Source organism: Dipodomys merriami, unplaced genomic scaffold, assembly GCF_024711535.1.
Source record: "Dipodomys merriami isolate MVZ:Mamm:240054 unplaced genomic scaffold, mDipMer1.0.p SCAF_409, whole genome shotgun sequence".
Classification (NCBI taxonomy): Eukaryota; Metazoa; Chordata; class Mammalia; order Rodentia; family Heteromyidae; genus Dipodomys; species Dipodomys merriami.
Window position 1 is genome coordinate 224,860 of NW_027205704.1, and position 245,433 is coordinate 470,292.

Genomic DNA, 245,433 nt, shown 5'->3' on the forward strand with positions numbered 1-245,433 from the left:
TGTGGTACTGAGGAATCGAACCAAGGGCCTCATGCATGCAAGGCAAGCACTCTACCACTGAGCCACCTTTCCAGCCCCTATGAGAGGTTTTATTGAGATACTCCATACATGTATATGACATTTTTTTGGGGGGGGGGTCCATTTGTGGGGCCTGAACTCTGGGCCTGGGTGCTGTCCCTCAGCTCTCTACCACTTGAGCCACAGCGCCACTTCCGGCTTTTTTCTTTTTGTTTATGTGGTGCTGAGGAATCAAACCCAGGGCCTCATGCATGCAAGGCAAGGGCTCTACCACTAAGCCACCTTCCCAGCCCCCATGACATTCTTTAATCACATTCAACCCCTCTGTTACTCTCAGAGCTCATTCCCATCCCCCAGGAATGGTATTTTGAGAGGATGGATAATGCTTCAGTTTCTCCCACCCTATACACCTACAGGACTACAGTACCCAGAGGGCCCTGCTCCAGGCTGGAACCTCAGCCAAAAGCTTGGCTGTAATCTGACCCATCCTGGAAAAGGTCACTTCAGAGCTCCTTGAAGGACAGCAACAGGGGGTACTCAGAGCCACTTAGCTTGGGTGAGGGTGGGGCCAGAGAAATGGGAGTGCCTCAAGGGACCTCCACCTATACTATTCCCTGGAGCCCAGAGTCCTAGATCAGGACATCTGCCCAGCATTCTCTTGCACTAGGCTGCACTTCAGGACACACTTTTAGCTCCTGCTTCTCATCACACACAACACACACACACACCCCATACATACCACACACACCGAGCCTCCCCACAAGAGTACAACTACCAACCCAGTGAGGGCCACAGTAACCAACCTACTGAGGTTTGTGCGTAACTAGCAATCCTAGCCAGGAGCCAGTGGCACAATGCCTGCAATGCCACAGCTAGTCAGGAGACTGAGCTCTGAGGATCTCAGGCAGGAGAGTCCCTGAGATTCTTCTCTCCAATTAATCACTAGAACACCAGAAATGGCTCTGTGGCTCAAAGTGGTAGAGTGAAAGAGCTTAGGGACAGTGCCCAGGCCTGGCGTTTAAGCCCCACAACCACCAAAAACAACTCCCTCCCCCCCCAATCCTACTGCTTCAAGAAGAGGAGGATGGGGGGGAGGGATGGGAAGGGGAAACAAAGGAGGAGGCTACAATGCTTGATAAGAAATGTACTCATGGGGCTGGGAAGGTGGCTCAGTGATAGAGCGCTTGCCTTGTATGCATGAGGCCCTGGGTTCGATTCCCCAGCACCACATAAGCAAAAAGAAAAAAAAAAGCTGGAAATGGCTCTGTGGCTCAAGTGGTAGAGTGCTAGCCTTAAGCTGAAGAGCTCAGGGACAGCACCCAGGCCCAGAGTTCAGGCCTCATGACCAGACCCAAAAAAAAAAAAAAAAAAAAAAAGTACTCATTATCTTGCTCATATAATTGTAACCCCTCTGTACAGTATTTTCACAATAAAAATAAATAATAATAATAAAAAGGAGGATGTGTGAATTCTGAAACCTGGCCCACATGACACCCATTGGTCTCTCAGACCTGATGCAGGGTCCACAGTTCAGTCCCATTTTTTTTTTTTTTTTGGTCCTGGGCTTGAACTTTGAGCTTGGGCGCTATCCCTCAGCTCTTCAGCTCAATGCTAGTGCTCTACCGCTTGAGCCACAGTGCCACTTCTGGTTTTCGAGTGGTTTATTGGATATGAGTCTTATGGACTTTCCTGCCTGGGCTGGCTTTGAACCGTGATCCTCAGGTCTCAGCCTCCTGAGTAGCTAGGATTACAGGCATGAGCCACCGGCGCCTGGCGGTCCCACCTCTTTTTTTTTATTTTTTTTATTTTTTGGGGGTCCAGTCGTGGGGCCTGACCTCTGGGCCTGGGTGCTGTCCCTCAGCTCTTCAGCTCAAGGCTAGCACTCTACCACTTGAGCCACAGCACCACTTCTGGCTTTTTTCTTTTTGCTTATGTGGTGCTGAGGAATAGAACCCAGGGCCTCATGCATGCAAGGCAAGCACTCTACCACACTAGCCACCTTCCCAGCCCCCCCACCTCTTATCTGTACACTAAGAGAAGGACCCAGATTTGGGAAGCACCTTAGACAAAGAAAGACACAGCTAGCAGGCTCCAGTCAGGCTTTGGGCCTTTCAGCTCAGAGTTCTGCCTGTAGTAGCTTTCCTGTCTCCAACCCTACAGAGAGGAGACTGGAGAAGTGGGTCAGCACAGGCTGCTAACCAGCCAGGCTGGGCTTGGCCCTTTCCTTGTAGAGCTTGCCCCTCCTCCTTCCCTCTTCTCTCCTCCTCTTGCCCCCAAAATAGCTCCCTGATCCTGCTGGCCAGGACCCTCCCATGGAGGAGGTAGGGGGTGATGAGGTTGGGGGAGAGGCGGGGCATGCTGCCCAGAGCCAGGCTTTAAATCCCATCCCAGCTGGGTCACTCCACTCCCTGGCTGGAGGCAGTATACGAGTCTGTCAGGCCAGCCCACCCTGCTGCAGCCATGTCTCGGCCCCTGTCAGACCAGGATAAGAGAAAGCAAATCAGTGTGCGTGGCCTGGCTGGCGTGGAGAATGTGACTGAGCTGAAAAAGAACTTCAATCGGCACCTGCATTTCACGCTAGTCAAGGACCGCAATGTGGCCACGCCGAGAGACTACTACTTTGCGCTGGCCCACACTGTCCGAGACCACCTCGTGGGACGCTGGATCCGCACACAGCAGTACTACTATGAGAAGGACCCCAAGGTGCTATGGGGGATCCCTGCATGGGAAATGGGGCGTCACCAAGTGGCTGTTGCTTTCTAAGGCCTGTGCTTTCTGCAGCAAAAGGATGGCTCCGGGGAACTGGGTTTGGAGGATCTAGGAGTACCAGATGGAGTGGGTGCTGGGGGTAGAGGAAGGCCGGGGGAAGTCTCAGAGCAGGTGGGCTGCTTGCAAAGGCCTGGCCCCATCTACTCTGAGAAGGTTGGAGGGGCTGCTATGAGGAAAAAAGCTGTCCTGTGGCCTGGTTTAGACCTGGGGTAGAATGACATGCCATTAATGTGTACACGGTGCAGTGTGCCTGTGCCACAGGCAGGGCGAGGCTGGAGCAGCTGGGGCGGTCAGGATCAAGTGTCTGAAGGGGTCATTGGTAAATGTCAGCAACCTAATACCACATGCCCGTGGTGGGGGAGGGGTCCCGGGGACAGGAGGGGTCCAAGCTCTTGGCATGCTCATAGCTGTTGTCTATCCTCTTTGGGGTCAGAAGTTGGAAGATGAAGGGGCGCTGCCCAGACCATTCCTAGCCCTGAGTCACTGTGTGACCTTGAGAAAAGGACTTTTTTCCTCGAGGCCTTGGCCTAGCCCTTTTAGAGAACATTTGGAAGTATTTATTTGTTTTGACTCTGATGGGCTCATGTGTGTGGAAAGGGGTTCTTTCACCTCTCCTAAGCACCTCGATCCCTAAGGCATGCCTGTCCTGTCCCATTCTTCAGATGAGAAGACTGAGGCCACAGAGGAATGATTTGACTTAGCACCAAGGCCTTACTTACTTGTTAGACTTCTTTTTTTTTTTTTTTTTGTCGGTTGTGGGGCTTGAACTCTGGGCCTGGGCGCTATCCCTCAGCTCTTCAGCTCAAGGCGAACGCTCTACCACTTGAGCTACAGCGCCACTTCCAGTTTTCTGGTGGTTTTTATTGGAGATAGGAGTCTCACGGTCTCTCCTGCCCGGGCTGGCTTTGAACCGCGATCCTCAGATCTCAGCCTCCTGAGTAGCTAGGATTACAGGCGTGAGCCACCAGCGCCCGGCTACTTGTTAGACTTCTATGTTTCAGATGGTTGTTCTGACTGGAGAGAAAAATTTTGGACACAGAAGTGGGATATGCTGGCTGGTGCCAGTGACTCACACCTGTAATCCTAGCTACTTAGAAGGCTAAGAACTGAGGATCACAGTTCAAAGTCAGCCCACACCCACCCCCAGGCCCAGAGTTCAAGCCTCATGACCAAAAAAACAAAAAAGAAAAGAAAAAGAAAAGGAAGTTTAAAGTCAGCCCAGGCAGAAAAGTCAGTGAGACTCTTATCTGATTACCAAAAAGTCTGTAAGTGGAGCTGTGGCTCAAGGAGGGAAGAGCACTAGCCTTGAGCACAAAAGCTCAAGGACAGTATTCAGGCCCTGACTTCAAGCCCAAGTACTGGCACATGTGTGCACACATGTGCACACACACAAGTAATAATGGGATATTCTGAAACCTGGGAGCGGAGCAGGAGAGGGGGATCTCGGTGAATTTCAGTTGGTGAATGTTGGTGGATAACCTGACCACCTTCCCTTCCCTGTCCATGTCTCTGGATAGAGGATCTACTACCTGTCTTTGGAGTTCTACATGGGACGGACACTACAGAATACCATGGTGAACCTGGCCTTAGAGAATGCCTGTGATGAAGCCACCTACCAGGTTGTGGGGAGCACTGAGGCCTGGGGAGGGGGGTCTCGTTGCTGACACTTGGCCTTGACTACTGCCATCCCTCCTCCTAGTTGGGCCTGGACATGGAGGAGCTGGAAGAAATTGAAGAGGATGCAGGGCTGGGCAATGGGGGCCTGGGTCGGCTGGCAGGTGAATAGGTGATCTGGGAGGGGAGGGGTGCGGGCAGAGGGCTGCTTCAGTGCTGGGTCCTGATCCCCCCTGTGTTTCTGCAGCATGCTTTCTGGACTCCATGGCGACACTGGGTCTGGCTGCCTATGGTTACGGGATCCGCTATGAATTTGGGATTTTTAATCAGAAGATCTGTGGGGGCTGGCAGGTGAGAGCCTGGGACCTGATCTCATTGGACCTTGGTTGTGATGCAAAAGTTCTCCCATGTCATCTATTTCTGGATAGGTTCAGAACCTGCCACAGACTTGGGAAAACATCCTTGCTCTTCTTTCTCTGCTGGCTCCAAAGCCAGTTGGTAGCCCCTGAAATAGGTTGACCACATCTGTGAACCCCACTGGATAGTCTCCCAGACCAAGAATCCCTATATAGGATACTCCTGACCACCATTCCTGCTCTGCCGTGCCCTACCAGCTGGTGGGGCTCCTGGGTTGGACACTGACTACTCTCTCCTATCTTGCCTTTAATTTAGATGGAGGAAGCTGATGACTGGCTTCGCTATGGCAACCCCTGGGAGAAAGCCCGGCCTGAGTTCACACTGCCAGTGCACTTCTATGGCCGAGTGGAGCACACCAGCCAGGGAGCCAAGTGGATAGACACACAGGTCAGGATGAAGCAGGGAGTCAGGGTGGGGATGCTGGGAGAAGATCCCGTGACAGGACAGGGGAAAGGGAGGAAGCTAGTAGAGGGAACAGGATACAAGGAAAAAACGTACAGTCTATTAGACTCAGTGCTATTTTATGGGTTAGAAAACAGGCCCAGAGAGGCTAAGTGACTTACTCAAAACCACACAGCCAGAACCAGGAGAGCCTTGGAGTCAGGGACACAATGGGTTCAGGCTAAATAATAAAGCTCAAGAGGAGGAAAGTGCTATCCTTTTTCCACCAGGGCCCCACCCCCAGCCCACTCCTTACCACAGCTAGCACAAGACATGTCAGGGGACTGTCACAGTGACTCCATGCTTGCCTGTGCATTTGACCTGGAGATCTGATGAAAACAAAGGCAACAACCCAGAATTGGGAACACAGGAGAACGTTAAGGCTTCTAGAGTGAAACTGAATTGTCCAAGGTCACACACCAAGTTCCAGGGAGCCTAAAGCCGGTCCAGGCATCCATCCTAATCATTGTTCAGTGGATTCTCAAACGTCTAGGCTTTCAGCATTGGGTATTCATTGCACTGTTACTCCAGAAGGGGCGGCTGGCCTGGCACAAGCATCTCTGGCTAGTAGGCCAGGAACTTGGCTCAGTCTGGCTGTGCAACCTGGCTGTGTGATATTGGATCAAGTCCCTTCCATCTCTGAGCTGCAGCTTTCTCCATGCTCCAGTCAGGGCCTCTTAGGGTTAGAGAAGGATGGTGATGCCCCTTTTAGGGTCCTTTGGAAAAGTGCAGGTGCGCTGGCAACACCGAGTTCTGAGCAGCCATTTATTTTTCAATTAAAAAACTTTAGCATGCTGGGCACTGGTGGCTCACGTCTGTAATCCTAGCTACTCAGGAGGTTGTGATCTGAGGATCTCGGTTCAAAGCCAGCCTGGGCAAGAAAGTCCATGAAATTCTTATCTCCAGTAAACCACCAGAAAGCCAGAAGTGGCACTGTAGCTCAAGTGGTAGAGCGCTAGCTTTGAGCTGAAGAGCTGAGGGATAGCACCCAAGCCCAGAATTCAAGCCCCACAACCAACCAAAAAACAAAACAAAAAAAACTTTAACATTATCTGGGCACCAGTGGCTCACACCTATAATCCTAGCTACTCAGGAGGCTGAGATCTGAGGATCACGGCTCAAAGTCAGCCGGTGCAGGAAACTCTGTGAGACCCTTATCTCCAATAAACCACTAGAAAACCAGAAGTGGCACTGTGGCCCAAGTGGTAGAGCACTAGCCTTGAGATGAAGAGCTGAGGGACAGCGCCCAAACCCAGAGTTTACGCCCCACAACCAACAACAACAACAACAACAAAACTTTAGTATTTTTTATTGTTATTATAAAGGTGATATACAGAGGGTTTATGGTTACATAAGTCAGGTAATGAGTATATTTCATTTTGGACAATGCAGCTGTTATTACTGTTTGCTTATTGTGAGAGGTGAAAAACATTAGTCACTGTGAATTAGCTCTATGTTCAACCAGACATAAATCTGTGATTTATCTGGTGTGCCTGTGCTGGCCTCAAGCTCTCCCAGCCCATACTGGAGTCCAAAGTGACCTCTCATTTTTTTTTTTTTTTGGTCAGTCGTGGGGCTTGAACTCGGCCTGGGCACTGTCCCTCAGCTCTTCAGCTCAAGGCCAGCGCTCTACCACTTGAGCTACAGCGCCACTTCCGGTTTTCTGGTGGTTTATTGGAGATAAGAGTCTCACGGTCTCTCCTGCCAGGGCTGGCTTTGAACCTCGATCCTCAGATCTCAGCCTCCTGAGTAGCTAGGATTACAGGCATGAGCCACCAGCGCCTGGCTGACCTCTCATTTTTGCCCAGGCCAGGCTAGCCAACTCGTGTGTGTGTGTGTGTGTGTGTGTGTGTGTGTGTGTGTGTGTGTGTGTGTGTGTGTGTGTGCGCGTGCGTGCGTGCGTGCGTGCGTGCGTGCGTGCGTGCGTGCGTGCGTGCGTGTGTGTGTGTGTGTGTGTGTGAAGCATGTACACAATGCCAATTCTTGCACTTGATTTCAGGGCCTTGACACTATCCCTTAAGTCTATCACTTGGGTCATACCTCTACTTCCATCTTTTTGGTGATTAATTGGAGATAAGAGCCAGGTACTCATGGCTCACACCTGTAATCCTAGCTACTCAGGAGGCTGAGATCTGAGGATCGCAATTCAAATCCAGCCAGGGCAGGAAAGTCCATAAGACTCTTAGCTCCAATTAACCACCAGAAAAACAGAAGTGGCACTGTAGCTCAAGTAGTAGTAGAGTGCTAGCCTTGAGCTAAAGAGCTGAGGGACAGCATTCAAGCCCCAGGACCACCAAAAAAAGTCTCATGAACTTTTCTACCTGGGATGGCTTTGAACTAGGACCCTCAGATTTCAGCTTCCTGATTATAGGCATGTACTTGCAACTCTTGTCACACTACCTCTTCCCCTAATCCTCAGAACATTCTTTTTGTTGTTGTTGGTCATGGAGCTTGAACTCTGGGCCTGAGTGCTGTCCCTCAGCTCTTCAGCTCAAGGCGAGTGCTCTACCACTTGAGCCACAGCACCACTTCTGGTTTTCTGCTAGTTTATTGAGTCTCACAGACTTTCTTGCCTGAGCTGGCTTTGAACTGCGATCCTCAGATCTCAGCCTCTTGAGTAGCTAGGATTACAGATGTGAGCCCCCAGCACCAGCTCAGAACATTCTAACAAGACGGGAGTTGATGTATTGGGAATCAATATTGGGAATGTTCCCTTTTTATACATGAGGTCCAGTTGTGCAGTTTTCTCCTGTTACCAGCTAGTAAACACTAGTGTTAGGACTGAAACCCAGGCTTGGGAGCTGGTAGCAGGCATTGACAATGCCTGGACTTCCAGCCCTGCAGGTGAGGGAGGTCCTAGGAGTCAGACACAGGCAGTTGTCCAGGGCTGGTCTCCTGGCAGCTTGTCCAGCTCATCACACAGGGTGTCTCCCACAGGTGGTATTGGCCATGCCCTATGACACTCCTGTGCCTGGATACCGCAATAATGTTGTCAACACCATGCGCCTCTGGTCAGCCAAGGCTCCCAACGACTTCAACCTCAAGGACTGTGAGTTTCCATTGGTGGAGAGCAGCCCCACCTACATCCTACCTGGCCTGTGCCCATTCTGATGCTGTCTTCCTTTTGTCCCACAGTTAATGTCGGTGGCTATATCCAGGCTGTGCTGGACCGAAATCTGGCTGAGAACATCTCTCGTGTCTTGTACCCCAACGATAATGTGCGTTGCCCTTTTGGCTGGGCGTGGCAGCCTGAGTCTTTGGGAGATGGTCAGGGGACTGAGGGGGGGACATTTGCTGCTCCCCTAATCACTTCTATGGCCTGGACCTGTGGACCCTGTTTTCTCTCCCACCTTCCCAGTGTCCTTTGAGTAGGAGAGGCCTGAGTCTTGAGGGAAGAAGATTAGGATGAGATATTGCTTAGCTTTTTCTCTCAAGGCTGGTGCTCTACCATTTGAACCACACTTCTACTTCTGGATATTTTTTGTTTTTTAATTAGTTTATTTTTTGCTTATATGGTATAATGAAATCAAACCCAGGATCTCATGAATGCTAAGCCAGCATACTACCACTAAGCCACATTCCTAGCCTTGGATTTTTTTTCTTTCTTTTTTTTTTTTTTTTTGGCTAGTTAACTGAAGATAAGTCTCTCGGATTTGTCTGCCCAGGCTGGCTTTGAAACTGGATCATTAGATCTCTGCTTCCTGAGTAGCTAGGATTATAGACATGAGCCACCAGTGTCCAGCAGAATGGAGTATTTCTTTTCTGTCTTTTCTTTTTTGGTACTGGGGATTGAACCCAGCACTTGCTAGGGAAGTACTTTGCTACTAGGCTACACTCCAGCCCAAGAATGGAGGTGTTTTGTTTTTTGTTTTTGTTTTTTTGTCTGTCTGTCATGGGACTTGAACTCTGGACCTGGGCGCTGTCCCTGAGCCCTTCAGCTCAAGGCTAGTGCTCTACTACTTTGAGCCACAGTGCCACTTCTGGTTTTCTGATGGTTAATTGGAGATAAAAGTCTCATAGACTTTCCTGCCCAGGCTGGGTTTAAACTACAATCCTCAGATCTCAGCCTCCTGAGTAGCTAGGATGACAGGTAAAGTCACCAGCGCCCAGCTAGAATGGAGTATTTATAAGGGACTTTTCTGGCACCTCCATAATGTCCCTGTTTCTGACACCATCTCCCATGATTACTAATTAATGGGGACAAAAACCCTGGGTCTTGGAGGCAGGGAAAGTTTAGTGTTCTGAGTCCTAGTAAATGAGATCTATTCTGGCCACACCCACAGCAACATTAGATCCCACCCCTGCTGTCCTTACTCCATGCTGCCTTTACTCCATGCTGCCTTGCTCTCTCAACTAGTTCTTTGAGGGGAAGGAGCTGCGGCTGAAGCAGGAGTACTTCGTAGTGGCTGCCACCCTCCAGGACATCATTCGGCGCTTCAAATCTTCCAAGTTCGGTTGCCGGGATCCTGTGCGCACAAACTTCGATGCCTTCCCGGATAAGGTACTGTGCCAGAGGGAAGGCCACGTGTCCACTGTGACTGCAGTGTCCCATTGGCCCTCCGGACTCGCCTGCCCCACTTTATAGACAAGGATGTGGAAACCGGCAGTATGGAGGTAACATGCTCAAGGTTTTTAACCAACATGCACATAGCACTTGAGCCTTCCTCCTCCATCCACTACCCTCTGCCCCTGAGGGCCCCTCCCCTCCCCCCCCCCCAGGAGCTCTGAAGGGAAACCATAATGTTTGCTTTGGGCCCAGGCTGACTCCCAGCCCCCTTGCCTACAGGTGGCCATCCAGCTTAATGACACCCACCCCTCCTTGGCCATCCCTGAGCTGATGAGGATTCTGGTGGACCTGGAACGGCTGGACTGGGACAAGGTGGGCTTTGGGATTCCTCTACCTTTGTTTGAACTGCTCTGTCTTGGGATGGGAAGGGAATGAGGCTGGGAGTCTTCAAACCCAGCTCTGCAGGGGCAGAACATAGGGCTTGCAGAATCTTAGGTTTCAGGCCTTCTACCCTGACTCCTCGCCCTCTGAGCCAGGCCTGGGACGTGACAGTGAAGACCTGTGCCTATACCAACCACACGGTGCTGCCCGAGGCCCTGGAGCGCTGGCCTGTGCACCTCATGGAGACGCTGCTGCCCCGGCACCTGCAGATCATCTACGAGATCAACCAGCGATTCCTTAATGTGAGTCTGAGGGCCTGTGGTGGGCAGGTGTGCAATGGGCCCCAGAGTAGGCACATGGAAGGGGTGTCCCTTAGGAGCTTGAGCCTTAAGGTGTGGGGAAGACTGAGGGGTATGAAGTTGATCTGTGCTTTTGGGGGTCCTGATCCTATTTTGTTTCTCTGGGCACAGAGAGTGGCAGCTGCATTCCCAGGGGACGTGGACCGGCTCCGGCGCATGTCACTCGTGGAGGAGGGTGCAGTGAAACGCATCAACATGGCACACCTGTGCATTGCGGGCTCGCATGCAGTCAATGGTGTAGCTCGTATCCACTCGGAGATCCTCAAGAAGACAATGTGAGCCTTCCTTTCAGGCCCTGCTTCTCCAGGCTCTGCCTACAGCTTCTCAGCCTCACACGGTCCTGCTTCTTCATCACCTGGACCCTTTATAGTCTCCTCACGCTGGCCCCTCCCACACATAACCTGTTTTGAGAGCACTATAGTCCTTTCCATCCAGTATAGTTATATGTACTGTTACACTCCAGTTAACCTCTCCCCTCCCCTTTTTTTGTGCAGGGTCTGGGGCTTGGACACAGGGTCCTGCCATTGTCCATGAGACTTTTTGCTCAAGGCTACCAATTGAGTCACAGCTCCATTTTCGCATTTTAGTAATTAATTGGAGATAGGAGTCTTGCACACTTTCCTATGGGGGGCTGGCTTTGAAACATGATTCTCAAATCTCAGCCTCTTGAGTAGCTAGGATTACAGGCGTGAGCCACCAGCACCCAGCTCCCAGTTAACCCCTTTTTTACACAACAGTCTCTACTTCTCCCGTTTCTGCATCCCATCTCCCAGGCCCCTTGGAAAGGAAGGAAACTAGAGTAGGGCCCCCAGGAGGAGATTCCTACAGGGGTGAGTGGTGACCCTCGCTCAATCCCATGCTGCAGCTTCAAGGACTTCTATGAACTGGAGCCTCATAAGTTCCAGAATAAGACCAATGGCATCACCCCTCGGCGCTGGCTGGTTCTGTGCAACCCTGGCCTGGCAGAGGTCATTGCTGAGGTGAGAGGCCACTGTATCACTGCAGGGATCTGCTGCATACAGTTGGGTGGGTAGCTCACTGTACAGGCACTCCCAGCTGAGGATTGCAATACAGTTGTGTTCTCCAATCCTGACATCCCCCTGGAAGAGAGGATACGGGTGCATAAGTGTGCCTCACAGGATAATAGAGGCTTTGCCTACAGAGGCCAACCTCCTGTTGGAGATCAGAGTCTTAAAGGGAAGGTGTCATTCCTGAATCAGGTTAGTGGGGAAGAGAAGAGGGTAGAAGTCAGGAGGCCTACTGGTGGGGAGGGTCAGGTGGGACCAGCCATCAGAGCTCAGAGATGGGAGGGAGGGGAGGTGGACACAGATGCACCATGCCCTGTCCCTAGCGCAATCCCTGAAGTGGGGGCACCCTGCTGACCTGGAAAGGGAACCCTCTGTGCCCAGGGAGGGAGCAGGAATGACTAAACACTGCCTTTCCACAGCGCATTGGGGAGGAGTACATCTCAGACCTGGACCAGCTGCGGAAACTGCTCTCCTATGTGGATGATGAAGCTTTCATCAGGGATGTGGCCAAAGTGAAGCAGGTGTGGAATGCAACCTGGGATACCATGCCAAGGCCCTATATCCGGGTCAGGAATGGTAGCAAGAGCATATCTCTCTTGCCAACCCCAGGCACTGGTAGAATCTTCCTGGAGTGGGTTGTGGAAGGCAGTATCTGATCTCACTGGGCGAGTGCTGACATCCATTAACAATGTCTGCCCTGGTACAGAGGTGGAGGAAGGTAGCATTGGAGCTTCCTATTACCTACCTTCCTGGGCCTGAGTGGAGGGAAATCAGTGATTGGGTAGAGTTTCTGAAGCGAAGCTCATTGGTGAGCCCTGTGCCTCTCCTGCCTACAGGAAAACAAGTTGAAGTTCTCTGCATACCTGGAGAGAGAATACAAAGTCCAAATCAACCCCAACTCCCTCTTCGATGTCCAGGTGAAGCGGATTCATGAATACAAGCGTCAGCTCCTCAATTGCCTTCACGTCATCACCCTGTACAATCGTGAGTGGCTGGGACTGCATTCGTTTCAGTCCTCACTTCCACCCACCTCCCACCACACTGCCTGATCGGTATTTCTTTGTGCCTAGTGACACTCTTAGGACATGAAAGTAGTATCTCATTTCATAGATGGACAAATCGAGTCTCAGGAGGAAGTCACGGGCACAGAACAAGTGACTGGCTAAGCCAGGGCAGCCCATCTCAGACCCTGCCTGGCTGTCTTGGGTGCTTTTTGGAGCCACTGCTGGAGGGCAAATGCTGGTTGGCTTGAAGCTTCTCTTCTCTTCTCCACAGGGATCAAGAGAGAGCCCAATAAGTTTGTTGTGCCTCGGACTGTGATGATCGGAGGCAAGGTGAGAAGCTGCATACAGGTTGGGCTCTGAGCCTTGGACATGTGGGTCCAGGGCTGGGCAGTAGCACTGACCCTAGACTGTGCTCCACAGGCCGCACCCGGGTACCACATGGCAAAGATGATCATCAAGCTTATCACTGCAATCGGGGATGTGGTGAACCACGACCCGGTGGTGGGAGACCGCCTCCGTGTGATCTTCCTGGAGAACTACCGAGTCTCACTGGCTGAGAAAGGTGGGCCCTGCCATGGGCCCTATCCCAGGGGAGGCATTAGCTAGCCTTTTATTTACTTATTTATTTTGAGGTACTGGGGTTTGAACTTTGCACTGTCAGGCAGGCACTCTGATGCTTGAGCCACATTTCTAGCCCTTTTGCTCTGTGCTTTCTTTTAAAATTTTTTTTTTAATTTACTAGTCCTGAACTTTAGCTCAGAGCCTGGGCACTATCCCTGCGCTTCCTTTGCTCAAGTCTAGATAGAGCTCTACCACTTGAGCCACAGCCCCACTGCTGGCATAATTGGAGATAAGAGTCTCATAGACTTTCCTACCTAGGCTGGCTTCAAACCACAATCCTCAGATCTCATCATCCTTAGTAACTAGGATTGCAGGCAGGAGCCACTCAGCTTTGTTGTTTGTGAGATAGGGTCTTGCTTTCTATCCAGGCCTACCTGGACTGAGATCCTCCTATTTAAGATCCTCCTTTGAGCTGTGGTTCAAGTGGCAGAGTACTAGCCTTGAGCAAAAGAAACTCAGGGACAGTGCCTAGGCCTTGAGTTTAAGCCCCAGGACTGGCAAAAAGAAAAAAAAAAAAAAAAGAATAAGAGATGGTGGGAGGAAGACTAGATTGGTGGCAGCAGAGGGGAGGTTGAGTTTGGCTGTGTGCAGAACCAACCTCACCCAATATGGCAGGACCACTCCAAAGCTGACCCTTCTCCCCCCCCCCCCCACCTCTGCCTTACAGTGATCCCAGCGGCCGACCTCTCTGAGCAGATCTCCACTGCAGGCACTGAGGCCTCAGGCACAGGCAACATGAAGTTCATGCTCAATGGGGCTCTGACCATTGGCACCATGGATGGGGCCAATGTGGAAATGGCAGAAGAGGCGGGAGAACAGAATTTCTTCATCTTTGGCATGCGCGTGGAGGACGTAGAAAGGCTTGACCAGAGAGGGTATGGGTCAAAGTTCAGGGTTCCTGGGCAGGAGGAACCAAAGTATAGCTGCTGGAGGGGCCTGGGCTGGGAGAGGCTTACCTGGAATGCCTGAACAAAGGCCGTCAGGATTCTGGAAAACTTGAGAGTTGTTAGCAAATAAAGGTAACAAAATGGAAAAAGAAAGAAGTGACAGAAGCAAAGGAAAAATAAGGGAAAATTATATCTATCCTAAGGGATAATGTTCTGAAATTAGAAGCGAAGTTAAATCATTAGCTTCCTGAATAGCCTTGTCACAAGGGAAAAAATGGACATGATGTTTGCAATTCTACTTGTGACTTGAAACATAAATCTTCAGAGTAGACATTTTTCCTACGTTTTAATACACACACACATATAAATAATACATAAAATATATATATTTACTTGTGCTGGTCCTGAGGCTTGAATTCAGGGCCTGGGCACTGTCCTGAGCTTCTTTTGCTCAAGGCTAGCATTCTACCACTTGAGCTACAGTGCCACTTCTGGCTTTTTTCTTTTTGCTTATGTGGTGCTGAGGAATTGAACCCAGGGCCTCATGCATGCAAGGCACGCTCTACCACTGAGCCACCTTCCCAGCCTATTCCATTATTATTTTTTGTGATGGTAGTGGGGCTTGAATTCAGGGTGTGGGCTTCCCTTAGTTTGCTCAAGGCTGGTGCTCTGTTACTTGAGCCACAGCTCTACTTCTGGTTCTTTAATGGTTGATTGCAAATAAGAATCTCACAGACTTTCTTTTTTCTTTTTCTTTTTTCTTTTTTTTTTTTGGGTCCTGTCGTGGGCCTGAACTCTGGGCCTGGGCGCTGTCCCTCAGCTCTTCAGCTCAAGGCTAGCGCTCTACCACTTGAGTCACAGCGCCACTTCCGGCTTTTTTTTTTTTCTGTTTATGTGGTGCTGAGGAATCGAACCAAGGGCCTCATGCATGCGAGGCAAGCATTCTACCACTGAGCCACCTTCCCAGCCCAGACTTTCTTGCCTGGGCTGGCTTTAAACCATAATCCTCAGATCTCAGCCTCCTGAGTAGCTAGGATTGCATCTCTGTACTAATTAATTTATTTTTTATTTTTTGAGATGGGGATCTCACTGTGTTATCCAGATTAGTCTTAGCATTCCTAGAGTCAAATGATCTTCTTGCCTTAGCCTCCAAAGTAGCTGAGACTATGAGACTATAGGCATGCACTCAGCTGGCATGTGTGTGCACACATGTGTGTGTGTAATATTTGCAGTACTATTATTTGAACTCAGGGCCTTGCACTCTACCACTTGAGCCATGCCTCCAGACCTAATATTTATGTACTTGTTGGTTTGGGGCCTGAACTCTGGGCCTGGGCACTGTCCCTCAGCTCTTTTTTTTTTTTTTTTTGGTCGGTCATGGGGCTTGAACTCTGGGCCTGGGCGCTGTCCCTCAGCTCTTCAGCTCAAGGTGAGCGCTCTACCACTTGAGCTATAGCGCCACTTCCGGTTTTCTGGTGGTTTATTGGAGATAGGAGTCTCACGGTCTCTCCTGCCCAGGCTGGCTTTGAACCGTGATCCTCAGATCTCAGCCTCCTGAGTAGCTAGGATTACAGACGTGAGCCACCAGCGCCCGGCTGTCCCTCAGCTCTTTCGCTCAAGGCTAGGGCTCTACCACTTGAGCCACAGCACCAATTCTGACTTTTTCTGCTTATGTGGTGCTGAGAGCCCATGCCCAGGGCCTCATGCATGCAAGGCAAGCACTCTACCACTGAGCCACCTTCCCAGCCCCTCTGGAGCTCTTTTGTTCAAGGTTAGGGTCTACCAATTTGAGCTCCAGCTCTGGTATTTCTGATGGTTAATTGGAGATAAGAATCTTACAGACTTTTCTGCCTCGGCTGACTTGGAACTGTTATCTTCAGATCTCACCCTCCTGAGTAGCTAGGATTACAAGTATGAGCCTCTGGTGCCTAGCCTAAAATTTATTATTTGTATTTATGATTATGATTATTATTAGTTTAGTTTTTGTCACTTGTGGGGCTTGAACTCAGAGCCTAAGCACTGTTCCTGAGCCTCTTTGTGCTCAAGGATATCATTCTATTAATTGAGCCATAACTCCTCTTCGGGTTTTTCAAGTGGTTAATTGGAGATGAGAGTTTCATGGGAACTTTTCTGCATGGGCTGGCTTTGAGCCATGATCCTCAGATCTCAGCCTCCTGAGTAATTAGGATTATAGGTGTGAGCCACCAGTACCCAGCTCTAAAACTTATTTAAAAAAATTTTTTTAGTAATAAATGTAATACATACTCATTGAGAACTAGAAAATAACAGACTCAAGTAACTACCATGTATAACTTCACACCCAGATTTATAGTCACAGTTCTCTTTTTATGTATATTCTTGTTTATATGTATATATTTGTACAGTTGTATTATATGTATAGGAGCATATTTCACTTTTTGTGTGTGTATGCCAGTACTGGGGCTTGAATGTAGGATATAAGAGCTATCCCTCAGCTTTTCCTTTTTTTCTTTTCTTTTTTTTTTTTTGGGGTCCGGTTGTGGGGCCTGAACTCTGGGCCTGAGCACTGTCCCTCAGCTCTTCAGCTCAAGGCTAGCGCTCTACCACTTGAGCCACAGCACCACTTCCGGCTTTTTTCTTTTTGCTTATATGGTGCTGAGGAATTGAACCCAGGGCCTCATGCATGCAAGGCAAATGTTCTACCACTGAGCCACCTTCCCAGCCCCTTTTCTTTTTTTTGTAACTATCTTGGGGCTTGAACTCTGGGCCTTGGTGCTGTTTCTGAGGTTTTGTACACAAGGTTAGCACTCTACCCCACAATGCCACTTGTTTTTTGTTTTTTTGGTAGTTAATTAGAGATAAATGTCTCATGAGTTTTACTGTGCAGGCTAGATTTGAACCACAATCCTCAGATCTCTGCCCCCTGAGTAGCTAGGATTACAGGTATGAGATATCTAGCAGCTTTTTCACTAAAGGATGGTACTCTACCACTTGAGCCACACCTTCATTTCCAGCTTTTTGATGGTTAGAATCTCAGACTTTCTTGCCAAAGCTGATCTTGAACCTTGATCCTATATTTCTTCCCAAGTGGCTAGGATTACAGGCATGAGCCACCAGAGCCCAGCATGAGCCACCAAGGCCCAGCCGTATTTACAGTTTTAAGAGATTAGGAATAATATATATAATTTTGAATGCCAATACCTTACTTGACATCATTCATCTTTTAACAAAATTTAAGTGTTTTTATAGTATTCTGTCCTATCAACATGCCATATTATTTAATCAGTGCCATATGATTGGACATTAAGATTGATTTTTCTCTGCTGTTAGTCTAAGTATTGCTGCAGTGAGAGCCTTTTACATCTGTGTGCAAGTATCTGATTATTTCCTTAAGAGAATGACGAGAAGGAGGATATTTTGGTATCAAAAAGAAGGAGTGCTTAAGGCTCTGACACAGATTGCCAAGTTGCTTTCTGGAAAGTCAGTACCAGGGGCCTTGAGTTCAAACTGTTTTATTGCTAAAAAGAAAGAAAAGAAAGGAAGAAAAGTCAGTACCAGGTTTTGCTTCTACCAACAGATTTAAAGTGCTGGCATTTGATGCTGAAAGGAATTTCTCCTATGAGCCGGGCATGGGCTGTATAGTGGTGGTCCTGAAATTGCAAATACTCAGGAGGTGGAGGCAGGGGCACCCTGAATATTGTGAGGATCATGAGTTTGATACTAGCCTGGGCAAACTCAGCCAGATCTCTATCGCAAAAACCAAAATACAAATAAAAGGGCTGGGACTGTAGCTTAGTGGTAGAGCACCTGATGAGCATGTAAAAGTCCTTGGGTTCAATCTTCAGTACAAAAAAAAAAAGCCAGAAGCTAGTGGCCCATGCCTGTAGCTACTCAAGAGGCTGAGATCTGAGGATTGCATTTCAAAGTCAGCCTGGGCAGGAAAATCCATGAGACTCTTCTTTTTGTTGTTGTTGTTGTTGTTAGTTGTGGGGCTTGAACTCTAGTCTTGGGCGCTGTTCCTGCGCAATTCAGCTCAAGGCACTCGAGTGCTCTACCGCTTGAGCTATAATTCCATTTCCAGTTTCCTTGTGGAAAGTCTCATGGACTTTCCTGCCAGGACTGGCTTGGAACCGTGATCCTCAGATCTCAGCCTCCTCAGTAGCTAGGATTACAGGCGTGAGCCACTGGTGCCCAGCTTCCTTGAGACTCTTATCTCTAATTAATCACAGAAAAAGCCAGAAGTAGTGCTGTGGCTCAAGTGGTAAAATGCTAGTTTTGAAAGAAAGAGCTTACGGGGCTGGGAAGGTGGCTCAGTGGTAGAGTGCTTGCCTTGCATGCCTGAGGCCCTGGGTTAGATTCCTCAGCACCACATAAGCAAAAAGAAAAAAGCCAGAAGTGGCGCTGTGGCTCAAGCGGTAGAGCGCTAGCCTTGAGCTGAAGAGCTGAGGGACAGTGCCCAGACCCAGAGTTCAGGCCCCATGACTGGACCAAAAAAAAGAAAAGAAAAAAAGAGCTTATAAGCAGTAGAGTGCTGGCCTTGAGCTGAAGAACATAAGGACAGCACCCAAGTCCAGAGTTCAAGCCCCACGACCAACAAAAGTAAATAAAAATAAAAAAAAAAAAAGAAAAAAAGAGCTTAGTGACAGTACCCAGGACCAGAGTTCAAAGCCCAGGACAGGGAAAAAAAAAAAAAAAAAGGAACCCTGACATATTTTGATCCAGGCTCACATACTCAGCACTAGGCATTAGCACAATTCTGGCTGCTGAAGGGAGACTGGGCTGAGGGATCAGATGGGGGACCAGTGTAGGAGCTGATACCTGAAGGAGAGTGTCTGGTCACCTGAAGCGGGGCCAGTGCGGGGGAGCTGGAGGAAGCCTTGGTTTCTGATTAGAAGACAATAGAGGAAGGGTGGTAACTAAGTGATGGGGGGGGGGCAGGCTGGCCTTGTGCAGAGGTTTTTTGTTTTTGATACTGATACTGGGGTCTGAACATGAAGCTTCAGGCTTGCTAAGCAAGAACTCAAGGCATACTTGAGCCACACTTCTGGCTGCCCTCAAACTTTTCTTTTTTTTTTTTGGGTCAGTTGTGGGGCCTGAACTCTGGGCCTGGGCGCTGTCCCTCAGCTTTTCAGCCCAAGACTAGCATTCTACCACTTGAACCACAGCACCACTTCAGGCTTTTTCTGCTTATGTGGTGCTGAAGAATTGAACCTAGGGCCTCATGCACGCAAGGCAAGAGCTACCACTGAGCACCTTCCCAGCCTGCCCGCAAACTTTCAATCCTCCTGCCTTAGCTTCCCAAGTTCAGGGATTACAGACATGCACCACACCTTCCTGGCCTTTGGGGAGGGTTTTAATCTGAAGTCTGGGGGGACAGTCATAGTGCTTCAGAAAGTGGGGACATACCTGAGGGTGTCATGTTGGGGACAGGAGAGAAAAGACATTTGTGGAGTTCTTTCTTTTCTTTTTCTGGCAGTGCTGGGGATGGAACCCTAGAGCTTTGCATATGTTTGGCAAGTGCTCCACCACTGAGCCACAGCCCAGCCCAATACATGCACAGAGGAAACCCACTGGTGATGTGTAGTAGGAAGAGCCCTGTTTGGGGGCCTTGGCTTTGAGATTCACTTTTCTGTCCCTTCTAGACCAGTTTCCTCACCCACAAGGTGACTGTAGAAAAGAGAGAGGACTATTAGAGAAGGATTTCCAGGCTTAGACTCTGAGGCTTAGGGCTGGGATTTTCTCTAGAGGAGGAGCAGGTTGTTGACCCCAGCTCTATCCTGGCAGGTACAACGCCCAGGAATACTATGACCGCATTCCTGAGCTTCGGCAGATCATCGAGCAGCTGAGCAGTGGCTTCTTCTCCCCCAAACAGCCCGACTTATTCAAGGACATTGTCAACATGCTCATGCACCATGACCGGTGAGCAGGCTGGCCAGGCAACCGTGCAAGATGGCTGCCGGGCCTAGACAAGCATCAGGAGGGTGTGGGGAGGCTCAACAGGGGTGCTGGGGTGCTAGGCATTTGTGGTCAGGCTCTTTTGGAAGCAGCGACATTCTCAGGGCCCCAGCTGCCCATAGAGCTTCCTGCCTTTCTTTCCCACTTCAGGTTTAAAGTCTTCGCAGATTATGAAGAATACATTAAGTGCCAGGAGAAAGTCAGTGCTTTGTATAAGGTGAGAGATCCCAAACGTGGGCTTGGCAGGACTTGAGTGGCTCTGGCCTGGGGTGAGGCAGAAGGTGGGGACCCTGTTGGCGGAGTTGAACCCAGAGCTCCCCTTTGGCTTATAGAACCCAAGAGAATGGACAAGGATGGTCATCCGGAACATAGCCACCTCGGGCAAGTTCTCTAGCGACCGCACCATTGCCCAGTATGCCCGGGAGATCTGGGGCGTGGAGCCTTCCTACCAGCGCCTGCCAGCCCCTGATGAGAAGATCTGAACTCCTAGGCCAAACCCCAAACCTGCCCTGGTGTCTCTTTGCAATCCTTTGGGCCAACTCCAGCTCCTCTTCCAGAGGGTGGGAGCCTGGAGTTGGGTCTCTACGCCCTTTCCTGGAACCCTCTTTTGTCCAGTGTGATCAAGGGACACTGTCCCCTTCCTATTTGACCAGCTGTACCCACTTCCAATAAATTGACTCTCCTTGGGAGCTTCTTTACTCTTCTTTCTTTTGGGAAATATTTTTAGCCTTTGGCGAGCCCAACAGCTGCAGCAAAATCACCCTCTTGTCCCCCACACCCTGGCAGGTGCGTCCTCTGCAGGGAGGGGGAGAGGCGGCCCTGGGGCGTGGCTGGGACTTGGTCCCTTTTCCAGAGTCGCCCTCCACGCCTCTCTTACCAGTGCTGTGTCCATACTAGGTCAGCGGCCAGCCTGGCTGGCTGGGGGCGGGGCATCGGCCTGGGTGGGGCCCGCTCAGGCTGGAAGAGGGGACTTGGGCTGAGGCCTCGGGGCTGGGGAGGATGCACGCTATCTAGGGAGGGATGCTGGAGGGGGCCGGCCTACAGATGCTTGGCACCTTCTTGACTCCTCCCTTAACCCCGCCCCACTGCGGCGTTTTTAGGGTCTCTTAGCAGGTGGCTATGGTTCAGTCTAAAATCGGGGGAGGTCCAGGGCAGGGGGAGAGTCACAGACTGTTTGGGCTAAGACCGAGCGACCTCCCGCCCAATTATGGGGAAACAGGATCAGAAATGGCCTGTTTGTGGGTCCCTCGTTCCTGCGGTGCCGGGGAGATCTGCCTCCCGGCCCGAGGCGGGGACGCTTGGGGCCGCTGGTTTCAGAGTGAGTGTGTTTGAACCCCAATGGCCGGAAACTGTTACTGCTTCCCCCAGGCAGGGCTTGTGGGGACCCCAACTGCCTGCGGCTGCCCCTCCCAGGGTCCTCCTCGCCTTGGCCCAGGCCTCCAGTCCCCGCCACCACCCCCCCCCCGCCCCGTTCCCAGACGTCGGGCTAGTTCTGCAGGTAGCGTGGTTTCCATTCCCCGCCGCTCGGGCTGCTGCCCGCCCCGCAGCTCCCATCTCGATTGTCCTCGCCCCTCCTTCCGTGGACGGACGGTCACCAGGCCCCTCGGCCCCCTCGGCCCCCTCGGCCCGGCCGCCCGGGCTGGGCCCCCCACCACCCGCAGGAAGGCGCCCGGCCCGGGTTGCCCCGTGGGAACGGTTTGTCTCGAAAACAGGAACCCGGGCGGGGGGCTGGGCGGGGCGCCCCTTGCCCACCGCAGTCCGCTTCCTGCCCCTCCCGGCTTCCTCCCGATCGACACCCGGGAGCGTCCGGGGCGGGGGAGGGGGCTTTCGGAAGACCCCCTCCCCCTCCGCGGCGAGGCTCGGGGCGCGGCGCCCCCGCCCCGCCCGCGCGCAGCCCGGGCCGGGGGGCAGTGCGGCACGGTAAGGGGAGGGGTTAAGCCGCCGCCACCGCCGCCGCAGGGCCCGGCCGCGTGCGGGGCGAGGGGGAGCCCGAGTGGAGGAGGCGCGGCCGGCGGTGCGGAGCCCCGCGCGGGGCGGGCGGGGCGGGGAGGGGGCGGGGCGGCGGGGGAGCTGGGCCGCAGCCGCCGCAGCGAGGCCGGCGGGCGGGAGCGCACGGAGGCGGTGCCGGCCGGCCGGGTGCGGGCTCCTTGCTGCGGGTCCCGAGAGTAAGTGAGCGGGAGCGCGCGAGCGGGGCGCGGGGCGGAGGAGGGCGCGGCCCGAGGGGCGGCGCCGGCCGACCGGGACGAGGGTGGGTGGGGAGTGTTCGGACCCCAGGCCGGGGAGCGGCGGAGAGCGCCGGGCCCCCGCGGGAGGGGCGCGCCCAGCACGCGCCCGCTTCTCCCCTGCACCTCCCTGCCGGGGGGGGCTCCCCCTGCACGCCCCCATTTGACAGATGGGAAACATCGAGGCTCCGTGAGGCCAAGTGCTTCTCAAGGTCACTCGGCGAGGAAGCCGCGGAGCCCGGCGGGGGGCTGCGGGCGAGGCGCGAGGGGAAAGTCCCGAGAAGTCCGCGGAGGACCCCGCCCGGCATGGCGGGCTCGCGTTGGGACAGCGCCCCGTCCTCGGGGCCAGGCTCCTCGGATCGGGGCCCTGGGGCGGGCACGGAGAGGGAGGCACGGCAGGAGGGGCGTGTCGCACCCACGGGGGTGTGTGCGTGTGTGGGAGAGTCCGTGCGTGGAGAGGCGCCGACCTGCGTGCACACGTGCGCAGATGTCAGCGCCGCTGCGCGCGGGACCGGACGCTGACCCGGCTGACCAGGGACCAGTAGGTGGGAGAGGCGCCCTGGCCCACGCCCGCACCCCGGGTCCCCGAGCTGGGCGGGCAGTGTCCCTGAGGGTCCCCGGGTGCAGGTGTGCGCGGGGCCGGGTGCCATTGTGCGAGCGGCGGGGTCCGGGAGGTGAGGGCTTGTGACCTCGTGTGGGCCGGGGGTGGGGGCTTCCTGCACCTCGGGGGGGACCCCTGTCCTCCGGGAAAGGACTCGGGTGTGGAGTAGGTGTCGGTCCCCGCATAGTCCCCGCCAAGGATCGGGGCGCTCGTGGTGTCATGCCCGCAACGACCCCCCCCCCACGGTGCCCGCGCCCCCTCCCGGGCACCCTACCCGGTGCGCTCAGGTCGCCCGTGCAAGGTGTGGGGGGGAAGGGGACCCGGGACCCCGGCCGAGCCGGGACCGCCCTTGGAGGGGGCCTGGGAGCACGCGCGTTCCCAGGCTCGGCTTCCCGCGGACGCCTCCCCCCAACCCGGGCTCCCCCGCCCCAGGAATGCGCTTCTCCCCTCCCGCGCCTCCCCGAGGGCGGGCCTCCCCCGCGCGGGGCGCCCGGGCGGGGGCACGCGGGCCTGGGTTCCCCCCCCCCCCAGCCCATCCCGGGGAGAAGAAATTCCTCCGAGGTCCCCTCAGGCTCCGGGTTCCCAAAATAACCCTGCGGGGGAGGGGAGGCTGGGAGGGAGGGAGGGGAGCAGGAGGGGCGCCGCGCCGAGCTGCGGGGCGCTGCAGGTGCCTGGGGAGCAGCGGCGAGGAGTGGCAGGGCCTGGGGACACGGGGGCATCTCCGACCCCTGGAGTCCCGGGGAGCCCCCATCTCCCCCACCCCCCGGGGAGCCCCGCGGCCCTCCCGCCCGCGACTCGGAGGATGGGCCGGAAGCGTCTTGTGGGCCCATTTCCCAACCAGCGGGTTGCACCATCCCCGGTGGGGCCGTTTAACCCCGGGAGTGACCGCGGCGTCAACTCCGGCCCTGCCCGGCAGGGGGCGTGCCCGCCCCGCCCCGCTGCTGCCCGCGTCGCCTGCCGACTCCAGACTCCAGCTCTGCTTCCCCCAGGACCGGGCCGGGTCCCAGCCGGAGAGGAGCCTTCCTAAGCCCGGCCTGGCCAGGCCTACGGGGCGTTGGTGGCCATGGCGAGCACCCTGGACCTGGACAAGGGCTGCACGGTGGAGGAGCTGCTCCGGGGTTGCATCGAAGCCTTTGGTGAGTGGCACGGGACGGGACACCAAACCAGAATCTGGGCCTCCCCCACCTAGCCAGGACCCGGCACCCCCAGGATCTGGGCTTCAAGATAGAACCCTGGCCAGGACCCCCGCCTCAAGGAAAGCCCCTCCTCATGGCAGAGTAGAGAGATGGTCATGCTACCGATGGCCTGTCCCCTTCCCCTGGTCTTAGGTGATAGCTGGCGGGGAGGGAAAGGACCTCGTCCCTGCTCTGACACAGGAGGGACCTTATCTGTCTCCCATGGGGATCCAGAGGAACTCACTATCTCTCAGGCCTGGGAGCTGTTTCCGGCAGATGTGGGGGATGGACTTATCTGGCAAACGGGGTGCCCCTTCCCCCAACATTCAGGAAATGACCTCTAGATTCTTGACTTTTGGGGGGGCCCCAGGCTCCTTGGGCCCAGCTGGTTTCCCTCTGGAAGATGGGGCCTCCACAGAGCTCCCCTCCCTCCTGAGTCTCTGGTGCAGCCCTACTCCCTCTCCCACCCTGCCTTCCCTTTCCCATTGGCCTGCTGCTTGTGAGAAGACCTGGGAAGGCAGGAGGTAGGCAGGGTCAATGGTGCAGCTGCGGCCCCACTGTTCTGGAGGTTGCAGACTAGGGTTTAGGGATCTGAGCTTTGGCACCAAGGTCTCTTCTCTTCAGCCTGCTTCTCTTTGACCCTTCTGAGTTAGATGATTCCGGGAAGGTGCGGGATCCGCAGCTGGTGCGCATGTTCCTCATGATGCACCCCTGGTACATCCCATCATCCCAGCTGGCGGCCAAACTGCTCCACATATATCCTTCCCAGCCTCCCAGGTCTTGCTGTCCCTGAGCTGGTCCTGGTGCCCCTCCGGTATCCCACAATTCCTTGCCTGGGCGCTCTCTCTCTCTCTCTTTCTCTCTCTCTCTCAACCTCTCTCAACCCTCCTCTCTCCTATCCTGGCCACAAAGGCTCTCCTGAGCCTAGGCTTTGCCCTTCACCTTCCCTAGGGTCTATGATCTGCCCCAGCTCTGGCCTGGCAGCCTCTTTACCTCTCTCAGAGCCTACTCTCAGCCTCCCATAGAATACAGCAGTTCCCTCCCACCCACGGCCCCTCCCACGCTGATGCCTCACCCAGCATCCTCCCAGGACCCAGGCCTTCATCCTCCGCACCTTTTACAGAGTTTCTACCTGCCCAGGCCCCACCCCGCACTCCTGTCAGGGATCAGGCTCCGCCCCCTTCTGAGTGTTAGCCTCCATCCTTATTTCCCTTAACTGCCCTTCACCTACCAACAATCACGGAAGGACAACTCCAATTCCCTACAGGTGAAGACGTGCCACCTAGTCAGGTGAGTCTCCCTCTGGGGCCCTAGCCCCTCCTCTTGTCCCTTCTCTCAGACTTCAGATAGGCTGGAAGAGTGGACAGCACCCTTGGGTCCTATGGGTTTCCTCCTGGCGCTGTTCAGGTGGGCTGTGCAGGTGTGGTCCAGCCATCTACCCAGCCCTCCTGTTCCTAGCTGACCAGTGGGAAGGTGGATGGAACACCTTGGGTGCCCCCCCCTTTTGGGGATGGTGGGGAAGGGCTGCTGTGGGTGACTCCACTCCTTTGCCAGATACTGGATTTCAGCATTCCCAGCGGAGTTTGACCTGAACCCTGAGCTGGCTGAGCAGATCAAGGAGCTGAAGGCTCTCCTGGACCAAGAAGGGAACCGCCGGCACAGCAGCCTCATCGACATCGACAGCGTGTGCGTGGGGGGGCCCTCAGGGGTGTGGGGGGGATCAGCACCCCACACCACCTGCGCTTAATAAATGTCTGTTGAATCGAATGAATGGGGGTCATGTCACTCTCTTGCTTTTAGACTGCCATGGCGCTCTCTACCTTCTGGTAGGCTGTGAAAGTTTTTTCATGGTTTCCAGCCAGCCTCATTTCCCATGGGCCACTGCGCATCCCACACTCCTCATGCTGTGGCCTCCACCGGGGACCGTGCACCATTGTCTGAGCCCTGCATCCTCACCCTTGTCGCTGTCCTTGTCCCTCTCTTCCTTGTCACCAAGACTCAGCTCTGGTGTGAAGGCTTCCCAGGTTGAGGGCTGGGCAGAATGTATTGTTCCTTTCCGTCTTCCCATGGCCCTTTGTGCAGACTCTTGCTCCGAGGCCTGGGGCCATGTGTCCTGCTGTCTGGTGATCACGTGTCTCTGTGTCTGTCTCCCTCAGTAGACTGTGAGCTCCTCGAGGGCAGGAAACGTGTCTTGCTCATCTCTGTCTCCTCGCGCCTTAGCACAGTGCCTGGCACAGAGTACGTTGTCCAGAAGTGTTTGTGTGTGTGTGTGTGTGTGTGTATGTGTGAGAGAGAGAGAGAGAGAGAGAGAGAGAGAGAGAGAGAGAGAGAGAGAGAGAGAGAGGGAGAGAGATCTGGCAAGGTGGGGAGAAGCAGAGACGTTGCTGGGACTGGGGACAAATGGATGTAGGACAGTGGCTCGAAGTGTGCCCCTGTGCGGTGTGGGGCCACAGGAGACAGAGGGTACCCCAGCCCGGCCTCACCAACCCTCCTCCCCCAGCCCCACATACAAGTGGAAGCGGCAGGTGACCCAGCGGAACCCCATGGAACAGAAAAAGCGCAAGATGTCCCTGTTGTTCGACCACCTGGAACCCATGGAGCTGGCGGAGCACCTTACCTACTTGGAGTATCGCTCCTTCTCCAAGATCCTGGTGTGGCCCAAGGGCTTGTGGTGGGGATCCAGCATGGGCAGGGAAGGGGGAGGGAAGTTCCATGGAGAGAGGGTCTTTGGACCAGGCTGGGTCACAGGGAGAGTTGAAGGGCTCACAAAAGGGCAGCCATGGGTGCGGGGAGGGGACCCCACCTTTGAGCCACTCCCCCCACCTGCCCTCAGTTTCAGGACTACCATAGCTTTGTGACTCACGGCTGCACAGTGGACAACCCGGTGTTGGAGCGATTCATCTCCCTGTTCAACAGCGTCTCCCAGTGGGTGCAGCTCATGATCCTCAGCAAGCCCACCGCCCCTCAGCGGGCCCTGGTCATCACGCACTTTGTGCACGTGGCAGAGGTGCCCTCCCTCCCCCGCACCCTCAGTGCGTCCGCGGGCCAGGCAGGCCACGCCTTTTCCTGGCCTCCTCTCCGCTCACTGCCTTCCCTCCTCATGTGTCTCCAGAAGCTGCTGCAGCTTCAGAACTTCAACACACTGATGGCGGTGGTCGGGGGCCTGAGCCACAGCTCCATCTCCCGTCTCAAGGAGACCCACAGCCACGTCAGCCCTGAAACCATCAAGGTGCTCGGGACCTGGGAGGGGTCTGCCACCTTCTCAACTGCAGGGCTGGGGCTGGTCGTTATTGTTATTGTCCACCTCTGCCGGTGGAGGACACGGAGGCTTGAAGGGGTTAAGAGTTTTCCCGAGGTTTCGCAATGCAGGCGGAAGGGGGAGGTGCCCTGGCCTGCCTGACCCCAGAGCTGGTGCTTTTTCCTATTTTTATAAAACTATTGGAGAAAAGCCTCGCGCCCGTGGCTCACGCCTGTCATCCTAGCTACTTGAGAGGCTGAGATCTGAGGATTGGGGTTCAAAGCCAGCCTAGGCAGAAAGTTCCCTTGGGATTCATGATCTCCAATAAACTACTCACAAAAAGCCAGAAGTGGCACTGTGGCTCAAGTGGTAGCGTGCTAGACTCAAGCACAAAGGAGCTCAAGGGCAGCACGCAGGCCTGAGTTCAAGCCCCAGAACTACTGCGTACGCGAGTGCGCGCCCGCGCGCACGCGCACACACACACACACACACACGCACACAATTGGGCAATAGAGTTATAGAAATATATGTAAAACATTAGGACAGTTGAAAGACAAATGATAAAGAAAATGCTTGTGTGTAAAGCTGGACCCGATGGGGCATGCTTGTAATCCCAGCTACTGGGGAGGCAGAGGGTCCAGGATGAACTCAAGTTCAAAGCCAGCCTGGACTACATAGTGAAATAGACCTGGGCGCTGTCCCTCAGCTCTTCAGCTCAAGGCTAGTGCTCTACCACTTGAGCCACAGCACCACTTCCGGCTTTTTCTGCTTATGTGGTGCTGAGGAATCGAACCCAGGGCCTCATGCATGCAGAGCAAGCACTCTACCACTGAGCTACCTACCCAGCCCCAGTGAAATATTCTTTTAAGAACAAAAACTAAAATACCTATCCTTCCCCCACAAGCCCCTCCCCCCCACAAAAACATACCCCATAAAATGCTTGTGTAACCATCTTCAGCTCAAGAAATAAAACAGTATTACTCCAGCCGGGGGTGTAGCTCAGTAGCAGAGCACTTGCCTGGCACGTGGAAAGGCCCTGGATTCCACCTCCAGCACTGTTAAAAAAAAAAAAAAAAGCTGGGTGTTGGTGGCTCATGTTATCCTAGCAACTCAAGAGGCTGAGATCTGAGGATCATGATTCAAAGCCAGCCTGGGCAGGAGAGTTTGTGAGAATCTTATCTCAGTTAACTACCAGAAAGCTGGGATTGTTGCTGTGGCTCACAGTAGTAGAGCACTAGCCTTGAGCACAAAAGCTTAGGGACAGCACTCAGGCCCTCAGTTTCTTCTTCTACTAAATGTCAGTGAGCCTAAGAATGTGGCTTAGTGGTAGAGTGCTTGCCTCAAATGCATGAAGTCTTGGGTTCGATTCCTCAGTACCACAAGCATAGAAAAAGCCGGAAGTGGTGCTGTGGCTCAAATGGTAGATTGCTAGTCTTGAGTAAAAGGAGCTCAGGGACAGTGCCCAGACCCAGAGTTCAAGCTTAGTCGATGATAACCTTTGTCCAGGTCCGGTGTAGAGGTGTGGTATTTGGCAATAGATGTTATCTTGAACTCATGACCTGCGAACTCTAACCTCTAGAGGTTGAGGGGACTGGTGGTAGGGGAGAGTTGGGGAGGATTTTGCCTTTTCTCCTATCCCTGCCCTTGATCATCATCCTTTTCTGCACCCCAGGACTGACGGTGAGTGGGGTACCTGTGAGTGCTGTGAATGACCCTCTGTCCTTTGCTTCACAGCTCTGGGAAAGTCTGACAGAACTGGTGACTGCCACAGGCAACTACGGTAACTACCGACGCCGGCTGGCAGCCTGTGTGGGCTTCCGCTTTCCTATCCTGGGTGTGCATCTCAAGGATCTGGTGGCCCTGCAGCTGGCACTACCCGACTGGCTGGACCCTGCCCGCACCCGGCTCAATGGCACCAAGATGAAACAGCTTTTCAGCATCCTGGAGCAGCTGGCCATGGTGACCAGCTTAAGGCCACCCATGCAGGCCAACCATGACCTGCTGAGCCTGCTCATGGTGAGGGGCTGACGGCTGGTCCTGCCTGTGGGGTTGGCCTGGGCTTCTGGGTTCTGGCCAAGGAACTGAGATGTGGCCTGGGCAGTAAGCACTGAGATGGCTCCCAGGCGTGGTGTGGCCTTTGGGGCTGCTCTGGAGCCTGGGCCTGGGCTTTGGGTTCTAGGATGAGTGCCTGTCACTGGATTGTGTTTAAGATTTGAGGCTGAGGGCTGGGAAGATGACTCAGTGGTAGAGCGCTTGTCTTGCATGCCTGAGGCCCTGGGTTAGATTCCTCAGCACCACATAAGCAAAAAGAAAAAAGCTGGAAGTGGCACTGTGGCTCAAGTGGTAGAGCGCTAGCTTTGAGCTGAAGAGCTGAGGGACAGCGCTCAGGCCCAGAGTTCAGGCCCCATGACGGGACCAAAAAAAAAAAAAAAGAGATTTGTGGCTGAGCTCAAGCCTGTGGCAGGGTGAGAGGGGGGTGGATTCTAATGTGGCTGTGAGCTCCTAGCTAAGTTTTGGCCTTGTATTTAAGTTTGGAGGTCTAGAGTGGGAGTTGAGGTCTATAAATTATCTACCTATTGATCTATCTATCGATCTATCCATCTATAGTGTGTGTGTGTGTGTGTGTGTGTGTGTGTGAACTCAGGGCCTGGATGCTGTCCTATAGCTTTTTTACTCAGCGTTGGTGCTTTACCACTTGAGTCACACTTCCACTTCCAGCTTCTTGCTGTTTAATTGGAGAAAAGAGTCAATGAAGTTTCCTGTTTGGATTGGTGTCAAACCTCAATTCTCAGATCTCAGCCTCCTGAGTAGCTAGTATTACTGGTGTGAGCCACTGGCACCCAGCTCGAATGGTACGATTTTTTTTTTTTTTTTTTTTTGCCTGTTGTGGGGCCTGAACTCTGGGCCTGGGCGCTGTCCCTCAGCTCTTCAGCTCAAGGCTAGTGCTCTACCACTTGAGCCACAGCACTACTTCCAGCTTTTTCTGCCTATGCGGTGCTGAGGAATCGAACCCAGGGCAGGCCTCGTGCATGCAAGGCAAGCACTCTACCACTGAGCCACCTTCCCAGCCTGGTATAAGCTTTTTAGATGACAGACTGGGAATGAAGTTGGAGGGTTTGGAGTGGATTCTTTCTTAGTGGCTTGTGGCTGGGGCTGGGGTTGCAATCTGAGCTGGATTCTGGATGGATTTCACAGCTCGGGGCTGAGTTCTGATTTGGCTTCCTGTCTGGGAGTTTGGCAGTGCATTGGGTTCAAAGTTGGGGGCCAAGCTGTGTGAGTGCTGGCCAGAGCAGGGGGTCACTACCGCGTGTTCTGAGTCTACCTTTGGTTACAGTCTGGCTGAATTGTGGCCTCTAGGTGGCCCTATAGCCCTGGGCTGGGGGCTTGTAGGAACAGCCCTGGCCAGAGGATGAGAGCCGACTTGTGTGTCCCAGGTGTCTCTGGACCAGTATCAGACGGAGGATGAGCTGTACCAGCTGTCTCTGCAGCGAGAACCACGCTCCAAGTCTTCGGTGAGGGAGGAGCCCCAGCTCTCCACTTTGCCCTGCCCAAGAATCCATCCCAGCTGGAGGCTCTGCCGGCCTGACAGAGGGATCCTGGGGGGAACCGCTGGGCTAGGAAGGGCTGCCTTCTCCCCGGCAGCCCCAGATCCTCTCTCTGTTTTTCTGGGCCCTGGGCTGCCACCACTTCCTAGCTCAGGCCTGATCACTCCTGCAGCCGACCAGCCCCACAAGCTGCACCCCACCTCCGCGGCCCCCCGTGTTAGAGGAGTGGACCTCAGCTGCCAAGCCCAAGCTGGACCAGGCCCTTGTGGCAGAACACATTGAGAAGATGGTGGAGGTGAGACTTCACAGAGACCAAAGTCCGCTGGTAGAAGTGGTAGTCGGTAAATGCCAACTTTGCCAGAGTCCTGCCCTATGACATAGCACTAGTGTCACAGTGTACGGACCAAGAGGCACTGGGGCACGGGACCTGGCCGCAGGCCAGCTGCTGGGTGGAAGGGCAGGTTACGGAGCCGGGGTGGTGGGGGACATCTGTGACTCTCTTTAGAGTATAGACGGGCCTGTGGGGAGGGACAGGCCCTCATGAACCTTTTATTCATCCCCTCTTCTGCCTCTGCCTGTCACTCTGTACACCCCTAGTCTGTATTCCGGAATTTTGATGTTGATGGCGATGGCCACATCTCCCAGGAGGAATTCCAGATCATTCGGGGCAACTTCCCTTATCTCAGCACCTTTGGGGACCTCGACCAGAACCAGTGAGGACTGGGCTGGGGCCTGGGGGAGAGGGAAGGCGCCCTGTCCACTTCCCCTTCATGAGCCAGAAGAGGCCGTTGACCCAGATGGTCCTGGCTGACTGGGAAGTAGTCAGTGGTGGGGGAGGGGGTGGCTATGTTTTGGGGTGAGAAGAGGCTGCTGACGACAGAAACAGTATTAGTATTGTATTAGTTTAGGTTCCACCTGAGTCTTTCAAAGATGGTGAGCCCGGGGACCTTTGCCACATGAAGGCTGCTTTATTTATGAAGCTCACGGTGGCCAAAGTATGGGCAAGTGGAGCCCTGGGCTTAATGAGTAGATAAGAAAGTCCCGAGAGCTGGGTGTTGATGGCTCACACCTGTAATCCTAGCTACACAGGAGACAGATCTGAGGATCACGGTTCGAAGCCAGCCTGAGCAGAAAAGTCCTTGAGACTCTTCTCTCCATTAAGCTACTCAGAAAAAGGCAGGAATGGCTCTGTGGCTCAAGTGGTAGAGCACTGGTCTTGGGTAAAACTTTTGCTCAGGGACAGCACCCAGGCCCTGAGTTCAAAACCCAGGACTTTGATACACACACACACACAAATACTGGAAGTGAAAGTGTGGCTCAAGTGGTAGAGAGCCAGCCTTGAGTGAAAGAGGCCTTGAGTTCAAGCCCCAGTTGCAGCACAAAAAAAAAAAGAAAGAAAGAAAGAAAAAAGAAAAGCCTATAATTCGCAGCATCCACTTAGCCACAATTCAGATGCTGACAATTCAGGAAAGCAGCTGGTTCTCTGAAGTAGGTTAGCCATGCCCTCTGCCACCATGTTTATGCTCCATTTTTTTGCTGAGCAGACAAAATCCCAATCAAAATTTACACTCCATGCCAGGTCGATTTATTTTTAAATGTGACCTGTATTTCAAAACTCTTGTTTTTTTTTTTTTTCTTTTTCTTTTTCCCTCTCCATATAACAAAACTCCACAGTAAGCTAGGTATGTCATTCCTGTCCCAGCTACTTAGGAAGATTCTATCAAGAAGTTCATAGTGTGGAAGTCAGACCAGGCAAAAGTTATCAAGACCCTGTTTTATCCAATAAGTAAGCAGTGTTGGTACACACCTGTCAGCACACCTAATCAGGAGGTAGAAATAGAAGGATTATGACCAAGCCTGAAAAAAAAAAAAAAACAACTAAAAGCTGGGCACCAGTGGCTCAGGCCTGTAATCCTAGTTACTTAGCAAGCTGAGAGCTGAGGATCATGGTTTGAAGCCAGCCCAGCCAGGAAAGCCTATGAGACTCTTTTTTTTTTTTTTTTTTTTTTTTTTTTGTCGGTCGTGGGGCTTGAACTCTGGGCCTGGGAGCTGTCCCTCAGCTCTTCAGCTCAAGGCGAGCGCTCTACCACTTGAGCTACAGCGCCACTTCCGGTTTTCTGGTGGTTTATTGGAGATAGGAGTCTCATGGTCTCTCCTGCCCGGGCTGGCTTTGAACCGTGATCCTCAGATCTCAGCCTCCTGAGTAGCTAGGATTACAGGCATGAGCCACCAGCGCCCGGCTCCTATGAGACTCTTATCTCCAATAAACTACTCAGAAAAAGCTGGAAGTGGCGCTGTGGCTCAAATGGTAGAGCACTAGCCTTGAGCAAAAGAAGCTCAGGGACAGCACCCAGGACCAGCAAAAAAGAAAAGCAACTAAAAGCAAAAGTCCTGGGGTAGGCATGGCTCAAATGATAGAGTGTAGGGGACACTGAGTTCAATCCTTAGTACTGTCCCCCCCAACATTCTCCGGGACCCCCCTCCCCGCCACAAAATCAAGACGAAAAAAACAAAACCAAAAACCATTGAAGACCAGAAACCTGCTCCCACAACCAGCCCCCAGCTCCTGGCTTTGTCCCAAAGTTCTCTCATTTCTTGAGCTTGAGGCTTCCATTTTTTGAAAAGTCATCTATGCATATAAAAGAAAAAAAATGTTTATGAACTTGGGGCTTAGGCACTTTTTCTGAGGTTGTTTTTTGTTGTGTTGTTCAAGGCTAGGACACTACCACTTGAACCACTTGAGCCACAGCTCTACTTTGGCTTTTTAGGTAGTTAATTGGAGATAAGAATTTCATATACTTCCCTGCCCAAGCTAGCTTCAAACCACAGTCCTCAGATCTGAGCCTCCTGAGTAACTAGTATTACAGATATGAGCCACAAGCACCCAGTTTTAAAGCGATTTCTGATATACTTTAAACCAGCAAACCAGCATCTAGTTATTTGTAGCATTGAGATTTCCTTCTTCCCCCCACCTTCATCCCCCTTCTCTTTTTCTTTCTTCTTTCTTTTACTGAGGTTTGAACTCAAGGGCCTTCTGCTTGCTTGGCAGGCACGCTACCACTGAGTCATTCCTTCAATTCTTTTTGGTACTAGTTATTTTGTTTATTTTTGTGTTGGAACTAGGAGGTTTTTTTTTTCTTTTTGTTGGTTGTGGGGCTTGAACTCTGGGCCTGGGTGCTGTCCCTCAGCTCTTCAGCTCAAGGCTAGCTGCTCTACCACTTGAGCCACAGCACCACTTCCAGTTTTCTGGTGGTTAATTAGAGATAAGTCTCCTGGACTTTCCTGCCTGGGCTGACTTTGAACCGAAATCCTCAGATCTCAGCCTCCTGATTAGCTAGGATTACAGGCGTGAGCCACCACGTACTAGGATTTGAACTTAGAGTTTCAAGCTGTCATTCAGCTTTTTTTTTTTTTTAAATCAGTTGTGGGGCTTGAACTCAGGGCCTAGGTGCTGTCCCTGAGCTTTGTCACTGAAGGCTAGAGCTCTACCACAGCTTCACTTCCAGTTAATTGGAGATGGTGGTTAATTGGACATAAAGTCTCACAGACTTTCCTGCCCTGGGCTGGCTTTGAACCAAGGATCCTCAGATCTCAGCCTCCTAAGTAGCTAGGATTCAAGTATGAGCCACTGGTACGCAGCCCACTCAGCTTTCTTGCTCACAGCTGATGCTTTACCACTTGAGCTATGCCTCCATTCTGGCATTTTGTTGATTATTTTGGAGATGGAGTCTTGTGGATGGTTTTGAACTTCAATCCTTCAGGTCTTAGCCTCCCAAGTAGCTAGAATGATGGGCATGAGCCACCAGCACCTGTCTTGTCCTATTTATTTTCCAAATAGGAAATAGTTGGAAGGACCAGTCTAGTCTAGTCTGGACTGTGATCCTTCCTTCCTTCCTTTCTTCCTTTCTTTCTTTCTTTCTTTCTTTCTTTCTTTCTTTCTTTCTTTCTTTCTTTCTTTCTTTCTTTCTTTCCTTCTTTCCTTCTTTCCTTCTTTCTTTCTTTCCTTCTTTCTTTCTTTCTTTCTTTCTTTCTTCTGTCCATAGTTAGGATGACAGACATGCATGACTATACCCAGCTTCTTCTGTTGAACAGGAAGGAGTCATGGACTTTTCTGCCTTGGCTGTCCTAGAACTGCTGTCTTCCTGATCTCAGCCTCCTGCTTGGCTAGGATGACAGGCACCTGCCACTGGGCCCAGCTATTGTTTGAGAAGGAGTTTTGTGGACCCCTCCCATACACTCAAGGCTGGCCTGGACCAGTCCTCCTGAAGGCCACCTCCTGAGTGGTTTAGTATAAGCTTGAGCCACAAAGGGCTCATTTTCATTCTTTTCTTTTCACCTTTGTTTTAGTCACTGTCTTGACAGAACTGAACTCCTCGCTTTTTTTCCCCCTTTTGCTTTTGCTTTGCACTAAACCCCTTATCCTGGCTATCTTCCCATATGGATTTATGTAGAACGAGTTCATTCTTGGGAACAGCTGCACAGGCTGGCTGGGCATCATTTACCTAGCCATCCTTTCTGTTGAAGGACATGCACACGGCTCCAGCGTTGTGCTATAATTATACGCCATGCTGCTGGGAACACCCGTGTACCCGTACACTCAGGCCAGTATTTCTGTAGGAGAAATTCCTAGAAGTGGGATAATTGGATCAAATGAGGTACACATTTAAAAATTAGGAGAGAGGCTGCCAAACTGACCTCAGACAAGGTTATACCAGCAACCCCCCAAGTCAGCAGCGTACAAGTGCCTGTGTGTCCCAACCTCCCTGCCAAGAACCAGGCTAAAATAAGCTTTACAATTTTGCCAGTCTTGGCAAACGGTGTCTTGGTTACATTTGCATTTCTTTAATACAAATGAGAGGGGGGCTATCTATTCAGACGTTTATGGGCCACTTCTATTTCTTCTGCTAATTGCTCCTATTCTTTGTCCATTATTCTATTGGGTTTGTTGGTCTTTTTCTTATTGATTTTTTTTAAGAATCTGTGTTAATGGATATTAACCCGTTGCTGTCGAATGTGTTCGCAAATATTTCTTCCCTGTCTGTCATTTATGTTGTCTTTTCCGTATAAAAATTTCAAAAGTTTTGTGTGTTCACTATGTCAGTCTTTTGCTTTATGACTTCTCAGGCAGATTTCTGTTATGTGTAAGAAGACACTTCTCAACCCCTCGAAATCACAAAAAGCTATCCTCCTGTCTTTCTGGATACTTTCAGGATTTTACTTGCTTTTCATCAGTGTTCTTTTTTTTTTTTTTTGTCCAAGACTGGGATTCGAACTCAGTACCTGATGCTTTTGCTCATTGACTGACACTCTACCAATTTGGCCTCTCACCCCTCCTTCAGTGTCCATAATCAGCAAGATTGTGGTTTTCATGTACAGGATAAAACTCACATACCTTAGATAATTTTTTTTTTCAAAATGGCCAGTTGTCCTCAATGCTCCACTGACTTGGAAGAACACTGGGGAATCACACTTTAGAACCCCAAATATAATAGGTGGAAGTTTCAGACAAGGCCTGTTGCCCACACTGAGTCTTGTACACACACACAAAAAAATTTGAAGTGTAGGGAAATACACTTGATGCCCATTCGGTAAGAAGGACACTGAGGCACTGGGTGGCCAAATAGCTTCAAGTCCTATGTGGTTAAATAAGGCTGGGGTTTGAACTGAAGTTGCTGACCAGCATTCATGCACCCTCTTCCTTTAAAAATACACCCGTAGGTGGAAGGGCTCCCCGCCCCCCCAGGAGACTGGATTAGAGGGGATCCTGGGGAGAGGCGGGTGGAATCCATGCAGGTGCGGCTCACTCCACGCCCAGCCCCAGAACTCATGGCGGGAGGGGTCCCTCCCAGCAGGTCCTGCAGAACACACTTTGGCCTGCGTGACCCCATGGGCTGGGCAGGAATATGATCTCCCGTTGTTGTCAGGAAGGTGTCTTGGCCAAAACCTCACGACTGATTAGTGGCAGCTGGTCCTTGTGTCTGGCTTCCTTCTTCCCTGTTACCAGAGGTTCAAAGTCAGGGGGCTCCCCAGCGGGGTGTGCGAGGCCGGCGATGGGCAGCCCATGGGGAAGGCCAGAGCTGAGGTTCCCCCCCTCGCCCCCACACTAGGGATGGCTGCATTAGCCGGGAGGAGATGATCTCCTACTTCCTGCGCTCCAGCTCCGTGCTGGGGGGGCGAATGGGCTTCGTACACAACTTCCAGGAGAGCAACTCCTTGCGTCCGGTCGCTTGCCGCCACTGCAAAGCTTTGGTGAGCCCCAGTCACCTCTGCCGGCCTCCCTTTCCAGAGCTGGGCAGCCTTGGTCCACGCCCTGCCCTTTCCAACGGGCCCCTCCCACTTCCGACTGGCCCCTCCCCCGGATGACCACGCCCCCACCGGCCACGCCCTCCAGCCTAGCCCCTTTGGCGGGCTCCGCCCCCTCTGTTAGCCACGCCCCCGAGGGAAGGCCTCAATCCAGGTCAACCTTCACAACCAGTAATGCCACCTGCCCCTTGCTCTCCTGCCCTAGGCCCCCCAGGCAGGCTTTTAGACCCCTGTTCTCAGTAAGGAGGAGGTGGTCATCACCTCTAAATCCCTATCCCCCCCAGCGTGGCCCCCCCTTCTTTTGCAGATTCTGGGCATCTACAAGCAGGGTCTTAAGTGCAGAGGTAAGATGGAATAAATTGCCGGGCTGCTGGGCTGGGGTGTTGGAGCGGCTATCTGGGTCGCGATTTTTGCTTTGGAGGGGTGATTGCCACCAAGTGCAGGACCTGGGAAGCAGAGGGGCATGCGGATTGATGGGAAGCTTTTTTGTTTTGGGGAGGTACTTTGGAGAGGGGCTATGGACTGGTTATTAGGACAAGAGCACTTTGGAAGAAGGCTCTTGTTTTGGTGGGGCAGCTGCCCCTGACTGGCCTCCCTCTCTTCCCTCCCGCAGCCTGTGGTGTGAATTGCCACAAACAGTGCAAGGACCGCCTGTCGGTGGAGTGCCGGCGCCGGGCCCAGAGTGTGAGCTTGGAGGGCTCCGTACCCTCTCCATCTCCCACGCACTCCCACCATCGGGCCTTCAGCTTCTCCCTGCCCCGCCCTGGCAGGCGTGGGTCCCGGCCCCCTGGTAAGAGGGAGCCTTGGACTCTGCTGGCAGGGGATAGGCAGGGCTCTGTGGCCACCCGAGCAGAATGGAGGCCATTCCAGACTTTGTAGTTCTCCGCCTTTGGCGGCTAATGGAGAGGACAAGTGAGGGTTGACAAAGGATTGGGAGTCGTGTGAGTCCTTTGCCTGCAGTTTTCCTTTTGGCTATTCTGACAGAAGTCCTTCTGCTGTGATAACTCTGGGGTGCGCAGCTGGCTTGGGGGGTGGGGGGCACTCTCCGGTGGTAGTTTCCCATCAGTTTGCTAAGTGACAGTTTGTTAAATGATTTTTTTTTTTGAGAATGGTTTCGATAAATAACTGTGTTGACCTGAGGGTCTAAGGCAGTTGGCTGCTTGGGTTGGCGTAAGTCCTTAAAAATAGAGAAGATAAAACCATTTGCATTGAACCTTGCAGAAGGGTTGGGTGAAATGTACATAGCGTTGACATTTAAGCAAACTACACTGAGAGATCAGTGGCTGTGGCAGAAAGAAAACTTAGAGAAAGAACAAAAATGGGGTCGTGGGGTCATCCAGGGAATTGCTTACTGGCAGCTGAGGGTGGGGTCCCCTGTGACGAGGGGGGCTGCTGGTATCACAGGGATCCAAAGGTGGGCTCTGTGACACCCCTTCCCCCCCCCCACCCCGTCCCCACAGAGATCCGGGAGGAGGAGGTGCAGACGGTGGAGGATGGAGTGTTTGACATCCACTTGTAAGAGATGGTGAGTGCTCCCTGGTGCTGGCAGTGCTCCCCATCAAGGGCTGGGGTGAGTCGGGGTGGTGCTGGGAAATAGATGACTCAGGCACATTCTCCCCACCCCCCCCCATTAGGGGAATGTCCTCCTCATAACCTCTGTTTTGTTTATCTCTTCCCAGATGTGATTGCATCAAGGATTCATTCCTGCCTTGGGAAAAAAAAAGTCTTGGGACCAGAATAGGGAGCCTGGGGTTGGGGAGGGGGGCGGGACAAGAGGAGGCTGGGGCTGGGAGGTGGGGTGTAAGGGTAGCATGCATGGACAGCAAGGGCCAGGGCTGGTGTCCCTAAGGTTGTACAGACTCTTGTGAATATTTGTATTTTCCAGATGGAATAAAAAGGCCCATGTAATTAACCTGGACCATCAGAGTCTAGAATCCTGGCTGGGAAGTGTGTGTGTGTTTGTGTGTGTGTGTGTATGTGGGCCGGGGGGCGGGGGGGAGTAAGATGGGCAATGCAAGAATATGTGCTTATAGGGATTTTTTTTTCCCCCCGTAGGTCTTGGGGCTTGAACTCTGGGCCCGGGCACTGTTCCTCAGTTCTTTAGCTTCAAGGCTAGCGCTCTACCACTTGGGCCACAACGACACTTCTGGTTTTCTGAGTGGTTTATTGGAGATAAGAGTCTCTCAAGACTTTCTTGTCTGGTCTGGCTTTGAACCATGATCCTCAGATCTCAGCCTCCTGAGTAGCTGGGATTACAGGCATGGGCCACCAGTGCCCGGCAAGGATCTTGAACTCTGTAACCAGGGAAATGTGGGAGGCCTGGAATCTCACATGGGTCTGGAATCTGGGGTGGAAGTATGGAACCTTGGAATTGAAGAATCTTGGGAAGGGTCTAGAATCTGAGCCCAGACTCATGACATAAAACCAGTTCATCTAGCCAGGCTCTGTGGCTCATACCTGTAGTCTTAGCTACTCAGGAGGCTGAGATCTGAGGATCATGGTTCAAAGCCAGACCAGACAAGAAAGTCTGTGAGACAATTATCTCTAATTAAGCACAAAAAGTACTAGAAGTGGAGCTGTGGCTCAGAGTGGTAGAGTGCTAGCCTTAAACAAAAGAGTTCAGGGACAGCACCCAGGCCCTGATTAGTAAAAAAAAAAAAAAGCCAACCCCCCATAAAGCCACAACAAAAAACAAAAACCACCAAACCCCAAAAAACTAGTGCATCTTTGTACCCCAGAATGACTGGGCCCAGTGGTCATATAACACCAGAGCCTTCAGCTCTTAAGTAAAATTCTTTTATTAAACAAGTGGTCTGAGGGGCTGAGCAGGTGGCTCAGTGGTAGAGTGCTTGCCTTGCATGCATGAGGCCCTGGGTTGGATTCCTCAGCACCATATTAGCAGAAAAAGCTGGAAGTGATGCTGTGGCTCAAGTGGTAGGGCACTAGTCTTGAACTGAAGAGCAGAGGGACAGCATCCAGGCCCAGAGTTCAAGCCCCATGATGACAACAAAACAAAACAAGTGGTCTGAATACTTGCAGCTACAGAGTACGCACTGCAGGAATCCTGGAGGAAGAGCACTTGGCTCTAGCCATGAAGGCCAGAGCTGGCTAGGGAACCTCAGGGTGGGGGCGGTGCTCCCAGGTCCCGCAGCTCCTGGCTGGGTACTGCTGCCAGCCTGAAGGACGGTGACTTCCAGAGGAAATGCATATTGATCCTGCACTCAGCTCCGGAAGAGGCCTCTCCCTGCCCTGCTTTTTCCTCCCTCCTGAGCTTGACCCATGAGGTTTTGGGGGTCACCACTACCTGAAGGCCAAGGCCACTTCTTGGGGTGGCTGGGAGTTTCCTAAGGATTTCCTAAGGATTCTGACCTTAGGGTTCAAGGGACTACATAGGTGTCCTGAGAATGAGAGCTATCTTTCTTGCACCCCAAACTGGGGGTTCCTACAGAAAGAGTGGGACTGTTCTGGGGGGTAGAAATGTATCCCTAACTTCTGTTTGCCCAGTACAATATCTACGGACCTGGCAAGGCCTCAGTCCCCCCCCCCCCACCATGAATGTGCTCCCCCAGCCCTAAGGTCCATCTCTCCATGTCCACTCCACTTCTGGCCTGTTCCTTATTTTGGGTTACCCCCTTCTGCCTCCCTGTCATACCTCAGCTTCAGGTCTGTCCCTTATTGGGTCCCCTGCTCTGCCCCTCCTTCTGTCCTCAGCCCCCCCTTCCCCCTCTGGAGGCTGTAATATCCGTTTCACGATTTGGGGGCTGAGTTGCTATAACAACAGACGGCGATTGTGTGGTGAAGAGCAGCTTGCTCCGGCGCTGCCCGCCTCCCGCACTGTCTCCATCCCATCCCTGCCTCCTGGAGGTGGGCTCCCCGCCCCCCGGGCCCCAGCCTGGCCTCCCCCAGTGTGTGTACAGGCATGTGTGACACTCAAGGCTGCCCTGCCCAGGGTGTGACGCGTGTCTGCCTTTTCAGGTGTCAAAATTTGATGTCTGAGCTTGCCATTGTGTGTGCATGTGTGTGTGTGCGTGCGTGTGTGTGCGTGCGTGCCTGTTCATGTGTGTGCCTGTGCATATGTGTAGACCTGCACATTGTATTTGCTGCTCCCTGGTGGGCCCGCATTGGCCTGTGTGTATGAGAGAGGGCCACGTGCTCAGTATATCCCAGGAGTGCCCCCTGGGGTGGGTACCTGTGTGTGGGGTGTGGGTCTTGATGGAGGTAGTGGGTCCCCCATGCTCTAAGGGTATGCATCTAGGGCTTTCTGGGAGACATCTCTGTAGGGGGAGGGGCAGGGAGGTGGCAAAGCAGCCAGGTGACCTTTCCTGCCCTTGTGGGCAAAGCTGAGGGTGGGGACAGGAAACAAGTGCTCGCCCTCTCCTCCCTCCCTCCCTCCCAGCCTTGTCCATGGTCTGAGAGTTGTCTTTGTGAGTCGTTGCACTCTTGCCTGCCCCTATATGCTTGGTGCCTCTGTGTGTGTGTGTGTGTGTGTGTGTGTGTGTGTGTGTGTGTGTGAGAGAGAGAGAGAGAGAGAGAGAGAGAGAGAGAGGGAGGGAGGGAGGGAGGGAGGGAGGGAGGGAGGGAGAGAGGCTGCAGGGGAGGAATGGTGGAGGGTGGGTGGGGCAGTGGGTTGTGGGGTCCAGAGAGGCGGCCTTCCAGCTACTGCCTGACTCAGCAGTTCCATTCTCTGGCTCCTCAGTGGCTTGGTGGGGACGGCCTGAGGGTCTCTCCAAGGTCAGGGCAGGCCTCCAGTGTGGCACCTGGTGCAGGGCTCTCCCTTTCCCCACCCTTTTGGAGACACCCCAGTAGCCTCAGCCTCTGACAGGCTGCTGAAGGGAATCCCCTAGGGAGAGTGTCCACATCCATCCACTCATTCATTGACTATTTTCTGCCAAGCGCTTGGGGCGGGGGCGGAGGGCAGGGAACCCCGTGGGCGGGCCGCTCCTCTGTGTGTGCCGGGCTCCCTGGACATGTGTGTACCTTTGAATGTGCAAGTGCCTGTGTGCACACCTGGGTGTGTTTCCCTTGTTGGGGCATCTCTGCAGGCATGTGGAACATCAGTGTTCTGGGATAGTTGTGTATGCCCCCCAAATGCAAATGCATGCATCCGTGGCTTAAATGCATGTTCTTGCATATTGCCTCTGGCTAAGGAAATGCCAGCTACCACCAGCTGTGCAGATCACAGGCCCTGCAACAGAAATCAAGGTCCTGGAGGGAGCTGGCAAAATGGTCTGGTCTTCACACAACCCCACACTGCTTCATTCAGATGCTCGGGGTCTAATTTAGCAAGGTGTTGGATCCACCTTTCCTCAGCTGAGTGTCCCCAGCCTCGGCCACACTTGGTACTTTGCAGACGCCTTCCCAGGAAAGACTTGCGCCCCAGTACCACACTGGCACGAAAACTCATGGCTGGGTGTAGCGGGGACAGACCCGTAAGGGGGCTGCAAAACCCGACTCCTAGCGCAGCCCTGGCTTCCAGGCAGGAAAGGGGGAGGATGTCTGGTTCAAACTCTGGGATCCTCAGGAGGCTGGGCATCCCCAAGCCCCTAGATCTGCCACGCCTGCATCTCTGCCTTCCCTGTCCCAGCGACCCCACCCTCAGTTCTGGGCCCTCCCCTCTCCCGGGCCCCAGCATCCAGCCGGGGTCCCCTTCCCTAAGCTCCCCGCAGCCCGGGCCGCCCCTGGGTGCAGCCAGCAGGGGGTGCTGCGGCCCAGGCCCCCGCACGCGTCCTGTTCCTCGGAGCTTCGGGTCTGGGTTCGAGCCTCGCCTCTGGCTCGTGCCAGTCCTGGGCGCTGCCACCCAGACTTGCCGGCCAAGGTGAGGGGCTGTGCGGAACCCCAGGACCTGACCCGAGGGGCGAGGAGCGAGGGAGCCTGGAAAAGACACTGAGGCTATTGCCTGCTTGGCGCCGGAGCCCCGGCTACAGACCTGGCGGGGCGGGGAAGAGCGGCTGTGCCTGGGGCCGGGACGCCTGGGTCCCGCGGCGGGGCGGGAGGTGGGTCTGGGGAGCCGCGGGACTGACGGTTTCCACGCCTTTCATTGGCTGCGCCGCCCGTCCGTTAGCGCAGCGCGGCCCAATGCGCGCGCCCGGGGGGCGGGCCCTGGTGCTGATGCTTCCGTCAGTCGGTGTTGCAGGGATGCGGCGGCGGGAGCAGCCGCCCTGACTCGCGGAGCTTCCTCCTCGGAGCGGCACCGCGGCGGGGCGGGCGGGGACGCGGCGGGGACCGAGGCGCGAGGCGGCCCGTACCGCCGGCCCCGAATCTGTCACCTGTGGGAGACGCAGCGTCCCCGGAGCTCTCGCTCCCCACCCTCCAGCTCCTGGCGCCCCCAGAACCAGGTACGGGGGGGGGGCTGCGGCGGAGACGGGCGGGGGGCGGGAGCCGATCGGGGGAGGGGAGCGGGTCGGAGGGGGCGGGGGAGGCAGGGAGCTGGGTGGGGGGCGGGGGCGCCGAGTTGAGAGCTTTGGCTGGGTGTCAGCGAGAAGGCGAAGCCGCTGGGGGGGCGTCCGGGGGCCCGGAGGCTCCGGTGCAAGGGGCATTAGCCCTGAGCTGGGGCGCGTGGAGGAGGGTGGGAGGGAGGGTCGTTGGGGGAAGGGATGGGGAGGGAGGGAGGGGCATCCGGAGGTTCGGGAGAGGGGCTCCGGAGGGGGAGGGTCCCCGGTCTGTGCCGGCTCCAGGAGCTGGCAGCGGTGCTGGGCCAGAGGGGCTGTGAGCTGTTGTGCGCTGAAGGGTCTGCAGGGGAAAATCCAACGAGGCACCGGGCTTCGTGGGAGGAGGAGGAGGAGGAGGAGGAGGAGGAGGCAGCAAGTGGAGAGGAAAGGAGCCGGGGCCACAAGCTTGGTCTGGGGGAGCCAGTGAGGACCAGGCTTTCCTGGGGGATGGGAGCCAAGGGGAGAGGAGGTTATGGGAGAGAGCAGAGGGGAGGGTGCCAAGGTGCTGGGAGGCACAGACAGGTCTGTGCTGGGGGAGCGCTGGGCAGGATTGGGGGGGGTGTCTGGGGGAGAGGAGCGGAAGCTTGGGGCGGGGGAAAGGCTGGGGTGATGGGAGACTGGAAAAGCAGTAGGAGGGGGCTCTGCCGGGGTGGGAATGCGCTGGGGGTGGTGTCAGGGTTCTGGTCAGAGTGCTGGGGGGCGGGGAACGAAGCCACTGGGTCCAAGCTCTTCCCCCACCCCCTAAAGAGGAGGGAATATTTCTCAGGTCCCAGCTTCCTCCCTCAGCTCAAGGAGCAGTCTGACCCGGGTTCATTGGGCTGAAGTATGAGCCCTGGAAAGGCAAACTGATTTTTTTTTGGGGGGGCTGTGATCTTCACTCTCACCCCTCTCTTCTGAGTCCTGAGTGGGCATTTGGCGTCTAGGTGATCCACTGAGGGCTGGGAGGGGATGTTTGCTGGTACCTGGAGGTGAAGGGATGGGGCTGTCCAGACCCGGAAAGATGAAATGAATCTTAGGAGGTGGTTCTCGAAAGGGTCTTCAGCTTTTCTGACTGTACCACACACCCGATTTGCTGTACGTGTTGGCAGTGGGTGGGGTGGGTGAGGATTTTTAGTTCATTCCCACCCTTTCCTCCTGTCCACCTTCCCAGGGCGTCTGGGTGTTCCTTCTAAAGCAGGGTGGATTTTTAAGATTTTACATTCTCGTCTTCAGCCAGAGAGAAAGGAGAAAGAGAAGGAAGCAGGAAGGAAGAAAGGGAGAAAGGAGAGCCACTAGGCTGTTCACTGTGGGGGCCTTAGATCTGGTGGGTGCTTTAGCTACTCAGGTCCCAACTCCTACTTCCCAGGATGGCTCAGAGATGCCAGCCTCCAAGAATAGGCCACAGCCTTCTGGGGGCAGAAGAGAAGGGTTTGGCGGGGAGGCCCTCATTCTTGTAGGAGGACGTGTGTGCTCAGACCGGTCCAGTCCTCAGCTTCCCAAGGGTGGGCGGGACTGACCGCCAGACCGTTGCAGCTGGAGCCCCGGTCTCTCCAGGCTAGGCCTGGGCTGAATCCACATGACCACAGGGTTCCCTCTAGAAGAGGGGGCTGGGCTCCAGAGGAGGGATGGAGGGGTTTCTCTATCTATGTCCAGCCGCTCCCTCCCCCCAAGCCCTCATTAATGACACAGACACTGTGACCCGGATCTATATACTCAGTGGCACCCATCCAGACACACACCTACACAAGCACACACACCTGCGTACACAATACACCTCCCGGCAGCACGCCGCCCACACTCCCCGCCCAGGAAGACTGCCACCTTGTCGCCTGTCTCAGAGACCTCCCCCAGGAGCCCTGCTTTTAGTACATGACACACATATGGCCCCTCTGTGTCCCCAGATCCTCTGAGGCAGCACGGCCTGTCTTCACCCTTCAGATGCACAAGACCCCCGCCCCCCAGGGGCCCCCTTCACTTCCAAAGTCTTCCCTCCCTAGGCACCCCCAACCTCCCACAAGTGCACACCTGCCCAACCCTATCCCCACACATGGGTGCTTATCTGGGTTTTCAGCCTCCTGCCTTAGACCTTTGTATGTGTACATGTGTATTTGCACGCCAGCCTGCACATGCATGCCAACACACCTGTGATGCCTTGGTTTACCCCCTAAGCCTCTCTCCCAAGATCATGCTGTCATTTTACTCTTTTCTCTTCACATGCTTAGGGCATATTCCTCCCTCTCCCTCCCCGCAGGCCCTATCTCCGCCCTCCCCTTCCCCTCCTGACCCTGGACCACAGTCACTCCTACCTAGCCCAGCACTCAGCCTCTACCTGGCTTCCTATTGAACCTTGATGCCCAGCCTAGCACCCACCCTGGAGACACACTGTCCATTCATCCCTAGCTCCTGCCCAGCCCCCGCGGGGACACCCGGTATGTGTGGATGTGTGTCCTCACACACCACCCACCCGAGGCTCCATCTGTTGGTGTGACTCTGCAGTCCCATTCCCTTCCGCACTGACAGGCCTGTGGGCTTGGCGAGACTCATTCAACAGAAAACCCAGTGCATACCTTCTGGCGTGGGCATAGCACCTCATGGTCCTTCCTTACAAAGCTGTTCTTCCGCTCCCACCAACCTTTCATGTGGCGGGTGAAGGCGAGGCCTTCAGTCAGCCTCAGTTTCCTCCTCTGTAAAATGGGCCTTCTCATACCTCCCTCACGGGGATGTTACGGGGACTAGATGAGATGATTAGCATGGCAACAGTAATAGTAGCAATGACTATATTTACTGTGCATCTACTTCGTGCCTGGCACTGGGAACATTATTTCATCCAACGTCTGTCAGGCCCACAGAAGGCCCCCAGTAAGCAGATATTTTTGTCATCATCAAAATCATTCACACACACACACACACACACACACACACACACACACACACACACACACACACACACACACACACACACACACACACACACACACACACCTGCCATGGATACCTTTAAGGCTCCCAGGTACCTTGGGCTTACTCACAAGGCCGCCCCTGGAAACCATCTGTCCCCTTCCCACTGGGGCATACCTGCAGGTCGGCGTGCCCTGGCTGTGCACGACACAGGGACTCTCTGTGTGCTCATCCCTCCCACTGCCTACCCCCGAGCTTCCACCCACCCGTGCTGCGGCCCCCACACCACCGAGTCATCCCGTCGCACCTCGGTGCCCAGCCCACCCATTCCCTCAGTCCCACACTCTTGGCAGCAGCATCATCACGCACAACTCCAGCTGCCACCCTGGTCCCCCAGCCCCTTTCTGCCTGTCTCCACGCACATGGGGACCTGCTCAGGGGACCTGCATGTACCCTACTGCTCTCAGCCCCTGCTGCATAGGCTCCCTGGTCTTCAAACCTCCCACCACTCCAGGACCAGAAGAGACCCAAACCTGAGTCCTGACTCTGCGTCTCCCAGAGGTGTGACCTGTGGGACCCTACTCCCCTAAGGGCAGCGATGATGGCAGCCCTTTTTACTCCTATCATAAGGCCCTGGTGAGAATCAAGATCTACGCTAGACACATGTAGTTTTGCAAGCTGTAAAAGACAGCGCTGAGTTGTGTTACAAGCCATCATTAGCACAACACACTCTTTCACACTTTTGTCTCTGCTAGGCTCTGCACTAAGTACTTTACCCAGATGAATGCTAATTCTGACAGCACACCTATTATCCCTGGTTTATACATTAAAAAGTGCAGTACAGAGAGACTAAGCAACTTGCCAAAGGCCCCACAGGTGTAGATGGAGGGAGAGCTGGCACTGGGACTGAGCCACAGAGCCAGGTTCTCTGACCATGGTGCTACTTTGTTCAGCCCACTGCTGAGGTTCTGATGGGCTGTGGATGTGCCCAGTCTTCCCTTGTGTCTAGGTCCTCAGGGCTGGGAGAGAGGAGGGAGGTGGAGAAGGAGCTGCTGTCTGCCAGTCCCACTTGGGCAGTTCAGCAGAGGAGAAGGCATCCTTCCCCAGACCATTCTGTGTGTGTATGTTGGACTGGGGCTCAAACTCAGATCCTTGTGCTTGCTTAGCTCTTTTTGTTCAAGACTGACATTCTACCACTTGAGCCACACCTCCCCTGCTGGCTTTTTTGCTGGTTAACTGGAGATAAGTGTCTCTCACATGTCCACCTGGGCTGGCTTCAAACCTTGATCCCCAGATCTTAGTATCCTGAATAACTAGGATTACAGGATTGAGCCACTAGGCCCCTAGCTCCAAAACCATTCTGAACCTGAGGGACAGGTTCAGGGCCGAACAATCCAATGTCTCTATGGTGATTCAAGAGTCCCCCTCCTGGAGGTCTCTGAGCAGCAGTCACCCGCCTCAACTCGCACACCGCTACAGATGGGGAGACACCCCCCCCCCCCGCAGTCTGCTCCACTGTTGCATGGTGTAGATTGCCAGCAAGTTTCTCTTTTACTCGAGCCAAAAAACCTCTCCCCACCCCCATAACACGCACTTTTTCCACCTGTCCGTGGCTGCCTTCTGGGGCCAGCAGAATGTGTGTAAACCCGTTCTTCCTCCTCGGTGCTTGGGGAGGCCCCTGCTGTCTCCCTCCCAGCTGGTGTGCGAGGAGAGCCAGAGAAAGGCTGGCATATTCCCACGCTTGGAGGTGTGTGTGGGGGGGTGGGGGGGATGTGAGCCTGGCCAGAGAGGAGGCTGAACCGATGCTAGAGGAGGAGCCCCTGGCCAGGGCCTCTGCCAGGGTGGCCAGTGGTGGAATTTGCATCTATTTGCTTAATTTGCACTGGTGGTGCATGGCTGAGGCCTAGGGCCAGGCTCGAGGGGCCAGGCCTGGAGCAGTGGGTACATTGGGGGGCGTGTTAGAATGGAAGGCTGGTGACCTTGGTGCTAGCCGTGTTCTTCTGTGTGAATTCTGGTTAATCTGTGTTCTTCTCTGGGACTCTGTTTTTATCTTAGTAAAAAAGAAAAGAAAAGAAAAAAACCCAAGAGGGACAAAGTCAGGGGTTTTTGTCTTTAGTTCTCAGGAAGCTCAAAGTCTGAGGCACCTCTAAGGGCAACGTCCCCTGTGAAGGCCAGGCCAGTGGGTGGGCTCTGAGCCGTGGACACTGTCCTGCAGTCTGCGGGCAGGGTAGAGGGACGCCGTGGAGTTTGGGCCAGACACTCCCTGACCTCCCGTGCTAGTGAATGTATCCCTTAGCTCAGTTGCTTTGTCTGGAACACTGCTGCTTAGGATCGGAAGGATAAACAAGATGGCACCTGATGGGCCTGAGGAGGAACAAGGTTCCTGCCCTTGTGCCACCATGGCTCTGGTCTGGCTGTGGGGAGACGAGGCAGCTCTGCAGCTCAGGAGACCCAGGGCGAGTCTTCAGGGGGAGGGAAGAGTGGGAGTGAGCAGAGTGAGGCCCATCGGGCTGCCTGGCCGCCCCACCCCTGCCGATCCTGTGGTACCACTTGCCTGGGCAGGGGGTATGACTGGGCACAGAATCCTGGGATGCCGTGGGAGAGGTCAGCTCCCTGGAGAAGCAATGGCCTGGGGCCAGCAGGGGCTGGCATTGTGTAGCACAGTGATGTCTGTGGGCAGACAGGGTACCCTGGGGGCCACTCTGGATGGTGGCCCTGCTCTGACAGTAGATCCTAGAGAAGAAGAATTGGTCTTGGGGGACAGTGCCTGGACATCCTGGGTGCAAAGCCAGGGAAGAGGGGCCTCTCCTCACACAAATTCCCAGAACACCCTTCGCTTGATGTAGTTGTGCAGTGGCCCTGGGCCCCCAGGGAGTAGCTTTCTGGTCATCAGGCTGCTGCTGAGGCCTGAAGAACATTCTAAGCCAGCAGGAATCCTGGTATGCTGGAACAGAGTGGGTTGGAAGCTAGGCCCTGGGGTGGGGGCAGCTGGGGGGAGCGAAGTAGCCAAGAGCAGCGGGTATCCTGGGCACTTCGGGGTGTGGCAGATGTGAACCCAGCTGCCTGCTTCGCTCACGCTCCTCTGGAGGCTGTTCCTCCTCCTCACACACCTGAAGCCGTCCCCAGGGTCTTTGGGTCTCTAGAGAAAGGACGTGGAGAGGGCTGGTCAGCTTTGCTAAGCCAGGCCAGCCTGTGCTGCAGAGCTGTGGGCTGTGGAGAGAATGAGCAATGAGTTTGGAGGGGCTGCAGGCCCAGACCCTGCCTTCGCCCTTCCCTAGAGGCACCTCATAAGCCAAGCCTCTGCGCCCACAGCTGCCCACACACACGCGCCTGCCTGCGGCATCCCTCCACACCCACACCAGCGGACTCACGCCCTCCTGGACTCCAACCCACTTTGCACTCTGCCTCTCAACTAGGTAACCTGGCTCTGGACCAGGTGCTGCTTTCCCAGCGTCTTGACCACCCTCCGCTCCATTTGTGCTCCTCCAACTTCCTGAGAAGAAGGAGACCCCGTTCTGAGGCTTTCTTACATGTTCCTGAGCGTGGGGTGTGTGAGCATGACCAGGGATTGGGGGGGGGGGCGGGGCAGGAGAAAGTCCCTCCTCCCTCCCCGCAAGCTAGCGGGGTGAGTGGACAGCAGGCAGCACACAATCCTATTCCCTCCACCAGCAGAAATCGATAGCTAATTAATTCCCTCCCCAAAATAGGGTCCAGAGGTTGGGCTGGGGGAGGGGAGAGAGGCGAGGCGAGGCTAGGCCAGACTGAGACTGAGACAGACCAGGCAGAGAAGCAAGGCAGGAGGAAGGGAGGGTGATCACTCTTTGGACAACAGGGCTTGGTGCTGTACTGAGGGGCGGGGGGCTTGCCCTTAATGGAGAAGAGGGGTATTTTTGGTTTTCACTTCACCAAGCTTCAGGGACCCCTCCTCTGCCCTGGGCTGGGGTGTATACATGTGTGTGTTGGGGGGGGGGATAAGGGCGTCAATCAGGCTGGGAGCAGGTGCTGCATTTAATTTGATTGGCTAATTAGCCCGAGCATGTTAATTATCTCCATTACCCAATGAGGAGAGGCAGTGGCAAGCTATATATAACCCAACAGTGTTTGTGGGGAATGGGGGGCTGCAGGCTTGGATTTCCTCACCTCACTTGGGAAGGGGCAGTCCTTGGAGGGGTGCTGGGATAAGGCGCCCACCTACAGGATTGGGAGGGCGGCAATCAGGAGCTGCTGAAGGAGCTGAGAAGGGGCCGATGAGGCTTTGCGGGTCTCTTGGAGTCATTTTAGACACTGCTGATGGTTCTGAACCTTCTCTGTCCTTCTTCCTTGCACATGTGTGTCAGTTGAGCACTCCTGCTCTCCTGTGACTCTGCTTGTCCCTTTTTTTTGGGGGGGGGAGGCTTAATTTCTTTTCCTACCTCAGCTTCCTCCGGTGTAGCTCTTAATTTCTCACTCTACCCTCTGCCTTCCCCCCTTTCCAAGCCAGCCTTCTCCTGTGCTGTTGGTCCCCTTTCTGAGCTGTACCTGGGGCTGTCCTATCCTTTGTCTCCTTTATGGGCATAAAGGTGTTGGGCAGCCTTGGATGTGAGGCCCATGGGCTGTGTGTGCCCTTGGGCAAATCCCCAGACTCTTTGACTTGGGTTTTCCCAAGGCTTAATAGAAATAGAACTTCTCTGAGTGATTAAGTAAAATGACATTTGTAAAAATGTCCAGGATCCAGGGCGTTGACAAATGATGTTTGAATTTGGAATTTAATTTTCTCAATCTTCTATTTCTTTTCTTCCCCATCAAGCCCCTTTTCTCTTCCATTACTCTTCCATCTCGACCACTTTTCATGGACGCCTCCCCCCCTTTCCTCATCTCCTAAACTCGGGCCCCTCCTTCCTTCTCTGCCAGGCTTCTCTCCACCCCCTTCCCTCCCCAAAATAAAATCAATGCAATATTCAGGAGGGTTGTTGGATATAAATAATTACGACTTGGAGTTTAACGAGATGCAAATTCCCCTCCCCGTCGTGGGGTATAAATTGCTCTCTGACAGCCCGTTACAAGGGTAATCATTTCAGAAAGGCAATTTTATGCAAATGAGTCTGACTGCCTCCTGGTAGCTCCCCTAGACCTAGGTAGTGGGCCTGGAGGAACTGAGGGATGAAGAGAACCAGGTCCTGAGGCTGAGGACTGGGAGCTGGACTTGGAGGGTGACACACATAGGACTTGGGCTGGTTAGCAGGTAGAGGCAAGTGTGGTTGGGGACGGAGGAGAAGATCAGAGGCCCGGGAATGGGATGCTGATGTTCTTGCAGGGGTGGGGAGGTCTTCGGATGTGGATACCTGGGTCCTGCTGGCTTTCCTCCCTTGCTCCTTTCCCGGCTTGGTTACCCTGTGATACCATTGACGAATTGGCATTTAATTAATCCCAATGAATTATTTAGCAACTTCATTATCCAGCATCAAGAGCTGATGAGAGAGAGAGAGAGAGAAAGAGAGAGAAAGAGTGTTCAAGGGGGATTTGTGGCTGGAGTTGGGAGCTACTTGCAGATTGGGTGGCTCAGAGAGGAAGGGGCTGAGTCACCAACTGGAAGAGTTCTTAAGCCAGGCCACGCCCCTAGAAGCTGGCCTTGGTCCTGACACCAGGGTTCTTTAAGAGGATTCAGGTGAGGGCAGCTGAGTTGCATTCCCACTGGACTCTAGGTCTCACCTCCCCAACTGTCCATATCTCGAACCAATAATGCCCCTAGTGAGTGCCATCTCTCCCCAGGTGATGGGCCACCAGCACTTCCGTCTGCGATGGTGTCTTCCTTTTTTTGGTGCTTGAACTCAGCTGTCCTTTAGCTTTTTGCTCAAGGCTGGCATTCTACCACTCGAATCACACTTCCACCTCCAGTGTTGTGCTCATTAATTGGAGATTAAGGGTCTCACAGACTTTCCTGCCTGAGCTGGCTTCCAACCACGACCCTCAGGTCTCACTCTTTGAGCAGCTAGGATTATAGGTGTGAGCCACGGGCGCCTAGCATTGAGGGTGTCTTTTCCTTGCGAACCTCTGCAGGTCAGGGTCGGCTCCTGAAAGTCCTAAAGGGAAACAGGTGGTCATCTGCTAGTTTGAGGGGAGAACCTGACCCCATGTCAACCTTTCCTCTCTCTTTCACCCTGCAGGCGTCCCTCCCCAGTCTGCTTCCGAGCCCGCCGCGGGGGAGGGGCTGCTCCGCGCCGCCGCCGCCGCCGCCGCCGCCGCCGCCCGGGGGCACCTGGGCCTGGGCGCGCCCCGTCCTGCGGCCGGGCCCATGGCACTGTGAGCCGGCGAGGGAGCCGCGCTCGGCGCGAGGGGCGCCCGGCCCCCTCCCCGCCTCGCCCCATGCACCCGCGGCTCTGAAGCCCGAGCGGGGCCGGGGGCCGGGCGGCGCCGGGGCCGCCAGAGGCATGGCACCCGGAAGCCGGTGGCGGCCGCCACCCCACCTGCTGCTGCTGCTGCTGCTGGCGCTGGCGGCGGGCGCGCGCGGCCTGGAGTTCGGCGGCGGCCCCGGGCAGTGGGCTCGCTACGCGCGCTGGGCGGGCGCGGCGAGCAGCGGCGAGCTCAGCTTCAGCCTGCGCACCAACGCCACGCGCGCGCTGCTGCTCTACCTGGACGACGGCGGCGACTGCGACTTTCTGGAGCTGCTGCTGGTGGACGGCCGTCTGCGGCTGCGCTTCACGCTCTCGTGCGCCGAGCCGGCCACGCTGCAGCTGGACACGCCGGTGGCCGACGACCGCTGGCACATGGTGCTGCTCACCCGCGACGCGCGCCGCACGGCGCTGGCGGTGGACGGCGAGGCCCGCGCGGCGGAGGTGCGCTCCAAGCGACGCGAGATGCAGGTGGCCAGCGACCTGTTCGTGGGCGGCATCCCGCCCGACGTGCGCCTCTCGGCGCTCACGCTCAGCACCGTCAAGTACGAGCCGCCCTTCCGCGGCCTCCTGGCCAACCTGAAGCTGGGCGAGCGCCCCCCCGCGCTGCTGGGCAGCCAGGGCCTGCGCGGCGCCGCGGCCGATCCGCTGTGCGCGCCCGCGCGCAACCCCTGCGCCAACGGCGGCCTCTGCACCGTGCTGGCCCCCGGCGAGGTGGGCTGCGACTGCAGCCACACGGGCTTCGGCGGCAAGTTCTGCAGTGAAGGTGAGCCCTGGCTGGGGGAGCCGACGCCCTGCGCCTGGGGCTGGGGGCCCGGAGGGCGGAGGTCCCGGGGTGCGGGACCTGGGCGTGCAAGGATAAATCCCAGGGAGGCGCCCTGGAGCGCGCGAGTCTGAGGGAGAGCACGGTCCCTAAGCAGCCGGCCGGAAGGCGGGCGAGGCACGCAGCCGTGGGCGTGGCCAGTGAGTCCTGGAGTTCAGTGGGTACCGGTCCTGAGGGGCTGGTGGGGGCGGGGCCTGCGGGAGACAGCGTGGGGAGCGGGCGTCGCGGGCGGGGCCATCATTGGCGGGTTCAGAGTGGGCGGGTCTAGAGTGGGCGTGGCCTCCGAGGGACTGGGCGAGGTGCTGCTGCTGAAGGGCCGGTTGAGCACCGCGTTTGAGTTCTGGACGGAGCCCGCATGGGGGTGGGGACGGCAAAAGTGGTCCCATTGGCCACGAGGCCAAGAGGGCCGGAGCTGAGCGTTTGTTTTTCACTACCGAATCACCAGAGAGAGACCTGAGTAGGAGCTGACTAGTTTGGGTGAGGGGCCAAGATGGCAGGTCGTCTCTCTCGGTGAAAGAAGGGAAGTGTCTGTGTCAGAAATCGGAAGCCTTAGGAGCATGGCGTTCTGGCGAGGATCACTGCTCTGGATAAGGGTTGCTAGAACTCTAGAACATGGGATTGAATATGTATTTGGGAGATGAGAGGGAGGTGTTGGAGGCCGTGTCCCATCAGCACCCCAGGTTTTAGGGGGGGTGTGTCTGGCCGAGACCAGTGGAGAGCCTTGGGTGAGCTAGGCTTGGTTGTGACTTTTGCTGGGGATGATGGGAGGAGGGACTTTTAGGCGCCTCTTTCAATTTGGTCTGTCTGGGCAGGTAGGGTGAGGCCCTACCTCATCAGTTTGAGACTAGTAGCTTTTCCCCCAGCAGATATGTGTAGTCAGACTTCCCTGATCCCAGTACTCCTAGAAGGTCTGGGTCACTCTGTATGTATGTGTGTGTCTTTGGGGGAGTGTGTATGTGCAAGTGTGTATCTACAGGCCAGGGTGGCTGTGGTGATGGGTGTCCCCATGGTTGCAGGCCCTGAGAGGAGCCTAGTCTGCAGGTGTGGCTCTAGGTATGAGAACTCTGTTGTTTGGATAGTGCTTTGATGAATACCTGGGAGGGATTTGGGATTGTTTTTGTAGGATTGTTTGCACAAGGTTGTGGGCTACATCTTCAGGAAATGTGTGTATTAAGGAATCTGACACCTTCTCTCCTTTTCTCCAAGGAACTCAGGTGCTCCCTAAACTGTGAAACCACGTGTTTTGCGTGCAGAGGCCCACGAGTCTGGCAGTGTGTTTAGGTGTGAATGGTAGTTTGAATAGTAGTGCTTGTTGGCAGAGGTCTGGTCTTAGTTTAGTGAGCAGTATGCATGAATTCACATGTGTGCTTAAATGTGTAGGTAGGCACCAAGGTGCATGTGTTTGCATGTGAGTCCTCAGTAAGATACCTGGAATTTGTAAAGAATCTTTTCAGGTCTTTAGCTTTGTTCTCTAATTCCTTTAACCCCTCCCCACTAAGCTTCTTAAGAAAATTTGATGGAGCGGATTGTTGAACTATGGAGAGATTACAGAAACAGGTCTGTGGTGTCACTGTGGCTGAATTGGGCCTAGTCATATGAAAATGCACTCAGAGGCACCCTGGTCATTGTGAAAATACCCATTGGCCAGAGGCTCTAGTAAGCCAGTAAACCAGTAACCACACACTTGTATGGTTGTGTCTTAAGATGTGTTTGAGCCAGGCGCTGGTGGCTCATGCCTGTAATCCTAGCTACTCAGGAGGTTGAGATCTGAGGATCACGGTTCAAAGTCAGCCCGGGCAGGAAGGTCCGTGAGACCCTTATCTCCAATAAGAAAACTGGAAGAGGCGCTGTGGCTGAAGCGGTAGAGTGCTCTCCTTGAACTGAGGAGCTCAGGGACAGCGCCCAAGCTGTATTTGAGTTGTTGTGTGTGAGGGGGATGGTTGTGTCTATGAAGGGGATGTGCATCAGGTGAATAGTTTTCAGCTGTGTTGTGACCCATTTTGTGTGTATGTGAATGAGAGAGAGAGATTCGGTGGATGTCAGACAGCTCTCAGGGACATGGGTGTCTGGGTATGGTGTGTGTGTGTGTGTGTGTGTGTGTGTGTGTGTGTGTGTATCTTGGTGTGTGATCTGTTGAGGTGCTGCTTTGTCTATGACAAAAGGGCAGGATGTGTTTTTATTCATCTTTGTATTCTCTCCACCTAATATAGTACCAGGCACTTAGTGGGTGTTTGATAAAGATTTGTGGAATGAATGGAGAGATATTAATAAGCATTTGGGAGAATAAAGGTGAGGCCATATATGTACATGAAAATAGGCATGTGTATATTTTCAGGTATATATTATGGGTGGCTGTGGGGGTGCAGACACTGAGTGTATCTGGAGATGACAGGTCCGCTCCTCCATTCTTATTTCCTAGGCAGCTTTTGTAATACCCTGTGTTCATTCACTTCTAGTACATTCTCTGTGTGTGTGTGTGTGTGTGTGTGTGTGTGTGTGTGTGTGTGTGTGTGTGTGTGTGTGTGTGTGTGTGTGTGTGTGTGTGTGTGTGTGTGTGTGTGCGCGCGTGCTGGTCTTGGAGCTTGAACTTGGGGCCCACACGCTGTCCCTGAGCTTTTTTACTTGTCTAGTGCTCTACTGCTTGAGCCACAGTGCTTTTTCTAGTTTTTTTTTTTTTTTTTTTTTTGTAGTTAATTGGAGATCAGAGGGCTGGGAAGGTGGCTCAGTGGTAGAGAGCTTGCCTTGCATGCCTGAGGCCCTGGGTTTGATTCCTCAGCACCACATAAGCAAAAAGAAAAAAAAAAGCCAGAAGTGGTGCCGTGGCTCAAGTGGTAGAGCTGAGGGACAGTGCCCAGGCCCAGAGTTCAGGCCCCATGACTGGACCCAAAAAAAAAAAAAAAATTGGAGATCAGAGTCTCACGGCCTTTCTGCCTGGGATGGTTTTGAACTGTGATCCTCAGATCTCCTGCCTAGGCTGGTCTGAATTGCCATCCTCAGGTCTCAGCCTCCTGAATAGCTAGGTTTACAGATAGATGTAAGCCAGTTGTGCCCAGCGTTTAGTAGTACATTCTTATCTAGTCAAGATGGAAGGGCATGGTCTCACTGCTGGTTACTAGGGTGAGGGCAGAATGACTTGGAGGGGAACAGGTTTGGTTTCTGGGGCTAGAGTCCTCAGACTCCTCTGGAAGTTAGAGTCACATTATTTTCTGCTTTGAGTTGTTTCCAACCTTATTTTGAAATTGAGGACATTTTAAAAAGTCAGTAATTCACAGTCTCTCTTCCAAGTAGTAGTTATTCTTTTTATATCTATTTATTGGGGAAAATAAATGACTCAAAGCTCCTATGAATTCAGAAAAGCTTTTAGATGATGTTGATGTTAGGTTCTCTATTGTAGTTGATAAAATATACATTAGAAAAATAGTTTTAGTTTTGTATGCAAGATGTACCCATCTGCCTTCAGATATTTGGTGTGCATATGGATTTGTGGATTTTTTTGGAATCTCCTCTGCCTTCCCAGGGTCTGGGTTTACCCACTGACTGAGAACCTCCATGCCAGGAAATTTGTTTTCTTTCTCTTGGGTGTGTGTGTGGGGGGGGTGGAGATTTGGCCACATGTAACTGTAGACAGATCTCAGTTTAAGTGGTTGCTTCGGTGTGTCTGCCAAAGCTGGGAGAGAGTAGGCTGGGATTCTGCAGCGGGTTGTGTGTCTGCTTCCTCATGTCACCTTGGTATGTGAAGAAGTGGTCAGGGAAGGATGTGCAGGTGTGTGCGAGACCTGGGTTGGATTCATGTGCTACAGGGAGGCAGAACACATGTTTCATGTGCATCTTGGAGGTTTGTTAGTGGCAGTCAGGGTGGACTCTGCTGCAGGACTTCACTGTTTAATTGAGGAAGTAGATAAAAGACAGACCAGTGAATGGTTAAGAAGAAGAAACTGAGTCAGGTGCCAGTGGTTCATGTCTATAATCCTAAATACTCAGGAAGCTGAAATCAGAGGACTGTGTTGTGAAGCCAGCGTAGGCAGACAAATCTAAGAAATTCTCCTGTTGACTGGCAAAAAGCTGGAAATAGAAGCGTGGCTTAAATGGTAGAGTGCCATCCTTGAGCCAAAAGTCAAGCGAGAGGCCTGAGTTCAAGTCCCAGTATTGGCACAAAAAAAGAAAGAAAGAAAAAAGAAAGAAAGAAAGAAAAAAAGAAGGAAAGAGGGATAAAGAAGGAAAGAAAGAAGGAAGGAAAGAGGGATATACTGCATCTGGATGCCAGTGTCTCACACCTGTAATCCTAGCTACTCAGAAGGCTGAGATCTGAGGATTGCGGTTCTAAGCCAGCCTGGGCAGGAAAGTCTGTGAGACTCTTAACTCCAATAAACCACCAGAAAACCAAAAGTGGAGCTGTGGCTCAAGTGGTAGGGCGCTAACCTTGAGCTGAAGAGCTGAGGGACAGCGTCCAGGCCAGAGTTCAAGCCCCATGACTGACAAAAAAAATAAAAGCTCAGGGACAGCTCCCAGGCCCAGACTTCAAGCTACAGGATTGGTGCGCGCGCGCACACACACACACACACACACACACACACAAATAGTTTGCCTGGGCAGTGGATTTCAACTTGAGCTTCCTTATTGAAAAAATGTGATAATAATGATACTAATCTCATAGAGTTATTATGAGAATTAACTTAGCTAATTCATGTAAAGTACACTGAACAGTACTGGGCAAATACTGGTTGATCATCTTCAGTCCAAAAATCTGAAATTCAAAATGCTCCAAAATCTGTTTTGTCACAGCTGACACTTGACTATTTGAGCCACACCTTCAGCCTAACATTTTGCTGGCTCATTGGAGATGGAGTCTCTCAGTCTTTTCTACCCAGGCTGGCAGATCTCTGTGTCTCACAGCCTCTTGAGTAGCTAGGATGACAACTGTGAGCCAGTGACACCTAACTGCTATTTTCTGAGGGCTCACATGAGGTTACAAGTGAAAAATTCCACCACTGACGTCATATGAAGTGTTGTGGGTCAAAATGCAGACACAGGGAAGATACTGTATAAAATTACCTTCAGATTGTAAGCATATGGTGCAAATCATGGCTGTAATTCTAGCACATGGGAAGTGGAGGCAGGAGGATTGCAAGTTTGAAGCTGGCCAGGATTACACAGGGAGATGCTATCTAAAGAAAGGGTAGGGGAATGAATATCTTGTTTAGACTTGGGTCTTATTCCCAGAGCTGTCTACCTATCTAAAAAGAGATATTTGCCTGTATCTAAAGATAGATCTAAAGACAGATACATAGAGATATATGCAAATATTCCCAAATCCTCCCCAAATCAGAGACTTTGCTAGTCCTCAGCATTTCAGGTAAAGCTACTCAACCATACTAGCAATAAACAAACAAAATTCACAGTAACAACACAACAGAGTGTGGTATATGCCCTGAGATGTCTTAGGAGATCATGCAGCTTAATGATTAAATTACATGCTCTGTAGCTCAGATCTGGATGAGAGTCTTATCCAAGCCCACCCTCCTATTTACAATTTCTATGTGGATGACCAGTGCTTGCCACTTGCTTACCTTATCAGTTGAGATACAGTGTCATGAACTTTTGCCTGGGATGGCTTTGAACCAAGATCTTCCCGATCTCTGCCTCCTGAGTTAGCCTGAGCCACTAGAATAAATTTTTTTTTTGGTCGGTCATGAACTCTGGGCCTCTTGAACTCTGGGCCTGGGAGCTGTCCCTCAGCTCTTCAGCTCAAGGTGAGCACTCTACCACTTGAGCCACAGTGCCACTTCTGGTTTTCTGAGTGGTTTATTGGAGAGAAGAGTCTCATGGACTTTTCTGCCTGGGCTAGCTTTCAACCATGACCCTCAGATCTCAGCCTCCTGAGTAGCTAGGATTACAGGCGTGAGCCACAGGTGCCCCACTAGATTAATTTTTCTTTATCTGTAAAATGGGGATAAATAAGGATGCTTATTGCATAGGGTTGTTGTGATAACTGAGTGTCTAGGACATAATTAGTGATGATTAAATGATAGTTATTATAAGCTAAGTACTATTGGAGTCTCCAGGAAGGAGGGTTTACAAGCCGAGGGGACTGGTAATGAATGGGTTTATGAAAGGCATGCTATTTAGGACTGTCCTTAAGCACTGACTAGCAAGCGTGGCTTGGGGAGATGACTCCAAGCAGGGGAATCAACAATAGCAGGGTGGGGGGTGGGGGGTGGCAGTAGAGGGAAGAGAATGAGATCTACAGCAGGGCTGCAGGTTGAGGCCAGGTTGTAGCAAATTGTTGAATCAACATTTAGTGAATTCTCATTGGCACAGGCACTGGTATATGCAACCGCAAGAGGTGTGTGTGTGTGTGTGTGTGTGTGTGTGTGTGTGTGTGTGTGTGTGTGTGTGTGTGTGTGTGTGTGTGTGTGTGTGTGTGTGTGTGTGTGTGTGTGTGTGTGTGTGTGTGTGTGTTTTAAAATCTCCATGCCAGGGCTGGGAAGTGGCTCAGTGGTAGAGTGCTTGCCTTGCATGCCTGACGCCCTGGGTTCGATTCCTCAGCACCACATAAGCAAAAAGCAAAAAGCCGTAAGTGGCACTGTGGCTCAAGTGGTAGAGTGCTAGCCTTGAGCTGAAGAGCTGAGGGACAGCGTCCAGGCCCAGAGTTCAGGCCCCATGACCAGACCCCCCCCAAAAAAAATAAAATAAAATCTCCATGCCAGTCCAGGGGGCTTGAAGACCTGGGCGTTGTCCCAAAGCTTTGTGGCTCAAAGCTAGGACTCCAGCTCTCGATTCATGCCTCCACTTACAGCTTTTTACTGGTTCATTGACAATAAGCATCTCATAGAAATTCCTGCTGGCTTTGAGCTGTGATCCTCAGATCTCACCCTCCTGTGCAGTTCGGATTACAGACGTGTGTCGCTGGTGGCTGGCTCACGAGAGTTTTGATCAGGTGTAAGACAAGGTAGTTAGGAGCTATGTTAGGAAGCTGGGAGTGAGGTATGGAGGGATTTGCAGAGGGCAGACGTAGATGGCATTTAGGAGATCGTTTGGGTAAGAGATTTCTGAGGCCCTAAAGCTTGGTTGGCTTGGAGAGTGGCCAAGAAGGGTAATGGCAGCTGTGGTGCCATCCTGGCAGCTGCAGTGGTGGGGAGCCATTGCTGAGATGGACGCTGCTCGGGAGGGGCTCTGCCTTTTGTCTGTGGGGAGGGAGGGGAGAACGCAGAGAACAGGAGACCTCAGTGTGCCTGCCTAGATGGATGGTGGAGGGGTGAGAGAGAAGGGGGAGGAGGGGTGAGACAGAAGGGGGTGGAGGAGTGAGAGGGAAGGGGCTGAGGAGGGGTGAGAGGGAAGGGGGAAGTCAGGAAGGGGATTAAAGTAGGGATGAGATAGTGCATGTGTCTGACAAAGATGTGGTGGTGGGAACTGTAAGACCAGAGCTTTGAGTTGAAAGTGGGCCTGCGGATGTAGCTCTGGGAACTACATGTGCAGAAAGAAAGTATCTGAAGCTCTGGGGTTGCGTGGAATGGCCAAGGAGAAGATGAGAATTGTGTACAAGATCCCAAAGGAGAGAGAGGCAGGGGAGAGGAACAGCTGCAGAAACAGTAAAAGATCCAGGTACCACGGCTCATTCCTATAATCCTACTTACTTGGGATGTAGAGACTGTAGGATCCTTGCGTGAGGCCAGCCTGACCAAACAAATATTTTCTTTTCTTGTGGTTGCTTGTGGGACTTGAACTTAGGGCCTGGGTGCTGTCCCTGAGCTCTTTTGCTTAAGGCTAGCACTCTGCCATTTTGAGCCACAGCTCCACTTCTGATTTTCTGGTGGTTAGTTGGAGGTAAGAGTCTCAAAGACTTTCCTGTCCAGCCTGACTTTGAACCACGGTCCTCAGATCTCAGCCTCCTAAGTACCTAGGATTACAGGCATGAGCCACTGGCACCTGGCAACAAACCGTTTTTAAGACTCTATCTCAACCAATAGCCAGTGTCACATGCCTGTCATCTCAGCAATGCAGGGAAGCACCAGTGAAGATAGTCACCTGGACTGACCCAGGCACAAAATGGGACCCTATCTCAAAAAAAAACCGGTTGTACTGGGTGCCAGTGGCTCACTCATAATCTTAGGTACTCAGGAGTCTTAGAGCTGGAGGACTGAGGTTCAAGGTGAGCCACAGAAAAAGTGTTGGAGAGATTCTGTATCTAAAAGTAACCAGCAAAAAGCCACACTGGAGGTGTGTCTCAAGTGGTGGAGTGCCAGCAGAACAAGCAAGTGTGAAGCCCTGAGTTCAAACCTGAGTGTCATCAAAAGGTACAAGAAATAGCAAAGGTGGAGTTAGAACCCAGAAAGAACTGGAGAACCGGATGGAGGGTTAAAGGAGGAGCGAAGAGCCTTGTAGCTAGTAACTTTGCTAAGTGCCCTGGGTGTTTTATCTTTAGTCTTCACGATCCCTTCCTGAGGGAGACTCCATTCTACAGATGTTTAGAGGGAGGCTCAGAAATACTGGAGTTGATTTCTGAGCCTAGAGCTCACCCCAGGGCCTTTGCTTCCTACCTGACTTCCTGCTGCCTCCAAAAAACAGTGTGGCCTAGCGCCAATGGCTACTCAGGAGGCAGAGGTCTGAGGGTCGAGTTCATAGCCAGCCTGGTCAGGAAAGTGGATGAGACTTTTATCTGTAATTAAAAAAACAAAACAAACAAAAAGAAGCAGAGCGGTGGCTCAAGTGGTAGAGAGCTAGATTGAACACAAAAGCTCAGAGACACCACCCAGCCCCTGAGTTCAAGCCTCAGGACTGGCACCAAAAGGAAACAACCAAAAAAAAAAAATCAGTTCATCTGTTGAACAGCTGAGTTTGGTTTCGGGGGGATAGTGAGGGGTAGGGTTTCATTAGAAACCAGTTACCACCCTAACTCCCCTGGACCTGCAGGTGTCAGGCCAGAGAGCAGCAGGGGCGCTAGAGCAGGAGAAGCGGAGTCCTCTGTCTTTGGGGAGGAACTCGCTCAGGAGAGCAGGGCTGGAGGGGAGAACATTGTAAAGGGAATCTTTCAAAATATGTCTCACACCTTTCTGCCTCCCTTAAGCACGATACCTGGCGTGTGATTTAACTTCTCCCAGCTACTTGGGGAGGTCAAGCGTCCCCTCAGGTATTATACTAGACTTACCGAGTGCTTGCGTCCTTCACTGAGGGTTTTTCCTGGCTCGAAATGGTGCTTGACTGTTGTGCTTTTTCTTTCTTTTCTTTTTTTCTTTCTTTTTGTTGTTGCAAGACTGGGATTTGAACTCAGTACCTGATGTTTTGCTCATTCATTGCTGGTGCTCTATCAACTGAGACATGCCTTCAAACCCAGCTTTTGAGTTCTGATTTTTTTTATTTTTTATTTATTTATTTTTGCCGGCTGTGGGGCCTGAACTCTGGGCCTGGGTGCTGTCCCTCAGCTCTTCAGCTCAAGGCTAGGGCTTTACCACTTGAGCCACAGTGCCACTTCTGGCTTTTTCTGTTTATGTGGTGCTGAGGAATTGAACCCAGGGCGTTATGTATGTAAGGCAAGCGCTCTACCACTGAACCACCTTCCCAGACCAGCTTTTGAGTTCTTACACCAGCTTTTTCTAATTTTTCCATCTTTGCTTTTAGAAGAGTTATCCTAAGGGCAGTAGCAACTGACTTTTTTTTTTTTCCTACTCCTGGGGCTTGGGCTCAGGGCCTGAACATGGTCCCTGAGCTTCTTTTGCTCAAGGCTAGCGCTCTACCACTTGAGCCATAGCGCCACTTCTGGCTTTTTCTATTTATGAGGTACTGAGGAATCAAACCTAGGGCTTCATGCATGCTAGGCAAGCACTCTACCACTAAGCCACATTCCCAGCCTGACTCTTTTTCTTTCTCTCTCTCTCTCTCTCTGGCTAATTTGAAAATTAGCCTTCCCAAATTAGAATTGTGTGGCACTAGCTAGTTGCCAGTGGCTAATGCCTGTCATCTTAGCTACTCCAAAGGCTGAGATCTGGAGGATCGATGTTTGAGACCAGACTGGGTAGAGAAGTCTGTGAGACTCTCTCTCCAAAGTTACCAGCAAAAAAACTGGGCTGGTGGTCTGTTCAAAGGTTCCATGACAGCTTAGCAAGCAAGGCAAGTGAGCATGAAGCCCTGAGTTCAAACCCTGGAACTTGGCCCCCAACATTATGGTCACAGTAGATGGACCTGATAGAACCGTGTTTTGGCAGCTTGGAACTTGTTCCTTTGCTCTGTCATCATCACTGTACTTGATCATGAGTCTGCTGGGACCCTGAGTTCATTCCAGGTGAGACAAGGCGTCTTGATACCATCTCTGCTGGCAGAGAAACTATGATCCCTGTGTATAAAAGCCGAGTAAATGAAGCCAGGTGCCAGTGGCTCATGCTTGTAATCCTGGCTGCTCAGGAGGCCAACATCTGAGGATAATGGTTCGAAACCAGCCCAGGCAGGAAAGTCTGTGAGACTCATCTCCAATTAACCACAAAAAGCCAAAAGTGGAGCTGTGGCTGGAGTGGTAGAGTACCAGCCTTGAGCAAAAAAGCTCAGGCCCAGAATTCAAGCCTCAGGAGTGACACCAAAACAGAAACAACAATAACAACAACAAAATCCTAAGTAAATGCGGTCATGTCCCATGGAGTTTCCTGTCAGTGCTGACACAGCACCTGTGGCCCTGACTGCCCGTGTGTGGAAAGGGCTCCAGACAGAATGGGACTTCCTGTGGGCTGTTCCCAGGTGCTTCCAAGGAAAGGTGACAGAACCGTTAAGAGCATGGGCTGCTAGCTTTGAGTCCTGGCTTTGCTACTTACCTGCTCACTGTGTGAACTTGGAAAATATACCAACGCCTGGTGCTCTTCAGTCTCCCTCTGTAAAATGAAAGTAATAATGTATAAGGACTGCAGGACGAGTATGCAGAGTTCCTTTAGCATGTACTGGGCATTATTCTAAGTGCTCAATAAGGACTACTTGGGCTTACTATGTCTAGTGGTCAGGAGAGGCTTGAAGGAGGAGGGTGGGCAAGGCTAGCCTCAAAGGATGACAGAGAGTTTCAGGGGTAGAAAGGGAAAGGCAGGGTTTTCCTGGTAGGAATACAGGGGTGTGTGAGCTGAGTGGTCTACAGGGCTTAGTGAGGAGACCAGGTTGGCTATAAAACTATAGATTAGGCTTCTAAGAAACTTCTAGAAGGCTTGACTTTCTGACCAAGAATGTATCCCACCAGAGGTTTTAAAGTTAGACAGATTTGGATTCAAACTTTGCTTCTCACCATCAGTGTGGCCTTTGACATGTTACTTCTGCTTTTTGAATCTTGGTTTTTTCCTTTTTCCTCCTCCTCTTCCTCCTCCTCCTCTTCCTCCTCCTCCTCTTCCTTCACTTCCTCCTCCTCCTCCTCCTCCTTCTCCTCTTCTTCTTCTTCTTCTTCTTCTTCTTCTTCTTCTTCTTCTTCTTCTTCTTCTTCTTCTTCTTCTTCTTCTTCTTCTTCCTCCTCCTCCTCCTCTCCCCTCTCTCCTCCTCCTCCTCCTCCTCCTCCTCCTCCTCCTCCTCCTCCTCCTCCTCCTCCTCCTCTTCCTCCTCCTCCTCCTCCTCTTTCTCCTCCTTCTGGTTGGTGTCAGTACTGGGGCTTGAACTCAAGGCCTCAGTGGTGTCCCTTAGCTTTTTTTTTTTTTTTTCTTTTCCGTTGGTCGTGGGGCTTGAACTCCAGGCTTGGGCGCTGTCTCTGCCCTCTTCAGTGCTCTACCGCTTGAGCCATAGCTCCACTAGTGGTTTATTGGAGAAAAGAGTCTCAAGGACTTTCCTGCCGGGCTGGCTTTGAATCGTGATCCTCAGATGTCAGCCTCCTGAGTAGCTAGGATTACAGGCATGAGCCATTGGGGCCCAGCTCCCTTATTTTTTTAAGTCTAGTGAGCTCCATTTCCAGCTTTTTGCTTGTTAAAGATAAGAGTCTCACAGACTTTCTGGCCCAGGCTGGCTTTGAACCACAATCCTTATATCTCAGTCTCCTGAGTAGCTGCGATTGCAGGCGTGAACCACAAGCTGGTTTCCTCATCTTAAAGAGTAATTGTAATTTGTATCCATGTATTAGTAACAGTGGGTGGAAGAAACTGCATGTTAAGATAATCCGGGTGCTGGTGGCTCACACCTGTAATCCTAGCTACTCAGGAGGCTGAGATCTGAGGATCACAGTTCAAAGCCAGCCCAGGCAGTTAAGTCCTTGAGACCCTTTTTTTTTTTGGGTCCGGTCATGGGGCCTGACTTCTGGGCCTGGGCGCTGTCCCTCAGTTCTTCAGCTCAAGGCTAGTGCTCCACCACTTGAGCCACAGCGCCACTTCCGGCTTTTTTCTTTTTGCTTATGTGGTGCTGAGGAATCAAACCCAGGGCATCAGGCACGCAAGGCAAGCGCTCTACCACTGAGCCACCTTCCCAGGCCTTCCTTGAGCCTCTTATCTCCAATGAACCACCAGAAAACTGGAAGTGGTGCTGTGGCTCAAGTGGTGGAGCACTCGCCTTGAGCTGAAGAGGTCAGGGACAGTGCCCAGACCCAGAGTTCAAGCCCCACGATGGACAAAAAAAAAGACCCAGGCATACTTTAGTGATTAATATGTGAAGTATTGTTTTATTTTTCACCTAACAAACATAGGAATGCCATTGTCTTTTTTTTTGGTTGGTTGTGGGGCCTGAACTCTGGGTCTGGGCGCTGTCTCTCAGCTCAAGGCTAGCACTCTACCACTTGAGCCACAGCGCCACTTCCAACTTTTTCTGCTTACATGGTGCTGAGGAATCAAACCCAGGGCCTCATGCATGCAAGGCAAGCACTCTACCACTGAGCCACCTTCCCAGCCCAGGAATGCCATTGTCTTAATCAGAAATTCTGTAAGTAGCTGGAGATAGAGACAAACAAGACATTATTTTTGCTCCTGGATATTTTCATGGTTCAGTCAGGAAGCAGGCATGAAAACACAATTGCAATATAGCTTCAATAAGCACAAAGTAATAGAGCGTACATGTCTACAGCTGACGTGGAAGAGGCTAGCTACTCTTGTGTATGTTCTTGACACCTAGATGTGTATTGTCTTGAATCTTAAAGGAAGCATCAATCTTAGACTGCTGTGTGTGTGTGTCCAAGCCTAGGGAATAGCAGGTGCAGAAACATGGCCTACTAGGGATGCAGCCAGAAACTGGGTGTGGCTATTGGAGGAAAGAGACGGGAGGGAGGCACTGTCTGATTTCAAAAGGATTTTCTTGAGAAGCCTGGACCTTTCTGGGTAAAACCCAGCGAGAAGTCATGGATCATTACCACCAGGGCGGTGACACGGTTGCAGCAATTTGGTGGAGTGGGGAGGTCCTCTAAGAAGTTCATTCATGCTCCCAGGAGAAGAGCAGGTGAGGGACAGGTGGGGGGGGGCTTTAGGACCCATAATCCCTAGTAACTGGTCAGAGTACATGAGCCGGGAGGGAGCTTGGGGCAAGCCTCTGAGGCCTGTCTTGGAGCGCGGGTAAGCACGCCTGCTTGGGGCTGCTGGAGGCAGCTAGGTGTATGGGGGGGGAGATAAGAAGGGGGGGCGGGGCTGCGAACACACAGCGAGATTTGAGCCACGCTCACTAAACATTTTGGAGCTTTGTGTGTGGATCACATGGGTGTGTCCGGGCAGGGCACCAACCGGCAGGAGGCTGGGAAAACCAAGCATGTAGGGTAAGCTTGTAGTTGTGCTGACCCAGGTTGGCAGTGAAAGGAGAGGTGATGGGACCCCCCTCCCCAGGGCGTGTCTCCCCTACTGTGTGGGAGAGAGAGAGAGAGAGACGAGACCCCACTGAGCTCATTAGAGTGTGATGCGGCTGATGGACGATGCACGTGAGGATCTGCGGGGTGCCTGGCACATGGTTAAGTGGAGCCCCTGGCGCCTGGTAGCGTAGGGCATGTAGTGAAAGCTCAGAGAATATCGGCCGTGGCTTTATGAAACGCAGGGAATGGGCACTTGGTTTCAGGAGCGGGATGTCGAACATGGCCTCAGCGGTAGAGCTGAGGTGTTAGACCTGTCTAGGCAATGACGGAGCAGTCAGGCGGGGATGCAAGACTGTCACTCAGGGAAGAGACCAGAGCTGTAAACACGGGGTTGGGAGTCCCTAAGCCACCAAAGTGAGCTATCACCAAGGAGAGCAGAGAGAAAGAAAACAGAAGTGTGAGGGCAGGGGAGCAAGCCTAGCGGGGCCTGGGATGGCAGGTGAGGGGCGCAGGCCGGGCCAGCAGACCACAAGGAACAGCCAGGAAAAGAGGTCCCTGGGTCTCCCACGTGTGTCCCTCAGAAGGCAGCAGCTCACCTAGCTTGCTGACTGAGCATCGCACAATGCATGCTCCTGCCAGCTAGGAAGATTTCTTTTGAAGTGTCTGCCGTGTTGAATTATGTGGAAATGTCTGTGACTCCTTGTTTGCACAGGTGCTAGTGAGCAGGTTGTGCTGACGTTGGTCTTAGCACCAAAGAGTCCCAACGCAGCAGTCCTTGGAAAGCCCCCTTAACTAGCCTGGCCTGCCCCTTCCACAATGGGTTATGACTCTGTGCATTTGAGAAAAGCATTGTATAAATAGCTTTGGGGGCTTTAGTTGTCAGATTGAAAAACCACCACAACAAACAACAACTCTGTGTTCACTGTGCGCCAGTGCTCACACCTGTAATCCTAGCTACTCTGGAAGGAAAGCCCATGGTGAGACCCTTAGCTTCAATTAAACAGCAAAAAGCTGAAAGTGGAGGTGTGGCTCAAGTGGTAGAGCACTAGCCTTAAGCAATAAAGCTAAGGGAGAGCACCCTGGCCCTGAGTTCAAGCCCTAGTACAAACACAAAATAAGAATAAAAAGCTCTGTGTTGTAAAGGTGTTTGTAATACAAGGAAATGTGTATGTATGCATGATGGAAATGGAGGACAGACAGAAAGGGGAGCTTGGCTCATGGCGGGGCGGTGTGTGTGTGTGTATGTCTTCATCTCTCACAGGGACAACGGGATGGGAATGTATCTAATATTATGTATTCGATTGCTATGCAGCTATTGATGTTTGCTTTCAGCCATGTTGTATATGGGGGTGGTATGAGGTATGATAACAGTATTTGTTCTCGCAGTGTAGTTACTCCTCTCCCAGGAGAGATGAACAAATAACACAAAATGGGCCTGTGGGGGGGAGTGTGGGGGAGGCCATGTGCGCTGGCATGGGGAGAGTGCATCCACCTGTGATCTCCGGGCCTGCACGCATGTAGGAGCCTTTCCCCATGGGTGGGATATTTGTTATTTCTCTCTTCTGCCTTTTCCTTCATCTGCTAGCTCCCAGTAGGCGGGGATGTGACGTGTTGGGAGCCAGACACCTTGGTCCTCTTATAAAGCAGGCTGGGATGCAGCCTACTTGAGGAGTTGTAGCTTAGTTGCAGAAGTGGCTCCCATCCTCCTTCCCTCCTACCTTCTCTCTTTACCCATTTGGTGCTCCCCAAGGCCAGGCTCAGAAAGCCCTAATAGCTAAGGCTGACGCCAGGGGGTGTGGCATGGTTCCTTTTACAGCTGAAGTGGCCATCCAGCCCCAGGACCCTTTGCCTCACTTGGTGGTTAAGAATCAGAATCCTAATCATAGAAGCAGAGCCCAGAGTGGCTTCAGAAACTATCTCCCACCCTCTCAGCTTTGGGGAAGGGATTCAGAGACATTAAGTGACTTGGATGGGCATCATACAGCAGTTTGGGGCAGTGTGTTTTCTTGCTTTTTTTCTTTTCTTTTCTTTTCTTTTTTTTGTTGGTCATGGGGCTTGAACTCCCCGGGTCTGGGCGCTGTCACTCAGCTCTTCAGCTCAAGGCGAGTGCTCTACCGCTTGAGCCACAGTGCCACTTCTGGTTTTCTGGTGGTTTATTGGAGATAAAAGTCTTAAGGACTTTCCGCCCAGGCTGGCTTTGAACCGTGATCCTCGGATCTCAGCTTCTGAGTAGTTAGGATTACAGGCGTGAGCCACCAGTGCCCAGCTGCCTTTTTCTTTTATTTGGCACTGGTAGCGGGACTTGAATTCAGGGACAGGACACTCTCCCTTAGCTCTCTTTGTTCAAGGCTGGCACTCTGTCATGTGAGCCACACCTCCACTTCTGGCTTTTTACTGGTTAATTGGAGATAAGAGTCTCGGAGACTTTTCTGCCCAGGCTGCCTTCAAACCTCAATCCTCAGATCTTCACCTTCTGAGTAACTAGAATTACAGGCAGGAGCCATTGGTGCCCAGCGTTTTCTTTTTCTGTGGTGTTGAGGTGGGATCTCAAAGCTTTGCCTGTGCTAGAGATCTGTGTGTGTGTGGAGCCCTTTCTCTCCTGGTGGGTGTGGCAAGTTGGATCCTAGTGTGCCCAGGCTTCCAGGGCGAATTGTGTGAGAACGGCACGAATCACTGATTGCTCAACGCCTATGTGTGTCAGTGTGTCACTGAGCGCGAGTGTGTCTCAGGAGATGGTTTGTGGTGTGAGTGTGTCCCCATCTGTCTCTGAGATGCCGCTGTGGAATGCAAGGGGGAAGGAGCCTCCTCTGGGGACTCCGGGAGCCTGGCTGCGGCTCCTGAGCCCTCCTCTGTTGTCTGCTTGATTTTGTCTGGTCACTTCCCTTGCCCTGAGAGGCGAGGGGTGACATGTATGGAGGGGATGACCATGTGTGGTGCCCCCATCCCGGGGAGCAGCAGTGTCACCTCTCTGTCCCCAGCAGAGCTGTTCCCACCAGGGCCTGGGTGGGCTCGGGGCCCCTCCCTCTCTTTGGAGCACTTATTGGTGAGGCGCTTGCTAACAGCCTTCCTTTTCTTTTTCTCTCCTTACCTCTCCTTTCTCTGAACCTCGCTGGCTATAGAGGAGCACCCCATAGAAGGTGAGTGGAGCTTCTGTGGCACTGGGGTGGTGCACTTGTCACCATGGGGGGGGGGTCCATGAGTGGAGGTATCATCCACCGCCCAACAGCAACTCCCTTGCTCATGTTTGGGGCCCCGCAGGGGAAGGCTTTCTGGGGTCCTCCCAGCTTCCTCTTGGTTGGCTTGGTGGGGGGAGCTGCCCCCAGGGGGCATGCCCTTCCCCTTGCCCACACTCCTCTCCCCAGCCCTCTGCCCTTGCCTTTTCCTTGCTGGGAAGGTCATAGCTGACAACTCGGAAGTGTCCCAGAGTGAGTGGGTAGACACCATTTTGCCCAGCCCGGCTTAGGAAGGAGAGAAGGGCCACGTTGCTGGGGGTGGGGTTGGCAGGGCTGACTGCTGTCCTGAAAGCCATGCTTCTGCGGTGGGGCTGAGGTGGGCCAAGGCGGGGCACAGAGCGCGGGCAGTGTGGAGCCCTGGACAGGGCAGGCGGGTGGGCGGGGTGGGGGCAGCTCCTCTGCTCTGCCAGCGCTGCCCATGGCTGGGAGGGCACAGCAGGCAGCTTCTTCCTTCGGCCCAGCCCCAGAGCAAGGGTGGGCGCCTGCCTTTCTCCGGGGTCTATGTTCATTCTCTCCCCACCTGCTCTGGTTGCCCTCTCTCTCTGGTGTTTGTCCTCCCCTCTCTCCCTTCAGGGCTCTTTCCCTGGACCTCTCTCTCTAGGTCTGCGGGCTCTTGACATTCTCTCTGCCTTTCCTTCTAGCTTTAGGTTTTCCCTCTGTTGCTTTTCCTTCTCTGCAGTAGTCTAACATCAGGGGCGGGAAGCCTGCGTGAGTTCTTACAGGAAGGCTGGGCTGCAGGGATCTCACAGAGAAAGGAGCAGAGTGGGCGTGACGTGAGCCCACCAACCAGTCACCATCTGGCCCAACCTGGGAGGGCAGGACTTGTGGGATGCTCAGCTCCCTGGGCCCAGCCCTGCCCCAAGGGGCAGAGGGGAGTCCTACAGTCACAGGGAAGGGCAGAGGGGAGCCCCACGGTCACAGAGAGGGGCAGAGGGGAGCCCCATGGCCCCAGGAGAAGCCAGCGTTCTTTGCTTGTGTGGTAGTGGAACTCATTTTTTCCCCGAAGTGCCAATGGCTTGTCTTGTTTCTCCCCCTAGAGGTGTCATCTTCTTGGGGTTCCTTAAGTCTCCTGATCCCAGCAGGCAGTTGTGTATGTATGTGTGTGCGTGCGTGTGCACATGCCCGTGTATTTGTGTAAGCACATGTTCATGCCTCTCTGCTGATCTGATGTAGCTCTGGGTGCCACACACATTTGTGGCTCAACACCTGTGTGTACATAGCATGGCTTTGTATCTGTGTGTGTGTTGCACATTCACGTATTGTGTCTTCTGTGGTGTGCCTCTAGGAGCTGCTGAGCCTTCATGTGTCCACATCTATGTTTGCATCTCTGTGTCAGTGTTTGTGTGTGTGTGTGTGTGTGTGTGTGAGAGAGAGAGAGAGAGAGAGAGAGAGAGAGAGAGAGAGAGAGAGAGAGAGAGAGAGAGAGAGAGAGAGAGACTCTGTCTGGCTGGACGCAGCCTTCTGAGGGCTGGCGATAAGATTTAGTGCTGATGTGACTTTTACTTGCTCTTGATGTCATGTCTCCTTGGAACAAAGAAGAGGTGGAGGGAGGAAGAGGGAGAGAGAAAGAGGGGGAAGCAGAGTGGCTGAGGAGGAAGGAAGGAGCAGAGAGCTGGGAGAGGGGTAAAGGGCTAAGTGAAGAGGTGGGGCCAGAAGGACTGGAGAGGGAGAGGCAGACCGCAAAAGCTCAGGGAGGGTATGGCCGGGGCAAGACAGGAGAAAAAGGCAGGAGGGCTTCAGAGGAAGGGAGTATAGACAGGGACTAGAAGGGAGGCTGGGTTTTGGGGACAATAGGCCTGAGACCTTATGGGTGACACCTACCATTTCTTTGGGGGGCATCTTGCTGATCTAGTTTAGATGGGCACTGCCTGTACCTGCATGTCCGTGGCTGGGCAGGGTGTATTTGGAAGGCTCTGTGTGTGTGTGTGTGTGTGTGTGTGTGTGTGTGTGTGTGTGTGTGTGTGTGTGTGTGTGTGTGTGTGTGTGTGTGTGTGTGTGTTTGTGTTCAGATCTGTGCTCCCTCTTTTTGTCTCTGTGCCATGTCTGTGTGTCTGCACATATAAGTCCTAATCTTGGCCCGTAGCGGTCTTTCTCCTTCCCATGGCCTTCTCTCTAGGGCTCGGTAGGAGAGTCAGGGGTAAGACTAGAAGTGGAGAAGTGGGCTTGGTGGTGGTTTCCCAGGATGCCCTCCTTCCTGGCACCGCAGTCCCCCCTCCAATCTCTCAGGTCCATCCCTCTATGCCAGAGACACTGGGTTACTGTGCCTGAGGCCTAGCTTCTCTGGGAACTTGGGCATCCTACTTGGCACCCCCTGCCTGCCAGGCGCCTCCTCCCCCGCTCCCCCCCACCCCCCGTCTCTTGCAGCAAGGAGAGGAGACCCAGAAGCAGCCAGATAGAGTGCCCTAGGAAGGACCCTTGGCAGCGCCATCCATCACTGCCAGCCTCTTGGGCGGTGGGAGGAGGGGCCGATGCCACAGGTGGATGAGGGTTGCGAGCACCCCAGTGGGGCTGAGACCGGGAGAAGGCACAGACTATAGATGGGGTGAGGTGGGGGGAACAGGCTTTAGGGAGGGGCCCTCTGCCAGCTGGGGCTGAGCCAGGGGTAGACAGGAAGGGAACTGGCCTCCCCTCACCAAGATGGCTGGCGCTGTCATGCCTGAGGGAGCTGAGCAGCTGGTTGCCGTGGTGACAGAGGGAGAGCGCGGCATGCTAATGAGGCTGGCGGGGAGCTGGGCAGTGGAAGGGTCTTGGAGGGGAGAGATGCCACTCCCCCCAACAGTAGTCAGACTTGAGGGGGGACAGCCGGTGGGTTGGAGGGGCCTCTGGCTGCTAGGCTAGGGCAGCAGAAACCTGGATTTCCAAGACCTTGCTTCCAGGGCAAGGCTGCGGCTGACAGGCAAGGGGGAGGAGGGTCAGAGCTGCACCTGGGTTTTTTGAGTTTAGGGTTTTGTTAGAAGGTGCTGGTAGCTTTCTTGGGAAGAGTCTGAGGTAGGGTGGGGGCCATTCAAAGCAAGGAGTCAGAAAGTAGTCCAGATTCAGGTGGCCCCACCTGTGCTGTGAGTGTAATCCCTCCCAGGAGCTCTTCTGTCTTGAGGCAGCCCCCAGCAGCTGTGGCCTCCTCCCCTCCTCTTCCTTTTCTTCCTCCTCGGGACATATATATAGGTGGGGAAGAATGAATGCCATCTCAGAGAGATGAGGAGAAGAGGCGCCAGGATTCCGGGGTAGCTGTTTGCTCTTTGTCCTCCCACCCTGACCCTTCTCAATTCCTTGCTGTTTCTCTCCTTGGTCCCAGGCATCCTGGCTCTTGCTGTGCCCCAGAGACCCTTGTAGGTCTTTAGCCTTGCTTCCTTTCTGGCCCCGGGGCCCACATCTCATCACCACAGTGGCTGGGATGGTTTCCTAGCACAACAGAGGCCTGGTAGGGCTGTTCCTACTTAACTAGACCCCACAGCAGGGAGGCAGGGCTGGTCATCTCAGGGAGCCCAGGGGGCTCAGCCCAGCTGTGTGCCTGGCACCAGCAGCCTCTCTGGGGATTGGGACTCTGGTCCAGTGAGCTGGGCTCTCCCCACTCAGGTCTGGGAGGGATGGGTCAGGTCTGGGAGGGGTGGGTCAGGTCTGGGAGGGGTGGGTCAGGTCTGGGAGGGATGGGTCAGGTCTGGGAGGGCAGGGTCAGGTCTGGGAGGGGTGGGTCAGGTCTGGGAGGGATGGGTCAGGTCTGGGAAGGCTGGGTCAGGTCTGGGAGGGGTGGGTCAGGTCTGGGAGGGATGGGTCAGGTCTGGGAGGGAAGGGTTAGGTCTGGGAGAGGTGGGTTAGGTTAGGGCTGTCTAGGCAATCCTGGTGGGAGAGCCAAACAGATTTTGCTGTCGTCTATTTTCCATTTTCCAAATTCAGTTTTTGGATCCTCTCAGAGAGGTCCTGGCCAGAGAAAGGGGATCTGCAGGGCAACTCAGGATTGAGAGCAGAGCCTCCTGCCCTGGAGTCTTGGATGCTGTCTTTGGACCTTGCTGTCCATGACCTGTGCCCTTGCGCTCTCCCAGACCTCCTTGGGGAAGAATCCATGACTTAATTTTGCTCCAGACTTTCCCTCCACTCACTGTCCCCCTCCCTGCTTCCTCTCCAACTGTCCTTAGGAGCTCCAGTTTCCTTTTATAACCTAGGGGTACAGAGGTACAGGCTCGCCACATAGAGGGGCTTAGGAAAGGGTAGCTGGAAAGATAAGGACAATTTTGTGCAAGTTTCCTTTTAGGCCTAGGTCCCTCATATCCACTTCCCACCTTTCCTGGGGGCTGACGGGGGGGGGGGAAGTGGGGGGGTGTGTACGTGAGTGGGATTGGAGGCCCCTTTGCCCACTCAATCCCACGCTAACAGGACACTCTCTCTCTCTCCAGGTGGCTTTGATTTTTTTTGTGTCGTGTTTTATTTTCTCCTCCATCCGAATCGTTTTTCTCGTTGACCGTTTTTTTTTCTCTCCGCCTCCCGGAAGAAAAAAAAAAAAAGAAAAAAAGAAAAAGGAAAAAGCAACTCTCCTAGCCTCATGCTTCTCCTCCTTTTCCTTTTTTTTTTCCGGCAAGAAGAAAAAAAAAGAAACCAAAATTTCCTCTCCCCTTTTGCAGTGACTTCCTGTCCCATCTTCCTCTGGTCTCCCCCCTGCCCCACACCCCTTTATCTCTCTCTCTCTCTCTCTCTCTCTCTCTCTCTCTCTGTTCCCTTTTCCTGCCCTCTACCCTCTGTTTCTGCATCGGGCCCCTTCCCTCAGCTTTTAGGCTGGGGGCTCTCCCCCGATGTCTGTCACAAGTTAAAAAGGGTTTTTAAATTGTGGCAGCAAAAGCTTTTTTTTTTTTTCCTTCCTTCTCTCTGGCTGATTTTGATGACTCGTGTTTTCTTTGTTTCTTTCCCCTTCCTTTCTTTTTTTTTCTTCTTTTTTTTTTCTTTCTTCCTTTCTCTCCTTCCCTTTTCCAAGGTCCGGCTCACCTGACGTTAAACAGCGAAGGTATGGTTTGAAGTTTTGGTTTGGTTTGGATTGGATTGGATTGCTCCCAGCCTGCACCTGGATTTTCTGTTCTTTTCCCTCCCCTCTCCCTCTTCCACCTGTCCAGCTTCCTTCCTTCCTTTCCTCCCTCCTTCCTCTGCCATTTCTTTATTTTATTGAGGGGTGCCGGGTGGGGGTGGGGGGTTGGTCCTTGTCTGTGCGCTCCCTCCCCACCCACCCGATTCACTCCATCCACCCTCATCTCACCTTGGTTTCTGACATCAAGAGATGTTTGAACTCCTGCCGTTGTCTCCAGTCATTTTTTTTTTTTTTTTTGCGTTTTCCTGGTAGTGTATTTATTTCACTTGTTTTCTTTCTCACGGTGGTGTTTTATTTCCTTCCACTCATTCTCACCATTCTTTCCTTTCTATAAAACCAAGTAAAAAAGAGAAGGGCCTAGGCTGGAGAAGGGATTTCAGGCAGCCGTACCCCACCTCCCCTCCTGATGTTGGGAGACCCCTGTCCCCAGAATGGAGTGAAGAGGGAAAAAAGTGTGTGTGGGGGGGTTGGAGGTGTAGGACTTCTGCCTTTTCACAGTGTCCCACCATGTGTGTTCACCCTGTATTTTTTTTTAAATCAGTACTGGAGGTTTTGAACTCAGGACCTTGTGCTTGCTTGGCTTTGCTTGCTTGGCTGGCACTCTGCCCCTTGAGCCACACCCCAACCCTGCATTTTGCTGTTTATTTTAAAATATGATTTGTATTTTACTGATCTTTAAAAGTGTAGCCCTGGATTTTGATTTCACTCCAAGCCCAGTGTCTATTCTCTATGATTCTGTATTAAGGATCAGGAAGGAGGTCCTCCACTCTCCTGACGCTGGTGTCTCTGGGGTTGGAATAAGCAGCCCTCACTTAAGCAGGAGAAACATGTTTCTCCAAAGGACCCATCTGCTTGACTCAGAATATGATGAAACAGGCTTTTCTTTTTGTGTATGTGTGTGTGTGCCAGTATTGGAGCTTGAACTCAGGGCCTTGTCTTCATGCTTGGCTTTCCCCCTCAAAGATGGCACTCTACTACTTGAGCCATGCCTCTACTTCCAGCTTTCTGCTGGTTAGTTGGAGATGAGTGTCTTGCATTTGTCTGTTGAGGCTGGCTTTGAACTATGATGCTCAGATCTCAACCTCATGAGTCGCTAGGATGACAGGTGTGAGCTACCCGTGCCCAGCTCACTTTGTATCTTTTGAATGACTCTTATCCCTGCCTGACAGATGACAATGTTGAAAACCAGAGAGAAGTGACTTGCTAGTGATTGCCCAGGCCTAATAGATGGTATGATTAGGACTAGTCATTCTAATTTGAGCCTTCCTTTGGCCAAGTCCTCACCACCTTCAAAGCCCCGGGGCTTTGGCTCAGTGATAGAGTGTTTGCCTAAGAGTGCATGATGCCGACCTCAATTCTCAGCACTGAGGGGCAGCAAACCCAGAGGCAGAACCCAGGAGTCCTGACTGATCCCCTCCAGCTCTGCCCTCCACACTTTCCCTGTCCTCCATCTTGATGACCTTCCTGACTCTTGGGCGCTGCTGTGTCTGCCAGGTGTGGCCCTCAGCCAGGGTCGGTCCACAAAGGCACTGGTTGAGGTCCTTGACTGTAGGCAAGGAAACACAGAGGACCAAAGCAGGGCTGCAGAGAGTCTCAGAGATGTCTGAAATTTGGGATGGCATTAGATCTGGGGATGTAAGGGCCTGGGATTCTTGCAGGGATGTGAAATTACATTGAGAAGTGTAGGGAAGGAGGAAGCCCCAGGTAGCTCAGTCACCATAGACATCTATGAGGACCCCTGACTGGAGGATCCAGAAATCCTTCCCTTCCTCTTAAAAAAACTTCTGCAGCTCAGATGTTACTCTAGTGGTAGTTCTGGGGATCTGGGAATGGAGTTGGAGTAAGAGCCCACGTAGGAACTTTCCCCCTCATCCCTGAGTTCCCTTTGTCCTAAAGCCATCCTGTGGCTCTGGCAACAAGACACTTGTCTGAGGGAGTCCAGGCGCCAAGAGCACATGCTCCCTGGCAGGGTGAGTGAGGCTCAAACCAGCCTAGGACCTGGACGTGATAACTTGCACCTGTGGGGCTTGGCGCAGGGGCCTGGGTGATGACAAACAGGGTGAAGGCTTTCCCACAGCCCTGGTGAGCTCTACCCAGCTGGTATGTCTCTCGATGGGCGCAGGCCTTTCTGTGGGCACAGTGGAACCACAGAACCCCACAGTGAGGGACTGGAGCAGGTGCAGGGTAAGCAGAGGGAGGAGAGGCACAGAGCAGACGAGGGATCCTCTGCTGGGCAACTCCAAGGTGACTTCTGGAGTCAGGCTTTTTGAACAAGTTGATGAATGTGAATCCTGAGCCAGGGGAAGGTGTGAGCGAAGTGGGAGAGCCCAAGTCTCGGGGAGGCAGGGGCCAGGAGAGCATGCGGGAGTCTCCGGCGGCCCAGGGCTGGCCTGGATGCTGGCCCTTCTGTTCTTCCACCATCTCCCCCCAACTGTGGGCAAAAGGTGGGAGTTGGTGGTCAGGAATCTGATGGGGGTCTGTGGGTCCCTGAAGGCAAACGAGTCCCCAGGGCAGCCCCTCCCCGCGCCTGTGTCTGCAAGCAGCACTTGTGGCCTGGAGAGGGCCCTCCATCACCTCAAGGCTGGGATGGGACTGGCTGGGAAGCCCCTGTGCCTGACTCCCCAATTCTGCTTCTCCAGTAGGGTCCTTACTGTTCTCCGAGGGGGGGGCCGGGAGAGGAGGAGCCGGCGATGTGCACCAGCCAACCAAAGGTCAGTGACCCCACGGTCCCCAGAGAGCCCAGCCCTTTACCCTGCTGCAGGCTAACTGCACTGCACTATTTCTTGGGGGAAGCTGAGTGGACACAGGTGTCTCCAGTGTCGTCGTCCCCCCCCCCCCCCCCGCCATCCAGTGCCACTTTCCTGCTGTAGTGTGAAGAGTCACAACTTCCATTTCTTTCTTGAAGCCTGGCCAGGCTGATGATGCCCTTCTAGCACACAGTTGTCAAGCCTGTCCCTAGAAAGTGTGTGTTTCTCGGTGGAGTGAATGGGTAGTGGGAAGTTCCCCATTTGACCTTTTGATTCTGGAAGGCTACTAGTGCACTATTCAGGGCATCTACGACCCACATGGAGTTTTTCCCACTCTTGTTAGTAGGGAATCATTGCTTTTCATTTTTCGGATGAGGAGACCCAATACTGGCCACAGTCCCCAAGGCTGTGTCTCAGGGTTCCTGAATTTCAGTTCCTTTTTCCACATCAAGACTGCCTTTCTGGGCTGGGAAGTTGGCTCAGTGGTAGAGCGCTGGCCTTGTATGCTTAACGCCCTGGGTTCGATTCCTCAGCACCACATAAACAGAAAAAAAGAAGCCGGAAGTGGCGCTGTGGCTCAAGTGGTAGAGTGCTAGCCTTGAGCTGAAGAGCTGAGGGACAGCGCCCAGGCCAAGAGTTCAGGCCCCACGACCGGACCCCCCCCAAAAAAAAAAAAAAGACTGCCTTTCTTAGCAGAATCTCTGTAAAGAAGTTCACAGAAAGCCCAGTGCCAGTGGCTTACACCTGTAATCCTAGCTACTCAGGAAGCTGAGATCTGAGGATCGTGGTTCAAAGCCAGCACAGGCAGGAAAATCCATGAGACTCTTATCTCCAATTAACCACCAGAAAACTGGGAAGTGGCGCTGTGGCTCAAGTGGTAGAGTGCTAGCCTTGAGCTGAAGAGCTGAGAGACAGCGCCCAGGCCCAGAGTTCAGGCCGCACAGCTGACCAAAAAAAAGTTCACAGGCCAGTTTGGGAACCTCCAGAAACTGCATCTGGAGTCCCCATCTCCATCCTTTGGCCTTCTGAATTCCTGGGTGCTACTGCTGCCCCTGTTCTTCCAGTTCCTCTCCTTGCTGCCTCTTTCAGCCAGCTCTTGAAAAAGCAGCCAGGCTATCCACACTGGTGCTCCCTGAGCTCCCCAGGCCAGCCTGGCACTTCCCAGAGTTCCCTTTGTCTACACCTCCAGTAGAGTCAGCCACACTACACCCTGTCACTTTACCTGTCTGCCACTCCGCTACACTGAGCTCCCTGAGGACAGGGATTAGGTATTTTTATTTGTATCTCCCAGTGCTCTGCACAGCTCCTGCACATACGTAGGTGTGAGCTCAGCACATTCACTTTAAATGAGTGAATGGTGTCTGACCTAGAAGGATCATTGGCATTCCACACCTAACTACACTGAATTGTGGTCCATGCAAACTGTATGCAAACTGCAGACTTCGTTCAGAGGAGTTAATTGCACTCACTGAAGGAGAGAAGGGGGTGGGGGAGAGAAAGAGAGACAGGCTGAGATCAGAGGATTGCAGTTCAAAGCTAGCCTGGGCAGGAAAGCCCATGAGCCTTTTTATCTCCAATAAACTACCCCCCCAAAAACCAGAAGTAGAGCTCTGGCTCAAGTTGTAGAACACTAGCCTTGAGCAAAAGAGCTGAGGACTGGCACCAAAAAGTAAATAAAGAGTCATATCCCAGTGGAAGAGTAGTTTATGTGGAGACTGGTTTGTCCCTGGAAGCTGCCCCTGTCTGAGCTTTCTGGAGACGCAGAGCGACCTGTAAGGTAGGCTGAGGATGAGCTGCTTTTTCCAGGAAAGAGTTGGGTTTAGAGCTGTTGTGTCTCAGCCAAGGTCACAAAGCTGGTGGTGAGCCAGCCCTAGTGCCCAGGTCTTCTTTCTCACATCACACTTCCTCCCTGGGGAGCAGTACAAGATGTTACTAGGCAGTAAGTGCCAAATGCGCAGAGCAGACAGCTGTAGTGCTGGAAAGCAGGGAGGGGCGGAGGGGGCTGGAGACCTTCCCAGAGGAGGCCTTTGAGCTGGGCCTGGGAAGGAGGCAGATGCTGTGTCCCCTTCCTTTCATGGCCTTCAGAAACCCAGGACCACAACAACTCATCTCTGGTTACATTCAGCTTCACTTGGGAACACTTGTAGGGCCACAGAGAGAGCCCTAACTGAGAGAGACAAACAAGTATCTGCTATTACTTTTTCTTGCACCCGGAGCTCTCAGGATGTAATGATTCAGGGGCTGCTGGGAGATGTAGTTTCTGGTCTGGGCTGTGCGGGAGACAGAGCAGAGCGCCCCCTGGTGCTTTCCTCTGGATCCTAGATATGGTTTGTGCTCTGCTGAGCTCCGGCCACCATCCTGCTTCTTGACCCCAATAGTGAGCCTTCTTCCCTTCTCTCTATCCTCTAGTTTTCTTTTCTGCAGTTGTTCACCTCTCTTCAGAGGCTTTCAGGCTGCTCTGTGTCCCTTCCCATTTCTGGTGTTCCCTACCTGTTTTCTGGCGGCCAAAGAGATGAGAGCTCAGTAGGCATCGGCTGCGGTGCAGCTGACATTGCCCCTTCTCCCGAGAGACTGAGGTTGGGCTGCGGAATTGAGGTGTGAGGTTTCTTTGCCTTGTCTTGGCAGGTATGGTCCAGCCCCAAATCAACCTCTCTCCCTTTTTTTTTTTTTTTTTACTGGCTTCTTTTGTTCTGGCTCAGTCACTTTTTTTTTTTTAAACATGGCTGCCTTAGTCTTCCCTTCCGTCTGACTCTATGATGGTTTTTTTCTTTGCTGTAGTCGAGGTTTTGGTAGTAGGAGGCGAGGCCTGGCTTCTGGGTGGGACTAGCAGAACGGGTGGCAAACCCAAGGTCAAACACATTCCCTTTTTCACTTCCTTGAGCCCCCCTGGCTCTGCCAGTGTCTGAGCAGCAGGCCTGGTTGCTATGGCAACAATAAGGCCCTAGAAAGCCTTGGCTTTCTTTCCCTAGAGGTCCCTGTCCCCTTTCCTTGCTGGCCCTTTTCCCATCTTCCTTACCTGTCCCCTCTGGGCTTTCTCCTTTATCCTTATAGCTTCACATGACCTCTCTGTCCCTCACAGCCCAGTGCTGGCTCTGTTTTCTTCAGCCCTTTCAATGGTCCATTTTTCTCTTGATTGTACATTGCTCTTTTTTACCTCACCTGCTTCTCCCTTTTCCTTCTTGTCTGCTAGATTCCTCACCTTTACCTCTGGTCCCCTAAGTAGGCAGAGGGAGGGATGCAGATTGTCCTGATGTGGCCCACGCTCCCCCCCCCCCCCCAGCTCATTGCCCTGTGGCCTTGGGACACCAGGCCTTGCCAGCTGCAGTGAGGGTTGTGCCAAGGGCTGGGGCAGCAGCTGGTGCCTTGGCATCCGGAGGCAGTGAGGGCAGAATCTGTGGGCAGCCTGCCCAGATGGGGAGAGGCAGGCTGTGTGCATAGAAGGTTCTGCAGAATCCACACCCAGAGACACCCCCCCCCGTGTCCACATGTGGCATTGTTGCTGAGCCCTGCCCCCTCCCCCTGGCCTCCCCTCCCCTATGGGGAGAGCAAGTGCCTCTTGGTGGCTAGATGTGTCTCTCAGGTGTGGTGCTTGCTTCTTCTTGGGCCTTGGAAGCATCTCCTGGTAACTCATGCACTTGGGAGCTCAGTGGAGCCCCTCGTCACTCGGCCCTGTTTGCCCTTGTCCACCTGGCGAGATAGGTAGGACCAGCTGTAATGTCACTACCTTCTGGTGTGGAGACAGGAGCCATTGCCTGAGGCCAGGCCTCTGCTCTCTTTTGAGTCTGCATCTGGTTCTCTTCCCTCTACTTGTGCTCTAGGGTATGAAGTTGGACTTCTTGGTACCAGAGTCACCATTCTCTTACTTGTCACCCACAAGTAGAACTTTAGCAAATGGTAAGGCCCTGGTAGGAGTTGTTGCTTCTGCTTAAAAACTGTCAATGGAAGGGATCTTAGGCTGGGTGCTATGTCCATATAAACATGCATGTGCGTGCGCACACATACACACCCGCACACACACAAGCCAGGCCTACCCCTATGGTGTTCACTTTGCCACTACCTGTTACACATAGGTCTATACAGGTTCGAGTAGAAAGCTGGGGGTGGGGTGAGCCCTGGCACAGTATCTACCCATGTATGCGCATGTCCATGCCACCTGCATTGCCTTCCTGGGCATCTTCTCCCTAACTCTTCCCCACCCACTGCTTCCCGTCCCCTCATCTGCTCAGTGCTACACAACAGGCCTACTGGCCCCATCCAAGATGGTAAAGCCTGAACTTGTCCTCAGCCACTGAGTATAGCTGCCACCAAAGAAGAGGTGTGGGGGGGGGACAGGTGGAAGGCTCTCCCTCCCCCCCACCCCCAATCCTAGGGAGGAGCTCACAGGGAGAAGCCAGGTAGAGCCTCTTGTTTCTCTCCTACATCCTTTTGTGGAGGAGTGGCCGATGGGGAGGGTCGGTGGGGAGGAAATGGTGAGGTCCATCCATCCACTTTGCCTGGGCCTGTGGCAGCTTAATTGTCAGCTGTCAGTGTGAAAGCCACTTAGCAGCCTCCTGCTTTGGAAATGGACCTGGGGGACGCTGACTTGACTGCAAAGACAGCAGGATCCTGCGGGCTGGGCTGGCTGGTGGAGGGAGGGAAGGAGGCCTAAAGCTTGGGGTTGGGGCTGCAGGACTCCTGGTGCCCAGGACTGGCGCTTGGGTTGCTGGAAGCGGAAAAGGAGGCAAGGGTGTCCCCTGTTCTACTCAGCCTTCTCCCATTTTCCCAAACCACGGCGTCCAGGCAAGGAGGAGTTTGTGGCCACCTTCAAAGGCAATGAATTCTTCTGCTACGACCTGTCACACAACCCGATCCAGAGCAGCACCGACGAGATCACCCTGGCCTTCCGCACCCTGCAGCGCAACGGGCTGATGCTGCACACGGGCAAGTCGGCCGACTACGTCAACCTCTCCCTCAAGTCCGGCGCCGTCTGGCTGGTCATCAACCTAGGCTCAGGTGCCTTCGAGGCCCTCGTGGAACCGGTCAATGGCAAGTTCAACGACAACGCCTGGCACGACGTCCGGGTTACCCGAAACCTGCGCCAGGTAGGGGGAGCAGGAAGGTCAGGGGTCAGCTGCATCTGGGGCAGAACGCAGGTGGAGAGAGGGCCACCTGGGCTAGGGCTTGAGGCATGGTTCTGGAGAGGAACAGGACATGGGTGTGTGTGTGTGTGTGGCGGGGGCTGGGGGGGACACGTGGCCCCCTTCCCTGAAACTCGGCCACGCTTCAGAGGCCTCAGCACTGTGGAAGCTGAGCTCGGAGAAGTCGCCAGGGCTGCCTCAGGGCTGGGAGCCCCCGGCCAAGGGAAGGGCTGGGCTCAGATGGGTGAAGAAGCTGGGGTTCAAAGGCTGAGGCTCAGCGATCAGCTGATGGGAAGAAGTGGGCTGGAGCCCCTAAGGGCCTGGGATGCTGAGAGATAAAGAAATGTCCTCCATGCTGGGTAAGCTCAGGCTTGGGAGAGCAGGGAGAGTTCAGACAGTAGGGCAGCAAAGATGCTGAGGAGTGCCTGAGGCAGCATGTGGGCTGCCCTCAGCCGGGCATTTCCAGGGCAGAGGCAGTGAGGAGTTGGAGTTGAGAGGGAGGCGCAGGCAGCAGGTTGGGCGGGGGGGAGCTGGGCCGTGCTGTTCCCCTGGGCAGTGCTTGCCCTTCCAAGGATCCAGCCTCTCCCAGCCATCCACGCTTGCCTTCTGCCCCTGGCTCTGAGATCAGCTGTGCAGTTGCTCCTAGGATCCCCTTGGGAGTCAGCCCTGGATGCAGTAGGACACTTTTCTCCCCAGTCCCCCCTCGGCTTCTGTTCCCACACTCTCTCACTGCTTAGAGGGTCACTTCATCTTTTCCAAGATCCCCAGTGGCTTTTGCTGACCAGACTTTGTTTGACCAGAATCCATCAGATTTCTACCTCTTTCTTCCCAAGCAAGAGAAGGGTCCCAGCGGGTCTCCTGTCTCTACCTTCCTTCTGGCTCCTTCTCCAGCGTACTTGCTTCCTGAATGTGAGTCCTCATGCAGTCTCCTGGGTCTCATAGCTGGTGGCGACGATGCTCTTCCAGTCCCATCTCTGGGGCCACCAGGAAAAACCAACAGCCCTGCACACAGAACCCCCACCCTGCTGCTTCTCTTGCTAGTTCTCTTCTCTGGGCTTACTGATTCGAGTTGGGGTGGCCTCTCTTCTCTTCATCATCTTTATCATCCTCCTCTTCCTGGCTTCCTTCTCCGGAAAGGCCCATCCCTCTCCTCTCACCTGTGCTTAGAGAACACCGGGAGTGAGTGATGATCCGGTGGGGATTCCTCATGGAGCGCCACTCCCCCTCGCTGTGACAATGCTGTGACTAATCCCGCTGCTCTTTCTCGGAGCCTGAGCCTGCTACCTGTTGCAGTCCATCTCCTACGGAGACACCTATTCTTAGAGGCCCCACATTCTGAAGACTGACAGGTCTGATGGTGTCCCTCCTGATGCTACCACCTGCCCCCTTGGGTCCTATCACCCCATTTCCACATCTGAGCACTGGCTTGGGTTACCCCCTCATCTGAGGGGGTGTCACATGACCTGTATTTTTGGGTGCCACTTATTTTATTAGAGGCGGCAGGAAAACTGCCTTTGGTGCCTTTGGTTTGCATGCTTCCTCTTTCTTTTTTCTTTTGTTCCAGTATTAGGGCTCACTGGATACTCTCTCTGAACTTTTTGCTCAAGATTAGTGCTCTACCACTTGAGCCACATACAGCTCCACTTTGGGCTTTTTTGGGTAGTTAACTGGAGATAAGAATCTCACAGATTTTTTTTTTTTTTTTTTTTTTTTTTGCCTGGGCTGGCTTTAAACCACAATCCTCAGATCTCACTCTCCTGAGTAGCTAGGATTATGCATGTGAGCTACTGATACTCCCCATGCTCCCATTTTTTTTTTTGGTCGGTTGTGGAGCTTGAACTCTGAGCCTGGGTGCCACCCCTCAGCTCTTCAGCTCAAGGCTAGCGCTCTACTACTTGAGCCACAGCACCATTTCCAGTTTTCTAGTGGTTTATTGGAGATAAGAGTCTCATGGACGTTCCTGCCTGGGCTGGCTTTGAACCACGATCCTCAAATCTCAGCCTCCTGAGTAGCTAGGATTACATGCGTGAGCCATGGGCGCCCAGCCAGGCCTCCTCTTTTTAAGAGCTTTTACTACCACTTAGCTCTGCACTTGGCAACACACTGCAATCCCACAGTCCTCATCCATGCATCATTTAGCCAGAAAATATAGCACCTCACGCTGGGTATAGAAGGAAAAAGGACATTGTACCTGCCCTCCCAGTGTTGGGGTTCTTGAGGAGACAGGACAGGATCATTAAAAGTGAACAGAACTTGGGTGCTAGTGGTTCACGCCTGTAGTCCTAGCTACTCAGGAGGCTGAGATCTGAGGATCGAGGTTTAAAGCCAGCCCAGGCAGGAAAGTCTGTGACGCTCTTATCTCCAATTAATCACCAGAAAACTGGAAATAGAACTGTGGCTCAAAGAGCTAGAGTGCTTGCCTTGAGCATAAAAGCTCAGGGACAGCTCCCAGGCCCCAAGTTCAAGCCCCACAACTGAAAAGTAAAAAGAACAAGGCTATGCAAGTACCCAGTGGGCAGCAGAAGAGACACCTAAGAGAAACAAGAGATCTGTGCAAGGTGGAAATGCCATCAAGAACAGGACACATGGTTTCAGCATGCTGAGTGTAGACTGTGACTCGTGACCGCCTCTTCTTGGGGTATGTAGCATTGTGGGTTCAAGCTAGTAATTGATAGAGATTCCTTCTCCCTAGATTGTTCTACAAGGTGGCTCAGAGACTAGGCAAGCCATGTCAACTCCAAAGAAGGGCCTTTGGATCATAGAGAGTATTTGTTTAAAGACCTTGATTGAGAGCCCTCTTTAAGAAGGGGCTCTGGAGATTTCTTTCATTGTCGAGTCTAGTCTATGTCCACGAGTGACAGGTGCAGGTGGCTCACCCCCAGGACCATGCTCTGAAGTCACTGTCCTCATTCAACAACTCCACTGCCCAATGAACCCTCGCCAGGCCTGACACCTGCCTGGCTTTCAGGACTTTTAAGAGTAATTTCTTGAGTCCTCTTCCTACAGTACTCTCAATCAGTCAATCACACTGGACATTCACCAATAGCTGGAGACCTTTTAAAGTATTGTCATAGCTCAAGAGGTGTTACCAGCATCTTGTAGGTAAAGGCCAAGACTCTGCCCCATCACACAGTCCGAAGGACAGCCATCAACAAGGAATCAGTTGACCCCAAAAGTCAGTAGGGCTCCTGGAGAGAACTTTGTTCATGCAAGCTTGTCCAGTGTCCAGACCGTGTTCTGGGAGTGGAAAATTCCTCTGTGATCCAAGGGTCTTGTGGGATGGGTGTTTTTTATTGGCTAGGACTGCAGGGGTTAATGTAAAAAAATGACATCAGGGATGGAGGTATAGCTTGGTGGTTGCATGCTCAAGGTCCTGAGTTTAATCCCTGTCATCTGCCGCTGGCCCAGGGGCCAGGATCTGAGAACACTGTGGCTTCCACACACTTTCCCCTGGAGAGACCGTCTTCTGGGAGGGCCTGTCCCAGAAGCTGCATCTAAGGCTCTCCTTTCCTTTTGCTTCTAGAACTTGGGAATAGGTCAAAGGCCAGTTCCAAAGACTGGAAGGAGGCCGGATTTCCTCTCACATATGCTTGGATTAAGTTACCCGTGCAATCATCTAGATAGACTGAACAGTTAGGACCAAAAGAGGCCTGACTGAAACAACACCTCCCTCCCTTCTTCCTCCCCTTTCAGACTCCGCTCCTGAAGCCACTGTAACAGGCAGTTAGTTCTCTTGGGGGGATCTTGGCGAGATGATTACTGCTGAGAATTTCTTGAGGCCTATTTTTAACCCTGGGCCCAATCTCCTCTCCTACCCAGTGCACCTCCCAACTGCCTCCAACCACCACGTAAGCAGAATGTGCAAACCCATTTTATCATTAACCAGGACCAAACTTGGAAGGCAAGGTGACTACCAAACCTTATGTGGTGCTTTTCCTGGCTCACCTCAAATGGTGTCCCTTCTCACTACTGACACTTTCAGAAACTCCGCTGGATGCCCCGGATGGAGAAGGATGGGACCACCAAGAATAGAGTCCCCAGGGATGGGATTCTCAGGGATGGATTCAGTCCCTGGGGAGGGCAGTGCTCCATGGTGGAGCCCAGCTGGCCTGAGGGATTCCTCTTCGCTGCCATGGCACACAACCCATCTGGAGGCCCAACTTTGCTGCTCCTCACACGGGTCTGTACAGGCTTTCCTAGCTCTTCCTTCCACAGCTCTCCCATTCACCCTTCTGCCAGATGAAATCTCAGAACTGACATTTCAGACAGACAGACAGACAGATAGGGCTTAAGGCCCAATTGTTTGCCTAGGCAAGGTACAAAGCCCCTCGGAGTTTTGGTTCCTCATAGGCAAAGTGGGAGGGAAGAGTTTCATGACAGAGTGCTTCAAGCACTCATGCCTGCCATGAGGAGCACTGAGGGACTGATTGTTGCCATGATCGTTAGCTGTGGGGTTTTTTCCCCCAGTCCTTCAGGCCCAGCTTAAATACTTCCTCCTCCTCCTCCTCCTCTTCCTCCTCCTCTTTTTTTTTTTTTTATTGGTTGTGGGGCTTGAACTCTGGGCCTGGCCACTCTCCCTCAGTTCTTCAGCTCAAGGCTAGCATTCTTCCAATTGAGCTACACTACCACTTCCGGTTTTCTGGTGGTTTATTGGAGATAAGAGTCTCAGGGACTTTTCTGCCTGGGCTGGCTTTGAACTGTGATCCTCAGATCTCAGCCTCCTGAGTAGCTAGGATGATAGGCATGAGCCATTGGTGCCCGGCAAATGCCATCTTCTTTATAAGCCTTTTGCTATGCTGGGCGCTGGTGGCTCACGCCTGTCATCCTAGCTACTCAGGAAGCTGAGCTCTGAGGATTACGTTTCAAAGCCAGCTCTGGCAGAAAAGTCCGTGAGACACTGATTTCCAATAAACTGCTAGAAAATTGGACGTGGCACTGTGGCTCAAGAGGTAGTGCACTCGCCTTGAGCTGAAGAGTGCAGGGATGGTGCCCAGGCCCAGAGTTCAAGCCCTACGACTGCCAACAGCAACAACAAAAAGCCTTTTGCGCTCCATCCCCAACCAACTTCCTTCGTTGCTATGTTCTTTGAGCCCTTGGAAATTTGTATTCTAGGCCTCTTGTTACATTCTGCCTGTGTGTCAATATTTGTGCTCACTCTTATCTCTACTTCTAGGTGGTAGGCAAATTGAGGGTTTAATATCAGCAACTATGTTTTAAAAATTATCTTTAAGTAGTTGTACCAAAGGGTTTCAATTCCACATGTCAGTTTATGAGTACAGTGCATCCCGATCAGTATCATCCATCTTCCTCTTCCTCCCCACCTCCCCCCCGTTTCAGCCCTACCCTCATTATGTAGTTCAGTTTTTACATAACGTACATCAAATAATGACTGTACTTATTCACCCTTTCTTCCTCCTTTTGTATGCCCCCCTTAAAACATGTTTACACTTCATCTACTTTCTGGTATTCATCTTGGTAAACAGTTCATTGGTTCAGAGGAGTTACACCATTGGACTCTTCCCCTAACTATACCATCCTTTAGTCAGCTTATCTGTGGGCTTATGCATAAAACCCTAAATACAGTAGATCTAGCTTCCATATAGGAGAGGGAAAAAATACATCATTTGTCTCTCAGAGCCTGACTTCACATAATTTTTCCTAGGTCCATCCTTTTCCCTGCAGATGACATATTATTCTTTCTAATAGATGAATAAAATTCCATTGTGTGGGTGTGTGTATACCCCCATTGTCTTGACAGATGGGTATAATGTCCAAAGCCCCTTGGCCGTGGTAAGCTCACTTGATATAATGACTGTCTTCTCCCTTCTGCGACCACGATGCCGTTTCACTCATCAGACATCCAAGTTCTTGTGCTCCCAGCCGCTACAAGTAGATAGGTCTGTACTGCTCGTTCTCTGGTCTAAAACTTGGCTCCCCAGAGCCCGGCTGCGGTGTCCTCCTCCCCCATGTGTGTTGCGAATCACTGAGAAGCTCCGTTCTAGTGTTTGACCACATTTGTCCCGAAAGCATTATCGCCACGGACAGTGCTCTGGGTCTTTATTCTCTGGATCTACAGGGTCTTTATTCTCTGGATCTATCTTGTCCACACCAGCCCTGCTGTTTTTGGGAGCCTGATCTCCTGACCAATTTGTGGAAGGCCTAGGCTTTGAACTCGTGTCTCCCCTCTCAGGCTTGGTTTTAATCTATTGTTTTGATTGTTAATGCTGCAACTTCTGTCAGGCGCCATTGGTTCGAGCCTGTAATTGTAGCTACTCAGGAAGCTGAGATCTGAAGATTCAGATTCTAAGTCAGTAGGGCACACAAATCTCTTGAGAGGCTCTTAACTTTCAATAAATTAGAAAAAAGCCAGAAGTGCAAGCATGGCTGAAGTGCTAGAGCGCCAACCTTGAGTAAAAAAGCTAAAGAGTGAGAGGCCCCGAGTTCATCCCCAAACAAAAAAGACAAAACTGGAACTTCATACATGCTGAAAAATGTTCTTCCCCCTGCCATTGTATTCTCCACAACCAATTCTAATTTAAAAGGAACAATACTTAGGTTTTTACCTTTAACACCCCTCCTCTTCCTCTTGGTCAACTGGTATAGTGATGTCAGACAACTTATTATTATTTTTAACCTTTTGGGCCACAATTGATTTAACTGCCCAAAGCTAATCACTCCATGTTCTGACTAGCTGGCCTCTTCATTTCCTGACAATCCTACTAGCCGGCAGAGCTAATCTTATCTAACATTGCACCTGCAATTAGATTCTTCTCTTGCTATGTAAACGGCTTCTGCATTGGTTATTCAGCACTTCTTCTAGCTGCTAATATTGAATTCTGTTATTTTTAATTATATGAGGCCCTTATTAATTGTCTTACTAAATTAGTTTTGTGCCCACTGGTTATAAAACCGTCTTAACGAATGACTTTGTCCCTAGAACTCCACACCTTCTCCCAAGCACAGTCTGGGACCCTGAGTAAGTGTCTCCCTCCATCTCTGCTACTTTTAAGTAAAGCTGCCTCAGTGCCTTTGACCTCTCTTCTCCAAAGTCTCGGGTAGTTTTGAAGGTGGATGGTGCTGTGGTCCTTGACAGAGGGAAGAGAAAATAAACTTAGTAGTATGTGGAGATCAGAATTGAGAGGCCAGGGTAGAAGATGAGGCTCAGTACAGGGAAGAGTAAGGGCTTTCAGAGGTAGCTGGGTACCTGTGTTCTTCATGAGTTCAAGGAGAGTGAATTTCTGGCACTGGCCATGGGAAAAGGAGGTTCAGGGGTTTGGGGGTATACATGACTGCTGGGAAAGCCTCATCAGTTCTTAGGGACTTTCAGGGGTGCTTCTAGGGTACTTAATTCAGGAGGGGGGGTGATGATTGCACAAAGGACAAGAGAATTGGAGGTTGGGAATGTGTCATTGAAGAACCCAGAGGACTCTGGGAAATGTGGGCTCGGGACAAATCAAGGTGGGCAGCAGGAGGACCCAGCTGTGGGTGGGAGAGGGGAGGAGCGGGAGGAGGGTTTGGGATGGTGGGGGGCACTGTGAGCCCTCTGCCAGCCCTCCTCCTTCCGATTGTGATGGCGACTCACTCTCTCCTCAGCTCCCAAAGAGAAGCAAAGATTAAAAAAAAAAAAAAAAGGAGAGTGAGAGAGAGGAGCTGCCCTTCTCCCCCAGTGACTGCAATCATTTGCCTCCCCTCCGCCCCCCAGAAAAGCAGATGCCCACGCCCCTTCTGGGTGGGGGCCGCTTCCTTGGCTTCCAATGAAAGCGGTCTCATTTTTGCCAGTCCTGCAATTCTCCACGGGCGTTGCCCACTTGTCTCCCAGCCTGACAGCCAGCTGGCCCATCAGCAACCAGTTAACCCATTAACCCAACACGGCCACCGGTCAGCCAGTTGGCCAATAGCATCTCACTCCTTAGCCAGTTCTCTAGAAAGCCATCTGGTTGACCAGTCAGCCAACAGAGCCATCCGTCCATCCCCCCAAGGCAGCAGCCCACCCCGTCTCACACCCTTGTTCCCCTCCCTCCATCCCCTCCCCTCAACTCCCTAACATTTCAACTGGATAGGACCTACTAATACTGCATAACTGGGTCTGCTTCTTAACCCTTACCTTCCCTCTCTCACCTTCTGTTGGAAAACCCCGTTACTGACTCCGTGTGTGTTACTAACACGCTTATAACCCTGGGGACCAAGGGACGGGCAGGGACAGGTGGGGCAAGGTATGAGTGAAAAACCGAACTAACCTTTCTGTGTCATCTGCGGAATGTCGGCCATCTTTAAGTCTTTGCTTTCTTGGTCCAGTTCTTTTGTTGTTGTTTTTTTTTTTTTTCCTTTTTTTCCCCCCACCTCTACTAACCAAGGTCTCTAACTGTTCCCCTTCTCTGCAGAATGGGGTTCTTGCGGGGGGAGGGGAATGAAGACTGGGGAGAGGAATCCTGAAGAGGGGTGGGAAGGGGATTGGGAGAAGAAGGGATTTAATCTGTGTGTGTGTTTTATTTCTCCCTCTCATTATAATTTAGTTTTTCTTTTAAATACTGCTGTTGAGCCCGAGGTGGGAGGGTCTGAACAACCAACCAAATATATATGCATATATATTTTTCCTCCTTCCTTGAGTTTCACAGTTGGTCATTTTATTTTTCTTTTCTTTTCGTTCTGGTCTTTTGTTGTTGTCTTTGTTGTTGTCCTTTTTGTTTTTTTGTTTTTTCTGACACCCCCTTCCCCTCCCCCATCTCCGGTGAAGCACGCAGGGATTGGACACGCTATGGTAAACAAACTGCATTATCTGGTAGATATCACTCTAATTGTCTTACCGTTTGGTTTGCCGTGGGTTTTTTTAACTGTTCGATTATCCCACTTTTGTTTCCTCTCCTCGTTTGGTTTTGGTTGTTTTGCTCTTCCAATTATTATTATTATTACTATTATTATTTTTTGCGTCCTGGACAATCTAGATTTTTGATTCTCTTTAATTTTCTTCTTTCCCTTTTCGTTCTTCTTCTTCCTTTTTTTGGTCCAAACTCAAATCCAAAAGACAAATGGCAATCAAAGAATTTGGCCTGGTCCTGCCCTGTCATCCCTGCCTTCCGAATGAAGTCAGAGCCCTGGCCTGAGTGGCCTTGGGCAGGCCTCCGTTCACAGCTCCCGTCAGGCCAGCCCCGATGCCAATCTACAAGCTTATTTCTATCGCTTTCTTTTGTTCTTTTTTTTTTTTTCCTTCCCTTCCCTATTTTTGTTTTTCTCTTGGTTTGATTTCTTTCTTGGTCTCCTGAAAATCCATGGAAAACGCCATCCCATGACATGCTACGCTCTGCTCACCGTTGGCTCCGGACGGGGCTCCTCAAGCTGAGGGTTCGGGGCTGGGGTGTGGCCTCCCCTGGTGGACAGCGGGGCAGGTTCCACAGAGGGGTGTGGAGGGATGGCTTTAGGAGATGCAGAGTGGCCTGGGACCAATCCCGCCCTCCTTCAGATCACCAGTTCATACCAGTTTGGTGGGCTGCCCCTTGCTGACTTACCAGGGGAAAGGTGGCACCCCTCCCCACCTCTCAGCCTTGAGGATTTCCAGTTCTGTCTCCCCTACATTTTGCATGGCATGAATGGTCTTTTCTCCCAACCAGGGATAGTGTCCAGTTCCCCCAAGCTCCGCTGCTCTGACTAACACTGTGTTTCACACTGTCTTCCTGCCCCTTGAGCCCCTCCCCTGCCTCCCCACTCCCCTGTCCCTGCCTCTCCTGCATGGCCTCTGACAGGGCCGGGCTTCCTTCCCTGTTGAGAGTGGCCAGAGGAGCAGGCCGTGCAGGGGTGGAGCAGGGCAGCCTTGTCTTGTCCTTGTCCTTGCCAGGCTTCTTGTGTTTGGGTTGGGCTCGATCCCTGCGAATGCTGGCGTGGGTGTGGGTGTCGGTGGAAAGGCAGCTGGTGTGTGTTGGCATGTGGGTGTGACTGTGTGTAAATGTTGGTGTGACTTTTAGGGGTGTGAGTGGGAAGCCATGCTGTGTGTTTGGGAGACTGCTGGTGTTCCTCTGGGTATAACCGAGGGGGGTGGGGACTGTAGCCCTGGCTGGTTTGGAGGGGGCTGAGGGATTCTGTATGGAGGTAGGCCGTGGAGGCCGGCCCTTCGGTGTAGATGCCTTGATGCGCAGAGACAGGGCAGGGGCTGGGTGGCGGGCGCTGCGGGAGCGTGTGCCCGCGGGCTGCGCGGAGCCATCCCCTGGGATTCCCTCCTGCCTGCCCAGTTCCGGCGCAGCGGCAGCAGCTGGTTAGTCATCGCCTATTAATAATGCAGAGTGATTGAACACCAGGCGGGGGCCCTGTAGATGGACTTGTCTGCCCCTGTCTGAGGTGGGAACTGCTTGGGGCAGTTGTCTGACCTTCTCAGCCTCCTGGATCTGTCTATGGTAGTGGAGCTGGAGTTCCCAGCCTCAGAGGCTTTCCGGCCTCCCAGGAGGCCGCATCTCTGAGGCCATGTCTGGTCTTTCTGATGTCTTCACAGGTGTATGTTTTCTTTTTTTGTGCTGCTCCTGGGACTTGAACTCAGGGCCTGGATACTGTCCCTGAGTTTTTGGTTTGTTTTTTTCACTCAAGGCTGGTACTCTATCACTTGAGTCACACCTCCACTTATAGTTTTTTGTTTTTTTTGGAGATAAGAGGCTCACAGACTTTCCTGCCTGGGCTGGTTTTGAACCGAAGTCCTCAGCTCTCCGCCTCCTGAGTAGCTAGGATGACAGGTGTGAGCCGCTGGCGTGTGGCCATGTATGCTTTCTTGAATTCACACAAACTAGCGTTCAGCCAGCACCACCCCAGCCTTCCCTGGTCTAAGACCTGGTGTGTGGCTACTGCCACAAACAGAGATGTACAGATCGACCTGTGCCAGCCCTCTCTAGCCTCTTCTTCCTGCTGCTGCTTCTAGAGGTTAGCTTCTGTCTACCCTGCTGGGGCTAGGCCCTTGGGTACCTGTCAGAAGCTGGCCATTTAGAGCTTCCTTGACTGAGCTTCAGGGCACAGACAACCTGTGACTTTGAGGACAGAGGGAGGGAGGTATGATCAACCCACGAGGGACTTCCTGGGTGACTCGGGGTACCATCCTAGAATTAGGACTGGGCCTTCTAGTCTCAATAAGGCTAAAAAAGCTTAGTGCTTTCATCCACCAGTGGGCTGACAGTGTATCTGAACTGCTCTGGCATGGATCAGTGTGAAGGTCAAGTGTATGTGCGAGGCGTGTGGAAGCCTTTGGACTGCATAAGGGAATGATAATTTTATTAAGCTTTATAAAGCATTAGCTGCTTATCGCTGAGTGTCTGGGGCTGAGCTGTTGTACAAAGAAGCTATTCCCTTCCCATAAGAGTCCCGGGGGAACTGAGAGGCTCTGGCCCCACTGGAGATCTTGTTATCCTCCCTTATTAGGAATCAAGATGCCTCAGGAGTTGGGAGGAAGCCTGAAGATGAATGACATAGTTTAGTTAGTTAAGAAGCCAACAACTTTGTCTGGTTTCAGTCCTGGCAAAGGAAGTATTTGGCAAATGCTGTGTCCAAAGTCCATGCTTCCCTGAATAAGCAACAGCTGATGGATGAACAGATTCTGTTGTTTCGCAAACCTTCATTAACCTGCCCCTAGGGGCCAAGACCACTCAGAGAATGGACACCAGCTTTTTGTTTTTTGCTTTTGCTTTTGTCGGTGGTGGAGCTTGAACTGAGATTTTTTTTGCTCTGCTCTACTACTTTGAGCCACAGTGCCACTTCCAGTTTTCTGGTGGTTAATTGGAGGTAAGAGTCTCATGGACTTTCCTGCCTCGTCTGGCTTTGAACCGCGATCCTCAGATTTCAACCTCCTAAGTTAGCTAGGATTACAGGCTTGAGTCACTATCATCCAGGCTCATATTGTATTGTATTTATGTTTTACTAACTCATTCATATGGACTCATGTCACATACATATATGTGTATATGTATCTGCATATAGATAGATAGATAGATAGATAGATAGATAGATAGATAGATAGATAGATAGATAGATAGATAGATTTTTTTTGCCAGTTGTGGGGCTTGAACTCAGGGTTTAGGCACTGTTCCTGAGCTTCTTTTGCTCAAGGCTAGCACTCTACCACTTGAGCCACAGTGCCACTTCCGGCTTTTTCTGTGTATGTGGTACTGAGGAATTGAACCCAGGGCTTCATGCATGCTAGACAAGCACTCTACCACTAAGCCACAATCCCAAACCCTCATGTCTAATATTATTTGAGCATTTCTCCTTAGGAGAGTGGATGGACAGACCAAAAAAGCTTACCTCGTGAGCCAGATGGGCTAAGTGTGGTAAGGCTGATGAACATTTGCTTATAAAAACAATCATGGTTCTTTGTTAGGTCTTTAAGCAGCATTCACATTTTGGATGTCATTTAAACTTGATGATGCCTGCATTATAGGCAGGAGGCAGAGCGAGTTCTTAGTCGGCAGGTGAGGGTGCTGGGTCCCAGGAAAAGCACCTTGCCTGCTTACAGAGTTAAGCACTTTGACTTGTTCTTATTTGTTGCTCACAGGGAGCCTGGAAGAAACAGGGGTGGAGGAGTATTAAATTCCTTTTGCAGGCTATAGCCAGAGAGTCAACGTGAGATTGTTCTAGAATAATAGTAAAGGCTAAATGAGAGCCTGGGATTTCAACAGGCTTCAGGATTTGCAGAGGGCTGTCAACTCTGTGCCTCAAGTTCAGCTCCCCGTTTGTCTGGTGACGGAACTTCCTGCTGCGCAGGGCTGCGGTTCCTCATGTAGTGGGAAACTGGGAGCTGCTTATAGGGCTTCCTCCTCCAGCCCTTCCCCGTCCTACTCCACTCCAGCCAGGAACTTTCCTGTGGACTGGTGTTTGTTTGTTTGTTTTTGCTTGTTTGGGGCTTGAACTCTGGGCCTGGGCGCTGTCCCTCAGCTCTTCAGCTCAAAGCGAGTGCTCCACCACTTGAACCACAGCATCACTTCTGGTTTTCTGGTGGTTCATTGGAGATGAGTCTCACGAACTTTCCTGCCCAAGGTGGCTGTGAACTGTGATCCTCAGATCTCAGCCTCCTGAGTAGCTAGGATGACAGGCGTCAGTTCCCAGCTCCCAGCTCCCAGCTTCAACTGTGTTGTTTTTTGTTTTGCCTGTACTGGGGCTTGAACTCAGGGCCTGGCCACTGTGCCTTAACTTTTTTGCTCAAGACTGGCATTCTACCACTTGAGCCACAGCTCCACTTCTTTTTATTTTTATTAGTGGTTAATTGGTGATAAGAGTCTCACAGACATTTCCTGCCCAGACTGTTTTGAACTGTGATCCTCAGATCTCAGGCTCCTGAGTAGCTTGGATTACAGGTGTGAGCCACCGGTGCCTGGCTTGCACTGTTGATCTGAACCACATTAGGCTTGTGGATCCCTTTGAAGATTTAATGACAGCAGTGAACTCCCATAGGAGACAAACCCCCGTCCATAGAGTTTTGTATACGCTGTCAGGGGGCTTTGGGCAAGCCCACTGAGTAACTCACACTTGCACTCCATTGTATTCTCCAAATAGGAGTTCAGCCTGAGATCGTGGCAGGTGACAGGAAATGACTGGACAGTGTCAGAAGTTGCCTTCTATCTGAGGTTTTCTTCTGGTGGCATGTGGGGCTGGATACCCCCCCCCCCCCATGAGGGTTATTTGTGGCTAGTATTTGGTTTTTATTCTGCCTAGCCTACTGAGCAAATGGGGGTGGTCAGGGCAGAGATGGGGGGGCAGGGCCAGCAGGAGGGGCTCAGAGCCCTGCTAGGTCACAGGCTGTCCCCTGGGCCGCTGCTAGCTAGTCTAGTTTCTAGGCTGAACAGCACAGAGGCTATGGTCATTTCCTCTGGTCTCCAGGACCTACTGCGCTGGTTGGCTGTGGAATGGCTCAGCGTTGGTTGGGTATAGACCTTTGGCAGGGTTTTGGGGTCCACGCTGTGGTCTTGATGCTGCTGCTGCTTAGAGACCTCCTACCTCAGCTTTTGGTAGGATGGTGTGTGTGTGTGTGTGTGTGTGTGTGTGTGTGTGTGTGTGTGTGTGTGTGTGTGTGTGTGTGTGTGTGTGTGCGCGCGCGCGCGCATGTGTGCTGTGTGTGTGCACGCATGCATGCAGATGTGTCTGGCGTTGTGATTGGTGGCAGTGGGATGTGTGGGGCTCACTGGTGAGCCCTTCTTTACTGTTCTCATGAGAGTCTCTGTCCTATGGGTTGCTCCTCTGTCCTTCTCAGTAGAAGGAGGCTTCTCCTCCCTGTACCCTGCAGCTCTTTCGCCTCCATCTCCACTCCTCCAATCACCCCTGCCCGGCATGCCTTCTCACCTGCTGCCGCCTTTCTGGCCTGTCCTGCTGGGCCTGGCCCCCACCCCGCCCCTCTAACCCGCATGGGTCCCAGCTGCAGCGGCTGCTCTGTGTCCCGCAAGGCCCTGGCTTCCTCCCCTCCTCCCCCACTGGCCCCACCCCTTCCAGAAAGCTGCGTGGGAGGGGTTGGGGGGCAGGGGCATCAAGAGCCCCTGGGGTGGAGGGGGACAGGGGAATGATTCCCCTGTTTCCTGCTTTTACTAACGAACCTGCCATTTTTGTGTCTGGACTTTGATTTGTCTGAGGGAACAGTCGGGTTTTACTAATCTAAGTCATCTCCTCCCTGCCTTCCCCAGACACCTTCCTCCATTCCCTCCGCCCTCTGCTTCCTCTCCACCCACTGCTGTCTCTCCTTCCTCCCTCCCCTGCTGATCTCCTTCCCCAGTGTACCTCCTGGTGGTTCCCTGCCTCCTGCCACCTTCTCCCCACACCCCGTTCCCCAGAGTGGGGCTTAAGGCAGCCCTTTCTCCCCAAGCCGCTGAGGCGCAGTGGGATTTGCTCCCAGCCCAGAAGCAGATTTAGGAGGGTGATCCCGGGCCCCTGTGCCCAGCCCTGAGTCAGGCGCTTCTCACTCAGAGACGCAAGGAGGATGGCCTTGACCTTGGCAATGGAGAAGGATGAGGAGAGCTCAGAGCCCGGGGGAGGGGGGTGTGATGGCCTGAGACAGGGAGGGAGAAGAGGAGCTCAGAGAAGACTTCTGGAGGCCAGAGAGACTTCCGAGAGATCTGGGGGCCAGGAGAACATTCTTCCTAGGACCCCTAGGACCCCTGAGGCTGCCACCATAGTCACAGGCTCGGGGAGCATTAGGTCTGTAGATGGAGATAGGGACAATACCGTACCTTGATGTCCACCACCCCGCTGGACAGGTGGGGTCACAGGGACGTGTCAGATGGGGTGCCACCCTTCAGGGGCCAGCCTGCAGGGGGTGATCCTTAGATTCTAGAAGCAGTCAGCAGTCCAGATCTGGCTCTTGCATATCAGGAGGCGTGAGAGTGAGGTAGCGCCACGTTTTCCCTAGAGAGGTCCTGTCCTCCTGTCTTCTCCCTCCCTCCCCAGTCCTGCTCCTCCCCTCCTCCTGCCCCCCTTCCAGTTCTCCCCCTTCCCTTTCTCTAGCCTCTCCTGCCAGGTCTAATCTTGTTTGCATGTGTTTGTGACTAATACTTACTCTGCCCTTGCCCTTTTCCACCCAGACCCTATCCTCCTGTCCCCCAACCCCCCCATTCCAGCCTCAAGGCGAGGTGGAGGAAAGAAGAAATAAATAATGACCAGTTCTCCCCTCAAAACATGACTCAAAAGCTTCAGACTGTCCCCCCCCTCCGCCACCGCCACCTGTTCTCTTCTGTCCTTGAACCTTGGCCCCCAGCACAAGGTTTGATGGTTCCCCAGGGCGTTCCTTCAGCCCTCACTCTGCCAGCCCTCCCACTCCACGAGAGGCTCCAACCAACACGAGGGACACTCCTGCGGCCTGGGGAAGTTGGGGCGCTCCTTCTATAGGGTTCTCCCCTGTCCCTTAAGAGTCCCTGAGACAGCGGAACCCTGGAGGCTGGACGAAAGCTAGTAGCAGTGCACGTGGACTGGGTGTGATTGGAAAGCCCCAGTCTCCATCCTTTGCCTGAAAAAAGGGGGTTCTAGAGCATATTTGGGGAGCAGATGGTATAGTGAAACACAAAGTTGGGATGACAGAGAACCAGCTCTCTGGGGGCCCCAGGGGGGCTACCTCTGTCCGCATTGACCCTCCTAAGTTCCCAGAGAGGGGCTCATCATCCCTTGGTTCCTCCCTACAAACTTTACTGGGGGGCTGGAGCCTTGTGGCTGCTCAGGTGCCTGGACTCTGCAGGGTCCTGGGGAGCCTTTGCCTGGGGGGGGCAGTGGCCACCCCCAAAGTCCATGCTGAAAGGCTCAGAATATCAGCCACTCCCACTCCTGTCCTCCAGTTTTCCACCCTGGGGAAGATTATTCTGGAGATCAGCCCTGCCCTACTCCGTTCCCTAAGGGTAGAGCAGTGGATGTCTATGGAGAGCACACTAGATGTGAAGAAAACCAGGACTAGCTAGGAGCAGGTGCAAAGCTGCCTTCTTTGGAGGAATAACAGGTATCTGAGGAAGGAAAAGACAGACAAGCTGGGCACCGGTGGCTCAGGCCTGTAATCTAGCTACTCGGGAGGCTGAGATGGTTAGAATCACAGTTCAAGGCCAGTCAGGGAAGAGAAAACTTTGCAAGACCCCTGTCTCAACAAAGCTGCATGTGGTGGCATATGCCTGCTGCATAGCTACTAGGAAGCCGGGCTCCTGGGCAGGAAGTGACACTCTATCTCAAAAGTGAACAAAAATCAGGGTTAGAATTATTGTTCAATAATGAGTGCCTTCCTAGCCAGCAAGAGGCCATGAATTCAAACCCCAGTACCACCAACACTTCCCCCCGCCCCCCTCCCCAGAAAAGACTATTAGTAACCCACAAAAGTTGGGTATCAAGAAGTAGGGAATCATTCCCGGGATTGCTCAGACAGATGTGTGTCTGTCTTCACTGCCATCTTCATCTCCCTCCTGGACTGAGGCTGAAAGAACCTGGTGCCCCGAGCAGAGGTGCAGGTGAGTCTCAGCCACCCAGGGCCAGAGTTGACTGCGGAGTTGTTTGAGGAAGCTTTGAACCCGCGTGTGTCCAGAGAGCACTGTCCAGTGAAGAGTAAGGGCACCACTTGGCTTTCCTCCTCTTCCCATAACAGGACCCTGTCCCGGAGTCCCACCCTCCGTCCCCAGCGCCTTCTAGGAGCTGCCTCTGGCGCCCGTGTTGGCATTGTGGTGAGCCTCTTCCTGGGCCTGCCGAGCTGGGGCTGTAGGCGTGTAGGGCAGACCCTGAAACCATCAAATCTTGTGCTGCCTCCTCTTCCTCCTTCCTTCTCCACCCCCACTGTTCCTCCTCCAAGACAAGCAGACATAAAAATGGGGGTCCCCCTCCCCCACGACCCCCGGCCCTTCCCTTCCCCAGCCCTGGCTCTTCCCAGGGAGTTGATGCCGGTTGTCTCCTGTCTCTCCCCCTCCCTGGGCTGGGCAGGTGACCATCTCGGTGGACGGGATCCTGACCACCACAGGCTACACGCAGGAGGATTACACCATGCTGGGCTCGGACGACTTCTTCTACATTGGGGGCAGCCCCAACACCGCTGACCTGCCGGGCTCGCCCGTCAGCAACAACTTCATGGGCTGCCTCAAGGACGTGAGTAAGACCAGGAGGGGCTGGGGTTGGCCCCAGAGCCCTTTGGCCCCGCCCCATCTGCCATGTGGTTTCTTCTGACCTGGCTAGATGGTGAGACACATCCTCTCTTCAAAACCCATGGCCAAGCCGGGCACTGGTGGCTCACACCTGTAATCCTAGCTACTCAGGAGGCTGAGATCTGAGGATCGCGGTTCAAAGCCAGCCCGGGCAGGAGAGACTGTGAGACTCCTATCTCCAATAAACCACCAGAAAACCGGAAGTGGCGCTGTAGCTCAAGTGGTAGAGCGCTCGCCTTGAGCTGAAGAGCTGAAGGACAGCGCCCAGGCCCAGAGTTCAAGCCCCACGACCAACAACAACAACAACAAAAAACAAAACCCATGGCCATTAAGTGGGTCAGGAGGCCTCTCCCCTCTCACTTGCTTGCGCTTTAGAGGGCACTGCCTCCTCCCTGCTCCTTTCAGAGGCTCTTTGGGAGCAGCCCCTGGTACAGGGGAAAGGCTGAAGCTCCGCCTTTCAGCCTCATACCTTCTACTCACTGGCTGGGTGACCTGAGTTTCTTTACATGAGGATGGGTAGTTGGGACCCAGTTCTTCCGATTGTTTTGAGGAACAGAGACAAGTGTTAGTGAAAAGATTCTGTCTGTAGAAACAAACAACAACGAAACCCAGCAAGCCAGGCCTGGTGGCTCATCCCTATAATCCTACCTACTCTGGAGGCTGAGAGCTGAAGATCAGAGTTCAAAGCCACCCCCAGGCAGGAAAGTCTTTGAGACGCTTATCTCCAATTAACCACCAGAAAACCATTGTGGCACTCTGGCTCAAAAGTGGTAAGAGTGCTAGCCTTGAGCAACATAGCTCAGGGACAGCGCCCAGGCCCTGTGTTCAAGCCCCAGGACTGACAAAAAAGAAGAAAAAGAAAAGGTAGTCACCCACTAGTGGCAGTTGCCTCTGTTTTTACCATGATCCAGTGGCACCTGGCCAGGGCAGAGGAAGTAAGCGGCCAAGGAAGGAACTCAGGCACAGCCACTGAGTATGAGGTTCCAAAGCAGAGGCCCGAGCCAGGTTATCTAGTGGCACTGGGCCGGGGCCACTTGGGATGGGTAATGGGGTCCTTGCAATTGCTGGCCGTGGCAGGGCAGGTCTGCCCTGGCCCTTTCCTGACCCTTTCCTCCCTGCAGGTGGTGTATAAGAACAATGACTTCAAGCTGGAACTCTCCCGCCTGGCAAAGGAAGGGGACCCGAAGATGAAGTTGCAGGGGGATCTGTCCTTCCGCTGTGAGGATGTGGCTGCTCTGGACCCGGTGACCTTTGAGAGCCCCGAAGCCTTCGTTGCCCTGCCCCGCTGGAGTGCCAAGCGCACCAGCTCCATCTCCCTGGACTTCCGCACCACCGAGCCCAACGGGTTGCTGCTGTTCAGCCAGGGCCGGCGGGCTGGGGCCGGGGCAGGCAGCCATAGCGCTGCCCAGCGGGCTGACTACTTTGCCATGGAGCTGTTGGACGGCTACCTCTATCTTCTTCTGGACATGGGCTCTGGGGGCATCAAGCTTCGGGCGTCCAGCCGCAAGGTCAACGACGGTGAATGGTGCCATGTGGACTTCCAGAGGGACGGGCGCAAAGGTCAGGAGGCGTCTGGATCACCCCCTGCCCTGGCTACTCCTCTCCTTGTGTCTCCACTTCCTCCTTATCTGTCATCAGCTGGTCTTTGTTCTTTTTTCTTTGTTGGTCGTGGGGCTTGAACTCTGGGCCTGGGCGCTGTCTCTCAGCTCTTCAGCTCAAGGCTAGTGTTCTACCTCTTGAGCCACTGCGCCACTTCCGGTTTTCTGAGTGGTTTATTGGAGATAAGAGTCTGGCTTTGAACCGCGATCCTCAGGTCTTGGCCTCCTGAGTAGCTAGGATTACAGGCGTGAGCCACCAGCATCTGGCTAGTCTTTGTTCTTCATCATCTCTTGCTCTGCTCCCCTACCACGTCTCCTCCAGTCTTGCCTTTGTTCTTCCCATCCCGCACACCGCAGAGAGAGCCCAGCTTTCAATGCCAGCCAGACCTGGCTCCCACAGACAGCATGTGGGACTCTGTGTGCTTATTAGCGAAAGGAACTTCCATGAGGACCCTGAAGAGGAGAGAGTGGCAGCATATCTGGGCACATCTGGGGAAGCATCAGCTCAGCCCCTAGCAGAACAGAGCACCCCATCCCATCCCTCCATGAAGACAGCTGTCTAACTGTGCCTCTCCTCAACCCAGAACCATTGAACCTTCTTTTATTGTCTCAACCAATGGGTGCAGTTTCTGGTTGGGGGACTTGGTTCCAGGATACCCCACAGCCACCAAAACACGATATAGTGTTTTATAATTTTTTCTTTTCTTTTTTTGGTTATGGCACTTGGACTCAAGGCCTGAGTTCTATCCCTAAACACGTTTGCCCAAAGGCTAGTACTCTACCACTTGGAGCCACAGTGCCACTTCTGGTTTTCTCGTGGTTATTTGGAAATGAGAGTCTCATGGATTTTCCTACCCCAGTTGGCTTCAAACTCAGCCTCCTGAATAGCTAGGATTACAGTGAGCCACTAGCCTGGCTCCTGAATCCTTTAATCATAGATATCTGACAATACCTAATAGAATGTAAATGCTATATATAATAGTTCCATTGTATTGTTTGAGGAATAATGATAGGAAAGAAAAGCTTGCACATGTTTAGTACAGACACAGTCCGTTCCCCTCCTCCTCCCACCCCCCATATTTCCATCCGTGTTTGGCTGAACTGAATGCAGAAACCAAGGCTGACTGGGTTTACGGAGCCATTTACTTCTTGTGAGCTAGGCGCTGTCCAAGGTGCTGGAGCTATGGACAGCACAAATAGATGATCCACCATGTCTGGCCAGGAAAGACACGGTAAACAGCCTGGGAATGATGGAGCCGCAGGGTAGGGAGTGCCTGGTCAGCAGGTGTGAGTGCTTAGGCCTTCCATCCCTTCCAGCCACTCTATTCCACCTTTCCTTTTCAGCCTTCCTTCCCAGCCTCTTGTTTTCTGCTCGCTAATTCGCTCCTCTGTGTTGTTGGACACAGAATTATTCAAGAAAGAGAATTGATATAAATGAGACCCGACACATCATCCAATTTAAGTGCTTATCAATGTCAGCTAAATTTTTCTGCTCCTCGGGCTGTCACCACCAGGGCCTTGGGATCTGCGTGGAGTGACCTTTCCTCTGCGTGTGGGGAGGAGGGGGCCGCCAGCGCTCCTGCAAACCTCGGCTTCTCCCGGGCTTGCTGTCCCTCTTCCTTCCTCAGAGGACTTGATGGGAAATGGCTTCTCTCCGGGCTGTGTCTCCTGTTGGCACCAGTGGGGTCTTCGTGGACACCTCCCACTGTGTCTGTGCAGGCTGTCAGTGTCTCTCAGCCTTGCAGAACCTGCCAGACCTCCTGCTCCTCTGAGCACTTAGGCTGGGGTCCTGTTCCCTCACACTGACCCCCACAGTCCAGGCACCATGTCTGGTTGGGTTTTGTGAGGATCACAGTCTTGCCCACTTCTAGATTTTTCTGATGCCTCTTGTTCACAAACACAGACCTGGGGCAGCCATTCTAATAGTGCCCTCTCAGATCTATCTGACATTTTTTTTTGGGGGGTGTTAGTCATGGGGCTTGACCTCAGGGCCTGACTACTGTCCCTGAGCTTTTCTGCTCAAGGCTAATGCTCTACCACTTTGAGCCACAGCTTCATGTCTGGTTTTCTTGTGGTTGATTGGAGATGAGAGTCTCATTTCTGTCTGGGCTAGCTTTGAATTATGATCCCTACATCTCAGCCTCCTGAGTAGCTGGGATTACAGGAGTGAGTTACCAGCTCCCAGCTTTCCATGATATTTTGCAAAATTGCTTTACTTTAAAAACTGTCGTAAATTGTACTTAACTTTAAATTTACCATCTTAGTCATTTTGAGTGCACAGTTAGAGAGTATGAAGTATATTCATATTGTTGTACAACTGTTACTACCATCGATCTCCAGAACATCCTTATCTTCCCAAACTAATCTCTATCTCCATTAAACACATACTTCCCTGCGTCTCTCCTACCCTTGACACTACTTTCCATCTCTGTGAAATCTGGTGATTCTAAAGACCTCACACAATTGAAATCATTGATATTTTCCCTCCAATTTTTTGTGGGGGTCAGTCATGGGCTTGAACTCAGGGCTTGTGCACTATCCCTGAGCTTTCTGCTCAAGACTAGTGCTCTACCACTTTGAGCCACAGCTCCACTTTTGGTTTTCTAGTGGTTAATTGGATATAAGAATCTCATGGGTGTTCCTGCTAGGACTGGCTTTGAATGGCGATCCTCAGATTTCAGCCTCCTTAGTAGCTAGGGTTACAGATGTGACCTATCAGTGCCTGGCAACACACTTCTTTGAAAGGTTTTTCCAAACTTGAAAAAGGAGGAAATAAAACATATAGAATAAAAAAACTATAAAAAGAATAAAGTTTCTACTGTATAGATTTCTATAGCTTAAGGTCTTAGTAAAGGCTTTGGTGCTCTCTTCTGATCCCAAAGCTTTTTCCAAAGGTGATCACTTGTCTTAGTCTATTTTTTGTTTCTGTTACAAAACACTTGAGGTTAGGATATTAATAAAGGAAAGTTTATTTGGCTCATAATTCTGGAGGCTGGAAAAGACAAGGATAGGGTGGCAGCTTTTGGTGTGTGTGTGTGTGTGTGTGTGTGTGTGTCTGTGTGTGTGTCTGTGTGTGTGTGTGTGTGTTTCTGAACTGGGACTGGCATGAACTCAGCACCTGGATAGGGTGGCAGCTTTTGGTGTGTGTGTGTGTGTGTGTGTGTGTGTGTGTGTGTGTGTGTGTGTGTGTGTGTGTGTGTGTGTGTGTGTGTGTGTGTGTGTGTGTTCTGAACTGGGACTGGCATGAACTCAGCACCTGGGTGGTGTTCCTTAGTTTTTTTTTGCTCAAGACTGGCACTTTACCACTTGAGTCACAGTTCCACTTTGGGCTTTTTGGTAGTTAATTGGAGATAAAGAGTCTCATGGGCTTTTTTTGCCTACGCTGACTTTGAGCTGTGCCTCAGATCTCAGCCACCTGAGTAGTTAGGATTCCAAGTGTGAACCACCAGAGCCTGGTGGATTGGTGTGAACTTCTGTACTGTATTACACAAGGCTGACCAGCACATAAGGAGACAGACACTGAGAGGTAGCCTTGCTTTACAACCTGCTCTCCTGAGAACAAACGTACCCTGAGCCCACTCTGAGAAAGGCATTAATCCATGGCCCAATCATCTCTTAAAGGCTCCACTCAATACCACCACAATGACAACCAAATTTCACCGTGAGCTTTGGAGACCAATTATGTATAACCATAGCAACTCTCTCTTGGTACAAAAAACTCTTCTCACTCAGAATCTCCACGTCTGGCCTCCTTTCTCCTGGCTGCCGGCCTGCTTCACAGTTCCCAGGAACTGATCTGCCTGCCTGTCTTGTCTGCCAGCCATAGGATGGGGCTCCAGGCCAGGGCAGGGAGGCTGAAGGGTGGAGCTGCAGATTCTGGGATCTTGGTCTTTGCTTCTCCACTGCTGTGGCACTCAGGCAGCCCCTTGGCCCCCGTCCCCAAGTCCCTGTAAGCTCTCCCTGCCGCTTCAAACTAGGAACCTTGGATTCAACTTTGTGCCTCTTATCACGGTTCTTCACCTGGTTCTTGGTCCAAGGGACTGGCCAGCATGGACAACCCAGAGAATGAGCTGGTCTTTTTAGGACACAATCTTTTTGGGTGTGTCCTTTGAGATCTGGCTCAGGTAGCAGGGAAGGTTCTAGGCAGAGGCCCAGAGCAGCTGGGTCACAGGAGCTCCTGAGCTTCAGAAACTTTAAGGCAGTTTGGACAACGTGGCGAGTGAAGCCAGATCTCCAGGCCAGAATGTTGCTCATCCTCTTGAGCCTACTGCTGGGTGCAGGGGGGTGGTGCCCAGCTGGGACTGGGGGCTTCCTGGGTAGAGTCGCGACACCCCCTTCTGGTACGTGGCTTCTCCCCACTGAGGCTGGCTTTCTCTCGGTCCTCAGGCTCCATCTCAGTGAACAGCCGGAGCACTCCGTTCTTAGCCACTGGAGAGAGTGAGATCTTAGATCTGGAGAGTGAGCTGTACCTGGGTGGCCTCCCTGAGGGGGGCCGAGTGGACCTGCCGCTGCCCCCGGAGGTGTGGACAGCAGCTCTCCGGGCTGGCTACGTGGGCTGTGTGCGAGACCTGTTCATAGATGGACGTAGCCGAGACCTGCGAGGCCTGGCTGAGGCTCAGGGGGCTGTGGGTGTTGCCCCTTTCTGCTCCCGCGAGACGCTGAAGCAGTGCGCCTCTGCCCCTTGTCGCAACGGGGGCATCTGCAGGGAAGGCTGGAACCGCTTTGTCTGTGACTGCATCGGGACCGGCTTTCTAGGGCGGGTCTGTGAGAGAGGTGAGCTGCCTTGATCCCAGTCCTCCCCATGCCTCACCCCTGCCGCCCTGCTCAGGTGACCTGCACCACCCACCCCTGCGCCCCTTCCTCTTGAGGGAGGCTTGTGGTCTTGTAACGATGCTCTGCTCTCCTTTCTCTCTCCACTCCCCTTTGTCCCTCTGTCCCCCTCCCTGCGTTCTTCCCACTCCTGGGGCAGAGGCCACGGTCCTGAGCTATGACGGCTCCATGTACATGAAGATCATGCTGCCCAATGCCATGCACACCGAGGCCGAGGATGTGTCCCTGCGCTTCATGTCCCAGCGGGCCTATGGACTCATGATGGCCACCACCTCCAGGGAGTCTGCCGACACCCTGCGCCTTGAGCTGGACGGGGGGCAGATGAAGCTCACGGTCAACCTCGGTAACCACCCCGCCCCAGGCCTCCCAGCCCCTCCCGGCCTGCCTCTCATCCCTACCTCCCTCTGTCTGGAGAAGCTGGTGGCGGCACCAGCGAGAGGTGCCCTCAGCAGGATTTGAAGATGGGAGGTGACACCCCAGCTCTGAGCCCCAGGGAGCTCTGGCCATTTGCAGGGGTTTGCAGCTGAGCGCTGTGCCTCAGGGGCGGAGACCCAGAGCGTGGCCACGCCCCTCCCCGCGTGTCGCAGTCACCCAGCTCATTCTCACTTCCGGTCCATCTACCAATTTCATTCGTTGGTTCATTCATTTGGGCAGTGCTCACTGATGCTCGCTGGCGCTCATGGCAGATGAGGGGTGACGAAAGGCTGGTCCCCGCATGCAGCCGCCTTCAGCCTCTGTGCTGGCTTGAGAGCTGTTTGCCTGTGCGCACACTGGGCACATGGGGACACACCATCTCATCTCGCATGCGCGTTTCCGTGCCTCAGTCCCGTAGCCGCCCGGGAGGATTGCAGATCGCCAGGCAGACATCGCCGTCGCTGTTCTACAGATCATAAAACTCACGTGGACATGTCCAACATCCTCCAGCTAATGGGGGATGGGGCGGGGAAGAGGGAGGAACCCATCTCAAACCCAGGTCATGGGGTGTGGGGCGCTGGGCTGCTGGCCTTTGCCATCAGACCACTCACACTGTCTCCACCCATGCGCATGGGGCCCGGCCAGCGCTGTCTATCACATCAGGCTGGGGTCTCGTCTGTCCATTTCGGACTGACCTGAAGCAGGGGACTGTGCGGCCCTGAGCACGTGCCATGGAGAAGCAGAACTCTCAGCAGATTTGAGTCTCATTCCCGCTCCCTGCCCTCCAGAAAGAATGCAGTGCTTGGAGCATTTAAATATTTATCCAAAATCTCATTTTTACCTGGCCCCCCAGAGGACAGGTGTGGCCTTCAGGGGCCCATTACCCTGTTAATAGAATTAGATTGTGTCTCTTTCTCTTTTGGTTCCATGGCCTTTGTACTCCAATGTCAAGGACTTGCAGAGAGAGGCCAGGGCTGGAGGTGGGGAGCTGGGCAGGGGGCCAAGGCCTCTGGTTGGCTGGAGGAGTCACTGGCCCCGCCCGCACTGCTGTCTTAGCCCTTAGGGCAGGTGGCACTTGGAAGCTGTATAGGGGAATGTGAGGGGCAACATACCTTCTGATCAAGGCTTCCCAGGTCAGCACAGCCCCAACCCCCGGCCCATGACACTGTCCTAAATGGACAGCCCAGCAACCCCCCCCCTCCTCCCCGCGACACACCCCGAATGTGACCCTGTGTGTCTCAGACTGCATTAGACTGGGTACACAGCACAAGATCCCCCTTTTTGCTGGCTGCATGTGCTCACTCTCTGTGGCAAAACCCTCGGCTCTGTGCTTGGTGGGACCCAGCAGAGGAAATCTGGAGCATTCCATAGGCAGGAAAGACAGGCACTTCTCGTTTACTTGGCCTGCCCTAGGTCCTCTAGGAAGAAACTCCAGTTTCTTGAGACTAGACAGGATGCAGCATCTTGGGTCAGGAGAATGTAGCTTGATCCTTGGGGCCATGGGAAGGGCTAGACAATAATTTTGGAACTCCTTCCATAGGTCAAGCTGTCGGGGTCCTTGGGACCTTTCCATGGTGGGGTCTATCTACTACTCTGTCTTTCCTGTGGGCCTGCTTTTCTGTTCATACCACATTCTCAGAAGTTGAAGAACAAGATGGCCGTCCTGGGAGATTCCCCCTCCACCCCAGTGTTAAGAATGGGCTTCCTAGACTGACAACCAGCAGGATGGGCCTCATGCCCACCCCTACCCCATCCACGGAGACATCCCTGCTGAGATGCCCTCATTAGTATAGCTGACAACAAAGCTGTGACCAAAACACTTGGTGCAGACACATCTGTCTGCTGGAACCACCAGATGTGAGGGCACAGGGTTGTGTGGCCAGTGTCCAGGCAGAACTGGCCCCCAGCCACCTATCCCGCCTCAGGCTGGGATGGGAAGTGCTCTGCGACCGGGGCCAGAAGACCTGGGTTCTAGACCTGGTTTCTTTCTTTATTGGGTAAGTCATTTCCCCGTTCTGATCCTGCTTTCATCTCTGTAAAATTGAGATGAGAATCCTCTCCCTGCTTGTTTTCTGGGTGGTTTTGAAACTCAAACAGGAGAATAGGAGTGGAGATATTCTCTAGAAGCAACAGACACACACACACGCGGGCACACACATACATGCACACACATGTAGGTGCCACCAAGAGCAAACCTCTCTGGCAAAGAATCCATGCTTAGAGTTGGGCATGTGGGTCCTTCTACATAACATCACCCCTTCCACTTAGCAGCAGTACCCAGACCGGGGTCCCAGGCTGGACTTTCTCTGGGGATTCTGGGGAGGTCTGATCTCCATCTTCGTGGAGGGCACCAATGGCTCAGGAAGTGGCCACACATCTCAGCAGGCGATCCTGCCAGAAAAGACACTTGGCACTGGGCCTGAAAAGGGAGCAGAGGTTGCCAGGGACCACGAGGTAGTATTGCCGAGAGGGACATTTTGGTGCTAACCTCCCGAGGTAGGGAACTTGCTAGATAAGAGAAAGCCTGAAAGGCTCTGCTGGCTCCTTCCAGATAGACCACAGATAGGGGGGATTGTACCCCCTCCCAGCTACCTGTGGTCTCTGAGCAGGGTGGCTGGCCTTTGTCCCTAGGGGATGACCGTCCTTTGGATACTTTGCCCCATTCCAGTGTGGCATTCTACCTTGGGTCTGGCCTTTGGGGCCAGTGCGGGCCTCATCAGTCCCCTGCTTCCTTTTCTTCCAACCTACCTGCAAGGCCTCTGCCCCGCCCACAGGAGGCCACGCCCACTGGAGACGGCCTGCCTTCAGGAAGCGCTGTGTTAGCAGCAGCTGGCTGCTGGCTGGCCATTCCACTCCCTGAGCTGTCCTTCCCTCAGAAACGTCCCCCATGGGAGCCGGTGAATACTCAGCTCCCCCAGTGGTCGAGCCACCGCCCCTGAGTGAGGGCACCCCCAGGTCTGTGCTGCACCCTCTGGGAGGGGCTGCGGCTCTGGGGAGCTGTGGCCTGCGGCCCCATCCCCTGCATGGGGATGGCTGCCCCCCCCCCCCCCCGCTGTCGGTTGCATGCTCTGGGTCCAGCTGGGGCCTTGGCGTGTCCTGTCCATTTCCTGCTCTTGAGGCATAAACCACAAGTTGACACGTTGCTAGTGACCACACCTGGGCTCTGTGTGTGTGTGTGTATGTGTGTCCCACTCTCCAGCTCGCTCTCCTGTGGGAGGGGCCTGGCCCCCCTGGGTGTCCATCTTCCAGGTGGGTTCCAGGAGCACCCAGGGGAAAGCTGCTGTGGGGTTAGGCTGGAGCGTTCACCTCTTTTCTGGACAGACAGAGCCCCCCCCCCCCCCGTTCCTGGTGTTTGCTTCCTGGGGAAGGGAAAGTCAAACTCCTGGCCGACCTGTTCCCCGGCAGGAGATCGGCCTACCCTTCCAGCCCCCCTTTTTTCTTTTTTGGACCCTTCATGGGTGAAAGACTGCTGGCTCAGAGAGAGAGCCCCAAGACCTGACTCCAGGGCCTGGCACCCTTCCACCTCATTCTGACACCCCACTGTCCCCCTCTGTCTAGCCTTTCCTCTCTGGGATCCTGATCCTGTTTCTCACCCTCCCTGTCTTCCCCCTTTCCTCCCTTTGCCCTCCTCTGCCCTCCCCTGGTGCCAGGCTGTGGCTTAGGGTCCCGGCTGCTCCCCCACTCTTCTGCTGCGGTTGACAACGCGTGTGGAGCTCAGCTGTACTGCCCGAGGCGCCCATGACCCCCACAGCCACAGGGGCCTCCGTGCACCTCCGCTCCAGGAACCTTCAGAGGCCCAAGGGTGCCAGGCGTGCCCTGGGCCAAGGGGGGGGGCGGGGACGTGGGCAGAGGCTGCGGACAGAAGAGTCACAGGAAGTTGGGATGTTGCTCATTGAAGGCTGGAGCCCAGCCTCTCTGAAAGGCACCCCTGCTGCCCGCTCAGGACCTCCCCTTTCTCCAGCCTCAGAGTGGTGTCCCCAAGGCCGCGCTGGGAGTTAGTGTAGGGCGGAAGAGGCTCCAGCCTCGTGGCCCCTCCAGGCAGCCCGTATCCTTGGACCAATCAGGGTCCGGGGTCTTGTGAAGCGGTCCAAGCATGGGAAGGGCCTGAGACCCGGATGTCACGGCACTGGGGCTCTGGCTGATGGCTGATGGGTCCAGCTGGAAAGATGGCCAGAGATCCTGCGGCCCTGGGCTGTCGGCCTTCCAGCCTTGAAGCTGGAGGAAGGGCCAGGGAAGGAAACGGGGCTGGCCTCTGCTTTGCTTTATGTCCTAGGAGGAGTCACAGGCTGGGGACTCACTATGGCTCTCTGAAATCCTCCTTCCTTAGGAAAAGAGAAAAAATAGTATTTCTTCCACGTGAAGGAGAACTCCCAGTCCCCCGGGCGCCTCGGGTCTCCGAATAGGGCAGGGTAGAAGGAAGGTTCCTGTCGGAGTGGTACAGCCCCTGGGGCTTCGAGGGGTGCATGGCCTCGGGCGGGGGCCCTGGGGCAGACCCCCCCATTGAGCACAGAGCTCAAGGAGTGATGTGTTACACTTGGGCTCTGAGCAGGGAGTCGTTCCAGAGCTGGGGGTGCAGGGACCCTGGCCCTCCCCGGCTATCTCCCTCCCAGGCGCTGAGGAGATAGGGGGTTGGCCAAGCCCTCAGCCCCCCATGGTCCCCTGTACGACTGGGATCCCAAGGTGCCCATCTCCCTCGGACACAGGCCTGGGCCCCTCCAGAAAGGGGGACCCCCGCTGCCCTGCCTCCTGGCTCTGGGGAGGGTTGGAGCCCTCTTGGGGGCAGGAGAGACAGGGGCGCAACTGAGGAAGGGGAGAGGGCACCTGGGCACGCGTGGTCCCCAGAAAGTGGCCCTGGGGGAACCCCCGCCCGCAGATACCCCTCCCTGTGAAGGATGTAAAAAAAAAAAAAAACTTGTTCTACCTTTTTGTCTTCCCTCCCCCTCTGCCCGCCCCACACGGCCCCCCCAGACTGCCTGCGCGTCGGCTGCGCACCCAGTAAGTGGCTTCCCTCTTCTTCTGCAGGCCCAAGGGTCTGGGGCGCTGGACGCTGGGGTTTGGGGAGGGGTGGGGAGAAGAAGCTGTCACTGCTGGCTGGCAAAGCCAATGGGGGTGGGGACAAGCATGGGTGTATGGGGTGGGGGGGAGGTTGGGAGCAGTAAGGGCTGAATGGATTGAAGCACAACTAGGCGAGTTGGTGGAGCGACCGTGGTCGGGATGCTCACTAGGTTCTGGAAAAGAGGATACCAAGGCCAGGACAGCTTGTCAGCAGAAGGGGTGGGGAGGAGTTGTCCTGCCCCTGCCAACCTGTGGTCAGGACCTGGCAGAGTACCTGGGGCTCTGCGGCACAGCTCCAGCAGTGGCCACCAGGGGGCAGGCGAGGCCCATGGAAAGAAGATGCCGGCCTCCTGAGTTCTGCAGGCTCTCCACTACTGCTATATCTGCTAGGGGACAAATGCCAAATGAGAGTTATTTGGGGGGGGGGGGGTACCAGTGAGATCCAGCAGCAAGGTGTCAGAAGAATAGAAGAATAGCTCTTGGGGACAAGGCTTCCTTGTGTGTCTGGCTAGGGAGAGGGTGTTCCCATCGGTGTGCCTTGGGGCTCATCACCTCAGGGGGCATGGGTACATGGAAGGCACAGGTAGACCTCTGGGGGGGGGGGAGATGCCTGCTTTATGTGTATGTGGCATGGTATGTGTACGCACTGGAGGCACCCCCTCCCCAGAGCCAGGACCCCCAGTCCCAGGCAGAGAGAGCCACAGGGGGCGCCAGCCAGCTCAGGGATGGCCTGGTTAGGCTGCAAAGCTCAGCAGCATTTGAAAGAGAAGTATATTTGCTTTCAGACTTCGGGTGTGGAAGAGAAGGCCACAGTTCCCAAGAGATAGAACACTGTCCCCTGGCCATGCCCAGGATTTCAGTATGTAGGTTAACCGGGTCACGTGGGGTCCCCTGCCGATGGAGGAGCCCGAGTGTGTGGGTGGAGGATGAATCTGTGGAGCACATGGTCACGGGTGTGGAGCCAGGCTGTGCAGTGTGTGTGTGTGTGTGTGTGTGTGTGTGTGTGTGTGTGTGTGTGTGTGTGTGTGTGTGTGTGTGTGTGTGTGCGTATGTGTGTGTGTGTGCATGCACACGTGCTGGGCCTGGGGCTTGAACTCAGAGCCTGGTCACTGTCCCTGAGCATTTTTGCTCAAGGTTGGCGCTCTGCCACTTGGGCCACAGCTCCACTTCCAGCATTTTTTTTTCTTTTGTGATTAATTGGAGATAAGAGTCTCACAAACTTTCCTGTCCAGGCTGGCTTTGAACTGGGATCCGCAGATCTCAGCCTCCTAAGTAGGATTACAGATATGCGCCTGGTTTGTGCTTTTTTTTTTTTTAAACCAAAACATTAGGCCTGGGAACTTAGCTGCTTGGCATCATGCATTGCTGATCCTAAGGTGGTAGGTGTGAGTGTGGGCAGGACCTACCTCAGGGTACAACTCCAGGGCACTAGGCATTTTCCAGGCTATAGGAACAGCACCCTTGCAGATCACACAAAGCGGCCGAGCAAGTGGGTTTTTCAGTGGGTAGCGGGGCAGATGCGGAGCGCGTGAAAGTTGTCCATGCACACACACTGGGTAGGAGGTGGACCATGAGGTGCGCGTACTTGTGTGCTCATGGGTGCAGTACAGCGTCCATGCTGTAGGTGACGTGTACACGCGTGTGCCTGGAACTGCACGCAGAGCCGTGTGAACGTGTGCGGGCACTCTGCTCACCCCCCCCTTGGTGCTGCAGGTAAAGGCCCCGAGACGCTCTTTGCGGGCCACAAGCTCAACGACAATGAGTGGCACACGGTGAGGGTGGTGCGACGAGGCAAGAGCCTGCAGCTGTCTGTGGACAACGTGACTGTGGAGGGTAGGTGGCCTGGGCCCGGCGCGTGCACGCGTCTCTACGGCTTTGTGGGCTATTTTTGGTTATGGGTCTTGAACTCTGGGCCTGGGTGCTGTCCCTCAGCTCTCCAGCTCTAGGGGAGCGCTCCACCCCTTGAGCCACAGCACCACTTCAGGTTTTCTGGTGGTTCATTGGAGATAAGAGTCTCATGGGCTTTCCTTCCCAGGCTGGCTTTGAACCACGATCCTCAGATCTCAGCCTCCTGAGTAGCTAGGATGATAGGCGTGAGCCACGGGTGTCCAGCTGGCCTTGTGTTTCTTTTAGGGACCTTTGCCTGGGCTGCTGTTGTAGGGAAGTATTTTGGGGATCCATTTTCTTCCCTGTCCCTAGGGTATGGTGCATCATGGGAGTCTGGGCATCAGGAGCCATGTTAGCGCCCCCCCCCCCCAGCAACAGCATTAACCCGATGCCCGGCAGCCCTCCACTCCCCCCTCCGAAGCTACTTTGCTTAGGGCTAATTGAAGGTCTCCTGCTAGTCAGTCTCATGTGGAGGAAGTTTGTCCCTGGGGCACCTGAGGCCCAGCCCCAGAAATGATTCTTTGGGCTGTGATCCAAAGCTGTCCCGTCATCTTCCTCTCCCGTCCCGAGCAGGACAGATGGCGGGCGCCCACACGCGGCTGGAGTTCCACAACATTGAGACGGGCATCATGACCGAGCGCCGCTTCATCTCCGTGGTGCCCTCCAACTTCATAGGGCACCTGAGCGGGCTGGTGTTCAACGGGCAGCCGTACATGGACCAGTGCAAAGATGGCGACATCACCTACTGCGAGCTCAATGCCCGCTTCGGCCTGCGCGCCATCGTGGCCGATCCTGTCACTTTCAAGAGTCGCAGTAGCTACCTGGCGCTTGCCACCCTCCAGGCCTACGCCTCTATGCACCTCTTCTTCCAGTTCAAGACCACGGCCCCCGACGGGCTGCTGCTGTTCAACTCGGGCAATGGCAACGACTTCATCGTCATCGAGCTGGTCAAGGGGTGAGGGGCTGGCTATGGTAGGGCTGTCAAGAAGGGGCCCCCGACCCCTGACACACCCAGACCCCACCCCTAGCCACCAGGGGGTGTCCATCATCCCCAAACCACAGACCAAGGTCAGTCCCCCAGTGAGATGGAGAAGCACCCCAACTTCCAGGCTGCTGACTCCCCAGCTACTTGCTTAGCAGGGATCTCCATTCTGCCCTTTCTCCATTGTGTTCTTGATGGCAGAAGTCAGCCTGGCCCCTCTCTTGCCTTGGAAGAGCCCACCTAGAGCAGAGCAGATCCTACTTCTGGGTTGGGGCCCTCCTGCCCCCCCACAACTCCTCAGCGGTGTTGCAGGAGCCACCTCTTTGATGGCCTACTACCATTTCCCATGACAATACTTCACACCTTAGCTTCTTGCCCTTGGTTTGGTCTCCTCCGATGGGGTCTCCTCCTCTGTTCTTCCTTCCCAGGCCCCCTGGGCCCCTGCCAGCCATAGCTCCCAGCCTCACCCAGGCTGACCCAGTGTCTCCTCCCTACTGCGGGGCAGGTACATCCACTACGTGTTTGACCTGGGGAATGGCCCGTCCTTGATGAAGGGGAACTCCGACAAACCGGTCAATGACAACCAGTGGCACAACGTGGTGGTGTCCAGGGACCCGGGCAACGTGCACACACTCAAGATTGACTCCCGCACGGTCACACAGCACTCCAATGGCGCCCGAAACCTCGATCTCAAAGGTGGGGTGGGGCCTCTGGAGAAGGCCAGCCCTACGCCTAGTTCCCCTTCACTCCAGCAAGATCACCCTTCACCCCCTCCTTGAAGGCTCCCTTTCCCATCCTCCACTCTGTCCAGCTGACATGCCCCATTTGAGACCACCTCTTACTGGTGACAGGAAGGGTCACAAAAGTGGTCAGTGGCCTGATTGTAGAGGTCTGGGTGGGCGGCCGAGGCCTTTCAGGGACCCCAACATTGAGGTGTCTGTCTTGGCATCTTGGAGGGCTGGAGAGAGGCCAGGGAGCTTCCTGTTGGCCAGTGCTCTGTGTGTGTGTGTGTGTGTGTGTGTGTGTGTTAGAATATAAGGGAGCAGCAGCACCTGGGATCCCCAAGTTCTGTATCTTGGGCACTGGCTGGGCAGGCTCTGGGCCCCATCTTCTCCAGGGCCTCCGCTCTAGTCATCGAGACAGGCATTGCAGAAGGGGTGGGTTGAGAGCAGGCAGAGGAGAGAGGAGGCCGACGCTGCCACAGAGCCTGTCCCCCCCAGTAGGAGCTGCCTCCCTGTCCGTGACCCCACACGAGGCCCTCTCGGTGTCTGTGTGACCCAAACTGTCCCATCTCAGGGAGGCTCCTCAGAGATGGGTGGGTTTCAGCAGATCTGAGCTCTGCCATCTCCAGGCACAGTGCTGCAGATTTGCCTTGCTTCCAGGAGAGGGCGGTATGTCACAGAGAATGGAAGACGCAAGCAAACCTAGGGGTCGCTGTGACCAGTGAGGATGGCTTTAGCCCCCTGGACTGGGCAGCAGGTTGGCCAGTGCCAGCCAAAGCTCGCTTTACCTTACACCAGGCTTCCAGAGAGTTCAGGCCCATGTGGGGAACCGGGAGTCCCCGAGAAGGACTTCTAGTCATTGGGGGGAAGGGGGCTCAGAATGTCCCAGGAGAGAACTCAAGAGTTGGGAGAGGCCTGACGGGGAAGCAGAGACTTCTCTGGGAAGAAGGGAACGAGGGTGGAGGGGCTGGGGCTGCACATCTATGAAAGGCCCTGATTACAGGCCGGAACTAGAATCCAGCGTGTGGGAGCAAGCGGGGAGCGGGCTCCTCCAGCTGTCCCCCAACCCCCACACCCCCAGGCATCTGGGCTGCTCTGGGAGGGGAGTAGACAGATGGTTCTGTGGCAAAGGAAGGAGGAAGGTGTGTGTGTGTGTGTGTGTGTGTGTGTGTGTGTGTGTGTGTGTGTGTGTGTGTGTGTGTGTGTGCGTGCGTGCGTGCGTGCGTGCATGCAGGGGAATCTGCAGGTCACTATATCCTGGTTTGGAACATCATGAGCCTCCCAGAGGGCTGGTGGGAGAGAAGGGGGGGGGGACAGGGACCCAGACATCTAGCAGGGAACTGACACCCATCCCTTTGCAGGGGAGTTGTACATTGGTGGCCTGAGCAAGAATATGTTCAGCAACCTGCCCAAGCTGGTGGCCTCCCGAGATGGCTTTCAGGGCTGCCTGGCCTCGGTGGACCTCAACGGGCGCCTCCCAGATCTCATCGCCGACGCCCTGCACCGCATCGGGCAGGTGGAGAGGGGCTGTGACGGTGAGTAGCAGACCAGAGGACAGCGTGGTCAGGCGTGACCCTGAGGGGCGATGGAAGGGCCAGCTGCAGATACTGACCAGGGCAGGCAGCCAGGGTGGCGAAGGGGGCCTTCCTCCTCACGCCTTGCTGGACCCTGACCCCAGAGCTTTGTGGCAGAGGTTCAGGGGAGTACAGGGCTGCTCATTCCCGGCCCCCCTTGCCTCGCGCCTTGGCCACGATCACAGCCCCAAAGCCCAGCCTAGCAGTCTTGAAACCTCCCATTCTCTCCCCATCTCTCTGCTCGACATTTGGCTCTTAGGGCCTGTGAGAGCAACCTCTGGGTCCGACCGGGCACCCGGAGCTTCTGTGCCCTCGGAGGAGGGAGGAGATTTGGCTAAGCTGGAGGTGTCCCTCCCTCCTCTCCCTCTCCAGGCCCCAGCACCACCTGCACCGAAGAATCCTGCGCCAACCAGGGCGTCTGCCTGCAGCAGTGGGACGGCTTCACCTGCGACTGCACTATGACCTCTTACGGAGGCCCTGTCTGCAACGACCGTGAGTGTCTAGAGATTGGGTGGGGGGAACGGACACACCCCGCTCTTCATACTCATTCCCAGCTACAGGGAGAGCAGGAGGGTCTCTCAGAGCCCGGTGCTGCCTGTTTCCTTCTTATCCATTGCTGTGGCACTCAAGGGAGCTACCAGCTGCTGTCCCCTGTCCCTTCCCAGAGCTTCTCAGGTTATGGCCTGAGTCTCTGGAGCTAGCTGGTAGAAGAGATGATGTTCCTGGACCTGGGGCCCTGCTCTTCCCCTCCATCTCCCTCAGGAACCCCAACTGCAGGTTGTCCCCTGGAGGCCCAAGGACATTCCCTAGTCTCCTCGCTTGATTCTTCTCTCTGCCAACTTGGCATATTTGCCGCCTGTGCCCACTGAAGGGAGCTTCCGCAGCACTTTCTAGTCCCCAGGGATTAGTGACCAGCAGCTGGCCAGAGCCTGGGAGAGGGAGGCCAGGGGGGCTAGACTTGGGGGAGGGGAGGAGAGCAACCTTGGACTTTGGGGGAACGTTTTGGGGTCTCCCTCTGATGGGGGTGCAGTGAGCAGCTTTCTTCAGCCCTGCAGAGAAATGATCAGAAAATGCGCGTGCGCGCGCACGCACACACACGTGCACACACATTACCTCTTACACACTTGAGGACGAAGCTTCCCTACTTGGAGAACAGAAGAGAGGCACCTCTCTGGAGCTAGTTCATAGCAGGTCTGGGTCAGAGCGTGGCTGGATCGGGCGTTTGTCTCTGCACCACACCTCCAGCTTTCATCTCCCGGCGGACCCGTGCTGGTCCCGCAGGCTGGGGCTCTTGGTTGGCCGCTGGTTTGTTCTTTTCCTTTGAAAAATGTCCAACCCATGGTGCTCAGCGCTTTCCTGCATTCTCAGGCACGGCCGGCCCTGAGTCTTCCTATCTCCCCTGCTTTGCCCCCACTCCCGGGATCTTCCCCGTCTTCCCTGCGGGGGCCCTCTACCTGCCCCCCCTCCCGGTCAGCTCAGGGCACTCAGCCCTCACTGGGTGCGGTGGCAGCCTGCCGCCCGTGTGCTCAGCCTGGCACACATCTGGAGACCATGGTAATCGTATGGCTTAATATTAGCATTTGCTGTGGCTGCGAGTGGGGTGGGGGCGAGGTAGGGACCGCCCTTCTCATCTACCTGAGGAGGAAACCAAGCCTGCAGTGCCAGGCAGTTGGCGGCAGAGCTCCACTCGAAACCACGCCCCGACCACCGCCATGCCCATGGTTGCCCTGCCCTTATTGAACTTCAGTATGGCAGCGGGACCCAGGGGGAGCATTTCTTGCCCAGGTGGAGAGAATCTGGATCAAGCGGCACTGCTATCATCTATAGTACTTCACTTCCACCCGTTAGAAGCTTCTGGAAAAGGGCATTAGAGATGGATGGGATGGGAATTATTGGGGGAGAGCAATTGCTCTGGGTTCCAGGTTGGTGGGAGGTAGTCGGACCTGGGGCTGGCTTTGGTCCAGAGGCCTGTGCGCGTCTGGTGGGATGGCCTTGAGCAAACGCTAAGGACAAGGTGGGTACGACCTGGGAGCCACACTGGGAGCCACACGGGGCGTCGCGCTCTGGTACCTCGAGATCTCTCAGCCTCAAGGGAAAGGGGGAGATGGAGAGGCGAGGGTGGGCTTTTCAAGCCGTACCCCCTTTTCTCCTGGGGGCACTGATGTCTGTTTTTTTGGGACCTGCCCACCTCTGGTCTTCCTGTCCCTCCCCCTCTCCTCCCCCCTTGCATACAAGGTCAAGCAGAGCCCAGTGAAGAGGGACATTCAATGAGGCAGGGGGGAGGGGGGCCTGGAGAGAGAGGGGAGGGGGCATGGCCAAGGTGGGAGGGCAGAGCCCGCCCTCTGGGGAGGGGGAGGGGGAAGCTGTCTGCAAGGGAGGGGGCCAAGGAGGAAATGACACTTGACTTTCAGGACAGCCTCTCCCTTCTGGCTGCCTCAGTTTCTCCATCTGTGACATGGGGCCTCCCTTTGGGGATAAAGGGAGCTCTATAAGGAAATGGAGAGAAAAGATCAGAGGGAGGCAAACGGAGAGACCAGAACAGAGAAGATGAAATGGGGGGGGTGTTTGTGGCGGGACACTTCCTTGTAGCCCCTGGGCCTGTGCTGTCTCACAAGCCGTCTCCTGCCTCTCCCAGGAGCCAGTTCCTCACCCTTTGCCTCCCTGTCTCTGCTCCCCTCTGCAGCCTCTATTGATCTCTTGTACACCTCTGTCTCTCTCCTCTTTTTTACCCTCTAGGCCTCCCCCCTCCCTCGCATCACACCCCCTCCAGCTCCCACTCACTGATATTGATTGGCCTCCAGGCGGTTTCCCTTCCTCTCCTCTTGCCACCGGCTCCTCCCTCCTTCCCTCTGGGGCCCTTCGCTTTCTGCCTGCTCAGAGCTGTGTCAGTCTACTCCACAGCCGGGGGTACAAGGATGGGACTCGATGAGAGGATGGGCAGCCCCAGCCTCCTGTCTGTCCACCCTCCTGGGGCCATGTACCATCCTGAAGACTCTTGGATGCCTTGAAGGACTACTCTTCACTTTTGAAGGGTTGGAGGTCGTGTAGGGCATCTAGCAAAGTTGGAGGGGTGGCAGCAGCAATGGGGGAATCCGTCTGGGGTCCTGACTGCCTGCAGGGGCTGGGCCAGCATGCAATGGTCACTGTGATAATATTGCTCCAAACTGGAATTTATGATCAATAAGCAGGAGCCGCCTCTCCTGCCCCTTCTCTCCTCCCCTCTCCCAGCCTCTCCTCTACTGGTTTCATTTGCCCCTTCTTTTTGCCCTTTCTCTCCACCTGCCCTTACTCTGCCACACCATTCCCTCATCTTCCTCCCAGGGTCTCCTCTCCGCTCCTCTTTGGATCTGCCCGGCCAGCATTAACCTCTCCAGGTGGGGCAGGTGGAGGAGGGTGTGGTGGATCTGCCCGGCCAGCATTAACCTCTCCAGGTGGGGCAGGTGGAGGAGGGTGTGGTGGTGGGTTCGGAGGCTGGGGAAGGAGTCTACTCACACTGACCTCTCTCTGGAGGCGTCACAGATGCTTCCCAGAGGCCCCTACAAGTCTTGAGGTGCAGATTATAGTGTAGAGGACCATCTGAGAGAAGACGTGTTTTCCTCTGCTGGGCATCAAAACCCCAGGAAGGTTTTGTCCTAAGTGGGGCACCCAGTGGACAGATGTCCTAGAGACCTTAGGGGAGGTGTGAGTAGATGCAAAGGCTCGAAGAGGCAGGATCCGAAGGGTCCTGGAGGGATCCTGGGGCAGGGGGAGGCGGGCATCCCTTCTGGGCAGACAGGGGACACCGGTGTCTTCCTTTTGAGTGCCTTTAGGGTTCTGGGTGACACTGTTCCCGAGGGCGCGGAGGACCCTGTTTTGGAGGGGTGTTGGCTGGCCATTCAATGTCTGTGCGCAGGTGTGCCCCTGCCAGCGTGTACACAGGGCAGGCTGGGTGAGCGTGACTCGGTGTGCCGGGGTGTGTGTGTGTGAGCCCAGGCACGCACCTGGGTGTGAGCCGTGTGCCCACCCGTACACTGGTTGGTACCTGTGTGGGCGCGTGGGTGTCTCCAGGCCCAGGCCAGGCCTCAACCCGGCACGCGCACGTGCGCTCCGAGGGGCGCGTGGAGAGGCGGGCGCGGGCGCACCCCCGCGCCGGACCGCCGGGCACTTACCGGGGCTGGTCCAGGTGGGGGGGGGGAGGAGGGGAGGGGGAAGGGGGAGGAGAGAGCGAGCAGCGGCAGCCTCTCTCGCGAGCCTCAGTCCTGTTCAATTATTCAGCAGGGCCCCTTCTCCCGGAGCGGGGTGGGGGGGTGCGGGGGGTGCGGGGTGGAGAGCGCGCTCCCGGGCGCGGGGGAGGGAGGGGCGCGTGCGCGCGCGCGCAGCGGAGAGGCGAGGCGAGCGGGCTAGCCAGGTGCCGCGCCGCGGAGCTGCCCAGCGCCGCCCGCAGCTCGGGAGCCGCGCGCGCGCGCGGGGGGCCCCTCCGCCCGGCCCCCCTCCTTCCGCGCTCCCCCTCCCCCTCCCCGCCCCCCCCCGCCCCTCCAGCCCTCTCTGCCTCTGCAGCAACACTCCGCTGCCTCCATCTCTCCGCCGGAATCTCGCAGGCTTGCGCCTTCCCTCCGCTCCCCTCCGCTCGGCTCCCCGCACCCCACCCCTCCTCACCCGGATTTGCTTCCCTTCCCCCCCCCCGTCCCTGCTCCCGCCCCCCTCCCCCGGCCGCTCCCTCCTCCCCGGCCTCGGTCGGGCGGGCGGCAGCGGCGCGGCCGGTAGCCTCGGTGGCTCTCGCGTTTTCGGGGAGCCGGGCCGCGGTCCCCCATCTCTCCTCTCTCTCTCCTCTCCTCTCGTCCCCCCCCCGCGCCCCGCTCGGTTTTTCCGCAGGATTCCCCCCGCCGTCCCCGCCCCGCGCGGCCTGCCCTCCCCGCCCCGCGCCATGCCCCCTCCCCCGGGGCTCTGACGGCGACCCCCGCCGGCCCGCGGTGGGGGGGGACCCCGCGCCTCCCGCCATGGACCCCGGCGTCCTGCACCTCGGCGTCGCCGCCCCGCGGACCCCGGATTCTCCGGCGGCCTCCAGTTGATTTCCCGCGGGCTCCGGGCCGAGGCTGGGGCTCCGGTTTTTTCCTTCTCCGCACCCCCCGTCCCACCTCCCCCGCCGCCCCGTCCTCCCGGAGCGCGGAGCCGGAGGGGGGGCTTCGCGGGGCCGCGCGTCCCCGCCCCCCGGCCATGGGGCTGTGAGGCGGCCGCCCCCGGGCCGAGATGCCCCCCGGGGGGAGCGGGCCGGGGGGGACCCCGCGCCGGCCCCCCGCCCTGGCCGGGCCCCGGCCGCCGCCGCCGCCGCCGCCGCCGCCGCTCCCGCTGCTCCCGCCGCCGCCGCCGCCGCTGCCGCTGCTGCTGCTGCTGCTGCTGCTGCTGCTGGGGGCGGCCGAGGGGGCCCGGGTCTCGTCCAGCCTCAGCACCACCCACCACGTCCACCACTTCCACAGCAAGCACGGCACCGTGCCCATCGCCATCAACCGCATGCCCTTCCTCACCCGCGGCGGGCACGGTAAGTGGCCCCGGGGCCTCGGGGTACCCGCGGGGCCGCACCCCAGCCGGCCCCTCACCTCCCCGTCCCGCCGGGCCCCGCCCTCACCTCCATGTCTGCCTTCCTCACCCCCCCCCCCCCACTCCCCGAGCCTCCGCGGCTCACCTTCACCGTGGCTGCTTTGTTACCACCTTCCTGCCCTCCCATCCTCGCTCCCTTCCTTTCCCTCCCCACCCCGGTTCCTTCACCCCCGGCCTCGGCCTCACCCTCGGGGGGCTCCCCCCTCCCATCTGTCCCCTCGGCCCCTCTCACTGCTTGTCTGGTTCACCTCTGCCCATCCAGCCGCGGACTTTCCTTCCCCCCACCCTCCTCAGTCCTCTCATTTGCCCATTCCTGTTTCCCCCATCTCTGATTCTCCCTCCTCTGCTTTTCACCCCTGTAGTCCCAGCATCTCTACGTTCCCAGACTCCCTGTGATCTCCTTGTCAGCCCTGGGTCACCGCTGTCAGCTCGCTTCCCTTCCTTCCCAGACAGCCCCAGCACTGCCCGCCGCCCTCCTGCCCTCCCAGCCCAGGCCCCTCACTACTCCTGGGCTTCTGGGGGTTCTTGGTAAATCTCTGAACCTGTCACCTCCCACCTCTGTGTTCCATACTCCAGGCACCCATCACCGGCCCCCCCACAAGTTTGCATGCTGTGTGTCCCCCATTTCCTGCACATCTTCCTCTCCACATTGTTTCATTCCACACCAGCCTTCATGGCTTTCCATCTCAGTCTCTCCTCCATGGTCTATCCCAGAGCTTCTGTGGCCTCTCATCCCAGGGAACCTCATCACCTCTCATTTTAGTCTCTTCATCATTTCCCTTCTCTGTTCTCCCCCCCCCATCTCTGTACCTTGTCCTGCTATGTTACCCCACCACCTCCGTCTCTGTCCCTCTTACCTCCTGCAGGGTACCCCTCCCCCTCCCCCCCAGTCCTCCATTGCCTCCCTTTTCTGTACCTCCAGCTCATCCCATGCCTGTCCTTCCGTCTCTAGTGTCTGTCACCTCTGTCACCTCCCTCTGGCATTCTGACCCCTCGAGGTCCCTATCACCTCTGATCTTGTCATCGCGCCTTCATCCGTTTTCACTCAGTCCCAGGGTGGCCTCCAGTTTCTGAACTTCTGTCTCTTCCTACTCCCTGGACCCTCGTCGATGCTGTGTCTGCCCATCACCTCTCACTTTGACTCCATTCTTGTTGCTCCATCATCTTGTTCACTTGCACCTTCATCTCTTTGCACCCCCGTCCCTCACCACCTCTGTCTTGGCCCAGTCTCTTGTCTTCCTACTATTGTCCTCCATATCATCTTCCTGGCTTCCTAGTATTAGTTCCTGTCTCCCCCCCTTCTTTTCCTCCCCTTTCTCTTGCTTCTTTATCTCCCTTTCCATGCCTCTACTTTTGTTCCATCCAGTTCCCCCAGAGCACCCCTTCAGACACGCTTCCTTACTCCTTTCTTCTCTCTTCCTCGCTATAGTCTCCCTCATGTAATCTCTGGCTCAGCTGGGCTTGCCCCACATGGTACTCCCAGCTTCTCACCCCATACCTTGCTTGGAATCTGAACTCCCTCTCTCTCCCCGGGATCTCTCTGGTCCTCTTTAGCTCTCTTCCCCTCCCTGTCCTTGTTTGGTTCCCCTGAGGTCCAGTGTGCTGGCAAAGGTGCCCGGAGAGGCCATGGTCTTTCTGGGCAGCAAAGTGAGGCATGAAGGAGTGAGATAGGAAAGGAGGGGGGGTCAGGTGTCCTGGAGGGGGTGTTTGATGGGGCAGGAGGAGAGGAGGTGAAAGAGGAAGCCATAGGAGAGAGGTGCTGGTGTAGGAATGATGGGCAGGTTGGAAGGAGGCCCCAGGAGCTGGCGTGTCCAAGGCGCAGACAAAGAGCAGGAGATGGGCAGAGGGAACCAGCATGGACCCAGGCGGTTTCATCCTCGCGCCATTCTAGATCTTCCAGAAGGTTTTTGTTATGGCTTCTGATACTTCAGGGACATGGGCAGAAAGAGCTTGGGTGGGAATAGAGGAGATCTATGGAATGTTGGCCTTGGGATTGGTTCAGAGATAGCTGGCCTCTGGCTGGGCAGAGGAAAAAGGTGGCCAATGGCCACCCAGGGCCATGAAGAACTAAAGGAGGAGCTGGAGGCTGTGGAACACAGGGGTGGATGTGGTTGGAGGTAGATGGTCCCGTCTGGAAGGTGAAGTGACTGAGAGGAAGGCAGATAGGGCCCAGAAAAGATGGAAGAGAAGAGAGGAGGCCATCTGTTATCTTGAACCCCTCCTCTGGCTCACCTTAACTACCTGGAGAGGTGAGAACTGACTTCTCTGGGGACTCCATGCTGGGTTGAAGGCCATCCCAGGCCAGGCTTCACCTACTGCTCCATTTCCCTTCTTGGAGTCTTGGGTTTCTACTTGCCTCCTCCTCACCTCTTCCCCATTCCCCACCCATCCCCCAACCCCTGTTATATAAAGTCCCTGCCCACCTGCCAGACACCAGTGACACTCTTGATGGCACACTGGGGCATGGCAAGGCCAGCACATTTGGGTCCTAAAAATGGATTGAGGAGGTGCCACCCTCCTGCTTCCCAATTTCTGGTTTCAGAGTTCTTGAGGAGCTGTGAGCCTTCATTTCTGGTGCTCTTAGGAAGCCTGGGAAGGAAGGGTCCTTCCCAGCTCAGCTCTGAGTCATTAGCTTCCAGGGCTTCTGGATTTATCCCTTGAGCTTATAAAAGAGCCAGCATATATTTTAATTCTGGGTATGGGTGTGTTTGCTTGGTAGAGTTCAGAACACATGGTTTATGACCAAACATGGGTTTAAGAGTGGTGAAGACAAGTTCCAGGATTCTAGATCAAGAGAGAACTGGAGCTCAGGGACCTGGGCCAGTGCAGATCTCCCTGCTCTGAACTGTGGAGGGTCTTACAGAAGGATCTGGTGTTACTTGTAGGCACCTAGGATAGTTTTTTTTTCCTGGATTGTGCGGGAGCTTTATCCTCCCTCAATTTTAGATCTCTCAGAAGACTTTTGTCATGGCTTTTGAGACTGCAGGGACACAAGTAGATAGTCTGCACTGCGTGGGTCATTCTAGCTGGCAGGGGATGCGATTATGTTGTGAGTCTGGTCAGCTAGCTTTTTTTTTTTGTAGGGCTTGAACTCTGGGCATGGGCGCTGTCCCCCAGCTCTTCAGCTCAAGACTAACACTACCACTTGAGTCATAGTGCCAGTTCTGGTTTTCTGGTGGTTCACTGGAAATAAGAGTCTCACAGATGTCCCTGTCAGAGCTGGCTTGGAACTGAGATCCTCAGATCTCAGCTTCCAGCATGGCTTGGATGACATGTGTGAGCCACCGGTGCCCGGCTTTTGCTGGCTATTATTAATGGTTGTTTTTTTTTCTTTTTGTTGTTGTTTTTCTTTCTACAATGCGGGTGTGTGGGGAGTGTGAACAATTCTTGATGGTCTCCAGTGTTTTACTGGTCCAGTTGATTTTTTTTTTTCTGGGTGTGGGAGGCTTGGAGCAGACTATTTTGGGTGTGGGCAGAAGGTGCCAGCCCTGGCCTCTCTGGCTTCTTGTGTCTGGCCAGGAAACACTCTTGCTGAGGGCTTTAGGTGTGTACTACTCCCGGAAATGCATGTACAATCCTGCTCGCTAGCGACTTCCTAGGGAACATCGGGTGTGCACCACTCTTGGGCAGCATGGGGGGGGGCTTGGTTCAGGCCCCGCCTCCTCCGGAGCCCCCCGTGGGGGCTGTCAGAGGTTCTAGATGCGGGGTGGTGGCTCCGTGTCTGCTGGAAGGCAGCCTTGCCTTCTTTGGGGGAACCAGGCGGAGCGGGCGGAGAACAGCCGGCCCCGGGTCGGCGGTGGGCGGAGCTCCTGGTCACGTGACGGGGCAGGGCCTCCGGAGGCCCCGCCTCCTCCGTCCAACAACCCCCCCCCCTTCCTGATCTCGCCCCGGGCGGGGAGAGAAATGTGTCCCCAGGGCAATTGCCGCCGCCCGGGTCCAGTAAAGCATTCATCCTTCACCTCCTCGGCCCAGGAAGCCTCTCCACCCGGTCCCCCTCCGTGTGATAAACGCCCTTCGGCTTCCACGGGCTCGCGCGCGCGCCCAGCGTAATAAACCGGGCTGCAGTGTGGGAACAGCTGGGTAGTAAATCCCGGGGGAGGGCTGGGGAGGGGGCCGCGGCGGGCCGGGGCTCGCCCTGCCCTGGCCGCCCGCGATCGCCGTCTTTGTGCGCCGCCGCCGCCGCCGCCGCCATCGCCATCCTCCGCCACCCTCGCGGCGGCCCGCGAGCCTCCCGTCGGGGCCGCCCGTCCTGCCCCGGCTTTGTGTGCGGCCGGGTGCGTGGGTGTGCGGCCTGGGTGTGCGTCACTGCGCGGGCACGTGTCTGCTGCGGGGTGGGGGGGGCGCGCGCCCCGGATCCCTGCCGCCTGGCCGCCCCCCCCCCCCCCACAGGCCATCAGCCTGTCCCCACCCCACCCCCTTCCCGCTGAGGTGGGGAGGAGGAAGCGCTTCTCCCCGGCCTCGCCCCCAACCACACCTGAGCGCCTTGGGTATCTCAGACTCCAGGTAGATGGGGGTGCCTCCCCTGCTGTGCAGGGACCAAGAAAGCCAATAAACCTCTCCCCGGGGGCCGTGGAACCCAGGGCCGAAGAGGCTGCCAGCCTCTGGTTTGGAAGCCTCTGTGGAGGAAGGTCAGCCACTGAGCTCCCCCCCTCCCAGCCCCCAAATTGGACGTGCAGCTTGTGAGTGGAGGGAGGACCCTGGGTATTACAGTTGCCATGGAAACAGCCGATTTGCCGGAGTGCTGCAGTGTTGGGAGTGGAGAGACCGTACAGGCTGAGGCCTAGCCTGTGCAGGGAGCTCTGGCCTCCAGGTTCCCCCCCTGTCTCCTCCAGGCCCAGTGACCCGCAGGAGTGCACCCCACCCCCAGCCAGCTCTCCACACTAAACTTCAAGTCCAACCTGAGGGGTCCTGAGGAAGGACACTGGAGCCTTGGCTGGGCAGAGCTGGGCTTCCTGTGTGCTGGGTGTGTTTTCCCCACCACAGCTGGGGTGCGCTGTCAGTCATTAGACATCTAGGTGATCCTTCCCCGTCTGCCCTGCCCCTGGGGGTCGCCTCTCACTCTCTCCTTTATATGAATCTCATCTGCTCCATTTATAACCTACAGGGCAGTGTGGCAGGGCCAGGGGACAGCGGGGTGGGGGAGGGGGGGATTTGTGGCTCCTGCTTCCCCAGTACTAACTCAGGCCTCTTGGGGACCCAGGCAGCAAGCTCCCCTTCTTTCCTCAGCTCCTAGTCACCAAGCAGAGAATGCCTCCCTTCCAGGCACTCAAAAGCCCCTCTCTTGTGGCGGCCATGGTGCTCCCTGGCACACACTCTCTTCCACCTGATTGCCTGAACTACAAGGAGCACCTGCGGAGAGAGACCTGAGGCACCTGTGTTCTCCCAGCATGCTCCAGGGTTTCTGCCCTTCGCTCTTGTCTGCTTCTCTTTTTCTCTCAGGTCTAGGCTTTCCTTGAACCCTTTTCACCCCAAGTAGTGGTTTGAGAAGAGTGGTTAATGGCTAATTATTTAATTAAGCATTTTATGAATCTCATTTGCTCCATTTATATCTTAAAGAACAAAGACGGTTCCCTTTCCTTCCCTTCCCTGCAGGCTCCAGAGCCCTAGTACTCCAGACAAGGCTCCCTTCTCAGAAACTGGGTGACCAGGCCCCCATCCCCACCCCACCCCCAGGGAGCTCAGTCAGCCGCAGGAGGGAACATGGCGACTAATGGGGTTTATTTTGGGGCTGAGATCGTTAGGGACCTCACACCCGCCCCCGGCAGCCGGATGGCGAAGAGGAGAGGGAGAAGGGGAGAGAGGGTGGGGTGGGGGAAGGCTGGGAGAGGGAACCTACATCTTGGGCTCCCACTCTCCTGCTTCTCACCTACATCCCTCTCCGTCCTTCTCTGTCCATCTGTCTCTCTGCCTCCTTCCTCCTCTGGCTGTCAGCCTCCCCCCCCCCCTCCATGTCTGTCTCTTCCTTTCTGGGCAGGGCTCCAGAACTCCCTGCTTTGGGACCCAGCACCCCTACCCGAAGGTGGAAGCAATGGGTTTGAGATGAACTTGGAGGATTCTCAGGGCGTTGGGAGGGGCCTGAGGCAGGGGGATGGACAGACACTGGCAGCGAGCCAGAGACAGGCCCGTGAGTCAGAGCTGCCCACAGCCCTGCTCATCCTCCCGCCCTCACCTGGCCCTGTTACTGCTTAACTCTGGCCCCCAAGAAACCCACATCTTGGATCTGTCATCTCTGTTAGCAGAAACTGAGCTGTGTGTCCCCCTCCCACCCCATCCTTCCTGCCCAGGTACACTTGTCTGGTTCACTTGCAGCTCCTCTCTGGGCATGCTCTGGGTGTCAGGGTATTACCTCTTTTGTTTTGCTGTATTTAAAGCTAGGATTCTTGATGAGGCAGCTACATCTGCCCGAGTGTGTGCCCAGGCTGTCTTATCACCCAGGTACCTGCCTTCCAAGTGTGCCTAAGGCCGAGGGGCTGGTGGTGGCTGCTGAGGGCATCAGGGCTGAACGTCCGTCCGCACCCTGGGCTCATGGAGGCCTCATGCTGTGGCCACAACCCAAAGACCTGCTGAGTTTGTCCCTCTGACCCAGCGCTTCCTCTCTCTCCCTTCTCTCCGCAGCTGGGACCACATACATCTTTGGGAAGGGGGGCGCTCTCATCACCTACACATGGCCCCCCAATGATCGGCCCAGCACGAGGATGGACCGCCTGGCCGTGGGCTTCAGCACCCATCAGCGGAGTGCCGTGCTGGTGCGAGTGGACAGCGCCTCCGGCCTCGGGGACTATCTGCAGCTGCACATTGTAAGGACCGGGGCTCAGCCCTTCCACTCCACCTTCCCCAACTCCAAATCCCTCCAGACCTTCAGCACCTCCCCTCGCACCCTCGGGTCCTCCACCCCTGGTCCCAGGGGCTTTCCTCAGTAGTTCTGTTGCTGAGCCTCGACCCTCTCCTGGTCATCCACCACATCTCCAGAACCACCCATCTGGTTCATAGAGCTCCTGAGTCCCAAACTTACTATAAACCTAGTCAAAGGCTTCCTTGAGCCTTCCAGGTCATTCTTCTGTAGCCTTCTGAAATGTCCCCCACATTTTTTTTTTTTTGCCAGTCGTGGGGTCTGCACTCTGGGCCTGGGCGCTGTCTCTCAGCTCTTCAGCTCAAGGCTAGCGCTCTACCATTTGAGCCACAGTGCTACCTCTGGCTTTTTCTGCTTATGTGATGCTGAGGAATCGAACCCAGGGTCTCATGTATGCAAGGCAAGCACTCTACCCCTGAGCCACCTTCCCAGCCCTATCCCCCACATTTGTGACACCCGTCTGCTCACTCCTAGACCACCTAAAGCAGTCCACTAGGGTGTCCTGCATCCATTCTTGCTCCTCTTTTTTTTTTTTTTTTGGTCGATCGTGGGGCTTGAACTCTGGGCCTGGGCGCTGTCCCTCAGCTCTTCAGCTCAAGGCGAGCGCTCTACCATTTGAGCTACAGCGCCACTTCTGGTTTTCTGGTGGTTTATTGGAGATGGGAGTCTCACGGTCTCTCTTGCCTGGGCTGGCTTTGAACCGCAATCCTCAGATCTCAGCCTCCTGAGTAGCTAGGATTACAGGCGTGAGCCACCAGCGCCTGGCCTTTCCCCTCTTTTAGACCTGGTCCCAAGTAGCAGCCACTGTGGTTCTCCAGATCCTGCCCTGGCTTCTGCCCTGCTCTTGACCTCTGAGACCTGAGCCCTCCCAGCAGGCCCCTCACCAGACTCTGGCCAAGCTCAAGCCTCACTGACCTTTTGGCCCAGCCCACATCCTGGCCCAGACCTCTGCCCCTTCCCTGTGTATTGAGCTCCCCTCCCCCCACCCCCATCCTCTTCTGCTCCTTGACCTCTGTTCCTTCTCAGTGCTTCCTTCTGTGTCTCCCCCCACCCCCACCCCCCAGTCTTCCCAGGGAAGACTGGAGTCAGCCTGCCTCCTACCCCTCCCCATAGTCTTAAGTTCTGGGCCTTTGACCTCAGTCTCCATCTTCACATGTGGACCCCTTTTCTGCCAGTTTTCCCTGCCTGGCCAGGCCCCTGAGCTGTGAGGCGGCCAGGCTGTGGGTCAGAAAGGTGTGGGCTGGGAAGGAAGCCTAGAGGCCAGAGGAGAAGGCGCTGACCTTCCCCGTCGGTTGGAGGCTAGGGATGCACAGTTCCCAAGTTGGCACCCTCCCGCCCAACACCAGGGTGTGAAGGAAGGAGGCAGGGGGGAGGCGGCCTGTGGGCAGAGTGTGGCTGCTGTGGCAGTGGCAGCTGACGAATGACACCCACTAGGGAGGGGGCACAGAGGAAAGATGAGCAAGGGAGAGAGTTGGGTCTGGGAGAGAGACCTGTGCCTGTGAGCGAATGAGACAGACGGTGTCTCCGTGAGTGGAGCCTGTTGGCAGAGATGGTGTGGCTGTGAATGGCAGTGTGGCGTTGGGTGCACGATGGCTGCGGCCAAGAGAGCTTGCACCCCATGTTGCTCTGCTTGTACATTCCCCGCGAAGCAGTGTTTGCTGGGATTTCAGTCATCTGTCTGTGTGGCAGGGTCCACTGCGGGCCAGGCTGCTGTTCCTCTCACTTCCCCCACGCCCTTTGGTGTTTGCTGGTACTGGGGCTTGAACTCGGGGTCTCCAATTTCTGCTTAGCTTGCTTGCTTGCTTGCTTGCTTGCTTGATTTATTTATTTATATTTTGTCAGTCATGGGGCTTGAACCCTATGCCTGAGCACTGTCCCTTAGCTCTTCAGCTCAAGGTTATGAGCCATAGCACACTTCCGGTTTTCTGGTGGTTTATTGGAGATAAGAGGTTTCACAGCTTTTCCTGCCCAGGCTGGCTTTCAACCGCCATCCTCAGATCTCAGCCTCCTGAGTAGCTAGGATTACAAGCATGAGCCACCGGCACCCGGCTTCTGCTTAGCTTTTAAACTGGAGGCTGGTGCTCTACCACTTAAGCCGCACTTCCACTCCTGGCTTTTTGCTGACTGATTGGAAATAAGAGTCTTACTTTTCTGCCTGGGCGGGCTATCAAATTGGGATTCTCGGATCTGACCCTCCTGAGGAGCTAGGGTGACAGTTGTGAGCCCCCAGCTCCTAGCTCTTCCTCTCATCTTTGCCTCTTCTGAGTGAGGTCATTTGTAGCTGTGGAGAAGATGGTCTGGGTTCACATCTCAGCTCTGCTCTTTTCTTGTTCTGTCTCTGTTCAAATCACTGCAGCTCTCTGAGCATGCTTCCCTGGGTGGAGCAAAGATAAGAGGGCAGAGAGATGCCATGCCAGTGGCTTAAATGAGTGTGTAATGCACGCAGAGTACTGCTCTGTTGGCACGGAGTGCTCAGGGAACTGATCACCTGGGTCTGGCCACCTGGGCTGTGTGTGTGTGTGTATGTGTGTGTGTGTGTGTGTGTGTGTCTGACCTGCAGGTGTAAGGGATGGTACTTCTTCTCAGGGCTGTGAGCAAGGTATCTTCTCTCCTTTCCACAATCCTCTGTGTGTGCTTGGTGCCTGGGTGGGGAGCCTGGCAAGGGTGAGGGCCACTAGAGAGGCCAGCACTGTAGGGAAAGTTGCGCCCCAGACAGATTAAAGCCCCCTGTGGGCAGCCCCCAAACGCCACCCTCCTGCGGTGACACATCAGCTCCCACCACAGCGTCGTTAGCAGCTCTCAGAGAGTGGGGAGGCGGCAGCAAAATAAGAGAAAAGCAATTTGACGTTTCTAATAAAGCGTCGCTCCACTTTGCCAAATTAATTTTGACTCCCATAATTATTTGCTGTAGGAGCGGCCGCGTTCTCCCCACCGCCGCCTAATGAGGTAATTGGGGAATTAGGAATTAATGACTTTAACAGAAGTGACAACTGACTTCACATCGGGAACGGCTCTGGGGAGCTGCCTCTCCCCCGGAGTGCACAGCTCCCAGCTCCGCTGCCTTCTAGGCAGCCCAGGTGTCCTGCCTTCCAGCGCCCAGGTTGCACGCACTCTTGTGCCATCTCTGCCCAGGCGGAGTCTCGTAGGGAGAAAGCCTGCAGGCATGCAAGAGGCTGGCACTATTCTGGGTGATATTATTACTAACAATAGTAAGGAGCAGGCTGGAGGGTGAGGAGCAGATGACGAGCCCATCTCCCTGGGGATGTTGTCAAGGCTGTGGGTGGCACCTGGGTGGGGCTCGCTAATACTCTTGGTTAGACAAGGCTGGCCTCAGTTTCCCTGCTTTGCTGCATCTGGAGTGTGCGTGTGAACGTGTGCATGCAGGCGTGTGTGGCTTGTTTAGGTTCTGGGATAGGAAAGGATCTCCAAAGTGACAATAGCTGTGCATCCTGCCTCCACCCCCAGGACCACCAGGGAAGTGATAGTCCAGTGGTTCCTCTTGCCCAGGCTGGAGTCTTCGGGGAAGACGCCAGGAATATAGTGTGTTTTTGTGCGAGGCTGGTCTGCCTCCAGTCTGCCCTGTGTGGGGAAGGGCAGGGCTGGCTTAGGAACCATGCTCCATGTCTGGAAGGGGCAGGTGAATGGCACAGGGGCCTAGGCAGAGGACCTCAGCCAATGGGCCGTCCAGTTCTGATGGCTTCCAGCCCATCCTCAGCCCCAGCTCTTTGAGTTGTCTCCCCAGACTTGTTGGCACAGGGGTAAGAGCACTGGCTTTGGAGTCAGGCCAGCTGGGGTTCAGACCTGGGGCTCTCCTCTTTTGTTTGTGGGTGGTTTGTTTTGTTTGGTCATGGAGCCTGAACTCTGGGCCAGGGCACTGTTGCTCAGCTCTTCAGCTCAAGGCTAGTACTCTACCACTTGAGTCACAGCCACTTCCAGCTTTTTCTGCTTACGTGGTGCTGAAGAATTGAATCCAGGGCCTCCTGCATGCAAGGCAAGCGCTCTACCACTGAGCCACCTTCCCAGCCCCTTCCATTCATTAACCTCCCTAGCCCTCAGTTTCTTCCTGGATACAGCAGGGGCGCTGTGAACTTTCTTAGAGCACCCCCTACTGGAGGGATGACAGATCACTTGCACATGGTTCCCACAGGGCCTGGCACCTTTGGGATCTGGCCTACATATCAGATGGCCCCTTCAGGGTCCCCCCTTGGGCTTGTGTCCCCAAATTGTTCCCCTTCAGCCGGTCTCAGTCCTTGTCTATCCTCTGCCTGCTCTTCCCCAACTCCCAGTGCCATCCCTTACCCTACACCCTTCCCTGAATAAGGCTGGGAGAGTCCCACACCGTGACTGCAGAGGGGCTGCCTGTCCACCAGGCAGGCTGGAGACCTGGGGGGGGAGGGGTAGCTCTGCTGCCACCTAGGGCAGGGCATTCAGAGGGGTAGGGGGTGGGGGTGGGGATGGGGACGGCGTAAAGCTCCTCTAAGGCATCTGTCGACTTCCTTGCCTTAGGGAAGCTTCTACTCTGAGAGCCAGGCTGGTCCCCAGCTGGATCCCCATCGACCTTGTCTGGGTTCAGTGGCCCTTGCATTGTGTAGGTGCTTTGTAAACATTTGTGAATATTTTCAATGAACTCAAAAGCAAAAGATGGAGGGGCTGGGAAGTTGGCTCAGTGGTAGAGCGCTTGCCTTGCATGCATGAGGCCCTGGGTTCGATTCCTCAGCACCACATAAGCAAAAAGAAAAAAGCGAGACTCTTATTTCCAATGAACCACCAGAAAACCAAAAGTGGCACTGTGGCTCAAGTGGTAGAGCGCTCGCCTTGAGCTGAAGAACTCAGGGACAGTGCTCAGGCCCAGAGTTCAAGCCCCACAACCGACAAAAAAAAACAACAACACCCAACCCTCCCCCCTAAACCGCAAAAGATGGGTGATGAACAGAAGGGGCTCCTGGTCCTGGCTGCCCCCAACCTCTGAGCCTGGCTTTATTCTTCCACCTGCACATGGGTTGGGAGACAAGCCCCCAGCATCCCTACCTCCTTGGGTGGTTGAGACCAGGAAAGGGACATTATATATCTGTAAAAGGCTGCTGGCCTATAGCGGCCACAGGTGGAGTTCTACAAGGAGAGACCAATTGCTCCTTCCAGGTCTCTCTCTGATCTTTAACCTCCCTGTCCTCAGGACCAGGGCACCGTGGGGGTGATTTTTAATGTGGGCACGGACGACATTACTATTGATGAGCCCAACGCCATCGTGAGCGACGGCAAATACCATGTGGTGCGCTTTACTCGAAGCGGTGGAAACGCCACTCTGCAGGTGGACAGCTGGCCGGTCAACGAACGGTACCCAGCAGGTAGGCGACCAGGCCCACAGCGGTGGTGCAGTGTGGATGGGGTTGGAAGCTGGTGGCCTCTGATTGGAGGGTTGTCCTCTGTAGGGCGTGGCTAGGCAGAGGCTTCCCACTGACGGGGCGGTGGCTATGGAAAATAAAGGGGTGGGACCAGGGTGGGCATGGTTAAGAAAATGGGGATTTGCAGGTGAGGCTTTTGTTGGTAATGGTGCGAGTATGACAATCTGGAGGAGGAGGGTACAGGCTAGGGCCCAGTTTGTAGAGAGGGAGAGAAAAGGGAGGGTAAAGGTAGAGAGAGTGAAAAGGATGCTCAGAGAGGAGGGGCAGAAGAAAAAGTGAGACAGATGTAAAAATCTAGGAGAGAGGCTCCAGAAGTAACATAAAAGTCATCTTGGCAGAAGGCAGAGCTGTTCCCAAAAATAGAGCTAGAGAAAGAAACAAAGTCTTTAAAAGAGCAAGCCAACAACCTGTAGGAGAAGTACGTAAATGAAGAGAAGTAGCTGCAGACACCCACAGAAAAGGAACCCCAGACTCTTAGGTAGTAAGGGACAAGTGAAAAAGAGGGAGACACAAAGGACACGAAAAGTAGAAAGGAGGGCCAAGTGTGTTCAGCTACCTCCATGCACAGACTCGTAGGTATGGAGGCCAATGCTTGGCCCCTGGGGACACAGAGCTGCAAGAGACATAGGATGCTTTAGGAATGCACACAGACCCAAGCGAACAGGGTGATAGCTGTGGTGCTCAATGACAAACCAAGGTCTAGGGAGCACTTGGGAGGGGTGGGGATGAGAACACGAAAGAAAGGGAGTCAGAGACCCCGTGTAAGATAGGGAGGGGGCCTTTGGGTGAGAGGAAACCAGAGGGGTGGGGGGTGATGGGGGAGATCTGGAAATAGTCACTGAGACGTTTGCAGAGACGGAGGCAGCTCCAGGGGAGATGCTGACACACCAGCTCAGCCAGGGAGAGAAGAGGTGGACAGAGCTGAGCGAAGGAGGGAGGGAGTGGAGAAGAGCTCAGCTCTAGAGACAGAGAGGGAGGGAGTTAGAGGCACTGCAGGGACACAGAGACGCTGAGATCCAGGCTGGATGATCTGCGGTCACACAGGACCCAACTGAGGAGCAGAGCGAGCGACTCTGACCCCAGTGCTGCATGAGAGGGGCGTGGGTAGACTGTGGCCAAGCATTCAAGGCTCACCCATGCTGGAACAGAGAAGCCAGTACACAGCCCCGACTCCCAGTCATGAAGCCTTGCACCCAGACTTTTGGGGGCAGCCCCTGAGATTATGCCCACGCAGCTCCTATTAAACACAGAGGCTGACACATTGGGTGTTGGCTGCCCTGCACACATTTGTGAGGTCAGACAGACACACCAGAAAGCAGCTCCACAGAGCATGGCCTGGCATCTCGAAGCCTATGCCACCGGTCCACTTCTGGCTTTTTGGTGGTTAATTGAAGATAGAGTCTCAACAACTTTCTTACCCTTGCTGGCTTTGGACAGCAATTCTTGGATCTCAGCCTCCAGAGTATCTAGGATTACAGGGGTGAGCTGCCAGGCCCTGGCTCAGGCTAGTCTTTACTGCAGTGATGACTCTGGCCTGGCCCAGACCGGGCTAGACTCAGGGGCAGGAAATCAACCCATATCTAGCCATGACTTATGGTTAGAGCTTCACTCTTTAGAGTTGAGCAGGCCAGAGGCCAGGCCAGAGGGCTTTTGCCTGCTCTGCTCTGTCAAGAATCCTGGCTAGGAGTAAGGGAAAGCCTGCCTGATGTCCCATGCCTGCACATTGTGTAACCCAAGGACCTAGTTGCTACCTGTGTGCACAGCAAGGGCAGATCCTTAGCACCCTGGCAGGTCAGGTCTGAGGTGCCGAGGGTCCAGAGAGTGAGCTCCCTCACCCCCACCCCCTGTCTTGCAGCGAGCACAGAGACACTGGGTTCCATTCTGCAGAACCTGAGTTTTAACCCTGAATCTTACTGACAAAGCCGTGTGACGTGGGCACCATCTCACCTCTCTGAACCTCTGAATTGTGGGGATAGTACCTGACTCACAGCCATCCTGCGACTCCCACGGGAAAATCCAAGGAAGGTGCTAGAACAGCATGGCCTAGAGGAGATGATCCACAAACAGAGCTTTGGTTAGAATCTACATATACTCAATCTCTTTCCAAATGAGGCAGAAGTGTGTTCTTGCAGCCAACACACACACACACACACACACACAGAGTATCAAATTATTCATCTTTAAGAGTGTCCTGAATCCTCGGTGCCTCTCAAGCACCCGAGGCGCTGTCATCCTCATCCTCGTACGGGGACACAGGTGTCAGTGGGAGCTGTGCACAGCAGGACCATGGTCAGGTCTGTCTAGGCAGCTGAGTGCAGTTGCAAGTGCAGGTGGGAGCGAAAGCCTCCTGCCCCTCTCAGGCCCTGAATGGCGTGTGAGGGAATTTAAGTAAGGGGTCAGATTCCCAAAGGAAGTTGTATTTCTTTCCACTATGCAGATAGAAATCACCCACGGCCCATGACTGAACACACAGATTCCCATAAACACACTGTCATACCACACACACACACACACACACACACACAACACACACACACACACACACACACACACACACACACACACACACACACACTGGTGGACTGGGGCTTGAGAGTGGAGAGAATTGATAGGCCGCCAAGGATGGGGTTTGAATTGAGGAAGGAACCGGAAGGGGAAAAGCCAGGGGGCCGGCAGGGTATGTGGCTAAGGGAGAGGAGAGGACTAGGGCCAGGCTGGGTCCTAAGGGATGAAGGTACAGAACCTGGCTCTGAACAGAGAGGGAGCTGGGCGGCTGGAAGTGGGGCTGGGATGGGGAAGAGCCAGGCAGAGCAGGCAGCAGAGGAGAGCTAGGGTGGCTGCAGCGGGGAGAAGGGAGCTGCGGAGACTCCAGTTTCCCGGAGGTCAGCCGCAGTGGCCACCAGGTACCAGCATGAGGGAGAAGAGTCTCTCAGGGAGAGCAGAGATTGGGACACACAGGGGGTGGGAATTAAGGGGTGTGTGTGTGGTGGGATGGGAAAGGAGGGGTGGGTGGGAGTTGAGCACAGAAAGAACAGGGAGTTGCAAAGGCTTCGAGAAGTGGTTAAATCTCACTGTTAAATGTGTGTGCTGGGTGACCCCCTTAAATGCCGCATAAACCCCCGCTTAACCCATCCCCTCACTTCTAAACCACCCTCTAAATGCAGTAACCAGCTGGGCCCCAAGCCTTCTGCCCCCCCCCAACTTAAACCTGCTAAATGTCCCGCCCCAGCCCTGCCACCCCACTTTGGGATGGTAAAGGAAGCGGATGTCAACCTCAATGCCTGAGCAGATAAATCTGTTTAACCTCTGACCTTTGACCTTCCAGCTGCCTTTTCTTTACACGTCCACTTCCCTTTTTCCTTTTTCTCCTTTTCCCCCCTTTCTTTGGGTTGCCCCCCCCAGGGTGGGGCTGGCTCTGGATGGGAGCCTAGGGAGGTGGGCAGGGCAGAAGAGGGACCCAGCTATTCTCTTCCTGCTCCCTCCCTCCTTCCGGTGGATGTTGCTGCTCACTCTGGGTCTCCTGAGAAATGCATAACTACTTTTCTAACTCCTTTGGACTTCGCTGCCTGAGAAACCTACTGTCTTTCTAAACTTTTCCAAGGAAACTTTGATAACGAGCGCCTGGCGATTGCTAGACAGAGAATCCCCTACCGGCTTGGTCGAGTAGTAGATGAGTGGCTGCTCGACAAAGGTAATTAACCAGAATTAATTAATTAATTAACTAACTTTAAAAACACTATCTTAAAGGTGCAGAGCTCTCTCTTCCCTCCCCCCCTCCCCCTGCCTTCGCCCTGCCCAGCCCTGAGCGAAGGAATGACTGTTGGGCCAGGAGGCCCCCTTTCTCTTTGCAGTGAGGGTGGATAGAGCCAGGACCATGGTTTGAGGCAGGATGGGAGGGTTTGTTTTCTTTAGAGGAGGAAAGCTAGGATCGGCCTAGGACCATCCCTGAGGCCCCTGAGGATAAAAGCTCCCCATTTTCTGAGGTGCTGAGCCCGGACATGACAGGTGGGCGGGCGTGAGGTTCACAGGTGGTTCCCCTGCCCAAGTTCACTGCCAAGATTTGGACAAGGGCCTCGGGTGCTTTGGAGGCCCAAAGGCTTTGGGAAGTGGGAATGGCCGATCCCGAGACTCAGAGGAGGGTTAGGAAGGCTTCACTCACCAAGACAGAGGAGAGAACTGACAAGCTGGGTTTCCGATCCTTCTAGAAAGACCCTCCCCGCCAAGGAGAGCAGCGGTGGAATAGACAGGAATGGACTTCCTCCCTTGTCTAGAAGCCTCTTAGAAGTAGTGGAGGCTGAGGAGAGCGTGGCTGAGTAGGGGTTCCTTCCAGCTGGGCTGATGAGGAAGACAGGGGGCTCCCTAAGAGGCCCCATGTGGCAGTGAGGTGCTGCCGGGGGAGAGGAAGAAGGCCTCTTGTCACGGGGTGGCTGGGGGCCAAAGGCAAAACCGTCTCCTTCCCACTGGAGGAGGGGCGAGCTCTGTACCTCTAAGGCTAAACTCTAGCGGGGAGCAGAACTGTTAAACTCCCACTTAACCAGCTGATAACTTGTGCTTTAAATGTCCATGGGGCCTTCCCCGATAAACCCCCAAACGCCACATCCAGCCCTGCACCAGTGGGCCTAAACATGCCGATAAACCAGATGTGATAAATCTATAACATGACAACAAAAAAAAGTTAAAGGGACTGTAACAGATGTGCTAAAACCTCCAGCCCCCAGCCACACTGGGCTGCTGTCTCCAGCGGGGCGAACTTTAACCCTTTGAGGTGTTTGTGGTAGGTGGGCCAGGGTCTGGAGCCACAGAGACCAAGTTGACTAAATGATGTGGCTTCCTCTCCATCACCCACCTCCCTTTCTCTACCAGAATCAGAGGCCAAGGAGCAGCCTGGCTGAGGCTGGAACAGCTTGTGATGCCAAGAAGGGAGAGTTGGACAGGTCCAGGGGGAGAGGCTGGGATTTGGGGCCTGTCCTTCACCAGTAGCTTGTCTGTATCTTCTCTTCAGGTCTGGAAAGACAATTCCTTCCTAAAAGAAAAACTTACTTTTAATGTAGCCTGGGCCTTGTACTTCTGTCTGTGCCTGGTGCTCTCCTTAGAAAGACAGTGACCATAGTTTTGGCTCAGTCCACGTCACGGGCAGGGTCCTGAGGATGACATAAAACAAAAGAGGTAGCCGGGTGCTGGTGGCTCACACCTGTAATCCTAGCTACTCAGGAGGCTGAGTTCTGAGGATCTCGGTTCAAAGCTAGCCCGGGCAGGAAAGTCCATGAGACTATTATCTCCAATAAACCACTCGAAAACAGGAAGTGGCGCTGTGGCTCAAGCGGTAGAGCGCTCGCCTTGAGCTGAAGAATACAGGGACAGCACCCAAGCCCAGAGTTCAAGCCTCACGACCAACAAAAACAAAGCAAAACAAAAAAAGAGGAGCAAAAAAAAATAATAATAAGGGAACAAGGGCAGGCATTCAAGGAGGGAATATTCTATTGTCAGCACCTGGCATATGGTAGGTGCTCAATAAATATTTATAGAATGAATCTATTTTCTAGTTCCAAAGCATGTTTCCTGAGAGGCTGCACAATGAAGAGATCTGTGGTAAAAATAAGCCTGAAATGCTAGGTCCTGCTTAGCATTACCTGATACACAGGTAAATAGAGAAATCCTTTGAGAAAGAAATCCTGTATGGTTGTGACCTGTTTGTTTCCCAAACTCATGATCACTGGCGACCCTTCTTTCCTTTGTTTTGTTTGCAATTCTTCTGCCTGGAAATCAAGTTGGGACACCTGGCTCTTAGGGGCCTAGGCCCAAACTGCCACCTGTCCTCTAGCTCTTCAGACTCTATGAGTTTCCTTCCTGCCCCCCTGCTCCCCATTTGTAGGGAGGCATCAGTTCCAAGGGCCAGCCTTGTCTCAAGTAGGCCAGGGGAAAGTACTGAGGGAGAAAGAGAAGCCGGGCAGGAAGAACTGGAAGCCATTCCAGAGGTATCCTGTGTTTCCAAGCAGGGCATGGGTCTCACAAGCTGGACTGGCCTCACCCCGGGCTTTTGGGGGTACAGCTCACAGATACCTAACTCTAAACCAGATCTTTAACGAGACACTAACCAGAGGCTAACAAGGGCTAAGCCAGATCTTAAACCGCCCCCCCAGCGCCAGCAGCTAAAGGTCCAGGGGAACAAGGGGCAAAGCAGCGGCCCGTCGGCCCTTTCCCCACCAAATAAGCCACACCAAAAACCAAAGTTAAATCTAAACTTAAATATAATAAACGTCTTTTCTAAAAAACTAAAACTACAAACTCAGAGGGTTAAACCGACCCCCAGATCCACTCAAAAACCAAAGCAAGCAGCCTGAGCCCACACAGGTGGGGATTTTGAGGTGCGAACCACCTTGGAGCTGGAGCGGTTATTTTGGCTGTCAGCAAGCGAAGCAAGGTCCCTTTAACATTTTCACCTCTCTGCTTGCACGGCCAGACTGGGAGGAAGGGCTGTGCTCACCAGGGCCTGGGTTCAGCCAGCGGCTGGGTGGCCGTGGGCAGGGAGCCTGGCTGGCAGAAGGGTCGCTTGGGGGTAAGAGTCCAGCCCAGAGCAGGCTGGGCAGCGGCTGTGCCCACTGCGCCCCTCTTCTCCCTCTGGCTTTGTTCACACGCACTAACTCCACCACAGCCTGGCAGTGCCCCCTCTACCTCTGCCTTGGTCGCCACTGTGCGCTGCTTCCGGGAGGAGACCTGTAGCGTGGGGCTGGACGCTTGGGTGGGGGGTTTGGGAAAGCAGAAAGAGAAGATGGGGTTGCACCGAAGTAAAGAGGGAAATGATCCCGTGGTAGGGCAGCAGGGGGACTTGGCAGAGGGGGGAGAGGCATGTGCTCACTGGGAAAGGGGGTGACCGGGCTCCCTTTCCCAGCCCCTGTGTGTCCTGGGACCCCTTGCTGGGGTGCTGCCTGGCTGGGCTAGGGGCTCTCTGGCTGATGGGGCCTTTCTCTTTGGTTGTCTGTCCTTCCTCATTTCTCCCCCCACCCACTTGCTGGCTTCTTCCTGGATTCCTCTCTTCCCTTTGGTTTCCTCCATTCTCTCCATCCCTTCCTGCCTCTGCCCCCCACCCCCTCCCACTTCCTGCCTCTCCTCTGTACTCCCCCCTCCCTTACCCCCCCCAGGACGCCAGCTGACCATCTTCAACAGCCAGGCTGCCATCAAGATCGGGGGCCGGGATCAGGGCCGCCCCTTCCAGGGCCAGGTGTCGGGCCTCTACTACAATGGGCTCAAGGTGCTGGCGCTGGCCGCAGAGAGTGACCCCAATGTGCGGACCGAGGGCCACCTGCGCCTGGTGGGGGAGGGGCCGTCCGTGCTACTCAGCGCGGAGACCACCGCCACCACCCTGCTGGCCGACATGGCCACCACCATCATGGAGACCACTACCACCATGGCCACCACTACCACGCGCCGGGGCCGCTCCCCCACGCTGAGGGACAGCACCACCCAGGTGAGCCCCGCCCCCCCCACACACCAAGGACTACCTTTCGGGAAGTAGCCTGCGGGTGGCGGTAGCAAGGGATGTGTCGGGTGTGGGGGTGACCACACCTGTTTCTCGAAGGTCCATTCTCAAGAGTGGAGGGGAGCAGAACAGGGAAGTCTGCCCACTCCTCTTAAGACAGAGGAAGTCTGGGAAAGGAGGGGGGGTCAATGGTAGGGCAATGCATTTCACCTCCTGGCTCTGGCCAGTGCCCCCTGGGCAGCGAGTACCTGGAGAATAGCTCCTTCTAGCCTCTCCGGCAGTGGGTAGCTCCTCTCCTGGTTGGTTGGAGTCCCTGCAATGGGAGGGGCGTGGCCGCCACTCATCATCCCCACGTGACCTTGAGCAGGCCGGGCGGCTTAGCGGGATTCCGTTCCCTCTCTCTGGCTGTGGTCTGCACAGGGTGAAGGTGCTCCCTAGTACTCCCCCCACCCCTCCTTCCCCAGTGCTCCCTGGGCCAGGTCTGAGTTTCCTAGGTGTAGCTGCCAGTGCCGATGGTTGGTCATGGAGGGCTTGCACCTGGCACCTGGAGCTTAGTGGCTGTCTCCCCATCCCCCATGCAGCACGGGGGCCTGGCCATGAGGGCATGGCCTGACCTCCACCAGCAGCTGTGTCTGGTTTCTCTCTAACTGAGGGGTGGGTCCTAAGGGGCTCCAGGCCCCTCTCCCCTGTGAGGCTGTGCTGTGGGGAGCCTGGGACGGGGCTGGCTGGAGTGAGGCAGGTGGAAGTCACAAGCCTGTACCCCTCCCTGTCTGCTGTCACTGCCCAGCTGGCTGAGGAGCTATCCAGATACCCTGTAGGGGGCAGGAACCCTGGGCCAGGGCTGGGCCTAGCATCCCTGCCCTCCAGATCATAGAAGGACTGTCCAGTCTCAGGGGGGAGGGCAGACCAGCCAGGGGGAAGAGAAGGTGGGATCCCCCAGATTAATGCTGTGCTGGAAAAGTGAGGGCACGAGTCCGAGAACATCCTCAGGTGAGGGCTGCGCTAGCTGACGAAGGGACTTAGGAGCAGGCAGGGTAGGAGCCTCTTACCAGGAGCCTCGCCCGGCCCTGCCTCCTGTCCTGAAGCCTCTCAGCCTCTCGTCTTACCTGGACTTTGGGCTTCCCTCCTTGGGTCTCTTTCCGAACACCCAAGTTCCTTCTCCCCCCCACCACCCTCGCTCATTCATCTCAGGGATTCTCTTTCTTTGCAATCAGGAGGAAAGAAAATGCTGACAAAGTCGACTCCTGTTGTCATGGCAACCACAGCCCTAATTATTGTGTGCAGCCCAGTTCTTTCCCCGAAGGGGGATGGGAGCCAGATGAGGGGTGATGAGGTGGTGAGAGTGGAGCTAAGAAACCCCTCCAGGTCCTGTCCCCAGTGCCTGTGCAGGCCTCTGGGGGCCCCTGCCACGCCTCCCCAGCCCCCGGCTCCCGCCCTCCCACCCAGGTCTGAGAGCCATCTCCCGCTTCCAGAAATAAAAGGCACAACATATGCTGCTTGATCCACTTGGCATGGCTGCCGCTTCGTGTCCATTTGCATGGGGAAGCTAGACAGCCAGAGTCACCCACAAAGTGACGAGAGGGCTAGGTCTCGGCCCAGGCGTATCCCCCGTGCTGTCCCACACCTCAAGAGTCAGTTGTAGGGTCCACTCACCAGCCTGGAACCCTTTCTTTTCCTACCCTTCCTCTCCGGCCCTCCAGAACACAGATGACCTCTTGGTGGCCTCGGCCGAGTGTCCTAGTGATGATGAGGACCTGGAGGAGTGTGAGCCCAGTACTGGTGAGTGCCTTTCCCCCCTCCCCTGCCCCGGGCCCCTGCGACACGACGCTGATGGGAGGGGGGCGACTGTCCCAGCCACCTGGTCCCAGCCCAGGGCCTGCTATAGGCTTCAGCTTCCTCTGGTAGACCCCTCCCATGCTCAGAGCCCCCAGTTCCCTCACATGCCCTCTGGTGGTGCCCTTTGGTGGCCCCAGCCCTTGGAGGTAGTCAGGTCCTTAGCACAGGGCCCTGGGGTGGAGAGCTGGGGCAGAAGAGGGAGATGTTCCTTTAGAAAGACAGCTAAATGCACGTCCAGGGTGGAGGGTGGGGAACTGCAACCCCCATCAGCTCTGAGGTGCAGAACTACAATTCCCATCAGCCCTGAGGTACAGACCTGCAACTCTCATTAGCTCTGAGGTACAGAACTACAACTCCCATCGTCAGCTGTGGGTTCTGGTGTTCTCTTGGTCACTCATAGAGAAGGTCTCTGCTAGATCCTAAGCCCCCTCATGCCCAGCCTCAGGAACAAATCTGGTGCTCTAATCTGAAGGATCCCCAGGGTAGAGCCTGCCAGGAAGCCAGGCCAAGGTAGGCATTGCTGCATTGCAGTTCTACGCTTGGCAGCATGCTGGGGATGAGGTATTCCTAAACCAGACATGAGATCTCCTGGGGGGAGCCCAGTGGTGGAGCTGCTATAGGAGGGCAGGGTTTGGAAGGAGGATTGCCAGTGTTTAGGGGTATTGTGGGGCTCTGTCTGATGGTGTCAGCTGGAGCTGCAGAGAACATCTGTGAGTGGGAGCAGGGTGGCTTGGTGGGTGCCTGGCTGCTCATCTGAGCTGGTGGCAGGCGCTTGGGAGTCATAGTGGGAATGGAAGAAGACCTCTGGCAGGCTGGAAGTTGGGGCAGGTATGCGCAGGGCCGAGGGAGGGATGCGGTCAGGAGGTAGGCAGTCTACCCTGGTACGGTCTGGCTTGTGGGAGAGGGCCTGGGGGTGAAGTAGCACCTGAAGAGACGTCGGTAGAGCAAAGAAGGGAACAGAAGGTCCAAATATGGACTGTGGAGACTTGGGGCCAAGGCTGAAGTTCAGAGACCAAGGGTAGAGGCTCCTACACCTAGGGGTTGAATCCCATTGTCCTTTGTATCTCCTGAGTAGCCATGGTGCTGGGCCCAGGGTACTCATAGGGGTTGCCAGCTGCTGGGCTGGGAAGGCCTGGTGTCTGGCCTCCCAGCTCAGGGCCTGGGCTTCCTGGAACAGAGGCCCTCGGCTGGGAGCCACCCCACCATCGCCCCGACCCTGTCTTTGCTTTGGGAGGCTACGGGCTGTAACAGCATCTCCCCCAGCCCTGTCTCTGAGCTCCAGGAACAGACTGAGGGCTGTCATAGCCTCTCTTTCCCAAGCTTGCTGTCAATGGCGGTAGAGGCCGTGGGACGGAGCTCTGGGACTGGGTGGGGCCTGAGAACAGGGCTCTGCTTGTCCTCATGCTCAGGGAGCTTCCAGCCACGGGAAGCTTCTGTGCTCACCCCGGACTTTGCAGAGGCCATCTGGGGCCAGATGGTCACCATGCCGGCAAGAGCAGCATGTGCTGACGCTCCATCCTAGCCTCCCAGCTCAGTGTAGCCAGAGGCCGGCGTGTGACCCACAGCGTGTGCTCTGGTGGCCTGAGCTTTCAGGCTTTGTGGGACAAGAGGGTCACTTGAAGAAGACAGGCCAACCGTCCCCTAGTCATGGCTTTTGGAGGCCACTAGGAAGACAGCCACAGATGTGAGGGTAGGATGGGGAGGGGGGGTAGAAGAAGACCGGAAGCTGGGGTTGGAGGGACTGGTGGCCAGCCTATCATCAGCTTTAAAAATAAGGCTTGGAGAGAAACAGAGGCCTCACTGGAGCCCCCCGAGAAAACCACAAGGGCTATTGGCTCCCCCCTCCCATCCCTCTGTCCCCCCCTCCCCCCGCAGCCATGGGTCTGCCGTGGGTCTGCAGATCCACATGCAAAATGCTTAAACTTGGCCATCAGCATCCCAACAGGAGGCCAGGCAAGAACCAAGATGACTTTAGGGACCCTGGGCTGGTGTAGACCATGTCTTCCCCCATCTGGCTGACATTTTCCAGCAAGAGCTTCTTTGGGATGCCAGGAAGGGCGGCTTTCTGGAGCAGAGGCTCAGACCCCTTGGCACCAATGTTCATGGTGGAGACAGCCTGTCTGGGGACACTGACTGCCCAGGGTGCCGGCGCTTTCCTGCCTTTCCAGAGCCTCATCCCTGGATACAAGGTGTAGGCCCCAGGATCGTCCCTGCTTGGTCTGCTCACTTTTCCACCCTCTCCCCTAACTCAGCCCCCGACCCAGACCTCAGGCCTTGTGCCACCTCCCTGGTCAGTGAGCCAGGCCTGGAACAGTGTATTCTACCTGAAAATGGCAGCCAGAGATGATCGTTAACATTCTTTCGAATGGGGACATGCACCTGCAGTTGGTAGTGTGAGCTATCTATCTCCCATTCTCTCACGTGGTCTGGCCCCTGTAGATTTGGATATAAGACAGGCATATGCCCACACACATTCTGCTTTGCCTGGAGACAGGTATGCACACATCCAACACCCCTTTGTAGACTGTCAGCAAGCTCACACGATCTTCTACACACCTATGGCCAATCGTAGAGCCTGTGCCACACACACCCAGATCGACAGTGGGCACGCACATGCTTACACTGAGAGTCCCTTGCATGCTTGGGTGCGCAGGCCAGAACCAGAAAAGTGCAAACTTGGGCACGTGTGAACAGACTCGTGAAGGTGTGTGATTCCTCACAGTGTCCTATGTGTGAGCTCAGAGCTCCCAGATGCCCAGAGATGCTCAGACACAGCTGCTTGCTTGCTCAGCCCTGGAGGCTTGTGTGTGTGTTCAGCTACACAAGGGTAACACACCACACACCCATGTCCTGATGTGAGCTCAGAGCTACATGGCTGTGCACACCCAAACCCCCAGAGGGGCATATGCGGTACATGCAGACCACATGTCCAGAACCACACACATGCCCAGAGCTGCAGAAGCACTCCTGACATGCGTGTGTTTAGATCTCAGGGTGTGCTCACATCATCCAGATACACACCTGTGACACACCCTTAGTCTCACAGATTCCACATGTGTGTTCAGCTTACAAAGCCACCTCCATCTATGTGGACAGATCTGTATTACACACTCACATGTGTCTGAACCAGAAGTTCCCACCAATGTGTTCAGACTTACAGACAATCCCATGTTTCAGAACCCCAGAGATTCCGTGTGCATGTACAAAGAGTGGCCAGACTCTTGGAAGTGTGCACACACATATGCATATGCTAGGACACATCTGTGCATGCGTGTCAGCCCTCTCTAGGTATACTGGCCAGGATGCACACCCAACCACCAAATGCGTGCTTGCTCACAGAAGGCACCTGCACTAGTGTGCATGCATGTCCTAAAACCAGGGTGCAGGGGCGTGTTCTCAGGGGAAGGTGATGCGTGCCCAGCTGCAGGGGCCGTGCCTCTGTACACACTTGTTCAGTCTCCCGACTTGCATTTGTCCCACACTGCTCTCATGAGAGGGGCCCTCTGAGGCCTCCTTCACTCACCCTTTGGGGCTCATGCATACATGTACACACCTGTGCTCAGATCCCAGAGGGTGTGCATGCATGTGCCCAGCTCCATGGTGGTGTGCACACATACACACCACAGAGACAAGCAAGGTTTATACCGAAGCACACGCACACAGGCAAAGCACATCCACTGGTACACACACACTCGGGCCTTCACTGACCTGCACAGGTGTTCACAACCATAGTTATACCCGTGTGTCTGGCATTACCCATGCAGCGTCATGCAGAAGGGCACACATGCTATCTTCACAGGCATGCGCACATGCTCAGATCTACGTGGAATGTAGTATCTGCCTGTACGTCCTCTGTCACCCTCCGTACACACAGCCGTTCAGATGCACAAGTGCACACTCACATCTCAGATTGCTCAAATTCCATGTGTGCATGCAAGTGCACATATGCTTGGGGACATAGAAACGCAGCCTTCAGATGGCCACAGGCCACGCATGCTCAGATGCTCAGGAGAAGCTTCATGCATCTTCCTTGAGGCGTCAGAGCAGCGCTTCATTCCACAGGATCGCACACATTTACTGCCCAAATGGCTCCAGCATGTTTGTGTTGCTCTTAAGGTTACACTGCACAAGCTCTGTAGCTCAGCACATGACACTGTATGTCTTTCACCTAAGTTCCAAACTGTGCTCCTGGTTGGTCCAGGTGGTGATGCAGGGGCCTGGTCTTCTGCCCTCTTCTGGCTGCACCATCTTTAACAGGAGCCTAGAGCTCCCAAGGCTTCTACAGGCCAGGCTTGGGCAGTGCACGTTGCTCCTGCCACATTCCACCGTCTACAGCTTAGTCTTGGGGGGTCACAACCGAGCTTTCGGGAAAGCTGTGAGCTGTACCCCAGAAATGTAAACAAATCTGGGGAGCAGCGATTGAATTATTTGTCCCAGTCTGGCCTCCAAGGTCACCGGTGATCTGTTTGGCCTTTCCCCTCCCCTCCAGCAACACGCCCACCCCTCCTCAAAGGAGACAAAGTAAAGTCCTAGCCAGCAAGGACATCCATCTCAACGCAAGGGAGCCTGGGAGAGTTTGGACCTTCCCTCCAGCCCAGACCTGCCCCCTCTGCTGGAATGCCCGCTGGACTGTGGAGAACCATGAACTGAAGGATGGTTTATCTCACAGCTCCTAGAGCTCGACACACACCAAGACATACAGTAGTTGCCAACACCCAGGGTCATGAGTTCTAGGCTAGCCTGGGCTACAGAGAGAGAAAGAAGGGCTGGAGGTATGGTTCAAGTGGTAGAGCACCTGCTTAGAAAGCACAAAGTCTGAATGCAAGTTCCCATCCCTCAAAGAAATAAGTGAATAAATGAATGAATGGGCCATTTTCAGGTCTCAGGGTTGGAGTAAGACGAAGATGCACACCAGCCACTGGGCAGTGTTCCCATCCGTGCCCCTGTGGCACTCTTGGAAGTGGGAGAGAAATGTCTTCTTGGCACATGATGCGTTTGACGGCCACTGTGGGTTTTGCACAGAGGTGACTGCAAGGCCTGGTCACAGCAAGCCGACCAGAGCTCTGGCCTAGGCACTGTCCTCAAGCCCAGGGCTGCCCTCGCTTCTCTGTGCCTCCATTTCCCTTTGTAACACCAAGGCTGTCTTAGGAGCTGGCAATGATAGGTGCACAGGCCACGTCGTCCATCTGATCTTTTATTTGTGCATGTGTGTGCCAGTGCTTGAACTCAGAGCCTGATCGCTGGTTAATTGGAGATAAAAGTCTCATGGGCTTTTCCTGCCTGGGCTGGCTTTGAACCATGACCCTCTCAGATTTCAGCCTTCTAAGTAGCTATGATGACAGGCAGGTGCCACAGGCTCTCAGCGCCATCTGATCTCTGAGCCTGGCTGCAGCCCTTATTCAGATGAGTTTTTTCTCACCTGTCCCTCCATTCCTTTTCAGCCTTTCTCTTTCTGTCTGGGGTCTGGAAGCCATGGCTTCTCTGACCTGATAGCACTCACATCTCCAGCTGTTGCCATTCCCTTCATTCCTGCCAGCAAAGCAGCCAGCTCTTGCTCAGGTGTGTCTCCTCATGACACTGCTAAAGGCTGAAAGTAAGAGCTGGCGTCGTCCCTCCGCCTGTCCAGCGCTTCCTCCCAGCAGGTCCCTGTCCCTGGCCATCACAAGTAAAGGTTTGTCCTAAATGGCTGACCATTGTGCTAGGTGGATCTTGATCTTCCCAGCCTCCCTGTCGCTTTTCTTATATTTGTCACCTGAGTACCACAGGGTTTTGTTACTGTGACACCCATTATAGGTTAATTAAGGCCTGTATTAGATAAAGTAACATTACTTTCTGTTGAATCTCAGTAGTTAGCCAAGAAGTTTCTCACTCAGGTGCCCCCTACCTGGGCTCCGACCCAAGGATGCTTTAGGAATCCACACTCTCCTCCCATCTGCGGCACCTCCATTTTCAACCTGTGGTTTCCAAGGTCACCGAAGGAGAGGGGTGTGGAAGATGGCACACTTGGGGTTATTAGAAGCCAACTGCTCAGTCATGTGACCACATGCAATCGGAAGGAATGCTGGGAAATGTAGTCTAGCTGTCCAGGAGAAGGAGGAAACGAGCTTGATGGAGGCCTACTTCACTGGGGGTGTCCATACATGGTGATGCACTCATGTGTTCTGAAGGGCACAGTTACCCTGTCATGCACACGGGAGCCCAGAGACCAGCAGGCACACGCTAGGGCCAGAGATCCACTCACATGTCCACATGTCTTTTCAGACTCATACACATTCATGTCTCTGATCGCTGAGGTTTACCTACCCACATCGGTGTTGAGGAACGTACGCCCAGAGACCCAGGAACCCTCACTGAGTGTGCGTGTGTATGTACATGAATGTGCTTATCTCATCATGCAGCTCACCTTCTCTGACCCTGGCGCCACCCCGGCCTCTGTCCTTGTCACACTGGCTTTTCAGAGTGGGCAGGGGACCATTGTTCTGGCCTAGTTCTCACAGTGGCCTAGTTCTCTGCTCCAACAGGTGAGTAGGGACTGAAATGGAGGCAGTGTTCTTCTTGCCCAGCAGTGTGGCTTGAGCCCTGGGCCAGCGCCTCGTCCATCTGGAGGATGCTCTTTTCTGTATGGCACCGACGTGCAGCAGTCTACAGCCAGCAGATGGCTTAGTCTGGAATACTTTTTTTTTTGTCAGTTGTAAAGCTTGAACTCGGCCTAGGAACCTTCCCTGAGCCCTTTTGCTCAAGGTTAGCCCTCTACCACTTCGAGCCACCGCTGCACTTCTTTTTTGTTGTTGTTGTTTTAGTCATGGGGCTTGAACTGTTGGCCTGGGCGCTGTCCCTGAGCTCTTCAGCTCAAGGCTAGTGCTCTACTTGAGTCACAACACCACTTCCAGTTTTCTGAGTGGTTTATTGGAGTTAAGAGTCTCCTGTCAGGGATGGCTTTGAACTATGATCCTCAGATCTCAGCCTCCTGAGTAGCTAGGATTACAGGTATGAGCTTCCAGCACCGGCCCTCCACTTCTGTTTTTTGCATGGTTAATTGGAGGTAAGAGTCTCATGGAGACTTTGCTCCCCTGGCTAGCTTCGAACCAAGATCCTCAGATGTCAGCCTCCTGAGTAGCAAGGATTACAGGTATGAGCCATTGGTGCCCAGTGCTTTTGTTTGTTTGTTTGTTTTTTTGTGCCTGTACTGGGGCTTGAACTCAGGACTCTGCACTGTTGTTTGGCTTTGCTACTCAAGGCTAGTGCTCAACCACTTGAGCTATATACTTTCACTTCCAGCTTTTTGTGGGTTAATTGGAAATAGGATTTTCACAGACTTTGTGCCTGACCTGGCTTTGAACCACCATCCTCAGATCTCAGCCTCCTGAGTAGCTAGAATTACAGGCATGAGCCAGCAGAGCCTGGGTTTGGAACACTCTTAACCCTAGTTCTGGCCCCTTCTGTGGGGCTGAGCATATCTTGACTGGGGTGAGGGGAGGAGAGAAATAAGAGTTGTGGGTATATTTCTTCTGTGCTCTAAAGACTAAAAGGCCCTACTTGCTGGGCACATGTCCTCAGAGAGAGGAGGGTTGAGGAAGAAGGGGCACTTAGGAATGGCTGCTTGTGTCCTGGCCATAATGGAATTCTTTTTTTGTTGGTTATGGGGCTTGAACTCTGGGCCTGGGCACTGTCCTTGAGCTCTTCAGCTCAAGACAAGCGCTCTACCACTTGTGCCACAGCGCCACTTCCCATTTTCTGGTGGTTAACTGGAGATAAGAGTCTCAAGGACTTAACTGCCCGGGCTGGCTTTGAACTGTGATCCTCAGATCTCAGCCTCCTTAGTAGCTAGGATTACAGGTGTGTGAGCCACCGGCGCCCGACCAGAATGGAATTCTCTAGCAAGTGGACCTGACATGCACTGAAATTCCTTTCCTTAGGATGCTGAGGAACACCTGTGGGTGGGTAGCACCTGTGACTCGCATGCACCTGTGAGTATTTTCCAATTGTTGAAGCCGTCTGAACTGAGGGAAGCTGGAGGCAGCCTGCCTGGGGTCCCCTGGCTGACTCTGGTGGCTCCAGGGGCTGTACCTTCCAGCATGCACCCTGGCAGCACCACGAGTCGTCCTGAATCTGTCCATCTCCCCGCAAAGCCCGGTGGCATGGGCTATGCAGAGCCCTGTTGGCTCCTCTCCAGGGCAGACTCACTTCATCTCGGGAAAGCCCCATGCTGCATGTGTCTGGATGCCCAGAGCCCAGGATGGGTTGTGACTGTGGGGGGGGGGGGGATGGGTGGAAGGGGAAGCAAGCTGTGAGGGTTTGGGGGCTCCTTCTGGAATGGTGTGTAAGACACAGGGCTGAAGGAGTGTAGGAGACAGAGACTGCCCTGCCAAAGGGGCACTGAGGAGGAATCGCAGTGGTGTGGGGATTTGGGGTGGGCAGGACCAAAGGGCCAGGAGAGCCTCAGGGAAGCTAGAATGTCAGAGACAGGTTGAGGCCTCCATCTAGAGCCTGGAAGGGCTCTGGGGGTTTGTGAGAAGGAAAAGCTAGCAAGCCTGGGTGTCCCAAGGATCAGTAAGCCGGGGTAAATGGTTGCGTGGTGCTCAGGCTGGACAGGCTTTGTCTGTGGTCCAAGGCCTGAATCACCTCCTCCCTTCTGGGGAAAGGGCGGTGGAGAACCCAGGCATGCCCTGAGCAGCAGGATGAGCGCTCTAGGGTAGGGCGTGTCCCCAGCAAGGCTTCTAGGTTTGATCCTATTGCCTGGGCCTGGCAATTTGCTAGAGCCCCAGCTATGCCACATGCCAGGTTGATAGTCTTAAGTCTGTGTAGGGCAAGTCTTGACCCTGGAGTTCACAGCAGTAATGGTGGCCTGGTCTAAGGCAGAAGGCGGGGCCAGCAGAGGTTGGGATCTGGGCCTGTCAGGTTGAGCTCTCAGTGGGCTCTGCTCCCCAAGATGGTAGAGAAGGAGGCTTGCAGAAGTCGGTTCTGCTATGAGAGAAACTCTCATCTGCTCCCCCAGTGTCGGGGAGTCTGACTCAACCCAGGGGAAATGTCCAAGGGCCATCGTTTCCCTGGAAAAGTCTAGCAACCCGAGCTCTGTACCCGAACTGCTGCTGTGTATGAGGGAAGTGGACAGATGGAACTTTGAGGCCTCTCCTGGCAGCGAGGCCAAACCTGGGTCTCCAGGGCTGCACAGGGACTGAGGCACCAGAGGCAGGGAGCATGGTGTGGGGTCCACTGAGATATTGGCAGAGGGTATGTGCTGAAAAGAACACAAGGCAAAGCTCAGGGAGATGGCAGGTGGTGAGCCCCAGATGGGCTCTGGGCATGACGGGGCCCAGGGTGACAGCTGCGTTTCCCCTCATCCAGGGGCCTGAGTGCTGGGCTGTTGTTTGGTGGGTCTGGGGCTCAGGGAAGGTTGGAGATCACACATGTTCACCCATATGCTGCAGGGCCCACAGAGCCAGCCCCTGGCCCAGGCTTGGAGTCCAGTACCTTTGTTCTATAGACAGAGGAAACCTGAAGCCTAGTGGTTGGAAGAAACGCACCTACAGTCGCACAGGAATTCAGAGACAGGACTGGTATAGCAGCCTACCAGGTGTGCTTCTAAGCCAGAAGTACAACAGCTTCGGGCAGGCACAAAGATGGTTCCCTGGCTCCTCAGGAGACCTGACCCATCCCTGGCCTCTGGGAGTCACAGAGAGGACTAGACAGTCCATTCCTTCACTTCACTGGCACTTGGTGGCCTTGGGAAGTCCTGCTTACCTCTGCCCTCAGCATCCTCCAGTGGAAGCTGGAGTTGAGGGTTGAGGATGTAGCTCAGTGGTGGAGTTCTTGCTTGGCACTCAGGAGATCCTGAGTTCTATTCTCAGCACAGCGAACGAATGAAAACACCCAACTAGAGTTGGGCGGCTGCAGCCACACAAGACACGTTTCTCTGTTCTTAGTTCAGCTTCTGATTGTTGCTAAACCCATAAGACAGGGATTCCAGGGCTTCAAAAATGGCGGTGCAAGGGAGCACTTAGTGAGGGATTGGAACCTTCTGGGTAGAGCAACCTACCTGGGGAGCTTGGCAAAGGTTCCAGTTTAATGCAAGGCTTTGGTCTGGTTCTGGTGGGGCCAAAGACACTCTGCCAGAGGGCTGGATTGGTGGGAACCACAGAGTTAGCCAGGGGGATGAGGGTAGGGGGAGCAAGAGAAGAGAGCTACCTAGATGTAGGCAGGGGCTACAGTGGGGCCGGACTTGGCGGTGGAGGCCCCAGAGGTTTACCTTGGCAGGGTGGAGGACTGAAGGGATGGTGTCTGTACATCACATAGAGCAGAGACCAGGGATGGTGGTTTAGGCTGCGCTGAAAGAGAGAGGAAACCAGGCCCAGAGGCATCCTCTCCAAGACCAGCCAAGACCAGCCAGTGAACATCCCCTTCAGCTACCCAGAGCTTGGCTCCAGCTTCCTTCTATCCAAGGCCAGTGGGTTGCCTTCCTTTGGCCTAGAGGCTTATGGGAGTTGTAGTCATTGATCCAGGGACTAATGGCAATTGTGGTCCATACCCCTCCAAGGGCTAATGGGAATTGTAGTTTTCACCCTTTAGGGCCTGATGGGAATTGCAGCTTTCTGCCCAGGGGACTCTAGTTATTCTAGAAAGACACCCCAGCCACAGGTCCTCCCCACTAGTCCCCGCCCCTCCCCCCGGGCCCTATTTTAGCAAGTGCATCCCTCCCAGATGGCTGTGTATGTATTTTCTTTTCTTTTTTTGCTTTCTTCTTCTTTCCGTTGTTTCATTATCGTTTTAACAGTAATAAAAGGGCCAGAGGCTGTCAAGCCCTGGGCCAGATTCTGGCGAACCATCGGGGGTTCTGGGGAGGGGGAGGGGGGAAGTCAGTGGGGGTCAGAGGTGGAGGGTGAAGCAAGAGAAAGTTGAGTTAGGCTGAGTTCAGGAATCCCATGGCCACTCCCCCCACTCTCTTCCTGGGGGTCCCTGTCTCCCTGGGCTTCTCACCACGCCTTCCAGAGGGGGCCCTTGCTCCTACACATCTGACTCCTTGCCAAGCCTTCCCCCCTTAAGTGTCCTCTTCCCCTCCCCTCCCCCCTCCCCCAGCCAGCTTGCCATTCACCTTCAAGGCCCCTCCCACGGCCAGCCCCTCCCCACCCCCTCCCCTTGGTAGTGGTTCCTGCCTGGTGGCCCACCCTGTCCCACCGGGTCCCTGCCCATCTTCCACCCGCCCTCCCCACCCCTGCGCCTGGGAGTGTGGGTGACAGGGGCTCAGCCCCGGCCTGCACTGCGCATGCGTGAGCCCCGGGGTCGAGCCAGGGGGGAGCGGGCCGGAGAGAGGGCGGAGAGCCAGCCGCAGGAGGCAGCAGGAGGTCCAGGGAGAGAAGCGCGAGGGAGGGAGAGACCCCACAGATAGACAGAAAAAGTGGTTCGGAAAAGTTTGTTTTTTCTTATTTTTTTTCCGGGAGAACCCGCTTACACAGCTCTGTTTGTAATTTTTTTCTTCATGCTAAAATCACACGGCCTATTTGTTGATGTAAGTTGCCTGAATTCCGTGGTATGCTATCTTCTTTTTTAAAAAAAAACAAAAAAAAAAGCAAAAACAAAAAAAAACTAACTAAAAAGCAAATAATGTCGTTAGGTTTGTGTAAATACTACTGTTGTATCTGTTTTTAAAGCCTTAAGCCGGTAGAGCTTTTTTTTCCGTTTCTTTTCGATTTCCTTTTCCTTTCTGTTCCTTTTGGTTTCTTAAGACCAACAAAAGATCAAAAATAAAGAAAAAAAAATGGAAATAAATACAAATAATACAAGCCCAGGGAGTCACAGAGCCCGCGCGTGGGGCGCCGCCGCCCGCGTAAGAGCGCGCCGGGGCGCGGGGCTGCGGCTGGCGGCCGGGCCCGGCCCGCGAGTGTCCGCCAAGCCCGGGGGAAGCGATGCAAGTGGGTGTGGTCAGGCTGTTGATTCTCTTCTCTGCGCCGGCCCGCGCGCGCCCCGGGCCCGCGCTGACGCCCCCTCTTTTCTCTTCTCGTTCTTCTTCTAGGAGGAGAGTTAATTTTGCCCATTATCACGGAGGACTCCTTAGACCCCCCTCCCGTGGCCACCCGCTCCCCCTTCGTGCCCCCGCCCCCCACCTTCTACCCCTTCCTCACCGGCCTGGGTGCCACCCAAGACACCCTGCCCCCGCCCGCCGCGCGCCGCCCGGCCCCCGGGGGCCCGTGCCAGGCCGAGCGCGAGGACAGCGACTGCGAGGAGCCCATCGAGGCCTCGGGCTTCGCCTCCGGGGAGGTCTTTGACTCCAGCCTCCCCCCGACGGACGACGAGGACTTTTACACCACCTTCCCCCTGGTCACGGACCGCACCACGCTCCGGGCCCCCCGCAAACCCGCCCCCCGGCCCAACCTCAGGACAGACGGGGCCACGGGCGCCCCCGGGGTGCTGCTCGCCCCCTCCGCCCCGGCCCCCAACCTGCCCGCGGGCAAAATGAACCACCGAGACCCGCTGCAGCCCCTGCTGGAGAACCCGCCCCCCGCGGGCCCCGGGGCGCCCACGGCCTTCGAGCCCCGCCGGCCGCCGCCGCGCCCCGGCGCCAGCTCAGCGCCCGGCTTCCCCCATCTGCCCACAGCCAGCCCCACGGGGCCCGGGGAGCGGGGCCCGCCGGGCGCCGTGGAGGTGATCCGGGAGTCCAGCAGCACCACGGGCATGGTGGTGGGCATCGTGGCGGCCGCGGCGCTCTGCATCCTCATCCTCCTCTACGCCATGTACAAGTACCGCAACCGCGACGAGGGCTCCTACCAGGTGGACCAGAGCCGGAACTACATCAGTAACTCGGCCCAGAGCAATGGGGCGGTGGTGAAGGAGAAGGCCCCGGCCGCCCCCAAGACGCCCAGCAAGGCCAAGAAGAACAAGGACAAGGAGTATTACGTCTGAGCGTCCCCCCCTCCCTCCCTCCCACCCCGCACCGCCCCACTGCCAGCCGCCCCTCCCGGGAGGGCCCGGAGCAGGGCGCGGCCCCGCCGGAGGTGGGGGGACGCCGGGGGCCGCAACCCCGCGGCCTCGGCCTCTCTCACCAGGAGGAAACAAACGCAAAAAAAACAAAAAACGAAAGAAGAGAAGGAATCAGAACCCCGTGCTCGTCCCCTTCCTCCCGCCGCGCGCCGGCCCGCGTCCACCTGTCCGGCCCGCGTCCACCTGTCCGGCCGGCTTCGCGCGCCAGGCAGGGCCCGCGCTGGCAGCCCTGGTTGATTTATTTTTTTAAGGGGGGGTTAGTTTTATTTTGGTGGGGTTGTTGGGCGGGAAGGAAGGCTGGGGTTTTGTAAAGTGTCCACCACGTGTCCCCCTGCGTCCCCCCTCAAGATTTCTTCCCCCCTCTGTTCCTTCCGCCTTCCTTCTCCTCCCAAGCCCCCATCCCAGGCTTGCTGTGTCTCTCCACACCCCCCTTCCCCGCTTCTTTTTCTTAATTTCCTCCCCTTCCTTCCTTCCTTCCTTCCTTCCTTCCTTCCTTCCTTCCTTCCTTCCTTCCTCTGCCTTCCTTTTCCTCCTCCTCCCCTTCCTCTTCTTTCTTCTTTTTCTTCTTTTTTATGTATCTGGTTTCTCCTTTTCCTCCCTTTGGCTTTCCAGAGTTGGTGGAACAAGGGTGGGAGGGTGGCCCCGACGTGGCCAGCGGGCAGAGGCAGCGCTGGGGTTGCCCCTCAGTGCCCCCCAACTTCCTCTGGGGCTGCCTCGGGAGGGGGCCTGGGCCTGGCTGAAGGCCTGTTCTGTGTGCTGCCGGGCAACGTGCATTGGGAAGCTGCTGGCGGAGCAGGGTGGGGGGGCGGTGGGGGGGAAGGCAAATGCAGATATATATTAAAGACAAATAATCTAGATACCGCGAGCAACCGCCTGTGGCAGCCGCCAAGTTGGGCACGGGCAAAGGAGGGAGCGAGCCGGTGTCTGTGGACTGTTGGGGTCACCTCTCGGCCCATAGGCTCCCTGCTCCCCCAGTTTTTTTTCTCTCTCTTTCTTTGTTAACAAACGTGTCTAAGTCTTGGAAAACACCCCCAACCTTGGAAATGTGTGGGAAAAAGAAAACAAAAACTTTCCAAATTCCAACAGTCCTGTGCAGTTTGTTCAGGGTGGGTCCTAGCTTTGGGCTGGGTTCTGGGCCCAAAGTAGAGGCCCATGAGAACTGGTAAGTACCCCTCAAACTTCTGAGCTGAACAAAGCTTTGGGCTTCTAGTACCCCTGGTGTCTTGTGTCCTGCAGTTGGGGGGTGGGGGTGTGGGTAGGACATGTTGCAGCTGGTGAGGGAGGCGGTCTCTGACCAAGGTCATGACCTCAGCTACTCAGGATGTGTCTGATAAGGGCCTTGTGCGCGCACTGGTCTGATGCAGGACAGATGTTGTCCAGCCCTGGGAGGGAGGCGACCCCCTGCTGGGTTCATAGATCCAGGGCCTCCAGGTGTGTCAGTGGCTGAGCCCACGATGCCCACAGCCCCACCCACACCCCCGTTCTCTGCTCTAGTTCTGGGCCAACAGGAGCTTGAATCTGGGGACATCTTGGCCCCCAAGTCCTCTGGCAGCTCCTGATGCTGAAGGGGAGAGGCAGAGCCCAGCAGCCTGGCCATCGGTGGAATCTGCTCCTTCCCGGTGGCCCGACAGGGTTGAGGGTGGGTCTGTCCTCTGTGCTTCTCGGCAGTAGGCTTCAAATGTCCAGGAGGACCCACATGTGGGGGCCTGGGGTTTCAGAGGGTGGGTCAGGGTCCCAGGAGAGGTGGAGAGGGTGGTCATGACGCTGGACACCAGGATATGTCACGAGGGCCCCTCCCTCAACCCTGTGGCTCTCCCCTTCCCCCTCTTGCCTCTGCCTGTTAGGCTCTGGGCACAACGTCACCCTTCCTAGCCTGACTCACGTGTGGAGCCCTGGGGACATGGGCTTTCTTTGCCCACCTGAGCCAGCCACGCCTGGAGGCACTTTCCAGCCCTGCTTATCCCCTAACTGCACAGTCTTGGAGCCTGAGCACTAAAGCTAGTGGGAGTCTAGAGGCCCTGTCCTGAGCCAGTGTTGCTAGGGTGTCTCGTACTGTGAGCCTCACGCCTGGATCCTCTGTCACTGCCCTCCACCCAGGGACAAGACTCACCTCAGCTTCTCCCCCATGGTCACTAGTCAGGCGGCCAGGAGTTCTTGGTGACAGGAGGAGGGCACATGTTTGCTCCAGCAGGCTTTAGGATGACCTCAGAGAGTTGGAAGTCTGGCTGTGACCCTGCTGGTTGCTTGTGATTAGAAGGTTGAGACTTCCTGTCCCTAAAGGGCTTTGCTGGAAGATTTCTAGACTTGGCCATTGACTTAGATTACTTTTCCCTTAGAGATGGTCATTTCAGTCTGTCTCTGTGTCTGTTTCTTTGTTGGTACGGGGGCCTGAACTCAGGGCCTCACACTCTTGCTTGGCTTTTTTTTTGGGGGGGGGGAGTTGGTCATGGGGCTTGAACTCTAGGCCTGGGCTCTGTCCCTCAGCTCTTCAGCTCAAGGTGAGCACTCTACCACTTGAGCCATAGTGCTACTTCCAGTTTTCTGGTGGTTAATTGGAGATAAGAGTCTCAGGGACTTTCTAGCCCAAGCTGGCTTTGAACCTTGATCCAAAGATCTCAGCCTCCTGAGTAGCTAGGATTTCAGGTGTGAGCGACTGGTGCCCAGCTTTTTTCCCACTCAAGGCTGGCACTCTACCTCTTGTGCTAAACCTCCACTTCTAGCTTCTCGCTGGTTAATTGGAGATGTTTCTTGCTCTTAAAACTCGTGGACTTTCCTGCCCTGGTTGGCTTCTGTGATTCTCAGATCTCAGCCTCCTGAGTAGCTAGCTAAGATTACAGGTGTGAGCCACCAGCGCTTGACTACAGCCCAGTCATTGCCCCCTGCATCAGTGCGGTTGATACCTGGCTCACCTGGCCGCAACCCCAGGATTGGCCCAAATAGCCTGTGGAAGTGGCAGAAATTCTAGGTCTGGGCTATTTGAATGGTGCTTGGAGATGATGATCAGGAAATCCCATTTTAGGGGCAACAATGCCAAGGGTTTGAGAAGTTCATCATGGAGTCTGGCTGATGCCTCTTTTCCCTGAAGACCGACCCAGCCACAGAGGGCAAGCCAGCCCAGTCAGTGCCAAGGTCTCCTGAGAGGTGGGAGTGGAGTCACAGCGCCTTCTGCTGCTCCTGCACCGGTCATCCAGGGCCAGCAGTGATCTGGTTGAGAGCCCGGGACTGCCGGGCGCCCATGGCTCCCCTTTCCCACACTGTGTAGTTGGTCTTTCTACCGTGAGAGCTCTGTAGCCTCTCGGGTCATGGCAGTAAGAATAGGAGCCTCCCCATGGAGGCTGCTATCCGGGTGCCCAGCATCTCTGAGGGGAGGCCTTTGGGCTCCTGATGTCACTCCCTAGAGGAGTAGGGAGTGGCAGGAACTAGACCTGTCACGTTAGTGCGTTAGAAAAGGGGCGACTTGTGTTGGAGCTGAAGGACCGGCTCCTAGGAGGCCGGGACCAGGAGGCAAGGCCAGGAGAGAGGCCACTCCGAATGTGGGTAGAGGGGCAGCCCTTGACTGCTCAGTGAGGAGAGGAGGAGCATCTCCCCTGGGGTCTGCTTTCTGGAAGTTTCTAGATACTCTAAAGTCCCCCATATGATGAGTGAGCTTTACTAAGGCAGCTGGGTTTTGGCTGGGCAGAGGCAGATAGAAGACAGAGCCAGGGCAGGCCCCATGGCCCAGGCACAAGCATCTGTACAAACGCAATCTCCGCCTCGGCCCTTTTGCCTTGGGGCAGGGGGCTGCTCAGAGAGCAGTGATCTGAGCAGGGTCATAGGCAGGGGGCCAAAGGTTAAAGGCCCCAGAGGCCCAGAAGCTGCCAGAACAGGCCAGTGGACCCCTTCTCCTGGGGGGTGGGAGCTGCTTTCTGTTCTCCCACCAAGTGTTCTGCGTCTATGTACAAGTGAGTGCACATAGCTGGTGTGTGTGCATGCGCGCACGTGTGTGTGTGTGTGTGTGTTTCAGCCTCCACTGAGGTGCCTGGCAGTGGCCACATGGATGAATGCCAGAACTGGCTGACAGGCGGCTGTCAACCATCACTGGGCGGCACACAGCTTCTGTCTGGAGCCTGGTCTCTGGGGAGCACTGCACCACCCTTCCCGTGAGCTGTGCCAGGGAGCCCCAAAGGCTCTTGGCTGATTCTGAGAGGGATGAGGAGGCCCTGATGAGTGTGTCAGATGCTCGGATCGGGAGGTTAGGAGCAGGCCCAGTTAAGCTCTGGAGACCTACAGAGTCTCCTCCTAGCTGTGTGCCTGAAGTTTCTCATCTGTCAAACAGGGGCAGTGCATACCTTACAGGGTTTGGGATGAAAGAGGAAAGGGGTCAGTGCTCCGAGGAGCCCAGCCCAGCCCCTGGCCCATCGCTGCTCACTGGAGTCAATAGGGGACATCATTCATTTATTCTCGGCTCTTTGTTCACACCGATGTCTCTCCAGCCCGCTCTGTACGAGCTGGGTCACGGAGCAATGGGGCCACCTGGCCCTCTACTGCTGTGGACAAGATAGGCGTGTGGCCTTCGCCGTGGGCCAGGGTGAAGTCTGGTTCTGCACCAGGGAGGTAGGGCCCCTGTCCTGGGTCTGGGAGACCAAGAGGCATGGTGGAGGGGAGACAGTGGCGGGCAGAGGATGCAGCTGAGCATGTGGCTGGGGTTTCCTGAGGGGTGGGAGGGGTCAGATGGCCAAAGGCCTCCACAGCGCATGCCCAGCCAGGGAGGTGAGAGCCGGCCTGCACCAGGTGGCCCGGTGGGGCGCCCAGCAGTGGGGGCATGTACCCTGGCCTTGGCCTTTCCCCTCTCTGCAGTCACAGGGGCAAGTCAGGGCGACGCGCTGCCTGCAGCCTCTTGCCAATCACGCCGTCCTTTGTCCCTTCTGAGCTAGACGGAGCTGCCAAAGAGACAGCCTCTGCCATCTTCAGGGGAGAAAAGCTACCTCCTCCTCCTCCTCCTCCTCCTCCTCCTCCTCCTCCTCCTCCTCCTCCTCCTCCTCCTTTCCCTCTTCTCATCCTTTGTGGGCTTGCAGAAAGCTAGAACTGCGTGGACTTGAGCACGGAGGGTGCCGCCGGCGTGGGGCGCGCCGGCTTCTTCACGGCCCTGCTCAGGAAAGACACAAGAGGAAAGGAGAGTGTTGTGGGGATGTTGAATGACCCTTGACCCTTGACCTGAAAGCATCCTGAGGGCTCCAGAGAACCTGCTGGTGGCCCTGCCAGCCATCTGAGGGCTCTGGAGTAGGGTTTGGGGCCTGTGAATCCCCCCTAGAAATGCCCACTGGGCAAAGGACTAACGTTCTTTCCCACTTGGCCTCTCTCAAGGTGGTCCTGAGGAATGGCAGGGCCGTTTGGGCCAAGGAGGGAGATAGGGAGAGAGGAGGGGACAGGAAGGGGAGGGGGAGGCCGCCCTGCAGGACTAGCCACTCACTGTTTCTGCACGTCCTGCATGGTGTCAGGCAGCGGCAAGTTCTTGGTCTCGGGCAGCAGCAGGGTGGCCAGACCGCCCAGCACTGTCACGCTCCCGTAGATGAACAGGGGGATGGAGGGGCTGTGGGTGCTCAGCATCCGGGTCAGAGGCCCCAGGAAGGCCCCCATTCGGGCCTCCATCTGGCAGAGGCCCACTGCTCTCATCCTGTCCGTGCAGATGTCCCTGTGAGCCCTCCCCCCCCCCCCCAGCCTGGACCTTCTGCCCTGACCCAGCCCCCCTTTCAGTCCAAGGAAGCTCAGGTGAGGCTGGGCCAGGGCAGCCAAGCAGCAACCAGGCCACATGGAAGGGAGACCCAGGGCATGACCACTGGGGTCTTAGGGGAGGTCCTTTGCCCTCCCCCCCTCCCATCTCACGGGCCCGCCTCTCCTTGGGCTCAGGACAGTCTTACCTTAGCACCGTGGGGAAGAGCTCGCCACTGAAGATGCTGATGCAGGCGAAGGTGCTCCCCAGAGACCCCAGCCCCAGCAGAGCCAGAGCCGAGCGCAGTGCCCCCATCTCTGTGGACAAGAGACAGGGTTGGGGTTAGCAGAGTGGGTGGTCACGGCTGGGGTGGGGGTCTGAGGGGGGCGCCCTTCATCCTCGGAACGTCACCACGAACTCTACGCCTATCTTTCCAAATGCCTGCGAATGGTCTCCCACATCACACTGTACCCCCAATCTGTTTTTGTTTGTTTTTAACTGTATTTTTTTGTCTTTTCTTTTTTAGTACTGGGGTCGAACCCAGGATGTTGCACTTGCTAGGCAAGCGCTTTGCCACTGAGCTACATCTTAGCCCTGTACTCCCAATCTGTTTCCCACCAGACTCCCAGAGTCAGAATCTTCTCTGAGCCCTCATTCCCCTTGTTGAAACACATCTATGTGTGTATATACATATATACTATACATCTATGCACGTACATACACACACATATATAATTTTATTTATTGTGTCAGTCCTAGGGCTTGAAAAGCTGGTGCTCTACTACTTGAGCCACAACTCCAGTTCAACCTTATTTTCATAGTTAATTGGAGAGAAGAGTCTCACAGACTTTCTTTCCCAGGCTGGCTTTGAATCTTAATCCTCAGATCTCAGCCTCCTGAGTAACTAGGATTACAGATATTCGCCACTAGTGCCCAACTGCTGCTGAAATATTTTTTTTTATCACTACAGTGTTTCTCCCCACTGCCTCAATTCTATCGCTTCAGCACAGCCTCAGTATCCTGGCAATCCCAACACCCTCCTTCCTAACAGGCTACTGCAGTGGTCCTGCGCCCTGTGAGGAGGGACCCAAAGTTCTCTGTTCCCAGCTCCATAGTGTGGCACAGCAGTACAGCTCACCTTGAGGCACCTGCGTGTTGGCCAGGACGCACAGCCCAGCCAGCACCAGGGAGCTGGCCTGAATTGAGCGGCGGCCCAGATAGTTCATCAGGAGCAGGGTGAAGATCTTGCTCAGGAAGTCCATGGCCCCAATGAGCACTTGGAGCAGGAACATGTTGCTGCCCAGGGACTGCAGGTCCAGGGCCACACCATAGAAGCAGAAGCCAAAGGCAAACCTGGGAGCAGGGAGGGTGGGGCAGGGCAGGGCAGGGCTGCTCTTTTGTCTGCTCTCAGACTGCATTTCCTGAGCCTGCTGACCATAGTGGCTTCTGACTGGTACCACTATGCTCATCTTATTGGTTGAGATGGGGTAGCACTTTTTGCCCTGGCTGGCCTTGAACTGCCATCCTCCAGCTCTCTGCCTCTGCAGTAACTGGGGTTCATCACATCTCCCCTCCTCTGTGGGCTTGGGGCTTTGCTGAGTGGCCTGGACTCCTGGATCACCTCTTGTCCTGTCCGGCTCTGCAGCCTTCGTGTGTTTGTCACGAGGCTCCATTATTCAAACTCTGCTTTCTACTTCATGCTCACCCCTGCCAGGGTGCTCATCTGTCCTGACTGGTCCCTCTGGGACCCTGATATACACAGAGGTGACAGTGCTGCAGGCCCGTCCCGGGCGTATCTCTGGCTGGTGGCCCACAGGAGACCCAGCAGGGCCCACCATGTTACCCTGAGCACCTAGTCCTGACTCAGGTCCTCTGCAGCTGGCAGCCAGAGGTGGAGGAGGCTGCACCCAAGGCATGGGATTGAGAGGCGATTACCAGCAAAGCATGGAGACACAGATCCGGAGACGCAGTACAGGTGTGGAGAGCAGGGTGCTCAGCTTGATGGTAGCCTGGTCCCCACCCAGCTCCTCCCGCATGGCTGACAGCAAGGCCTGTGGAGACAGGGGCTGTTGGCACTGGACACCAATAGGTCCTCCTCCCCTACACACTTGTCCTGGGAGGCGGGGCCTTCGGCTGGCCTCCATGAGGACCCTATGCGGGGTGAGGAAGAGGATCTGAGAGGTGGGCCTGAGGGAGGACCCGGCCCACTTCACCTCCATCGTCAGTGTGTCCTGCACAGTCTTTTTTCCATTGATAATGGCTACCCTCTGCAGTTCCCGCAGGCCCCTATCCAGCTTGCCTGTGATGATGAGCCACCGTGCCGATTCCGGCAGCCACCTGGAGTGGAGGGGACATGGGAGGGGGTCATCCGGGTCATCCCTGCAGATTCCAAGGCTAGCCTGTGCCTGCAGGGTTCACTGAGGGTAGTTTGGAGCAGGCTCCTGGAGACCCAGGCTGCATCCTTGGTACCTGAACACTAGGCCAGAACGTCGAATTCCTGCGGCTCTGCCCCTCTGTCCAGTCCCTGCTCTCCTGCCCTGGCCACGCCCTCCCACATTGGCCCCGCCTTCCTGCCTTGGCTCCTCCCTCCTATTTGGCCCCGCCCTCCTTTATCTCGCTCCACGCTCCACCGTCCTTACCCTGGCTCCACCCTGCGGCCCTGGCTCCGCCCTCCAGCCCTAGCTCCGCCCTCCTATAAGGCTCCACCCTCCAGCCCTGGCCCCGCCCTTCTGCCGTGGCCCCGCCCTTCTGCCGTGGCCCCGCCCCCTGGCTCCTGCCCTCTGAAGCGGGGTGGGGGGAGGAGGGGGGGAATGAGAATCTCTCACACCAGAGACCCTAAGAGTGGGCAGGAAATGGGGTGCGGCACACTCACCATGAGTAGAGGAAGCAGATGAAGAAGGGGACAGAGATCGCCAGCTGTAGCAGTGGCCACCTGCGCACCCCGTAAGCCACGGCGCCCGTCAGCATCTGGCCAAAGCTGAAACCCATAAAGTTGAAGATCATCGTGACGGTTCGGGATTTCGCGGACGTCCACTCCATCACTAGGAAGACAAGAGAGTGAGCCGCAAGGCCAGCACCGCGCCTGCGCACAGCCTCCCCGCCGTGGCCTGGCGCCTGCGCACAGCCTCCCCGCCGTGGCCTGGCGCCTGCGCACTGCCTGCCCGCCACGACCCAGAGCCGGGACCTACGCAGAGTGGTTGTGTTCATCATAATGCCTGCCACGCCGAAGGCCACCAGGAACCGGAAGAGGCAGTAGAGGGAGAAGGTGGGGACGAAGGCGGCCACCGTGCCTGACACGGCCACCTGAAGGTAGTTCCACGTCAGCACCTTCCTGCGCCCGAACCTGTGGCACACAGGGACACGCCGTGTCACTGGGGCCACTGCATGTGGTAGAGCAGGGTAGGTTTTTGTTGCTGCTGCTGTTATTTGTTGGTGTTGGTCATGGAGCTTGAACTCAGGGCCTGGGTGCTGACCCTGAGCTTCATTTTGGTCGAGGCTAGAGCTCTACCGTTGAGCCAGCGCCCCACTTCCTGCTTCTTGGTGATTAATCGCACAGACTTCACTGCCAGGACTGGCTTTGAACCCAGATCCTCAGCTCTCAGCCTCCTGAGTGGCTAGAATTACAGACATGAGCCACCTGTGCCTGGCTTTGATGAGAAAGAAGGACCCTCAGCAAGCCGGGAGAAAACTGAGGAACTGTGGCTGGGAAAAGATGCAGGCTCTCTGATACCCCAGAAGAAGAGGCCTGCTCAGGCAGATGGGGGTCTTACCGATCCGAGATGTGGCCATACACTGCAGCTCCAGCCATAACCCCAGACAAGAAGATGGACTGGGCCATGGGCTTCATGGCCTGAAAGTCACACACCAGGTCCCACTGGAGGGAGAGGAGGGGAGAGCTCAGCATAGGGGGTCATAGAGTCCACATGAGAGAGGCCAGAGTAGTTCAGGAGATGGCCCTGGGGAGCAAGGGCACCCACAGGCACAGCATGGTCTCCTCTGTATCCCATCACCCTTTGCTTCAGCGCTTCCAGGACTCCTTATTACCCAGTGGGTCATAGGTCATGTCTGTGCTTATGCCCTTCCCCCACCTTGCCTGGCCACCTTAGCTTCTACCTCTCCACGTGCCCTGAAGCCACTTCCCTCTTTTCTTTTTCTCTTTCTTTCTTTCCTTCTTTCTTTTTTTGCCTGTCCTAGAACTTGAACTCAGGACCTGGGTGCTGTCCCTGAGCTTTGAGGCTCAAGGCTAGCACTCTACCACTGGAGTCCCAGCTTCACTTCCAGTTTTTCTGATGCTTAATTACAGATAAGGGTCTCATGGACTCTCTTGCCCAGGCTGGGTTTGAAAGATGATCCCCAGATCTCAGCCTCCTGAGTTAGGATTACAGATGTGAGGGCCCCCCCACCCCTGGCTAGTTTTCTCTTTCTTTAGGCGGCTTCTTGCTCACCTGCTGGGACAGCTGCCCCTCCCCACTGGCCTGGTTCTGCCTGGTGCCCATGTGGGGTACCTAGGCATCCTGGGCTGTGTGTGCCCAGCCTCAGAGAATCTGCAGGTGAACACACACCCCACTTTTTTGTTGTTGTTTGGTCAGTTGTGGGGCTTGAACTTTGCCTGGGCGCTGTCCCTGAGTTCTTCAGCTCAAGGAGAATGCTCTACCACTTTGAGCCACAGCGCCACTTCTGGTTTTCTAGTGGTTCATTGGAGATAAGAGTCTCATGGACTTTCCTGCCCAGGCTGGCTTTGAACCATGATCCTCAGATCTCAGCCTGCTGAGTAGCTGGGATTACAGGCGTGAGCCGCCAGTGCCCAGCTCACCCCCACTATTGAGTTGCCTGGAGTCACAGTGTCAGACTGGGTGTGCAGATGTGAATGTGCAGAGGTGCTTACATCACCCAGTGTTTGTAGGACCAAGTGACTGATGAAGGACCGAGTGCCCTCTAGAGGGAGAGACAGACAGAGAGAAAGGGGGAGAAAAGAGGAGGAAGGGGGAGAAAGAGAGGAAGAGAGACGGGGAGAGGGAGGTCTAGGGAGGTGACTCCCTCTAAAGATTGGATGATGTGTGTGCATGCGTGTGTGCATGCGTGTGCGCTGGTCCTGAGACTTGAACTTGGGGCCCTGAGCTTTTTTTTCCCTCCTAACTAGTGTGCCAGCCCTTGAACTACAGCTCTGCTTTTTGGGCATTAAGAGTCTCATCCCTGACTGGCTTCAAACCTTGATCTTAACCTCTAGCGAACCTAGGATTACAGGCTTCAACCACTGGAACCAAATCATTTGAATCCGGCCAAGTGAAAGCATGCCTTTGACCACCCCGGTGGTGGCGGCAGTGGCCGCGGCGGTGACAGGACATGTAGTCAATATGGGGGCCTTACCGTGGTCACGATGGTGGAGGTGAAGGTACTGTAATCGTAGACCCAGCCGTCCAAACATGGCTCCGTGGCAGCCTCGCTCCCGTTGGTGGCCGTGTTGTTGGGGTCCAGGAGCTGCCACTGGGGGTGTTGGAAACGGCGGCAGCGATGGGGCTGCTGGTCAGGGCCAAGGGGGATGGACACGGCCAGGAGGGCCTCGGGGCCCGGGGCCCCGGGGAGGCTGGCCTGGGCAGTGCCGTTGTCCAGGAGGGGCACCCAGCAGCGGTGTCTGGGCACGGCGGCCGAGAAGTTCTCTATCATGTTCTGACTGGTGAGCAAAATGATGGGGACCAGTAGGGCCACATTCTGTAGCAGCTGGAACTTGCCCAGGTCCCCTACTTTGTCCAGGAGGTCAGGAAAAGCCATGGTGCGTACGTGGAGGCGCGGTGAGCACCCCGGTCACGAGGCCGGGCCGGGACCCCGGGACAGAGCGAGCCAGACACTCCCCTCACAGCGGCGCCCACGCCCGCCTGCCCAGGCGCCCGGCCGGGGCTGCGCCGGCATCTGCCCGCCGGCTGGCCCCCGGGGTGGCTCTCCCTGAGATCCCGTCCTGGGCTGAGGCCAGGAGGCTGTCGGCTTCCCCCCCGAGATGAGGAAAAGTCAGATTTGGGAGGGGAGCCCGGGAGACTGAAGCCACCCAGATTGGAATTAAAGTGTGACCAGGGCTCACTTCGCAGATGTGGGTAATTATTTCCCCTGACAAACTTTAACCTGGTTTGGAGGGCAGGGGAGGCAACCCAAGCAGAAGAAATACAGCCGCGGCTCCTGCCCACCCCAGCCTGGCCTCAGATGCCTCTTGGAGAGGCCCCAGACTCTGGCGCTGGCACAGGGGGTGCTGAGTCCGCTGCCTTGCTCCTCCCGGCGCCCCGCCTGCCTCTCGTGGCAGCGGTGGCGGTGGGTGGACCCACAAGGAGGAGCTGGGGGAACGTCTCCTGTCTGGAGGCCGGCAGGAGCCTTGGGTGGCTGACCTGGCGGAGCGCGTGCGTGCTGGGCCTTCCAGCCCGCAGGCGACACCTCTGTGATGTCACCACATTCCTCAGGCTGAGTGCCCCAAGCCGTGCTCTGCCCAGGTCTACTGTCCCCACTGCACGTCCTCCATTTTGCAACCAGCATCATAGTCGCCACTCATAATTTTTCTGGATGGGTAGTCCCAGCGGGTCCTCCCCCCCCCCCCAGCCTCGCCCTGGGCTGCCCTCCCCTGCTCCTGCCCCTCTGGGCTGACCCCACACTCTGAGCCCTCACAGTGGGGCGGGTGGGGGGGGTGGGGGGCGTGGATGGACTCCAGGTCAGTGACAGCTGGAGACTCTTGCTTCCCAGCGGGGACAGACCGCAGTGCCCGTGGGTCTCTGTGTTCAGGGAGGTGCAGCCTCAAGATCTCTGCAGTAGTGAATTGTCCAGGCCAGAGGATCAGAGAACAGAAAGCTGCAAATCTGTGCATCCGTGTGCACACAGGGGCCTGCACGTGTGCATGCTCACGTGTCCATGTGTGTCCACATGTGTGTAATGTGCAGCTGGGCCAGGTATTCTATGTTTCTGGGAATAACTCCTCTATTACCTACCTGTGTGTGTGTGTGTGTGTGTGTGTGTGTGTGTGTGTGTGTGTGTGTGTCTGTGTCTGTGTCTGTGTCTGTGTGTATGTGCGAGTAGGCTTGAACTCTGAGTCTGAGTGCTCAGGGCTGTGCTCTCCCGCTTGAGACATAGCTCCACTTCTGGCTTTTTGGTGGTTAGTGGGAGGTAAGAGTCTCCTGGACTTCCCTGCCCTGGCTGGCTTTGAACTGTGATCCTCAGGTGAGCTGGGTGCCCTTGCTGTGCCTGTCCCGAGGGCCCTCTCTGGGCTCCCCCCGGAGGCACGGGTGCTCCTCTGGGGGGCTCTCCTAGGCTTGTTCCTTCCCCATGGGGCCTGGTGGCACCCCGTCTTCACCCCATCTTCCTCTCTCCAGTCATGGGCCCTTTTTTCAAGTCTCTTCAGATTTTAGTACTGATTTGAAAAGCAAATGAAGACTCTGGAAAGAGTCTTCATACCTATGAAGGTATGAGTTATTTTTTAAAAACAAGTTGTTTTTTTCCCCCTAATTGAGATATTCATGTACACCTTTCCCAAGAAATTCAGAAAACATTGAAAGTTTTAACAAAAATAAATATTACCCCTAAATCCACAAGCCATTATTCCCCACTGCTTATGTTTTGAAGTCATTATATCCAGGTACATTCAGCTTGACCAGCCTGAGCTATCAAACAGCCTTAACATCTCCTTTGGTAAAATCCCAAAGAAAGCCTCTGACTTTTAATTAGCGATTTTAACCTGTTCACATTTATTGTGATGGCCGATACGTTGGATTTACGGTATGTTTTCTTCTGCACTGTATTTTCTTTTTAAATCATGCTTTTCTTGTTCCGATTTCCCCCTGACTTTTCTTGTTCTATTTTTCTCTGTCTCAGTGTAGCAGTTATACATTTTCATTTCTGTTCTCCTTACATTTGAACGCACAAACGAGGAGCTATTTTGTGCTGTCCCTTCTCTCCAAACCTCCCACCTCCTCCTCCACCCTCACCCTCAACAGAAGGCCTTGCTTATTCCACTAAGAAAATAGAAGCCACCCGTCTAGTTTTTGTCAGCAGCCTCGCCTTCTCGGCACCCCCACTTGGGAACATCCACCCTCCCATCTTTGGCATTTGTTCTTTTCTTTCCGTGTGATTCTAATTTTCCAGCATCTTCCTTTCTTTGGCTCCTTCCTCCCTCTTCAACTACTGTTCCTTCTCTGCTTTCACCTACAATACAATGGGGTGGGGGGAGAGAATGCACCTTGATCCAGGGGCTTGAACTCAGGGCCTGTGCGCTGTCCCTGAGCTTTTTCACTCAAGGCTAGCTGAGCCACAGCGCCACTTCCAGCTTTCTGATGGTTTAGTGGAGATAAGAATCTCGTGGCTTTTCCTGCCCCAGCTGGCTTTGAACCGCGATCCTCAGACCTCAGCCTCCTGAGTAGCTAGGCGCCCGTAGTACCTTTTGAGCATAGGATTGACACTCATCCCCAGTCCCTCTTCCTGTTCTTTCTCTGATCCATTCTGGTCAAGTCTTGACCCGTCGCTGGGGCCCGTGGCATCTCCTGTCTGCATCTCCTTTTGCCCCCGCAGCCTCCGATCGTCTCCTCCTGAGACACTTTCTTCCCTGGCTTCCCGCGTCCTCCGGGGGCTTCCTCAGGCTCCTTCGGGGCTCCTCTTCTCCCCACAGGCTTGCCCTGACGAGAGAGGGGGACCTGGGGCTCCATTCTCGGTGTCTTTTCCCTCTGTCTTCTCCCTCGTCCGTCAGTTCTCATCCCAGCCTCGACCTCTTCCTGCAGTGGCCGACATCTCATCCCGCTGTCTGAGTTAGGTCCTTTGCGAGCACCTCCCACATAGCGTGGCCACAGCTGGACTCTCCCAGATGTGCTTCTTGGATGTCTGTCCCCACCCCCCACCCCCTACCCTTCACCTCCACTTGGAATCTGGATCCTTCCAGCTGTTCAGCAGGATTCCCAGGAGCAGATGGGAGAATCCATGGCGGCACCTGGAAATACATACTTCTTACCCACTCCACATCTGGCCTAAGCCCCGAGCCATACTGTTCTTCAGTCAGCCCCTGCCCACGCTGGGCTCATTCCCAGTAACGGCACGGCCCTGGCGAGGAGGCCGCAGCCTCCATTGCCTCTTGAAGCTGCCTCCTCCTGCCCTGCGCTCCGCACCCAGCCCCTGGCCTCCTGGCCATCCCGTGAATGAACCCGCTGGGGCTTTCTGCCGCAGGATCTTTGCACTTGCGGTTCCACCCAGAGATTCCCCAAGGCCCCACTTCCTTCCCGCCTTTGCTAGAAGTCTCCTCAGTGAGGGCTTTTCCTACCGCTTTATCTAAATTTTCACTGCCCCCGGCTCTTGGCACCCCAACTTAGACTTCTTGTTTCTCTGGCTATCACCTTCACAGGTCATCATTTACTCATTTATTGAGCTTCGAGGAGCCTCTCACCCCTGGAATGTAACCTCCTCGAAGGCAGCAGGTGACGGTGGCTGTTTTGTTTCTTGCTGGCCCCAGCCCTGGAGCTGGTTGGCACGTGGTAAACCCATGGGTGACCGGTGACCGTGGATGGCAGGCGGAGGGCGGGAGGGAGCCAGGCATGAGTTCGATGACACCAGCACGCTCAGAACCCCAGAATCCGCATCCTCTGCGCGGCCCTGCCCACGGCCATCTTGCCAATTGTTCTTTACCCAGATTCCTTCTGCTCTTTAGTCCTTCTCTAAAATTTCTGTTTTAAAATATGCAGCCCTTGACTTTGGAATTGATCATAATTTTCATTTGAAAACCATACCTTGCTTCTTCCTATTCTGATTCTGCCTGTTCTTGTTTCATGGGGGGGGGTCCCTCATTTCTTTGTCTCTTAGGGGACACTGGATGTGTTGTGTTCCTCCCCCCCCCCACTTCTTTCCCCCTCCCTCTTTTTCTTGCTGTTTACTCACTCAGATTTGTGGTGGAGCTAGGGTGTGCATGCAGGCCTTAGAGCTGGCCAGCAGGTTCTCTGCTTACACTTGAGCCACATCCCCAGGCTACTACCGCCTTTTGAGACAAGGTCTTGCTATGTAGCCCAGGCTGGCCTTGAACTCATGACCCTGCCTTCCCCTCGTGAATGCCAGGGTCACAGGCCTGTCCTGGCTGCTGCTGTTGGCGTGGAGACCCACTCGCTCGCTCGTCCGGTAGTTCTGCGTGGATGACACGCCAGCTGCTGCCTGGGAGATGGTTCCCAGCCCCGTTTCACGCTCTGTGGAAGCGCATGTAGTGATCAGGCCTTAAAGGGAAAGGAGGTAGCGTGAGGTGGGGAGTCCAAGGGGCGTCACCTTCGGCAGCACAGTAGCCAAGTCCTATTTGTGGAGGTGATATTGGAAGAAACTCAAATAGTTGAAGGAACTAGAACTAGCAGAAGGTAGAGGCTGTGCAAAGGCCCTGGGGTAGGCATGTGCTCGTATGCTGAAGGCATAGTAAGGCCAGTGAGCTTGGGGTGGGGCAAAGTAGAGTCTCCAGATTCTTAGGGCCTGGGGGAAGGGATGAAGCCATCGCTTATGTTTATGAAGGTGCCCTGGCTGCCTAAAGGCGGCGTATGTGGAGAGAGGAGCCGCAGAGACCACAGGGCCTTACGTGAGCAGCCCCAGGAGGGGTCGGGTCAGCGCAGCAGGGCAGGGAGAAGCACTTGGACTTGGGTCTGCTCACTGCTTTGGTTTGGAGTTAGGTTAGTGAAAAGAACGGGCAGAAAGAAGAAACTGAGGCTGGAGGTAGGCGGAGATTGGTCACGTGATGGTGGGAAAGGACAAATCGGGGCATGGCCTGAGCCAGCCGGGCGCCACGGAAGGGCAGGGAAAAAATGGGGGTCACCACACAGCACCGCGGGGGGCCGGAGGCCCGGGCCCTGGGCTCAGGAGGATCAGAGAAGGCTGAAGAGGGTAGAGGCCAAATCAGTAAGGCATGAGGTCCAAGGTGGCTTGGCCTTCTAGAAGTTTCCGTTCCTTCAGTGATGCCCATGCTGTGGAAGGTTGGGGAGGGGAGACAGGGCCGGGCTGCGGTGGGGTGGGGGTGGGGGCAGGGGTGGGGGGACTCCTGGCTGCTCTAACAAGCAAGCCCTGAAACACAGCAGCTCAAACAAATGCCAGAGAAATGGATGTCCTCTGGGCTGGTGGAGTCTGGGGAGGCAGGCTCTTCCGGCCCACCTCTCACCTGTCATCCAGGTGTGCATCCAGCCAGAGGGGAAGAGAGAATGGTGGTTCACCCGATTCTCTGTGTGTGTGTGTGTGTGTGTGTGTGTGTGTGTGTGTGTGTGTGTGTGTGTGTGTGTGTGTGTGTGTGTGTGTCTGTGTGTGTCTGTGTGTGTGTCTGTGTGTGTGTGTGTCTGTGTGTCTGTGTCTGTGTCTGTGTGTGTGTGCGCACGCATGCACGCCAGTCCTGGGGCTTGAACTCAGGGCCTAGGCTCGGTGCCTGAGTTGGTTTTTGTTTTTGTTTTTGCTAGTGCTCTACCACTTGAGCCACAACTCCACTTCCAGCTTTTTCCCAATTGGAGATGAGAGTGTCACGGACTCTCCGCCCGGGCTGGCTTTGAACCCTGAGGCACAGATCTCGGCCTGCTCTGGATTTGAACGGCACTCGCTGCTCCTGACCCTCCTCACCAGCCTCGCCCGGGCGGCAGGGCTGGGGCACGGCTGCCTGGCAGCAGATCTCGTTTTTTTTTTTTTTTAAAGGTTTTGGGGTGTTTTTTTTCCTCTTGTAAACCCTCCCAGCCCCGATGCCCGTGGCGTGGGCAGCTGCCTCCGGTCCCAAGCCGGGCAGGAGAAAGGGCAGCGGAGCGCTGACAGGCAGTGACTCAGCACGGCCTGAGCCCTGCGGTCAGGGTGACCAATCTGGGCAGGCGGCTGGAGGAGGTGATGGTTGGGGGGGGGGGGGAGCAGGAGGGGGGAGAAGGGGGTCAGGGCCTGGAGATTCCCCAGAGATAACATGGTCCAGCTTCCAGCACAAAGGCTCCCCTAGCCACAACAGGAGCTCTTCCCCTAAGCTGACTTCCAGTCACCCCCTAGACCACCCCCAGATCCCCTTCCCAGGCATTTTCTCCCTGCTGGGCCCTGTACCCCACAGCCCGGCTCCCCAGCCTAGCCTGTGCCGCGCTGTAAGTAGGTCAAGGAGCTGGCCTGGCTCAGCTCCCTCGTCTTTCCTGTGCCCAGCGGCTCCTGCGAGTCTGTTTTTCTCACTCCAAAGGGACTTCGCTCTGCTCGCCGCGTCAAAAAGATGCTCCATGTTAAAATTCAACGCGGCAATGTTAAGCAGCCCTGGAACTGGGAGCTGTTGGGCAGGTTGGACTTTGCACCCGCCCGGGGCTCACGGCACACCAGAGATCCAGTGCTCAGAGAGAGCCGGCCAGCTGGCCTGCCAGGCCCTGGCTGTGAGCCCCAGACCGGTTACTCAGGAGAAAACTTCAAATGGCTGCAAAGACAGGGCCAGGGGAGGGGGGACAGGGATTTGGGGGCACAAAATCTCATCTCACCAGAACACACTGCGGTGGGCCCTGGCACAGAGATCCAGCATGCGATCTGGACCCGGCTTCCCTGCTCCTGCCCAGACAGAGATCAGAGTAGCCAGAGTGGGCTGTGGCTTGTGTGGTGCAGCCATGACCCACACAGACTTTTCTATCCAGTTCCCTGGGATGTCTGTGCTGGCCCGACACCCGCTCTCTGGCTTCAGCAAGTTGCTTAACCTCTCTGTGTGTCTCAGTTCTCTTCCCTGGGGTGCTACTAGATCTGATCTCGTAAGATGCGTGTAGGGACCCCACGAGTTTACATAAATAACTGAGACTAGTCCCTGCTTCATACACATGCCATTATTATCATCTTTTCTTTTGTTGTCGGTCATGGGGCTTGAACTGTGGGCATGGGCGTTGTCCCTCAGCTCTTCAGCTCAAGGTGAGCACTCTACCACTTGAGCCACAGTGCCACTTCCAGTTTTCTGGTGGTTTATTGGAGATAAGAGTCTTCTGGACTTTCCTGCCTGGGCTGGCTTTGAACCTCAGGATTCTCAGATCTCAGCCTCCTGAGTAGCTGGGACGACAGGCGTGAGCCACCGGCACCTGGCTTATTACCGTTGTTTTAAATGACAAGGAAGGGGATCCCAGGATTACACTGGAGAAGGGCCTCGGGTGGCCAGGGGTCAAATGGGCGTTGGGGGATGAGCAGCGCCCCTCGCTGCCCGCCGCATGGCCAGCGGGTGCGAATCTGGGTGGAGACGCGACTCATCTTCTCACATGGGTCCAATCTGCTCTTGAAGAAAGCCCTCGTTTTTCTACAGCAAGTTCACCTGCTGAGATGTTGAGCATGAAGTACCCCCCCCACGCTGCCAGCTGTGATGCTGGGGTAGCACTCGGGGAGGGGGGAGGTTGGGGCAAAGGCGAGGCTGCCCTGCTGTCCCTGCACTCACCCAGCCCAGCTCTCAAGTCTCAAGACAACTTTCCTCTTCCTCCTCCTCTTGTTCCTCCATTTCCTCCTCCTCCTTTCTTTGGAGTTACTGGGCTTTTGCAACACTCCTGTGTCTATCCTGGGTGACCTTTGCCCAGCAAGCGGCCTTGATCTACCCACACCCGCACACAACCATGTGTGGCACACACGTGCACACACCAGCACTGCACACTCATGTTGTGGGGGGGGGAGGGGACCAGAGCTTTTAGCAGATGGAGTCAAAATGGATGGGGACACAACTGACAGCCAAGGTCTCTGGCTCCTCATGCTTTTATCGATCCACTGTCCATCCCTCCATCAGCTATACCTACTCATCTGTCCATCCGTCCGTCCCCTGTCACCCGTCCATCAACCAGCCCTCCATCATCCAGCCAGAAGTCAGATGCCGAGTCAGGCCCTGGAGCAGAGAACTCCGGGTCAGGCACCTGCCCATCCAGCTCCCCTGCCATTGACCCAGAGTTCAGTAAGGGCCACGCAGAGCCGTCCCCCCCAAGTCAAGAAGGCAGTGCAGGGGCTGCAGGGCGGCAGCTGTGTGGGGAGGAGCCTGGCTGGGCCTGACCTCCGAGCCCCGCTGCACAGGCCCAGGAAGGGAGTGTGTGGAGGCCGGGCCTTGTCCTCGCTTGGCTCCGAGGAGGCCCAGAGGTGAGTAGAATGAGCCAGCGACAGGTGAATGCTTGCAAAGCTCACCTAAAAATGACCTCCAGTGACTCCAGACATCCCTGCGCTCACCAGCTCCATGGCAACCACTGGCAGGGGGAGGTGAGGGGGGGCGAGGGGAGGAGGGGAGAGCGACACTGCCCCTCCCACAGCCTGGCTATGATGAGCATCCTGCTTCATTCAGAGTTTGTCTGGATTTTTTTGTTGTTTTTGATTTTCTTTGCTGTCCAGAATCCGGTGTGTGCTTTGCCTGTCTTCACCGGCTCCTGCGGCCTGGAGCAGAGTCTCCATCTTTCCTTCTTGCAATTAGATCGGGGCGGTGCTTTGGGGGGGACGATGGTGAGGGGTCAGGCCCGCATAGTGTGCTGGCCAAGGCGTGGCTGAGCTGCCTGGAGACTTCCTGGTGTCACGTGGCAGTGTCCAGCCGGTACCTGGTAGTTCTTGGTGTCCCATGATGCCCCTGGGCTGGAAAGAATGCTGAGCCCCAGGCTCCAGGTGCGCGAGGCCCTGGGTTCAATCCTCAGTGTCACAAAAAGAGGGAGACACCCACAGCCCCGCCGGGAGAGCCCAGGGATGATTGATGGCCAGATTCAAGCAAGACTTCTCCCTCCCAGGAGTCTGACTCTGTTTCCCCTTCCCTCTCTCCTCCTAGAAGCCCCTCCCTCTGAGTCAGCAGAGCAGCCCCTTCCTCCAGCGCCCCCCCCCCCAGCCCGGCACGGTCTCTCTTCCCTGCCCTGCCAGCAGCCACAGATTGGGCATCTCCATCTAGTGGGGTGACACTGTCTCAGGGGAGCGTGGCGTGCTCACCTTGCTCACTAGGAAGGGAAGAGCATTCAGGTGAAGGTGCCTTGGGCCATGGGACAGCTTCTGCTAGGTAATGAATGGGGCGGCTCTGTTTTGCCAGCTGGGTCGCCAGTATAAAGGGCTTTTTTTGGTAATTTAAATTTAGTTATGTGATACTGGGGATAGACTTCAAGGTGTCTTGCATACAAAGTGGTTGCTCTACCACTTGAGCCACAACTCCACTTCCCGCTTTTTTGCTGGTTCATGAGAGAGAAGAGTCTCACGGACTTTTCCTGTCCAGGCTGGCTTTGAACCATGATCCTCAGATCTCAGGCCTCCTAAGTAGCTAAGAATACAGATATGAACTACAGGTGACTGTAGTTTTTAATGCATCAATTTTCTTGAGTATAATCGGTGATACATATTAAATGGAGTTTGACTCATGTGTGGACTCCTGTGAGACCATTTCATGCTCAGTCACAAACACTTCCCCTCCCCCATCCATCCCCTCCTTTGCCCCCTCCCCCATCCTCTCTCCCAGCCCCCTCTCCCCCCCAATCCCTACCTAGGCCCCCCCTGGTATTGGGCAAACACTGACCTGGGCCCTCTGTCAAAGTAGACTCATTTACATTTTTCTGGAATTTTAAATATGTAAATGGAATATATGTAGTACTCCATTATATTGATACGAGCAATTTCGTCTGTTCATCTGTCTATTGATCTTTTGCCTGACGTCAGCTCTGGGTAATTGCAAATAAAACAGCTGTGAACTCTCACGTGCACACTGCTGCACAGTTAAGGACGGGACAGGCCGTGCAGTTTTTCTGGGTGGATGTTCAGGAGTGGAGTCGCTGGTCCTGGGGGTGGGGGTGGGGCGCCTCGAGTCTCTTAGGGTAGCGCTAGGGCTGGACCACAGCTCCACACGTTCCAGCAAGTGCTCCACCACCAAGCTAGCATGGCGCCAGAGGCTCACGCCTGTAATCCTAGCTAATCAGGGGGCTGAGATGTGGAGGATCTCGGTTCAAAGCCAGCCCAGGGAAGGAAAGTCTGTGAAACCCTTATCTCTAATCAACAAGCAAAACTCTGGAAGTGGAGCTGTGGCTCAAGTGATACAGCACCAGTCTTGAGTGAAAAAGCTAAGGGACATAGCCCACCTTGAGTTCAAGCCCCAATATTGACATGCACACACACACACACACACACACACACACACACACACACACACACACACACACACACACACACACACACACACACACACACACACACACACCTTTGCCAAACAAACTACTAAGACATTCTCCAATTTTCTTTTTAAAACGATTATAATTCTACCTCTTAGATCTATAGTATGAATAAGGTCACTTTTTGGATATGGTATGAGTTAGATTTGAGGGCCCCCCCCTTGTGCTTTGCAATCCAATTTTTCCAGGATCATTAGTTGCAAAATTTACGCTTTCCCCATTGAATTATCTGGCACTTTGAGAATCAATGCACCACACAGGCAGGCAGGGCTCTATTTCTGAGTCTCCACGTCACCAAATTAAACACCATCAGTGCTGGGGTGGAGCAGGCCTCCCTGCTGCTGGGCAAAGGCTGCATCCTTTGATTCCTCCTCCTCCTCCTCCTCTTCCTCTTCCCTCCCTCCCTCCCTCCCTCCTTCCTTCCTTCCTTCCTTCCTAACTTCCTTCCTTCTTTCCTTCTTATCTTCCCTCCTTCCCTCCCTCCATCCTTTCCTTCCTTCCTCCTCTATTCTCTTCTTCCTCTTCTTCTTCCTCCTCCTCCTGCTCCTTCTTGTTCTCTTCCTCCTCCTCCTTTCTTCTTTTTTGAAGTTCTGTAGCTCCTCTAAGGCAATGTTGGTTGCATTTTCTTGTATTAGAATGCACTTGTTAATTCATACAAAGTAATAATCTGCTGGCATTTTGGTTGGGATTTCATTGGATTTATGGATTCACTTGTGAATTGGAGTTCTGGTAATACTGAGATTTCCAATCTCTCACCACAGAACATCTGTGTCTCCATTTATTTAGGCCATCTTTATTTCCCTTTTGCAATATACTAGTTTATATTTCATGGGGCTTGCCTTGCTTTTGCATAATCTTTGCAACTAACGATCCTGGAACAACTCTATCTCCAGGTCGCTTTTTCCCAGCTTGAATTACACATCTGCATTGAAGGGTTTTGTCCACAGAAATCGCATCCATTTCCTACACGCACTGTACACCCTGCAGCCTCGCTGGAGTCTCTCACTAGTTCCGGTAACATTGCCCCCATTACTCAGGAGGGACAATCGGGAAGACTGGTGTGTGTCTTCCAAATTGTCCTGGGGCTTGAACTCCGGGTCTCCTGCTCTCCCTTAGCCTTTTCAAACAGGGCGGGTGCTCTACCCCTTGAGCCCCAGTTCCACTTCTGGCTGTTTGCTGATTAGTGGGAGATTATAGAGTCTCTTAGAATTGTCTACACAGGCTGGCTTCAAACTACGATCCTCAGATTGCAGCCTCCAGAGCAGCTAGAATCACAGGTGAGAGCTACCCAACCCTCACGCCTGCAGACCCTTTATTTCTCTGCCTGGCTTGCAGCATGGCTCAGGAGCAGTGTGGAATAGGAAGGGTGGGAGCAGACACCCTGTGTCCCCCGCCCCAAATTCCTGGTCTTAAAGGGAAAGCATTCCATCTTTCACCTTAAATATGATGGTAGAGTCCAGTTTAACTAGTAGAGTCCAGGATGTCCAGCTGACAGGTAGATGTCCTTTATGTATGCCCTGCTATTGGGTGAGATGGAATTTCAAGAACTTTTTACCTGGGCTGGCTTTCAACCCCATCTTCCCAATCTCTGCCTTTGGAGTGGCTAGGATTTCAGGCGTGAGCGGCCCTCCCTGGCTAGACATTCCCTTTGACTCCTAGTTGGATGAATGTTTTGATTTTTTAAAAATATTTTGTAAAATATTCTTTCCGCATCTCTCAAGATGACGTTCCCTGTTTAGACATCGGGCTACGTAACCCAGGCTGGCCTTGAACTCAGCATGTATTCCACACGGAATCGTCCTACCTCTGCCTCTCAAGGTCTGAGATTATAGGTGTGAACCACCATACCCAGATTGAACTTTCTTTTTGAAGTTTGTTAATAATTAGTTTATTAACCTTTATTTTCAAATGTTAAACCAAGTCTACATTCCTGAAATAAAGTCCACCCGTTCATGGTGCCTTTTTTTCAATGTTGTTTACTTGATGCTTGTTAAGAATTTTTGTCTCATGCTGGGTGCCGGTGGCTCACGCCTGTAATCCTAGCTACTCAGGAGGCTGAGATCTGAGGATCATGGTTCAAAGCCAGCCCAGGCAGAAAAGTCTATGAGACTCTTATCGCCAATTAACCACAAGAAAACTGGAAATGGTCCTGTGGCTCAAGTGGTAGAGCGCTAGCCTTGAGCTAAAGAGCTGAGAGACAGTGCCCAGGCCCAGAGTTCAAGCCCCACGACCAACAAAAAAAAAGAATTTTTGTCTCAGGCTGGAAAGTAGCTCAGTGGTAAAGTGCTTGCTTAGCATGTATGAGGATTTTTGTTTGTTTTTTTAAATCCAGCGCCACATCATCTTCCATGTTTGTGTTGTAAGAAATAATTGGTTTCTAGTTTTCTTGTCTCTTTTGGGGGGTTGGTGTCAAGAATAAGATGGGAGGTGTGATCTCTTTGTAAATAATCTGGAAGAAGTTGTACGGAATTAGTGTTGTCTCTCCCTTTTTTTTCACTCTACAACTTGAGCCACAGCCCCACTTTCAGCCTTTTTTTTTTTTTTTTGCTGGCTGCTCGAAGATAGGAGTCGATGGATCTTCCTGCCCAGCCCGGCTTCAAACTGGATTCATCAGATGGCAGCCTCCTGAGTAGCTAGGATTTCAAGCATGAGCCACCAGTGCCTAGCTCTTTTCCTTCCTTCCTTTCATTCTGTGTGTGTGTGTGTGTGTGTGTGTGTGTGTGTGTGTGTGTGTGTGTGTGTGTGTGTGTCGGTTGTGGGGCTTGAACTCTGGGCCTGGACACTGTCCCTCAGCTCTACCACAGCGCCACCTCTGGCTTTTTCTGCTTATGTGGTGCTGAGGAATCGAACCCAGGGCCTCATGCATGAAAGCAAGCACTCTACCACTGAGCCACCCTCCCAGCCTGCTCTTTCTTTCTTTCTAGACAGGTTTTGCTATGTAGTCCAGGCTGACCTGAGACTGTTTTCCTACCTCAGTCTCAGTGCTGGGGTTGTAGGTGTGTACCGGAAGCATTGCTACGATTGATTTTTTCCTTAAATGTTTGGCAGAAGCCTGGAGTTTTCTGTGAGGAGGGTTTGAACCGTAAGTTTAATGTCATTAATAGGTCTAGGACCAATAAATGTTGTTTCTTCTTTAGTTGAGTCAGTGTTCTTCAAGAAATCCCTTAGTTCTAAATCAAGTGAAGTATTCTCTTTCTCCCTCCCGCTTCTTCTTTTCTCCTTCCTCCTTCTCCAGCCCTCTTCCCCTCCCTAGGCCTTGACTCTAAGGCCGTGGTTTCCTTTCTCTCCCCTCAGCTTCCGCAAAACTTATCACTGGTTCTCATTTCATGCGGGGACAGCCAGCAGCCTTCTCATACGATCTGAATCACTGACATTTATTGCGTGGGGAGAGGCTGGGGGGCGGGGGGCACCTGCTGGGGTCCGGGTGTGTGTGAGCTGCATCTGGAGCCCCTGGAGGGTTCTGGGCTCCCAGGGGACTGGGAGAGGCGGTGCCTAAGCCTGTGGGGACCCCGGGGCTGTGTGGGGTCTGGACAGCAGACAGTGATGGGGAGCCCGAGGGAGGGGTAGGAGGGACTGTGGGGGTGCATGGCGCGTGGCAGAAGGCCTACACACAGAGGGGCCAGGAGCCGTTCCTCTTGTCTCCTCCCCTCAAGTCTTCCCAGGAGCCCGGTGTCACCCGGCCCCTCCCCCACCATGGAGCCACCCCCCTCCCCACCCCCCAGCCCCGAGCACAGATGCGGGCAGCCAGCACGCCGCCCGCAGGCCGTGTGTCCAGTGTCTGGCTCCTCAGAGCCCAGGACAGAGCCCGTGGGTGATGGGTGGGCAGGCGACGGTGAAGCCCACAGCTGCGAGCCTCGGCCAGGGCCCCCAGCAGGCCTGGCCTGGCGGGCCTCGAACTCAGGCCCTGGGAGGTGGACACCGAAACCATTCTTGTTTTCTAGAGGAAGACTCTGTACATGGAGGGGTGTGATTGGGGGAAGGTGGGGAGACATGAGCCAGGCCTACAGGGCTGGGGCAGGGCGAGGGAGGGCACGCAGCCTCCAGTCACAGCAGATCTCACGCCAGCCTGCTGGCCACGTGGCTGGGCCACGCCAAACCCCAGAGTCCAGGCAGCTCCTTCCTGGGGTGTTGGGGGGGGGGAGGGGGCAGTGGGCTCCGTGTGGCGGAATATCTAGAGCCAGGTGCTCTGTGTAATGACCGCTTTTCTGTTGTCCCTGGCTGCACTATGTCTCCTAGAACAATCGAGAAAGGCAAATAGAAGTGAGCACAACTTGGGACCAAAACTTGTGGGGCTCTAAGTCCAGTGTTAGAGTCTGGCCTTCCCTAAATACTCAGAAGCTAAGAGAGCACCAAGCGCAGAGTCGGTCTGCAACAAGAGTGGATTACACAAAGGGAGAATTAGGTCCCAGCTTGCCCACCTCTCAGCCTGCTGCCTTTAGGCAAATGACAGAAGCTATCAGTCTCCCACCTCCCTTGGCCAAGAAACAGACAATTATACCACTGTGTGCAGTGCTGGATTGTTCTGGTAACATGCGACTTTGTGTGTAGAGTCACACGTCTGCAGTATCAAGCACTCAGAGACTGAGGCAGGAGGATTGCAAGTTTGGTGTCAGCATGAACTAAATAGACTCCGTCTCAAAGAGATGCTAAAGCTGGGCGCCAGTGGCTCCTGCCTGTAATACTAGCTACTCAGGAGGCTGAGGTCTGAGGATCCTGGTTCGAAGGCTGCGCCACTGGTGCCGGGTATATATAACCTCCAGGCCCCTCCCAACCCCTCTAGGCCCCGCCCAGCCCCCCAGGCCCCTCCCAGTCTCTCCAGGCCCCTCTCAGGCTCCTTCCAGTCCCTCCAGGCCCCCCCCCCCCCCGATTCCCACTGGCTACTCACTGGCTCTCCAGGTTCTGTACCGTGTCGGGGAGTGGCTGTCCCTGGGTGTCAGGGAGGCAGAGCCGCATGACCAGGCCGGAGACAATGGGGACAGTACCGTAGGAGAGCGGTGGCAGCAGCGGCAGGGTCTGGTGGGCCATCCTGAGCAGAGGCCCAGTTATAGCTCCCACGCGGCCTAGAGACTGCTGGAAGCCACTTGCTGCCATGCTGTGGGGAAAGAGCAGGCCCAGCCCCACGTCACAGCTGCCCGTGTGGTAAGAGGACAGTTCGTGGTGGGGGGGATGGGAATCTGTGCTGAGGAGTTAGTGGCTTCCTCCAGGTCTCTGAAAACACCCCTGCCTCCATGAAGCCCACCTCCTCGATTTTCCCATTCCCTCCTTCAAGTGGACACTCAGGGCCCCCCGGAGTCTCCCTGTCTTTTGGGGATGGCCTCAGCGCCGGAGCTTCTAGCCCCCGGTTTCCTTATGATAGCAGTCAAACCAATAAGGAGACAAAACATGTGGGTGAAAGAATAGAGAAATGAGGAAGATATGACTGGCAGGAATGGTAGCGATAAGGCTGGGCAGAGGCTGGAGGCTGGGGCTCAATCTCCTCTTTGCTGTCAGCCCTTTACCTCCAGCCTCAGTTTACTCAACTGTCCTAAGACTCTAGGCCACTGGTCCTCCATTATGTTGCGTCCTAAGGAGGAGACTTGGGATACTTGGGGCAGTAGAGAGAACGTGGGAGTCCACTTTCGATCTCTTTACGAGGGTTTTTTTGTTTTGTTTTTAAAGATTTTAGCCAGACCCAAAGAATTTCAAAACTCAAGCCTAAGATGTCAGGTGTTGTAGTGCACACCTATAATGCCAGCCCAGGAGAGCCAGAGGCAGGAGGATTCTGAGTTCCAGGCTACATTCTGAGACTCAGCCAAAACAAAACAAAGCACTGAAGCCTGGATGCCCTGAGGCATAAATACCAGGCCTAGCCCCCCCCCACGCCTGGCCCCCTCCTCAGGCCTGCCCTGCCCCCCTCACATGCCCCCCCAGCCTGCACCCCTCTCCCGCCTGTCCCCCACCCAAGACCTGCCCCTCCCCCCACATGTCCCCCCCTCCCCCAGGGTCTGCCTCACCCCCAGGCCTGTTCCTCCCCCAGGGCCTGACCCCCTCCAGGCTACCCCCCTCCCCCCAGCCTGCCCACCCCCTGGGCCTGCCCTCCTCCAGGCTTGCTCCCCCACCTGCCCCCTCTCTGGGCCTGCCCCCCAGGTTTGCCCCTCAGCCTGGTCTCCCTCTCCCCCAGGGCCTGCCCACCTCCTGCCAGGGTGTCCTGTCTGGGACCCACCCCAGCCTACCGCAGCGAGGTCGGGAAGAGCTCTGTCCCGTAGACAGTGATGCTGGTCAGGGCGATCGCAAAGCAGCCTTTCCCCAGCACAGCCAGGGCCACGCGCAGGGCCTGCAGATCTGGGCAGAGACAGGGGACGAGTGGGGTCTCCTGAGAGGCCCCCCAGGGGCAGATCACCTTCAGGAGCTGTGTGTATTGAGCAGGGGGAGGGGGGACAGGTCCCCCCCCAAGCCCTGGGCAGGGCTGACCTGGTGCCAGGCCACCCAAGCCCAAGTCCAGGAGGAGAGCAGGTGCAAGGCAAGGTGGCGGCAGCAGGGGTATGGGGGAGGCCGGGCAGAGGTGGGTGACCTGAGTCCCTGCTAAGAAGCCGAGCGTGGGTCTCTGCCTGCCATGGGCCTGGGCCGTCAGTGAGCGGAGATGAGCTTAGCAAACACAAGGCCGGGCCCCATCTCAGCACCTGCCATGCGCGTGTGCACACACAGGCACAGGTGCACACGAACACACGTGTGCACAATACACACACTGCATGCAGCACACACACCGGAGCATGCCTGCGCATAGGCAATCACGTGTGTACAAGTATGCATGTGCAACACACCTGTGCACACTCTCTGCTTGGTGTCCCCACTGCCTCAGTTGGAAGAAGCAGTCTTCCAGGCCCTTCCAGGCCCCTCAAGCCTAAGCCTGGGCTGGGCCCTGAGTGGCCTGGGCATCTACCTCACCTCTCTGAAGCTTGGGGAGACAGAAGTGGATCCTGGACCCCTGAGCCAGGCACCAGAGGGAGGGATGGTCAGAGAGGGAGGCCCAGCGGCCGTGGCCACAGAAACACACCCTCTTGGGGCCAGTGGAGGGGAAGGAGGCCGCATGGATTGTGTGGTGGGGTGGGCAGGGACTGGGACCCAAGCCGCTCCTGTTCGGCCTTCCTGCTCACCTTGGGGCACGAGCACGTTGGCCAGGATGCACATGCCGGCCAGGGCCTGGAAGCTGGCCACAGTCATGCGGCGGCCCAGGAGGCTGAGCATGGGGATGGAGATGACCCGGCCCACGATATCCACGGCTCCGAAGAGGGCCTGCAGGAGGAAGAGGTCCCGGCCCAGGCTCTGCAGGTCCAGGACCAGCCCGTAGTAGGACAGCTGTATGCACATGCTGCAGGGCGGAGCCAGGGGTTGGGTCACTGCCACAGAGAACAGGGACGCCAGCCCACCACGCCACCTCCACCAGGCCACCTGTCGGAGCTGGCGGTGGCCAGGCCCCCCAGCAACCTGTGAAGTGCAAGGCCCCTCGCCCAGGGTCAAGCTCAATCTAGGAAAGGGGGGGCGGGGAGTGACAGCCACAGCCATCCCCACATGGGCTGTGGGGAGAGCCCCAGTCCGCCCTCGGGCCTCGGAGGGTCAGCTGAGCTGCTCTGCAGCTGCTGTAGCTCCTCTGCCTTGCTTCCCAGATATGCTTGGAAAGTCCTGGAGGAAGAGCAATGGGGGCTGAGCGGGGCATGCTGGGCTGCCCAGGCCCCATCAGGATGGAAAGACTTAGTCCGCCAACCCTAAGAGCACTGTCCTCAGCTGAGACCTGGTAACAGGTTTTGAACTCAAGATCTTGCATTTTCCAAGCCTTTTGTTTTTGTTTTTGTTTTCAGATAGGGTCTTACATTTATGCCTGGGCTAGGTTGGACTGTGATTCTCCTATTGTTGCTTCCTTGAGTGACTGGGATTGATAAATACACACTACCACACCCAGATTCTTTTTTTCCTCTTAAGATTGGTCAGGGGGTGAGTTGGAGTTGGGGACTGTCCTCAACTGTCTTCCTGGGCTGGCCTCTAAAGTCATCCATCTTCATCTCAGCTTCCCAAGTAGCTAGGATTACAGGCATGAGCTCCCAGGCTCTGCTCTAACCACAGTGGAAAATCTGTCCCCGTCCCTGCACTTTTCAGTTGTTCCCTATTGCAGTCCCTGATGGTTTCACTCAGTAGACCCCTGACAGGTGTGGGGGACAGGCAATGTCTGCAGGTGCCGGCACCCAGTGCCCCGGTGTGTAGTGAAGTTTCTGTCAGTAGAGGAGTGCAGGCCAGGTCCCTGGTTCCTGGAAACCTACAGGGTAAGAGGCATCAAGGTGCCTCTGATTTAAATAACAAAGGATCTTGGGTGGCCCCTGGGAGGACCAGAGTCTTAAAGGATTTTTGGTTTTTTGGTCAGTCATGGGGCTTGAACTCTGGGCCTGGGCGCTGTCCCTCAGCTCTTCAGTTCAGGGCAAGCACTCTACCACTTGAGCCACAGCACCACTTTCAGTTTTCTGGTGGTTCACTGGAGATAAGAGTCTCACAGACTTTCTTGCCTGGGCTGGCCTTGAACCTTGATCTTCAGATCTCAGCCTCCTGAGTAGCTAGAATGACAGGCGTGAGCCACTGGTGCCCAGCTTGTTTTTTGTTTTTTTGGGGTTTTTTTTGGTTGTAAGACTTGAACTCAGGGCCTGGGCACTGTCTCTTAGCTTCTCCCCCCAACACACACACACACACACACTCTCTCTCTCTCTCTCTCTCTCTCTCTCTCTCTCTCTCTCTCTCTCTCTCTCTCTCTCTCTCTGTTCAGGGTTGGTGCTCTACCACCTTGAGCCACAGCGCCAGTTCTCTGGAGCTTGGTTTTGGTGTTTTTGTTGGCTGTTTTCTGGACCCGGCTTGAACTCAGGGCCTCATGCTCTCACTCAGCCTTTTCTTCCCCCCTCCCCCACCCCCAAGGCTGGCACTCTACCACTTGAGCCACAGCTCTACTCCTGGCTTTTTGGAGACAAGAGTCTCATGGACTTTGCTGCTTGGGCTGGCTTTGAAGCCATAATCCTCAGATCTCAGCCTCCTGAGTAGTTCCGATTACAGGCGTGAGCCACCACTCCCCAGCCGGATCCTGATTTTTTTTTTTTTGGTCAGTCATGGGGCTTGAACTCTGGGCCTGGGCGCTGAACCCGAGCTCTTCAGCTCCAGGCTAGCACAGGGGCGGGGGGGGGGGGGTAGTCCCTGGCCTCCTTGGCTCCGCTGGGGTCCGGAGGACATGCCTTCACCCCACACACGCTGTCCTGACTCCCAGGCAACGCACCTCACCATGGACATGACCCATATCCTCCTGACCAGTATGGGCACCTGGAACAGGTCCAGCAGGGTCCGCTGAGCCTCCCCAGAGGTCATTTCCTCCTCCATGGTGGACTTGAGCACCTGGGGGACAGGGGCGCAGGCGCACAGGAATGAGGAGGCCTGACCCCAACCCCGGGGCTGGTGTGGGGCCCCTGCCTCGCCCCAGCCTCCCCCTACCCCCAGCCTGGGAAAAGGAGGAGCCCATGGTCTGGCTCAGGCCACTGAGCTGCGGGAACCCAGCAGGAACCCCACAAAACGCCACCACCCCTCCTCATCCCTCAGGGCTGGCACCGGAGGTTGCCACAGGCCAGCTCCAGGCTCCCCAATGCTCCCCAAGAGTTCCCTCAGTCCATCTGCTCCTCTGGCCCTCCGCAGGCCTGCCCTGGGTTCAGTGTAGTCCCCTCCCCCCTTGCTTGCCTCCTCCTGGAAGCCCCCCCCCAGTCTCTATCCCCAAAAGCACCCTGTGGTTTCCCCCCTCCCCCCTCCCTTGAAACAGCTCCCCGAGAGCACCCTGCAGGGCTAATACACTCCAGGCTGGAACTGCAGGCAGCAGGCACTGCCGCGGCTTCTGTGCCGCTGGTGGGGACGGGTGTGGCTGGTGCCGCTCGGCAGCAGGGCAGCGCTTCCTCCGCTTCCTCTCCTCACCTCCCGCGGCTCACGCTCCCCGGCTCACCTCTGTGGTCAGGGTCTTCGGGGCTTCCTTGCAGCCGTTGATCCTGGCTACTTTTTGAAGTTCCCCAAGGGCTTGGTCTGGTTTGCCTTTGATGAGCAGCCATCGGGCGGACTCTGGCAGCCACCTGTGAAAGATGCAGGGGCTGGACCTGCGCTGTGCACCGTGTGGGGGGGGGGGCGGGGGGGAGGGAAGGGGGCAGGGGGAGCCTCTGGGGCGGTGGACAGGAGTCCAGTCATTCCCTTCTGGGCTGTAGAGGCCATGCTGGGAGGCTTAGAGTACTCCCATGGGTGCCAGGCCACCCACACAGTGCTGGGCTCCTTCCCTCCCTCCCTCCCTCCTTTCTCCCCCCCCCCCCCCACACACTTTTTTTTTCCTCAGCTCATTTAACAGATTCTCAAGCCAGGCACTGTTGGCTCACACCTGTAATCCTAGCTATTCAGGAGGCTGAGATCTGAGGATCACAGTTCAAAGCCAACCCCCTAGCAGAAAAGTCTCTAAGACACTTATCTCTAATAAGCTACAAAAAAAAGCTGGAAGTAGAGTTGTGGTTCAAGTGGTAGAGGCTTTTACAAAAGAAGCTCGTGGATGCTGGGCGCCCTTGGCTCACCCTGTCATCCTAGCTACTCAGGAGGATGACATCTGAGGATCTCAGTTCAAAGCCAGCCCAGGCAGGAAAGTCTGTGAGACTCTTATCTCTAATGAACCACCAGAAAACCAGAAGTGGCACTGTGGCTCAAGTGGTAGAGCACTCGCCTTGAGCTGAAGAGCTCAGGGACAGCGCCCAGACCCAGAGTTCAAACCCCACGACCGACAAAAAGAAAAAAAAATGTTGCTCATCACCACCTCCATCTCAACCTACTTCACTCTATCTACCTGATATCTAAAGAGCCCTAGTTGCAAGGGTGTGTGTGTGTGTGTGTGTGTGTGTGTGTGTGTGTGCGCACGCGCACGTGCACACATACCATTTCCCCTTCAGCCAGGCTGTAGGAGACTTGGTTGTTCTTACAGGTTTCACTCCTGAATAAAGCTTGTTGGCCTGTGGAGTTGTCTTTCTGCCCTGTTTATTATTCTGATACCCTCGTGACTCAGTTTCCTTACAGGGACCTGTCATTCTCCACACCCCGCCCTGCACTGCTGGGCTCCAGCTCCTGTGCACTAGTGACCTTAGGGTGACATTCAGCTGTGCGTCTCTCGTGAAGTCCCTTCCCCCTTCCACACGCAAACAGGGTTTTCCAAACCATAGGGTTTGTTTGCTTGGTTTGTAGGACTCCAAATAAGTGACAAATTCTCACATCCAATGTCACTGCAGAGATCCGGATGATGGGGAGTGCGGGCCCGTGGCACACGACAGTGTGCCACCACAGAGGTGACCGAGGCCCTTGTGGGAGTGGTCCTGTGTCCTGGGAATGTCTTGCTTCTTTCCAGAAAAGGTCAAAATAGTGTTTTGTCTTTGGTTTTGTTTTAAAATATCTCCTGGGTTTCCAGCGTTGTTCACTACTCTTTTTTCTTTTCTTTTCCTTTTTCACATCATTAGTTGAGCCGTGGGCGCCTGTCCAGGCTGGATGGTGCCCAGGCCTCTGGCTGAAATGTTCACCTGAGAATTAGGTATACAGACGTCACCGTCCTCCTGTGTGTCGGGACCGTGGACTGTCAGGCAGTGGGAGGCAGGGACCCTGCCCCCTCTGCCCCAGGTCTCCCCTGGGAAGAGACTCCCCACCGCACTGACCATGAGATCAGGGAGATGAGCAGGAAGGGCACCGACACAGCCAGCTGGAGGGCTCTCCAGTCCCGCAGGGCGAACGCCAGGCCGGCCAGGCCCATCTGGCCCATGCTGTAGGTGCAGCTCTGAATTGTCATGGCAACAGCTCTCCAGCGGGTTGTGGTCCACTCGGCTACTGTAAGGCAATGCAGAGGTGCCGATGAGAGTTGAGAGTCTGGCTCCTCTTCTCCCCCTACCCACCCTCCCAGAGCGGGTGAGGCATGGGAGACTCACTCAGCATGAATGTGGTCAGGATGCTGCCGCTCAGCCCGAAGGCACTCAGGAACCGGAGGCCACAGTAGATGGGGAAATTCGGGGCAAAGACAGTGCTGGTGCCAGCCACACCAGTTTGTAGCCAGCACCAGGTCAGCATTGGCTTACGTCCTAACCTGTGGAAGAGACCCAGGGACAACGCACACAGCAACTGCGTGGGGAGGGCAGACTAATCTTCTCATGCTAGAACCTTCCAGAAACTTCTGGAAGGAGCTTCTAGAAGGTTCTAGGAGCTGCTAGGAGTATACATAGAGTGCTTCTGTCATCAAAACAGTGAGGAGTTAATGCTCTCAGAGTTAATGCTGCCTTGTGGTCAAGAGCAAAGACTGGATTTGAATCTGGCTCTGCCCTGCCTAGATTGCCTTGGGTATACGACCAGGTCTTCAGATGGCCACGACTCATGGTTCGTGAAATCAAAACCTTAAGCAAAGAGGCAGTCTACCACAGAGGTCACGCGCACGTGACCTCGGATAAGCCAGCGCCCGTCCCACATGTGCGTGGGGACAGACGTCCTGCAGGCCCAGGCAGAGCCTCTGGCCTGGCGCCCCAGCTCACCACGAACTCATCCGTGCTCCTCTGGCCTGCTGGTCAGACATGCCTGGCCCGTGTGTGCAGTGCTCAGGAGAGAGGGACAGCCAGCCCAGATCCAGGGTTAAGTCTGCAGTCTGACCTCAGCCCAGACCCCAGGCTTATCCCATGACTCACAGACCGATCGCCACTTGGCTTTGCGCATGGATGGGCAGCAGGACTGAGTGATGGATTGTAATCGATACGTGGCAGCTGCTCAGTCCCCTAAAATGCAGACTGGACCCCATCCCTGCCGCTCAGGCTCCCGCCACGCTCCAATGACATAACGATGGCAGCTGATTGTGTGCCAGGCTACCTCCCAGCTGTCTGGGTTAGCTCACTTCATCCCCACAGTAACCACACAAGGTGCCCCCTTGATGGGGAAACTGAGGCACAGGGAAGGGAAGACACTGTGCTCCCAGGGGCAGGCTGGACTGAGTAATGCTGCGATTTTTAATGTGGGGGCCCCCGACTCTATGCTGGGCTGGGCTGTGCTGGGCTGTGCTGGGCTGGGCTGTGCTGTGCTGTGCTGTGCTGTGCTGGGTTGTGCTGGGCTGGGCTGGGCTGGGCTGGGCTGTGGCTGGGGAGGTCCAAGTGTGTCGGGAAGCCACTCATGCCTTGACAAAATAATGATGGGGTGTCACCACCCGCCAGGTGCTGCACTGGCCCCCACATCCCTGTTGCCACAGAGACCCAGACAATGAGCAAGCCAGCCGGGACTGGCTGAGCAAAGCACTGGGGGGGGGGGCAGCCTGGGTGGGGAGGGCCTCTCTGAGGAGGTGCAGCGGGCTGGGCGTCTAGGGGCAGGCCATGTAGCAGCCCCTAGGCAGTCCTCACTGCCACGGCGTCTCTGAGGCGTGTTGGTGGGGAGGGGGTCACCGACCAGGCCCGCCTCCAGGTTTGAGGGACTGAGCAGTGCAGCAGGAGGGCTGGGTGGAACTTCCTGGCTGAGGGGGGGCGGGATGTCCAGGGTGGGGGTGGAGCTTCCTGGAGAAGGTGGGGCTTCCCAGGAGGGGCTAGGGCTGCCTGTGAGAGGTGGGACTTCCTGGGGGGGGACTTCCTTTTGGGGAGGTGGGGCCTCCAGGTGGGGGTGGGGACTGGCAGGTGGGGCTTGGAGAGACCTCCAGGAGAAAGTGGGACCAGGGTGAGCGAAGAAGACCAAGGGGTGGGGGGGCATCCAAGCGGGGGACGGCTTTGTGGATGGAGTCTGGAGGGGGTCGGCATGGGAGGGGCCTGCAGTTCAGGGACCAGCACAGGACTCAAGCCCCAGGTGGGCAATCTGGCTGGGGGTGAGGGGAGGGGTAACTTGCACTTCATCTGTTCTGGATGGAGGAGGGTGTGGAAGGTGCTGGACTGAGTCCTGGCTCTTCACCTAGGAAGGTGGAGGAGGGGGGCGGGGAAGGAGGGGGAGGGGCAAGCCTGCAGCATCTGTGGATTGCTGGGGAGAGGAGAAACGGGGGTGGCCAGGCTGGGGAGGGGAGGGGTCTGTCCCTTTGCACACACAGGGCTGGGCCTCCAGTGCAGGACCAGTCTCCACTCTCCTACCCAGCCATGTGGGGCACACCTGAACCGGCCTGAGGGTGGGCAGATGAGAGATGCCACCTCAGGGTGAGGGAGACACGGCCAGGGACCGGCAGCTTCAGAGGGACAGGAACATCCTAACCCAGCCCGGGAGACACGCGAGTGTCTGTTGACTTGGAGTCCTCCTCTGTCCAATCCCAGTCACCCTTCAAGGCCCCAGGCCCCCCCCCCTGCCATCCTGCTCCAGGGCCTCTGATTTCTGGCTCCTGGGGTGCTGTCTGTTGGTGGTAAGGAAGGGGACAACCTGTTTCTGACACTCCGAGTTTGATTTTCTCACAATCCAGCTGCCACGTACCCAGGTTCAGGTCCCCTCCCCACCCATCCACATCAGGGCCTGGGGAGTCGCTGTCCCCCAGGAGACAGAGCCAGGTAGCTGCTCTTTCGGGGAACATCATGGCTCACTTCCGTGCTTCTGCGATGCCGTTGGGGGGGGGGCGGGAACACTCACCGGGAAGACAGGATGCCCCAGACGAAGGTTCCCGTCAGTAACCCCATCATGTAGACGGACTGGCCCAGGGGCTTCAGGCCTTGGTCACTGCACACCAGGTCCCACTGGAACGGGAGGTGTGACCGTTGGGAGCCATGGGGCTAGAGGACAGGCTGAGGTCCCCAGCTGTCTACCATGAGACCCTCTAGGTTTCTAGTGGCAACGGTGGAGGCTAAGGGGTCTGGTGGCAGACCACAAGGACACAATACATGCGGTCGATAGTAAACAGAGATACAACCACACCACACACGTGCGTGAGGTTGAGACCAGCAGGTAAACACACAGGACAGTGCCCGCCACCCGAAAGGCGCCAGGTGGGTGTGGGTGAGGGTTAACTTGTGCCCGTGTTACCAGCTGAAATGCTGATAGAATGGCTGGGACGTGTCCTGTGGCCTCCGCCATCCCTCATCCCCAGCCCAATTCCCAGCCAGGAATTACACAACGAACGATGCAAAACATTGGCTGGAGCTGGGCACCGGTGGCTCAACCTATAATCCTAGCTACTCAGGAGGCTCAGATCTGAGGATCGTGGCTCCCAGCCAGCCCAGGCAGCAAAGTCCGTAAGACTCTCATCTCCAGTGAACCACGGGAAAACCAGAAGTGGCACTGTGGCTCAAGTGGTAGAGCGCTTGCTTTGAGCTGAATTACTCAGGGACGGCGCCCAGGCCCTGAGTTCAAGAACCATGACCAACAAAACAAGCACCACAAAACATTGGCTGCTCTGTGTGCTTCCTGTACAACCCCCCCCCCAACTTCTATCTCATCCCCAGCGGGGGCTCATCATCCCCCTCCACCCTGGAGAAAGTGGCTGTCTCAGTAGGCCTGGTTTAAGCAGAAACCCCTGGTGGCTGAACCTTCCTTGGTTTCCCTCCCTTGAGACTCCTCTGCTCCTGCTCCATGGTTACAAGATGCCCGGGCACCTCAGCCCCGTGCAGTGGTCCCTGTGCCCATCTCCAGGGCCCTGAATGGAGTCTTCTGCCTGTGATGTCCTTCGTGTCACCAGATTGCGTGTGTGCGTGTCTGGGTGGGTAGGTGGGAGTTACACAAGGCGTGAACACAGGTACTGGGGCTTGAACTCAGGGCCTGGGTGCTGTCCCTCAGCATTGTGCTCAAGGCTAGCACTTACTGCTTGAGCCACAGCTCCACTCCTGGTTTTTGCTGATGAATTCAATCAAAGAGTCCTGCCCGGGTTGGCTTTGAACCGTGATCCTCAGATCTTAGCTTCCTGACTATCTAGGATCACAGGCGTGAACCACAGGGACCTATAGGGATTATTTTTTAACAAGAATAAATGACACACCCCTTGTCACACGAGCCCGGGGGGGGGGGGGCGGGGGGCACTTACTGTGGTCACGATGGTGGAGGTGAAGGTGTTGTAATCGTAGACCCAGCCGTCCACGCATGGCTCTGTGGCAGCCTCGCTCCCGTTGGTGGCCGTGTTGTTGGGGTCCAGGAGCTGCCACTGGGGGTGTTGGAAGCGGCGGCAGCGATGGGGCTGCTGGTCAGGACCGAGGGGGATGGACACGGCCAGGAGGGCCTCCGGGGTGAGATTGGCGGGGATCTGGGAGCCATTGTCTAGCACGGAGGTCCAGCAGCGGTGGCTGGGGCTGACGGCCGAGAAGTTCTCCAGCAGCAGGTTCGGAGGGGTGAAGAGGGATGGGAGGAACAGTATGGCCAACTGGAGCACCTGGAAGAGGCCCATGCCACCAGCACGCTCCAACAGCTCCTCAAACGCCATGCCCTGGCTGCCCCTGGCGCCCAGGGTGCAGGCCAGGGCCTCGCCTACCTGGAACCAGACCGGAGGCCTTGGCTGAGCCTCTCAGTGGCCACTGTCCCCACACCAGCAGGATGACAGTCCCCAGGTCCTCTGGAATGCTTTGATGTCTCTAGAAGACATCCCAGCATGCCCTGGGAGGGGGGCGGGCATCAGGGAGCGTGCCCACTGTCTCTAGAAGACATCCCAGCATGCTCCAGGGGGTATCAGGGAGCGTCTCCACTGTGGGGGGGGGCATGGACCACACCCAGCCATCCTCCAACCAAGACTGAGCAGGGCCCGGCCACCTTCTGGCTGCTCCGGCACCAAGAGGGTAAAGGTTTTTAAAAGGTCATACCAGGGCCAGGCCGTTACTGAGTTACAGTGGTCCTGGAGTGTCCCGTTAACGTTTAACCTCGGTGCCGGACGCACAACACCTGCTCACCTCACACTTTGAACCTTCTGTGTGATCTGGTGTGATCAGGGCACCATCGGCCTAACCCAGAACCACCCTCCACAGGTCAGGGCCTGTCTCCCTGGCTCTCCTCCTTCGGTGTGACCAGACCAGCCTGCAGACAGAAGCTACGTTTTTTTGTGTGTTTGGGGGAGGGCGCAGGGAGATGGTCCTGGGGTTTGAACTAAGGGCCTGCTTTCACTTGGTGTGCTCTCTTGGCTGGTGCTTTACCACTTGAGCCACACCTCCAGGTGGACTTTTTTGCTGTTCACTGGAGGTAAGAATTCTCATGGACTCTTCTGCCCAGGCTAGCTTCAAACCACAATCCTCCCAATCTCAGCCTCCTGAGCAGCTAGGGTTATAGGCATGAGCTATAGGCCCCTGTCGAGAAGTCGTCTATGCTAAGGCTGTGGACTGGAAGCTTCCTCCCGGTAGTCATGGAAACCATTTCATGGCAAGCTGGAACCCAATAACTGGGCAGAAGGGAAATGCCCACAGCCCGAGGCCAGCCCAGCTTCAGTAGTAGGCATGGGAGGGGTGACACAGCCCTGCGTCTCGGCCTCTTGGTAACAATTCCTTCAGGCACCAAGGGCTACCTGCCTGATGGCATTTCTTCCTCATAGCTGATGGGAGAAATGGGGCCAATGCCCTCTAACAAGGAGATCAAGGCTCAGAGAGGGTAGGCAACTTGCCAAGGTCACACAACAAAGCTTCTGGATGGCTGCTGAATGGCCTTCCAGCCTGTCATGGAGGAAAAAAAAAAATCTCAGCTAAGAGCTGGATTTTAGGATGTGATCAGCAGGTGGGCCAGCCCCAAGTCCCCTGCCAGGGTGAGGGAGAAAGGAGCAGCCCTTGACGCTATCCTCCATCTCCAGTGTCACCACGACCAAGGTAGAAGTGCTGGGAGGGTGCCCGAACCCTGCACGGCCGAGAACCACTCCATCAGCCAAGATGGCAGCTCTCCAGGAAGCTGGGGAGCCGGGATCCTAGACCTGGGTTTCAGAGCCCGGGCTCCTTCCTGACTCTGCCTCTCTGGGCAGGAAGTCATTATGGATTTTAAAATAGCAAACAGAGACAGATGGGAGAGAGGCAGGCCAAGGAGAAGCTCAGGAGGCCGCGGGGCAGAGTGCCTCACTGGGAGAGCCACAACTAAACAGCCGAAGGCCGAATCTCAACCCTGTGTGTCAGCTCTGTCCTCACAGGGACTGGACACTGGGGGTAATTTATTTGATATAGGGAGTACAGGGATTTGAACTCAGGATCTCATGCTTGCTAGGCAGAAGCCTTACCACCTGGGCCACACCTCTAGCCCTGTTTTACTTTGGTTATTTTTTATTTTCTCTTGTTGGTCGTAGGGCTTGACTCTGGGTCTGGGCGCTGTCCCTCAGCTCTTCAGCTCAAGGCTAGTTTTCTACCACTTGAGCCACAGCGCCACTTCGGGTTTTCTGGTGGTTTATTGGAGATAAGAGTCTCACAGACTTTCCTTACTTTGAAACGCGATCCTCAGATCTTAGCCTCCTAAGTAGCTAGGATTACAACGCCTGGCTACTTTGGTTATCTTGAAGGTTCCATATTGTGCCCAGGCAGGCTTTGATAGCAATCTTCCTACCTGTGCTTCCTTCCCCTGCAGCTAGGGTAAGAGCTGTAAGTTACCACATCTAGCCATGGCATGAAAAAGGGTCTCAAAAACTTTGATGACCCAGCTGGCCTCAGATCTCAGCCTCTCAAATATTTAGGATGACAGACAGGCTTGAGCCACCAGGCCCAGCAGTGGACGCCATCTTCACCCCCCCCTTCCCTGACCCCCGTTTTAGTCTGGAAAATTAAGTGGTGGTGTGTGGGTGTTTGCAAACCTTAGCATGGACCAGGAACTACCGGCAGCGACCAATTGCACAGGGCTGCTGCCCTGGGACCCCGGTTCACACTGAGAGTCTCTGGGCTTCTTGGGGCTGGAAACCCAGGCATCTAAGAAGGAATATGTTTTCTTTTCTCCTTTCGTCTTCCATCTGCTTTTACAATTCGTTTCTTCTTTCCTGCCCTTTGCCTGTCACGGACACACTCAGGCTTTGCCCAGAGTGGAAGGTCAAACCTCCCAGATTTGCCAGAAGGTGCCCGGAATCTCCAACTGATTTTCTGCTTCCAGGCCAAGGAATTTTTAATCTCCATTTTCTGGTTTTCGGGGACTGCTGGGGGCAGGGCTTGGTGCAGCTGCTCCGCCACCTGGTGGTCACACCCGGCACTGCGTCACTTCCCAGGCCCAGGCTCACCTGGGCCCAGGCTGTCCATTTCTAAAGATGGAGGGGAGGGGGAGTGGAGAACAGGGAGGGAGGGCTTGGGGAGCAGGGAGGGGGTCCGGGAGCATGGAGGGGAGACTTGGGGAACATGGTGGCTGCCTCAGCTTTAGACACTGAGGCCTCTGGGGCACCCCATTAAGAGTATATAAGGAGGAGCCATTACTCTGAACCAGAATCACCACAGTAGTTGACTCTCAGCTAAAGATTCCCATCCAGTAAACAAACACTAGCCAAGGGTGACTCACACTTGGAATCCCAGCTACTCAGGAGGCTGAGATCTGAGGATTAGGGTTCAAAGCCAGCCTAGGAAGGAAAGTCCATTGAGACTCTTATCTCCAATTAACCACCAAAAGAAAAGATGGAAGTAGAGCTGTGGCTCAAACAGTAGAGTGACAGCCTTGAGCAGACGCCGCACCAGGCCCTGAGTTGAAGCCGCAGGACTGGCGTGTGCGGGTGCACAGACACAATGTAACCAAACATCAACGTATTTGATTATGATTCCATCTAAAATCAAAAGATTCCTCTATATACAATCCACTCACCCAGAGGCAGAATGTAAGGCAATTCTTTGGTAACACATCTCTTTATGGCTAGGAAAATATGTGAAATTTTAATGACTATAAATAATAAAACTTTGATTTAAAAAAGTTAAAACTTGGCCGGGTGCCGGTGGCTCACGCCTGTCATCCTAGCTACTCAGGAGGCTGAGATCTGAGGATCATGGCTCCAACCCAGCCTGGGCAGGAAACTTTGTGAAATTCTTTATCTCCAATAAACCAACAGAAAACCAGAAGTAGGGCTGTGGCTCAAGTGGCGTAAGAGCACTTGCCTTGAGCTGAAGAGCCCAGGATAGCGCCCAGGCCCAGAGTTCAAGCCCCATGACTGACAGAAAAAAACCCACAAAACTATAGGAGTCAGGTTTGTTTCCAAAGACCTTAGAACTTCCTTCCTCTGAACTCCAATGTCCTTATCTCTAGAAGGGGAAGAGTACGATGCATGAGACTGATGATAAACTTTGTAGCCATCATCATCCTTCACTTGCTACCACTACCATCACCACATCACCACCATCACCACCATCATCGCCGCCATCATCATCACCATCAAACACGACCGCCCCCCCTTCTTTCCCAGTCACAGCCGGGCTCTGCCAAGGTGCTCTTTCCTGGGTGCACGCTGGCAGGGTGGGGTTGGCTCTCCCAGGGCTCAGATCCTGGCTCCTGTTCTGTGGCCTCACTTCCCTCTGTGCCTGAGTGACAACGATGCCCAAGGAGCCGCTGGGAAGTCAGGGCCGCGTCACCTTCCCAGTACCTTCCAGTTCCGCAGTGCAGTTCTCACCCCCAGGGAGCAAGGGCAGGTCTGCCGGTTACATCAGCACTTCCGGGCTCCTCAACGGGGGCAGGGGCCCAGTGCAAGTTCCTCCCAGCAGCAGCTAAGAAATCTGTGCCGTTTGTGTTAAGAAAACTCATTCCTGCAAGCCTCCAGAATTTATCCACATGCTGTGTGCGTGTGCACGTGCATGCGTGTGTGTATGCCACTACTGGGCCTGCGTGTGCATGTGCATGCGTGTGTGTATGCCACTACTGGGCCTCTCACTCTTGCTTAGTTTCTTTGCTAAAGGATAGTGCTCTACCACTGGAGCCATGCCTCTACTTCTGACTTTTTTTGTTGGTCATGGGGCTTGAACTCTGGGCCTGGGCGCTGTCCCTCAGCTCTTCAGCTCAAGGCTAGCGCTCTACCACTTGAGCCACAGCACCACTTCCGGCTTTTTCTGCTTATGTGGTGCTGAGGAATCGAACCCAGGGCCTCATGCAAGGCAAGCGCTCTACCACTGAGCCACCTTCCCAGCCCCTCTTTGTCTATTTTTAAATCATTTATTGTTGTCTTTCCAATTTTTATAAGCCTCTGATAGGTTTGGGCGATGGACTATGATACAAGTTGCAAATATTTTTTTTCCTTTGGACTTTGATAGCATGTTGTTATTAATGGCGTGTTATTAATAGCATGTTTGATAGCATGTTGTTATTAATAGGTTGTTTGTTTGGTTGACTGAGATTTTTGGGCTATTGAATTATCAATATCTTCTTTTTGACTTTTGGATTTTGAAGCATAATTAGAAAGGTCTTCGCGGCTCCCTGGTGATAAAGGAGTTCTTTGATGGCTGTTTTTCTTTCATGGGTAATGGCTGTTGGATTTATCACCTGCTTTTCTGTCTCTATAGAGGTGACAGTATGCCTTTTCTTCCTGAGTGTATGAATGAGATGAATTATATTAATGGATTTCCTAATGTCAAGCCTTCCTTTCATTCCAGGATGGCGTTCACATCCCCGTGTTGTGTATAATTCCCTTCCTGTACAGCGAGGTCCTGCACGTCACCGTATCATTTCCAGGCTGTCATTAAACCTCACAGCTAAGATGGAGCTGGCGCTGCTCGCGCCTCCTTCCTTTCTAGTCTGAGACGCAGAAGAGGCTCAGGGCCAGGGCGGGTCAGAGTGCAGCAGGGAGTTCCAGGAGGCCGATGGTAACCGGTGCCCCCGCCTGCACGTGGCTCCTAGATAGGTGGGCACAGCCTGTCCAGGGCTCTGGCTGGATTCGATCTCGTTCTCCAGGTGGAGCTTTGTCCGAGATGGAAGGAAGGATCTGGTGTGTTCGGATTAAACAGCGGCGCGGGCAGCCGGTGCCCGGCTTTGCCTGAAGTAGTAGCCTCAGGCCTAGTTTTCCCTCAGGAAAAATGACTGGAGTTCATGCCTGGCTTCTGACTTTGGGTCATTTCCTCGACTTTTTGAGGGGGAGAAAGGGGACGGGTCTTCCTCTCTCAGGCCTCTGATGCCCTCCCTCCCCCTGGCGCCTGGGGCTTTGTCTGCAGCCGTTGCCCACAGCCTCGCCTGGAGCAAAGCAGCAGCGTTGGGGACCCCAGGCCCAGAGCAGCCTGCAGTCAGGACGACTAGCTGGAGTCACAGCAAATAAAACTACCTGCCTTCCAATATCTGGGGCTGAAGAACTGACTGATCAGGGGAGTCCCAACCTTGTTTCATATGTGTGTGTGTGTGTGCATATGTACACACACACACACACATATATAAATTTATTATTTTTTTTTGGTCGGTCGTGGGGCTTGAACTCTGGGCCTGGGCGCTGTCCCTCAGCTCTTCAGCTCAAGGCTAGCACTCTACCACTTGAACCACAGCACCACTTCCAGTTTTCTGGTGGTTAATTGGAGATAAGAGTCTCATGGACTTTCCTGCCCCGGCTTTGAACATCGATCCTCAGATTTCAGCCCCCTGAGTTGTGAGGATGACAGTCGTGAGCCTCCAGCGCCCAGCTCCAACTGCGCTCTGTTTTATTCTGTGGCCCTGGGGTTTGAACTCAGGGCCTTATGCTTCCTAGGCAGGTGTTCTTCCACTTGAGTCAACCCCTCCTCCCAAACCCTTTTTGCTTACGTTTGTTTTTTAGGTACGTCTCATAATTTTGCCCTGCAGGCCTCAGACCATGATCCTCCTATCTCTGCCCCCTGGGGAGCATGCACCAGCATAGCTGGCTCTAGCTTTCCTGAGAGGTGGAACACAGCTGGTTCACCGCAGTTCCTGCCGTGGTGAAGACCAGGGGTGGAGGGTCCAGCTCAGCGCAGAGTGGAGGTATCACCCTGGGGTAAGGCTCTGCGAAGTTCAATGTGATGACAAGCCCAGTGTGGAGGCCAGAGGGAGAGGATCAACTCCCAGATCTCACCCCTGCTCAGAACGCCTCCCTGGCCCGCTGCTGCCTTTGTCTCCCGTTTGAGATCGTTGACCAACTGAAGGGACGCCAGGATGGAGACTGCAGGGCGCGCAGAGGAGGCTCCACCTCTCCCTTTAGGTTCCAGGTGGGCTGTGCTTGTGCTGGAAGGTGCAGCAGAGGCCAGAACCCCATGTAGCCCAGCTGTCTACATTTGTTTGAGGTCTGATGGATCGAATGTACATCCCCACCCCCCAAAAATCCACTGCAGTCCTCGGAGGGGACCACACCTCAACGGGAGGGGAGGAGCAGGCCCCGCCCACCTCGATGGGAGGGGAGGAGCAGGCCCCGCCCACCTCAATGGGAGGGGAGGAGCAGGCCCTGCCCACCTCGATGGGAGGGGAGGAGCAGGCCCCGCCCACCTCGATGGGAGGGGAGAGCAGGCCCCGCCCACCTCAATGGGAGGGGAGGAGCAGGCCCCGCCCGCCTCGATGGGAGGGGAGGAGCAGGCCCCGCCCACCTCGATGGGAGGGGAGGAGGAAGGCCCCGCCCACCTCGATGGGAGGGGAGGAGCAGGCCCCGCCCACCTCGATGGGAGGGGAGGAGCAGGCCCCGCCCACCTCAACGGGAGGGGAGGAGCAGGCCCCGCCCACCTCGATGGGAGGGGAGGAGCAGGCCCCGCCCACCTCGATGGGAGGGGAGGAGCAGGCCCCGCCCACCTCGATGGGAGGGGAGGAGCAGGCCCCGCCCACCTCAACGGGAGGGGAGGAGCAGGCCCCGCCCACCTCGATGGGAGGGGAGGAGCAGGCCCCGCCCACCTCGATGGGAGGGGAGGAGGAAGGCCCCGCCCACCTCGATGGGAGGGGAGGAGCAGGCCCCGCCCACCTCAATGGGAGGGGAGGAGCAGGCCCTGCCCACCTCGATGGGAGGGGAGGAGCAGGCCCCGCCCACCTCGATGGGAGGGGAGAGCAGGCCCCGCCCACCTCAATGGGAGGGGAGGAGCAGGCCCCGCCCGCCTCGATGGGAGGGGAGGAGCAGGCCCCGCCCACCTCGATGGGAGGGGAGGAGGAAGGCCCCGCCCACCTCGATGGGAGGGGAGGAGCAGGCCCCGCCCACCTCGATGGGAGGGGAGGAGCAGGCCCCGCCCACCTCAACGGGAGGGGAGGAGCAGGCCCCGCCCACCTCGATGGGAGGGGAGGAGCAGGCCCCGCCCACCTCGATGGGAGGGGAGGAGCAGGCCCCGCCCACCTCGATGGGAGGGGAGGAGCAGGCCCCGCCCACCTCAACGGGAGGGGAGGAGCAGGCCCCGCCCACCTCGATGGGAGGGGAGGAGCAGGCCCCGCCCACCTCGATGGGAGGGGAGGAGGAAGGCCCCGCCTGCTTGACTGTGGGGGTCAATCCAGAGCTGTGAGAGAAGAAATACCTGCTGGAGCTCACCACCCAGTGTGTGGCTTTGATGCCACAGCCCTAAGACACTGTCACGTACTTCAGCATCATTCTGTGTGTGTGCCAGTACTGGAACTTGAACTCAGGGCCTCTCGTTCTTGCTCGGCTTTTTTACTCAAGGCTAGCCCTCTTCCACGTGAGCCATGCCTCCACTTTCAGCGTCTTGGTCATTTGGAGTCTTTTGGATTTTCCTGCCTGGGCTGCCTTGGAACGGTGATCCTCAGATCTCAGCCTCCTGAGTGGCTGGGATTACAGGCGTGAGCTGCCAGCCCCTGGCCTCATCGCACACTTTTATTGTACTTGTTCTTGACATTCTTCCCTAGCAATTTCTCTCCACTCCACAAGACTTGGATCCTCAGGGCTGAGCTCCACAAACATACTAAACACCTGCCCACGCCAGGGCCCACAGCAAACCCGAAAGACCATGAGACAAAGGGAAATGATATTAATGGTGGGGCGGGGGAGGAGGGGGAGAGAGATGGACTCAAAGAGCAAGGGAGAAGGAAGACAGGTATTCTGGGAAGCCAAACGGTATGTGCAAAGGTCCTGAGGCTGGGCCACAGGAGATAAGAGAAGAGGGCCTGGCTCCCGGAGAATATGTGGGGATGGAGGGAAGCCTACCTTTGCCAGGCCCAGCTGGGTACAGAGGGTGGGGATAGTAAGGACCGGATATATGTCAAAGGCTTGCATTCTAGAGAGACAGGCAACCACTGCCAAGTCTCCAGAATAGGCTTTATAATGCATGACTCATTTTGGAGCTCATGGTGACCCATAGAAGGGTTCCAGAACTCAGCCACCTCCCTGGCGAGGGGAGAGCCACCTGACTGCAGTCCCCTGTGGAGCAGGCGTGTCCCGGTCCGTGCGTTGGATTAATCTATGAGCCCATTAACCTCGGGTCAGTACTCCTGCTTACCAGGCACAGGGGCTCCATGGTGGCCCAGCCACCACGGGTGGCAGAGCATCAGCTGTTCGGGATTCTGTGGCGGGACCCCGTGGGAGCCAGTCACGGGTCAGCGGCCAGCCACCGGTGAGTCATTTGGCCCCAGAGACAGCCCCTCGGAGGGTCCTGGCACCTGTCACGAGTGAACACGCCTGTCAACAGCATCTCCCCCACTCGTGAGGACCCCACTCCAACCCCCGAGAGCTGAGGGACACACGGCCTTTCCCTCCGGCTGATGGCGCCCATGCAGGCCAGGCTGGCCAGCAACCCATCTCTGGGCCCAGGGTTGGGGCACGGCCGCCCCAGGGGCAGCTCTGATCCTGCAGGGGTTGTATGGGTGCTCACCCATGCGGGGCAGCGGGTGGACGGAGGGGGCGGGAGGAGGTTGGGCCTCCGCTGCTCTGGGCCAGGGAGAGGGCATTGTCCCTGGCCTAGAATGTTCTCACGAATTATGGCTTCTCTACACCCTCTCCCTGGGCAGAGGAGCTTTTATTTTATTTATCGCCAGTCCTGGGGCTCGAACTCAGCTTCTTTTGCTCAAGGCTGGCGCTCTACCACTTGAGCCACAGCACCACTTCCGGCTTTTTCTATGTTTGTGGTACTGAGGAATGGAACCCAGGGCTTCATGCAAGCCAGCTACAGGTTAAACCCCCTCAGCCGCTTCTCCACCCATGAAGGATCCTGCCTTTAATTAAGGAACCCACAGACCAGAGGATCTTGGTCCTGGATAGCCCCAGGCAAAAATCTGAGCCTCTCTCTGTAAGGTGACTAGAGCCAAAAAAGAACTCGGGTGTGACTCACGTTGTGGGGCACATGCCTATGAAATGTGAAGCTTTGGGTCTAAGTCCCAGGACTGCCAATAAATAAATACATAAGAAAGAACCAACTTGGTGGCATCTCCCAGTGGATTCAAAGGCCCTGAGGTCTCCTGAGGTCAGCTCGCTGGTTTCAGGGGTGTGGAGGAGGCTCGGGACTCTGGCATTCATTCACCTCACCCTGCTCCCCCAGATCTAAGTGGGATGAGAAAGGAATGAGCTTGAAAGGCACACTGGAAACTCACCCAAGGGAGAAGAAAGGGGAGCTTGGAAGCCATGATCTTTCCCAGGAGATCAGTGAAAACTGGCCACCGGCGCTCACGCCTGTCATCCTCTGCCATTCGGGAGGCTGAGATCCAGAGAATCTCCATTTGAGACCAGCCTGGACAAAAAGAAAAGAAAAGAAAAGCAGGCTGGGAAGGTGGCTCAGTGGTAGAGTGCATGCTTTGCATGCCTGAGGCCCTGGGTTCGATTCCTCAGCACCACATAAGCAGAAAAGGCCGGAAGTGGCGCTGTGGCTCAAGTGGTAGAGTGCTGGCCTTGAGCTGAAGAGCTGAGGGACAGCGCCCAGGCCCAGAGTTCAGGCCCCACCACCAACCAAAAGAAAAAAAAATATTTCTGCAAATAAATACTTGCTAAATCCAGAGCCACAAATACTAACGTTCTGGGGTGCTGAACCTAATCCGAGCTTGCCCTTCCTTGGGCTGTGGGTTCTGAGCATGGGGGCGCTGCAGGCCCGGCTCGCGGGGAGCCTTCAGGCCTGGCCTGCTCGGGCGGGCGCCGGCTTCCTGGACCGCAGCGTCCGCTGTCCACTTGGCTCCTGTGAGGTGCGCCAGGCTGCTGCGGGGGCTCCGGGCCTGTCACACCCTGTCTGGGTGACACTGACGGGGACTGCGCTGTCACCAGGCCCTGCAGGAAGCAGCCTGCCACGTTAGATAGTTCACGTTTTATTAGATAGTCTCGTTCACCCACAATCTGATTTCTCTTCAGCACATCACGCTCAGCCCCGAGGCCAGGGCCAACCTGTGGGCGGGAGGCCGGGCTGGGGAAGGGCATGGCTGGGGAAGGAGGGGGGGCGGGGAGACCACGGATTCTTCCAGAAGGGTGACAGACTGTGTGCTTCTCTGAGACACGGAATAGGAAGACGATCCGGAGGTGCAGAGGTTTGAACGAGGCTCCCGGAACAAAACTAGGGTTTGTGTGCCCTCTCTCCTCAGTGGCCCTGTCTCCACCTGGGGTGGTGTGGGGCAGGGGGGGGATGCGTCAGAGCACCCGCTCAGGAAGGATGACCCCTCTGGACTGAAGTCACCACACCACTCTGAGCAGGACTGGGTAACCATGACGAAACAGCTCTCTTTTTTTGTCTATAAAACCTAAAGCTCATGTGTGTACCCCCAAAGACAGCTGAAGCTGGCGTGAAGGGCTGTCTTCCACGGCAAGCCTGGGTCGTCCAACCAGTCTCCTTTCTCTGCCCTTCACCTTAGTCATCTCTTTATTGGGGGTCTCGAACGCCAGTTTCATCTCTACAGTACAGAGGATGATGGTGACGATGGCGGTGATGATGCAGCCCTCAGGTGCTCTGAGGCAGCCAGCTCCTGGAAGGGGAAGGCCTGGTCAGAGCCCACACACTTCTACACAAAAACACATCTGAGAAAGGCTTCATGGGCCCCAAACTGCAGCCATTTTGACGTGCCAGCCAGATAGCCAGGGTTCAACCCCTAGGTACGCCCCTTAGGTTAAGGGCCTCACGGTGCCTCAGTTTCTTCTGATCTCACCGCACACGTGTGAATGCAGATTTGGGGGATTCCCAAATCCTCTAGGCCTGAGTTCGAGTTCAAGATACCAGACAGGCCCAGCAACAGGACAGTGACAGAACAATGAGCTCTGGGGCCAGCAGAGATCCACCCCCGGCCTCCGGCCACGCCTCGCCATCTCTCCCTTCCCCAGGCCATTTGTACTGGCATCTGTCCCATGGTTTCCCTTCATCACTGACCTCTTTAAAATCCAGCTTGCGCAGAACAGAACCACCAGCAGTCACGCTGAAAGCCAGCGTCTCTCACCACAAATAGAAGGGAACCGCAAAAACACATCCCAAGCAAACAAACGGACGTGCGGAGAACGGTACACGCTCTTTCCCTCTCTCTGTGTCCCTCTCCCCCTTTCTCCCTATGGGACCCAGGGCAGGTGCTAGGTAAGTGCCCTTCACACAGCTGCAGGCCAGAATAAACCAAGCCAGGCACCACAGCTCACACTTGGAAGCCTAACTACTCAAGAGGCTGAGACCTGAGGATCACGGTTCAAAGCCAGGCTGGGCAGGAAAGTCCAGGCGATTCTTATCTCCAATTAACCACCAAAAAAAAAGCTGAAAGTGGGTGGAGCCATGGTTCTTTTTCTGCTCAAGCGCTCCAAGCTGAAGCGAGAAAGCTAAGGGACAGCGGCAGGCCCTGAGTTCAAGCTCCAGTACTGGTGCGTGCACATACACGCACACACACACACACACACAGAGAAAAGAATGAATAAGACATCATAGAAGGGCCAGGAACCCCTTCTTCTATCTGGGGTGAGGGGGACGGAGTTAAAGAGAACTAAGAAGGGAATGAACTTCCCGTCACCTGGTAAAGACCCGTTAGCACCCACAGGCAGCTGCCGTGCTGGGGACCAACTGCACTCTTCCCCAGGAGTCTCAGCCATGCAGCTGTGGCCACGCCAGGCCTGGTACAGATGGAGAAGCCCTGGGCTTCTTGTTCCGGATGGTTCTGCTAACTTGGAGCTCTCTGGGCCCAGCTTCCTGCTGCCCTTAGCCAACGCCAGCATGTGAGCGCCAGGCCCCACGTCCCAGGGTAGCAGCAGATGAGTGCTCCTCTCAGGGAGCCCTGGAAGTGGAGATGCAGGTTGCTGCGTCAGTCCCACCCTGCTCCTGGGGAACAGAACCTTCTGGAGCGTGCTAGAACTTAGTGACTCACATCAGGGTCCCACACTTGCTGGGCAAGTGGTCTACTACCTGAGTAGTGCCCTAATGATTTTTGCTGTTAGAATGGGTCTCTTGCAAGCCAGGTGCTGGTGGCTCACGCCTGTAATCTTAGCTACTGAGGAGGCTGAGATCTGAGGATCGCGGTTCAAAGCCAACCCGGGCAGGAAAGGCAGTGAAAGTGGTTTATCTCCAATAAACCACTCAGAAAACTAGAAGTGGCACTGTGGCTCAAGTGGTAGAGCACTCGCCTTGAGCTGAAGAGCTGAGGGACAGCGCCCAGGCCCAGAGTTCAAGCCGCACGACCGACCAAAAAAAAGAAAAAAGAGAAAAGAAAGAAAGGGTCTCTTGCTTTTGCCCAGGCCAGCCTCAGACAGCAATCCTCCTACCTCTGCCTTCCAAGTAGCTAGGATTACAGGCATGAGCCACTGTGCCCAGCTAGTTTGGTTTTCAAAGCCAGTTTTAAAGACCTAGTGCTTCTTGAGTTTCTTCCCTTCCTACTTTTTGTTTTTATTGTGAGAACACAACATGAGATCTACCCTCTGAACAAATATGTCTTATGGTGCTGCGCATTGAACTCAGGCCTCATATACGTTCTATCACTGAGCCATACCCCAGCCCGGATTAACAAACGCTTCTAAGTACACATTGCAGTGCGCTCTCTGAGCATGCGCGCTCTCTCTCTCCCTCCCCCCGTCCCTTAGCTTTTTCTGCTCAAGGCTGGCACTCTACCACCTGAGCCACAGCTCACAGCTCCACTTCCAATTTTTTGATAGTTCATTGAAGATGACTTTATGAACTTCTCTGCCCTGGCTGGCTTCAAACTGTGATCCTCGGATCTCAGCTTCAGGATTACGGGTGCAAGCCACTGGTGCTGGCAATACTTTTAACGACTGGCACAGTGTGGAATAGTCCAGGTGACTAGAACTTTCTCATCTTGTGTAACTGAGCCTGCTGCTCCTCCCCACCTCCCCCATTTCTCCAGCTCCCAAAATGTTACAAATCTTCTATGAATAGACACAGTAAATTTTAACAATCATATTTAAGGAGAACTTTGATTAATGTTTCTACCATTTACCTACTTAATTAATTAAAGTTCCTTAAACATTTTAAGCTGCAATCAAAATTTATTATATTCAATTTTCTGTTTTTATTTTTAATTATTTGACTAACAAATCTTCTGAGGTCTTTACCTGGGTTCTTATAAATCAGATATGTTAAATGTACAATTATGATGAGTTTTAAATATTCAAAAACTATTTACCAACTTAGTAAGATTTCAACTTGCAATCACCAATTGAAATCAGTAACTCAAGGGCCTATTTAAAATCAGAATCCTAAGTGTTATGCTAACACTCAAATGTGCCAAATTCTCTTCGACTTTGCAAGTTCTTAAGATGACAGTGAAGTAAATTTCTGAATTTAAATGCAAAAATATAAATGGAGTAATTCTGATCTACTTTGACATTGCTATTCTCAACTCTGCATTTCCATGAGTTTAAAACAGTTTCCCAGCCAGGCACCGGTGGCTCACATCTGTAACCCTAGCTACTCAAGAGGCTGAGATTTGAGGATCACAATTTGGCCAGCTGCACTTCTAAATGACTGGCTACAAGTGAGCCCCTGGTTTTTAGCAATTTGCTAGAACAAATAGAACTCAGAAAACACACTGTCAACTTATATTAATGATGTGAGCAGATTTCATTTGGGGTGACAAGCGATCGCAACCTGGGATATGCATGTGATGGGGGGGCCCTCAGGGCATCTCCAGGAGGCAAAGGCGGTGAGGCTTTTCAGGATAAAAGGAGGGAAGGCTATATAAGCAGTTCTATTTTTGTGTTTTGAGTGTGTGTGTGTGTGTGTGTGTGTGTGTGTGTGTGTGTGTGTGTGTATTTGTGCATGCTGATACTGGGACTTAAACTCAGGGTCAAGGTGCTATCCCTGAGCTTTTGTGCTTAAAGCTGGTGCTCTATCACTTGAACCACAACTCCATTTCTAGTTTTTTGCTGATTAGGTGGAGGTAAGAGTCTCACAGACTTTTTTTTGCCCAGGCTGGCTTCTAAACTCAGTCCTTAGATCTCAGCCTCCTGAGTAGCTAGGATTATAGACAGGCATAAGCCACCAGTGCCCAGCAACACATGTTTTTTTTTTAACATTGTTATTATAATAGTGGTGTACGGAGCATATGTGGTTTTGATACAGCCATCTGTGGCATGATTATCCAGGGCCAGCAGGCACATGCTGGGAAGGTGTCCTCTTAGGAAATTTCTGGGGACAAGGTTACAGTGACCTTGACTGAACGTGGGGGGTATTTACAAAGTTTGGTGTGCTAGCTCTTGTTATGGGACAATTTGCATACACACCCCTTTCCAGGTCCTCTGGCTCCACTCACTTTAACATAAGTGACTTTCTCAAGGTTGGCCAAGGCGGTCCAGATGCTCCTTGGTCTTAGTGTTAGCATTATGCTCATCTTTGGTCCTCAGCTCCACCCAGACCTGAACCCCTCCCATCCTACGAACTCCAGCCATACAGCTGACCCCTCCCTCTCTCTACCCAGACCCACCTGAAATCCCACCTGGGCTCACTTCCTTCCCTCAGACCTCTTCTACTACCTGGAGAGTGGGGGGCACTATGTGCTCCCTCTTGGGGGAAATATGGCTCCTCTAATAAGCCTTACAATAACCTTTCTGCTGCGCTGCCTGCCTCGGCGCGGTCCCTGGGCTGGATGTGTGAGATCCTCACTGAGGGTGCACCCTCTCAGCCCTGGGCGCAGCTCAGCCAGGCAGAGACAAAAGCTCAAGCAGGGAGGCGGGCAGTTTGGATAAGGGCCGACTGCCCCAGAGTCGTGGGGGACCATCTGGACCTTTCTGACTCCACCATCTTCCAGCCTGGCATTTCCCTGCACCTGCTCGCGTCTGCCTGTTTACGCTCACACTTCAGAGCAGCATTAATGATTGCTGCTTTTACACTGAATGCCATCAGGAGAAGCTACACGAAGAGACACAGAGCCAGGTCTGGGAAGGACCAGAAGACAGAGCTTCCCGGCCCTCGGCTGGGGGGGGGGGGTCATTATGCAGACCACGTGTGCCACGTGACTTGTAAGGGACCGCCCACCCAATCTCCGCCCTCGATGGCAGCGCCTGCGCAGTAGGGGAGGCACCGCCCACTTCCGGCCGCTGACGCTATAAAAGGGGCCTCCAAGGAGCCAGACGGTGCCATTTCCTCCTGAGAACTTGGCCTTGTTGTCCCTGCTGGCGACAAATCTTTACTTCTATCGGACATCTGTCCACGTGGTCTTTGGGGTTGCTTTCTCCCTGGGGTACAGTTTTTCCTTTCATGACTCAACGGCCGCTGTGTGGGTCCGGCCGCCTCCCATCCCCCCTGCACTGGGGTCCGCCCGCCTCCCATCCCCCCTGCACTGGGGCCCGGCCGCCTCCCATCCCCCCTGCACTGGGGCCCGCCCGCCTCCCATCCCCCCTGCACTGGGGCCCGCCCGCCTCCCATCCCCCCTGCACTGGGGCCCGCCCGCCTTCCATCCCCCCTGCACTGGGGCACGGCCGCCTCCCATCCCCCCTGCACTGGGGTCCGGCCGCCTCCCATCCCCCCTGCACTGGGGCCCGCCCGCCTCCCATCCCCCCTGCACTGGGGCCCGCCCGCCTTCCATCCCCCCTGCACTGGGGCACGGCCGCCTCCCATCCCCCCCCCCCCCCCCCCCGCACTGGGGTCCGCCCGCCTCCCATCCCCCCTACACTGGGGTCCACGGGGAACCAGCTCCGGGGCTCCCAGGATCACGGGAGAAAAGCAGGCGAAGGTCAACATTCCTGCTGCTGAGTAGTGTCCTGGAGAGCTGAAGTGGCATGCCATGGTGACTGGAAGAGAGCCATTAAGCATGGTGTACTGGCACCTGAGCTGGCCTAAATAGGGTCAGGGGGCAGAGTCCCAGGAGTTCAAGGCACAGGACTGACAGGTCCAGTAACCTGTCATCCAAGTCCCTGCCCCTGCCTGTAGGAATTCAGGCACACCCATCACCTGGGAGGTGGGATTTCACCTTCCTCTACTGTGAAGACAAGATGGTGCCAGTTAAACCCAAATCCCTATCATCCTCCATAGCTGGGCATGGCAGCTCGGTTGTTTCTACTGAGAAGGGGTCTTTTGAACTGTTTGTCCAAGCTAGCCTCCAACCCCAGGACTCCTGATCACAGTCTCAGATAGGATGCTAGTTGCCAGCCACAGGCATCTGGCTGCTTTTCTTTTCTTCTGGGACATGACAGTGTACCTTGGCCTCCTGGGGCTAGCGCCTGTGGTTCTTTTTAGATAGACCTATCACTTTCTGCAAATTAAGCCTCACAGCAATTTCCATGCTTTGTGTTAGTTAAGGCATAGAACTGAAGATGAGGGGAGGTCATGTGTGGGAGATCTAAAGAAGTATTTGTCAGTGACTATCTTAACTATGTGGGTGAGGCTTCTCTTTAGATGCTGGGTAAAAAGGCGGGGAAGGGAGGGGGGAGTCCCTGCCAAGGATGGGTCCCAAAGAGCAGCCCTACCATTTTCCCAGGGCCACACACAGCCTTGAGTCAGCATTCTGGGTGGGCCAGCTCCAGGAGAAATAAAGATATTGGGTCTAACTGGTGCCATCTTGTCTTCTTGGTAGATGAAGTTGAAGTTCAAACCCCAGGTGATGGGCGTGCCTAAATTCCTAGGAGTAGGAGCAGGACTTGGATGATAGGTTACTGGACCTGTCAGTCCTGTGTCATGAACTGGTGAGATTCTCTGTAACCCTGGCCCCTGACCATGACCCTATCTAGGCCCTGACCAGCTCAGCCGCCATTTTGTACCACGCCTCACGTCTCCTGATTCTCAAGTCACCAGAGCATCTCACCCAAGCACTGCTCTAGAGTTGACCTGGTTTGTTGGAATTTGTTTTTCTGTTCTTTCTTTGCTTTGTGGGGCTTGAACTCTGGGCCTGGGCGCTGTCCCTGAGCTCTTCAGCTCAAGGCTAGCACTCTACTACTTGAGCCACAGCGCCACTTCCAGTTTTCTGGTGGTTTATTGGAGATAAGAGTCTCACAGACTTTCCTGCCTAGGCTGGCTTTGAACTGTAATCCTCAGATCTCAGCCTCCGGAGTAGCTAGGTTGACAGGCATGAGCCACCAGATCCTGGCAAGGTTGCAAGTTTTCTGGTGACATGTCCACTCGCAGTCACTGGCTTTCTAATAAAGATTTCTGATACAACCTCTCAAAATGTAGCTTCTCTGTATATTGAGATCAAATTTCCATATAACAAAAAGAGACCCATCCCCTGGATGAGGGCGACGCTGGTCCCTGTGTAGCCTTCCTGCCCTCTACTCTTCTTCCTTCTAGAAAAGGCCTTTGTGCCTCAGAACCTTCCAAGATGGCTCCCCCATCTTCCAGGCTGGTCTTGGAATGAACCTGCTGCCTCCTCCCCACCCCTGTACTTACTCCACTGGGCATGGAGGAGTCTGTGGTGGCCCTGAGCTCCCCCTCAGGCCTGGGCATTCCAGGTGGCACATGGATGCCCCTTCTCCCTGGGCATCAGAGTCCTCTAACTCTTCCTTCCTGGGGTGCTCCGGGAAAGGGGGGACCCGAGGCTTCAACTTCTCATCTTTCCTTCTACCCCCAGACATCGAAGTCAGTCTAGGAGCCAGGCAGTTTCCCGCTTTCTCTGTGCGCCATCCTTCTAGAACATCTGGGTGACCCCCTCCTTCATCTCCAGCTCTTGCCTCAACTAACACAAGCCTGGCAAATGCTGGGAGGTTTCACCTGGAGAAAGTGCTGTGTGGGTTTAAAAAGGACCATAGACTCCAGCCCCAGGAGGCCCAGGAGCCATTGTGCTGTTCCAGTGAAAGAACATGCCCCCCAGTCTCATGCACCCCCACCCCGGAATTCCATGTAAGCCCCCAGCCCTTTGCTCTGATCAGGGGGAGAGCAGGCTGGGGGGGAGGTGGGGGGGCCTGTGCAGGAAAGAGCAAGAGGGAGGAATTTCCATTTTCAAAACATTTCCAGCTGTTGGAGAAACACAGTGTGAGTTCCACATTCCTTTTGTGTTGAAATGTAACTTGTGTGCAATGAGGTATTGGAATTATAGCAGTGTGATGGGTTCTCTCTCTCCCTCCCTCTCTCCCTCCCTCCCCCCCTCACTCACACACACACACACACACACACACACACACACACCACATCTCCCCCTCCCCCCCTCCCCTTCCCCCCCCCCCCCCCCCGACATCCAGGCACTTCTGGTCTGGGTGTGTGTTACTCCGAGGTCTTCGGGGCTTCTCCCCAGGTGTGGTCCCCCTTCTGAACCTCAGGAACCCATTCTTTTCTCCAAAGTCAAGTATTTGGCGTTGAACTTCCCCTAAATAGTACTGTAGGGCTGTGTTCACAGAGAAGGAAGGAGGGAGGGAGGGAGGGAGGAAAGAGGGGAGAGGAGGAGAGGGGAGGGAAAAACCCCAAGGAACCAAGAACTTCCGGGTCATGGATGATTGGCTGGGGAGGGGAAGGCAGGTGCATTGGATTGGGGTCTGGCTATGGGCCCTTCAGAGCCTAAGGAGTTGTGAACTTTCTGGAAGGTTCCTAGTTCAGGGTTGACTTCCTGGAGAGCCAGCCTGCACTTGGTCTGAATCCCCTGAACCTGTAAATGTTTCCTTACATGTTCTGCAGACAGGCTGGGGGGGGGGGGGCGCGCGGGGCAGGGTGGCATTAGGGAGATGCTACAACGTGACAGGTGCCTCTCACCTGTACCCCAGGGGTCCACACCTGCCGGGGGGGGGGGGGGGGACAGGTAACCAAGACTCTACTTAAAAATAAAGCAAGGAAAGAAGGGCTGGGAGTCTGGCTCAAATGGTGAGCGCCTGCCTAGCAAGCGCAGGCCCTGAGTTCAGGCTCCAGCGCAGCCTAAAACCTAACCAGCCCAGCTGGGGATGGGAAACAAGGGCTGGAGCCACGAGAAGAGGGGAGTAGGTGCCACGACCCCTCCTCTACATGAGCCTCGGCCCCCCACCCCACCCTGGTGGCTGTCTCCTCTGTGAAAAAGGCCTGGAAAAATCCCACCTGTAGCAGAGATCAGACATTGTCTCTCGCTTCTCAGCATGGCTGGCTGGGAAGGCCCGGCCGCCTCCTCACACGCACCAACAGAGCCATGCACACCGGGGCAGCAGCCGGCCATGTGCTGGGCCATGATGGAGGAGAAGAAAGTCTGGCTGGTGGGGTGACGTTATGATAAGAAGTCTGGCTTCCATACAATGAGCCGGCACCTGGATGCGCACCTGGGCCTCTTCCAGTGTGAGGTTCATGACAATCACCTTTGATCAAAGAGGGGGTTAGACTGTGTGTCAGTCAGCTCTTTGTTACGGTTACAAAGTAATGGAGGCAGGCTAACTTATCAAGAAAAGTGGTTCGTGTGGGTTGTGGTCTACACACCTCCTGTGAGGGCCTCATTGGCAACGTCCTGAGTCCATGCCAAGGCTGAAGACACAGGGCCATGTCGGTGCCCCTGCCCAGGTGCAGTCTCTTTCCCTAGGAAACCGTCACCCAGGATTTCATAATGGGGGCCCACCCTCGGGACCCAGTTTAATCCAGCCACTTTCCAAAGACCAGCACATGTCTCTAAATACCATAGTTTCCCTCTTGATCCCATAAACTCATGACTCAGGGGTTTAACTTCCTACTTGAGTTTGGGAGAACAAATCATATTAAACCACATCAAACCACTATGGCTGATGACTAAGGAAGGGGCCAGGCGGCTCAGAGGAAATGCACACATTAGCATGAATTTACCAGAAGACAGAACTCCCTCCCCCCCTTCCAGGGAGTCCCAGAGGATTCTGCGTGCGCGCGCGCACACACACACACACACACACACACACACACACACACTCATATGAAACGCACCAGCAAGGGTGGAGAACATCTCAGCTGAGACTATCTCAGCTGTGACAGTGACAGAGGGACAGAGGTAAGGGAAAGAGGGGCCACAGGGGTGTCCATGAGCTGAGAAGATTCCAGAAGAGCAGAGGCCCCTCAGCATGCTTAAACACAGAGGGGAGTGGAGACAGTTCTCACGATGGGCAGCCAGGCTGGAACCTGAGGTCACAGGCCAGGGAAAGAGTAAGAAGCCATGGTCTTCCTGGGCTCGGTAGTGGGCAGCCAGAGGGGAGGGGAGGCAGGGGAAAGGGAGATTGGTTTGCAGAAGCCAAATATGCTGCGAGGAGGTGTGAGCGCCGGCCTAGAGTCTGACACATGGGAAAAAAAGTCACACTCTCCGCAAACTCTAGACCTACCTGAGCCAGTTTTGGGGCCCAACGTCCTTGGATTGAAGGGAAGCTATGTCCCCCTGAGAAAGAACCCTGAGAGCCCCCCGCACAGGAGCACACTTCTTCTATCTTCTAGAATATTGGATATAGGGTCAGATTAACAATGATATCAAGGAAATTGCAATTGAGAGAGAGGAAGAGGCCACTCAGATTGACAGGGCAAGCAGGGCACTGTGGCTCACGCCTGTCATCCTAGCTACTCAGGAGGCAGAGATCTGAGGATCACGGTTCAAAGCCAGCCCAGGCGGGAAAAGTCTGTAAGACTCTTATCTCCAATAAACCACCAGAAAACCGGAAGTGGTGCTGTGGCTTAAGTGGTAGAGCGCTCGCCTTGAGCTGAAGAGCTGAGGGGCAACGCCCAGGCCCAGAGTTCAAGCCCCATGACTGACAGAAGAAAATAAAAATTTTACATAAAAATTTTACGGGACAGATGAAAGAGAGGATACTTCCATCCTGAATTTACAGTTTCCATGCCTGTTCTAAAAAGTACACATCTGCAAGTGTGTTCACTTCAGAACATGGGCCGAGCGAGGCGAAGGGTTTTCAGGATTTCCATGTTGAATGCAGCGGCGGCAGGAGGTGGCGGGAGGCGGCAGAATCACCACCACCCGGGCGGAGCCGGGCAGAGTTTTATGGCCACAGATGCGTGGAGAAATTACTTTGCATACCCTCATTTCAAAGACGTTGCCTCGACTTTGCCAAAGTACTTGGTATTGTTAGAACACACAAGCAAAAAAAAATTAAAAGAAACATTTTACTACACATCATTAGGCAGAAATAAAATATATTTTTTAGTTTGATGCCTATAAAATGTGCAGCACCCCACTACCAGCCACTTGGTGGGGAGCATGGGGTCCAGGAGAGCCTCCACGGGCTTCCTCCTCCTTCTCTTCCTCCTCCTCCAGGGACTGCAAAGAGACCAGCCAAGCACATCCAAGGCAGCCAAGAACCCTGAGAACTTTCTAGAAGACAGGAAGCATTTGGTGTCAGCAGCCGGGCTCCCTCTGCTGCCTCAAGCTCCCTGGGACTCACCACAGAAGAAGTGAGAGGTGTGGTTCAGAAACACCCTGGCCAGAGCTTGACCCCAGAAAACCACTCTCCTCCAAACAGCTGCTCTGGGCGCGAATTATGGGTGACAGCAGTTTGGCCATATCTGGGAAAATAAAAATAACTATGTTTTTGTTCCTCAGTCACCTGCCTTTGTCTGTTTCCTAGAGATAGGGAAACATACACACACACACACGCACACACATACACACACACACACATACACACACACGCACGCACGCGCACACACACACACACACACACACACACACACACACCTCAACTGAACATTAAGGCAGAAATGCAAGGTCGGGCATAGCAGTGTAGACCTGTAATCCAGCCTAGCTACTCAGGAGGCTGAGATCTGAGGATCGCTGTCCAAAGCCAGGCCGGGCAGGAAAGTCTGTGAGACCCTTATCTCCAATAAACCACCAGAAAACTGGAAGCAGCGCTGTGGCTTAAGTGGTAGAGCATTCACCTTGAGCTGAAGAACTGAGGGACAGCGCCCAGGCCCAGAGTTCAAGCCCCATCACGGACAAAAAAAAAAAAAAGAGTCCCACAGAATTTCCTGCCCAGGTTGGCTTTGAACCATGAACCATGATCCTCAGATCTCAGCCTCCTGAGTAGCTGGGATTACAGGTGTGAGCCACCAGTACCTGGCTTTTTAAAAGGATTTTTGGGGAGGGATGAGTTTGGGTTTCTTTTTAACTGTACTTTTTTTTTGTCTTTTCTTTCTTGGTACTAGGGATCAAACCCAGGATGTTGCACTTCTTAGGCAAATGCTTTGCCACTGAGCTATATTCCTGGTTCATATTCTTGACACTGTGTGGCCCAGTGGGAGGCCGTAAGGGAATTCCCTTCCAAAATACTGTATTTTGCTACAGTTTGGCTTGTTCTTGTCTGCACTCAGAGACTCCAATGCATGCTCTCTGCCCCCGTCTCAATTCCAACCCACACGGCTCCCAGGAAGGGGGTGGATTCGGGCTTCTGGAAGGTGACTTCCAGTGACAACTGTACTGTCACCGCAGGGTGGGAATGGCCCTTGGCCCGTCACTCACGGGAAATCACCATGCAGGGCCAAGGGCCAACAGGGATCGTCCAGTGGCGGCTCCAGAGCACGAGGTCCCTGGGGCTCATCCTCACCCACACAGCAGCCGTTCCTGTGAGTGCGGAGAGCGCATGCGCCCTCCCCCTCGCACAGAACTCTTCATCTGGGTTGATTTTGAGTTCTAGAATTGCGGTTTGAATCTGTCCACCTGCCATGTCCGCTTTGCTGTTGTTTTTTGTCAAAAGCTCCTGGTACCATACCAGTGAATCCTCCAACCTAGTATTACTGATTTTGGGGGGCTTTTTGGTTGGTCATGGGGCCTGAACTCGGGGCCTGGGCACTGTCCTTCAGCTCTTCAGCTCAAGGCTAGCACTCTACCACTTGACCCACAGCACCACTTCCAGCTTATGTGGTGCTGAGGAATTGAACCCAGGACCTCATGCATGCAAGGCAAGCGCTCTACCACTGAGCCACCTTCCCAGCCTCTAGTATCACTGTTTTACAGCCCTGTCGTGTTGGCGTATTGCCTATAGTGTTGCCTGGGTGTGTCTGCTGCTCCTTTTCAAAACATCATGACCCCTCAGATGTCTGATTTTCTTTCTGAGATACTGAGGATTGAACCAGGGCTTGTGCATGCCAGAAAAGTGCTCTACCACTTGAAACATGCCCCCAGATGTCTGTTTTTTTCTTGGTCATGGGGCTTGAACTCTGGGCCTGGGCGCTCAGCTCTTCAGCTCAAGGCACTCTACCACTTGAGCCACAGCGCCACTTCTGGTTTTCTGGTGGTTTATTGGCAATAAGAGTCTCACAGACTTTCCTGCCTGAGCTTGCTTTGAGCTGTAATCCTCAGATCCTAGCCTCCTGAGTCGCTAGGATGATAGGTGTGAACCACCAGCGCTGGTCTCATGATTATTTTTTTTTTTGGTTGGTTGTGGGGTTTGAACTCTGGGTTTGGGCGCTGTCCCTGTGCTCTTCAGCTCAAGGCAAGCACTCTACCGCTTGAGCCACAGCACCACTTCCGGTTTTCTAGTGGTTTATTAGAATTAAGCTCCTAGGAAAGTTATGGACTTTCCTGCCCGGGCTGGCTTTGAACCGAGATTCTCAAATCTCAGCCTCCTGAGTAGCTATGATGACAGCCGTGAGCCACCGGCGCCCAGCTTCGTGATTATTTTTGAATATATAGTTGACATCATATTTTAGAAACCAATTATTGCCAGGCATGCCAGTAGCTCATGCCTGTCATCTCTGAAATCTCCAGAGTCTGAGGTCTGAGGATCAATATTCAAAGCTAGTCTAGACAGAAATGTACACGAGACTCTTTATCTCCAATTAAGCAAACAAAAACTTGAAGTAGATATATGGATCAAGTGGTAGAGTGCTAGCCTTGTGTGAAAAAATTAAGCAAGACTGGGAGGCCCTGAGTTCAAGCCCAGTCCCAGCATGTATATACACACACACACACACACACACACACACACACAAAGCTACTTGTAAAAAGCACTTAAGATCTAGGGCACTAACTCTGGAATCATCTTTGCCTAAGTTCAGAAATTGGCAGGGGAGGAGGGTTCTGGGACATCCAAGAAAATCCAGAGCTCAGAGTAATCCATTTCTTTGGATCTCAGCCCACAGTGGGATGGGGTTACAGATTCCACTCCTGCCTCCTCTGACTTTTCCCCCTTCCCCTCCTAGCACCGTGAAAAATGAGGCTCGTCTCTTGACCTGTTCCTTATGATCGGGATGGCAGGTAGCCTCAGGACAGAGTGGGTGGTGGGAAACATGTGATAAACATATGATAAACAAATGATAACACAAGAGGACACCTAGACCAGAATGACCAAAGAAGGAAAACACTGGGATCATTAAAGATATTGTCAAAAGCGTGACACTTATACAAAGAACATTGGAAGGAATTCTGTACCAGATTGTCACTGGGGAGGGGGGTGTGCATTAGTAATTTCAACATTTGTAGATACATACAGAAACAAACCCAGATGTATACACTGGCATTTCCTAGTTTTCTCCTCTAGGAAGGCCACAGGCAGTGAGCACAGTTTTCACCCAGAGTTTGGTGTCTAACACCATCTCAAAAGGCGAACCAGACCTCCTTGGGAAATAACTGAGTGCAGGATAGGAAAAAGACAAGATGAATCCACAACATCTTTTGTACCCAAAAGTGAGGCTGTGCAAAAGCAGATGAGCGTGAGCCACAGGGGTGGCTCAGGCCTGTCCGCCCAGCCACGGAGGAGGCTGAGAGCCCCAGAATTGTGGTTCTCTGACAACCTGGACCAGAAAAAAAAAATGGAGACTCCATCTCTACAGAAGAGGCTGGGCCTGGCAGCATGCACCTGTCATCCCAACGATGGTGGGAAGTGTAAATTGGAGGATCATAGTCCAGGCTGACACAGGCCAAAAATAAGATCCCATCTCTAAAAGTACCAGAGCAGTTCAGGAAGGGTGACACTGGCCAGAGCATCTGCCTAACAAGCACGAAGCCCTGAGCTCCAACCCCCGTAGCACCAGAAACAATGCTAAAAAGATGATGGTGAAAATCCAAAAGTCAACTCTGAAGGACTCCTGATGGCTCTGATATAATTTGACCACCAAAAATAGACCATAACACGTGATAAAAGCCCACCGAACAAAAACAAAAAAGAACAAAAACACGGACACAAATGAGCAAATACATAAATGAAGATAAGAAAAAACCTCTCACAGTAATATACCAACTAATTAACACAAAAGGAATTATGGAATTAGAAAAAATACGATTTGATCGTCATCATAAATATTTAAAATTTCACCAAGAAGCATCAGTAGATACTAAAGCCAGTGAAGGAGAGGGAACAGGCGTGATGATTGACGCGGCTTCAACGCCTTCCCCCTCAGAACACTGCCTAGTTACAAAGCAGAGGGAAAGTCAGATGCCAGGGTGAAGCCTGGAGGTGGCCCCCAACCACATGACCCCAGTCACGAGGCAACTCCAACATCGCCTCGGCCATCTTGATGGGACACAAGAAAATGCAACTCTATTCCTGGCAAAAACACAGACACTGGCTCTAAGTAAAGGAAATGCCAGACAAGCCCTCCTGTCTATAAAACAACATCCCTCAACTTGGGAAAGCATCAATGGCAGGAAAGTGAAGGAAGCCGGGCGCTGGTGGCTCACGCCTGGACTCCCCGCTACTCAGGAGGTTGAGCGCTAAGGATCATGGTTCAAAACCAACCTGAGCAGGAAATTCTTAATTAACTACTGAGATTCTTAATTAACTACTAATTCTAATTAACTACTCAAAAAAAGCTGGCAGTGGTGGTGTGGCTCAAGCAGTAGAGCACTGGCCTTGGGCAAAAAGCAGCTCAGGGATACACAGGCCCTGAATTAAAGTCCATGGACTAGCACCAAAAAGAAGAAGGAGGAGGAAGGGGGGAGAGGGGAAGGGGAAGGGGGAGGAGGAAGACAACAACAAAGGAGGAGGAGGAGGAGAAGGAGGAGGAAGAGGAGGAGGAGGAAGAAAAGAAAAGGAAAGGTGGATAAACTGTCCTAGGTCAAAGGAGACTAAAGAGACAGGGGAACATGTGATCCTGGACAGGGTCCCACTGCTGTAAAAGAAATTCCTGTGAAATTGCCAAAGCACCGCTGACTAGCTGGTACCTAAGCACAAGCGTTCATTTCCTTATGATGATGTTGCCTTGTCCTTGGCGGTAGGAGACACTCTAAATTATCTGAGATAACGAGGCATCCAACTGGCAATTTATTCTCCAATGATTCAGAAGAGAGGGGGAAAAGCTGTGTGTGCACTCTTCTTATAATTCTCTGTACGTACGAATTCATGTCACAATGAACTTCAGTACCAAAATATCAGAAGAAAGTCACATTCTATGGGACATGCTTGTGATCCTAGCTACTCAGGAGGCTGAGAAATGAGGATCAAAGTTCAAAGCCAACCCAGACAGGAAAGTCTGTGAGTCTCTTATCTCCAATTAATCACCAAAAAGGCAGAAGTAGAGCTGTGGCTCAAATGGTAGAATGCCAACCTTGAGTGGAAAGGCTAAGGGACAGTGCCCAGGTCCTGAGTTCAAACCCCAGTACTGCGACTAAATAAATAAAATTAAAACACTGAGCGAAGAGGGGTGAATATGACCAAAGTGCTTCATATACATGTATGACAATGGCATCATGAAACCCATTCAAATGTTTTTAAAAGTCTGACTGCCAATGGCTCATGCCTATAATTCCAGCCACTTGAGAGGCTGCAATTGAGAAAATAGAGGTTCCAGATCAGCTTGGGCAAAAGAAAAATCTCAACAGAAACTGGGCATGGTAGCATATGCCTGTCACCCCAACTATGACATAAGCCTAAAATAAGTAGATCAGGCATGTGAAAGGCAGGATGAGAGTCTCAAAAATAACCAGCTCGCCGGGCACTGGTGGCTCACGCTTGTAATCTTAGCTACTCAGACGGATGAGACATGAGAATCATGGTTTAAAGCCTCTGCCAGCAGGAAAGTCCAAGAGACTCTTATCTTCAATAAACCACCAGAAAACCGGAAGTGGCGCTGTGGCTCAAGTGGTAGAGCACTCGCCTTGAGCTGAAGAGCTGAGGGACAGCGCCCAGACCCAGAGTTCAAGCCCCATGACCAACAAATAAATAAATAAATAAATAAATAACCAGCTCAAAAAATGCTGGAGGTATTCATGCCTGCTGGTGATTCATGCCTGTAATCCTAGCTACTCAGGAGGCTAAGATCTGAGGATCAAGGTTTGAAGCCACCCTGAGCAGGAAAGTTTATGGGACTCTTTATCTCCAATTAACCACCAAAAAGCCAGATGTGGAGCTCACAACAGCTCAGGGACAGCACTCAGGCCCCAGAACAGGCACCAAAAACATGAAACAAACACTCTCGGCCTTAGTGCCATCTTCCTAGAAACAACTATGCCATGAGAGCCAAGGTGAGGAAGAAGCGAATGCGCAGCTGAAGCGCAAAAGAAGAAAGATGAGGCAGAGGTCCAAGTAAACCAGCTGTGCACCCATCGAGGCCAGAGGAGCAGGGGGAATGAGGAATGCCGTAGGCTGGGACGCTGAGCTGTTGGACTGCATGCCGCTGGGATTTCCCAGTGGATCTAGAACGTCCATCGCCAAGATCATCTCTGAAAGACACACCTTGCCCATAACCAAGCATCCCGATGGTCCTGTGCCCCAGACCTGTGACATTCTGGACTAGTTCTGTTCATAGTTGTGGCCGGGTGTGACGCGTGTATAAAAAAAAACATCTCTTTTGCTGTTGCATAAAAAAAAATTTTTTAATGAAACAAACAACAGCAACAGAAACCAGTACCACCAAAAAAATTGTTTAATAAAGGAGTGCAGGGGCTGGGAAGGTGGCTCAGTGGTAGAGTGCTTGCCTTGCATGCATGAGGCCCAGGGTTCAATTCCTTAGCACCACATACACAGAAAAAGCCGGTAGAGCGCTAGCCTTGAGCTGAAGAGCTGAGGGACAGCACCCAGGCCCAGAGTTCAGGCCCACAACTGACAAAAAAATAAAGGAGTGCAGGAGGATAAGAAAAATAGAGTGAATTTGATCAAAGTATATTATATGCATATATGGAAATACCAGTGAAATTCCTCTGTGCGATTAATATACGCTAATAAAAATCAAGTCAAAATAGTAACCGGAAGAGAAGGATACCTATGAACATGCATGCATATATTTACAGACCACTTCCTTTCAACATAATCCAAACAATTAGAAGTGAAACCAAGACAACCCAAAAGTATCTTCCACTTGGAAACAGACATGTGGCTCATTTCCACCCCAGAAGAAAACGGATGGGGGCTGGGAAGGTGGTTCAGCGGTAGCGTGCTTGACCTCTCATGAGGCTCTGGGTTCGATTCCCCAGCACCACATAAGCAGAAAAAGCCAGAAGTGGCGCTGTGGCTCAAGTGGTAGAGCACTGGCCTTGAACTGAAGAGCTGAGGGACAGCGCCCAGGCCCAGAGTTCACGCCCCACGACTGACAAGAAAAAAGAAGGAGAAGAAAACGGATGGACAACAGCATGGCCACCCCAATCTACGTGACCCCTCCAAGGACAAAACCACCCAGAAGAAATCTTAGTTGCTTCAAATGCTTTTGCTGCTTACGTAGAAAGGGTAAGCATAAAGGGCTTCATATCTCATAGGCATCCCAAGAAACTGTGAATGGAAAATGAGATCACTGGAAAGACACCAAGCTGAGGCTGGGTGGCATTGAGGAAAGCAGGAGGGAGCAGGCTGGGGCGCCGGCGTGTGTGCGCATGCGTGAGACCAGGGGGACCGCGTGCAGTTTCAGGGCAAGTGCGGCGCGTGGGTGATGTCAGAGGGAGTGTGTGCGCATGCGTGCGGATTCCATTAGTGCCACGTGCGGCCTGACCCTGTCCTGCTAACCCCCGGGGAGCCCTGCCCCCATTAGGAGGAAGCTGGGCTCTCAGCTCACATCTCTCCGACGTCCATTAAGTGGCTTTGGGTATGTCACTTGCCGGGGGTCAAGGAAGAAAGCTGGCCGGCCCAGGGGAGCCAGGCCGCCTCTGAAGGAACCCCCCCCCACCCGAGCGCGGGCACCAGAGCGCAGGCGCAGCCCGACACCCATCCTAGCTACTCAGGAGGCTGAGGTCTGAGGATCGCGGTTCAAAGCCAGCCCGGGCAGGAAAGTCTGTGAGACTCATCGCCAATAAACCACCAGAAAACCAGAAGTGGCGCTGTGCTCAAGTGGTAGAGCGCTCGCCTTGAGCTGAAGAGCTGAGGGACAGCACCCAGGCCCAGAGTTCAAACCCCACGACTGACCAAAAAAGAAAGAAAGAAGATTGTACCAGACTGGCTTTGAACCACAATCCTCAGATTTCACCCACCTTGAAAAGCTTGGATTACAGGAACTTAAGTCGAGAATATTTAACTGCAAACTTTCTGAAGACTGAAAGACAAAAATACAAGAAATGCCCTGTGCTTATCTCAAAACAAAACAAAAGCAAAAACAAGGAAATACTTTGTATGTGCTGTAGAGTTGGAGACTGTAAGAAATGCACTGAATCAGGGATCTGCCCAGAGAACTGTGTGGCTAGGCAATTTCAGCATTGCGAGATCATCAGGAGGATGGACTCCCACACACCTTACCACAACTGCAACGACCCTGGACATGCAATCCTATTGGTCCGACACTAACCCAGACCTGTGTTTTACCAAAGCTTTGTATGTGGTATGCTATTGTTTTATTTAGGCTTGACACAAAATATTTCTGCCCAAAGAAATAAATGATGGAATTTATAGCTAAAAAAGAAAAGAAAAGATTGTAGAAAGTAGTGCTAACTGGCCCTTCCCTGAGATTTTAAACAGATCTCAGGTAGCCAGGCCAGCCCACCGTCCCCGGGGCAGGTCCTGGGTCAGGTCTCTGGCCAACTTCCTGTAGGCCATGGCCCAGGGCCCAGAAGGACCAGCTGGCCTGCTTCAAGCCAACCAGTCAGCATCCGACACACTGCCAAAGGGAGGAGGAAGGGGAAGAGGGGCACAACACAGCAGCCCAGTGGCTTCCTGCCCTGCTGCTCCCTGTCCTCTATGGTCTCCACTTTTGCTTTGTTAAATACACTCTTTGTTCCCTTACCATCGCTGTCCTCACCGGTCCTGGTTTTATTCCTAAACTGTGGAGGAACACAACCTCACCACGCGCTCCGGCATGGATCCCACAGACCACGCCCTGTCAGGCTGTTAGGAAAGATCAAGAGGATCAAAGGAAGGCCACAGAGACCTCAACAGATCAGATGTGGCTTTAATCAGCGTGGAAGAGGGGTGCCAAGCCAGCGGAGTCAGAACGCCAGGGCGTGGGGGTCTGGGGCTGAAGTGCAGTTGAGAGGAAGCTGCTGGGTTGTGCCATCAGGCAGCTGCAGCCCCAGGTCACACCAGGAGCAGTGTGTACTTCCACACAGGTCCGGAGGTGGGGTTTTTCTGAGAATCATTCCGGGGTGGGGAACTGTAAGTGGGGCCTTGCTGATAACTGAGGAGTGGCATCTTTGGGGTGAGGCCTTAAGCCATGTAGGGAAGAATGGTTCACATCACTCCTTCACTCACTCTGGGTTCTGACAATAAATCCTAATGTATGCACGTGTAGGTCCAGAGTGCACTGGGACTGTCCACTCTGCTGGTCCTGGGGTCTCAGGGGTGCCCAGGCCGCACGGTTCAGTAAGGACTGTGGATGCTAGAAGATCCACCCCTGGGAAGGCACAGCAGACTCCTCCCACCTCGTGGCTGAGTCTCCGCCCAGTACCTGCATCACCTAGGTAACAGGCACACCTGGAGGCAGCCACCTCCTCCCTCCCTGAGGTCACATCTGCATCTAGTGTGGCTACACCTCCTCCCCTCCCCCCATAAGTCCTGACCCCAGGGTGTCTCTACCCTTTTACTGCAGAGTGGGCTTCTAACTTGACCAGAGGCCAGCCAGCAGTTGGGAAAATGAACCTTTCTCCCCGCCTGAATACCATGTGGTGTCTCCTTCCTCCGCAGCCTATTCATTTACCTAACAGCTGGTACCTGAGCAAGCGATTTAGTACAGTGCTGTTGATGTAGAGATTACACAGGAGGGTAAACAGTGTACAAGAAATTTACAGGAAAAGAGGAATCATTCAACAATGTCCACCATTCCTCCCTCCCCAGAGACTCAGACACGCCCGCTGCCTTGGGGCCACTTTGCAGGAACTACTGGGAAAGCCAGACAGGGGAACGAGAGGGGACATGACTCCCTAGTAGAGTTCTTGCCCGGCGCCCAGGAGGCCCTGGATTCGATCCCCCTGTACAATAGGTTTTTGGTTTTTGGTGTTTGGTTTTATTTTTTTGATCTTGGTCATGGGGCCTGAACTCTGGGCCTGGGCTCTGTCCTTCAGCTCTTCAGCTCAAGACTAGCACTTTGCCACTTGAGCCGCAGCACCACTTCCAGTTTTTTCTGTTTATGGGATGTTGAGGAATAGAACCCAGGGCCTCATGCCTGCGAGGCAAGCACTCTACCACTGAGCCACCTTCCCAGCCCCACAATAGTTGTTTTTTGTTTTTGTTTTGTTTTTAAATGGTGAGGGCTATAGGATAAAAAAGATTCAATTTTCAGCCAGGTGTCAGTGGCTTCACGCCTGCAATCCCAGCTACTCAAGAGGCCAAGATCTGAGGATGAAGATTCAAAGCCAGCCTGCACACACAAATCCACACTCTTACCTCCAGTTACCTAGGAAGAAGTCAGAAGTGGAGGTGTGGCCCAAATGGTAGCGTACCAGCCATGAGCAGAGAAAGTTAAGCAAGAGCACATGGGAGGCCCTGAGCCCAAGCCCTGTTACCAGCATGCATGTGCACAGCACACACGCGCGCGCGCGCGCACGCGCACACACACACACACACACACACACACAGTATCTTCAACATAGGAATCTGAAAGGAGCCCGGACATCCAATCACATGCCCTGATCTTTCTGCACTTATTTCTGGTAAACAAAATGAGACTGTATCTATATTCAAGAGGTAGGAACCTGGGCCCCAGTCCTAAACTCCTTAGTACCTTCAAGTTACACAAAACTTGTGTCCCATAAAGTGGCCACAAGCAAAGCATGAACAAACCCTGAACCACTTCCCCCAGGGGACTGCAGGGGTAGAGTCCTGCGAGCCTCACTGCATCCACACACAGCCTTCTTTATGTCATATTAAGAAATATGCTAGGATTTGGACTAAGGGCCTTCCACTTTCTAGGCATGTCCTCTACCACTTGAGCACTGGTTATTATTGAGATGGGGCTCTCTTTTTGCCTAGACAAGCCTGAACTTTGGGCCTCCTCTTTCTGTTTCCTGCCGCAACTAGGATGCCAGCTGTGTGCCACCTCACCCAGATTTTTCTGTTCAACGTTTTTTTGTCTACACTGGCCTGGCAATCCTCCCCATCTCAGCCTCCCGAGTAACTGGATTATAGACATGAGCCGCCGAGCCTGGCCTCTGCTGTATCTTTCTGCTTGATAGCATCTCATGTGAAATTGATTGTTAATTCATTAAACAGTGACCCTGCAGTCAACAGCCCTGTAACTCTGTCTCATTGAAGCTTGGGAACACTTTTCCCCCTGGGGTACAGCACTGCCTCCTGCTCTCGCGAACACTAGACTGTGCATTACTGCTGTGCTGCAAAGGAGCCATTTTAAAAACAGTCACCAAGGACAGGCACAAAAATGCACGAACTGCAGCCCTTAATAGACTGCAAGGACACGAGCTACAATGTAAGAGCTGAAGCGGAGCCTGGTCCCGCAGTAACCGGGAACATGCATTTCAGGCAATGCAAACATTCTGCTATTTTGCACATGTCCATAGAAGACCCCTAAGTACCCTGAGGGGATTGAACTAATTGCCTCTCACTTGCTAATAAGGTGCTAGACTAGCTGAGCCATTCCACTGGTTATATTCAAGGTATGGTCTCCCTTTCAGCTCAGGCCAGCCTGGTGTGTCCTACGTGCATGTCCCCATGTCTCTGGAAATGCCGGAATGTGTCACTGTACCCAGCCATTGTGCTTCTCTGTGTAGCTGGGATGACAGCTGCATCCCACCCAGCCCAGCGTGAGATGGAGTCTCACAAACTTTCCCCCGGCTGGCTTCAAATCTTGATCCTCTAACATCTGCCTCCTGAGTAGCTAGAATTACGGGCTTGAGACACTGCGCCCAGCTGTTCCCTAAGTATAGACATATAACTTTTAGCAATCAGGTGAATCTGCAAATGTGCAGAAACCCCATTTAGAATTTGTCCATATGTCCATCACCAACTGGTTGGATATTGGGGTTTTGGGGGGTGGAAGAGAGCTTCTCTTGTACCTCATTGTGGACTTGTCCCAGGATCACAGCAGTTGTGGCCAAGCCCTGGTGAAACACCAGGAACTCCAATTTCCTTTTCTCTGAAAAAAAGCATCTCTACATCCGGGTGATCTTCACTCCTAGGTCTCCTGTTCGATTTTCTCTCTAATGAGAAAAGCAATAAAAAGAGACCAGAGCTCACCTCTGGCACCTGTGCGCATCTGTGTTCAAGACATAGCCAGCAGATATTGGTCCCCAGTCACTGGGGGTCATCGATCCCCGATGCTGGATTCACCAGTGAGACCAGCTCTGCACCCGCTCCCAGCCCAGGTCGCAGCCTGCCCTGCCATCTGAGGGCTGGCGGGGCCACAGCTTCCTCCTCATGGCTGTCTCCTCAGCCCTTCTGCTGGGAGCCTTCTCCCCTCATTCCTCCCAGCAGAGCCAGCGACAAACGTGAGATGGCAGGAAATAAAAATGCAGGCCTCTGCAAATGCATCAAATGTCCCTTCAGGCGTGCGAGACCCAGAGGCCTTATTTTTGCCTCCAGATGCCAGAAAGACCCCAGATTATGCAGGGTTCCTCTCACTGGCTGCCCTTGTGAAGAACCAGTGTGGAGAATTTGAGACTGGAGCAGGTACGTTCCTGTGGCATTCAGGGTAGAGAAACAAATGGGTTGCGCTCAAGTGGTGGAGCACCTGCCTAGCAAGCACAAGGTCCCGAGTTCAAACCAAACAACAAACACCAAAGAACAACAAGAACCAAACAGCAAGGAGTTGGATCTGGTGGCTTAGGCCTGTAAGTTCAAGGCCAGCCTAAACTACATAGTGAAACCCTGCCTAAAAGCAAGCAGGAGACAGTGACTCAGGCTGTGCTAGTAGGGTCTCAGGATTATGACAAAGTTTCCCCCTTCCTATTACTTCCTATTTCCTCCAAGGAAGACATTATTACAAAGATCATCAAAATTAAAGAGCCAAAACAACAAAAAAAAAATTAAGTTAAAGCTGGGCAGTGGTGGCTCACAGTTGTTTTTGTTTGTTTTATTTTGTTTGTTTTTTGTTGGTCTGTGGGGCCTGAACTCTGGGCCTGGGCGCTGTCCCTCAGATCTTCAGCTCAAGGCTAGCGCTCTACCACTTGAACCACAGCGCCACTTCTGGCTTTTTCTGCTTATCTGGTGCTGAGGAATTGTACCCAGGGCCTCATGTATGCAAGGCAAGCACTCTACCACTGAGCCATCTTTTCAGCCCCACACTTGTAATCTTAGCTACTCAGGCGGCTGCGCTTTTAGATGATCAAGATCTGAAGCCAGCCCTGGCAGGGAAGTCCATGAGACTCCATCTCAATAACCAATCAAAAGCCAGAAGTGGAGCTGGGCAGTATTCAGTCACAGTGCACTGCTGACCTTGTGATCTCCCACTTCCGGCCCCTAGAACTGTGAAAACGCATCACGATCATTTTAGGGCACCTAGTTGGTGGCACTTTGTTAATGCCACCCTGGAAACTAATACACCAGTTAAATCAATTTACAAAAGGACCATAAGGAGCAAAATGAAGGATGTTTTCTGATCCCTCCGGCTGATCTGCCTGCAGGTTCTCATCCACTATCACAGTTCCTGATTGCCCATGGCTACTCAGCCAGCCAGGAGAAAAACCAGGGCCCACAGCCTGATTCTTCTCAGTAGCAGCGTCCGCCAGGCTCCAGTGGCTATGCATGGGGCAGAATCTGAGACAGACCTGTCCTCTCCCAATGGCCAATCCCAAGTGTGTCAACCTCCTCTCCAAATATGGACTCAGCTTATTGATTGGTACAAATCCAAGACCCCAGAGGCTTAAACAAGAGCCCTTGAATCTAAAATCTCACCAGCCACATGGCTGGTGTCACTCCTGGGAAACGTCCCCCTTCAGCATTCCTAAGATCGCAACGTCTCCCCCAGCTCAGCGGTCAATATGTCTCCAGATTATTTCTCCCATCCCTCAGAGCATGGGTCTCTGCGTGTCTGAGCTGCAGATCTAAACTGCCCAAAGCGATCGGCCCACTGGGAAGGTCTTTCCATTACTTGACCAGGTCCAGGTTTCCTCAAGAATCCCTGAAGCCAGCTCTCCCATAGCTGCAATCGCCGGCCAACCTAGGGCACAACCAGATTTCCCCAGCAGCCCCGCTCCTCAGAGTTCTACACACTGCACTTGTTGGAGTTATACACAAATTCCAAGTCTGATGTCTAGCTCTCAATCAAACTGTTACTGCCCGGAGCAAATGAAAATGGATTCGAATTTCACAGGCAAGTTAGAAAGTCGCACTTTTTCTTCTTTCAATCCATATCAACTCTATTTCCTTCAGGAATATCGGTGATTTAGACTCCATGTCTGAATCAAATAAAATAAGAAGGTTTATTTTTGTTGTTAATTAATGATAAGCCAGGTGCCAGTGGCTCACACCTGTAATTGTAGCTTCTCAGAAGGCTGAGATCTGAGAATTTCAGTTCAAAGCCAGCCCAGTCAAAAAAGTCCATTATCTCCAATTAACGCCCCACCCCCAAAAAAAAGCCAGAAATGGAGCTGTGGCTTAAGTGGTAGAACACTAACCTTAAGCAAAAAAGTTTAGGGTCAGCACTCAGCCCCTGAGTTCAAGCTCCAGGAGCAGCACACACAAACACACACACTTTATGATGGCACTTACTAGGTCTTGAATTTAGGCCTTGCACTTGCTACCACTTGAGCCATATCCCCAGTCCTTTTTGCTTTCTTTTTTGGATAGGGTTTCATGTTTTGTCCTGGGCAGGCCTTAGAGTGCAGTCCTCCTACCGATGCTCCTGAGTAGCTGAGATCACAGGCATACACCACTACACCCAGCTTGTTGGTTGAGATGAGCTCTTGGTAGTTTTTGGCCTGGATTGGTCTTGACCCACAGTCCTCCCACTCTCTACTTCCCCAGTAGCCAGGATTACAGGAAATGTTCCAACAATGCCCCAGTCTTAGTGTGTGTGTGTGTGTGGTGTGTGTGTGTTTGTGTGTGTGTGTTCTAAGGCTGGATCCTGCCTCCTATATCCTAGAAAAGGGCTCTCCCTCTGCAGTATACCCCCATCCAGTTTGTGTAGAACCCACAAAGAGCTTCCCCAGACAACTGCTCCACTCTCCTTTTCTCTTGACAAACACAAGAAAATGGACATTTGCCCCCTCTATTCCATCAGACCAGAATTAAACTAGAACTCAACAAGTAAAGATACTATAGAAAATAAACAAAACGCTCGGAGACTGAACCATACACTGTTGGATGATGAGTGGGTCTTGGAAGAAATTATGGGCGAAATAAAAAAGTTTCTGGAATCTAAAGAAACGGAAAGTACAACCTGTTACCATTATTCACACCTCCCGTCCTCAGCTCCACCCGGACTTGAGCCCCTCCCTGCCCTAGAGTTCCAGCCCTGTAGCTGGCCACGCCCTTTCTCCACCCCGACCTACCTGCTCACAGAGCTCCCCACTAGCCCCCCAAGAACTACCCACCTGGATAGGGGCAGATGCCATGTGCTCCCTCTCCCGGGGGAGATATGGCTTCTCTAATAAACCGGCGCCGGTAGATCACTCCTGTAATCCTACCTATTCAGGAGGCTGAGATCTGAGGATCACAGTTCAAAGCCAGCCCAGGCAGGAAAAGTCTGTGACACTCTTATCTCCAATAAACCACTAGAAGACCGGAAGTGGCTCTGTAGCTCAAGTGGTAGAGCACTCACCTTGAGCTGAAGAGCTCAGGGACAGCGCCCAGGCCCAGAGTTCAAACTCCACAACCAACCAAAAAAAAAGAAAAGCCCAAGACCAAATGGCTTCACTAATGAATCTATTTAACGAACAACCAACATCAAATTCACTCTATAGCCCGGGGTGGCCTCGAACTCGTGATCCTCTTCCCTCAGCCTCTCAAGTGCTAGTACTAGGATTACAGAAGTCTACCATCACACCTGGCCCAAATGTGTATTTTATCATGCCTTGCTCAAAGACTGCAGGAGCAAGAATGGAGTGCTGGTGTCTGCAGAGACCTGGGGAAGACTTCGCATGCAGACGGAGGACCTGGACTGAGCTCTCGAGATCAGAGAGATGTGTGACCCTCATGCTGCTGGCTGAGGGCAGAGCAGCCCCTACTCAGTAGACAAGCAGTGCTCAGACTGAGTGTGCCAGCGTGCAGCCCTGCTGCCTGCCATGGATGCTCAGGTGGGGCTGGGCTGGGCACTCATGGGTAAGGATGGCACCTGCATCTCCCAAGCCAAACCAAGAAAGCCAGCTGGTCTGAATTATATCTCAACTCTGGGGGGGGGGGAGAGAATGTATGATTTAATGAACCTGTCGGTGTATAATTAGACACCCACTTGGAAAGACATCAAATGAGGTGTCTACCTCCCATTGAACACAAAAATAATCCTCGCCAATTCAATCTTCATGCACATATCTATTCATATAACATATTGACGGCTCACACCTGTCATCCTAGCTACTCAGGAGGCTGAGATCTGAGGATTGCAGTTCAAAGCCAGTTCTGGCAGGCAAGTCCGTGAGACTCTTATCTCCAATGAAACACCAAAAAGCCACAGGAGAGCTGTGGCACAAGTGGTAGAGCACTAACCCTGAGCTTGTAAGTTCAGGGACAGAGTCCAGGAAGCCCCAGGACAAACATATACACAAAAATGAATATCAATACAGTACCACAAAAATATTATTATAGATATACAAGGAGAAAACATCTGTAACATGTTTGTTCATTCTCCATTCAACAAAAGGACACAAGAGGAGGCCAACGTCCTACCCTGGTGATGGCCCAGCGTCTGTCCCTGTGACCACTCTGGTCTAGAAGTACCTTTGCCCAGAATAGGCATGACCTTCATGGGCACCAAAGACAACAACCAAGTCTCCCCTCTGCTTCCCTCTTGGTCTGATTTCTCAAATGATATACCAATTCCACGAGAAAGAAAACACGAAGGCTGATTCCTGGAGAACAATAAAATAAACTTTCTGGTAAGTCTAATCAGACAACAGAAGGAACAGAGAGAACTAAGTATTGATAAGGCAGGAATTTTTTTACACCATCAGAGAAGATACATGGGTATATGTTAATTTGAGTATACCAATTATAATCTATGCTAATCTGGTATGCAAATTCGATGGGGCTGTATGCAAGCCTTAAAATAGTGTAACAGGTGGAATTCACTTATGTTAGGAAGACAGCAGAACTGAGAAGTCAGTTGGCCATCTCAAATATAGATGTAAAATCCTCAGTAAAACACTAGGAAACAAGTTCCGTAGTACAGGTCTAAAAACATACATCATGACATGACCAAGTTGGGTTTATTTCAGACATATACAAGTTAATTTTATACAAAAGAAAAAAATTAGGTAGAATTAGAAAGAGGCACTTGGTGGGTGGGGATGGGAAGGAAAAACAGAGAGAGCAAGGGAAGAGGTGATATGGTCCAGAAAGAAATGTACTCATGCCGGGTGCCAGTGACTCACGTCTTATCTCCAATCAACCACCAGAAAACCAGAAGTGGCGCTGTGGCTCAAGCGATAGAGCGCTCACCTGGAGGTGAAGAACTCAGGACCAGCACCCAGGCCCAGAGATCAAGCCCCATGACCAAAACAAAAACAATTCATTGCCTAACTTATGTAGCTGTAAGCCCCGCTGAACATTACTTTCTCAGCATTCTGAGAATCGGCTGGGAGAAGGCATTCCAAACTCCGAATCCTCTGCGGGCTCTCTCCCAAGGGATGTGTTCAGGATTTTTTGTGAAGTAAAAAGCTAGGGACTTGTGTTGGTAACTAATCAGTCTTCCTTCTTGGCGTTTCAATTTCTGCTTGTGAGTCCATGTTTGCTTTCTGTATACTGAAGATACATTAGTCAATGCATGTTAATTCACAATTTTGAGGCTAGCATACTTTGTTTATTGTGTCTTATATTAATTTACGCCTAAATAAAGTTTTCTGGCATAAATTCTCATTTTCATATCGCCAGCCTAGCTTTTCATTGATTAGTGTCAGGGGCTTTCCGTTGCCCTCCAGTATTAATTTTTTCCTTTTTTCTTACTAGCGGACTCAAATTATAGTTGTGGGGGAAATGTGCGGGGTTAAAAGGCCTTACTAAACGGCGTCTCCTACAGCTCTGCATGGCCCCATGACCAGCGGTTAACCCTTGCGAGGACAAGAAGGTAGCTTTAGAGACTCAAGCCAGGGGGAAGAGCAGCTTTTAAAATCTGTCTCCTTTCTTCCTTTCTGTTAACTAGAATGGCTGATCAGATGGCTGGAGCTTCAGCAGCTATGTGGACCATGAAGCTGCCTTGAAGATGGTATGAAGTGCCACAGATTTCTGTGTTAGATACCCTTTGACAGGGATGTTTTGCATGAGACATAGTTATCTACGTATTAGTTACACCTATACACAAAATTTGAAAAAATGCAAATTTGCGAATATTCTATAGTTTTGTGAGTGTAGGGCTGGGCCATTATAGGCACTCCTGAACTTTTTTTCTTGTCAATTGTCCTGCCTACCATGACAAAGCCCTGGCTTCTATCCCCAGCACTGCACACAAAACCAAAAACTCAGAGCAGAGATGATGCTTATTTATTTTTATATTTTTGTCAGTCATGGGGCTTGAACTCTTGGCCTGGGTGCTGTCCCTCAGCTCTTCAGCTCAAGGCAAGCACTCTGCCACTTGAGCTAGGGCTTCACTTACGGCTTTCTGGTGGTTTATTGGAGATAAGAGTCTCCCAAGCCAGGCACCAGGGGCTCACACCTGTAATCCTAGCTACTAAGAGGCTGAGATCTGAAGATCAAGGTTCAAAGCCAGCCCAGGCAGGAAAGTCATGGGACTCTTATCTCCAGTAAACCACCACAAAACGGGAAATGGAGCTATGGCTCAAAGTGGTAGAGCACTAGCCTTGAGCAAAAAGAGTTCAGAGACAGCACCCAGGCCCTGAGATTAAACCCCAAGACCAGCAAAAAGAAAAGAAAAGAAAATCAAGGGTTTCTACAAACTTTGGAAAGTAACAAAGGTGTGGAAGGGTTACTAGAAAAGATCATTAATAATCCTACATCCAGCAATCACCACTTAGGAAAAGTAAAAGGGGGATTTAATGGCAGCAGAAGCCATGAGGAGGAGATAGAGGTATGACTCAAATGGTTGAGAGTCAGCCTTGAGTGCAAAAGCTCAGGGATAGCACCCAGGCCCTGAGTTCAAGCTCCAAGACCAATACCAAAAGCAAACAAATGAACAAATGCCATTAGGGATGGAGGTTAAAAGACAGAGGGAGGTGTGCATGGATTTATGGAGGAAATTATAAAATACAACTGCAGTCAGCAAAAGGCCTGCATAAATAAAGATATACAGCATGCTCGTGAATGGAAAGGCTCAGCTCCATAAACGCAACAATCTTTCCTAAATTAATCCATAAAGTTAATGCAATTCCAATCGAATTCTGAATGGGGCCCTGACATCACAGCCCTGACACGCAGATGCGAAAGTCAAGACTGAGAACAAAGAAACCCAAGACCAAGAAGGGAAGGAAGCTGAACAAGGATGAAGACTTTTTTTTTAATCTTTTGCCAGTCCTGGGGCTCGAACTCAGGGCCCGGGCACTGTGTCTGAGCTGCTTTTGCTCAAGGCTAGCACTCTATCACTTGAGCTGCAGCACCACTTCTGGCTTTTTCAGTGTATGTGGTACTGAGGAATCGAACCCAGAGCTTCAAGCATGCTAGGCAAGCACTACACCACTGAGCCACATTCCCAGCCCAGATGGAGACTTTTAAAGCTGCCATCCCCGAAAAAAATGTTGATCGCATTGCAGGGGTAGACAATGTACCCACAATACTGAACCTTAAAACAAGAAAGAAAGGAAGAAAGGAAGAAAGGAAGAAAGAAAGAAAGAAGGAAGGAAGGAAGGAAGGAAGGAAGGAAGGAAGGAAGGAAGGAAGGAAGGAAAAGGAAGGCAGGCAGGCACTAGTGGCTCACGCCTGTAAACCTGGCTACTCAGGGGGCTGAGATCTAAGGATCTTGTTTCAAAGCCAGCCAGGGCAGGAAAGTCCCTGAGACACTTTTTTTTTTTTTTTGTCAGTCATGGGGCTTGAACTCTGGGCCTGGGTGCTATCCATGCACTCTTCAGGTCAAGGTGAGTACTCTACCGCTTGAGCCACAGCACCACTTTCAATTTTCTAGCGGTTTATTGGAGATAGAGTCACAGAGTTTCCTGCCTGGGCTGGCTTTGAACTGGATTCTCAGATCTCAGCCTTCTGAGTAGCTAGGATTACAGGCATGAGCTTGTCCATGAGACCCTTATGTCCAACAAACCAACAGAAAACTGGGAGTGGTACAGTGGTTCAAATGGTAGAGTGCTAGCCTTGAGCTGAAGAGCTGAGGGACAGCATTCAGGCCCAGAGTTCAAGCCCCATGACTGACAAAAAGAAGAAGGAGAAGGAAGAGAAGGAGGAGGAGAAGAAGAAAAAGAAGAAGAAGAAGAAGAAGAAGAAGAAGAAGAAGAAGAAGAAGAAGAAGAAGAAGAAGAAGAAGAAGAAGAAGAAGAAGGAAGAAAGGGAGAAAGGGAGAAGGACAGAAGAAAGAAAAGAAAGAAAGAAAGAAAGAAAGAAAGAAAGAAAGAAAGAAAGAAAGAAAGAAAGAAAGAAAAAGAAAGAGGAAATGGATGGTGAAATAACTTGCGCGGGTCACCCACGTGTCTGTCCTTTTGGAGCAAAATGATTCTAAGTTCCAGTCTTACATTGTAGTGGACACCAGGGTGGCCTGGCTCCCTCCCCTTCACACTCCAAAACTTAAATGTGTATTCTGTATATACCTCTGAACTCTGAGCCCCAACATTACTCATAATGCAAAAAAAAACAAAAACAAAAACCAGCAGGAAGAGGTAGGGAGTCAACACCTCAAAAATATGCTCAGCCAGGTGCCTGTCATCCTAGCTACTCAGGAGGCTGAGATCTGAGGATCACCGTTCAAAGCCAGCCTGGGCAGGAAAGGCAGTGAGACTCTTTTTTTTTTTTTTTTGTCAGTCGTGGGGCCTGAACTCTGGGCCTGGGCGCTGTCCCTCAGCTCTTCAGCTCAAGGTGAGCGCTCTACCGTTTGAGCCACAGCGCCACTTCTGGTTTCTAGTGGTTTATTGGCGATAAGAGTCTCAAGGACTTTCCTTGCCCCAGCTGGCTTTGAACCGAGATCCTCAGATCTCAGCCTCCTGAGTAGCTAGGATTACAGGCCTGAGCCACCTGCACCCGGCTCTCCAGGCGACTCTGATCTCCAATGATCCACCAGAAAGCTGGAAGATGGAGCTGTGGTCCAAGTGGTAGAATGCTACTGTTGTGCACAAAAGCTCAGGGGCGGTGCCCAGGCAGGAGGGGCACTGGAAAAGAGAGAAAGAAGAGAGGAGGGAGGGAGAGAGATCATTGTGGGGGACATCTATGGCATCTCCCTGTGACGTCCTCAATGGCTGAGTCCTAGCTGTCCACAGAGCCATGGGAGGCTACCAGCTCTGCTACCAAGATGGTGCCATGCAGGCCTGTTGCCAAGCCCTGTGGGAGTTGGGGACAAAGACTGGCTGGGTCACCACATCCACTCAGCTGGCTACCCCCTTCACTTCAGGGCCTGAATCCTGTCTAGCATCACCACTGGTGGCAGGACCAAGCGGCTGCTCTACCATCCCATGCCAGGGGCCACTAGCAATGGTTCCTCAGCCACCACCTGTCACCAGATAGGCATCTTCCTGTGGAATCCCATTGCCAAGCCGGCTCCCTGGGCTCTCTTCTGTTGCTGCCCTCCCGCCCTTCTGTCCACCCCAGAATTTACAGAGAACTCATCGGGACAGGACAGCAGGACAGCTTCACCTCTTCCAAAACCCATGTTGGCATTTCATCCCCATCAGGAGATACTAAGACATGGGATAGGTCTTCACGTGATTCATGGTGTACAGTTGAATGGGTCTTCTTGAGAGTGGATCTGCCGTAAAAGCCAGCTGGTGGCACTTTGTGCCAGTCGTCCCTCTGGGACTTTGCCAGCAAGAGGCCATCATCAGATGCAGTCCCTGGATCTGGGAGCAGATCCATGAGCCCAAATTCTTTGTAACTTCTCCAGCCTGTGGCATTGTGTGTCAGCAATGAAGAAAATGGACTAGGATGGCAAGGACATGGTCTCAGGGTGGAGACCACGAGATCATCTCTGGCCATCTCCAAGGAGGCCCGGTGGGGACCACCACTGTGCCCCAGATTTATCCCTGTCTGGAGGTGAGGCGGCCGCTTCCTGGGCCTTGTGTGCCTTGGCCACTGGCTAACGGCTACCCTCAGGTTCTGCCAGCCACTGTGGTCCCGAAGGGGGGGGTGGCATCTTCCAGGGCTGGGGGCTCCGTGGGAAGGCGATGGGGAGGGGGCGGCAGTAGCTCCAGACAAGGCACGTCTGCCCGAAGCTCAGCCGTCTCCTCTGCTACCTCGGCTGATTCACTGATCAATCACCATCGCATTGTCTCTGGTGCGTGTCCCTGAGCTGCAGGAGTCACAAATCAAGCGCTCAGCCCAGCTCTGCAAACGCTCCTCCATGATGACACTCCCCGAAGGCAATCCCCCCAGCCGCAGCCCGCCTCCAGGCCCCCTGCCGGGCTGCAGGGGGGAGGCTGCCCACGGCTCCCCCACCCCAAGGCCTGATCCCCAAGGCCGGCTCCCCAGTGTCCCGGGAGGGACTGAGACGTGAGGATGCCCGGTCTGCTAAGCCTCAGCCAAACAACTAGAGAAGTCTGATCGTGGGGTGTGCTCGTCACCACCACCCCCTTCCCCCCCTCCGCCCTCCTTCCACCCCCCCCCGCCCTCACGCCCATCCCACCGGTCTGCCCGCCCCCCCCCCCCCCCCGCGCCACCCGGGACCTGGAACCGAGGGAGCGGGGCGCCACCTAGCGGCCGCCAGCGTCAGTACAGGGACTCGGCCCGCAAGGGTCTGTCCCAGGCCCCAGCTGGGCAAAGAAGGGCATGGGGAAGGGACGGAAGGATCTTCCACCGCGCCCTGGGGCCGACACCTGCCTACCTCTGCTCACCCCGAGGATGAGGCGGGTCGCCTAGGGCTGTGTTTAATCCCTGACTCTTGGTGGGGGCAGGGAGGGGATTTTCTAACACATTCTCAAGAAGTCACTAAAAATCCATCTGGGTCTGATGCATGCTTTATTCCAGGACCCCCAAGCCCCACTCTCCAGGCCCCCTGAGGGGCAGAAAGGAGGTGCCCCAGCTGCTGCTTCACCCAATGCCCTGTCCTTCCTACCCTGGAGCCTGCAGGAAGCTGTACCCACAGCTCCCAGAAGGGAAGCGGGACACAGCTCTCACTTCTCACTTTACACACTTCCCCAAAAATGTGGGACGAGGCATAAAAACAGGGCTTTCATGTTTGACCTCTTCTTGTATTTTTCTTTTTTTTCCCAGACCTGAGGACCGAACTCAGGGTCTTGTGCTCGCCAGGCGGGAGCTCTTCTGCTGAGCTAAACCCCCAGGCCCTCTTGTATTTTTCAAGTTAAAATTGAATCAGGAAACACTGAGAGTTGAGGGCCTCCAAATGGAAGGAGGCGTGGCCAATGAGGGACCAATTGAAACCTCAGCTAGGAGGAGGAGTGGCCAATGAAAGGCCAATTGTAACCTCAGCTCGAAGGAGGTGTGGCCAATGAAGGACTGAAACCTCAGCTAGAAGGAGGCGTGGCCAATGAAGGACTGAAACCTCAACTAGGAGGCATGGCCAATGAAGGACTAATTGAAACCTCAGCTAGAAGGAGGCGTGGCGAATGAAGGGCCAATTGGAACCTCAGCTAGAAGGAGGAGTGGCTAATGAAGGATCAATTGCACCTGCTGATGCCGGTCTGCTGCTCCGCTGCTCCTGGCCTGGGCACCTTCTCAGCTTTTGTGCTCAAGGCTCGCACTCTACCACTTTAAGACACAGCTCCACTTCTGGTTTGTAAGTGATTAATTAGATGAGTCTCCCTGATTCTCCTACCCAGGCTGGCTTCAAACTGAGATGCTCAGATCTCAGCCTCCTGAGTAGCTAGGATGACAAGCATGAGCCATCAGTGGCCACTATTTTATTTTAGAGTATTACGTATTAACTCAGGGCTCTATACTTGCTAGGTAGGTGCTCTGCCACGTGGACCACATCCCCAGCCTTTTTTGCTTTGTTTCTCATACGAGGGTCTCATGTTTTTGCCCCAATCTTGAACCATGATCCTCCTACTTCTGCTTCCCAAATAGTTGGGCCCTACCACACCCAGCTTTATTCTGGCAATTTTGTATAAATCTCACTATGCTTAAATGATAGGATCTGTTACTTGTAATTAAGCCATGACTAATACAAAGTGCCCATAAAAATAAAAGGGAAAAAAGCAAATGTGTCATAATAAATTTGAGTGGCTCTGGGCATTGTCCCTGGGTTTTTTTGCTCAAGGCTGACATTCTACCACTTGAGCCACACCTCGACTTCTAGCTATTTGTTGGTTAACTGGAGCTAAGATTCTTTTAGGCTTTCCTGTCCCAGCTGGCTTTGAACCACAATCCTCTAATCTCAGCCTCCCGAGTAGCTGAAATTATAGGTATGAGTGACTGGCACCCAGCTAATAAATGTTTTAATACAGTCATACCTTTACCTTTTTTCTTTTAGGTCAGAGACCAGAACTTGAACTCGGCACTGACACTTTCGCTCATTGGCTAGCGCTCTACCCACTAACTTAGCCATGCCTGCAAACCCCATACTATTTTTTTTAAAGATACATCTAAAACAAAACGAAAGAAAAAAATGCCGAAATGATCTTGCTGGAGTAAAAAACCAAACCAAAAAAATGGAAACCTTCTGTTAGCTGCTCTTTGGGACAATGCCTGCCCTCTCTCCCTCCACCTTCTTGGATGAGTCTAAGCTCGCTGGCTGAGCACTGACTGAGTGCATGCACTCCACCCCTCCGCACAGAGATGCCACCTCTAACCCTGGCCGGGGCTGCCTGAAGCCCTCCCACTGGAAGAATCCATGTCAGGACCCCGTGTTTCTGGCTTCCTCCAACATCACTTGACCTGCGTACACCCTCGGATAGACTACAGAGGAAAATGGGTTCTCCATTCCTTCCAGAAATGCGCCTACAAATGGGCCAACTCCTCCATTTCCCAGCAGCCTCCAGCAATAACCTCAGCATCAGGCATGGCCCTATCAGCAAGCACCTAAAGCCCGGACGCCCACAGGCAAGACCTGAGGGCGGCGAGGGCAGCAAAGTCTACAGGTAATGAGCATCCTCACTTCCTGTTAGGCAGCTGGAGGGGGAGAGGGGGGGAGCCCCAAAGTGGGCAGGGCCTGGTGTGGGTGGAGCCTCGTGGGGGCGGAGCCAGTAGTGGGCGGAGTCTCGCGGCTGGTGGAGTGGTACGGTGGGTGGGGCCGTTCTGAGGGCGGGGCCTGGGTGGGTGGGGCCTGGTTGTGATCTTGTGGTGGGCGGGGTCACACGGTGGGCTCTATTAGCGCTTCCTACGTGGTCGAGGCTGGAAACCTGCTTCTGCTGCCAGCAGAGCTAATTGCCGAGTTAATTGGCAATGTGTTAGGTTAAAAAAAAAGAGAGAGCAAGCTATAAAACTGTGTTTATAGTTTGGCATTATTCTTGAAGAAAAGGAAATGTGTGTATGAAGGACACATTGGTCTCTCCCTCTCTCTCTCTTTTTCTCTCTCTCTCTCTCTCTGCAGATATAAATGGGCAATCAGAAGAGAACCGGGGTTTTTACTGAGGACAGATTTGTACTTCCAAAGGGGCATTTGTCAATGTCTAGGGACATTTTTGGTTGTCACATGTCAGGAAAGTAAATTCCAGGCATCTTGGTAGAGAGCAGAAATGCTGTTCACACCCAGTGATGCCCAGCACAGCCTCACCCCACATCAGCATCAGCCTAGATCTCAAAGAAGACTCCCCAAACCACCAGCAGCAGCAGCACCCAGAAACTGGTTAAACCCACACATTTTGTTTCCCCCAAACATACTGTCTCAGTCTGGAAGTGGGGCCTGGAATTGCATCTTGCTAGAGACACAGGACTAAGAATATATGTGTTCAATCTCCTAATGAGAGAGCAGTAACTTGCATGTGTTTCTTTTTTCTTTGTATTTTCTAAAATCTCAGCACCTACCTAGGAATTATTTTTGTAATCCAAGTATACTCTAAGAATTTACAATCTGAGGGAGTTAAATGGATGTCACTGTCCTGCCAGCTTATTGGGAGATGAAACGAAATCCTAGCAAAAGTGCCCAGCATGGTTAGTGAGTGCTATAACCCAGCAGCCCCTGTGGGCAGGGCATGTCCAGGAGGAAGGGAAGGTCAGCCTCTACCATCGCTGACAAAGAGGAAGTAAAACAGAAGTAGGGACCCACCTGGCCCTAGGACAAGGGGACAGGAGCTAAGCATTGTTACGACAATATTAAATAGTATCTAAGCACTATTAATAATATATACCTTTGTTGTATGAACCCTTTTGGACTTTTGTTTTTCTTTTAAATGTGCCTAGATATTAGGGGCTAGGGTAAGTACTTTTTTGGGGGGAGGAGGTTGGTTGTGGGGCTTGAACTCTGAGCCTGGGCAGTGACTCTGAGCTCTTCACGTCAAGGCGAGCGCTCTACCACTTGAGCCACAGCGCCACTTCCAGTTTTCTGGTGGTTTATCAGAGATAAGAATCTCCTGGAGCTGGGCACTGGTGGCTCACGTCTGTAATCCTAGCTACTCAGGAGGCTGAGATCTGAGGATTGCAGTTCAAAGCCAGCCGGGGAAAGGAAAGTCTGTGAGACTCTCTTCTCCATTCATTGAACTACCAGAAAACCAAAAGTGGGGCTGTGGCTCAAGGGGTAGAGCGTTCACCTTGAGCTGCAGAGCTGAGGGACAGCGCTCAGGCCCAGAGTTCAAGCCCCACGACAAAAAAAAAAAAAATCCTCAGATCTCAGCCTCTTGAGTAGCTAGGATTACAGGCATGAGCCACCCCCACCCAGTGATAAGTTACTTCTTAACCCTTCCTCAGGGCCAGCTGCCTTGAGCAACAGATTGCTAAGCAGGCAGCCAGAATGAGCTCATGCCAAGCCTGGCCCCTGGAGCCCAGAACAGGAGTCCAGCTCCAGAAGGCTCTGTCCCAGCAACCAGCTTGAACTAGA

At 54.3% G+C, this 245,433-nt stretch overlaps 5 protein-coding genes across 31 annotated transcripts; 3 read left to right on the top strand and 2 right to left on the bottom strand.

Annotated features, from left to right (window-relative positions):
• The first annotated feature begins 2,407 nt into the window (after nucleotides 1-2,407).
• On the top strand, nucleotides 2,408-20,669 carry LOC138806823 (glycogen phosphorylase, muscle form). The gene is made up of 20 exons (XM_069992189.1): nucleotides 2,408-2,721; nucleotides 4,305-4,406; nucleotides 4,487-4,565; nucleotides 4,649-4,752; nucleotides 5,074-5,205; nucleotides 8,197-8,308; nucleotides 8,395-8,477; nucleotides 9,617-9,760; nucleotides 10,046-10,138; nucleotides 10,303-10,449; nucleotides 10,618-10,781; nucleotides 11,372-11,486; nucleotides 11,954-12,055; nucleotides 12,371-12,518; nucleotides 12,810-12,868; nucleotides 12,959-13,100; nucleotides 13,827-14,034; nucleotides 19,810-19,944; nucleotides 20,131-20,197; nucleotides 20,313-20,669. Exons 1-20 carry the CDS (start codon nucleotides 2,479-2,481, stop codon nucleotides 20,460-20,462), a joined length of 2,529 nt encoding a protein of 842 aa, XP_069848290.1. The 5' UTR covers nucleotides 2,408-2,478; the 3' UTR covers nucleotides 20,463-20,669.
• Nucleotides 20,670-21,756: 1,087 nt separating this feature from the next.
• LOC138806824 (RAS guanyl-releasing protein 2) lies at nucleotides 21,757-38,982 on the top strand. Of its 4 annotated transcripts, none has more exons than XM_069992193.1 (17): nucleotides 21,757-21,900; nucleotides 23,793-23,939; nucleotides 24,632-24,734; nucleotides 25,206-25,268; nucleotides 25,533-25,664; nucleotides 26,479-26,629; nucleotides 26,812-26,985; nucleotides 27,091-27,207; nucleotides 28,951-29,232; nucleotides 30,651-30,728; nucleotides 30,934-31,056; nucleotides 31,359-31,474; nucleotides 36,869-37,010; nucleotides 37,372-37,408; nucleotides 37,678-37,854; nucleotides 38,525-38,589; nucleotides 38,744-38,982. In XM_069992193.1, exons 2-16 carry the CDS (start codon nucleotides 23,867-23,869, stop codon nucleotides 38,581-38,583), a joined length of 1,827 nt encoding a protein of 608 aa, XP_069848294.1. In that variant the 5' UTR covers nucleotides 21,757-21,900; nucleotides 23,793-23,866; the 3' UTR covers nucleotides 38,584-38,589; nucleotides 38,744-38,982. The 4 variants fall into 4 exon arrangements, with proteins under 4 accessions (XP_069848294.1, XP_069848293.1, XP_069848291.1 ...); XM_069992192.1 differs by lacking the exon at nucleotides 21,757-21,900 and adding an exon at nucleotides 22,053-22,145; XM_069992190.1 differs by lacking the exon at nucleotides 21,757-21,900 and having other exon boundaries at nucleotides 24,628-24,734.
• Nucleotides 38,983-52,776: 13,794 nt separating this feature from the next.
• LOC138806825 (neurexin-2) lies at nucleotides 52,777-158,554 on the top strand. 23 transcript variants are annotated; one of them, XM_069992194.1, is made up of 22 exons: nucleotides 52,777-53,503; nucleotides 70,385-70,402; nucleotides 75,459-75,488; nucleotides 78,206-78,277; nucleotides 83,093-83,394; nucleotides 92,165-92,209; nucleotides 100,819-100,980; nucleotides 102,158-102,596; nucleotides 107,021-107,407; nucleotides 107,604-107,807; nucleotides 112,847-112,873; nucleotides 114,638-114,766; nucleotides 115,394-115,775; nucleotides 116,308-116,498; nucleotides 117,886-118,059; nucleotides 118,471-118,590; nucleotides 130,288-130,469; nucleotides 135,696-135,867; nucleotides 139,526-139,615; nucleotides 143,064-143,389; nucleotides 145,102-145,180; nucleotides 157,245-158,554. In XM_069992194.1, exons 1-22 carry the CDS (start codon nucleotides 52,777-52,779, stop codon nucleotides 158,129-158,131), a joined length of 5,145 nt encoding a protein of 1,714 aa, XP_069848295.1. In that variant the 3' UTR covers nucleotides 158,132-158,554. The 23 variants fall into 23 exon arrangements, with proteins under 23 accessions (XP_069848295.1, XP_069848306.1, XP_069848297.1 ...); XM_069992205.1 differs by having other exon boundaries at nucleotides 157,827-158,554; XM_069992196.1 differs by having other exon boundaries at nucleotides 114,647-114,766.
• Nucleotides 158,555-162,622: 4,068 nt separating this feature from the next.
• Nucleotides 162,623-169,995, bottom strand: LOC138806827 (solute carrier family 22 member 12-like). Its single transcript, XM_069992217.1, has 10 exons — nucleotides 169,266-169,995; nucleotides 167,669-167,772; nucleotides 167,087-167,241; nucleotides 166,771-166,939; nucleotides 166,112-166,235; nucleotides 165,834-165,949; nucleotides 165,037-165,251; nucleotides 164,107-164,215; nucleotides 163,659-163,862; nucleotides 162,623-163,334 (listed from the first exon to the last, which is right to left on the bottom strand). Exons 1-10 carry the CDS (start codon nucleotides 169,665-169,667, stop codon nucleotides 163,268-163,270), a joined length of 1,665 nt encoding a protein of 554 aa, XP_069848318.1. The 5' UTR covers nucleotides 169,668-169,995; the 3' UTR covers nucleotides 162,623-163,267.
• A 13,350-nt stretch (nucleotides 169,996-183,345) lies between these two features.
• Nucleotides 183,346-196,552, bottom strand: LOC138806828 (solute carrier family 22 member 11-like). Of its 2 annotated transcripts, none has more exons than XM_069992219.1 (10): nucleotides 195,996-196,552; nucleotides 194,612-194,715; nucleotides 191,977-192,131; nucleotides 191,710-191,875; nucleotides 189,984-190,107; nucleotides 189,276-189,391; nucleotides 187,126-187,340; nucleotides 186,205-186,313; nucleotides 184,878-185,084; nucleotides 183,346-184,224 (listed from the first exon to the last, which is right to left on the bottom strand). In XM_069992219.1, exons 1-10 carry the CDS (start codon nucleotides 196,386-196,388, stop codon nucleotides 184,164-184,166), a joined length of 1,650 nt encoding a protein of 549 aa, XP_069848320.1. In that variant the 5' UTR covers nucleotides 196,389-196,552; the 3' UTR covers nucleotides 183,346-184,163. The 2 variants fall into 2 exon arrangements, with proteins under 2 accessions (XP_069848320.1, XP_069848319.1); XM_069992218.1 differs by having other exon boundaries at nucleotides 191,710-191,878; nucleotides 195,996-196,550.
• Between the last annotated feature and the right edge of the window lie 48,881 nt (nucleotides 196,553-245,433).

Coding starts and splice junctions, on each gene's coding strand:
- LOC138806823 (XM_069992189.1), top strand. CDS start 2,479: ATGTCTCGGCCCCTGTCAGACCAGGATAAGAGAAAGCAAATCAGTGTG. Junction 5,206..8,196: donor CCAAGTGGATAGACACACAG/GTCAGGATGAAG, acceptor TGTCTCCCACAG/GTGGTATTGGCCATGCCCTA. Junction 11,487..11,953: donor TGGCAGAGGTCATTGCTGAG/GTGAGAGGCCAC, acceptor GCCTTTCCACAG/CGCATTGGGGAGGAGTACAT.
- LOC138806824 (XM_069992193.1), top strand. CDS start 23,867: ATGGCGAGCACCCTGGACCTGGACAAGGGCTGCACGGTGGAGGAGCTG. Junction 25,665..26,478: donor CTCATCGACATCGACAGCGT/GTGCGTGGGGGG, acceptor CTCCTCCCCCAG/CCCCACATACAAGTGGAAGC. Junction 37,855..38,524: donor GCGTGGGTCCCGGCCCCCTG/GTAAGAGGGAGC, acceptor CCGTCCCCACAG/AGATCCGGGAGGAGGAGGTG.
- LOC138806825 (XM_069992194.1), top strand. CDS start 52,777: ATGGCACCCGGAAGCCGGTGGCGGCCGCCACCCCACCTGCTGCTGCTG. Junction 118,591..130,287: donor AGGCCCTGTCTGCAACGACC/GTGAGTGTCTAG, acceptor TTCTCTCCGCAG/CTGGGACCACATACATCTTT. Junction 143,390..145,101: donor TGAGGGACAGCACCACCCAG/GTGAGCCCCGCC, acceptor CCGGCCCTCCAG/AACACAGATGACCTCTTGGT.
- LOC138806827 (XM_069992217.1), bottom strand. CDS start 169,667: ATGGCTTTTCCTGACCTCCTGGACAAAGTAGGGGACCTGGGCAAGTTC. Junction 166,940..167,086: donor GATGAACACAACCACTCTGC/GTAGGTCCCGGC, acceptor TTGTCTTCCTAG/TGATGGAGTGGACGTCCGCG. Junction 163,335..163,658: donor ATGCAGGACGTGCAGAAACA/GTGAGTGGCTAG, acceptor TTTCCTGAGCAG/GGCCGTGAAGAAGCCGGCGC.
- LOC138806828 (XM_069992218.1), bottom strand. CDS start 196,388: ATGGCGTTTGAGGAGCTGTTGGAGCGTGCTGGTGGCATGGGCCTCTTC. Junction 190,108..191,709: donor CTCATCTCCCTGATCTCATG/GTCAGTGCGGTG, acceptor CATCTTTCACAG/GTGGCTGCCAGAGTCCGCCC. Junction 187,341..189,275: donor TGGGTCATGTCCATGGTGAG/GTGCGTTGCCTG, acceptor TCCGCCCTGCAG/CATGTGCATACAGCTGTCCT.